Here is a 273,531-nt window from a genome sequence, read left to right on the forward strand (position 1 = left end):
GTTTTTAAGATTTATTTTATTTGTTTGAAAGGCAGAGTTACAGAGAGAAGGGAAGACAGATCTTCCATCCACTGGTTCACTCCCTAAATGGTCACAATGGCCAGGGCTGGGCCAGGCCAAAGCCAGGACCCAGGGGTTTCTTCTGGGTCTTGCACGTAGGTGCAGGGACCCAAGGACTTGAGCCGTCCTCCACCGCTTTTCCAGGCACATTAGCAGGGAGCTGGATCGTAAGTGGAGCAGCAAGGACTCGAAATGGTGTCCATATGTGATGCCGGCACCACAGACGGTGGCTTAGCCCACTACACACAACGTGAGGCCCTAGGGATATAGTTTTGAGCCATCCTCTCCCAGGTTGGCCCCTGGGCTCAGTCATACAGCAGATGCCTCCCTCTACCCCAGCCCCTCACTCTGTGAGCACCCCACTCTAGCAGACGGTTCACCAGTTAGTAGTGCTAACGTGGCTGCAGCTGGTGACAGAAACCGTTGGTTGGACTGAAGGTTAGTGATCAGCATCCTTGCCATAGTTGCTAATCCCTGAAAATCTGTTTTTAATAATCACAGGGGAGGAGGTCAGGGTGGGTGGTCCCGGGAGCTGGGAGCCAGTCCTCTCCTGCTCCCCGAGCCCTCTGCTTCAGGATGGGTTGGGGCAGGGACCCGCTGGGGAGGACTGGCTGGCTCGGCAGCAGATGGAGCTGCTGCCTGGCGCACAGCTGTCTCAGCTGGTGAGGCGGGGCCAGGGACGTGCCAAGGGCGCGGCTGGTCTGGCGAACTGGAGCACTCAGGGTCGAGAGGCTTTGGCCACGTGGAAGGATTAATCCCGAGCCTGTGTTGCTCCTGTGCCAGATGCCCAGGGAAGAGCTGTGAGCTCCCGGGTGCCCTCACCAAGGCAGGCCCGGGCCGGGCTTCCTCCAGCTCAGGGCTTCAGGTTGGAAGGCACCATTTCCCTCCCCCCGGCCCCATTCAGCCAATGAACTTGTGTGAAGTCTTTAAGAATAGGTAACTCCTATTGTTACAGTCCGCAGTTTATTGACTGCCTTTATATATATATCGCCATTTATGTTCACGAGACTCTGCCAAGCAGGCCTTATTATCTCACTTACCACTTGAGAAGTCACAGACCCAGGAGGTCGGCTTGCTCTAGGTCACATAACTAATAAGCAGCAGGACCAGCATCCACCTGAGGTCCCTGGCTGACTTCAGACTCCTTCCAATACTACAGGAGCGTGAAGAATAAGATAGCACGTAGTTAGTGCCGTGGCGCACTGACAACCCAGGGCTGGGCACGGTGGCACGGCAGCTGAAGATGAGCTCAGGACACGTGCCTCCCACCTTGGAGCACCCGGGGTTGAGTCTCAGCCTTCCAGTCCCGCTTCCTGTTAATCTGCAGCCCGGGACGGCGCAGGTCACGGCCCCAGGACTTGGACCCTGCCGCCCACCTGGAGGTCTGGATGGAGTTTCAGGCTCCTGGCTTCATCCTGGCGCAGTCCCAGCTGTTGTAGGCATTCGGGAGTGAGCCAGCAGATGGAAGACATCTCGCTCTGTCGCTCTGTCGCCCTATTGCTCTGCTTTTCAAATAAATAAAAATAAACAAACTTTTAAAAAAAGAAGCCACTGACAACCCAATTAGTTAGTGAAGCTAATAGACTGTTAAATAAAATACAGGCTGCCATCCTCCCTGACAGATACACTTGGTCATGACACCAGCCCCGCCCTCTGGCCGCCCCAGCTCCACACACCAGCAGCTGCTCTGCTCTGCTCCACTCTGGTGAGGATGCCTGCCCCGCCCATGTGTCCTCACCCTGCACACCAGCCCTGGACCCAAGGGTGGGTGCATGCGGAGTTCAGTCTGCCCCCAGGGGGATGGGTGGGGACTAGGGCGCTGCAGGCCTTGGAAATAGTCTGGGGTCACCTGGATAGGGAGAGGGCCAGGACCAGAGTGAGTCGAGGGAGACACCTACTCCAGTGCGAAGTCCAAGGGACACCCAACTCGGCAATGAACTTTTAAAAACTATTGGAATGGCCGGCGCCGCGGCTCACTAGCTAATCCTCCACCTGCAGCGCCCGCACCCCAGGTTCTAGTCCCAGTTGGGGCACCGGATTCTGTCCCGGTTGCCCCTCTTCCAGGCCAGCTCTCTCTGCTATGGCCCAGGAGTGCAGTGGAGGATGGCCCAAGTGCTTGGGCCCTGCACCCCATGGGAGACCAGGAGGAAGCACCTGGCTCCTGGCTTTGGATCAGCGCAGCGCCAGCCATGGCAGCCATTTGGGAGGTGAACCAACAGAAGGAAGACCTTTCTCTCTGTTTCTCTCTCTCTCCCTAACTCTGTCCGTCAAAAACAAACAAACAAACAAACAAAAAAACAAAACAAAACAAAACAAAAACACAACTATTGAAATGGCAGAGTGACAGGGAGAGAAAGAGATCTCCCATTCATTGGTTCATTCCCCCAATGCCCACAACAGCAGGGGTTAGGGCAGGCTGAAGCCAGAGCCAGGAACTCCATCCAGGTCTCCCACGTGAGTAGCAGGAACCCAAGTACTGGAGCCATCATGTGCTGCCTCCCAGATATTAGCAGGAAGCTGGGTCTTGAACCCATGCTCTGATGTGGGATGCAGGGGTCCCTAATGGCCTCCTACCCTGTAGCATCACAATGCCAACCCCAAGACAAACATTTTAATGCAATATTTTAAAAGTAAAAATTAATGCAAAAATCTGTGATAAACAAAACACCGAAATTTGTAATAAAGATAAGATCTGTATTATCAATTTTGGGGTTTTGTCTTGGGTGCCAGGACCATTCCACACAGCTCTGGGCCAGGAACCCAGAGCAGGCCCAGGCAGGAGTGTACAGGTGGCCCTGGAGGCATGGGGGAGGGGTAGAATTCCATGGAATCTTTGTGCTATGGGGAGCAGCCAGACTCCCAGAATAGGGAACCCTCTGCCAGGAGCCAGAGGGTAGGGATAACCCAGCACTGCACGGGGCTACAGCTGCTAGCAGAGCACCTGGCACTTAGTAGGCCCACAGTGAGCAGTTCTCGAATGAATGCATGGAAGGCAGTGAATTGACAAGGGTTCTGGGACAATCACTGTCCACACAGCCCCAGTGTCCTGGCAGGGGGGCGGGGAGCAGAGGCAGGGCTTGGGAGGCGGGATCCTGGAACAGCAGACGTGGGGGCGGGGAAGGGGCTGCGGGATTACAGTGGGAGAGGGTAGGGAAAGCTTGCTCAGGGGTGACGGGGAAAGAGCAGGAGTGGGGTGCGGGGCGGAAGTTGTGGAGGCCGGCAGGAAGCGCACAGGGCTCTGGGAGGCGTGATCACAGCACTGTGGGGGCCTGGAGGAGGGGGAGCAAGGCCTGGAGCGGAGACCCCAGAAGCTGGGAAGGGCTCAGTTCCCCCAGAAAAGTCCTGGGCTGCCCCTCCCCACCGACTCAGGTTGCGCGGTGTTTCTTTTCTGCAGGCCCCCAGCCTGGGACAGACACACTTGATATATGGGGTGTTCCCACCTCCACAAAGGCTCCACTGTGCGGCTCCGCCCCCCTCCCCGCTGCCGGGGAGTCTGGGAAAGCCTCCTTTCCAGGGGTGTCGTCCAGGAGGCCACGTGGGGGTGGGGGTGGGGGTGATGGCCACTGGCTTCCCAGAAGCTGCAGTGGCCGGGAGGGGGGCGGGCCTTGGCCTCACGCCTGCTGCCGGGCCCCTCCCCCTGGTCCAGGGGCCCAGCTGCACGTCCCCCATGCGCCAGGCATCGTACTAGGCCGTTTTATAACGCTCTCCCCGGCTCCTTCCTGGAAAGCTGCGAGGTGGGCATTTGCGCAACTGAAGATGGGGTGAGGCAGATGAAGGTGGAGGCACAGAGTTGAAGGCCATGGACCTGGGTGGCTGGGGACCTGGTCCACTAATGGGGCAAGTCCTTCACCCCCAGGCCTTGCTTTCCGCGCGCTTGGAGGAAGGCTAGGAGGCGGCTCACCCCAGAGCCGCCCAGCACCGCACACCTGAGTCACTGCCTCCCCTGGGAAGGGCGGAGCCGCCCTGAGCACCCCCCCACCGGGCCTGGACCTGGCCAGTCTGGAAGGGAAGGCAGGGACGCGCCCCGCCCATTCCCAGGGGCCCTGTGTGGAAGCACAGATGTTGAGAATAGCCCGAAGTTGGGGGGGGGTGGGGTGGAATGAGGACACAGGGTCCCACCTCCCACCCACGGGCCAGCACAGTGGGTGGTCTCCCTGGCCCTGTGTCCCCTCCTCTGACTCAGGACGCTGCAGCTGGCCCTGGGCCACAGCCGCCACTCACACTGTCTCGCCACGCGGGCCCATCACTCTAAGCCTCTTGCCGCCAGCAGTCCAGTGAAGAGACAGTGGGCACGCTTGGGGGTCTGGAGCGAGACGAGCGGGCTGACGGGCTGAGCACGCAGGCACTGGCAGCAAGCGCCCATCTGGCCCATGCACGTCTTAACTCCACACGTGTGGGGCGCCTGTGTGCGCGCACCCCTGACATCGGTGAATGCGTGGGTGTGCGCATGCGCCGGCGTGTGACTGCGCGGCCACCACACTCCCCAGCTAGGGGGCTCTGCAGGGCGGGGCAGGGGGCAGCTGAGACACTTCCCTTTCAGGAAGCCCTCTCCAGGTGCAGAAACCAGCCCGGGTCTGGGGCTGAGGGGGTGGGGCCTGGGGTGAGGACGGGGAGAAGGTGGAGGCTGCCACCCAGCAGGGCAGCCAAGTGATGTCCACGGAGGCCGGAGACTGTCCTGGTCTCTGCCGGTCTCCGCAGATTCGCTTCCTCTGACTTCTTGGTCCTCCCCTCCGGCTGTTTCCCTCTCTCTCCTTTCTCTCGTCTCCCCTTTGTGTCTGTTACTTGTCCTCCGGCTCTGGCTGCTCTGTCCCCTCACCTCCGCAGCAGGAGCCATAGTCGCCCCACCTCCAAGACCAGGTGGCCAGAGAGCCGGCTCAGCAGCGCTGCAGCTTTGTCGCCAGATTGGCACCCGGCTCTTGCCTCCCACCGCCGAGCTGGTCTCTCCCTCACCCGTTGACGGGCTGCTTCTTTATCACATTCAGTAACCACCTGGTTTGTGGCAGCCACCATGCTCGGCTCTAGAGCTACAGAGGTGGGCAAAGGCTGGGGGCACAAATGGGTTCTACCTTACAAGCGGATGGGCCAGGGGCAGAAATAAATCAGAGCCACGTTCGTAAAGGCAAAACCTACGCAACATGTAGGGACGCCAGTGCTGGGATGCAGTGGGTTAAGCCGCCCCTACAACACCATCCATATCCTGTGTAGGAGTCCCGGCTGACCCACTTGTGATCCAGCTTCCTGCTAATGCATCTGGGAAAGCAGTGGAAGATGAGCCCAAATGCTTGGGCGCCTGCATCCACGTGGGAGACCCGGATGAAGTTCCAGGAAGTTCCTGGCTCCTGGCTTCAGTCTGGCCCAGCCCTGGCCATCGTGGCCCTTCAGGGAGTGAGCCAGCAGATAGGGGATCTCTCTCTCCCCAACTCCCTCTCTCTCTCTGTCCTCTCTATGTCTGTAACTCTATCTTTCTAATAAATAAATCTTTTTTTGAAAGAGATTTATTCATTTATTTGAAAGGTAGAGTTGGGGCCGGCACCATGACTCACTTGGTTAATCCTCTGCCTGTGGTGCTGGCATCCCATGTGGGCACCGGTTCTGTCCCAGTGGCTCCTCTTCCAGTCCAGCTCTCTGCTGTGTCCCGGGAGTGCAGTGGAGGATGGCCCAAGTGCTTGGGCCCTGCACCTGCATGGGAGACCAGGAGGAGACACCTGGCTCCTGGCTTCGGATCAGCGCAGTGCACCAGCTGTAGCAGCCATTTGGGGAGTGAACCAACGGAAGGAAGACCTTTCTCTCTGTCTCTCTCTCCCACTCTCTATAACTCTACCTGTCAAATAAAAAAAAATTTAAAAAAAAGAAAGGCAGAGTCATCTAGAGGGAGAGATGGGGGGTGGGGATCTTCCATCTGCTGGTTCACTCCCCAAATGGCCGCAGTGGCCAGAGCTGGGCCAGGATGAAGCCAGGAGCCAGGAGCTTCTTCCAGGTCTTCCATGTGGGTGCAGGGGCCCAAGCACTCAAGCCATCCTTTGCTGCCTTCCCAGGCCACCAGCAGGGAGCTGGATCAGAAACGGAGCAGTAGGGACACGAAATGGCACCCATATGGGATGCTGGCATCACAGACAGTGGCCTAACCCACTGTGCCACAAAGCCAGCCCCACAAGTAGATCAAAAACAAACAAATGAACCAACCACAGGCACAGGAATAAGTATCTGAGGGATTTTCAAAAAGTGCACAGAAAAACATGCATTATGGAAAAAAGCATGTGTGGATTCCAAACTTTTTTTGCCCCAAAATATATTTTTAATTCTGTTTTTCTATGACCTTTGTGAAGCAGCCTCATATGAAGGTAAGAATCTAAATGGGGGGAATTGATATGGGCAAAGGGATGGGAACATTCCCTCAGGGAGTGACTAGCCTAAGCCTGAGGGTGAAGAGTTGAAGAGTTAAGGAGCCCTGGAGTGGAGGGGTGAGTGTGAAAGAGGCATCGGAACAGCATGTGCAAAGGCCCTGTGGCTGGAGAGTGCCAGGTTCATCAGAATCATGGTGATGAGGCCTGTGCGGCCAGGAGCAGTAGACGGAACCACACCGTGCAGACTGGCAAAGCCGTGTTGGGACCACTGGTCTTGTCCAGGAGATGCTACGTTTTATCCATGTGATGTATTTTCTAACTTTGCAGAAGTTAGGAGAGTGTAACTCCTGTAAGATTTTGAGGTGCGTTTACAGCTTATCACTACAAGCCTTCCCCACACATACTGGAAGAACAATAAGGGGCGGCCTGGGACGGTGCAGAACGTGCAGTGGACAGGTGGTGCCACGCACACTCAGGACCCCCCAGGCCCCTGCTGGGGACAGAGGCTCGGCCCATGCTGTAGCTGGTGCCTGGGTCAAAGCAGCCAGGCTGGGCCCAGCTCGGCCTCTCAGCTCCTTCAGGGTCTGACCTGGCCCCCTGCCACCCTAACAGCTGGGGTGGGCTCGTGCGGGGAGGGGTGTGAGGCAGGCCGGAGCTGGGAGAGGGAGGAGACAGCTGGGCAGAGAGGGGAGAAGGAAGGAGGAGAGAGCTCCCTTGGGCCCGGCCACATCGCAATCACCTGGGAACTCAGGAGCCCACTTTCTCAGCCCCCTCCCACACGGAATCCAGATCTCGGAGAGGAGGCCAGGGTCATGGTCACAGCACTGTGACCACCAGGTGACTCTGCTGGCGCTGCTAACGTTGAAGAACAGTGGTGTCCAGGGCGAGAGGTCAGTGGGAGATGCTGTTGGCTGAATCAGGGAAAACAAGCAGTCGTCCGTGCAGCTGTCCGCCGTCACCTGTCACCCCCTGCTCCGGCCGTGTCACCCAGGCACTCTCCCTGGGCGCCTTTCTCAGGGACAAGACAGAGATGGAAACGACCTTGCTCCCTTGGGCCCAGCCTCCCTTGGGTCCCCAGTCTGGCCTCTTGCTCTGGGTGGGTGGGGAAGAGCCCCTCTCCCTCGCCGCCCAGTGTAGGGGGAGGGGAGGTAGGCCAGGCTTCAGGGCAGACCCAGCTGCTCGTCCACCTCCCACCCCCGGCTCCCTCGTGGCTAGCACTCCCAGCAGCTGCAGGAACCACCCGGCCTGGCCCAACTGGAGCCCAGTGTCCCCAGGCTCAGGGGAAGTGGAGTTCAACCTGTTCCTCCAGGCCGGCCCCTCCTCGACCTCCACCGGGGGTGCAGGGTGCAGACCCACCGCAGCCTCAGCCGAGACCCTGGACCCTTCTCGCCCTCCCAGTAAGTCTTGGGGAAAGCTGCCAAAGGTCGTGTCCTCACCCCACAGGCCTCAGGTCCCAGCCCACGCCCGCGGAATGCACCCCCACTCTGTGGGTGGGATCCCCCTCCCCGCACAGGCCGAGCAGCTGCCTGGACCACCTGCCTCAGCAGGACAAATGGAAGGCCAAGAGGAAGGGCAGGGCAGGGGAGGCTCTCAGGGAGGGGAAACAGGGGTGAGAGGGTGGGGCCAGGAAGTCCAGGATGTTAGAGCTGGAAGGCACCTCTGGAATCAACTAGCACAATCCCAGTGTTTTATGAGCTCAGAGAGGTTATATCTCACCCTGCGTCACACAGCAAAATTGGTGCCAGTGCCCACCACAAAGCTGCCAGCCCAGGGCAAATCTCTGGACAGTCATCCCTTGGCAGGGAGAGGTAGGTGGGGGCGTGTGCTTCCCCACTCGGCTGTAGCCCACCCCAGCACACGGGGTGCTCCTCCCAGCCCCCCATTTCCTCTGTCACTCCATGCACTACTCCTGACTGCCTAAGCTGGTACCTGGCCCACCAGTTCATCTCGTGGTCTCCATCTTACATCTCTTGGTGTCTCAGGTGTTGGGGGGAGGGTACGTCCCCTGCCTCCACCATCAGACCAGAAGGCTTCCAGGACAGACGCTCTGTCTCTGCCTACCGTCACCTTAGGTATTCGTGGAAGACAAAGGACCTCCCCCTTCCCAAGGACAAGGGGCCAGCTCCCTTAGACTGGGACCCCCAAAAGGCAGAAATTGAGCCTGGAGAATTTTTTGGGGATACCTCTCACCATCATAACTCTTTTCCACTGAGACAGCCTGGTGTCAGCCCCGTGGCTGGGTGACCCGGCACGAAGAGCAGGACTCCTGGGCAAGACACTGTGCCTGCAATGGCTGGTGGCATTTGGAGCCATCAGGCTGCGACCTGGGGACGTGACTTGGGAATTCTCGGACAGCTGTTTCCACCCCTCACCCATCCCAAGGTTTCATGTTTTTGTCCTCGCCCCCAGTGCTTCCTGTCTACCAGCCCTCACCCCTCCACCCCAGAACCCTCTGAACTAGGGGGCCTAGAGGAAGACAAGGGCGAGAGGAGAGGCCTGGGCTGGGCACGTGGCCAGGGGTTAGGATGGCTCAGGTAGCACTAGGGACGCCTGCAACCCGTGCGGGAGACCCGGCTCTGCTGTCACTCCCAGCTCCCCGGTGACGTGCTCCCTGGGAGGCAGCTGGGAGTATTTGGTGCCTGCCACCCACGTGGGAGACCTGGATGGAGCTGCTGGCTCCTGGCTTCAGCCTGGCCCACCCCAGGCTGTTGCAGGCATTTGGGGAGTGAACCAGGAGATGGGAAGTGCTCTGTATGTCTGTCTCTGTCTCTGTCTCTGTCTCTCTTTCTGTGTCTCTTAAACACAATAAATAAAGAGTAAGGGCCTTTCTTCCACCGCTGGGCCAGGTGAAGACAGAAACCCCCTCCAAAGCTCCCCAGCTCCCTGCCCGGCACTGCCCCCAACATCACAGTGCCAAGCCCCGCCTCCCCAGGGCTCCCCGGGCAGAGTTGCGGCCCTGGTGGCAGAGGCCCTCACAGCTTGCCCTGCCCCATGGACTGCCTCTTCCCCGACAGGGGGCGGGTGTGGGAGTCTTGTCCCAGCCCCCGGCCTTTCTGGCACTTTCACGCTGGGTGTCCAGGAGCCAAGGCAGACGTGGCAGGGTCTGAGTGACAGCTGCCAGCACACGGGGACCTCACACATCGAGAGCCTTTCGGTGTCACCCTCACCAACGTCACCCTTAGGACATACCAGCTGCAGGCTGCCCATCAGGGCTTCCCTGGGCAGCAGGTCAGGGCGCTCTGTGTGGGCCTGACTCCACCCCGACCCAGTGTTAACTCTGACCTCCTGATGGTCACCAGCTTTGCTGCCCTTTTTTTTTTTTTTTTTTTTTTTTTAAGATTTAGCTTATTTATTTGAAAGCCGGTGTTAGAAGAGAGAGATCTTCCATCTGCTGGTTCACTCCCCAGATGGCTACAACAGCCCAGGCTGGACCAGGCCCAACCAGGGACCAGGAACACCATCCAGTCTCCCATGTGAGTGCAGGGGCCCGAGCACTTGGGCCATCCTTTGCTGCTTTTCCCAGGCCATTAGCAGAGAGCTGGATCGGAAGTAGAGCAGCTGAGACTTGAACCAGCGCCCATATGGGATGCTGGCGCTGAAGGCGGAGGCTTAACTCATTACGCCACACGCTGGACCCATTTTATTGTTTTTTAAAAATTGATTGATTTGTTAGTTGATTGACTTGCAAGGCAGAGTGGTGGGGAGAGAGGTAGACACAGAGAGAAAGATTTTCCATCTGCTGGTTCATTCCTCAATGATCAGAACAGCCAAGGTTGGTCTAGGCAGAAGCCCGGAGCTAGGAACTTCGGCCAGGTCTTTCACACAGGTGGCAGGGGCTCAAGCATTTGTTGACTTTCTCTTGTTGCCTTTCCAGGAGTATTATCAGGAAGCTGAACTGAAAGTGGAGCAGCCGGGACTCAAACCTGCACTCATACAGGATACGGTGTTGCAGGCGGTGGCTTAATCCACTTCGCCACACCAGCCCCATACATACATACATACATACATACATACATAAATAAATAAAAACCCTTTACCACAACACTATAGAACACAGGGCTGGACTCCATCCTACTTTGTGACCAAAGGAAGCACTGTGGCAGAGCGGGTTAAGTCACCGCCTACAACACCGGCATCCTACACTGGCACCGGTCTTAGTCCTGGCTGCTCTACTGTGTTCCAGCTCGCTGCTGATGTGCCTGGGAAAGCAGCGGAAGATGGCCCAAGTGCTCACACCTCTGCACCCACGTGGGAGACCGGATGAAACTGCTGGCTTCTAGTTTCAGCCTGGCCCAGACTTGGCTGTTGTAGCCATTTGGGGAGTGAACTAGCAGATGGAAGATTTCTCTCTGTAGATGGATAGATAACCCTCTCCCTCTCTGTAACTCTGACCTTCAAATAAACTAAATAAATCTTAAAAAAAAAAAAAAAGGGAAGAAGTGTCGCTCCCCCTCTTCATGGAGGAACGACACAGGACCCTGCACTGTTCTTTTGTCTGCTCGGCCCTCCCCGGGTTTGCTGCTGGTTCTTCCCGGGTTGGCTACTGTCCCTTCCACCTCCGTGGAAGGGCAGTTCCCCCTGGCCACATTCCCCACTTCCGCGGGGGAGCGGCATACCACCGGCCGGCTCTCTCGGGGGCTGCGCAGGTGTTCCCCTTAGATGTTCCTGGTGCATGCCGTCTCTCTCCTCCTTTATAGTCCTCCTCTGCCAATCCCAACTCGGCTGCCCACACGCCGAGTACGCTGCTCTCCTCCAATCAGGAGCAAGTCCTACAGTTTATTGGTTGAACTGGAGGCAGCTGTGTAGAAGCTGTTTTCTTCTCTCCCAGCGCCATATTGTGGGAGAGCAGGTGCATAGAATAAGTCTTAATTCCAGTAACTTAGTCTAGTCCGAGCTGCTCCCCACAAAGAAGGGCCCGGCGCTGTGGCGTAGCAGGTAAAGCCACTGCCTGCAGTGCCAGTTCAAGTCCCAGCTGCTCCACTTCCGATCCAGCTCTCCGCTGTGGCCTGGGAAAGCAGTAAAAGATGGCCCAGACGCTAGGGCCCCTGCACCTGCGTGGAAGACCCAGAAAAAGCTCCTGGCTCCTGGCTTCTTCGGATCAGCTCAGCTCTGGCCATTGCAGCCATTTGGGGAGTGAACCAGCAGGTGGAAGACTCTCTCCTATCTCTCTCTCTCTCTCTCTCTCTCTCTCTCTCTCTCTCTCTCTCTCTGCCTCTGTAACTCTGCCTTTCAAATCAATAAATAAGTATTTTAAAAAGAAGAAGGAGGAGGAGGAGGAGGCAGGCAGGCTCAGAGAGGATGAGGTGGATCCGAGAGCGCTCGCACCGCGGGGAGTGGAGTGGGAACACCACACCAGGCCTTCTTTGGTGTCAGAGGGGATCGTGGTGCCCTTTGTAGCACAGCTTCTAGCGGTGACAGTTTGGAGCAAAACCTGCTCGCAAACTCCCAGCCTGCACCCAGGAGCACCGTGTGTGGCTGAGCCGATTCTGCGCAGCACAGCCCTCCGAGGCACACCTCTCACTGGCGTCGCCACACGTGGCACGGCCTCCAGTGGCTGCAGGATGAGCCCCTCGTGGCGTGGGTGCCTCCACACCGTGCCTCAGCCCCTTTCACGCTCCCATCCAAACTCCTGGAGCAACAGGAATCCATTCCGCCTCCTCCCCCCTCCCCAGCCAGGACGCCAGCCGGGAGAGCTCCTGGGGGCAGATGTGGGTCCTAGGAGCACACAGCACCCGCTCTGCCTCCTGCCTCCCCAGGTGGGAGCACTTCTGACAAACACCGCTATGGCCCCGCAGCCCCGCCCGGACGCCCACCTCCCCACACATGTGGGCACACACGCCCACACACACATGTGTGCCAGGCAAGCCAGGCTCAAGGCCCCAGATCTTCAAGCTCCTGTCTGAGACTCCTCGAAACAGGGGGCTGAGGGCAGGGGGGTTGGGCGCCCCTAGCAGAGCCCCCACCCCCTCCACTCGTGTGCAGGGCCCTGGCCCCTCCCGGGGAACAAGGCTGGGATTAATAAGCGGCCGGGCTCCCTCGTCTAATGGGCTCCAGCTGCACAAACATTCCCAGAATTCAGAGCCGGCTCTGTCTGGGGCGGCCCAGGCCTCAGCCCCAGCATTCCTGGCCCCTCCCCACCCCCCTAACACCCCCCCTCCCAAGCCTGAGACAGCTGCTCCGGAACTCCGGCAACTGGCTGGGGATCGAATCCCAATTCAGCTTTTCCAGAAGTGGGGGCCCTCGGAACGGCTGGGGCTGGGGGAGGGGTGCGAGGCGAGGGGAGGGGAAGAGGGGAGCACACTCCAGTGGACGTCTCTGGTCCTGCCCTCCCTGGCCAGACTCAGCAGCAGGACCGGGCGCCTATTCAGCCCTGCCTAATTTGTCCCACCAGGCAGTGCCCTTGGCTGCCAGTGCCCAGGAGGAGGTACCTGCAGGTTGGTGTTTGAAGACGTCCAGCTGTGTCTCCCAGGAGACCTGTAGCTTGGCAGGAACTTCAGCCAAACTGTTTCTTAGCAAGAACAGGGCAGGGGTGCAAAGGCAGGGAAAGGAAGGGGAGAAGCGGGGTCTCCACCTTCCCGTTAGCCACCGGGGTAGGAGAGGGGGCACTTAAGGATCCATGGCCAGAGGGAGTCATCCAGCTGTGCTTGGCCTGTTGCCCCCAGTTATGCCAGCAGAGGGCACGGAGGGCGAAGGCCAGGTGAGGAGTCCCATGGCTCGCGCTGGGCCCATCAGCACGTGGGAGGGTGTGGAGAGCATTCGTGGCCCCGAGCGTGAGCAGCTGGGGGACGCGGGCTTGCCTGCGTGTGTGGAGGTGGATGAGTGTGTGTGCACGGCCTTGCACATGGAGTTCCATGCTGGTTCCTCCCAGATGGAAGTGTCCCTACCTGCCTGGTGTGCGCTAGACAGACGCTGAAAGGCAACACGATGTACAGAAGGGGGAGGGGGGCAAAGACAGAGCCAGCCCCGTGGGAGGCAGTGCAGGCGGCAGGGGGCGCTGCCTAGGGGCCAGGAGACAGGGTCCTGCCCTCAGCTCTGCCAGGGACTTGGACATGCCACTGTCCTGCCCTGGGCCTCAGCGTCCATACCTTGGAGATAAGCTGGTTGGATATGAGTCTCTCCTGAGCCCCTTCTTAGTTACCGCTGCCACAAAAGCTGGGCTGGGGCGGGCACAGGGAAGAGCCGCAGGGAGCCCCTGCCCTGCCTGGAGAGCTCCAGTCTGCAGGGAAGCCGAGTCCAACACGACTCGGAGCCGGAGCCGGCAGACTCTGTCCTGGCAGAGCCCACGCTGGCAGTCCTGGGTGACAGAGGAAAGGATGGGGTGGCGGGGCCGCCGCAGGGGTGTCCCGAGGGTGCTCATGAAGAGAAGCACAGTGGCAAGTGTGGTCATGGAACTCTAAGGTGTGGGTGGGCTTCCCCACCCCCACCCCACCCCGTCTGCTTTCAGTTACCAACTGAGTGACTGTGCACCCCAAAATTGCACGGCTTAAGACAACAGCCGCTTGATACTGGCACCCAGTTCTGCCTTCTGGGCAGGTTCTGTGTGGATAGCTTGCCCGTAGGCTGTGGGCAGGGGCAGCCCCTTGGGCTCTGGCTTCCACCTCTCCCTGCAGAGCCCTTCCCCTCCGGGCGACCCTCTCTCCCCCAGGCTGTCTGCCCTGCTCTGCCTTGGCTCTACAAGATGCCTTCCATCACGTCTCTTAAGATCTAGACTGAGGGGCAGGCGTTTGTCACTGCTGAAGACACCACTTGGGGCACCCACATCCCATGTTGGAATGCCCACTTCCGGTCCCAGCTTCCCGCTAATGAGCACCCCAGGAGGCAGCAGATGATGGCCCAAGGACTTGGGACCCTGCCGCCCATGTGTGAGACCCAGCTGGAGTTTCCAGCTCTTGATTTTGGCCTGTCCCAACACCAAATCAGGGAGCGCTCTCTCTCTCTCTCTCTCTCTCTCTCTCTCTGCCTTTCAAAAAAAAAAAGTTCTTGGAAAAATGAGTTAAAAGATGAATTTAGGAGCAGGTGGTGCACAGGTTTAAGTGCCATATGAGCACCCATTTGAGTCCCAGCTTCTCCACTTCTGATCCAGCTTCCTGCCAATGAGCCTGGGAAGCAGCACATGATGGTTCAAGTACTTGAATTCGTGCCATCCATATGGGAAACCCAGGTGGAGTTCCTGGCTCCTGGCTTCAGTTTGGTCCAGCTCTGCCTGTTGCAGCCATGTGGGGAGTGAACCAGTGGATGGAAACCCCCCCCCCTTTCTCTATCTCTGTCACTCCCTGTGTGTCATTCTGCCTTTCAAATAATTTTTTAAAAGATGAGTTTATTTTAAAGATGAATAGGAGTAATAGTAAGATAAAAATTGATTCAAAAATCAAATTCAATAATAACCAAATCCTCTTCTACTGTGATAGCCATGGAACCCAAGGCAAAGCTCAGTCCCTTAGTGGGCTTACAAGGAGAAGATCTTCAAGCTCTGCCCAGCTGGCCCTGTGGGCACCGCCCTGCACCACTAGCTCCAGCAAACAGAATTTCCTTGAACTTGAAGGCAGCACCTCCTCTCTCGCCCTGCAGCTCTTGCACAGGCAACTGCTCTCAACACTCCGTTTATCCCTCAGGTCTCAGCTTAGATGTCACTTCCTCCTGGAAGTCTTCATCGGTCCACAAAGTTGGGGTTTGACGTCCCTTCTACAGATCGCCACGGTGCCCTCCACCTGACCAGCACTGTGGCTCGCACTGCCCTTGCCTGCCTGGCAAACTCCTACCCATTGTTCTGCCTTTCTCTGACGCCTCACTCGTAGCTCGGGCAGAGAAACTTTCTACCGCTTCTGGGCTGGCCAGGTATCTTGAACCCTCCTGCACTAGCATTTTTCACTAAAATCTTAATCCATTTACCAGTTTGCCACTGTTTGCGATGCCAGCATCCTGTGTTGGAGTGCCAGTTCAAGTCTCAGCTGCTCTGCTTACAATCCAGCTTCCTCCTAATGCACCTGGAAAGGCAGTGGGTGATGGTCCAAGTGCGTGGGCCCCTGCCACCCACGTGGGAGACCCAGTTGGAGCTCTGTCTCCTGGCTTCAACTTGGCCCAGCCCTAGCCATCACAGCCATTTTGAGAGTGAACCAGTGAATGGAAGATATGCATCCTCTCTCTCTCCAACTGCCTTTCAAATAAATTTTTGAAGAAAAAAAATGTTTATTTAAGGAAAAAGAACATGGGCTCTGGCATCAGACTGCCTGGGTCCAAGCTCAAGTGATCCAAGTAGCTGACTGCCCTGTTTCCCACACTCTTTTCTGAAGAGCAAGTGTGTGAATCCTCAAACACCTGGAACAGAGCTAGAGACACACACTTCACATGTTATTACTGTTTGTTCCAGTCAGCAATTCCTGCACAACCAAGCGCCCCAACACCTAGCAGCTGAAAACTACAACCAGTTTAAGTCATTTTGTAGTAGCTCACAATTTTATGGGTCAGGATTTGGGGCAAGGCTTTGCTGGGTGATTCTTCTGTTCTTCATGGCTTCACTGAGGGATCCCAATGATACTCAGCTGGTGGCCGGGCTGGTCTGAAGGACTCGAGACAGTTTCCCTCACATGTCTGGTGTGTGAGTGGACGGGGCTACAAGCCTGGGCTCAGCTAGAACCAGGAGCCGGAGCATCTGCCTGGCAGCCTCAGGGTAGTCTGCATCCTTACGTGGCAGCTCAGGAAGCTCAGGGGGCGAAGGTTACAGGAACAAGGAACAAGAGTCAGGAGTTTTCGTGACCCAGGCTTGGATGTCACAGAGTATCACTTCCACCATATTCAGTTGGTCAGAGGAGCCCAGATGCAAGGCAAGGAGACCCAGACTCCACCTTTCAGTAGGAAGAGTATAAAGAACGGAAGTTGTGTGTGAAAGCCACCTCATTGTTTTAACCCCAAAAGAAGTCTGCCGTATGAATCCCAGAGGGATGTCAATGGAGCAGTCCCTCTTTCTCTGATTTTAGAAATTAAGATTATAACTAAGAGGAAACCATGGGGCTGGCGCTGGGGCTCAGTGAGTTAATGCCCTGGCCTGAAGCGCCGGCATCCCATATGGGCGCCAGTTCGAGACCAGCTGCTCCACTTCTGATCCAGCTTTCTGCTATGGCCTGGAAAGCAGTGGAGGATGGCTCAAGTCCTTGGACCCCTGCACCCGCATGGGGAACCTGGAGGAAGCTCCTGGCTCCTGGCTTCAGATCGGCACAGCTCCGGCTGTTGCTGCCAATTGGGGAGTGAACCATCAGATGAAGGATCTCTCTCTCTCTCTCTCTCTCTCTCTCTCTCTCTCTCCGCCACTCCTCTCTCTGTGTAACTCTGACTTTCAAATAAATAAATAAATCTTTAAAAAAAAATAGGAAACCAGTGTATCTCTTCCCTGGTGGCATGCATGTATGCACACACACACACGGGACACAATCACACAGTGAGATCTGGTACACACGTGTAGCCATGCCTGTCTCCCATCTCTGGTTGTGTCTCAGGCCAGGGAGACCTCTGGCCACGTCCTGCCCAGGAAGTTCCTTCGCTGACCGTTGCTGCTGCCAGCAGTGTGCAGAGGGTGTTGGCACAAGTAGAATCCAGTTGGTCATTGACTGAGAGACAAGACACAGATCCAAGACCTGCTAACATGTGGCTCTGACATGTCCCTTGTGTGCGTCTGTGTGTGTGTGTCTGTGCGTGTTTGTGTGCATGTGTGTGTGTGTGTGCATGTCTCTAGGTTTTGATTGGCTCGCGCCAGTACAGAAATGAGATCTGGTTATGGAGAGCAGGCAGCAGCGGTGGCTCAGACATGTGCTGCAGGACCGAGGAAGCCGGCGTGAGATTTAAATTTTGCTGGGGATCAGCCCAAATCCTCACACTGATCAGCCCCGCCAGGCTCTTCCCCACGCTCAGCCTGTGTCAGGCACGCTCTCCCCGCTGCTCCCTGCCCACCCTTCCATGGCTCTGCCCATGTGTCGCCGCCGCGCCGAATGCCATCACCCCCTTTTTCCTGACAACTCCAGTGCCTGCCCTTTGTGTCCTGTGAAACAGCAGTGATGCTCCAACGTCCTACTTCCCTCGAGGGCAGGGACCCTGCTCTGTTCTTGCTGGAACTCCGCTATCTGGAGTGGCATAGGTCTCAGCAAACACAGGTCAAACTGGTGAGTGAGCAGCTTTTGCTGCCAGATTCAGCATCGGTGGATTTCTCCTCTGTGTCTGCACTGTCCAGCCGCAGCCAAGCTCCCCGGGCCCTGCCGAGAGGGCGCCAAGACCTCAAAGGCTGGGGGCAAAGTCTGGGTCGGAGTCTTGAGGTCCCAGAGAACCTCTGCCATCTCCCAGCACAGGAAGGAAGTGGTGCGGAGCTGTAGAGGGTTGGCCAGCGGATCCCAAAGCCAGAGACTCCTGCGAGGTTTTTCCAGTGAAGGCGAGGGTGACTTAAAGTCTTCATGCCTCAGTTGGAGTAGTCCGTGAATGAACCTGTGTCAGCTGGGTTACGTGGGAGGGTCCGTCGGGAATATTTAGACCAGGACCTGCGTCAGCCCCTTCCTGGAAGATGAGCCTGGCAGCTGAGCTGGGAGCAAGTGCCATGGAGAAAAGCCATCCCCTAGCCCGTGCTCCCACACTTGAATGTGCAAACAAATCCCCTGGGACTCTTGTTAAAATGCAGCTGGGATGAGAGGTGTGAAGTCAAAACCCGAGATTCCGTTCTTGAGCAAGCTCCCAGGTGGTGGCACTGTTGGAAGGGTGAGGGTGAGGGCCAGAAGGCAGGGACCTCACTCTGCTTAGCAAAGACCTGGCCAATGGGGCCCACACACAAAGAGAGAAGCCAGGATCAGCAACGCGGAAAGCTATGCAGGAGATGGGGGCAGAAGGCTACAGTGTGTGAAGCCAGCTGGATAGATACCTGGCACGCTGGCTACCCTTTACTCTCTTCCCTTCTGTGACGAGGCAGACATCACTAATGGATCCCACTGCTGGCTTCCACTGTAGCCATCAGTGCTGTTGGAATCCATCTCAGCACAGTATTCCAGGTACCCCTGTCTGACCGACCACTGCCCTGAGAAACGACCCACCTGCCTTGGCTGGTGTTGTGGTTCTGAGTCTCCCCTGCTTTGCTGAGCTCTGGTGGCTGGATGCCCTGAGCCAGTGGCTTCCGGGGACTTGTGTCCTAGCCCGTGGTTCAGTTATTCAGAGTGACGTCATGACCGGATAGTGTCTGGCACACAGAAAGTGTTCGATGCATGGTGGCTCCCAGGGAGAGAGGAGAGGGTGCTGGCTGCCCAGTCAGAACAGATGTGGATAGGGAGCTGCGGTGGCAAAGAGGAAGGCAAGAGGGTGGGGCCGAATGGGTGGGCAAAGGCTTTGGCAGCCTGGGGATGGCTGGAGGACGTCCAACTGCCTCTGGTGGCACCGGGCTCCCTACTGGCCGGCCCTCAAGCCCGTTGATCGGAAGGGGTGAGTGGCACTTGGCATCCTGGGCTACATGAGTTCAGAATTTCTTGCCAAAGAAAATTGTGCAAGACATTGAAATGGTTGGAGAGAGCCCTTCATGTCCTCGCCTGGCCCCTCCCAGTTTAGTGGTCCTGGAGCTGTTTTACACAGAAACAGTCTTGTCAGTGGAGATGCGACTGGCCACCGCCCAGTGGGTACCACCCAGTTTTGCCTCTATGAAGCAAATTCACTTTGACATCGTCAGCAGCCTGGGCGGGCCTGCTCCCGGGTTCTCCTTTGGACTGGCTGTAACTTCCCACTGGGTCCTTCATGAGTTAAATGAAATTCTGACGAGTTTGTTATCTATTTGTGTGAAGGCAGTTTGTGGAGAAAACCTTCCTAGAGGCAGGTGTTGCGGTGCAGCAGGTTAAGCAGCTGCTTGGGATGGCCCATATCAGAGAGGCTCGTTTGAATCCAGCTCCCTGCTAATGTGCCTGGGAAGGCAGCGGAAGATGGCCCAAGTCCCTGGGACCCGGCAGCCACGTGGGAAGCTTCTGGCTTTAGCCTGGCCCAGTCCCAGCCGTCGCAGAAAATTTGGGGAGTGAGCCAGCAAATGGAAGATCTCTCTCTCTCTCTCTCTCTCTCTATATATATATATATACACACACATATCACCCTCTGCCTTTTGAATACATTAGTAAATCATAAAAAAGAAAAAGAAAGGAGGTGAATAACAAACAGTAATGTGAGGTGCTCTGGAAACAGAGGGTGTCGGGGGATTGGCGGGGCGGGGCTGCCTGCTGAGGACCCTGTGACCTGGGGTGAGTTAATATCCAGGCGAGGAAGGGAAGGGTCTTTGGGCCGGCCGCGGGGCCAGTGTGGGCAAAGCCATGGGCATGGCTTGTCGGGGGACCGGGGCATTCTGGGGTGCCTGTAAAAGTATGAGGAAGGGAGGTGGGGGGAGGTTGGGGGGGCCAGCTCAGGATCCTGGAAGGCTTCCTGTGCTGCAGGAGGGAGTTTAAGGGGCTGTGAGCTCAGACCCCATACCCTGTCTCCCCATTCACAGAATTCCCTATAAGTCACATGCACCCAGAGAGTTCCCGGGGTGGGGGGCCTAGACAAGAGGAAAACGCTGACTGCACGTGGGACACATCCAGTGCCACCTGCGAGCAGTGCTGGGAATGGGGCTCTCCCGCGGTCCCCAGCGGGCACACTCTCTCCTGTCGCGTCCTCGCTTCCCTCAGCCCCTCCCTGCACACCCTGTGGCTCCGCCATCCCCGGCAGCTCACCCCAGGCCTCAGTCAGAGAAAGGAGAACAGGGAGCCTGGCACTCCCCAGGGGAGGCTCTGGCCTGTACACTGCCCCCCGTGGAGCTGAGGCTGGTGATTAGTGGGGTTAATTATCTGCAAGCCATTTCCGATTGGCACAAGCCCACCCACCCACAGAGCCTGCTGGGCTCAGGGTCAGGATGCTGGGGCATGGGCTACTCTGCATGGGGGGTAGGGGGTATCCTGACCCCTATGATAGCCAGAAGGTGGCTGTCCTGCCCCTCCCAGACCCCCGGCCCTCCCCCCACAACTGCCTCCCCCTACCCTCGATTGTGCTCGCCTCTACACAAATCCCGTCCCCTCCCCTCACCTCCCCAGGTTTGGAATGAAATCCCGGCCCCACTAGGCCCCGACATAAACACTCTGATTGGGGCTAATTATAAGGGCCAGGTTGGGAGCCTGGAGCCTTCAGAAAGCTTGGCTTTCAAACAAAGGGCCCAGGGCTCAGCTCCCAGCCCAGGCCGGCTCCTCTCCAGTCTTCCTGGTCCTGAGCCACTGCAGCTACCCCCAGCCCAGTGGCCTGCAAGCTCCCACCACGTCCCAGTCCACTGCTTTTACCTCAGCCCTTCCAGGCCTCAAATCCTGGGGCCCTCCCAGACGGCTCAGAGGAGCCACAAGTGTGCAGGGGAAGGCCGGGCCGGGCGGCTGGGGAGGGGGCAGGGGGGCGGGGAGGCGCAGGGGAAGCCAGCTGTGACAGCCGGGCCCTAATTAGCCCGCTTCAAAGCCGGCTGGAGAGGCGGCCCGCGTGTGCGCCCTGCTCACTCAGGCGAGCGAGACATTTCTGTCCTAATCAGGGGAGAGAGAGGGAGGGAACGCGGCCCACCGCCACCCGTGGGGCCTCCAGGCACCCGGCTGACACCCGGCGCCAGGCAGAGGTGCTGGGAACACAGCCTGGCAGGAAGGCCAGGTTACAAAGTCCAGCGACCCCCTGGTGCTGCTCATACTGGGGGGGGGGGTCTCTCCACAGATGAGGACCTGGGTGCAGAGGAGGGAAACTCCCCCCTCCCCGCGTGCCCCCCACCGGTATGAGGGCACTCGAAAAAGTGCGTGGAAGATGGAATTCAAAGCAAAGTTTATTTTAGTGCAAAAACTGAAAAATCCACACATGGTTTTCTCATAATATACTTCATCCATGAACTTTTTTTTTTTATATTATAGTTATTTGAAAGTCAGAGTTACAGAGAGAGAGGGACAGACAGATAGAGAGAACTTCACTCCCCAGATGGCTGCAATAGCCAAGGCTGTGCCAGGCTCAAGTCAGGAGCCAGGAGCTTCTTCCGGGTCTCCAACGTGGGTGGCAGGCGCCCAAACGCTTGGGTCTGACGTTCCCAGGCCATTAGCAGGGAGCTGGATTGGCAGCAGAGCAGCCGGGACTTGAACCGGTGCCCATATGGGATGTCGCCGTCCCAGGTGGCAGCTTTACCAGACCCCCACCCAAGGATTTTTTTTTAAGGACTTCCCCTAAGGCGTCTCCTACTTCTAGTCTCCATGTGAGGTCCGTCTGTCTGTCTCTTTCTCCTTTTCTCCCCCAACTACAACACTACTTGACCCCCATTCTGCTGTGTGGCACCCTGTCACCTCGTCCCCTGAGAGAGGGGCACACTGGACAGCATGACTCGTCTGTCACAGGGGGCTCCAGGGTTTGTGAGGCCAGCGGTTTGGCTTCCCTCGCCCTGCTCCCCCTTTCAGCAACAGGGGTTATTAGAAAGTTGGGGGGGGTAGAGAGGGAAGGTCTGGAAACCTCCTCAAGTTAGGGTGGCGCTGGCCATGTTTCTCACGCCAAGAACCAAAGATGTTTCAGGATCCCCAAGGGTCAGTGGCCCCCAGAAGTGGGAAGTGAGGAGGGAGACAGAGCTGGAGCAGGACAGGCTGCCGTGCCGAGCAGTGATGCACAGGGCGACCCTGCGAAGTGGCAGGAGCTTGGCTGGGCTGCCCGCACACACACACGTGTCCCTGGACACTCAGGACCATGTCTCCCACTTCCTGAAGCCGGCCCAGACCGGATACCCAGCACCCTCTTGGAGAGCTTCTGGAAGTCGACAGCTGCAGGTCTCAGAGGCCAACCCAATCGGAAGCTGTTTAGAAGTTCCACTGGGAAACTCCAGGAGCCTCTTCTGGGCCTGGCCCTTAAAAGGATCCTCTTGCAGGACAAAAAGCATGGAACTCACGGCCACGTTCTCGGGAGGGGTGCCTGGGCGGGAGATGGGAATGTGTGACCCACAGGTCCACCAGGACAACCAGCAGGACAGGGAAGGGGAGGCCGCTTCAGGTGAGGGACTTCCTTCTTGGCCCTGACCCTGACCCCTCACCGACCACAAAGCCTCACTCTCCCAGAGGGAGGGGCCCAGCCACCTCCCCCGTGGAACCCCTTCCCCCCCCCCCCCCGGGGGACCGCTGAGAAATCTGCAGCAGCAGACCTGCAACTGCAAGTTTCCACCGGCTTTCTGGAACCAGGGAGTGGAGACCCCTCTCCCAACGCAGCGGGAGCTCCTCCATTCTTTCCAAAAGAGGCACCTGGAACATACCCCTCCCCCCCCACTGGAAGAGCACTCTGAAGTAGGGGAGGGGAAGGGCACGGTCCCCAGGGCACCAACCATCCCCTCCACCGTCAGAATGGGGGGCTGGGGACAAGCCCGCCTGAAGCTCACAGAGCTGAGATCGTGGGGGGGGGGTGCAGAGTGGGGGCCCTCCCAGATCTTCAGCGGAGACCAACATTCCTCTTCCCACTGGGCTCAGTCCCAAGCCCTGGAAAATCCCACCCCATTCCCGGGCCTCCGCCATTACCAGGAGAGGCACTCCCAATTTGTTTGTAATTTAACTCTTTCCTGCAGCCCTTGTGGGCTCCCTTCAGAATCCTGCAACAAATGGAGCCATGGGGCAGGCAGGGACCCTTCCCTCCCCCCCACCCCCCCACCCCGCCCCAGCTTCCGGGACAGCTGGGGGACCTTGCATTGAGACTTCACACACAGCACCTTTCATAAAGGTGGCTTGAAGGAGACACCAGCAGAAATGATTCTGGGGAAAGATTATATATTTTGGGAGGGGGGCTCTGCCCCAGTTCCCCTCCCCCAACACAAGCCACCATGAACAATCCGTGGCAAGTAGGGCTTGGAACCTACTTTCTCCCTGGTCCCAGTCAGACCAGGAAGGCTGGGAAGGCACTCAGCAAGGTCTCAGCATGAAGTCCCCCTCTCTCCCCCACCCCCAACCAAGGAGGTAAGGCGGGGAGGGAAGGAGCTATGGTTTGGTTAAACTAATAAAACGTTACAACCCTGTTAAATACAATTAAAGGGCTAGATCGCTCAAAGATAATTACATACACTTTATTAAGATGATTATTAGCTTTTAATTTGCACTATTATCAAGAAACAGGAGAGGGTGAAAGTCGAGTTATGTGGCATACTTGTCTTCAAATCAATTCTTTGGAATTAAAATTCTAAAATATTCCAAATAGTTGAGGGAAATGATGCATTGGAAACTGGGATTCTCATCCCAGCAGTCAGACGGTCTACCTCACTTCCCAGGCAGCTAACTTAAGAATAAAGTCTTGGCTTTTGTTTGTGGGGGAAGGGGGAGATAAGAAACATCTGTTGTAAACATTCTATCAATCTTGTGATATAGAAAGTCATGTAAACACTCCGGCAGGCTGCAGCCAGAGCCTGCCCAGAGCCAGAGCACACACCACCCGTGTGTGTGTGTGTGTGTGTGTGTGTGTGTGTGGACAAGTTGGAAAAGAAACCAGTCTTTTGTCAAAGGAAAACTAAAAATCCCACCCGGCCACCCATCCCCCTCCCTCCAACCCAGCCCGTTTTTTAGTGCTTTTCTGGGGGAAAAAAAATAGAAAAAGAAGCCACAAACAACAATAAAACCCACACGGCACACACAAACCAGCTCGCAGACTCTAACCGAATGCCAGGCACCGTGCTCCCTAGGGAAAGAGAGAGAGAGAGAGAGGCAGTAGAGGGAGAAGGGACGAGAGGCCGGTCTCCCATGGACCCGGCCTGCAGCCAATGCCCGTGGCTAATGCTCTGTTGGGTGGGGGCAGCCGCCAGGCCCGGGAGGTGGTTTCAAGACGCACTTTGCCGCCGGGCATTTTCTGCCAGGCCTAAGCGCTGAGGGCAGGAGTGGCAAAGAAGAAAAGAGGAAGAACGGAGCGGTCCTCTGGGCCCACTGGCTCCCCGCGCCCCAGCCCCCACCCCAGGCCCCGGCACTGGGCCGGTGTTGGTTGGTTTTGTTCTGTTTTCCAATCTTCATCCCCGTGCGGAGCTCTCCGGAGACCGGGCGAAGGAGACAGGCCACTTGAGTGGGGAGAGCAAAGAGGGAGAGGGAAATAAAAAAATCCCAAGTCTCTTTCAAAAATACCCTGCAGCTTCCCCAGGCCCAGCGTCCACGAGGGGGCTCGAAGATGTGGCTCTGACGGAAACCGGACGGAACCAAGGCCAACTTCTTCCAGCCTGCTCGGCGCGGGGCGCGGGGCGCGGGGCGCGGGGCGCGGGGCGCGGGGCGCGGGGCGCGGGGCGCGGGGCGCGGGGCGCGGGGCGCGGGGCGCGGGGCGCGGGGCGCGGGGCGCGGGGCGAGGCGCCGCCCGCCGAGCCCCACGCAAGCCCCAGCCCAGGTGCGCGCGACTCCCGAACGGTGGACCCCGGCCCTCCTTAAAAAAGGAACCTGCCCCCCCACCCAACTCCTTCAGCCCTGGCGCCGTCGCTGCTCTTTTTTTTTTTCTTTTTCCTTTTAAATAGAAAATATATAATTAAATTTACAAAGGCTATTTACAGTTTTAATTACAAACCTGGTGGGCTGTTGAGCAGAGTTTTCTCTCTCTTTTTTTAAAAAAAGACCTTAGGAAAAAAAAAAAAAAAGAAATGGTTTCGACTGTTCTTTATTTAGAAAAATAAAATCCGGGGCGCGGGCCGTCCCCGCGCGGCCGCTCACACGGTGGTCTCCCCGTGCCGGCCGCTGGCCAGCCGCGCGTAGAACTTCCTCCAGGAGTGCAGCGTCTTGCCGGACCAGATCCAGAAGCCGGACGTGATGCCCACGATGAGCGTCATGAGGTACTTGATCATGTAGACGGTGAAGTCGGGCGAGGTGCGCGGCGTGTAGTGCGCCGGGCACGGGATGGCCAGGCTCTTGCAGTGCTGGCTCACCCAGGAGCGCTCCCAGTGCTCGCGGAAGGCCTGCTCGTAGAAGTAGCAGGCGATGACGATGGTGGCGGGCACGGTGTAGAGCACCGAGAACACGCCGATGCGCACCATGAGCCGCTCCAGCTTCTCCGTCTTGGTGCCGTCGTGCTTCATGATGGTGCGGATGCGGAAGAGCGACACGAAGCCGGCCAGCAGGAAGGAGGTGCCGATGAACAGGTAGACGAAGAGCGGCGCCAGCACGAAGCCGCGCAGCGGGTCCAGGCTGTTGAGGCCCACGAAGCACACGCCGCTGAGCAGGTCGCCGTCGATCTGGCCCATGGCCAGGATGGTGATGGTCTTGACGGCCGGCACGGCCCAGGCGGCCAGGTGGAAGTACTGCGAGTTGGCCTCGATGGCCTCGTGGCCCCACTTCATGCCGGCCGCCAGGAACCAGGTGAGCGACAGGATGACCCACCAGATGGAGCTGGCCATGCTGAAGAAGTAGAGCATCATGAAGAGGATGGTGCAGCCCTCCTTCTTGGTGCCCTGCACCACGGTGCGGTAGCCGTCCTCGGAGAAGCGCTCGTTGCACACCACGCGCTCCTGGAGCACGAAGCCCGCGATGTAGGCCACCGACACCATGGTGTAGCAGCCCGACAGGAAGATGATGGGCCGCTCCGGGTAGCGGAAGCGCTGCATGTCCACCAGGTACGTGGTGACCGTGAAGAAGGTGGAGGCGCAGCACAGCACCGACCAGGTGAGGATCCAGAGGCGCGCGAACCGCGTCTCCTCCTGCGAGAAGAACATGGAGCCGTCGGGCCGCGCCGGCTCGCACGGCGCCGCGCAATCGCGCTCACCCAGAAACTTGTAGCTGAGGTAGGACGGCACCTTGAGGACGCGCGGGCAGTGGAACGGGTGCTCCAGCGTGGCGTAGCGCGGGGGCGCGCCGCCGCCGCCCGGGCCGCCCGGGGTGCCCCCGGCGCCCGGCTGCAGTCCTGGCGGCGGCGCGGTGGTGAGCAGCGCGGGCGCCCCGTCCTCCGAGTGGTTCTGGCCCACGCAGATCTGCTCGGCGCCGTGGCGCGGGAAGTGCTCGCAGCGCAGGCGCTCGGGCCACTGGAACCCGAATTTGTTCATGAGCGCTTCGCAGCCCTGGCGCGCGCGCTCGCAGATGGAGCGGCACGGCGGGATGGCCTGCTCCAGCACGGTGCACACGGGCGCGTACATGGAGCACAGGAAGAAGCGCAGCTCGGGCGAGCACTGCACCTTCACCAGCGGGTAGAACTGGTGCACCTCCAGACCCGCGTCCTCCTGGTTCGTGTGGCCCAGCAGGTTGGGCATGATGGTCTGGTTGTAGGCGATGTCCGTGCACAGCGGGATGGAGATGGGCTGGCAGAAGCCGTGGTCTGGGATGGAGATGCCCTTCTCCCCGTGGAACTGGGCCGGCCCGGCGGCGGGCAGCAGCAGGAGCAGCAGCAGCGGCGGCGGCGGCGGCAGCAGCAGCAGCAGGCGGGGCAGGGCGCTGCGGGGCCGCATGCTGGCCGCCGCCCCCCGCCCGGCTCCCGGGCGCCCCCCCGCCCCCGCCCCCAACCCCGAGACCGCGCGCCTTCCCCGCTGCCGCCGGGCTGCGGCCGCCGCCTCCCGCGCCGCTTTGCAAACTTTGCTCGCGGCCGCAGAGTTGGGGAGGCCGGGCGGGGGAGGGGGCGGTGCGCCTGCCCGCTCGCTCGCCGCGGTCGCACTGAGCCGCCAGAGCCGCGGCGCACCGCTGCCCTCTCTCCTCCCCTGCCTCCGCCTCTCGCCTCCCAACTCCCCCTCTCGCCTCCCTCCTCCACCCGGCGACTCCTTTGTGCCTCCTCCAGCCCTCACCTCGGCCTCTCCGATCCCAATTAGTCGGTTTCAAGGGGGCCCCCGCTGGCGGCCCCGCCCTCTCCTTAGCCCCCCAAAAAAAGGGATCCTTGAAACCGCCCCGTCGAGCTCTAAGCACCGTCCCAAAATGTGCTCTCGGCCAATCAGATTTAAAATCGAGGACCAGCCCGGAGGGCCGGATTGGTCGACCACAACATAATGAGATCAGAAATCAGATGCCAACAAAACTGCCCCCCCCCCACGCCACCGCCGCCCCTTTGCTTTTTAAAGAGACAGCTGTTCGTACGGTGCGGGCCGTCGGCCCAGCCCGGGACTTCTCCGGAGCTGCGGCTGGCTCAGGGCCCTGCGAGCCTGGCTCACGCCTCCTCGCGGGGGGCCTGGACCCCTGCCCCGCAGGGGTCCCTAAGTCCTCACCCGAGCCCTGGCTCCCCGAGCCCCACCTATTCCAACCCAATTTTACAAATCAAGTGAAGAAAAAAAAAAACTCAAGTATAAAATTTAGGGGGGAGGAGGGGAAGGATGAGCAGATTTCTTAAAAACTGAGCAGTTTGCAAAGACTTTGCTCTCTGCCTCTTCTCGTGGAGTCCAGACAAAAGTTCCACTTCTTCCGCCGCACAGACCCCTAGTAGTTGGTCTCGCCCCTCCCCCTACACACACCCTTAAATAACCCTCTGGAAAAGGAGAGCCTGTTTCTTTAAGAAGCTCTTAAAGGGGCCGGTACTCCCGGGCGTAATTGCCCCATAGCCCGCACAAAGGAGCCCATTATGGTGCTTTGTGTTCGGTGGCACCTCAAAGTGAGAAAACTCAGGAACTCAGAGGCCCGGGGCTGCGGGCTGGGGGCGGGGCGGGGCGTGGGCCCGGAGGGCTGCCCCGCGCCGCGGCCTCGGCCTCCCCTTCTTCCGAGGCAAATCTGAATTATGCAAAGTAAACTTTAGTTGCTGGGAGGAGGAGGTCTTAATCGAAAGTTAATGGTAGGGGGTGAAGGGCAGTTTTGAGCTCAGACACGACTCTAGGGCCCTGCGAGCATTGAGGGGGAAACTCGCCTTCTCCCCCCTGCCCCCACCTCGGCTCCGCCTCCTAAAAGCTTCCAGACCCGGTCTCCTGGGAGAGGGGGGCGTTCTCCCCAAACCTTAAGCGATTCCACACCAGGAAGGGGTGGAGCTGCGGGAGCGAGGAGGCGGGGGCTCGCTCACCTGGCCAGGGGCTGGCGGGGGGTGGGGGGCGGCCCGCGGGGTTCCTGTGCCTTTAGACACATTTTCTCCCCCCCACCCACACTCCTTCCAGGATTTACAATTGTGGAGGGCAGGGAGGGCTAAGGAGGAGAGGGAGAAATTGGCACGCTGCTCTCCTGGGCCTGACGCTGGATGCTGGGTCAGTCACTGCCGTGGTCTCTCGGGAAGGCAGGAGGAAGGGGACTTAAAACGAGAAAAGAAACTTGATTCTGGGAAGCCCCTTGGCTTCTCGGCCTGGGCCAGAGCCTCCCAGCCCGCCTCTGGAAAAGGATTGCTTTTAAAAACAACAAAAAGACGTTGGAAAGAAAGGATGAAGAAAGGCGTGGCAAGGACACGGAACCCCACAGTGGGTTCCAGGGCTCCGGGCTGACAGCTTCGCCGAGGGGCTTGTCCATGATTGAATGAATGGCATCGCCATTTTCAGGTTCTTCACAGCTTGAACGTGCTCCTTACTGAATCCTGGAGAAGTCGCCTTTTGCCTGCTCTAGGAAGAACAGTTTTCCCTCAAAACAAAGGGATACACTTTTTTTTTTTTTCAAAAAAAAAATTATTTTTGACAGAGTGGGCAGAGAGAGAGAGAGAGGTCTTCCTTTGCCGTTGGTTCACCCTCCAATGGCCGCCACGGCCGGTGCGCTGCGGCCAGCGCACCACGCTGATCCGAAGGCAGGAGCCAGGTGCTTCTCCTGGTCTCCCATGGGGTGCAGGGCCCAAGCACTTGGGCCATCCTCTACTGAACTCCCGGGCCATAGCAGAGAGCTGGCCTGGAAGAGGAGTGACCAGGACAGAATCCAGCGCCCCGACCGGGACTAGAACCCGGTGTGCCGGCGCCGCTAGGCAGAGGATTAGCCTGTTGAGCTGCGGCGCCGGCCGGGATACACTTTTTTAAAACTTTAATTTCTTTATTTTTGCTGTTCCTCCACTTGCATTGTCCCCACTGCTGCCCCCCCCCCGTTTGGCCCTAGGGCGTCTTTCTTTTTGCTTTTTAATTTCTATTTTATGTACTTAAAAGGCAGAGGGACACAGAGAGATCTGCCCTCCACTGATTCACTCCCCAAATGCCCTCAACAAGGAACTGGGAACTCCAGCCGGGTCCCCCACGTGGGTGACAGGGGACCCAACTAACTTGAGCCATCATCTGCTGCCTCCCGGGATATGTGCCTCGCAGGAAGCTGAGCGGCCCCTGGAACCCAGGCACTGCTGCGTGGGAGGCCGGCGGCCCGCTGTGCCACAGAGGGGAAGACAGGCTCCGGCCCCGCTCAGGAAGCTCACCGCCTGGTAGGAAATTGAGAGCAAGTCTCCCATGCAAGCGCAGCATCTTAAGTTTCCTTCCATGACAAACCCGTTTTCCTGCCCTCTGGCCAGGCCTGAGTGACAGTTACTCCCTCGCTGTCCTCCCCAACGCGGAGGGGGAGCGGGAGCCGCTTCAACACACTTCTGCTGAGACTTCTGGTTCCAGATCACCCTGGTAGGTGCTGTGGGATCAGCAGGAAGCTGCCGTCAGCAGTGGAGTCGCGCTACTGGCGTCCCAAATGGGGGTCTCATCCCCTGCACCAAATGCCCGCCTCCAAATAGTGTGCCTTTATCCACTTAACAGCGGTATACTGAGTGCAGGCTTCCGTTCCGCTGGGAGACACTCACTTACAGGGCTGGGGAGGGCATGTGGCGGAGCTGGAGTCCAGGAGCCTTGGAGTGAGAAATGAAGTGGGATGAGCTAGAGGCCAGCAGGAAGCAGACCTGCAGGGCCTCGCAGGCCGCGTGAGCAGTGTTGGGTGGAGAAATAGGAATCAGAACCGATGGGGAGGCAGACAAGTAAACAGCCGAGGGAACGGTGCATACAAGGGGCGCATACAAGGGTGTGGTGGGGTGCTGGGGGCAGGGAGCACAATGCTTTGGCCCCGTTAGAGCCCCATGTGCTTCTGGGAATGTCTGCAGAGGAGGCTTTAAGAAAGCAGGGGGCCTTCGATACCTTGCAGTCCAGGAGTCTGGGCTCCTGGAGAGGGTGCTGCACAGAGAGCTTAGGGTTTTAGCCGGCGCCTGTGGGCAGCTGGAGGAGCCACAGGTACCAGTGCAGAAGCAATCACAAGGGACCAGGCTAGAAGGCAGAGGAAGACGGGTACCGCGTGTTCTCACCTACAGGTGGAAGCTAAGGAAGTGGACTTCTGGGATGCAGCAGAGAGGGGGAGGGAGGCTGGTCAATGGGCACCAACATACATTTAGATAAGAGCAGTCTACAGCCTAGTGGGGTGACTACAGTTCACAGCAATGTGTTATGTGTTTTATAAGGAACTAGGAGAGAGCTTGAAGATTCACAGCACACACACACACACACACACACACACGAGTAAGGAGATGGAAATGCTAGCTACCCTGATTTGATCGCCGCGTTACACTCATGTATTGAATTATCACAGTGGCTCAGGAATATGCACTATTATTAATGTCAAAAAAAGAGAGATGGGAGAGGCCATTGTTTTGGCGTAGCAGGTTAAGCCGCCACCTGCAACACTGGCATCCCATATCAGAGCGCCACTTAGAGTCCCGGCTGCCCTGTTTCCAGTCCCCCTCCCTGTCAAAGCTACTGGAAAAGCAGTGGAGGATGGCCCAAGTGGGAGACCCAGATATAGTTCCAGCCTTGGCTGTTGCAACCATTTGGGAAGTGAACCAGCGGATGGATGGAAGACCTCTAGCACCCGTTTCTCTCTCTCTCCCTCTCTCCCTCCCTCCCTCCCTCCACCTGCACCTCTCTTTCTGTTGTTCTGCCTTTCAAATAAGTAAATAAATCTTTAAACAAAACAAAGGAAGAAAAAAAACGTTCATGCTTAGTGACACCCACACTAGATGGAAAGCTATGTGTCACAGAGGAGTGAAGTGACGACCGACTGTTGGCAGCAATATTCCACAACGGGAGGCGTGTCATGGGAGAACGGCCCAGAGGACGCTGCCACCAGCCATACAAACCTTGGGGCACTGCCCAGGGGGCCCCCTCCAACCTCCCATCTGGGGCCTCCGCCCTAACTCCTTGCTTCTTTTGCTCTAGAGCCCGTTGCTCCCAGAGGAGCCATGTGCAGGCTCTCCAGGGCTGCTTCTCCAGGGTCCCTGCGTGCTCAGCGGTTGGGTCCTCGACCCCGGGCCAGGGTGCTTTGCTTCCCAAGGCACTGAGGTCCCTGCACCCTAAAAGGGGGATAGCGGTGTGTGTGATTAGGAGGCAGAGAGCAAGGAAGAGGGTATCGCTTTAGATCCTTTAAGGTTCTAAAAGGGTTGTTTTTTTTTTTTTTTTGCTTTGTTTTTTGTTTTTTGTTTTTTGTTTTTTGTTTTTTTTTTTTTTTGACAGGCAGAGTGGACAGTGAGAGAGAGAGAGAGAGAGAGAGAGAGAGAAAGGTCTTCCTTTTGCCGTTGGTTCACCCTCCAATGGCTGCTGCGGCCAGCGCACCGCACTGATCCGAAGGCAGGAGCCAGGTACTTATCCTGGTCTCCCATGGGGTGCAGGGCCCAAGCACTTGGGTCATCCTCCACTGCACTCCCTGGCCACAGCAGAGAGCTGGCCTGGAAGAGGGGCAACCGGGACAGACTCCGGCACCCTGACCGGGACTAGAACCTGGTGTGCCAGCGCTGCTAGGTGGAGGATTAGCCTAGTAAGCCGCGGCGCCGGCCCTAAAAGGTTTTATTCTCTAAGTAAAGTAATCTCCTCTAAATGGACAGGTTTGGGCCTTCAGCATCTAGGAGGGAGCCCCCTCCTGGGCCTACCCAGGATCTTGCTGCCTTTGGGGAACCTGCCTTTCCTCCTGCAGCCCTGAGCCTGGCCACCAACACCTGCATGGGTGAGACTGCAGATTCCTGCCCCCCCCCAGGAGACCTGGGACTCCTGGGGCTCCCTCAGGGCACCTCACCCCAGCCCTAGGGGTACCCCGGCTGCCCTGGTTTTGGGGCAGAGGAGGGGGGGACTCAGCAGAGGTTAGCTGTGTCCGCTTCATCTCCCCAACACCTTTCCCCAAGGTCTTTGAAGGCAAAACAGGCAATAAAAGGATTAGCTAGATAGAACCAATGATCTGTTAATTAAGGACTTTCCTTAGCCAGGCACATACTGAGCCAGAGTGTGGTGCAGGCAGCCCAGAGCAGTCTGGGCAGGAGGAAGCGGGAAAAACTGGTGCTGGATTTGGTTGGTGAGGTTCTCAGGTCACCCTGCCTCTAGTCCTAAGACATAGCATCTCTGAGGATGAATGGGTCAGATACTCTCTCAGAACCTTCTAGAACCTCAGGCCAAGAGGTGAGAAATAGGGGAGGCCGAATCAGACTTTCACATGCTCTGGGGTCCTGGAAGGGGTGTGGGGCACTGGCTGGGGAGGGAGGACCAATGTAGGCTCGTGCAGAGCCCGCTCCCCCATCCCACCTGCACCCCAGCTCCCAACTCCATCTGCTCTCTCAGTTCCCAGACTCCTTTCCACTCTCCCTCGCCCCTGGCTTCTCCCAGAATTTCTGCCCTTTCCCTCCAGGCTGGGCCACCTCACCCCTCCCCTTTCTCTTTCCTGTAACTTAAGCTGTTGTTCGGGGCTGGAGGAGCCGGGCGGTTTGAAAGGAGGCCCCGCTGCTTTTCAGGGAGGAATTGAAGCCTCGGAGCTGGGGGTGAGGGGAGGCCGCCGAGGGGGAGGGGCGACTGGCGAAATCAAAGCGGCTACGACTCCATCTGGGAAAGCAGCTCTGATTTACTGGCGAGGACCTGGCTCTCCACCCACCCCCACCCTTGCCCTCACTCCCCTCTTGCTCTAGATGTCCCCCTCCCCCAACCCGAAATCGTGCCCTTGCCTTGGGAGGCTCCGCCCCCTAGGAGCCAGGCCTGGGGGGCCCTGGCTGTGTCAGGCTGCAGGGGACCCAAGGCCTTAGGAGTGAGTGGGGGGGACTCCTGACAAGGAGGACAGTCCCTCACCTGCTCTTGCATGGGGCGACCCCCTCCCTGGGGGGTGGCCCCCGAGGGGGAGAAAGCCAGGATGCTGGCATCCATCAGTGCCTTTCCCTTAGAACGGAGGGTTTTGGGGTGAGCAGTAAGAGCCAAGAGAAGAAACTGGCTGAGAAGGAAGGGGGCTCCAGGAGATTCTTGGTGTGGAAATTTGGCGAGTGCCGCCGGCTTCCCTGAGGACCTGCAGCTCTTTGGGATGGAAGTGCCACCTCGCCCCACCCCCACGCACACCCTTGTCCCCTCTGTCTCACTTTTCTCCTTCTCTGTGGAACTCTTGATCCCCTCAAGGACAAAGATGCTCTCTAAAAAAAACCCTGTGATGGATACAGGATCTCAAAGACCTTGAACCCCAGGACCAGAGTGGGAGTGGAGAATTAAGTGAACCAGACCCAAGGGAATGCCTGTGTGTGCTGCTGAAGCCGGCTCGCCCTCATGGCGCGGCTGGGTGCAAATCCCGGGCCCGGGGCTGAGCCTCCACCTGGCTGGTATTTCTCAGGATGGAGCACCCAGCTTTGAGGATTTGCTCTCCTGAGGGGAAGGGGCTCGAGCCGTCCTGTGCTCTCCGTCCTCCGTGAGGCTGCAGCATGAGCATTCCAGCCCCAGGACAAAGTTTCTGAAAGCCGAGAGGCCACCTGCCCCAGAATCAGCAGGTCACGGGAGGCTGGGATGCACCTGCTAGGAATATAGATTCCTTGGGCCCTGCCCACTGATCGGAATTTATAATCCCCACGTGATTCTCACACAGGCTCTGGAGCTATCAGGGTACTTCAAGAAATTCATGGACAAATGGAATTAAAACATAGGACAGGGGACTGCACTGTGACACAGCCACTTGGAATGCCCCTGTCCCATATCAGAGTGCCAGTCGGACTCCTGGCTGCTCCGCTTCTGATGCCAATGCACCATGGAAAGCAATGGAAGGTGACTCTCAGCCAATCCCTGGGGGAGAGCAGGATGGAGTTCCTGGTTTCTGGCTTTGGTCTGGCCTAGATCTAGCTGTTGTGGCTCTTTGGGGAGTGAACCAGTGGATGGAAGATCTTCTCTCTCTTCCCTTATTTCTGTCACCAGAAATTTCTTTCTTTTTTTTAATATTTATTTGTTTATATTTGAAAGTCAGAGTTACACAGAGAGAAGGAAAGGCAGAGATAGAGAGAGGCAGAGAGAGAGAGAGAGAGAGAGAGAGAGAGAGAGAGGTCTTTCATCCGCTGGTTCACTCCCCAGTTGGCTGCAATGGCCAGAACTGTGCCAATCTAAAGCCAGAATCCAGGAGCTTCTTCCAGGTCTCCCATGCAGGTGCAGGGGCCCAAGGACTTGGGCCATCTTCTGCTGCTTTCTCAGGCCATAGTACAGAGCTGGATGGAAATGGAGCAGCCGGGACTCAAACCAGTACCCATATAGGATGCCAGTACTGCATGTGGCAGCTTTATCCACTACGCCACAGCACTGGCCCAGCCTTTCAAATAAATAAATGTCTTTTTCAAAAATAGGTTTATTTGGGGGCAAAAAATTTTGAAGTCCATGCATACATAGTTTTATCATAATATGAATTTTTTATTTATTTTTATTTCTTTGAAAGGCAGAGTGATATCAAGAGAGGGAGAGACAGAGAGAGAAAGAGATCTTCCATGCTGCTTCACTCTCCAAAAGGCCACAAGGCTAAACTTGAGCCAGGCTGAAGCCAAAAACCAGGAACTCCACCCAGGTCTCCCACATGGGTGCAAGAGCCCAAGCCCTTGGGCTATCTTCTGCTGCTTTGCCAGGTGCATTAGCAGGAAGCTGGATGGGAGGTAGGGCAAGCCAGGACACAAACCTGGAGCTATATGAGATGCTGGCTTCGAAGGTGGCAGCTTAACCTGCTATGCCGATGCTAGCCCCTTTCACAGACTTTTTGAAGGCTCTCATACCTGCCTGCCAAGCAACTCAATTAGCTTTAAGAGCCCTTTTTAAAATATATATATATTTATTTATTTACTTATTTGAAAGGCAGAGTGACAGGAAGACACACAGAGAGAGATCTTCCATCTGCTGGATCACTCCCCAAATGTCTGAAACAGCTGGGGCTGGGTTAGGCTGAAGGCAGGAACTCCATCCAGGTCTCTGCATGGGTGGCAGGAACCCAAATACTTGGACCATCATCTGCCATATTTTAGAGGGAAGATGGTTCTGAAGCTCACAGTAGCCAGGACTGGAACCAGCACTCCCATGTAGGGATATGGGTTGTGGCCATGCTAAGCCACTATTTAACCCACTGAACCACAGTACCCACCCTCCCTGGTTATTCCTGGCAGCCTTGACGTCCTGCTCTGTCCCTAACTCCAACTCATTCAAGGCCTTCCAAAGGTAACCCCAATGATCGTCCCAGCCGCAGTTTCTACCACGCTCTGCCATTGTGGGGGATGAGATGGGTCAGCTGCCAGTGTCCATCCCCACCTCCATCCAGCACTACAGAGGTTGAAGCCAAAAGCCTCATCTCCCAGCTTCCTTTGCAGCTGGAGCTCTGCATGCAAAGTGCACCCATTTGAGATTGAGGTGTGGAAGGTGGAGAGGAAGACAAGGCCGTATTCCTGCTGCTCTGGCTGCTTCCGCTTGCAGGCAAGGCTGGCCAAGGGGGGTTGTCCTGGGGCAGTGCCAGGGGTTCAGCCTCAGGCAGCAGTAGCAGCCGGAGCACAGTTCCCTTGGGGCAGTTGTGGGCCTGCGACCTTGACTAAGGGCCAGCGGCCGGCTCTGGTCTCTTCCTGTGTATGGCCGAAGCGGCGGCCCCGACTGGAGGATCATTTCTGTGACTGTATTAACTGGCACATCTGTTCCTCCGGGGCCAGCACTGTGGCGCAGCGGGTTAAGCCACCGCTTATGACAAATGCATCCCATATGGGAGTGCCAGTTCGAGTCCTCGCTACTCTGCTTTGTATTATTCATGTACGTATGAATAGTGTATGATTCTATAACATATATGGTTATCCATATAGAGACAGAGACACACACAGAGAGATTTCTCTTCTTATAAGGCCATCAATCCTATTGGATTAGGACCCTACCATAATGATCTTATTTTCTTTAAAAAAGATTTATTTATTTAATTATTTGAAAATCAAGTTACAGAGAGAGAGAGAGAGAGAGAGAGAGAGAGGTCCTCCATCCATTGGTTCACTCCCCAAATGGTCACAATGACCAGAGCTGGGCCGGCCCAAAGCCAGGAGCCAGGAGTTTCTTCCAGGTCTCTGACATGAGTATAGGGGCCCAAGTTCATTAGCAGGGAACTGGATCTGAAGTAGAGCAGCGAGGGACTGGAACTGGCACCCTGGCATGGGATGCCAGCATGGCGAACAGTGGCTTACAACATCGACCCTACAACATCGACACCTCTCTGGCCCTCTCGGCTGGAGTTTAGCAGTTGACATACCTTACTTGCATACACAATGTCTCTCCAACCCCGCCACCCCCCCCCCCAAAAAAAAAGATCACCTCTGGAGGGCAGAGGCAGTGCCTTGGTATTTGGGCCACCCTTGGTGCTTGGCATATGATAGATACTCAGCTGAGCCAGTGAATCAGTGCTCCCTGTGTTAAGGAAGCCAAAGTGTGACAACTGCTCCCATGGGGTGGTTGGCCCTGCTCAGCCGGCGCCGCCCCCTGTCCTGGAGCCCACCCTCTGGGAGTGGAAGAAGCTAAGCCCCGGGGAAGGAGAAATGAGCAATCAGGTTTCTAAGGTCCAGGTCTCCAACCTCCAGTTTTGACAAGATTATCTAGCTGCTTGAAACCACATTTAACGTGCTATTGCTTTACATACTTTATGTATGTGAAAGACAGAGCTCTCTCGTCTGCAGGTTCACTCCCCAAACGCCTACGGCAGTAGAGACTGGAGCAGGCTGAAGCTCCCCTGTGTGGCATGGCAGGAACCCAGTGCCTTGAGTCATCACCCGGGTCTAGAGTAGCGGAAGCTGGAATCAGGAGCAGCTCGGGAAGACAACCCAGGCCCTGGGCTAGAGGAGGTGGAAACACAGCCCAGGCCCTGGGCTAGAGGAGGTGGGAACACAGCCCAGGCCCTTGACTAGAGGAGGTGGCGTCTTAACTGCCAGGCCACAGTCTGCCCTGAAGCCACACGCAATCCCAAGGATGTTCCGGCCTCCCATCTCAGAAGAAGGAACGTGAAGAACAAACTTAACTCCATGCTGAGGAGCCACGTTGTAGATTTGCGACACTAAGTGCTTGGGTCCAGGTCTCGGTTCTCATTTGCTCTGTGGCCTTCAGTGGGTCATTCTGCTTCTCGGAGTCTCAGTCGCTCCATCTGCAGAATGGGCATAATGAATCTGTCCCGCCCCTCTGAAGTGAGGATTCAGTGAGAAGCACGGATCCCTGGGCACCACTGCTTTGCGAGAGGAAGCTTAAGGTGGTGCACACTGCTGTGTAACCCGGCAGCAGCCCCTCAGTCAGAGGCCATGGGGGCCGAGGCAGACCTGGCCCCGGGTGTGTGTGTGTGTGTGTGTGTGCACACGCAGGGGCAGAGCCCTGGGCTCGGACTGGATGGGACCGGGACTCAGAGGACTTAACTTTGTTTCCTCTCTGCATTCCTTTGCACAGCTCAGGTTCTTCTCCAAGAAGGGAATGTGAATCTTCTGGAAGGCTCCACTCCGGAGGCCCAGCACAAGCCACAAGCCTGTCCCGTTTGTCCTCGCCGCCGCCGCTCCCCCCCCCCCCATCGGGGCGGGGCAGTGGGAGGAAGACGTTTTCCAGGGAGTCCTGGCAGGTGTGGGACTCCTGGAGCCCCCGCGGGTTTCAGGTTGCTTTCCCTCTCAGCTGGGTCCCTCGGATTAACCCTTGAGGACCCCTGGGGCCTAGGGCAGCAGTACTGAGGGGCAAATGCGCTGACTCAAGGCTCGGGTCAGAATCTGCGGTTCCAGCGGGAGAACGCTCTTGGCCCCCTTCTTGCTGGGGCTGCCTTCCTCTTCAGACATCGCCCCAAACGTCTCTGAGCACCCCAAAAGGACAGACACAGACTGTTCCGCAGGCAAAGAAAGGCAGGACGGCCTCAGTGGGGGTGGGAGGGGCTTGACTGTCCAAGCAGCTTCTGGGGGGTCCCAGCTTATGGCTGGGGGTCCGAGCAGGAGGAGCAAACCCCCTCCCCTCCTCTCCCTGCAGCTGCGCCCCCAGGTTCCCCCTCCCCGCCGCAGCCCTTCCCTAGCGAGAGCCTGCTGCGCCTGGAATGAGAGGAATCTGAACTACAAACAGACCTCCCAGCGGCACCCCCAACTCGTCTCCCAGCGCGCTCCTCAGCCTCGCTAGCAGCAGCCTGGCTTCCTGGAGTGGAGACTGGAGGCAGGGCTGGGGAGAAGGGGCCTTGGTGGGGGTGCCTTTTTCCTGGAGAAGGAGGGAGGAGAAAGGCGGAGGGCAGGGTAGGGCCCGTGCAAGAACCAAAATTCTGCAAGCGCAAAATCAGAACCAGGAAGAATATACTTGCCTGGGCTGCAGGCCTGGGGATGGAAGTCAAGTCCGTTCTGGAAGGATCCAAGCTGTGAGGTCCCCAGCTTGGGACAAGCAACCCCTGCCTCCCACGCCCACAGCCTAGGAGAGAAGGAACCTGTCCCCCGTACCAGCCCTCCCCCCACCTCTCGGCCCATCTCTTCCTGTGTGTAACACAGGGCCGGCCTCCTCCGGAGCTGCCCTCCCAGCCGCGGGCTGGGCCACAGCAGCAGCGCTTCCAAGGAGTGCTGTGAGCCGGCATGGAGGAGCTGGGGGCTGGGGCCGGAATCAGAGAGATGGAGAGACCACAAGGCACAGAGCCAGAGGGGCCCCCTCCTGCCTGCCACGCTTGCCCTGGCCCTGGCCTCCTGCCCACTGTCCCCTGCCTCTCCCTGCCCCCACCTGGACCCAGGCTGGGGCTTTGATGTGCGTGGCGGGGGCTCCTGGTGCCCGGGGGTGCCAGCGGGGAAGGCACCGGCAGGACAGGCTGCTGGGGCTGGAAGCTGTGGCAGGCGCGGTGACCTCTTTGCGGGGGTGGCCCTCTCCAGCTTGTATAACACAGATCCTGCCAAGGGTGGTATAGAAAGGCCCAGGGCCCGCAGCGGGCTGGGGAAGGCCGCTGAAAAGGCAGCTTAAGGGCTTCCTGCTGGCTGAGATGGATTAAGGGCCCCTGGGGAGGGAGCCGGGCAGTGAGAAAGGGACTGGCCCGATGCGGAGCCCCTGGGCCAAAGGCTGGGGCTAAGAGCCCCTGGGGGAGGGGGGGCCAGCATCCTCCACCTAGTTCAGGGGCTGGGAGAATAGGGCCCAGTCTGAACGGCACTGGGGACAGGCAGGACACCATAGGGCTCTCAAAATAGAGGGGAGAAGGAAAGAGGGCCGTGGGCCCCTCGCAGGAGGAGAGAAGTAGCTGTCCTACCCATGTCTGTCTGCTGCCCCCCAGAGTGGGGGCTTCCGTCCTGGTCCTGGAGGTTCCCTGGATGGGAGGGGAGGGGACAAGGTGTGCTAAGCCCCAGCCAGCCTGAAGCTGTGCCAGCGCAGGGCTGGTTTCACTCGGGCCCTAGTCTGTGAGATGCAGTCTCCGAGGCCACCCGGTGGAGTGGGCTAAGCACTGAGGTAGCATCAGGATCTGATTTGCCCTTTTAGAATCACAGGGTTGTTTGATTTTTATTTTTTAGATTTATTTATTTATCTATTTGAAAGGCAGAGTTACAGACATGGAGGGAGGGAGAGAGATTGTCCATTTGTTGGTTCACTCTGCAAAGCGCTGGCACTCCATCCAGGTCTCTCCCCTGTGTTGTAGGGGCCCAAGTCCCTGGGTTAGCTCTGCCGCATGCGCAGGCGCATTAACAGGGAGCTGGATTGGAAGTGGAGCAGTCAGGACTTGAACCGGCACCCACATGGGATGTCAGTGTCGCAGGCTGCAGCCTAACCTTCTGTGCCACAATGCGGGCCCCAGGAATCCCAATTTTGTCACCAGTGAAATACAGACCTAAAAAAGCCTGTTCCACTTATTAGATGGCGTATTGTTAAGAGATGACGCATGCATTCTGGCAACTGGAAAGTGCTGTAGGACCAGGAGGTGCCAGAGACCTTTAGCCCTGCAGTGTGCAAAGGTACTTCAGAAAGTCTGTGGGAAAATGCAATACAAAGATGCCCACTGGGGTGCCGCGTACCCCTTCAGAACACCTGGGTTTGAGTCCTGGCTTCATTTCTGATAATGAGAACCTTGGGGGGCATCAGGTGATGGCTCCTGGTCCTGGATCCCTGCCACTCACATCAGAGACCTGGGCTGAGTTCCAGGCTCCTGGTTTTGGCCTGACTCAACCCTGGCTGTTGGGGACATTTGGGGTGTGAATCAGCAGATAGAAGATTTTTGTTTCTTTGTCTATCTTTCAAATAAATAACAATAAATATTTTAATGAAATTAAAAGATAACAATTTCCATGCAAAAATTTTTTGAAATCCATGCCTTGTTTTTTTTCATAATATATGTTTACATGAACTGTTTTTTTTTTTTTTAAGATTCATTTATTTTGAAAGCTAGAGTTACAAAGAGAGAGAGGGAGAGACAGAAAGCGAGATCTTCCATCTGTTGGTCCACTCCCCAAATGGCTGCAACGGCCAGCGCTGGGCCAGCGGAAGCCAGAAGCCAGGAGCTTCATCCGGGTCTTCCATCTGGGTGCCAGGGCTTGGGTCATCTTGTGCTGCTTTCCTCAGGCCATTCGCAGGGGAGCTGTGTCAGAAGAGGAGCCACGGGAACACGAACTGGCACCCATACGGGATGGCCGCATTGCAGGCGGTGGTTTTACCTGCTGTGCCACAATGCCCGCCCCTCATGAACTTTTTGAAGACCCCTCAATGGTGTGTGTGTGTATCCATTCTTCCTATGAACCAGGGGCTGCCCTGTGGAGACCTTCACATGTCTTTATATCTTCAGAAGGATTTGGGGAAGATGGTATTGTCCCCATTTTGTGGATGAGAAAGTCAAGCTTCAGTGGGTTATATCATTTGCCCAAGTTTACAGAAGCTCATAAACGAGGAGACAGCAAGTGCTCCTGTGGCCCCAGGATCCGGAAGCGTCATCCATGCATCCCTATTTTTTTTTAAAAATATTTATTTAGTTAGTTAGTTGAAAGGCAGAGTTACAGAGAGGTGAGAGAGAGGTCTTCCATCTGCCGGTTCATTCCCCAGATGGCCACAACAGCAGAGGCTGCGCCGATCCGAAGCCAGGAGCCAGGAGCTTTTTCCAGGTCTCCTACGCGGGTGCAGGCAGCGGCTTTACCCACTATGCCACATCACGGATCGGCCCCATCGGCCCTATGATAGGAGCAAGGCTTTCTCCCAAGCTGGGTCCCTTCTCCTTTCTCTGGTTAGGCCCCTTAGGAAGCTCACTGAGCGCTGAGCTTCTCAAGACCCTCCCCCATCCCCCGCCCCTAGGTACAAAAGGGTAGGGGGGCCTGGGAGGCGGTGAGAAAGTCTGAAATGGGCCCAGGCAGCCAGATAGGACCCTCGTGGCCCCTGGGGAGGAGGGGTCCCAGTGCTGGACGCTTCCATCTCAGGGCATCCTGCATCCGAGCTGCCTGTCTCCCAACTCAGCTGGGCAGCCCCCTCCTTTGTGCTTGGTTTTTTCCCACAGCCCGGCACAGAGACGCGGAGACGCAGAGCCGGGGCGCAGCCCCTCCTGCTGGGCAGCACCCCTGAGCCTCACATTGAGAGCCAGAGAGTGGAGAAGGCAGCTCAGGAGGCCTCCGCACCTTCTTCCTCTCTGGGGAACGAGAACCTGGCCAAGGGCTTGGGCCCCAGCCCTGGCTCCCCCAGACAAAAAGCTGTTTTACATGAGAAGAGCAGGCTGGCTTGGCCTTCTCACGGAGCCCGGACGGCCCGACAGCCCCAGCCTGCCCCTTCCCCCACGCTGAGGCTGAGGCCCGATTTACTTGCAATTAGCAATTCTCTGCGTATCTCCCCAAGGGGCAGAGAGGGACGCTGCCCTCACCCCCCCACCCAGTCACCCTGCCCCTGCCGCCGCAACCCCAGCTCCCCTTGGCTCCCTCGGAGTTCCCAAAGAACAAGGCATCCAGGGGGCCCACCCTGGGACCCTTGTGAGTTGCAGGGGTGGTGTAGGATGGGGTGGGGTGGGGGACAGCTGGGCTGCCCAGGCCAGGGGCCCCTGCTCAACCTACAGAGTCGCTGCCCTCCGCGCTCCCCCCAGCCCACATCAGACTCGGCTTTTGGATCAGTCAGAAGGCAGAGAGGGGGCAGAGGAGTTTTTAGAGAGATGGGGGGCTCGAGATGGGGAGACTCTGTCTTGGAGGAACTTAGGGCCTCCCGTGCCTGCCTGACCCTGAGGCTGTAGACTCCAGGGGCTCCGTCCAGGGCCGGCACCTGCCCCGGGAACCCAGCCAGCCAGGCAGTGGTGGGCGGCACGGTCAGACACCCGGAGCCCCTGCTCGGCTCACACAAATCCACTCCTAGGTTCTGGTCTCTCAAGGAGCAGAAGGTGGGGGAGACTCAGGGTGGGTCCCCGAGCCCTAGACCACACTGATTTCACGTGGCCTGCTAAGTCTCAGGCAGGCTTTTCCTGTCTCCACTAGGGGAAGCCCTGGAATGGTGGGGCTTGGAGCTGACCAGGAGTGGGAGAGGGGTAGCCTGCTAGGTCTGCACTGCCCGGGGGGCTCCCCTTTCCCTGGGGCAGGGGCTGCACATCCTGGAAGAGGAGCCCTCATCCTTTAAGGGAATCCTGCCCTTGGCTTAGAGGGCCTGGGGGATGCAGCTGGCGACTAAGGCGCAAGGCGACGACACCGTAGGGGCCCAGGACCACTTCTTGGAGGAGGTGGGAGTTGCAGGTGGGGAAGGAGGTGGAGGGGGCGCCTCCTGGGGGTCTCTAGGTTTTATGAAAGGGCCAGGCAGGGTGGGCCTAGAGCAGCAGTGGGTTGAGTTCTTTCGGGGGCCCTCGGTCCATTTTTTTTTTTTATTTGACAGAGTTAGACAGTGAGAGAGACAGACAGAAAGATCTTCCCTCCATTGGTTCATGGCCCAAATAGCTGCTATGGTCAGCGCGCTGCGCCGATCTGAAGCCAGGAGCCAGGCGCTTCCTCCTGGTCTCCTATGAGGGTGCAGGGGCCAAGCACTTGGGCCATCCTCCACTGCACTCCCGGGCCACAGCAGAAAGCTGGACTGGAAGAGGGGCAACCGGGACTAGAACCGGCGCCCATATGGGATGCCGGTGGTGCCGTGGCTCACTTGGTTAATCCTCTGCCTGTGGTGGCTTCGATCCATATTAAGTAGTAGACTGCTGGTTACCTACCTACAGGGCTGAGGGGCGTGGCTTGGCTTAAGGACTAACCCAAGAAAGGTCAGGCTCATCTTCCCATGGGTCGATGGGCTCTCAAAGCGCCAGTCCTGGGAGCGGGTCTCAGGGCTCAGCCTCAGGGAGTCTCAGAGAGGGGGCTTTGCAAGCCCAGGTGCCTCGGCGGGAGGAATCATGCCCCTCCCCCCAGAAATCCCCAACCTTTGGGAAGAAAACTGCCCCATAAAGGACAGAGGGGACATGAGGGCCCCTCCCCCAGTGCCACGTGGATACCCGTCCCCAGGGAGTCACTGCCAGGCCCACATTCCTGGTCCTGGGGAAGCCCCCCAGAGCCTGCCTCCTTCAGCTCCCTGCAGAGCCGGGGTCTTGGACCCACGAGGCCGAGGCCCTCGCTAGGAAGCTTAGCGGTGGTCAAGTGTTGAGCAGAAGGCAGCAAATGAGAGTCACCCTCTGAGAGGTCTGCTCGCCGTGCAGCCGGGGTGGGCCCGGGAAGGGGCCGGAGCGGAGGAAGAAGGAGGCGGGGACCCTACTGTCCTCCGCCACCCTATGGGAGCCCCCTCCACCCTGAGGCCTGGGGCGCTCCATCTGCCTCCTGGGGCCCCAGAATCAAGGCCCCAGGGCTGGGAGGCAAACAGGCCCTGCACCCCCCCCCCCTTCCCAGGAGCACCCAGGCCCAGCCTCCAGGTTGGAGTGGTCAGTCTCTCTCCTTGCCGGCTTTGGCCTTGGCTGGATGGCCCCTCTGCTCAGCACAGAATCCCACAGACCTTCGGGATCCGGCTGGAACCCACTTCCCCAGCAGCCCGTCCCTGGAGGGCATGGGTCTCAGAACACAGCCCATGTGTTCCCTCTTGGAACTGTTCTGTCTGTCTGTCCCTGAGCTCAGAGCTCCCAGGGCAGCTCGGCCCCGTGGAGCGAGTAGGCGAGTCACCCTTGCCACTGAAATTGCTCTAGTAACAGGTGAAAAACAGCAGGGAAGCTGATTCTAACACTTGTGATAGCTTGTACTAAACCCAGTAGATAACAAATGTTATCTTTTCCATCTGTGATCAACATAAACATTCTGTTTTTAGAAATTTATTTGAGAAGCAGAGAGAGAGAGAGAGGGCACTCCCGTCCACTGCGCCCCAGAAGTTCTCAATGGCTACGGGGGTGAAGCTGGGCCCCCAGAACTCAGTCCTGGTCCCACATGGGTGGCAGAAACCCAGCGACGTGAGCCATCCACAGCCAGGGTCCACAGCAGCAGAAAGCTGGACTCTGGAGCCAGAGCCGGACTGAAACCCGGAACTCCCACGTGGGACACACGCATCCCAGCCTGAGGCCAAATGCCCACCCCCAGATTGAGTGCTACGTTTTAATGTTGTCTCAGGAAGTCTTTGGAATAGAGCGGGTGTGCTACACTTCCGGCACATCACGGTTTGGATGAGTCACACGCTCAAAAGTCATGGCTGCCACACTGGACAGTGCAGCTACAGAACAGGAACCGAGCCCCAGGTCTGCTCTCAAAGTCCACATAATATCTGTTTAAAAAAAGCCACAGTGGGGCTGGCATTTGGCACAGCCCTTAAGATGCCCCCTGGAGGCTGCCTCGTGGTGCAGCAGCTTAAGGCGCTGCCATACGATATGAGTGATGGTTTGAGTCTCGCTGCTGCAGTTCCAATCCAGCTCCCTGCTAATGCACCTGGGAGAGCAGAGGATGGCCCAAGAGCTTGAGCCCCCGCCGCTCATGTGAGAGACCTGGTTGGAGTTCAGGCTCCTGGCTTCGGACTGGCCCAGCCCTGGCCATTGTGGACATTTGGGGAGTGAACCAGCTGATCAAAGATCTCTCTCTGTCTCTCTCCCTCCCTCTCTCTGTAACTTTGTTTTCAAATAAATAAATAAAATCTTTAAAACAAATAAAAGCCTTGGAAGGACTGCCTCCCACGTGGAAGTACCTAGAGTTGAGTCCTGGCTCCACACGGAATTCCAGCTTCCTGTGATGTGCACCTTGGGAGGCAGCAGGTGATGTGATAGCTCAAGTCCTTGGGTCCCTACCACCTGCTCAGGAGATTTGGATTGAGTTCTGGGCTCCTGGCTTCCGCCTGGCCCAGCCTTGGTGGTTGCAGGCATTTGAGGACAGAACTGGCAGCTGGGAGACTTCCTGCTCTCTTTGTCCTCCCCTCTCCCCTCTCCCTCTCGTTCTCTCTTTTTTCAGAAAACCTCACGCCACTTCATTTCAACGTTTATCCAAAAATGCAAGAAGTGTGGGGTTGCTGCTGTGGCGTAGCAGGTAAAGCTGCCGCCTGCAGTGCCGGCATCCCATGTGGGCACCGGCTCTAGTCTCGGCTGCTCCACTTCCTATCCAGCTCTCTGCTATGGCCTGGGAAAGCAGTGGAAGATGGCCCAAGTCCTTCAGCCCCTGCACCTGCATGGGAGACCTGGAAGAAGCTCCTGGATCCTGGCTTCAGATAGGCTCCGCTCCAGCTGTTGCGGTCATTTGGGGAGTGAACCAGCAGATGGAAGAATTCATTCTCTCTCTCTCTCTCTCTCTCTCACTCTGCCATTCAAATAAATAATTTTTTAAAGTGTTAAAGATGTATCCTTCTAAGCCTCAGACACTGACCTCCAAGGCTGGGGTGGGGGGGTGGAGCTGGGCGGGTCAGGACAGAAACTCAGAGTTCTCCCAGTCTTAGAAATGAGGGACATGCCAGGCGTGGTGCCATGCTGGAGCACCAGGGCCCCAGCCCCTCCCCACTCAGCCCCTGCCCCAAACTCTGCTCTACAGTGGAGAAGAAACATTCGCAGTTCTTGAAACTTCTCCAGGAACATGGTGCACAGTACACGGTGCAAGGTGCATGGTGCATGGTGCATGGTGCATGGAGCCCGGCGCATGGTGCACACAACAGGCAGCTGGGAGAGTGGCCAGGGAGGGGGGTCGGGCCTCCTTGCTTTTTGGCAGGCAGGATGGGGCTCGACTCAGCGTCCTCCTCTTCCTCAGGGACGTCACTGTCAGTGGACAGTGGACAGTCCAGTGCTGCCCAGCGATGGGCACGGGGCCGGAGCTGCCTTGGGGCAGAGCCTGAAGTCCTCCAGGCCGACCTTGGGTTGCCAGGACAGCCTGAGGTTGGCCACAGGGACCGCCAGCTCCTGGTGGCTGCGGTTCCAGGCCGCAGCTCCCACCACGTCGCGCTCGTCCTCGGCCCCCTAGGTAAGGCAGGGCATGGTCAAGGCCAGCACGTGCTCTGCATCATCCTCTTCCTCGTCTTTGAAGGTGATGGAGTGCATGTGACTGGAGAGCTCACAGCCAGAGTGAGCCCGGACTCGGCTCCTCCCGACTCAGGAACGCAGCCACAGCGCCGCGGCCAGGCTGCAAAGGCCCTGTCTCTTTGATTTTCAAACAAAAATGATAAGAAGAAAAAGCTCATTTGGTGCAACCACTAGCTGTGTGACCTTAGACATGCCCCTTAGCTGCTCGGTGCCTCCACTGTCTCATCTGTGCGGTGGGCCTAACAGCCCTCTTCGAATTGGGCAGATTGTATGTGGAGTGCTTAGAGCGATGCTTGCACACAGGGGGCGCTCCTCTGCGCGCTGCGGCCACTGGCCCGGGACAGCTGCTTGCTGAGAGCCTGAATGCGGAGGCAGCAGCGGGCGGGGCAGGTGAGCCGAGTCTGTCCGGAGACGTCGGAAGGGGACCAGGAGGAGAAGGGGGCGAGGTCGGCGTTCGTTCGCAGCTGCCTCGCCGTGGGCTTGCGACCAGTAACAGCAGCCGAGTGGATACGTCACTGCTGAAATGAAGCCGCCGGGGCTCGGAGAGGCGCGGCCAGGGCGAGGTGGAGTTTGCTGACTGCTCGGAGAAGGGGGCTGGCTGGTGGAGACAAAGGGATCCCGTCGCAGTCCGGCCCCAGTGCGCAAGGAGACACCTTCTGGGCACCGCATTTTGAGGCCACAGCGCCCTCTGCTGGACCTAGGAGGCCTGCGGGCAGCCGCAAGATTGGTGCCGGGGATTTGGGGAGCAGGTGACACCATCTTCTGTGAGTGGAGAGAGTTCTGTGCTCGCTGTGGGCTCGCTCCTCCACGGACACTCCTGGGAGGCCACACTACTGGAAGCTTATTCAAAACGGCACCCGCCCCTGGCATCAGATTGACTGTTGGTTCATCTTTCTTTGCTCTCGGTTGGATAAACATATACTCCATTGAAGTTATTTATTTCCATTGTATTTAAAAGGCAGAGAAACAGAGAGAGAGAGAGAGAGAGAGAGAGAGAGAGAGAGAGAAAGAGAGAGAGTCCACCTGCTGGTTCATTCCCCCACATGCCCACAATAGCCAGGTCGAGGCCAGGCTGAAGCCAGGAGCCTGGAACTCAATCCAGGTCTCTCACATGGGTGGCAGAGACCCAAGTACCTGAGCCATCACTTGCGGCCTCCCAGGTGCGCATTGGCAGGAAGCTGTAATTGGAAGTGGAGCCAGGACTCGAACCTGGGTACCTGAATATGGGATAAGGCTTCCCAAGCAGTGTCCTAACTGCTGCAGCAAACAGCAGTCCCTAGACATAGCTGATGTCCTAACTTCTAGCGCCACAGGTGGAGCCACCTACTGAGTCACAGTGCTGGGCCCAATTCTTCTTCTTCTTTTTTTTTTTTTTAATTCTGCACAATCGCCACAAACTCCACAGCTTAAACCACACACACTGGGTAGCTCGCAGTTCCCACAGGTTAGAAGTCCAGCCTTGGCTTCGCTGGGTCCTCCATTCAAGGTCACATGAAGGGGCCCGGTGTTGGGTGCCACTGTTGAGCTGCCCCTTGCAACACCCGTATCCCTTGGGGTGCCCGTTTGAGTCCCGGCTGCTCCGTGCTGCTCCAGCTCCCTGCTAATGCGCCTGGGAAGGTAGCAGACGGTGGCCCAAGTGCCAACTTGTAAGTTCTTTAATGAAAACTTAAAAAGAAATAATTGAATCAGAAAGGAAATACAAGACATATTTGCATGACAAAGAAAGTTAATGAAGACTTAAAAAGAAAAGCAGCTAGTAATTAAAAATTAATTCCCAGCCGGCGCCACGGCTCACTAGGCTAATCCTCTGCTTGCGGCGCCGGCACACCGGGTTCTAGTCCCTGTCGGGGTGCCGGATTCTGTCCCAGTTGCCCCTCTTCCAGGCCAGCTCTCTGCTGTGGCCAGGGAGTGCAGTGGAGGATGGCCCAAGTGCTTGGGCCCTGCATCCCATGGGAGACCAGGAGAAGCACCTGGCTCCTGCCTTTGAATAGGCGCGGTGCGCCGGTTGCAGCGCACCAGCCGCAACGGTCATTGGGGGGGTGAACCAATGGAAAAGGAAGACCTTTCTCTCTCTCTCTCTCACTGTCCACTCTGCCTGTCAAAAAAAAATTAATTCTCAAAGTTCTGACATTTGGAGCAATTCTTGTATGACTGCCATTTTATTTTTAACATTTTTTAAAGATTTATTTTTGAATTTATTTGAAGGCAGAGTTACAGAGAGGCAGAGGGAGAGACAGAGAGAGAGGTCTTCCATCCATTGGTCCACTCCCCAGATGGCTGCAACAGCCGGAACTGGGCCAATCTAAAGCCAGGAGTCAGGAGCTTCTTCCGGGTCTCCCACACGGGTGCAGGTGCCCAAGGACTTGGGCCATTTTCTGCTGCTTTCCCAGGCCACAGCAGAGAGCTGGATGGAAATGGAGCAGCTGGGACTTGAACCAGCATCCCTATTGGGATGCTGGCACCGTAGGCGGTGGCTTTACCCACTACACCACAGCGCCAGGCCCCGCTATTTTATTTTTTAAAATGTCTTTTCCAGCTTGCTTCCAGACTTCGTTTACTCCAAAACCATGGACGGCTTTATGAATGTGCACTGTCCTTGCCTGGGGCCACGCCAACCTCTGCATCGTGCCAGTTTCAGTGTGTGCACTGCCAGAGCCGACACAGCCTTTATCTGTTCAAAAATCTTGCCCTCACCACATTTTCTGGCTCCTTCTTTCTGGAACTCCGAGGGAAGGACGTTAGATTTTCAGTGTATCATTTGTGTCGAGCTCTCTACTCCTCCTTTCTGTGTTTCGGGGAGTTTCCTTCTGCTCTGTTCTCCAATGCCTCCCCCAGCCAGAAATTCATCTCTCACTCTTTTTCAAGAAGAGGTTTGTTTATTTATTTGAAGGGCAGAATTACAGAGAGAGAGAGAGAGAGAGAGAGAGAGAGAGAGAGAGAGAGAGAGAGAGAGATCTTCCATCCACTAGGCCAAAGCCAGAAGCCTGGTCTCCCACATGGGTGCAGGGCCCCAAGGACTTGAGCCATCTTCTGCTGCTTTCCCAGGCACATTAGCAGGGAGCTGGATCAGAAGTGGAGCAACAGGGGCCAGTGCTGTGGTGTAATAGGTCAAGCTTCCGCCTGCAACGCCAGCATCCCATATGGGCACCAGTGCATGTCCCTCCGGCTCCACTTCTGATCCAGTTCCCTGCTAACATGCCTGGGAAAGCAGCGGAGCACGGCTCCAGAGCTTGGGCCCCTGAACCCATGTGGGAGACCTGGAAGAAGCTCCTGGCTCCTGGCTCCAGCTTGGCCTAGCCCTGGCCATGTGTCCATTTGGGGAGTGAACCAGTAGATGGAAGACCTCTCTCTCTCTCTCTCTCTCTCTCTCTCTCTCCCTTCTTCTCTCTGTAACTATGCCTTTCAAATAAATACAATAAATCTTTAAAAAAAAAAAATAGTGGAGCAACAGAGACTTGAACCAGCATCCATATGGGATGCCAGAGTCACAGGTGGTGGCTTAGCCCACTATACCACATGGCACCAGAAATTTATCTCGTATAAAATATCTTTGATATGGTTGACATATATGGTTATATTTAAAATATATTTTATTAGATGTTTATTTATTTGTTTATTTTCACCTACTTGCAAGGGTAAAAGACAGATCTTCTATCTGTTGGTTCACTCCCCAAATACCCACAACAGCCAAGGTTTAATCCCCAGAACTCAATCCAGGTCTCCCACATGGGTAGCAAGGACCAAGCACTTGAGCCATCCTCCGCTGCTTTCCTAGGCACATTAGCAAGGAATTGGATCGGAAGTGGAGCAGCAGGGACAGGTTGCAATAGCAGGAAGCTGGACTGGCAGCAGATGATCGAGGAGTCAGACTGGCACTCCTACGTGGGATGTGGGTGTCCCATGCAGTAGCTTAACCCACGGAACCACAACACCCACCTGTTATGGAGATTTTTAATTCCTTCCTCCAGTGTTTGAATTTTTTCCCCATCTTTAAAGGCTGTGTTGAATGACTTAGCTTCTTAATTTTTTTAAAAGATTTTATTTACTTATTTGCAAGCCAGAGTTACAGAGGTGGATGCAGAGAGAGAGGTCTTCCATTCACTGGTTCACTCCCCAGATGGCTGCAAGGCCATAGCAGAGAGCTGGATCGGGATGCCAGCACTGCAGGTGGCGGCTCCACCCGCTATGCCACAGCGATGGCCCGAATGACTTCGCTTCTATCACTAGTAGGAATGGAAGTCCTACCCCCTGCTCACTCCCTCTGCGGGTCCAAATGGGAGCCATTCTCAGGCCGGCCCAGGCCCACCTCTCCCACCTGCCCTGCCCTGTGGAGCCTCCCTACCAGCAACCAGAACCACTTGCAGCACTTGGGACTTCCTGTGCATTTTTTTTCTTATCAGACAACCTGGGAACTGATTTGCTGGCTTCCACAGTCAGTGATGAGCTCAGGGAAGGCAGGAAGGTCCCCAGGCCATGGGATCAAAATCTTGGAAAACCTAGGGGTGTGGTGTGGAGGGTCCCAGCAGGTTTGAATCAGTCTCTGCTGCCTGACCATGCATTTAGCGGTGTAGGCTAAGACGCCCCTGTCCCCGCAGTGCTGCATTAAACCTCTAATGACCCCAAAGGACCACCTCCCCAGAGCTGGAGCATGCGCGGGCAGAGAAAAAATGCGTGTGGGTTAAACTACTGGTTAGGGGAGCGGGAGAGGGGGCACCAAGGCGACTGCATTGCCCGGATACGCCGGTAGGTGGCAGCACACCCGCACACTCATTCCTGTAGCCGCCCTGGGACTCCATGAAGCAGTGCAATTGCGCCAGGCTGGACCCTCTTCCAGGTCCCCACCGCCTACACCCGGGTTCTGCGAAACCCTCCTCTCCAGCCCTCTCCTGCCCCGTCTCCCCGGGCCGTGCTGAGGCTGCGCCCCACCTAATTTCAGTTTTCAACGCACTCTGGCCGGCCTCATCTTCGTCTTTGTTGTGCCTGCCACCCTCTGAAAGCCCTTTTGATCGACTCTGCTGCCGTTCTCGGCGCAAAAACTAATAATTGCTTTGTTTTTAAATTGGTTAAAACGATCTTAGATCTTAGACTTGACACGTGGGGCGAGTGAGGTGGTGCAGCGGTGAAAGCACCACTAGAGACACCCACAGCGCATCCTGCATTCCGGTCCAGCTTCCTTACAATGCGCCTGGGAGGGTGAGGGGCTTGGGCCCCTGCCATCCGTGGGGGAAACCGAGAGGAGCTCCCAGCTCCTGGCTTCCGCTTGGCCCAGCCCAGGGTGTTGTGGGCATTCGGGGAGTGAAGCAGCAGATGGACTCTCTCTCTCTCTCTCTCTCTCTGTCTCTCTGTCTCTCTGTCTCTCTCTCTTTCAAGTAGATGAAAAGAAATATTTTTTTAAAACCCCGATGGGGTTAAAATTCTAAAAGTGAACAATAAATTCGTAGAATCTTGTATGAAAATCTAGGTACCCATGAACAATGTAAGAGTGGAGAAATATTCGCTAAGATTGAAAACTCAGAAGCAATGAAAGAAAAATTGGTATTTCTGGGCCAGGCCAAAGCTGAGAGCCCAACATCAATCCGGGTATTCCAGGTGCTGCCTTAGGCTCACCTGAGTCACCCTCTGCCGCCGCCCAGGCTGCACATCAGCAGGGATGAAGCTGGAATCTGACCCCAGCCTCCGATGGGGGATGTCGGTGTCCCAAGTAGTGTCTTGACCACCACAGCAAATGTCCTCGAGGAAAAAAATAAATTTCAAGGAATAAAGGAAGGGCCGGGGTTTGACCTGGTGGTTAAGGTGTCTGTGTCCACGTCAGAGCCAAGCTTCTGGGTTTGTTTCCCAGCCCCGACTCTTGATTCCAGCTTCCTGCTAATGCCGACTTTAGGAGGCAGCAGGGAGAGCTCATGTGGTACTAGGGCCCCTACTACCCATGCTGGGGACCTGGACGGAGATCCTGGCTTCAGGCTTTGACCCTAGCGCAGCCCTGGCAAATGTCAGCATTTGGGGAGTGAAGCAGTGGATCGGACCTCTCCCCCCCACCCCTCTGTTTCCCTGCCTCTCACATACAATTTTTAAATAAAGAATGAGAAAGAAAAGAATCCATTTCGGGTCTTCACCTGCCTTTAAGTGCTGCCCTGTCGGGGAGAAGTGCCCTCTCTGAGTCGCACGCAGCCCACGCTGTGCCTGACAGACAGCGGACCCTGGGAATCCCACCTAAATCGAGTTGGTGTCCCCCAAAGGCTGGGTGTGCCTGGCAGTCAGGGATGCGCTTACTGGTGTCCTGGCTCAGGCTGGCTGCAGGTTAGATGTTCAGGGAGCTCCTCAAGTGGAGACCACATGAGCAGCCTGGAGAGTCTGCAGAGGGAAGGTGGGTAACACAGCTGCCAGCCTCCCAGGAGGTCAAAGTCGTGGGCCTCACGTTTTCCTGGGCTCAGGAATCATGGTTGGATGTGTGCACGGGTGTGTGCATGTGTGTGCACACATGCATGCATGTGTATGTATGTATATGCATGCTCATGTGTGCATGTGTGTGCGTGTGTGGGGTGGGGGCATTCAGATTCGGTAGCACTGGAATGGGGCACAGTGGTCTGCATTTTTCATCAGCCCCTCTGTGTTATTCTGATCCCATTTCGAGATTCTCTTTTAAACACGCACTCCACATAGACCACGAATGTTTTCCACCTCTGTGTAAATTCAGAGACCTCTCAGGCTTAGCCCTGCAACCCTTAATGCCCTCCCAACATGTCCCCACCCACCCGGCCCTCCCAGTCCCAGTTCCGACTCCACTTTCCACGGGGGCACTCCCACGAGGAACCCAGCATCCGTGCATCATCTTCTTGCTAAATCGTCTGCAGAAATACGTGCCTTCTCTGCCACCTTGTCTCTCATCCCTCATGGAGATCCCTGCTTCGGTACCTGGTCTTCCCACTTCTGTCCTGTCCCCTGTGTAATCGGCACTCCGCAGCCAGGCCAGGCCAGGGCTCTGCAGACGCCGAGGGGGCCACATCGCCCCCACTCTCTCGATTGCCCGAGACTTCACTCCTACGTGGAATGAACTCCAACTCCTCAAAGGACCGCAGGGCCCTCTCCCAGGCGAGCTGGCCCCTGCCCCTTCCTGCTCTCCCTCCGACTCCCCTCCCGTCACTTGTTTCGGTGCTGACCAGGGCTGGCTGTGTAATACATGGAGCCCAGTGAAAACGGATCATGGCGGCCCTTGTTCAAAATTTATTAAGAATTTTGGGGCAGGCACTGGGCGCAGCAGTGAGGCCACTGCTTGGGACATCTGCATCCCACATTGCACTGTTTGTGCTACAGTCTGGGCTCCGCTCCCAATCCCAGCTTCCTGCTATTGCACACTCTGGGAGGCAGCAGGCGATGTCTAAAGTAATTGGGTCCCTGCCACCTGAGAGCGAGAAAGAGGGAGAGCTCCCGTTACACCAGTTTACTGCCCTAAACGCCTGCAACAGCTAGGGCTGGGCCAGGCTGCAGCAAGGGTTCTGGACTGAGTTCCTGTCTTCAAGCTTTGGCCTGGCCCAGCAGCCCCAGCTGTTGCGGGCATTTGGAGAGTGAACCAGTAGATGGAAGTTATGTCTGTCTCTGTCTCTCAAATGAATAAAACAAATACAAATAAATTTTTAAAGATTACAGCAAAGGTAGAGCATGAAACCCAAGCCAGGGGCCCTTCTGAGTGCAAAGCCCCGTGGGCCCTGCCCCGTCTCCAGCCCTGACTGTCTCTCTGCCCGGAACACCGTGCCCCAGTTTATAACACCCTGTCTCAGCTCGGGTGTCACCTTGTCCTGAGGTCTCTGGTGCAGAATTTAAAGTAGGCTCATCCCGCCTCTTTGTCACATCAGCCAGTGTTGTTATCTCAACACCTCCGCCAGCCTGAAATGATCTCATCTGTTTACCTGCACTTGTCTGTCTCCTCGCCTGCTCCCCGGACCAGAACTCAAACTTGATGAGAACGAGGGCCTCTCCTGCCACGTTCACCTCGGCATCCCCAGCGCTCTCACACCGGGCTCTTGACAAATACTTGCTGAATAAAAGAATGAATGTGCCAAAGACTGGAACCAGGCCTACCACGGGGCGGGGGAGGGGCCGGCAGGGCCAGCACCGCGTTCTCTCTTTCCCTTCCAACAATGACCGTTCCCTACCAGGGTTTTGATTCCCTCTCAGCTCACACACATTTACACCCCTCCTCTTTTCTCTGGGTTTGCAGCAAAGGGCAGACCCCATGTGAACCTTATTCACTGTGTGACCACAAACGCCTTGACTTCTCTGAGCCTCGGCTCTTTATCTGCCCGAGGAGGATAATCACGCCACCAGCTCCTTGTGCTGTTTGAGACTGAAGGAAGTGGTGCGTGTACACGGCAGGTTAGCACTGCAACGCCCGATGTGAGCGGCTCGCGTGGGTTTCAGAGAGGCAGAGGGGACAGGGGCAGGGCCCGCGGCTCCGGTTCTAGCTCTTCCGTTCCCTGCGTGGCCTTGCCTGCGTGACTCCATCTGCCTGAGCCTCCACGTTCTCTTCCACAAAGCAGCTGTAGTCACAGTGACAGTGACATCTTTGGGAGGACGGTTGGGATTATCGGAGGAAGGTCAAGGTAACTGTGCATTCATTCCTTTGACCTCTGCCTGGAGCAGCAGGAGGGGGCCGTGGGCAGGGCCTGGACGGCCCCTCGGGTAACCATCAGAGGCTCCCCTCCCTGGCTTTGTACTCCATTGTCTCCAAGAGGCACAGCTGGGGCTGCAGGGTCCAGAAAGAGACAAGGCTTAGCCTCACCACCGCCAACTTCCTGTCCGGACAGGAAAGGAACAGAAGTCTGACTGCACAGGTAAGCAAGCACCCCCAACACATACACAAAGAATGGAGATGGCAGGCTCCAGCCCTCCCTCCATACTCACTGTTCCCACCACCACCACCACATTCTCAGAGGTGGGAGTGCGCGAGGCAGGTGCAGGGCGGGGAGGGGGGCTTCTCCCCTTCTGCCCTCCTGCTGCTCCTATAGCCATTAATTTCAGCCTTCATGTTGCTAGGCCTTGGCCAGTTCCTACCGGGCCAACTTTTCCAACAATGGCAGGGAGCAGAGGCGAGAAGTCGGGGCCAGGCCAGCCCAGTTGGAGTCTGGGCTCCACTTCTTACCAACACACTACTGAGCCATGTAAGTCTCAATTTCTTCACTTGGAAAATCAGAGCTCTTACCTCATAGGGCGGCTGTGAGCAGTCAATGAAAAATTTCACATAAAGCTACTAGTGTGGTGCCTGGTATGCAGTAAGCCTTCAAAAACAGTTGGGAATTATGGTGCTAAGTAGGAATATAACTTAAATCTTTACCAAGGGGCCAGTGTTGAACTGCTGCTCGGATGCCAGCATCCCGTATGAGCACCAATTTGAGGCCCAGCTGCTCCACCTCCAATCCAGCTCCCTGCTAATCCACCTGGGAAAGCAGTGGAAGATCCACATGGGAGACCAGGATGGAGTTTCAGGCCCTGGACCAGCCTGCAGGGTTTCAGCCTTTCGGGGAGGGAACCAAGGGAAGATCTGTGTGTCTCTCTGTGTGTTTGTCTTCCTATTTTTGTGTCATTCTGCCTTTCAGATAAATAAATATTTAAAAATATTTAACGATTGCTCGCTCTGGTCAAAAATGCGGAACCATGTAAGCATCAAAGTGAACAATGATAGCACTGGATTATAAACTTGACTCTGAAACAAGGAGACTCCATGAGTTCACGGTGATAGCCTAAGAAGGGGGGCAAACAGGGGGGATCTCTGCTTCATGGAATTCACATACTAATGCATGCAGTGGAAATGACAGAATTAAATACTCATCATGTTGCAACCATTGTGTGTAACAAATAATTCAGGCAAGGATCATCAGCGTATGTCAAAATCATCAAGTGAAAGGTGGCTGGCAAATGAGGTACTCACGTGGTCTCAGAGTGTTGTCCTTTAGAGCAGTGTGGCTGACAACCCCTCACCCAGCATCATGTGTCCCCTCGTGTGGTATGCTGAGGGCACAGTGGCACCTATTTAGTATTCTTGCAAAATATGCAACCCGAATCTCACTAAGAACGATGCAAATCCCACCTGAGGGACGTTCTACAGAACAGGCCCGAAACCTCTAAAAATGTCAATTCCAGGGCAGGTGTTAGCCTGGAGGGAAGACGCTGGTGAAGACACTTACATCCTATACGGAATACCTGGGCATTATTTTGTCTGCTGTGGAACCTAAGCAAGACTAAGAAAAGTCTCTGCCCTCGTAGAGTTTACGATACATATTAGAAAACGATAAGGACTACAGAGAACAATACAAGCAGGAAAGGAGGCGACAGCGCTCAGGACGCAGGGCTCTGTCATTGGAAACAGGACGATCAGGGAAGACGTTTCTGAGAAAGCAGTATCTGATAAAGATCGAGAGTGAGAGGGCAAGCCACGTCCATGTCTGGGAAAGAATGATAGGCAAAAATAACAGGAAATGCATAATTCCATAGGTGGAGCAGGCTGAGGCAGGGGCGGGCCCGACGGGATCGAAGTACAGCCAGGAGGTTAGCGTGTCCAGAGAGGACACGAGGTCTTGCGAGGAAAGGGAACTTTGTATCGTGAATTACAGGGGAAGCTAGAGGACAGAACAGGGGCCCAGTGTGGGCTGGCTGACCTTTAACCTTTCTTAAAAATGTGTTTATATATTTGAAAAGCAGAGAGAGAGAAAGAGATTTTCTTTTGCATCTCCCATGTGGGTGCAGGGGCCCAAGGACCTGGGGCCATCTTCTGCTGCCCGCCCAGGTGCATTAGCAGGGAGCTGCATTGGAAGTGGAGCAGCCGGGTCTCAAACTGGCACCCATGTGGGATGCTGGCACTGCCGGCATGGCTTAACCTGCTGTGCCACACCACTGGCCCTGAGAAAGACATTTTCTATCTACTGCTTCACTCTCCACCAAGTGCCAGGGCTAGGTCAGGCTGAAGTCAAGACAGGAGCCTGGAACTCAATTTGGGTCTCCCATGTAGGTGTCTGGGACCCCACCATTTGCTGTCTCAGGGGATGCTTTGGCGGGAAGCTGGAATCAGAAGCCCAGCTGGGACTTGCATCAGGTACTCTGATATGGGATGTGGGTATCTAAGCGGCCTAAGTCTTAACTGCCATGTCAAATGCTGAACCCACCATAGCTCCTATATACTGTGGAAGCAGCCAACACTGAAGGTTACTTGGTAGCTGCTGCAATAATTCAAGAGAAACTGATGGTTTTTTACTGTTTTCTTGGAGGCCGTTTAAGTTAATTATTATTTATTCGAAAGGCAGAGAGAGAGAGAGAGAGGAAGATCCTTCATCTGCTGGTTCACTTCCCAGATACCCGTAACAGCCAGTGCTGGGCTAGGGTGAATCCAGAAGCCAGGAACTCCACCCTGGTCTCCCACGTGGGTGACAAGGGCCCAAGCACTTGGCCATCTTTGGCTGCCTTCCCAGGCACCATAGCAGGGATCTGGATCAGAAGTGGAGTAGCTGGGACTTGAACCCATGCACCAGCCGCCAAGCCCACTGGTGACTTCTCAATGTTCCCTCTGGGCATCCCACACTCTGCCGTGCTTCCTAGCTGCCTGTAAGACCTCGGTGGACAGTGACTATCAGTCTCTGGTAGTTTCTTCTGCTCCTTTCAATCTCTGATGGTTCTGGAATTCTTTTGCAGGGGTTGGGGTGGGGAGGAGTGTCTCTGGTTTTCCTGTTTTGAGTCCCCTTCACATGTCTAGGAATCCTTGGCTGTCCACTCACACATAAAAAGCCATGGAACGGAAGCTCCGTGTGGATGGGGCTTCCTGAATGATGGACTGCTGTGCAGGAAATCTGGAGGAGCAGGACCTCTGCGTTGGAGAGACCAGAAAGTGTTCCTGTAGTCTCCTGCGGGGAGACCAGAGCGTCGGCTTTAACCAAGAACTCCCATTTTCAGCACGGCATCTCTGTGCCCCAGATGCTACAGTCCAGAGACCCTCTGGCCCCAGCTTTCCAGAGCAAACACCTCTAGTTGCTCCTTGAGAGGGAAAAGGGATCTAGAATCCAATGTCTCCCCAAGCTGCCTTGGAACCAGTGCTGCTGTCAGCCCCCAACCGCACTCTCATTGTCACTGGTCCAGGGGCTTCTCATTCCTGGGCCTTTCTGGCGCACTTCAGCGTTGACTTCTCTCCTGGCTTCTCCACTCCCTGACGTAGGCTTCTCCACTCTGTTCAAGCCGCTTCCACTTAGCCACGCTCTCCAGCTTCCAGAACACGGCCAACAACTCTCTCTCGTTTATGCTGTCCCCTCTCATTCCTTTCCCGTCCCTGTAAAGGGGTTTTGGGAGGGAGAGGAAGTAAGTGGACGGTGTCCACCTGCTACATTTACCCTACAGTCTTTTTACAACTGTTTGAATTCCGGGTGTCTGTCTCCTCACTGTGTTCTGCCTCGGCTGGGGATTAGGCGAGGCAAGAGGGCAACAAGGGGGGTGGAGGACACACACCCTTCCTTCAAAAACTTAGGGTTCAGGCCATTGTTCTATTGCACGACTTCTGTCAACTCCTGGAAAAACTCTGGCTGAGTCTTGCCACCCTTCCTCTGCGTTTTATGTACTTTGGCTAAGAGTGCAGGAGGGCTGGGTGAGGTCCTCAGGAAGGTAGCAGGATGAAAAAAATCTGATTTCTTGTCCCACACAAAGTCAGCGCTGGGCAGCAGCAGTAGAGATTAGAAATTCAATTTCCTTATTTTATAAAAAGGGAACCGAAGCCCAGGGAGCTTTGGTAGAGTCAGAACGGCGTCGGTCCCCTGAGTAAACTGCTCTCCGCGGATTACTGGAAAAAGGAAAAATACAGCTCTGTGCAGTCACAAGCCCCTGGGTCTACAGCTCCCTCGGCCCCAGGGCTGCCAGCCGCTGGCCCTGGCTCAGGTCACGGCGGTTCCTCACCACCGAAGCCAGTTTCTTTGCTTTTTTTTTAAATCCGTTAATATTTTAAACCATTATTTTACTAGTTATCTGACTTTCCCCAAGAATCTAAGTCATTCTTGTCTCGTTAACTGCGTAAAGCTCAGGGTGAATGAACCAAGACTGCTTCTGGCTCTTTAAGTCTTTAAGTCTGCTCTTCAACCACCTTAGGTTGATACTTGATGAATAAAGAATGAACTTTTACGTCCATGCGGACACAACGGTGAAGAACACTAAGTGAACGCCGAGTACAGAGAAACCCTCCACGCCCGTCGACTCGAGGGCCCCTGTGACCTTTGCCTCCGGAAGCGCTTGTGGCTCCCGGGTCCGAGTGCGCACGCGCGGCCGCGGGGGTGGGCCGCTCTGGTCCGTACGCGGAGCCGGGGACCTGAGGGAAGGTTCCGCCCCCGGGGCTGGAAGGCGCCTGCGCTGGCGTCGGGACGCGCCCTCTCGCCCGCTCGCTCCCTCCCTCGGCTGCGCGCGCCCGGTGGGCGTGGGAGGAGGCGGGGAGCTAGGGAGGGGGCGGGTGTCGCCGGAGGGAAGGAGCGAACCGGAGCGCGTCGTCCTGAGAGGAGTGAAGGCGGCAAAATGGCGGACCGCTTCTCCCGCTTCAACGAGGACCGGGACTTTCAGGTAAACACGGGCGTCGCCGGCGGTCTGGGGAAGGCGCTGGCCGAGCTCGGAACCTCCTTCCTGCTGGCTCCCGGCCCTCTCGCCTTGCAGGCTGCCCTGCGGCTTGCGAAGCGGCTCGCCGTTCGGCCTCCGATTGCTCTCAAGGGGCCTCCGAGCTTGCGGCGAGGCCGCATCTCCTCGCAGCCCGCAATCTCTCACCGAGCTCGGGCCGCCGGGGTCTCGGCTTGGGCCTGCCGGGCTTCGGGTGTGGGAACCGCAGCCAGGACGCTGTGCGGGGGCCTGTGCCCCGGTCGCGTCGGCCCGGCCTGATGCTCCCAGGGGAAAGGAGGGTTGAGGAGGGCTTGGGGGCGAGCGTTGCTGCGGCCGGGACCTCGGAGGGCTCTCGAGGTCCTCCCCGCTTCCCTGACGCTGAGGGATGAGTCCCTTTTGTTGTCTGTTGTTCCCATTCCTCACGTGCGACAAGGGAACCTTGGTTATCAGACGCCTTGCTGGCTGGTCCCACACTGCGCTTGCCCTGGGTGTGCATGGAGCTGTTGTTATCAGGCTGTTCGTTGGGCTTGGAAAACAGTAACTTAAAGGACCCTGGTCCGATGTCAGCGAAACCCCACATCGCGCCGGCCAAGCCGCGCTCGAAGAAGCGGAATGAGAATGGGCTCGCCAAGCGTGGGCTAACTAGTGCCCAACGCGTGATTTTTCTTCCTTCCGGTGCAAACGTCGGCCTGGAAAAATGTCCTTGCGATGGCGAGCGATACTGGGGGCTGGGGGGAGGCCAAATTAGAGGAACTCATCTTCTGGCCGCGGAGCCGCATTACCGCCCGAGTGCTCCTGTCGGCGCCTGGGACGGAGCCGGGATTGGCTAGTCCTGGGGCGCTGAGACTCCCGGTCTCCAAGAAGCCACTGCATTACTACCGCATATCCTGCCCGGCCCCCGGGATTGGGGTCAGGGATGAACCTCAGAACTGAAGTTTCCTCGCGCTGCGGCTCCTCTCCCAGCGACTCGGCCTCACTCGAGAGGTGCTTCAGAGGGCTTTGCACTCCCTGGGCTGGCTGGGTTAGTGACTAGACAGGCGAAGCTGGGTGACAGCGCTGCGCCGGCCTGTGCACGGGACGCCAGAACTTTCTCGCCGCAGGAAGGACCTGGGGGCTGGAGCAGCCTTGTGATCCCGTGCCTGCTGGCCAGCTGCGGCACGGTACCGAGGGCAGCGTGGTTCAGGCATCTGATGCAGGGCCTCCGAAGTTGGATGAAGGTTCTGTTAAGGCAAGCACCATCACACAGGCTTCTTGGCAATTTTTGAAGATCTAGTGGTAACGAGCCTCTAAATGCGTTTCAGAGGGGAGAATTTCAAGGTGACCTAATAAAATTGCAAATAGACAATATGGACAATTAAGTTTTGAGGAAAAGTTGACTGCCAACCACAGAATTGCGGCAGGCTTATTAAACTGGATATATGGGACCTTGAATAAAGATTTTTGCAAACTATGGATTGAAGGGCGTAAATGCTGAAAAAAATTGAGACAGTTATCCTTTACCATTTCAATGCCCAGTTTGTAAGTAATATGACCTTCTCCTCCGATACTTTAGCGGTGTTAATGAAAAGCCAAAATCAGACTGGTTGGTAGTCTTTTCAAGATATTGCATATATCTAACTTTATTTTCTGCTTTATGTTGAAATAATGAACTCCTACTGTATTGGCTCATCTAGGAAAATGTTAATTTTAAAAATTCACACGTCCTGTCATTTTGGGTAAATAGGATGCTGGGAATGAAAACCCTCTAGACAATTAAAAGATGTTAAAAACCTTTGTAAGGTATTTTGTTAATATTTCTAAAAAGTATCTTAAAAGATTTGTTTTTCTGGATGACTTAATATAGAGGAAAAATAGTCTGGCTTTCATTAATGATGCCCTTGGATTTAAAATGATTAGAAAGAGAATGTAAGTAATGTAGTAGGATAGTTCTGGAAATAATCTGTCTGAAGCATTTTTCAAGTTCAGGTATTCAAAATTAAATGGCCTCCTTTAAAAGGTTTAAAGTTATAAACAAGGTTAAGCCACTGACTAAACTTGAGAAATAAATCCAATACAGGTTCCTAATAATAGATAGATCCTGTTGCTTTTAAAAAAAAAAAAAAAAAGATTTATTCATTTTACTTGAAAGTCACAGTTACACACAGAAGGAGAAGCAGAGAGAGAGGGAGAAGGGTAGAAGTCTTCCATCCACTGGTTTACTCTCCAATTGGCCACAACAGCTGCAGCCAGTCCGAACTGAAGCCAGGAGCCAGGAACTTCTTCTGGGTCTCCCATGTGGATGCAGGGGCCCAAGGACTTGAGCCATCTTCCACTGCTTTCTCTAGCCATAGCAGAGAGCTGGATCGGAAGTGGAGCAGCCGGGTCTGGAACTGCTGCCCATATGGGATACCAGCACTGCAGGCAGCTGCTTTACTGACTGTGCCACAGCGCCAGCCCCAATCCTGTTGCTTTAAACAGATCCTTTTTTTTTTTTTTTTGAAAAGTGAACAACCTGAATTCTTTTTTTTTTTTTAGATTTATTTACTTATTTGAAAGAGTTACACAGAGAGAAGGAGAGGCAGAGAGAGAGGTCTTCCATCCACTGGTTCACTCCCCAGTTGGGCACAACAGATAGAACTAGGCTGACCCAAAGCCAGGAACCAGGAGCTTCTGGGTCTGCCACGCGGGTGCAGGAGCCCAAGGACTTGGGCCATCTTCTACTGCTTTCCCAGGCCATAGCAGAGAGCTGGATCGGAAGTGGAGCAGCCGGGACTCAACCGGCGCCCATATGGGATGCTGGCACTGCAGGTGACGGCTTTATCTGCTACGCCACAGCGCCTGCCCTAAACAGATCTTACAGCAGTGGAAATTTCTCTGTTTTCTCTGGTAAGTTCTAGATGGCTGTCATTTTCTTTGCCTTTAATTTAGTAAATTGGTAAAATTTCACTCTTAATCAGTTTACCATAAGTGCAAATTTTGGAGAGTTTTGAATGTTGTCTCTTAGATGGACTCAAAGAGTCAAACTCTTAGGGTTTCTTTCTTTCTTTTTAAAGATGTATTTATTTGAAAGAGTTACAGAGAGGTGAGAGAAAGGTCTTCCACCCGATGGTTCACTCCCCAAATGGCCACAATGGCCGGAGCTGAGCCAGTCTGATGCTAGGAGCCGGGTACTTTTTCCAGGTCTCCCACGTGGGTGCAGGGGCCCAAGGACCTGGGCCGTCCTCCACTGCTTCCCAGGTGCATTAGCGGGAGCTGGGTCGGAAGCAGAACATCCAGGACTCACACCGGTGCCCATATGGTGTGCCGGCGCTGCGGGTCAGGGCTTTATCCAGCTGCACTGCAGCACCAGCCCCTCAGAGGTGTTTGGAATCTTAGCTGTGGTATGTTGCTTGAAGCACTTACAGATGTAAGGAAACATTATCGGAAACAGATTTTTTAAAAGAATGTGGTAACTTTATTAGAATAATAAACAGGTAGAGCCGGCGCCGTGGCTCAATAGGCTAATCCTCCGCCTTGCGGCGCCGGCACACCGGGTTCTAGTCCCGGTCGGGGCGCCGGATTCTGTCCCGGTTGCCCCTCTTCCAGGCCAGCTCTCTGCTATGGCCAGGGAGTGCAGTGGAGGATGGCCCAGGTGCTTGGGCCCTGCACCCCATGGGAGACCAGGAAAAAGCACCTGGATCCTGGCTCCTGCCATCGGATCAGCGCGGTGCGCCGGCTGCAGCGGCGGCCATTGGAGGGTGAACCAACGGCAAGGGAAGACCTTTCTCTCTGTGTCTCTCTCTCTCACTGTCCACTCTGCCTATCAAAAAAAAAAAAAAAAAAAAAAAGATTAAAACAATTAAAAAAAAAAAGAATAATAAACAGGTAAATAATTTACAGGCTTAATGAGTATTATAATCTTTAAAAATGTATTTATCTTATTTTATTTGAAAGGCCAACAGATAACCAGACAGAGCTCCAGTGTGCTGGTTTAATCCCCAGAAGCTAGGAACAGCAGGGACAGGGCTGAGCCAGGCTAAAGCTAGAAGCTGGAAACTCAATCTGAGTTTCTTATGGGGGCGGGGGGGGGCGGGCAGGGACCCAACTAGTTAAGCCATCACGTGCTGCCCCTCGGGTGCACCTTAGAGGAAGCTAGAATCAGGAGTGGAGCCAGGCGCTCTGATACGGAATGAGGGTCCCAAGTGGCATCCTAACTGCTATGCCAAACACCTGCCCCTATCCTAATCTTCTTAATAATCCTGTGAAGTAGGTTTCTTACTCCCATTTCCCCTGAGGCAGCTGAGACAGAGTTAAGTAACTTGGACAAGTGTATACATCTGTTGTATGGCAGAGCCTTTATTCAAGATTGCTTGTCGACTCCTGAGCCTATGCTCGTGACTTTTATCTCTGTGGCAGTTACATATTTTATATAGTCGTAATCGAGTCACCAAACGTGCAGGGTAAACCTATAGGTCACAAAGAAGAAGAGAGCTTTTAGAAGGGTGATACAATTACAATTTTTTTTTCCTGTTCTTTTTTGTCCCAGTAGGTTTCTTGTTGGTCTCCCAAGGGCTTCCAGGGAGGTTTCTGACAGAGATAAGTTACAGTGTGTCATAAAGGATATATTGTTAACTGTACTAGTTTAAACATCCTTTTGTCTAGCCTTTTAACTTGTATTTTATATTTGGAAATTTTGTAATCTAGGTTTATATACTTATTTTTAAAAATGTTTTAAGACTTAACTACTGCTCTAAGAATTTGACCTCAATTTGTGAATGAGACGTTACTTCTGTATGCATTTACCCCAGATTAAGACATATTTGTTTGCAGGTTAGAGTGTTACACAAACTAATGGAAAATACATAATTTGAGATAGTCATATTTAACACTTTAGATTGGCGGTTTCTATTCAGGAAAGTGTAGTGATGTGCAGCTATAAGGTACTTTATTTTTATTTTTATTTATTTATTTTTTGACAGGTAGAGTGGTCAGTGAGAGAGACAGAGAGAAAGGTCTTCCTTTTCCATTGGTTCACCCCGCAATGGCCACTGCGGCCGGTGCACCGCACTGATCCGAAGTCAGGAGCCAAATACTTCTCCTGGTCTCCCATGCGGGTGCAGGGCCCAAGGACTTGGGCCATCCTCCACTGCACTTCGGGCCACAGCAGAGAGCTGGACTGGAAGAGAGGTAACCGGGACTAGAACCCGGTGTGCCGGCGCCACAGGCAGAGGATTAGCCTCTTGAGCCACGGTGCCAGCCTATAAGGTACTATTAAGATACAGTGCTTAGTATTTTATGGTTGCACAGCTATTAATGCTGATGCAGCTGAATGCTAGTGATGAAATATTCTTTAGTATATGCAGCTGCAGAAGATTGATGATTCTGATTTTAAATGTTCTTTGCATTAGATTTCTAGTGAAAAAGAACTTCACTAATAAATCAGTCTGTGATAAGGTGATGAAATATACAAATATTTTAAAGATCATAATAAAAGTCGAAGCAGGTGTTGTGTAGAAGTAGTTAAGCCACCGTTTGGGATACCCAAATCCATATCTGAGTGCTTGGTGTGAGTCCTGGCTACTCTACACCTCCTGCGCCACTTCCTGTGAGTGTGGCTGGGAAGCAGCAGATGATAGCCCAAGTGCTTGGGTTCCTGCCACCCATGTGGGAGACCTGGATGGATTTCCTGGCTCCTGGTTTTGGCCTGGCTTTGCTCTGGCTATTGCAGGCATTTGGGAAGTGAACGAGTGGATGGAAGATCTCTTTCTCCTCCTCTGTCTACCAATACCGCCTTTCAAATAAATAATCTTTAAATAATCTTTAAAATTTATACGTGTGTGTGTGTGTTGCACAAGAACTTCCTGTCATCTATTAAGTAATCATTTATATAAATAGTGGTAAACATGTCATGTATTTTGTGTAGTATGTTTGTAGTATTCTTCTTTGTGTTTTGATACCAGGTGTGACCCTCAAGAAATTCTTAGTTGAAACCATTAAGTGATGAAGTTCATTCCTTTAAGATACTTGGATCATAGAGCATATTGGTATAGTTCTATGTTGTACTCTAATAGAGCTGGCATTCTAATTTATGCATGCCATAGATGACACATAGCAAGTGTCTTTGTTTTCTGTGTCTGTCCCCCATCTGGAAGAAATGCCACAAGCTATGAAAATCAATGTCTGTTTTGCTTGGAGTACTAAACATTATGCAAAATCTTTACTAGTCCCTTTCCCGTAGTATGATAGATGGAAAGGATTGGAACTGAGGCCATACCAATTTCAAGATACTGATGATAGGGGTTGGTGCTATAGTGCAATGGGTTAAGTCGCTGCCTATAGTGCTGGCATCCCAAATGGGCACCTGTTCAAGTTCTGGCTGCATTACTTCTGATCTATCTCCCTGCTTATGTGCCTTTGAAAGCAATGGAAGATGGCCCAGTGCTTGGGCTCCTAAACTTACTTAGGGAGACTGGAATGAAGCTCCTGGCTCCTTGTTCCTGGCTCTACCTTGGCCTGGCCGTGGCCATTGCAGCCATCTGAGGAGTGAATCAGCAGTTAGAAGATCTTCCTGTCTCTCCCTCTCTCTCTCTGCAACTCTGTCTTTCAGATAAATAAAATAAATCTTCAGAAAAAAACCATGACCAAAGGGAAGGTTTTCCTGGAGGTAACTTGAAGGGCAAAGGGCATGTATTTAAGGCAAAAAGCTCTCAAATGTGGGACATGTGAAGGAATAACATTACAGAGAAAGACATTTAAAAGTTGCATAGGGGGATGTTTTTAAAGATTTATTTTATTTATTTGAAAGGCAAAGTTACACAGAGGCAGAGGCAGAAACAGAGAGAGAGACAGAAGTCTTCCATCCACTGGTTCACTCCCCAGATGGCTGCAGCGGCCAAAGCTGTGCTCATCCGATCTGAAGCCAGGAGCTTCTTCTGGGTTTCCACGAGGATGCAGGGTCCTAAGGACTTGGGCCGTCTTCTCTCCTTTCCCAGGCCATAGCAGAGAGCTGGATCGGAAGTGGAGCAGCTGAGACTTGAACTGGTGTCCATATAGGGTGCAGGCACTGCAGGCGGTGGCTTTAACCTGCTACGCCAAAGCGCCAACTCTGTGACTTAAAAAAATTTTTTGGGGGCTGGCGCTGTGGCTCACTCGGTTGATCCTCTGCCTGTGGTGCCGGCATCCCATATGGGTGCCAGGTTCTAGTCCCGGTTGCTCCTCTTCCAGTCCAGCTCTCTCTGCTGTGGCCCAGGAAGGCAGTGGAGGATGGCCCAAGTGCTTGGGCTCCTGCACCCACATGGGAGACCAGGAGGAGACACCTGGCTCCTGGCTTCCAATTGGTGTAGCTCTGGCTGTAGCGGCCATTTAGGGGGTGAACCAATGGAAGGAAGACCTTTCTCTCTGTCTCTCTCACTGTCTATCTCTCTCTGTCAAAAAAAATTTTTTTGAACACATATGATTAGTTATCTTGATTTATTACTTCATAGCTGAGGTACATTTCCATGTGATTTTTGTCTGTTTGGGCACATGATAATTTTTTTGATGTGGTTAAGAGGATTATTTTCAGAAGAGGAGTAGCACAAGTTCATGAGAAGTTCTTAAGTTATGAAACTGAAACCCATAGAGAGCTTTCATTTTTGTTTTTGTGACTTAATTGGTTTCTAGTATTTTATTAATAAAAATGGATTCTAGTTTGAGGTAGATACCCAGTTCTTGAATGCTATTCAAATCCCTCCCTGAAACAGCCTGGTACTTGTGCTTGTATATCTGGCATTAATTCTCATTTCATATTAGCGTTGCCATTTAGTAGTAAGTGAAAGCAGATTCATGTCAGTTACCAAAAGGAATTACAAATGACCACCACTGATACTGAAAGAAGGCATTGACTTGATGCTGCAGTGAATACCAGAAGATGTAGTAATGATTTTCCATTTATAAAAAGTGAATTGTCCATTTAACTATGGAAGTTAACCAATGTGCTTAATGCATATGCATATTGTATTCGTCAAACCCAAAAAGTTAAATATGCCCAGGCTGAAAGAAGGAACAGACTGGATTATCATGCTTATACTAAGTGATTTATTTGGGATTCAAACAAATATGTGTAGTATGTATACCTGGTTTAAGAATGTATGGAAAAAAAGTAGCTAAAATTCTCTGGCATTGTACATAGGTTAATAGGTTGGTATTACGCAGTGTTTTAGTAAGTGCTATAGATAGTAAGGAATTAAAGTCGTTATGGAACAAAACCAGAGTTTTCTGTTATTTTCTTTATTATTTTTCATGACTGTCTTCAGATGAATCCTCCACTGTGTGTCACAACCAAAAAATATCTTTGTAATATTGCTTTTGGTCTCACCTCATGAAGGTTCAATTATTTGTTGTCATTCTTGCCACTCTTTGGCAGTTCATTGATTTCAAAGTAGAATTCCAGTTCGTCTTATCATTTTTTATGATTTATTTATTTGAAAGTCAGAATTAGAGAGAGAGGCAGACAGAAAGACACACACACACACAGAGGTCTTCTGTTCCCTGGTTCACTCCTCAAATGGCCTAACCAAAGTCAGGAGCCAGGAGCTTCTTCTGGGTTTCCCACATGAATGCAGGGGCCCAAGCACTTGGGCCATCTTATGCTGCTTTTCCTAGGTTCATTAGCAGGGAGCTGGATCAGAAGTAGAGCAGGGATCAGAAGTAGAGCGATGCTGTGGCTTAGTGGGTAAAGCTACCGCCTGCAGTGCTGGCATCTCATATGGGCACTGGTTTGAGTCCTGGCTGCTCCATTTCCTATCCAGTTCTCTGCTATGGCCTGGGAACGTAGTGGAAGATGGCCCCCAAGTCCTTGGTCCCCTGCATCATGGGAGCTTTTGGCTCCTAGTTTCGGATTGGCGCAGCTCTGGCCGTTGTGGCCATCTAGGGAGTGAACCAGCGGATGGAAGACATCTCTGTCTGTCTGTTTCTCTCTCTCTCTCTCTGCCTCTGCCTCTCTGTAACTCTGACTTTCAAATAAATCTTAAAAAAAAAAGAAGAAGAAGAAGAAGAAGTAGGCAGCTGAGACTTGAACCTGCAACCAAATGGTATGTCGGCACTCCAGACAGTGGCTTAACTCACTGCGGCACAGTGCCAGCCCCTATCTTAGCATTTTATAGAGTTGCAATATGAAATGGCTTGCCAGATTACTTTGTTTGTTTTTGTTTTTAAGATTTATTTTATTCTTATTTGAAAGAGTTAGAAGTTGAGAGAGAGAGAGAGAGAGAGAGAGAGAGAAAGTCTTCTATCTCTTGGTTCACTCCCCACATGGTTAAAATGGCTGGAGCTGGGCCAATCTGGAGCCAGGAGCCAGGAGCTTCTTCCGGGTCTCCCGTGCAGGTGCAGGGCCAGAGCACTTGGGACATCTTCCACTGTTTTCCCAGGCACATTAGCAGAGAGCTGAATTTGAAGAGGGATAGCCGGGACTCGATCTGGCACCCATATGGGATGCCAGTGCTGCAGACTGGGGCTTTAACCTGTTGCACCACAGCACCCTCCCTGGCTTAACAGGCTTAAAGTTCTAACAAAATAAATTATTGATCATGTTTTCTCACATTTTAATAACGATTTTTGGAAAAGTAAATAGCTATGTTATTGTTCATATAACATTATTTTTCCAGAGTTAATGAAGGAAGAGAAGCTTAGCTTTTCATCCTTTTTTAAGACAGTGCTGAAAAGAATCCAGGAGTTAAGTTGGTATTCTAGGTCTTTACTAAAGAAGAAACTAAAACTGATGCTTGTGGATTATATGCTTTAGTGTTAATAATTTCCCTTGTTGGGGCCGGTGCTGTGGTGTGGTAGGTTAATCCTCCACCTGCAGTGCCGGCATTCCACGTGGTCGCCAGCATCCCATATGGGCACCAGTTCTAGTCCCGGCTGCTCCACTTCTGGTCAGCTCTCTGCTGTGGCCTGGGAGGACAGTTGGAGGATGGCCCAGGTCCTTGGGCTCCTGCACCCACGTGGGAGACCCGGAGGAGGCACCTAGCTCCTGGCTTCAGATCAGCGCAGCTCCAGCCATTGCGGCCATTTGGAGAGTGAACCAACGGAGGGGAGGACCTTTCTCTTTGTCTCTCCCTCTCATTGTCTGTGGGTCTGCCTCTCAAATAAAATAAATAAAATCTTTTAAAAAATAATAATTTCCCTTGTTGCTATAAATAAAGTTATGAGTAAAATTATAAAATATCTTAAAGGGAAAATTATTGAAATTTTAATTGGTTTAATATTGCTTTAGGGTGTCATATGTGTAAGACGTACCCCAGGATTATATTCACCTTGAGAATAGTTTGTAGAATATAGACTGAATTTTGGAAACTTCATTAAATAAAATGTTATTTGAATAGAAGTTGGACTAAGAAGTATGTATGTTGGGGAAAGTGCTGTGGTGTAGTAGGCTGAGCCTCTGTCTGTGGCACTAGCATCCCATATGGGTACTAGTTCATGTCCTGGCTGCTCCTCTTCTGATCTAGCTCTCTGCTTATGGCCTGAGAAAGCAGTAGCAGATGGCTCAAGTGCTTGGGACCCTGCACCCGTGTGGGAGACCTGGAAGAGGCTCCTGGCTCTTAGCTTTGAACCAGCTCAGCTCAGCTCTGGCCATTGCGGCCATCTGGGAAGTGAACCAGTGGATGGAAGACCTCTCTGTCTCTCCCTCTCTGTAACTCTACCTCTCAAATAAATAAATAAATGCTACAAAAAAAAAAAAAAAAATAGTATGTATGTCTGGGCTGGGGGTGGAGTAGGTTAAGAGTTTATTTTTCTGGGGCCAGCACCGTGGCTCACCTGGTTAATCTTCCACCTGCGGTGCCGGCATCCTACATGGGCACCGGGTTCTGGTCCCAGTTGCTCCTCTTCCAGTCCAGCTCTCTGCTGTGGCCCGGGAGGGCAGTGGAGGATGGCCCGAGTGCTTGGGCCCCTGCACCTGCATGGGAGACCAGGAAGAGGCACCTGGCTCCTGGCTTCAGATCGGCACAGCGCTAGCTGTGGCAGCCATTTGGGGAGTGAACCAACGGAAGGAAGACCTTTCTCTCTGTCTCTCTCTCTCTCACTGTCTATAACTCTGTCAAATTTAAAAAAAAGAGTTTATTTTTCCTCCCCAAGGAGCTTTTGTTCTCAATGGAAATATAACAAAAATAATATTTAGTTTATTACTCATAAGACCAGCAATGATTATAAGATGAGCAGTGTAGTCAATAAATGCAAAACTCTAAGGAAAAGAAGAACCTTCAGAGTCATGATTGTGCATGCCTTTATGAAGTTAGTATATAATATAAGCTGGATTTTGAAGGTGGGGGAATTGCATCCTTGCAAAGGGAAAGAGGGGGAGGACATTCAGAGGTCAAGGAAGGGTTAAAATTATTGTTAATGACCATGAAAATGAAAAGCTAAGGTAGAAAGGAGGACAAGATCATCGTAGGCAAAGAAGTTAAGGAACTGAGGCATCAGGATGTTTAGTTTATACCATCATGGTTTAATAAGTGCTCTTATATTCTTTCGTTCCTTATTTTTTTTTTTAATTAATTTGAAAGGCAGAGTGAGGGGAGGTGGAGGAAAGAGAGAGAAAGGTCTTCTGTCCGCTGCTTCACTCCACAAATGGCTACAACAGTCAGAGCCAGATCAAGCCAAAGCTAGGAACTCCATCCTTGTCTCCCATGTTAGGTGGCAAGGACCCTGGTACTTAGGTCATCTTCCACTGCCTTCTTTTTTTTTTTTTTTTTTTTTACAGGTAGAGTGGACAGTGAGAGAGAGAGACAGAGAGAAAGGTCTTCCTTTGCCTTTGGTTCACCCTCCAATGGCCGCTGCGGCCGGTGTGCTGCGGCCAGCGCACCGCACTGATCCGATGGCAGGAGCCAGGTGCTTATCCTGGTCTCCCTTGGGGTGCAGGGCCCAAGCACTTGCGCCATCCTCCACTGCACTCCCGGGCCACAGCAGAGAGCTGGCCTGGAAGAGGGGCAACCAGGACAGAATCCGGCGCCCCGATCGGGACTAGAACTGGTGTGCTAGCGCCACTAGGCGGGGGATTAGCCTATTGAGCCGCGGCGCCGGCTCTTCCACTGCCTTCTACACACATGAGCAAGAAGCTTGAACTGGCACTCTTTTATGGGATGCCAGTGTCACAAGCAGCAGCCTAACTTGTGCCACAACTCTGGCCATGTATTTTCTGATTCCTCTAATAATTCAATGAGGCAAATAGAATAGGTAGTAACCTTAGTTTATAAATAAAGAAACTTAAGCTGGGTCCAGTGCTGTGGTACAGCAGGTTAAAGCCACTGCCTGCAGTGCTGGCATCCCATTTGGGCACCAGTTCGAGTCTCGGCTGCTCCACTTCCAATCTAGCTCTCTGCTATGGCCTGAAAAAAGCAGTGGAAGATGAGTCAAGTGTTTGGGCCCCTGCCACCCATGTTGGAGACTGAGATGAAGCTCCTGGTTCCTGGCTTTTGCTTGTCTGGACCTGGCTGTTGTGGCCATCTGGGGAACCAGCAGATGGACAATCTCTCTGTCTGTCTGTCGCTTTCTGTAACTGACTTTCAACTAAATAAGTAAATAAATAAAAATTTTTAAAAGAAAATTGACTGTAGTGGTGAGTATAATATCAGCTGCTGTTTCAGTACATATTAAACTTCAGCCCTAGTGCAAAGACATTTTGAAGATATTTAATTCAAGTAATCTTCCAAACTGGGTAGTGGTAATACTTTATTTTGTAGATGAAAAAGCTGAGGCTCAGAGAAGTTGAGATTATATATTTAGTAAACTGGTATTTGAACCTTGATCTCTCCTAAAATGTGACTTTCTCTGTAGTTCCTGATGTCTCAAGTGTAAGGTCTAATAACTTGGCTTATATAACTTAACCATCTGGTACCATTGTAATAGCTGTTGTGTATCTCTTTTCTCATTGTCCTGCCATCATGTGGTTTCTGTTGTTACCTGGACATGATGGGCTCTTTCATTGTTCTTGCTTTTGAATATGCTCTTACTTGTCTAGAACACACTTTTCTCCAGCAAATTCCTACTCCTTCAAACTTGATTTGATGTCATCTCTGACATCTTTCCTAAGCAGAGTTAATTGCTTCATTGATCGGTTGTACCACAATGCCAGCCCCCAAATAGGCTCTCTTTTTAGCCTGTTTTACAAATGAAAAATGTAGGGGGAAGGCAGTGCTGTGGCACAGTGGGTTAAAGCCTTTGCCTGTGGTGCTGGCATCCCATATGGGCGCCAATTTGAGTCTCGGCTGTTCTACATCCCATCCAGCTCTCTGCTATGGCCTGGGAAAGCAGTAGAGGATGGCCTAAGTGCTTGGGCCTCTGCACGCAGAAACCCAGAAGAAGCTCCTGGCTTTGGATCAGCTCAGCGCTGGCCGTTGCAGCCAGTTGGGGAGTGAAACCAGCGGATGGAAGACCTCTCTCTCTCTGTAACTCTGTCTTTCAAATAAATAAAATTTTTAAAAAGTGAAAAATGTACTCAAAGTCACATAGTCAGCAAGTCAAAGTACTAGCCGTCAGGTAGTTTGGAGCAGTCTCAGCCTTTAACCTCTTATACTTCCTTCTTTTTTTTTAATAGAAAGATTTTATTTATTAAATATATATTTAATAAGTACAACTTTTGGATTATAGCGGTTCTTGCCCCCATATCTTCCCTTCCATCCCCAAACCGTCTCACTTTCTATTCTCTCTCTCCCATCCCATTCTTTTTTTTTTTTTTTTTTTTGGTTTGGTTTGGTTTTTTTTTTTGTTTTGTTTTGTTTTGTTTTTTACAGGCAGAGTGGACAGTGAGAGAGAGAGACAGAGAGAAAGGTCTTCCTTTTTGCCGTTGGTTCACCCTCCAATGGCCGCCGCGGCCAGTGCGCTGTGGCCGGCGCACCGCGCTAATCCAAAGGCAGGAGCCAGGTGCTTTTCCTGGTCTCCCATGGGGTGCAGGGCCCAAGCACTTGGGCCATCCTCCACTGCATTCCCGGGCCACAGCAGAGAGCTGGCCTGGAAGAGGGGCAACCGGGACAGAATCCGGCACCCCAACCGGGACTAGAACCCGGTGTGCCGGCGCCGCAAGGAGGAGGATTAGCCTAGTGAGCCGCGGCGCCGGCTCCCCATTCTTCATTAAGATTCAATTTTAATTATCTTTATATACAGAAGATCAACTCAGTAATACTAAGTAAAGATTTCAACAGTTTGCACCTACACAGACACACAAAGTATAAAGTACTGTTCAATGACTAGTTTTACCATTAATTCTCATAGTACAACACATTAAGGATAAAGGTCGTACATGGGGAGCAAGTGCACAGTGACTCTTGCTGTTGATTTAACAATTGACACTTTTATTTATGACATCAGTGATCACCGAGGCTCTTGTCATGAGCAGCCAAGGCTGTGGAAGCCTCTTGAGTCCACAAACTCCGACATTATTTAGACAAGGCCATGAGCAAAGTGAAAGTTCTCTCCTCTCTTCAGAGAAAGGTACCTCCTTCTTTGATGGCTCAATACTTCCTTCTTATAATTTGTCTTAACCTCACTGGACTTAGAACTCCTTGAATGTAGTCTTTTAATGATTGATTTATCTTTCTAGTATTGAGTCAGGATTTGGCACAAAGAAGTTACTTCAATATTTAAATTAATGGTTGAATAAAGATAGTTAGTAAGAAGGAGAGGATTAATAGAGTCTGAGAAGAATATCCAGACTTTGGGATTTTACTCCCTGCTATGTTGTGGATTATCTAGGTTGTAAATTAGCTTCTGAGATATCCTATAAAGGGAGTTGAGGGACATCCATATATGAATGTTGTATTCTTAATAGTAATGATCTCACTTTATTGTATATAATTACAATGATTGCCTTTTATTTGAGTTTTCTTTTGTGTATGCTTTTCTGTGGATTAGTGTACAATTTTTCTCAAAATATTTGAATAGATGGGGATCTATTATATCATATATAATATCAGCTAGTGGTTAAAGAGATAATACACCATCCCTATGGGTTCCAGAGGAATTTTTTTTTTTTAAAGATTTATTTGAAAGGTAGGGTTACAGACAAAGATGGAGAGACAGAGAGAGGGGTCTTCCATCCACTGGGTCACTCCCCAAAAGACTGCAATGGCCAGAGCTGGGCTGATTCAAAGCCAGGAGCTAGGAGTTTTTTCCAGGTCTCCCACCAGGCCACTTGCAGGGAGCTGTATTGGAAGTGGAGCAGTTGGGACTTGAACCTGTGTCCATATGGGATGCCTGCACTGCAGGCAAAGGTTTAACCTACTATGCCACAGTGCTGGCCCCCAGGGGGATTATTAACCGTTATTTCCCTGGCATTTTGAATGTCTCAAGAGTTGTTTGCTGTATTTTACATGCATTTGAGAAAAAATGTTGATTGCTGTGAGAGGTTTTTTTTTTTTTTTTTTTTTTTGGACAGGCAGAGTTAGACAGTGAGACAGAGAGAGACAGAGAAAAAGGTCTTCCTTCCATTAGTTCACCCCCCAAATGGCTGCTACGGCCAGCACACTGCGCCAATCTGAAGCCAGGAGCCAGGTGCTTCCTCCTGGTCCCCCACGCGGGTGCAGGCACCCAAGCACTTGGGCCATCCTCCACTGCCCTCCCGGGGCACAGCAGAGAGCTGGACTGGAAGAGGAGCAACTGGGACGGAATCTGGCACCCCAACCGGGACTAGAACCCGGGGTGCCTGCACCACAGGCAGAGGATTAGCCTAGTGAGCCGCAGCACTGGCCGTTTGCTGTGGGAGTTTTAAAAAGTAATTTTCAGTGTAGGGGTTTTTTAAGGAGCTAGTCATTTCTTGTCCTAATCAGATTACCCAGAAAATTTGATCTGTCGAACAGGTGTACATGTATTTTTAGATGAGTATGTGATATACTCGTACCCTTGACCCAGTGTAATATGTTTTCATGTTCTTAGCTATTTGTTGAGATTGCTAGCCAACTATCTTTCCTACCAGTTTACATAATTAAGTTTATTTAAGAAGTGAAGTTTATTCTTCTAGTTGTTGACTGTCTTAAGCAGTGTTTTAATATTCATTATTCTGTATTACTTTAAATCTGACAGTCTTTGTGGTGAAACTATAGTGTATTTGGATTTATATCTGAAGAAACAAGCTTAGAGAGAGCTTTGGTAATTTGCCCAAGGTTATACAGCTAGCAAATGTAGAGTAGGATTTGATTTCTGGCTTCTCTGACTTCAGAGAAGTTTTCATAATAATACTCTAGAAATTGTTGTACATCAGACTATTATTATGGAAATAACAGTGAAGAATTGGAGTTTATGAGGAATTGACAACAATGGTGTTTCTGTTTACTTGCTAATTTTGAAATAAATCAAAAGTATGCTGATAAAATGACACCAGTAAACCCCAAAATATCCATTTCTTTTTGTATAAGTTTTTCATTCTGGGACATTTTCTTTGACTGTTCCATTGCTTAGGCTAGAACTAGAATGTTTATTTGGAGCGAGGGGAAAAAGTGGTAGGAGATGAAGTTTTCCAGTTATTTATCTGGTGTGACAGGGAAGGACTGGTTTTGTTCTTAGATGGGATATGAAGCTATCCTGTATGGTTCTGTCTGCTAAACATATTGTATTACTCCATGGTAGATGAAATCATTATACATTTTGAATTTAGAAATTCCTAATTATAAACAAATATTTTACTTGAGTTATGAGAAAGGGCTACAGTTATTATATCTGCTTAGTGATATTAGTCTAATGGAATAATGGTACCCACATAAGATAAATTTTAGTTGTGAAGTTCTTGAGAAAAGCAAGACAGGAGTGTCTATAAAATGGAGCTTAATAGCCCAAGATAGGTATTAAAAGGTAGGCCTATTATGAGTGGTATAATACCATGCTAATGATAGAAGTACTTTAAGTTTGGCTTAGTCTAAAAGTACTTTAATTTGGAGCTAGCCTAGATGGGAAAAGTTAGACAGGATTTAAAATTTATGTAATCTGCTTGTTAATTATTTATTTGATTATTTGTCTGAAACGTTTGATCCACCAACTCTGAATAATATTTTCCATTAAAAACTTTTAGAAAGAAATTATGTTAAATTTTAATAGTTATAGGAAGAGGCAAGATAACAGACTTTAGAATTTCAGTATTATGTTTTTCTATTTGAGATTCTGGGTCCTATAGATAAATTTAGGGCAATCTCTGTCTATAATTAAATGATAACTACAGTTAGATTTGTAATAGAGAAGTTTCCAGATTTCTCCTGTGTCTGGAAGGAGAATCCGTGACCGTAAGGGAACTAGAGCTGCTGTGTATTTTAATGACTTGCAGGGTAGGTCATCCAAGATAGAGTTGAAGCTTTGAGACAGAGTAGACAGTTGAAGGAAAATCACTTGAGTGAATGTGCATGTGCATTTGAAATATTTTAACTTTTTTTTTTTTAAGATCTATTTATTTATTTGAAAGGCAGAGATACTGAGAGGAGAGAGCTCTTCCATCTGCTGGTTCACTCCCCAAACGGTCACAACAGCTGGGTTTGGGCTGGCTGAAGCCAGGAGCCGAGAGCTCTAACAGGGTCTCCTATGTGTGTGGCAGGGCCCCAAGGATTTGGGCCATCTTCTGCTGCTTTCCCAGGCACATTAGCAGGAAGGTGGATTGGAAATGCAGCATTTGAGACTCAAACCCGCGCCCATGTGGGATGCCAGCCCTACAGGCAGCGGTGGTTTAACCTTCTGTGTTACAGTATCTGTCACCCCCCCCATTTTTTTTTTTTTTTGAAAACTGAAGCTGCTTCCAGTCTGATTCTTCTGAACTTGTTTTGTTTAAAAATTTATTTATTTATTTGAAAGAGAGAGATAGAGACAGAGATCTTCTATCTGCTGGTTCACTCCTCAGATGGCCACAAAGGCCAGGACTGGGCCAGGCCGAAGGGAGTAACTTCTATCTCCCACATGGGTGACAGGGGCCAAGCACTTGGGCCTTCTTCTACTGCCTTTCCCGGGCACATCAGCAGGGAGCTGGATCAGAAGTGAAGCATCCCAGACTCAGAACCGGCACCCATATGGGATGGTGGTGGCTTTACCTGCTTTGCCACAATGCTGGCCCCCTGAACTTAAGTTTTTGGTCAGCATAAATAAAAAGCTATATTTCAATTCTGAAAGTAGATAGTTTTTTGTTTTTTTTTTTTAAGATTTATTTGTTTGTTTGAAAGTCAAAGTTACACAGAGAGAGGAGAGGCAGAGAAAGAGAGAGAGAGAGAGCGCTAAGCCTATCCGAAGCCAGGAGCCAGGAGCTTCTTCCAGGTCTCCCACACAGGTGCAGGGGCCCAAGGACTTGGGCCATCTTCTACTGCTTTCCCAGGCCATAGCAGAGAGCTGGATCGGGAGTAGAGCAGCTGGGTCTCGAACCAGCGCCCATATGGGATACCGGCACTTCAGGCCAGGGCATTAACCTGCTGCGCTACAGCACCGGCCCTAAGTAGATAGTATTTAGAAAGGAAGAATTGATTTTGACAATGGAATAAGTAAGCAATCAGCATTAAAACTAAATTGTAGGAATACTCTAACATAAGAATTTTTACCATGATGACCATGTAATCTGGTTTATGCCTTTAGTCCAAGAATAATTGCTGTTAGCCCCACTTTTTACTCTCAGAGTGCCCTGGTTTTTATGATGCACTGTGTGATCATCTCACTGTAAGGGAATTTGAGAGATCTAAAAGAGATTGTGAAAATGAGGTGAAGCAGCAAAAAATAGTCCTCTTCAAATCCTGTTGAGGCCTTCAGGTGATCAGATGCTATACTGGGAAGGAATGCTCCTAATAAAGCTAGATATATCAGCATGAAAGAAAAAAATGCAAGGAAACAGGCATTTAGCAAGGTGCTTAAGTTGCCGCTTGGGATACCTTGTCCCATATTGGAGTATCTGGTTCACTTCCCAGCTGTTCCACTTTTGATGCAACTTCCTGCCAGTGCTCATCTTGCAGGGAGGCAGCCAGTAATGGCTCAAGCACTCAGGTCCCTGCTACCTATGTGGGAGTCCCAGGTTGAGTTCCAGGCTCCTGGCGTCACTCTGGCCCAACCCTGGTCACTGGGGAGTGAACTAACTAATGGAAGACGTGTGTGTGTGTGTGTGTGTGTGTGTCCCTACCTTTCAGATAAAAATGAAAATAAATAATAAGAACTGGGGGCAGGGAGGCAAGAAATAAAATATTTATTATCACCCGCCCCAACATTATTACTACTATAGCATGTGTCCTGGAGGACCTGAAATCACATTTTCCTTCCTACCTCTTTTTTTTTTTTTTTAGCATAATTTCAAAGGGTCAACTGGATCCTGAGTGAAAAATAAACCTTTTGGGGCCGGCATTGTGGTATAGCAGGTAAAGCTGCTGCCTGTGTTGCTGGCATCCCAAATGGATTGTTTGTGTCCTGGCTGCTCTATTTCTGATCCAGTTCCCTGCTAATGGCCTGGGAAAGGCAGCAAAGGATGGCCCAAGTGCTTGGGCCCCTGCACCCATGTGGGAGACCTGGATGGAGTTCCGGGCTCCAGGCCCTGGCTGTTGTTTTTGTTTGTTTGTTTGTTTTTTACAGGCAGAGTGGACAGTGAGAGAGAGAGACAGAGAGAAAGGTCTTCCTTTGCCGTTGGTTCACCCTCCAATGGCCGCCGCGGCCGGCGCGCTGTGGCTAGCGCATCACGCTGATCTGAAGCCAGGAGCCAGGTACTTATCCTGGTCTCCCATGGGGTGCAGGGCCCAAGTACTTGGGCCATCCTCCACTGCACTCCCGGGCCACAGCAGAGGGCTCAGGCCCTGGCTGTTGAGGCCATTTGGTGAGTGAACCAGTAGATGGAAGATCTCTTGATAACTCTGCCTTTCAAATAAATCTTTTTTAAACAAAAACTAGAAAATTAACAATGGTATGATATTATTAGCTAAACCATGGACATTTTTATTTTTTAAAGATTTACTTAGGGTCATGATTGTGGCCATTGGTTAAGCCACTGCTTGCAATGCCAGCATCCCATATTGAACTGCTAGTTCAAGTCCCAGCTGCTTTGCTTCCAGTCTGACTTCTGGCTGATGTGCCTGGGAAGACAATGGAAGATGGCCGAAAAACTTGGGCCCCTGCAACCCATGTGAGAGACCAGGATGGGGTTCATGGATCCTGGCTTTGGCATGGCCCAGGCCTGACTGTTGTGGCCATTTATATATATTTAAAAGGCAGAGTGACAGAGAGAGGGGGAGGTCTTCCATCTGCTGGTTCGTTCCCCAGATGACTGCAATACCTGGGACTGGGCCTGGCCATAGGAGCCAGGAACTCTATCCAGGTCTCCTTGATGGATGGCAGGGGCCAAAATATTTGGGTCATTTTTCACTGCCTTCTCAAGTTCTTTGGTAGGGAGCTGGACTCATATTGGCACTCAGTATGAGATGCAGGTGACCTAAGCAGCAGCTTAAACTGTTGAGCCACAATTCTTGTCCCCCTGTTCTTTGCTTTTTTTTTTTTTGCTTTTTTTTTTTTTTTTCAGTTTTTCCAATAATGTCCTTTCTCTGTTCTAGGATCCTCTACAGGATCCTACATTGATTGCATTTAGTTATTTCTCCTTTGTCTCCTCCATCTCTAATAGTTCCTTACTCTTTGTCTTTTATGATAACTAGAAGATCTTGACTAATTCTGCTTTTTATAGAGACTATTGTTTTGAAATTATGGAGATAGAGTTTTTGTTATTTAAAAAAAAATTGGGTTTTGATAGTGTAATACAGTGATGGGAATATGGCATTAAGAATCAGAAGCCTGAGATCAGTGTTAGGGCACGGTGAGTTAAGCCTCTGCCTGCAACACTGGCATCCAGTATGCTCCACTTCCAATCCAGCTCTCTGCTAGTGTACCTGGGAAAGCAGTGGAATGTGGCCCAGTGCTTGGGCCCCTGCCACCTATGTGGGAGACCCAGATGGAGTTCCTGGTTCCTGGCTTTGGCCTGGCCCAGTCTTAGCCATTATGACCATTTAGGGGAGCGAGCCAGCTGATGTAAGACTTCTCTCTGTCTCTTCTCTCCCTCTTTCTCTGTAACTCTCCCTTTCAAATAAGCAAATAAATATTTAAAAAGAAAAAAGCAGATTTTGTAAATTTATGACTTAATCTGTATCAGGTTTCTAATATGTAAAATAAGGAAGATAAACATTCCCTTAAATTCAGCAAGTGATTGGCAGATCCTGCATTGAGTATCTTACAGCTTGTTAGGATAAGATTTCTGAAGATATTTTATAAAACTGTATGAGTATTGTACTATATATGAGGTGTGCGTGTGTTTATGTGTATGGAGTAGTACCAACCCTTCTAAAACCTTTTCTACCTAATTCTTTTGTTTTAAGGTGGTATTAGATTTATAGAAAAATTTTTACAGCACTGCAGAGTTCGCATTTACCTTATACCCTATACCCAGTTTTCCTTATTAATAACATACTACTATGGTACATTTGTTGCCATATTAATGAGCTAATGTTGATACCTTAACTAAAGTCCCTACTTTATTCACATATTTTTACTGTTTTCCTCTTCTGACATTTTAATATTAGTGTTATAATTATCATATTAATATTGAACCTGGTTTAATAATATTTCAATTTATTATAAGTGCTGTATTTTAATTTTATGTTGATATTTTAAAGCAAGCACGTTGACTTGTGTATTGTATATTTTTGTTGTAGCAGTGTTAGGCATTTTCCTCATTTGACATAACAGCCTTTAGATCTGAAATTTAACATTGTTCCTGTAGGAAAAAAAATTGCTTTAGAATGATTTAATCCAGTAATGCATTTCAGAAGAAACCAGTGGAGTGCTAATGGCTAATGGCTACAAGATATAATAGTACTGGGGCTGGTCCTGTAGGTTAAAGCCTTGACTGTAGCCCCAGTATCCCATATGGGTACCATTTTGAGTCCCAGCTATTCCACTTCTAATCCAGCTCTCTGCTATGACCTGAGAAAGCAGTAGAAGGTGGCCCAAGTCCTTGGGCCTCTGCATCCATGTGGGAGACCCAGAAGAAGCTCTGGCTCCTGGCTTTGGATTGGCTCAGCTCCAGCCATTGTGGTTATTTGGGGAGGGAGTGAATCAATGGATGGAAGACATCTCTCTGCCTTTGTTTCTCTAATTCTGCCTTTCAAATAAATAATAAATAAACCTTTAAAAATGCACATATAATATTTTGAAAAGTATGTACAAAAATAGAATTAAAGATGTTTATTTTTTGCACCCCCAAAAAACCCCATTTGAAATCCACAGGTTTTTTTTTTTTTTAATTTAATGTATTTGTTTGAGAGAGAGAGAGAGAACATGCGCAAGCACTTTTATTTATTTATTTATTTGAGAGGTAGAGTTACAGACAGTGAGAGAGAAGGCGGGGAGAGAGAGAGATAGAGAAAGGTCTTCCTTCTGTTGGTTCACTCTCCAAATGGCTGCAACAGCCGGAGCTAAGCTGATCCGAAGCCAGGAGCCAGGAGCTTCTTCTGGGTCTGCCATGTGGGTGCAGGGGCCCAAGGACTTGGGCCATCTTCTACTGCTTTCCCAGGCCATAGCACTGGCCCCAATAAATAAATCTTTCAAAAAAAGTATTTATAAATATGTGGATCATTTTATGGATTCAGACTGTATTTAATCCTGAGTTGTATTGTGTTTGATACATCCAGAATGATTTGAAAATGTAGCTAGGGGCTGGCGCTGTGACATAGCTCTCTGCTGTGGCCTGGGCTCGTGGCTCCTGGCTTCAGGTAGGCACAGCTCCAGCTGTTGAGGCCAATTGGGGAATGAACCAGTGGATAGGAGACACCGCTCTCTCTCACTCTTACTCTCACTCTCCCCCCTTTCTCTCTGTGTGTAACTCTGACTTTCAAATAAATAAATAAATCTTTAAAAAAATGAAAATTTAGCTAGTTGTATTTAGAAATTTATTAAGAGTCTCATGTGGAACTTTTTGCTGACAGTTTAATCTGAAGTGGACTTTCTAAAAACATTAAGTCTAAGATTATAAAAGATTTTGCTAATCATTCATCATCTGTTTGGAAAACTTGAGTAATGTTTCATACAGCAAAAATGAACTGGAATGACTTTTCATAGATGATCATTTTCTTTTTTGTGTAATTGGTAATTCTCTAGATTCTGTGTGCTTTTATTATCTTTACTGGGGACACATTTTGGAGTAATTCTTTTTTGCTTAAAACTGTTTTTATAGTTGTCTTGCATTAAATACTCTAAAGGTTTAAATAATTTTTAAGTAGCACATAGTTGTTGGTAGGATGATTATTTTTATTAAATTATATAGAGCTATATGGGACCAGCACTGTGGAGTACCCAGTAAAACCACCGCCTGCAGTGCCGGCATCCTATATGGGCGCCAGTTCATGTAGTGGCTGCTGTACTTCAGTTCCAGCTCTTTGCTATGGCCTAGGAAAGCAGTATAAGATGACCCAAGGCCTTAGGCTGCTGCACCCGTGTGGGAGACCCAGAAGAAGGCTCTTGGCTTTGGATTGGTCCAGCTCTGGCCACTGGGGGAATGAACCAGCTGATAGAAGACTTCCTCTCTCTCTTCCTCTATCTCTCTGCCTTTCAAATAAATAAATTAATTAAAAAAATAATAGAGAGTTATAGGCAAAAGAATTAAGAGATTTAGCTGTACATAAGTGTTCTGCAATGTTGTGAGGTTTGAATTAATCTAAGTATTGGGATGTTAATTGGGAATTTAGAAATACTTTGCAATTAACAACTTTTTTAAAAAAATATTTATTTGTAACGCAGGGTTACACAGAGAGGGAAGGAGAGGCAGAGAGAAAAAGAGGTCTTCCATCTTCTGGTTCACTCTGCAATTGGCCTCAATGGCTGGAGCTGTACCTATCCAAAGCCAGGAGCCAGGAGCTTCTTCTGGGTCTCCTATGTGGGTGCACTGCTTTCCCAGGCCATAGCAGAGAGCTGGGTTGGAAGTGGAGCAGCTGGGACTCCAACCAGCGTCCATATGGGATGCCAGCACTGCAGGCGGCGGCTTCACCCTCTATGCCACAGCGCCGGCCCCAACAATTAACACCTTTTTTAAAAATTTTTTTTCACAGTTTTAAAAAAGTTGATTTCCATGTTATTGGAAAGGCAGAGAGACAAAGGTCCTTCATCTGCTGGTTCACCCACGGAGTGCCCACAACAGCCAGGGCTGGGCAGGTTGAGGCCAAGAGTTAGGAACCCAAACCAGGTGTCCTATGTAGGTGGCAGAGACTCAACCACTTGAATAATTATCTGCCATATTTCCAGGGTGTCCCAGTGGGAAGCTTGATCAGAAGTGGAGTTGTGAGGCCGGCGTATGGTGCAGCAGGTTAACGCCCTGGCCTGAAGTGCCAGCATGTCATATGGGGTCGGGTTCAAGACCCAGCTGTTCCACTTCTGATCTAGCTCTCTGCTATGGTCTGGGAAAGCAGTGGAAGATGGCTCAAGTCCTTGGGCTCCTGCACCTGCATGGGAGACCTGGAAGAAGCTCCTGGCTCCTGGCTTTGGATTGGCACAGCTCCAGCCATTGCAGCCAATTGGGGAGTGAACCATCGGATGGAAGACCTCTCCCTCCCCCTCCCCCTCCCCCCTCCCTCTCCCTCTCCTCTCTCTGTGTAACTCTGACTTTCAAACAAATAAATAAATCTTAAAAAGAAGTGGGAGGCCGGCGCCACGGCTCAATAGGCTAATCCTCCACCTAGCAGCGCCAGCACACCGGGTTCTAGTCCCAGTTGGGGTGCTGGATTCTGTCCTGGTTGCCCCTCTTCCAGGCCAGCTCTCTGCTGTGGCCCGGGAAGGCAGCAGAGGATGGCCCAAGTGCTTGGGCCGTGCACCCCATGGGAGACCAGGAGAAGCACCTGGCTCCTGCCTTCGGATCAGCGCAGTGCGCCGGCCGCAGCGGCCATTGGAGAGTGAACCAACGGCAAAAGGAAGACCTTTCTCTCTGTCTCTCTCTCCTACTATCCACTCTGCCTGTAAAAAAAAAAAAAAAAAAAGAAGAAGAAGAAGAAGAAGAAGAAGTGGGGTTGCTGGGAATGAAATGGTGGGACACAGGTGTCCTAAGTGGCATCTTGTTTTCTAAATATTTCTACTTACCTGAAAGGCAGAATGTTGAGAGAGAGAGATCCTCCATCTGCTGGTTTGCTCTGCAAATGCCCATAATAGCTAGGGTTGGGCTAGGAGAAAGCCAGGAGCTATTCAATACAGATCCCTGTGTGAGTGGCAGGGACTCAGCTACTGGAGCTACCTCCCAGGGCATGCATTAGCAGGAATCTGGATTCAAGAGCAGAGCCATCTCTCTCTCTGCCTCTCCTTCTCTCTCTCTGTGCACTCTTTCACATAAATAAATATTAAAAAAAAAAAAAAAAGCATAGCTAGGACTAGAACCCAGGTACTCTCTTAGTGGGATTTGAACACCTCGTAATGCAGCTTAGCCACTGCATCAGACTCCTGCCCCAGCTGTTAAAATTTTAAATAGTGCACTAACATTGTGACATAGCAGGTTAAGCTGCCATTTGTGACACTGGCATCGCATATCCGGGTGCCAGTTCAGGTCCCAGGTTCTCTGCTTTGAATCTAGTTTCCTGCTTATGCACCTGGGAAAGCAGCAGAAAGTAGCCGAAATACTTGGACCCCTGCTACCCATGTTGGAGATCCAAATCAAGTTTTGGACTCTCAGTTTCTGGATTCAGCCCATCCTAGGCTGGGTCATTGCATTTGAAGAGTAAGCCAGCAGATGGGGGAGTGTTGTATATGTTTGTCTCTCTTTCCCTTTCCCATCCTCCCTTCCTCGCTCTCCTTTTGTCTTTCTGCTTCTCAAAAAAAAGAAAGAAAGAGAGAGAGAGAGAAAGAAAGAGAGAGAGAGAAGAAAGAAAAAGAAAAGAAAAAAGAAGAAAAGAAAAGAAAGAAAGAAAGAAAAGGAATTTTTTAAGTTTTTGTTTTTGGAAAACTTATTCCTGGTGCCAGCGCTGTGGCATAGTGGGTAAGATCACTGACTGCAGTGCCGGCATCTCATATGGGTGCTGGTTTGAGTCCCAGCTACTTCTCTTCTGGATCCAGCTCTGCTATGGCATGGGAAGCAGTAGAAGATGGCCCAAATCCTTGGGCCCCTGCACTTCATGGGAGACCTGGAGGAGGCTTCCAGGCTCCTGGCTTCCAATCGTCCCAGTTCCGGCCATTTTTTGGGGAGTGAACCAGTGGATGGAAGATCTCTCTCTAACTCTCTCTCTCTAACTCTTTCAAATAAATAAATCTAAAAAATAATAATAATAATAATAAAAAACCTACTTCTGACTTTTGTTACTCTTCTTTTGGATAGACTTTACAATCTTATTTTTATTACATTTATTGTGGTAGTATACACATAAAATTTACCCTTTCAGCCATTTTATTTGTTCTTTTGTTTTTATTTGAAAGTCAGAATTACAGAAAGAGGGGGAGAGACCGAGATCTTCCATCTGCTGGTTTACTCCCCAAATGGCCACAGCAGCCAGGGCTGGGCTAGGCCAAAGCCAGGAGCTTCATCTGAATCTCCTACAAAGGTGCAGGGGCCTGAGGACTTGAGTATCTTCCACTGCATTCCTAGACACATTAGGGAGCTGGATGGGAAGTGGAGCACCTGGGGTAGAACTGGCACCCATATGGGATACCAGCGCCACAGGTGGTGACTTTACCCCCCCCCACACCACAGGCTGGCCCCTCTCCTGAACTTGTAGCAATGGAGTGGCACATATTGCTTCTTTAATGTGATGTCTTCCAGATGCTTGTGACTTTTTGGACATGCGTACCTTTGATGGCCTGGCAGTTTCTCAGGTGTTCTTTTTCTTTTTAAGATTTATTTTATTTATTTGAAAGAGGAGCCAGGAGCCAGGAAGTTCTTCCAGGTCTCCCACATGGGTGCAGGGGCCCAAGCACTTGGGCCATCCTCTGCTATTTTCCCAGGCACTTTAGCAGGACGCTGGATCAGAAATGTAATAGCTGGGACGCCAACCAACACTCATAGAAGATGCTGGCATTGCAAGCCAGTATCTTTACCCACTATACCACACACCAACCCCTCTCCTGAACTATTCATGATTACCACCCACTTTCAGCATCATATTGTTCTCTAATATTTAACTGCATTAATGTTAAGTTTGTAAGAAATAAATAAGTCTCAGTTCTTTTTTGAAAAATATTTATGTATTTGAAAGAGAATATTTTCCATCAGCTGGTTCACTCCTTAAATGGCTACAACAGCCAGATCTGAGCCAGGCCAAAGCCAAGTTCTAGAAACTCCAGCCTGGTCTATCACATGGGTGGCAGGGGCCCAAGTACTTGGGCCATCACCCCTGGCTTACCAGGCACATTAGCAGGGAGCGGGATCAGAAAAGTGGCAGAGTCAGTAATGGAACTGTTGCTCTGATATGCATTGCCAACTGCAGCCTAACCCACTGCACCTCAACACCAGAACCAAGCCTCAGTTCTTGTTCTTAAGGACTTCATGGTTTCATGAGAGAAATATAATCTTTACAGTACAAATTATATCTTCAATTTGCCATTAAATTTAACTTATTCAATTAGAATTTTAATTTTACCTTGAAAAAGCAAAAAAAAAAAACTTTAACATTCAAGTTGTCCTATTATCCCACATAGTGAATTGGTTTTGGCTAAGCTGAAATCTTTACTCTTTTGACTTAGGTCAAATTCAGTACTCACAAATGCTTATGCTTTATACTTGGTAATAAGGGATCCAGAAAGTTTATAGTTTCACTTAATGTTAAATTATGAGTTATTCTTTCTAATAGAGCAGGGAGAGCTGAGCAGACTGTTGGTTGGAAAGGATTTCTTAGCATTTACACCCATATGGTTAGTTGAATTCTTTTGTCACTTTCTTGATCATGATCAAATGTGGTGTTATCCATGCATGCTTATCTCTTTTGGCAAATCATCTTGAATAATTGCATTTGGAAACTGTGTAAAGAGATGGTTTTTTAATTCCTTGCAAACCTGAGAGGTAGCAATTCATGATTTGGTTTAATGCTATAGCAGTTTTACTTAAAAGTAATGATATCAACATTAGTCAGTATTACAATATTTACTTGCATTCTTCTGACTTTTTTTAGTATTAAAAATTTAACACATTTTTCTTTATGAAAGCATGGTCCTTTAAGATACTGCAATCTCAATGTAATCGGTCTAAGAAACACTGAGTCTGAAATGGTTGACGGTGTTTTATTTAACAATATTTTTTTAAAGATTTATTTTATTTATTTGAAAGACAGTTACAGAGAGAGGTAGAGACAGAGAGAGAGGTCTTCCATCCTCTGGTTCACTCCCCAGATGGCCACAACGGCCGGAGCTGCACTGATCCAAAGCCAGAAGCCAGGAGCTTCTTCCAGGTCTCCCACGTGGGTGCTGGGGCTCAAAGCACTTGAGCCATCTTCTACTGCTTTCCCAGGCCATAGCAGAGAGCTGGGTCGGAAGAGGAGCAGCCGGGACTAGACCTGGCGCCCATTTGGGATGCCGGCACTTCAGGCCAGGGCGTTAACCCACTGCGCCAGATTGCCGGCCCCTTACTTAACAATTTTAGCACTTGTCAGGAGAAAAAGAATTCATAATACTGGGTCTAGACTTCTAATAGATTTCTATAAATTTTTTAAAACTGAATTGTGGTATAGTTTTGTCTAGTGAAAAGAATATTATATAAAAATAACTTCTAGTGTGGTGAGGCTATTAATAATTTTGAAATTTATTGCTTTTAAAAATAACTGTAGCCTTCTTTTTTCAGGGTAATCACTTTGATCAGTATGAAGAAGGACACTTGGAAATTGAACAAGCATCACTTGACAAGCCTATAGAATCGGTAAGATGATCAGTGCTTAATTTGGTGTCTTAGCCAGTTAGTTAGGTAGTGTTCGTGTGACATTTGATGTGAATGAAGTTAAACTCACTAATAATTGATAGTGCAGTTTAGAGCTGTTTTCTTGCATGCTCTATAGTAATCAAATAGAGTTTGGGATGCAATCTAATAAGTTGGGAAAACAGTCCAAAAAATCTAGAAACAAATCAGAATTTTGATGAAAAAAATATAATTTTGGCCTATCCTATAGTCTCTTAAAGGTAGCAAGTTAAAGTTAATGTTTTTTTTAAATTAAATAAAGGAGTAAAATGTATTTTGATCCTTTAATAGTGTCACCCTTCCTAGGCAACATAATCACAAATGAAATGTTCCATTAGAAATGGTTAAGGAGTGATAAGTTTTAATTACCAGACCATTGTGAAACAAGGTAAACTTGATCTCAGAAGCTGAAGAAATGTCTAGTTTTTGTCAAAAATTGATTATTTCTGTCCATACTACTTAGTTTGGGACATTAAAGATACCAAACAATAGATTAAGATGATTTGTTTACCCTGGCTCTTAATTTTTAAAATATCTTCTATATTTTAACATCATTTTCACTTTAAAGAACCTGTTACTTAAAATAACATGGTCTGTTGTTAAAATGTCAAAATGTCATTATTGTCAACATTTAATATTTGTGCTTAAGTGTACATAGTTACTAAAGGTTTCAGCAAGTTACTAGCAGAACTTGAATGGGGAAAATTCCAGGAAGAAATCTTAATCTTTATAGCATTCACAATGAGGGCCGCCACCCACCCCTGCCCCTATTAAGAAACATTAGCTCCTTTTCCCTCAGGAAAATAAGGCAGTTTAGAGAACACAGATATTTTAATTTTAGCTTTTATTTTCAAGACTGTAATATAGTAAAGGATCAACATATATTTATGTTCCTAATTAGGTTGGTGTTGTGTGTGTTTGTGTGTGTGTTTAGATGTTTACAGAAATTTACACAACTTGGGGTGTTCGACATTTTTCTTCCACAGCAGTTGGCCCATATTAGCTAAGCAGCCATGATCTGGTTTGTATTGCACGGTCTGCCTTTTTTTAATTTCTTCTCTAGGGTTTCTTTCTCCCCCACCTCCCCTTCTTATTTCTGTCCTTCTGGTCCAGTGAACACTGCATATAGTACCTTCTGTCTTAATGTGCGGCATGATGCTAGACTCAGGCATGGCAGTAACTGATGGCGCATGTGATAATGCTGCAGAGGGAGAATTCGCATCTGATGTTTGCTGAAAGTGCAGTCTTGTGTTTTGACATAAGGATAAAATGCCAAGCCCACTGTGCTAAGATAAAAACCACTGAAATTTATACTCTGTTCCATATAATCTTGGGAATTAGCCCAAGGCTGAGTTTTAAAATGAAACCTTTAGGCTAGATCAGTATCTTGTACTGGAAAATAATTTAGTTTTTCTCTATCTTAATATAAATATTGTGGGGAGGGGGTGCTGTCAAAGTTTAAGGACAGAGAACCATCAAAAACAATTCCCAGTAACATTCTATAAGGTACATAGTTGATAATATTCTTAAACTAGCTGTAATTCTGTGAATACTCCAATTTGACAGTAACAGAAATTTCAGTAGACTGAATTTGCAGTGTAACATTCATTATCACTGTATTCAACAAATATTTTTTAAAAACACTAAATTACATGATATTTCACATTTTTAAAGCCTTCTTTGAAGGCTACAATTTAATATTTCTGGAAAACTCATTCCTGTGGCATGTGAGACTAATGTTGTACCTCTCAAAATGTCCAGGATTTTTTCCCACCATATGTCACACGGAGACCATTTCAGAAGATAGTCTAATTGAACACTGTAGAGTAATATCAATGAATATATGCCTTATTTATTAAATAGTTTATCTTTTCCACTTAAAAATAGTATATAGTACAGTACTCAGACTGGAAATTTTACTTTTTAATAAATGTATGCTCAGAAATGTATGTTACATTAATAGATTATATTTCTAATGAAAATTTATTCCTGAAGCACATAAATATGTGTTATGTGATGTAGTACTTTAGGTAATAGTAGAAGGAGTTAAATAGAGAGAGGACACAAGATAGGTGGGATTTTATTTCTGCTACCTAATCATTTGGGAAGACAATCTAAATTTTAAAATAAACTATTACAATATACAGAGTGTTCCTCCCTCCTTTTCCTTCCCAAACAACAAAAGTTCTCTATCACTTACAGAATGAATGCCCTTATATACAGAATAAGTATATATTGGGTTATATGGCTGGCTGACTATCTTGAGCTGTTTCTTAGGGGAAAATGTTGTTACTTCTAACACAGAGTCTGCTGGATCAAAATCTTTCTCTGCAGCAATATCTATTGAGAGGTGCTGACTGTTTTGCTACAGCATGCAACTCAAAAGTGGCTGGAAATATGCAGCTTTGGGAGTCTACAGATCATTGCAGGAGCTAAAGGTCTAGTCATTTTTTTTTTAAAACAAAGGTAATCTGCAGCAGCTGGTAACCATGGAAATCTGCACAGGTTTGGGCCAAGAACATGCCTGTGTGAAAGGTTATTGTGAGTACAGGATGAAGGTCTTTTTGTTTTGTGATAGGGTAAAATTGATGTAAACCAGCAAAATGAGAAATGAGATTTAAAAATGCAACAATGTATTATGCATTTAGTGAACTTCTGAAACCTAGGTTTGTTAGAGAGATAATACAAGTACTTCCAATTCTATAGGCAAATATTGAAAACACATCAAAATCCAGCATTTGTGAAGTATTTAATATTTTCTATAATATTTTATTTTCCCTTATTCATTTCAACCAACCAAATATCTTTCAGTGAAATTTCTGGTCAAGAATAAAACACCTTTCTAATAAAATTATGAAAGAATTGCTAGACAGCTTGATTATCTAAATTAAAGAGAAGGTAGAAAGGATTGATATTTTTTACTTATTACAAAAAACTTTTAAAATTTAAAAGTCATTATTGCTTTATGAGATTTTTAGGTCCCAGCCATTGTAATTATGACCTCCACATAAAGACAAAATATTTAGAAAACAAGCACAATTTGTTGTAAACTCATAGGCCTGTCTAGGGTTGCATTATAGAATTGGTTGGTGTGATTTAGGATATATGGTCCTTTATGACCTTCATCATAGAAGGTGAGAAAACTGATGGGATAATGAATGATATTAAGCTACACAAAAGGCAGACTACTTGCATCAGACTCCAACTATGTTGTTATTGTTGCACTTGGAAGTGCACCTATCTGTCAGTTTTAGTTGGTCTCAGCTGTACTGACTGACTAATAAAATTCTGTCTTCATAGTTGTCTTCATAGGTTGATAGGGTAGGTTTAAAAAAGTAGTGTAAGTTCTCATGCTCCAGTTGCTGATATTTAGTTGTTTATCTAGGTATTTAGAAGTATATGTATAATTGGTTGTTTGTCATGTTGCCTATCTGTTTAGATCTGTGGACTCCACTAGTTCCAAACTGTAACTCTATAAGACTGCTGATTTGACATTTAGCAGTGACCATATGTGGACTGCACTATAAATAATGTGCTTCTTGGAGCTGAATGGTGTAGCATTACTATATGGCTTTTCTCTCTAGTCTTCATTGTGTCATCTGTAGTAAGCTATAGATTTTTTTATTTTGGGAATTTTTACTACTTGTTTGCATGGGTTCACCTAGTAGCATTTGGTTCTTGCTTATAGAGTCTTTAATACACAATCAGCAAAGCTTACAATCCACTCAAGAGACATCATTTTTGTCACTGTTGAAAATGGGCTAGCTAAATGGTTGTAAATTGAATTTGGCTGTCAGCTAAAAAAAATTCAGTATGGAATTAATATTCATTCACTTATTGATAAATCCTGAGTACAGTTTTCTCTTATGATACTGTTTTTTGTTTTAACAAACAGAATAAATGCGTACAGTGAGGTAAATTTTTACCTGTTTTGGAAGGCTCCTATCATATACTTGATGCCATTGCCAACATGATCATTGTTACTGTAATGGTATACAGATTCATGGGGCAGAGAGAGGTTCTTGGGAAAGCTTTCTACTTGTTATTTAATTAACAAATAAAAATATTGAGGAATGACTGTAGCAGTTAATAATGAAGGGTTTTTTTTTTTAATTGCTGGAATGTTTTCAGCATATTGGTACTGTTTATAATAAACATTTCTCTTTCAAAGATCTTCCCATTTAAAATTTATATTGTTTCCCACATAATAGAGAGGAACAAAGGTTGAAAGTGTAACATTTTGTTGATACATTTAAGTTTAGACATAGGAAGAAAAAATAAAGGCCAGCTGAGGTAATCTGGGTGAAAAAAAATTGAGGTTTTTAGATCAGCTCTATAGTTTAACCAAAATTGAAGAACTTCCTTTCCAAAGAACATGCCCCATTGCCAGAGTATAACAAATTAGCTGGTTTATGGGAACTCTTTAAGAATCATGTGGGAAACAAACTTTTTTGCTTGCCATCCTTGTACAAAATTCAGTTGCCTTATTAGTTAACTTAAAATTAGATTTTACTGCAATTCATGTATATTTAAATTATAGATAGCCTACCACTGTGCTCTGTCTTTGGTCATTGTAAATCAGACTTAAAAACTTTTTTTTTTATTTTATTTTTGGTTCTGTGAGATTATAATTAAACCCAAATAATTTATTTTACTTAAATAAAGATTTTAGTCATTATTACTGTGACTAAAATTTTTTTCTAATAGTTAATGATTTCAGAGGTGAATTTAGTGCTCATTGCCCTTGTTCTGTCTGCATCCCCTGTTTGAACTGTAAATTACTTGTGCCAGCTTACTGTTAAAAATAGCATCCATGGGAAGAAGAACTGGCAAAATCACAGCCCTACACAGGGAGAATGGATTGCTCTCTGCAGGCAGGTGATCATTCCAGTGGTAGACATGTCTGCCTTGTTCCACTGTGTTGTAAGGCATTCTGATATGCCCACTTTTGTTGCCTATCATCCTTAAACTGATTTTTGACAAGTGATTATAAAACCTGTTTTTATTTCTTAATTTTGCGCAGGAGGTGGCAGGGTAGGAAAGGGGTCCATACTGAATATAACCCTTTCTATAGAGTCACTCCCAAAGCAGGTAGTCTAATGATAGGAAAAGTCTAGATTTTTTGTATCCGGCATTCATTTACTCCAGGAGGCTGGTGAGAAGAGGTTCTGGGAGATGTCTGCTGTTACTGTTGCCTTTGTTACATATGATTGGAAGGACTTAGAGTGACATGTTAGGTATTTTAATATAGTCTATAGCATTTCATTCCCCAACATACTTAGGAAAACAGCTTTAATTAAATAATAGTTTTAACCTAAAGATTTAGAAGAGAAAGGCTACTACCATTTTTGTATTGATAGATTTTTTTTTTTCTGAGAAGGTGACAGCCATCCTCTTGAGTGGTTTTGTAAAAGTGGTGCTAATGTGTATAACCCTAAATTTTTCTTTTTTCTCCCTCTCCCCTTAACATTTGCTTTTCCTTTCACTGTTGTCAGTCACAACACGCTGCTCTTGAATCTCAGCTGGTCTTGACTCGTGAATTTACTTAATGCTTTCACTCTTTAATAAATACATTACTTGCAAGCAGTGAATTGAAAACAAGACAAAAAAAAAAAAAAACGACCATTAGTGATCGGACAGTTTCTTACTTTGTGTTACATTTAACTGTTCTTTTGACAGCCCAGTTTTTAAAGCCAGGTTCGTATGGAAATGCTTTCACTCCACTTGCACTGCTTTTGGAAATAGCATACTGCTTCATCTGTCTGTTTATTTTAGTGCATTCATAATATAACACAGTTAACATAATGTCTCATCTCCACTTAGCCAAAGATTGCATTTTCTTAAAAAAAAAATGGGGGTGGCACAACAATTTTTGTCAGCGTTGTTTAATACTTAAATCATAGTATTAGTTCATTAAGAGCTTAAATAGTAGCTTACCAAATGCATACTGTTAGAGACCATTCTGCTATCCTTATCCTTTCCAGAGTTAATCAGTTAAAAGAATTATAAAAATGGATTTTGTACACAGGTAAGTTTATTTTCATAGCTTTCCAAAAGCACTACTTATATTGAGATTTTTCTTTTTTTTATAATAAAGTTACTTATAAATAGTTAGACAAACAGTATTGGGTAAGGGTGATCTTGTAATGCAACTGCAGGGGAGGAGTAGCAGTGGCAATGTTGGATTCGGTTTTTGTGATGGCTGATGCAGAGGTCATCACTTGTGACTGCATATACTGTAATGTTTTCTGATTTTTCCAGTTCTTAGCAGAAATAATTTCTAGTGACCTGTTGTGTACCTTAATGGTTATATATTATAAAGAGTAATACCTGGCCAGCGCCGCGGCTCAATAGGCTAATCCTCCACCTGGCGGCGCCAGCACACCGGGTTCTAGTCCCTGTTGGGGCAATGGATTCTTTTCCGGTTGCCCCTCTTCCAGGCCAGCTCTCTGCTGTGGCCAGGGAGTGCAGTGGAGGATGGCCCAGATGCTTGGGCCCTGCACCCCATGGGAGACCAGGAGAAGCACCTGGCTCCTGCCTTCGGATCAGCGTGGTGCACTGGCTGCAGCGCGCCGGCCATGGCGGCCATTGGAGGGTGAACCAACGGCAAAAGGAAGACCTTTCTCTCTGTCTCTCTCTCACTTTTCACTCTGCCTGTCAAAAAAAAAAAAAAAAAAAAAAAAAAGAGTAATACCTTTTGTTTTAGAAACAAGTTTTTCTTTATAGTTTGCTTCTACTTTTTTTTTTTTTTTAAGATTTATCTATTTGAAATGCAGAGTTAGAGAGAAATCTTAAATTTGCAAGTTCACTCCCCAAATCGCAACAACAGCTGGGGCTTGGCCAGACCAAAGCCAGGAGTCTAGAACTCCATTGGTGTCTCCCAGGTGTGTGGCAGGGGCCTAAGCACTCCGGCCAACTTCTATGGCTTTCACAGGTGCATTAGAAGGGAACTGGATCAGAAGCAGAGCAAAATAGTTGGGACTCAAGTCAGCACTCATATAGGATGCTGGTGTTGCCCATGGGAGGCTTAATGCACTGCGCCACAACTTCAGCTTTATCTACATTTATTTTAAAGATTTATGTTATTTATTTGAAAGACAAAGTTGCAGAGTAAGGTAGTGCCAGAGAGAGATCTTCCATCCACTGGTTCACTCCCCAAATGACCACAACAGCCAGAGCTGAGCTGATCCAAAGCCAAGAGCTTCTTGGTCTCCCATGTGGGTGCAGGGGCCTAAGGACTTGGGCCATCTTCTTCTTTCTTTCTTTTTCTTTTTCTTTTTCTTTTTCTTTTTTTTTTTTAAGATTTATTTATATATTTGAAAGAGTTACAGAGAGAGAGAGAGAGAGAGAGAGGTCTTCCATCCACTAGTTCACTCCCCAGGTGGCCCCAACAACCGGAGCTGTGCCAATCTGAAGCCAGGAGCTTCTTCCAGGTCTCCCATGCGGGTGTAAGAGCCCAAAGACTTGGGCTATCTTCTGCTACTTTCCTAGGCCATAGCAGAGAGCTGGATCAGAAGTAGAGCAGCTGGGACTCAAACTGGCACCCATATGGGATGCCGGCACTGCAGGCAGTGGCTTTACCCGCTTCACCTCAGCACTGGCCCCATTGGGCCATCTTCTACTGCTTTCCCAGTCCATACGAGAGCTGGATCAGAAATGGAACAGCTGGGACTCGAACCAGCGCCCATATGGGATGCAGGCGCTGCAGGCCAGGGCTTTAATCTGCTGCGCTGGCTCCTCTGTCTACTTTTTGTTTTTAAAAATAGTATTCTGATCTTTCCTGTCTCTCCCCACCCCATCAATGAAATAATGAGGTTCTCAGCCCAGTTTTCCAGTTTGTATGCTGCCATAAACTTGTAGAAGCAAATTTCCTTTAAACAATAACTGCAGAGCATTAGGAAAACTTAATATCCTAACTTTCTGTCAGAAAAAAATATTGGTGACATAATGTTTTTTTTTTCCTCTTACTTCAAAGGACATTTTATCATTGACTATGAAAGTAGATGATAAACAGTTTAATATGCAATATTAAAGGCAGAGAATTGGATAAGAGATTATAAAAGTTTCTGGTATCTTGAGCTTCATATAAAAGCTGACACTTAATTGTTGTTTCTGGTTTCTTTTCATATAATTGACATTGAGATATCTTTTCCAGTATGCTTCTAGGAAGATGAGACATTATGTGTATTGTTTTTTTCCCCTACATGCACTAATGGTTCTTTACTGTTAACTTACTGCTAGGCCTGTTTCATTCTAACATCTTAGCATTTTTGTTAGATTACATGTTGAAATGCATCACTCAGTCTGTGCTTGAGCTCATTTTATTTTTCTGTTTAATCAATTTAATTTATTGTTTTACTAACCTCACTGTTTTTTCAGTTTAATATTGGCTGCATGCTAGTTAAATATTTATATTATATATATATTAAAAAACCAATCAAGACTAGCCTGGATTTTGCTCTGATTGTTTTTTTCATTTCTAGTGGGGGCCAGTCTTACACTTACAACTTACTTTGTATCATGAAAGCCTGACACATAACTAGAATAACTAAATACAATGTAGATTTTCTTAAAAAAAACAAAAAAAAATCTTGAAATGGTGCTGTCTAGGTGGTGGATATGATTGTATAAGTACCTTGATTTTATGCTTTTTAATGTTAGTTTTAAAATTTCATAAATGTATTCCCCCTCCCCCTTTCCCCTTTTTTTTTCCTTTTTTAAATGTTATATTCAGAAGTTGCCCAGCACACCATCAGAAAGGACCCTTAGCCCATATGTTCTTCCCATATAAAGTACTTAGCCAGCATTTCTTTTTACATTAATGTCCCTTTTATTGGGCACATTTACCTTATTATTAGCACCTTTATGCATGCATATATGTAGAATTCTCTCTTGCTCATCACCTGTTTAAATGTCACTAGGAAGGGAAGAATATATTATTGGAATATTTTTGGTTTGTCTCTCTGTTCTGTCTGTCAGGATAATATTGGACACCGCTTACTCCAGAAACATGGGTGGAAGCTGGGCCAGGGATTGGGAAAATCACTTCAGGGTAAGTTTCAAAAATTTATGGAAAGAAAGTGTTTCTGATGCAGATCTTGTACCTGAACATATATGTTGTCTTTTTTAAAAAGTGTTTGGTGTTTTCTACCCTTGCCCATCTTCCCCTACCCCCAGAATAGTCTATTTTTAACATACCTGTATTTTAACTGTCAATCTTTCATATTTGCCAATACTTTGCAGGAGTAAGTTGCTGTGTTATTAAAACTTTCAGGTCAAGCATACTATATGTGCCTCAACCATGGGAAAGTTTTTGGTGGAGGTGATGGGTGGGTAGAATAAAAGGAATGCCTAGATTCAGAGTGTGCTTTCTTTGTGCTGTTTGGTGATGTTGTGTTGTGGCTTCAGTCTTATAAAAAGAGAATCATTCAACATCAGTTTAACTTCTGTCCTTCCAAATTGTCCTTGATGCTAATAATTGCCTTGGCTCTTTCACCCTTCACATCAGAATCCATGTAGTGATTGAGAGAAAAATTAATCCACATGAAACAAAAATGAAAACTGAAGTTTCTTAGGGGTCTCCAAGCAAAAAGGCCATTTCTCAAGTTCCTATCAGGCTCTGGAAAAATCTGTGGCTTAAAGTTTCCATTGCATTTATAATTCATTCATTTTAACTATTCTAACTATTTGGATAAAAAACAAAATACTGATGTTTCTGCTCCTCAGTTCCTGCTAGTTGGAAACCAGCCAACTGCATTCACTTTTTAGTTCTCAGATTCAAGAGCTGCTGTTTCTTCTTTGCAGATATGATGTGAATGCTACTTCAAAAATGATGAGAATCATTGTGCATCTACATCTGGTCATGGAGGGACTCATTGTATACAGGAATCTTTGGGGAGAGGTGTGCTACTGTCTTTTAATTGTGGAAATGAATTATCACAATTTGAATGTAGAAATTAATTTTTAAGTTACTAAAGGAAAAAGAAGACAGGGCATGAAATAAGATATTGCAGTCATTAAAACCTTTGCTTTTAAAATTTTTCTACAAGTTGTATTCAGTGATGACACATAGGAGATGCTCAAGAAATATATTTTGATTATTTATTACTAAACATTAACCTGTTTGGGGGTGTGTGGGAAATAGATTTGATTACCGCCATTTCCCACGTGGTATAAGAACTCTTTGCAAGCAATACCAAGACTATGTTATAATTAAGAACAGTCTTATGGTATAGACCATAGACCACAGATACTTTAGGAATCTAGAAGAAATAGAGTGAATAGGAATGAAATAGAGATGTCTTTTTTTCCCTCCTAATTTAATAAAGAATAGAGGTTTATTTATCATGGTTCTAGAGGCTGGAAAATCCAAGAGTGAGGCACTAGTGCCTGATTTGGGCCTTCTTCCAGTATCCTAACATGGCAGAAACATTACCTGGTGAGACAAGGGTGACTTTTTGAAAAATCACACTTGCCCCAATGATTTCCATATTTCTAAGTGGTGTTGAATTGAATGGAAGGGATTGCTTAGAGGAAAGTCCAATGACTGGGTTTGATCTTTCCTTCCAGTTTCAGACCTCTCTTTCTACTCACCAATGCCTATAAACATTGTTGAGCATTACTCTTTGTTTGGGCAAGCAAAGTAGAAACATTTTATGTGAATCCCAGACTACTTTATGTTAAGCATCAGATACCTGAAAGTACAACTAGAACCTGTGGAGAGAAGAAGTGGGGTGGGGGGAGTAGTTGTGTGTATGTCTGTGTTTAAAAATAGATAGGTAAATGAATACTTACCTACTTTGGATGACCCAAAATTACTATTATTATGGTTAGTTTGGTTGTTGTTGTTGTTGTTTTTTTTTGACAGGCAGCGTGAACAGTGAGAGAGAGAGAGAGAGAAAGGTCCTCCTTTTTCCATTGGTTCACCCCTAATGGCCGCCGCAGCCGGTGTGCTGCGGCTGGCGCACTGGGCTGATCCGAAACCAGGAGCGAGGTGCTTCCTCCTGGTCTCCCATGGGGTGCAGGGCCCAAGCACTTGGGCCATCCTCCACTGCCTTCCCTGGCCACATCAGAGAGCTGGACTGAAAGAGGGGCAACCGGGACAGAATCTGGCACTCCAACTGGGACTAGAACCCCGTGTGCCGGCGCCGCAGGTGGAGGATTAACCTATTGAGCCGTGACACCGGCCTATGTTGTTGTTTTTAAAAAGACTTTAGAATTTCTTTAAATTTTAAGTTCCTTGAAAGAAGGAATTAGATTTTACTTCCATCTCCATGGTAACAAGCATATGATAAGCCCTCAATAATTCATAAATCTGTATTCAAAAATATAAGGGAAATTTGAAGCATATTTGAAATTTTTTTTTCTAATTGTGGTTAAAAAAACACATATCTTAACCAATTTTTTGGTGTAAAGTTCAGTAGTTTTTTTTTGTTTGTTTGTTTGTTTGTTTTTTAATTTGAAAGAGTCATGGGGGGGTGCAGTTTGGAGGATAGAGAGATCTTCCATCCACTGGTTCATTCCCCAAATAGCCACAATGGCTAGGCCTGTGCCAGGCCAGAGCCAGGAGCTAGGAGCTTCATTCTGGTCTTCCATGTGGATGCAGGTCCCCAAGGATTTGGGTCATCCTCCACAGGCGAATTAGGAGGGAGCTGGATCAGAAGTAGAGCAGATAGTACTTGAACCAGTGCCCATCTGAGATGCTGGTGTTGCAAGCAGTGGTTTAACCTGTTATGTACAATACCCAACCCAAAGTTCAGTCACTTTAAGTATGTTCACATTGTTGGTAGAAAGCCATCCTTTTTTTTTTTTTTTTTTAAGATTTATTTATTTTTGTTTGAAAGGCAGAGTTACAGAAAGGCAGAGAGAGAGGTCTTCTATCCACTGGTTCATTCCCCAGATAGCCACAACAGCCGGAGCTGGGCCAGTCCAAAGCCAGGAGCCAAGAGCTTCCTTCAGGTCTCCCACGTAGTTACAGGGGCCCAAGGAGTTGGGCTATCTCCCACTACTTCCCCAGGCCATAGCTGAGAGCTGGACTGAAAGTAAGGCAGCTGGGACTCCCTACTATGTGGGATGCCAGCACCACGGTGGCTTTACCCGCCATGCCACAGCACTGGCCCTGAAAGCCCATCTGTTTTGGTTGACTGGTGCCATGTCCTCACCCTTCTAAAAGAATGGATCTTACTCTGTTTTCAACAGTAAGGGCTAAGTTTAATTGTTTTGTAAATGCCTCTTTATTTTCTACTGTCAGACTTAACTGTACAGGCAGTGTGCTGTATTTATCTCACATATTCTTTCTATAATACCCACGTGATTTCACCTAGTATATAACCACATTTATGGTCTTTTGAGAGAATTTATGACATATTTTCTCCCTCTGTGCCAAACCTTTGCTATAACTAACCACTGAAGATAGACCTCTTGCTATGGGGAAAAAGATAGTGCCTCCTTGGAATTATATAGATTGGTCACTACATATGATTTCTAGACTCAGGTTTACTAGGTTCTTTGCATTTACTAGTTTATTGTAACATTTAATTCTCTTTTTTAGGGGGCAGTTTAGTATTCAACATACCTAACATGTAACCATCCACTGAAATTTAAACTGTCTTGTGTCAGGCTTTTGTGTGTGTGTGTGTGTATGTGTGTGTGTGTGTCAGTCATTTGAAGATTACTTCAGTTCCACACAGCACATTTACAATGCCAGTTTTTGGATTGCCATTGTTTGTAAGAGTATCTTGCCATGGCTTAGATTGAAGAATAAGGCCTGTTGACTCTGGAAAAAGTTATCTGTGGCCAATTATAAATGGTACTTTGTAAGCTGGATTTACTGGATTCTTAAATTTTCTTACTATATTTTACTCCCTTAGTGTTTATCGAAATATTTTGACAGTTTAAAAAAAGATTTTTTTATGTGGCAGATTGTTATTACTAAAAATAAAAGATGTGTAGGAAAGATACATCAACAAGGTATTACCTGAGAGAAACAACACAGAGGAAGCTCTGTTGGTGAGAAATACTGTAAAGAATAGCTACCACTGCGGCAGAACGATGTATTTAATTCAGAGAAAAACAACAGGTAGTTGTATTGTGTGGCAGTTGGGTTGGATTCAATTCTGAAAATTGTTTTATAATTTTTGGCAGCTTTCAAATGTAGTAGAAAGTAGCTCTAAATCTTTATTTTGCTGTGAAATATGTTTAGTCAGTAGATGTAGCGCAGAAATGGCGCCCTAACTTCGTTAGGTTGTCTAAGAACTGTTTGATGGTTTAGCTGGTTCTTTGGCCATAACCGAAAGTCCAGCCCTTAGATAAAATGAATGGGATCTGATATTATTTCATATTTCACCTTATCTAGAAGATTTTATCAGGATATCTAGGCAACCAACAAATATTTAGGGAGTTAATATATTCTAGTTGTACTGGCTCTAAGTAGCAAAGATATGGACAGAGTAGACAACACATGATGCCTCTGTTGAGGTTTATTGTCCAGGCCCCCAGGTCTTGCTTTCTTACTACTGTGTTAGGCCAGTTTTACACTCGTGTGTATCTGCACACTTAGACTTCAGTGTGTGAACATTCTGAACATTTAATTGACAGGTAGCTTGAAGCTGCGTTGAGAATAGGGCATTCTCATTTGTTTTTGTGTGAAAATATTTGGTGCAGGGTATGAATGAAGGCTGAGTGTTAACATTTAGAAATGCAAGACCAGGGTTTAAGTTTGGTGCTACACCACTGTCCTTACAACACTGTCCTTTAAGTAAAGGGAAAAGTACCATCCCAGAGTTACTTTTTTCAGCAATAATTGGGAATGAAAATCTCTACCCATTTTCTCAGAGTGGTTATGGGGACAAAATGATGTTAATAAAGTCACTTTATAAAAATCGCAAAATATTGGCCGGCGCCGCGGCTCACTAGGCTAATCCTCCGCCTAGCGGCGCCGGCACACCGGGTTCTAGTCCCGGTTGGGGCGCCGGATTCTGTCCCGGTTGCCCCTCTTCCAGGCCAGCTCTCTGCTGTGGCCAGGGAGTGCAGTGGAGGATGGCCCAGGTGCTTGGGCCCTGCACCCCATGGGAGACCAGGAAAAGCACCTGGCTCCTGGCTCCTGCCACCGGATCAGCGCGGTGCGCCAGCCACGGCGGCCATTGGAGGGTGAACCAACGGCAAAAAGGAAGACCTTTCTCTCTGTCTCTCTCTCTCACTGTCCACTCTGCCTGTCAAAAAAAAAAATTAAAAAAAAAATTTAAAAAAAATCGCAAAATATTTATAAATGCTTTTGTTAATACCTCTATCATATAGTACATATTTAGATATTTAGAGATAAGCCTTCTTTAGGTCTTAATCAGAAACCTAGACATCATAAAATTTATAAATATGGAAGTTTCTAGCTTGTAACTCTATTTTCTAGAATTAACAACAATAGCTAATATGATTTATACATACTAGACATTAGATCTAGGATCTGTGCTTTTAATGTTATATGTGGTTTGGAGCCCCATAATCCCTAGTTTTGGTGTCTTCACTAATTCTGTGTTCACTAGTCCTCTCCTCCTCTTCCTTCTCCTCTTCCTCCTCTTCTTCTTCTGCTTTTAAAAAAGATTTGTTTATTTGAAAGGCAGAGTTACAGAGAGGCAGAGAGAGAGAGAGAGGTTTTCCATCCATAGGTTCACTCCCCAGATGGCTGCAACGGCCGGAGCTGGGCTGATCCAAAGCCAAGAGTGTGGAGCTTCTTCTTGGTCTCCCACATGGGTGTGGCTACAGAGGCACAAGAACTTGGGCCATCTTCTGCTGCTCTCCCAGGTACATTAGCAGGGATCTGGATCAGAAGTGGATCAGCCAGGGCTTAAACTGGCACCTGTATGGATACCGGCACTTAAGGTAGTGGCTTTACCAGGCCATCCTCTCTACTTCTGAGTCAGTGTTCTGCATCTAAAGAGAGCTTCAGTCACTCAGTTGGGACAACTGGACAAAAACTGGAAAAGAAGGTGGATCTCATATGTTACCACAAAATAGATTCTAAATGAATAAAAGATTTAAATGTAAAATGATTCAAGTAAAAATATTCATAAAATTATTAGGGTAATGAAAGAATTTTTAAAAATAATCTTTTTTTGAAAAGATTTGTCTATTTTTATTTATTTATTTATTTATTTATTTGACAGGCAGAGTGGACAGTGAGAGAGAGAGACAGAGAGAAAGGTCTTCCTTTGCCGTTGGTTCACCCTCCAATGGCCGCCGTGGCTGGCATGCTGCGACCGGCGCACCGCACTGATCCAAAGGCAGGAGCCAGGTGCTTCTCCTGGTCTCCCATGGGGTGCAGGGCCCAAGCACTTGGGCCATCCTCCACTGCACTCCCTGGCCACAGCAGAGAGCTGGCCTGGAAGAGGGGCAACTGGGACAGAATCCGGCACCCCAACTGGGACTAGAACCCGGTGTGCTGGCGCCACAGGCGGAGGATTAGCCTATTGAGCCACGGCACCGGCCCTGTTTATTTATTTTGAAGTTAGAATTACACAGAGTGAAGGGGAGGCGGGGTGGGGAGGGGTCTTCCATCCTCTGGTTCACTCCCCAATTGGCTACAACAGCCGGAGCTGCACTGATCGGAAGCCAGGAGCCAGGAGCTTCTGCTGGGTCTCCCGTATGGGTGCAGGGGCCCAAGCACTTGTGCCATCTTCTACTGTTTTCCCAGGCCATAGCAGAGAGCTGTATCAGAAGTGGAACAGCCAGGACTCAAAACTGGCGCCCATATGGGATGCTGGCACTGCAGGCGGCAGCTTTACCTGCCATGCCACAGCGCCGGCCCCTAAAAATAATCTTTGAATAAGGAAAGCTTTTCTCAGTTTAACCCAAAACTGAGAAGCTATGAATAAAAAGATGAGTTTGGCTATATTTCATCATAAACACAGTAAAAAAAGTTGGGGAAAATATCTAATATCATTACAGGCTTAAGACAAATTTCATATATTTATTAGTATGAAAAAGATTTATTACTTAAATAAGAAAGGAAAAATAAGAACAGAAAAGTAATATATATCCTTTTCTGGGCACAGAAATATAACAGATACCCTTTAAAAATATGAAAATATTCTCAACTCTTTAAAATTTTTTATTTCTTTTCATTTTATTTAAAAGACTCATACACACAGATCTTCTGTCTAGTAATTCACTCCTCAAGTGCCCCCAATAGCCAGGGCTGGGCCAGACTGATAGCAGGATCCTGGAATTCAATCTAGATCTCCCATCCCATATGAGTGGCAGAGACCCAAGTACTGAAGCCATTTTCTGCTGCCTCCCAGGGTGTGCGTTAGCAGGAAACTGAATTGGAGGAGGAGAAAAATACAGGGCTTGAATAAGGCACTCTAGTATGGGATGTGGACATCCCAAACTGGGATTTAACATCTCTCTACCAAATGCACACCTCAGAAATAATTTTTTAATTATAGAAATCATTGTGCAAAATGTTTTGTTGGGGCCGGCACTGTGGTGTAGTGGGTTAATCCTCCGCCTGCGGTGCCAGCATCCCATATGGTCACCGGTTCTAATCCCGGCTGCTCTTCTTCCTTTTTTTTTTTTTTTTTTTTTTTTTTTGACAGGCAGAGTTAGACAGTGAGAGAGAGAGAGAGACAGAGAGACCTTCCGTTGGTTCACCCCTCAAATGGCTGCTATGGCTAGCGCACTGTGTCGATCTGAAGCCAGGAGCCAGGTGCTTCCTCCTGGTCTCCCATGTGCGTGCAAGCACTTGGGCCATCCTCCACTGCCCTCCTGAGCCACAGCAGAGAGCTGGACTGGAAGAGAAGCAACCGGGACAGAATCCGGCGCCCCAACCGGGACTAGAACCCTGGTGTGCTGGCGCTGCAGGCGGAGGATTAGCCAAGTGAGCTGCAGCACCGGCCCCAGCTGCTCCTCTTCCAATCCAGCTCTCTGCTATGGCCTGGGAAAGCAGTAGAAGATGGCTTGAGTCCTTGGGCCCTGCACCTATATGGGAGACTAGAGGAAGCTCCTGGCTCCTGGCTTCAGATCGGTGTGGCTCTGGCCATTGTGGCTAATTGGGGAGTGAACCAGTAGATGGAAGACCTCTCTCTCACTGTCTGTAATCTAGCTCTCAAATAAATAAATAAAATCTTTAAAAAAAATGTTTTGTTGAGAGAGAACTTTCTTAATAGAGTATTTTTTTTTTCTTTTTGACAGGCAGAGTGGACAGTGAGAGAGACAGAGAGAAAGGTCTTCCTTTGGCGTTGGTTCACCCTCCAATGGCCGCTGCGCTGCAGCTGGCGCATCGCGCTGATCCGATGGCAGAAGCCAGGTACTTATCCTGGTCTCCCATGGGGTGCAGGGCCCAAGCACCTGGGCCATCCTCCACTGCACTCCCTGGCCACAGCAGAGAGCTGGCCTGGAAGAGGGTCAACCGGGACAGAACTGGCGCCCTGACCAGGACTAGAACCCGGTGTGCCGGCGCTGCAGGCAGAGGATTAGCCTATTGAGCCTCAGTGCCGGCCCTTAATAGAGTATTAAAACAGCATTTTAAAAAATTTATTTATTTATTTGAAAGGCAGTTACAGAGAGAGAGGAAGAGACACACACAGAAAGATCATCTATCTACTGGTTCTTTCCCCAAATGGTCGTAAGAGCCTGAGCTGGGTCATGCCAAAGCCAGGAGCCTGGAACACCATCTGGATCTACCGCTTGGGTGGCAGGGACCCAAGCATTTGGACATCTTCCACTGTGTTGTTCTCAGGCCCATTAGCAGGGAGCTGGATCAGAAGAGGAGCAACTGGGACTTGAACTGATGCTCATATGGAAAGCCAGCACCATTGCAGGTAGCAGCTTAACCCACTGTGCCACAAGGCCCCTAAAACAGCATTCTAATGTGAGGCATTCAAAGGGTACATCCTGTGTATTGGTTTGTATTTGCTTGACCAGGCAGAGAAAAATCCTTTTAAAGGCAGATTCTGTAAAGGGAAACTAAGTTGAATTTTACAGTCATTTTGAATTTAATACCATGTACTTGTATTATTCAAAAAATGCAGAAAATAATTATTTGGGAATAAAGTATATTCTCTTGCTGAGACTTAGAGTAGCCAGAATCAAAGCAGAGAAGGGTTGGGAGTGTTTCTTTGGTTTTATGTGTGCTGCCTACCCCTTTTCTACTAACTACAGTTGGGAGATAGATGGTGAATGTAGTAGAACAAGACCTGCTAAGATGAGTCCCAACAATATTTATTCTACATTTTAGGACTGAAGGAAAATTAGACTTGCATTCAGTGCAAGAGAATAGAAATATGTCATGTGTTGGATGTCATAGTCTATACCCCAGCATTGTGGCGCAGCAGTTTAAGCCACTACCTACGATGCTAACATCCTATATGAGCTCCAGTTCAAGTCCTGGCTGCTCTGCTAATGCTCCTGGGAAAGCAGCAGAAGATGGCCCAAGTACTTGGGCCCCTGCGACCCACGTGAGAGACTCAGGCTCCTGACATTGCAATCATTTTAAATCTTTTTAAAGGAATAGATTCCACCATCTGTCAACATTGCCACACTAAGGACCAAGCTTCCAACACATGAAGTCTTTGGTAATATACCACATCCAAACCATAGCATATGCCAGATATTGATCTAGACTCTAGATGTCTTACAGTCTCATTTAATGAATATATAACTGGTATGCTGATTTTATAAAGTAAAACCATTTGAGAAATGTCATACAGCTTCTGGGTCTCTGTCGTTCAAGTATTAGCCTGAATTTGAAACCAGTACTTCTACCCTCCTACTTTTTTCCTTGGTTAATCCTCCGCCTGCAGCGCCAGCATCCCATATGGGCACCGGGTTCTGGTCCTGGTTGTTCCTTTTCCAGTCCAGCTCTGCTGTGGCCCAGGAAGCCAGTGGAAGATGGACCAAGTGCTTGGGCCCTGCACCCGCATGGGAGACCAGGAAGAAGCACCCGGCTCCCTGGCTTCGGACTGGCACAGCGCCGGCCGTAGTGGCCATTTGGGGAGTGAACCAATGGAAGGAAGACCTTTCTGTCTCTCTCTCTCTCACACTGTCTATAACTGGGATTCTAACCAGGCACTCCCAATAGGAGATGCAAGAATCCCAAGCAGCAGCTTAACTTGCTGCACCACAATGCCCACTTTTCATCTATTTTTAAAAAATTTATTTATTTTCATCTTACTTGAAAGGCAGAGTAACAAAGAGCTTCCATTTGCTGTTTCATTCCCCCAAATGCCTACAATTGTCAAGGCTGGGCCATGTCAAAGCCACGAGTCTGGACCTCATTTGAGATCTCCCCTATAGGTGGCAGACACCCAACTACTTGGTCCATCCCAAAGTAAGCATTAGTAGGAAACTGAGATTGGATCAAGACTGGAACCCAGATGCTGCAGTATAGGATATAAGCATCCCAGTGGCGACTTAACCACTGTGCCACACTCTGATTGCTCTTTTTTTTTTTTTTTTTTTTGGTCAGGCAGAGTGGACAGTGAGAGAGAGAGACAGAGAGAAAGGTCTTCTTTCCGTTGGTTCATCCCCCAAGTGGCGACTGTGGCCAACACACTGCGGCTGGCGCACCACGCTGATCCGAAGCCAGGAGCCAGGTGCTTCTCCTGGTCTCCCATGCGGGTGCAGGGCCCAAGGACTTGGGCCATCCTCCACTGCACTCCTAGGCCATAGCAGAGAGCTGGACTGGAAGAGGAGCGACCGGGACTAGAACCCAGTGTGCCGGTGCCACAGGTGGAAGGATTAGCCTATTGAGCCGCGGCAATGGCTGCTCATTTTTTTTTTTTAAACAAAAGAAACCTTAGATAATTTTAATGTCAAGCTTCATTATGTAAGAGGGCAGGTAGAACCTACGTGGTTGTTTTAGTTGAACCAGAGTTCAGGAATAATTTGAAAACCATAACTGAAAGTCAGTAATGGGAGATTAGTTTGAAGAGGCATAAACCTTACTTACTGTTTGCTAAGCACTTAATACTGCTTATAACAAACTTATGAGATAATTGCTGTTATTCCCATTTTATAGACAAACTAGTTTTATAAATTACTGAAGGAGAAGCAACCAGCAAACTACAAAATTAGAATTCAAATCTTGGTCTTGTGGGCTCCAGAATTCATGCTCATTAAGTACCATACTTAATGTGGAATCCTTTATAGCTCTTCTAATTTAGAATTTTATTTTTTACACCAAAGGCAGTCTTTGATCAGAGAAGTAAAGATTTTTATAGCAAAAACAGGTATTAAAGATAATTTAATTTAAAACTCATTTTGCAGATAAAATACAGATTTAGGGTTCCAAAATGTCTTAGTGGTAACGCTGAGATCCAGACCCAAATTATCTGATTTGCAGTCTGTTGTTCTCATTATGTCAGCCAGTCATTTGCGGTGGAAGTAAAATACTAGTCTGGTAAAGTATGACTGAGGATGGTGATGAAAAATCATTTAGCAGAGCACCTGGACTTGAGTAGTAGATAAACCTTGGAAGGGCTTGATAACAGTAGGAAAGCATAGATATGAAGCATGATAGCACTAACTCTGAGGCATCTGTGTAGTCAGTCCATTCACGTGTCCAGCTAGCAAGCTGCTGCTTACAGGAGTTAGTGTTAATCTTTTAGAATGGCCAACATTTATTAGTTGTAGCCAGCACTTGCATGTGGACTATCTGATTTAAATACTCTTTGAAGAAGATAGGATTTTCATTTTACAGATGAGAAAATTGATATTCTGAGTAACAATTTGCCAAAAATCTTACAGCAAGTAAGAGAATAAAAGTGTCAAACTTATTTTTTTAAGATTCATTTATTTGAAAGAAAGCAGCAGAGAGAAAAAGGGAGAGAGAGAGAGAGAGAGAGAGAGGGAAATTGATATAACATCTGCTGGTTTACTCCTCAAATGGTCACAACAGCGAAATATGGACCAGGATGAAGCCAGGAGCCAGGAACTGTATCTGTGTCTTCTACATGGGTGGCATAGGCCCAAATACTTAGGCCATCATTTGCTGCCCTCCTAGGTGCATTAGTGGGAAGCTGGAAGCTGGATTGGAAGTCATGCAGCTGGGCCTTAAAACAGCACTTTAACATGGGGGCCAGCATCAAAGTCAGAGGCTGAACACACTGCACCATCACACCAGTCCCTGAAAACCCGTGCTTTTTTATTGTTCCTTTTAAAGATTGATTGATTGATTTTGAAAGAGTTACCAAGAGAGCGAGAAAGATCTTCCATCCACTGATTTCACTCCACAAATGTTTGTAACAGCCAGGGCTGGGCCAGACCAAAACCAGGAGCTTCATGTGGATTTCCCATGTGGGTGGCCGGAACCCTAACACTGGGGCCATCGTCCACTGTTTTTCCCAGGGCATTAGCAGGGAGCTAGATTGGAAGTGGAGCAACTAGGACACATATTGGCACCCATAAGGCGTGGAAATGTTGCAGTGGCAGCTTTATTTGCTATGCCACAACACCAGGCCCAAAACTATGCTTTTTAAAAAATTTATTGGGGCCAGCACTGTGGTGCAGCGGATTAAAGCCCTGGCCTGAAGCACCGGCATCCCATATTGGCGCTGTTTGTAGTCCTGGCTGCTCCTCTTCCAATCCAGCTCTCTGCTATGGCCTTGGAAAGCAGTAGAAGATGGCCCAAGTCCTTGGGCCCCTGCACCCACATGGGAGACCCTGAGGAAGCTCCTGGCTCCTGGCTTCAGATCCGCGCAGCTCTGGCCATCGATGCCATTTGGGGAGTGAACCAGCAGAAGGAAGACCTTTCTCTCAGTCTCTCCCTCTCACTGTCTGTAATTCTGCCTGTCAAATAAATAAATCTTTTAAAAAGATAAATAAAATTTATTTATTTGAGGGGGAAAGAGAGCAGACAGACCAAGAAGTTGGGGTGTTCCATCTGCTAGTTTACTCCCCAGGAGCCTTCAGTAGCTCCAGGCAGGAGGCTGAAACTAAGAATCAGGAACTCAATCCAGGTCTCCAATTGGTTGGGAGACTGTTTGAGTCATCATCTGCTGCTTCTCAGGGTGAACATTAGTTGGAAGCTGAAATTAGAAGCAGAACCTGGACTTGAACTTAGGTTTGAATCTGTATGACATATAAGCATTCCAAACACCTGTCCCCAAAACCTATTGTTTTTAATCAGTATGTTATAATGTACCTAAATTGTAGTTGCTAGCTCATTTCTATCTCCTGAAGAGAGAGAATGGTGGTGAGAAATACCAGTACTGTACTGCAGAATTGAAAGACATAGGGGCCAGTGCTAAGTGGGCTAAGCCTCCGCCATCGGCATCCTACATGAGCACTGTTTCAAAAGTCTCAGCTGCTCCTTTTCCAATCCAGCTCTCTGCTATGGCCTGGGAAAGCAGTGGAAGATGGCCCAAGCCCTTGTGTCCCTATATCCACATGGGAGACTTGAGAGAAGCTCTTGGCTTCTGGCTTCGAATCTGCCGTGTTGCGGCCATTTGGAGAGTAACCAGCGAATGGAAGACCTTTCTCTCTCTTTTTTTTTTCTTTTCTTTTTTAAAGATTTTATTTATGGCTGGCGCCGCGGCTCACTAAGCTAATCCTCCGCCTTGCGGTGCCGGCACACCAGGTTCTAGTTCCGGTCGGGGCGCCAGATTCTGTCCCGGTTGCCCTTCTTCCAGGCCAGCTCTCTGCTGTGGCCAGGGAGTGCAGTGGAGGATGGCCCAGGTGCTTGGGCCCTGCACCCTGTAGGAGACCAGGATAAGTACCTGGCTCCTGCCATCGGATCAGCGCGGTGCGCCGGCCGCAGCGTGCCGGCCGTGGCGGCCATTGGAGGGTGAACCAACAGCAAAAGGAAGACCTTTCTCTCTGTCTCTCTCTCTCTCACTGCCTACTCTGCCTGTCAAAAAAAAAAAAAAAAAAAAAAAAGATTTTATTTATTTATTTGAGAGGCAGAGTTAGAGAGAGGCGGGGTCGGGGGTGTCTTCCATCCACTGGTTTACTCCTCAAGTGGCCACAATGGCTGGAGCTGGGCTGATCTGAAGCCAGGAGCCAGGAACTTCTCCCAAGTCTCTCACATTGATACAGGGACCTAAGGACGTGGGCCATCTTCCACTGCTTTCCCAGGCCATAGCACAGAGTTGCACTGGGAATGGAGCAGCTGGGACTCAAACCGGCACCCATATGGGATGCCAGTGCCACAGGTAGCAGCTTTATCCACTGTGCCACAGCACTGACCTCTAATAAAATCTTTAAAAAGAAAAGAAAAGAAAGAAAAAGAGCAACAAATAAGATACAGTAGTTACTGTGGCCAACAAAATGGAGATAGCTGTGAATGTGATATATTTTCTTAGCTTACTTGAAGTGGTCATGTGTGTTCTTAATGATTAGTGTAATAAATTCAATAGAAATTGAAGCTCAATTGAGTGGTAAGAACCTTGGCCAGATTTTTAAGGAGGCTAATTGGTCTCTAGGGTAAAAGAAAATGTTGTGACTTCTGTCTCATGACTATAATTTTCTCTGTGTTTTTTTTCTTACTCTTTGTATTCTTTTCCTGTGGCATTTTTAATGTTCTATCTTGTATAATTTTTATTTATTTGTGTCTCTCTTATTCTCATTAGATTATAAACTCCTAAAGGTCAGTAAATACTCTGCATTTACATGTTCTCCACTGTTGCTTTCTTATTCTTTATTCTGCATGTTTATTGAATCTTAGGATGTGCCAGATCTATGTTGTCTCAGAATGAATGGGGTGGGCATTTGGCATGGCAGTAAGTTACTGCTTGAAATGCCCATATCCCAAATCAGAATGCTTAGGTTTGAGTTCCAGCTCTGCTCCCAATTCCAGTTTCCTACTAATGTATATTCTGGGAGGCAACAGGTAATGGCTGAAGTACGTGGGTCGCTACCACCTCAATGGGAGACCTGGATTGTGTTGCGGATATTTAGGGAGTTAAGCAGTGGATGGGAGATCTCTGTCTGCTTCTCCACCTTTTCCAAAAAAAAAAAAAAAAAAAATTAAGTGACCACCAAAATTCAAAGTAATGGATCAAATAATTTAAAAAAGAAAATAATAGTATCTTTCCTGTGTTTAAATGTAGTTTATTGCTTTTAAATTCAGTGGTTTTTTTTGCTCCTACTAAATTTTTCAAAATATATTAAGTAGAAAACTGCTAAATGGGAGTTAAAAAGAAATCCAGTAGGAGTTCAGGTGGAGAGAGCAAAGAATGTAGACCTTGAAGGAGGGTTTGAGTCCAGGTGGTAACACATCGAGTTGAAGCTGACTGAGTGTGAATCAGTAGGAAATGGTGTGAGCTGTGCCATGGTTAGAGAGGAGTAATTGTCATTTTGGGTGCTTTGGAATACAGTTCCATTATTTTCAGATCTTCTGATTTTAAAGGAAAACAGAAATCCAGATATTTTTATAGAATTCCCTGATTGATAAATGTTTGCTCAAAGTTTAAACTCTGTAGGATAAACAAAACATATATTCAACAAAATATATAGCAAATAATATTTGACCTACAGGTTATTGCTTTGTGACTTGATTTGAAGTTTTAGGGGCAGGCATTTGACCTGGTAGTTAAAGATGTTGCATCCCATGCGTGAATTCAATTCCTGGCTTCAGTTTGCAATTCCAGCTTCCTGTAGGTGTAGATCCTGGGAGGTACCAGGTGATGGCTCAAGAAATTGGGTTCCTACCATCCATGTGATAAACCCAGATATAGCTCCCAACTACTAACTCTGGCCTCACTGTTGCAGGCATTTGCAAAATGAACCTGCAGATGGAAGTTCACTGTCTCCCTTCTCTGTCTCTCAAATAAATTTTTTTTTGAGAGTCAGAATTACAGAGGGAGAGACAGAAGGAGGTCTTCCATCTGCCTGCTCAGTCCCCAGATGGCTGCAGTGGCCGAGCTGGGCCAATCCGAAGCCAGGAGCTAGGAGCTTCCTGTGGTGGAAGCTGCACGTGGGTGCAGGGGCCCAAGGACTTAGGCCATCTTCTACTGCCTCCCCAGGCCATTAATAGGGAGGTGAATCGAAAGTGGAGCAGCAGGGACTTGAACCGGCACCCATATGGGATGCCGGTGCCACAGGTGGAGGATTAACCTAGTGTGCTACGGTGCCGGCCCCCAATAAATAAAATCTTTAAAAAAAAAAAAAAAAGAAATTTGACTTGGGTTTAAATTCCAGCTTTGCAGCTGGTAAATAGTATGACTTTGCTGTTATACTCAGTGTACCCATATTTTTAAAAATATTTCAAAGCTGTTTTGGGAATTAAATATAATAGCATGTGCTTAAGAAAATCAGTGGAAGATGGCCCAAGTGTTTGTTTCTTTGCCACCCACGTGGGAGACTTGGATGTAGTTCTTGGCTCCTGGCTTCAGCCTGGCCCAAACCTGGCTGTTGGGAACATTTGGGGAGTAAACCAGAAAATGGAGGATCTGTGTGTCTGTGTGTGTCTGTCTGTCTGTCTCTCTGTTGCTCTGCCTTTTAAATAAATAGATAAAAATATTAAAAATAAATGTAGTGACATGTTTTATATACATCTATCTTTCTGTCTCATTTTCTTCTCGGTACATAGAATGAAACCAAAGAGATTGAGAAACTTAAGTATGTATCTGAGGTCACACTGCTAAGGATAGGAGCTGTGTTTATCATACAAGTCTCCTGGTCTTTATTCCAGTGCCTTGTCCATAATACTTGGATTCTCAGAAGCATCATCTTGGATGCTGATTGAAAACGTGATTCCCAACCAGCCCAACTCAGTATGTTTGGGATGAGGCTGAGAAAAACTATAGTTTAGTTTAAATAAGCTTCCCCTAGGGCCACCATTTTGTTGTAGAGTGTTAAAGCTGCCACTTGCAACATCAGTGTCCCATATGGCACTGGTTTGAGACCTGACTGCTCCACTTCCAATCCAACTCCCTGCTAATGTGCCTGGGAAAGCAGCAAAAGATGGCCCAAATACTTGGGCCTCTGCACCTATGTGGGAGACCCAGGTGAAACTACTGGCTCCTGGCTTTAGACTGGCCCAGCTCCAGCCTTTGTGGCCACTTGGAGAGTGAATCAGCAAATAAAAGATTTCTTTCTCTCCCCCTCTCCCCCTCTTCCCCTCGCCCCCTCTCCCCCTCTCCCTCTCCCCCTCCCTCCCCCTCTCCCTCCCTCTCTCTCTCCCTCTTTTAGTTTGACAGAGTTAGACAGTGAAAGAGAGAGAAAGGTCTTCCCTCCATTGGTTCACTCCCCAAATGGCCACCATGGCCAGCGCTGTGCCCATCTAAAGCCAGGAGCCAGGTGCTTCTTCCCGGTCTCCCATGCGGGTGCAGGGGCCCAAGCACTTGGCCCATCCTCCACTGCCCTTCCGGGCCACAGCAGAGAGCTGGACGGGAAGAGGAGCAACCAGGACTAGAACTGGTACCCATATGGGATGCCAGCACCGCAGGCGGAAGATTAACCAAGTGAGCCACGGCACTGCCTCCCCCTTTCCTCCCTCCCTCCCTCCTTCCCTTTCTCCCTCTATCCCTCTCTCTCCCTCCATAACTCTGACTTTCAAATAAATAAATAAATTTTAACAATGAATAAGCGTCCCCTAAAAGTTCTAATACAGGGGTAAACATCTGGCATATAGTTAAGATTCTGCCGCTTGAGACACCTGCATCCCATGTTGGTGTGCCTGTGATGGAGGTCTGACTCCACTCCTGATTCCGGAGTTTATGCACACCCTGGAAGGCAGCAGATAGTGGTTCAAGTAGTTGTACCCATGCTGCCCACACATCTGGTAGACCCAGATTGAGTTCCTGGTTTCCTGGCTTCTGCCTGGCCTAGTCCTTGCTGTTGTGGGGTTTGGGGGAGTTAACCAGCAGATGGGAGGTTTCTGTCTGCCTGCCTCTCTGTCTCTCTTGCACTCTCACTCTCTTTCTGTCTTTTGAATAAATAACAGAAAATATTCTGATACAAATGGACTGAACCATGGCTAGAAAAACATTGCTTTGGACCCTATAAATTAAGTAAGCTTCTAAGAAAATTGCCTTCATTGTAGCAGTAGAGTGGACAGTTGGTTCTTCCCCCCCCCCCCAAAAAAAAAAGAAAAAAGGCAGAATTTTTATTGAGGGGTGTTGTGGGGTAGCGGGGATAGCTGCTGGCTGCTCCACTTCTGATTCAGCTCTCTGCTGTGGCCTGGGGAAGCCGTGGAAGATGGCCCGAGTCCTCGGGCCCCTGCACCCGCGTGGGAGACCTGGAAGAAGCTCCTGGTTTCAGCACTGCAGCCATGTAGGGAGTAAATCAGCGGGTGAGAGAGCTCTTTGTGTCTCTCTTTCTCTTTCTGTATTTTGCATGATTAAAATGAAACTGGTTAGTAGGCTACTTAGACAAAAAAAAAGTGACGTATTCAGGAAACTTAAAAAAATTTTAAAATTTGTTTTCATTTTACATGAAAGGCAGAAAGATTGAGACACAGGGCAGAGTTATCTTCATTTGCTGGGTCTGGTCAAAGCCAGGAACCCAGAACTCCATCTGAGTCTCCCACAAAGGCGCAGGGACCCATGTACTTGAGCCATCACCTCCTTCCTCCCAAGACTGCTCATTAGCAAAAAGCTGAATTGGTAGTAGTGTCGTAGCTGAGACTTGAACAAGACACACATTTGGGATGGAGGTGTCCCAAGTGAAACTTAGCTGCTGCACCAAATACCTGCTGTGGGGAACTTTTTTGAAAGTGAAAAATATATGGTGTATGATGTTAGTGGTTTCTTTGTAAGTGGAATAGTCCAATTGGATGAAAATATAGAAATTCACTTGTTAACATTTGATAACTAGGAACTAAGAGGAGACAAATATTCAAAGCTGTGTGGAGTCATAGACCGTTTAGGACTGGAAAAGAAAATTTCTAGGGATGATTTACAATGTCTGGACTTTGAGCAGAGACTCCAAAGAAAACAAAGAGGATTTTTTTTTCTCAAGATTTACTTATATGAAAGTCAGAATTCCAGAGAGAGAGTGAGGGAGAGAGATCTTCTATCTGCTGATTCACTCCCCAAATGGCTGCAACAGGCAGGGCTGGGCAAGCAGCTTCATCCAGGCCTCCCACACAGGTGCAGGGGCCTAAGCACTTGGGCCATTCTCCACTGCTTTCTTAGGTTCATTAACAGGGAGCTCGATCAGAAGTGGAGTAGCCAGGACTTGAATTGGTGCCCATATGGGATGCCGGCACTGCAGACAGTGGCCTAACCTGCTGCACCACAGTGCCAGCCCCAAGCTTCTATATAATATTTGTGTAACATTGCATTTCAACTCAGTAGTCACTGATTTGGTTAATGTGATGATATATGGGAAGGACTTTGAATAGTACTTTGTTGGTCTTAGATAAATAATTTCGTTCATCTATAAATATTGTTACCATCAAATCGTATGTAAAAACATTAGAATTTATCACACCTACTAGTCTATACTTTCATATTGTATTTATTTTCAAAATTGTCAAAATTGGAAATAAAAACACTAATTTTTTTTAATATTTTGAAGCTTTGAGATGACTGAGTTCAACAGCATTTTCTATAGGAACTCACAGTTTACACGGCATATTCTGTTGTTATCTATTTTGATCTATGTCCCTGTCCTGAAAATGGGCATAATGTCTTCATTTTGCAGAGCAGGCTGCTGAGATTCAGCTCTAATTGTAAAAAGTTGCACAAGTTTTAGATATTCTCTCATTGGAAAACTGAGTTTGTGTAGCTCAGTCTTTATTTTTTTTTTTAAGATTTATTTATTTACGTGAAAGAGAGAGAGAGAATCCTCCATATGCTGGTTTCCCCAGATGGCTGCAGTGGCCAGAGTTGGGCCGATCTGAAGCCAGGAGCCAGGCACTTCCTCTGGGTCTCCCACACAGGTGCAGGGACCAAACACTTGGGCCATCCTCCACTGCTGTCCCAGGCCCATGTGGGATTGCTGACACTGCAGGTAGAGGGTCAGCCTGCTGCACTGCAGGACCAGCCCCTCAAATATTTTCTACTCAAATATTTTCTCTTCAGAATTGAAATGTCTAACTCCTTCATTTTTTGGTCATGAAATTAACATAACAGTAGTATGTCATATGTCCAATTAACAGAACTGTTATTCAGATCCTGAGTTCCAGGTAGCTACTCTTTATAAGCACATTTTTGGGGGGATTCTTTTAGATATCCACGTAGTTTTGAATCCACCTGTAATTTTTTGTACCTGTATATGCATTGACATTATTAGATACTTGAGTTTAGGCAGCAATTAATTTTCAGCTAGAGATCTTTGTTAAAAAGAGGAAAAATGATTTCAGAATTTCTAATCATCTGTATACCCTGAACTATACTAATTTCCTGCAAAACACCATTATTATGAGGACTGAATTGAACTGGCAACTTCCCAATTCAGATTTTTTTTAAATGTTTTGTCATTAGATATCAAGTATAAATTCTTCTCCAATATTTTTCCTCAGTTTATGTTTGCTTTCCCCTTGATTACTAGTGAGTGATGACATTAGACTGTTTTACCCCAAAATTGTGTTTATTAACTTGATTTTCCCATTTAAAAAAATTGTCTTGACTTCTGGCTTCACTGACCCATCCCTGGTCATTGCAGCCACTTGGGAGGTAAACAAGCAGATGTAAGAATCTCTCTCTTCTCTCTGTTACTCTGTCTTTCATGTAATAAACAAATCTTTAATTTAAAAAAAAAAAAGATTTTATCTTAACATAGTGGTTAGTATAAGATAGCCTTCAGTGAGTCAGTATAATCTGAATCAACTTAGTCTTGTTTTGGGTATAAGTATGATTTCTCTTTTTTTTAAGAGGTCCCTTTTTTAAGATTTTATTTATTTGAAAGAGTTATACAGAGAGAGAAGGAGAGGTAAAGAGAAAGGTCTTCCATCCACTGATTCACTCCCCAATTGGCTGCAACGGTTAGAGTCCTGGCTGCTGCACCATATGGGATGCTGGCACTTCAGGCAACAGCTTTAACCACTACGCCACAGTGCCAGCCCCTTGTCTTACTCTTGACTTCGACATACGTGAATTGCTTAAAATAAGAAATAGTTTTTTAAAATGTGAGGGCAGATTCTTGGCATTTATTAGTTTAGGTCTTTTGGAAGACCAAAAGACCAAAAGACCTAAACTAGTTTTATTGAACTGATTATACATTAGCTCTACAAATGTTCTGTTTTGTTCCCCTCTTATGCCAGAAGTTCAAGCTACTGAGATTATGTTCCCTAATTATAGGTAATTCATGGGGCATAGGGCTTTAAGAATATATAAATATTTATTTACTTATTTGAGAGATGCACAAGAGAGTGTTTATGTGTGACCACTAGACAGAAAAGAGTCCCCATTTGCTGGTTCACTCCTGATGTGTTGGCAACTCCTGGGGCCGAATTGGGTTGCAGCCAGGGACCAGGAACTCTCCCATGTGGGTGGCAGGAACCTAGTTATTTGAGTCATCACAGCTGCCTCCCACGTCTGCATTGGTGGAAAGCTGGAGTCACAAGTCGGAGCCAAGAATTGAACTGAAGCACACTGATACACGTGCGGTACCTTTAACAGTGCCTGGTGTATAGTAAGAGTTAATAAATATTTGTGTTAGGGCCGGCGCCGCGGCTCACTAGGTTAATCCTCCACCTAGCGGCGCCGGCACACCGGGTTCTAGTCCCGGTTGGGGCGCCGGATTCTATCCCGGTTGCCCCTCTTCCAGGCCAGCTCTCTGCTGTGGCCAGGGAGTGCAGTGGAGGATGGCCCAGGTGCTTGGGCCCTGCACCCCATGGGAGACCAGGAAAAGCACCTGGCTCCTGGCTCCTGCCATCGGATCAGCGCGGTGCGCCGGCCGCAGCACGCCGGCCGCGGCGGCCATTGGAGGGTGAACCAACGGCAAAGGAAGACCTTTCTCTCTGTCTCTCTCTCTCACTGTCCACTCTGCCTGTCCAAAAAAAAAAAAAAAAATTGTGTTAAATGAATCTGTAAGAGGAAAGTCTTCTAGAGATAAACGATGGTTTACATCTGTTGACACTCTAGTGTTGTAATCACTTTAGAAACTTCATTTCTTTTTTTTTTTTTTTTAAGATTTTTATTTATTTGACAGGTAGAGTTACAGATAGTGAGAGAGACAGACAGAGAGAAAGGTCTTCCTTCTGTTGGTTCACTCCCCAAATGGCCGCAGTGGTCGGAACTGCACCAATCCGAAGCCAGGAGCCTCGCGCCTCCTCCGGGTCTCACATGCAGGTGAAGGGCCCAAGCACCTGGGCCGTTCTCCACTGCTATCCCAAGCCACAGCAGAGAGCTGGACTGAAAGAGGAGCAACCGAGACTAGAACCGGTGACCATATGGGATGCCAGCACCACAAGGGGAAGATTAACCTAGTGAGCCATGGTGCTGGCCCTGAAACTTCATTTCTAACATATTTCAAAAGTGAAATCTTATATTTTCTCTCTCTCTTTTTAAAGATTTATTTACTTGAAAGGCAGAGTTGGGGTAGGAGGAGAGACAGAGAATCTTCCATTCTCTGGTTCAGTCACCACAGTGGCTGGGCCTGGGCCAGGGCCAGGCCAAAGCTAGAAGCTAGGAAATTTTTCCAGGTCTCCCATGTGGCTGCAGGGGCCCAAGGACTTAGGCCATCCTTCACTGCTTTTCTGTATGCATTAGCAGGGAGCTGGATCAGAAGCAACAGGGACTTGAACTGGAGCCCCTATGGTTGTGCAAGTGGGTGGCTTAACCCACTATGCCACAGCACCAGCCTGTTTTCTCTTTTCCAAAGTGTTGCTGATCAGCAGATCATGGTTGTCCTTTAATGTTTTCTTCTCACTTACTCTATTCCTAGAGTTTGTCTCTTTAAATACAGTGTTTCTTTTTTTCTTTCTTCTTTATGGAGAAGCAGAGTTACAGAGAGATATCTTCCGTCTGCTGGTTTACTCCCTGAATGGCCACAATGGTGGAACTTGCCAGGAGCCAGGAGCTTCTTCAAGTCTCCCATGTGGATGCAGGGGCCCAAGTATTTGGCCTGTTTTCCACTGCTTTTCCCAGGCCATTAGCAGGAAGTTGGATCAGAAGAGGAGCAACCAGGACTTGAACCAGTACCCATATGGGATGCCAACATCACAGGCAGCAGCTCTATCCACTGTGCCACAATGCTGGATCCACTTAAGTGTTTCTTAAAATAAAAGGGAAAATATTTCTCTACAGTCCAATTCTTTGAGTCAGTTTTGTAGGTTGGCACATCTGTAACATTTAAAATTAAAACTGATTCTGGAATGATCATTCTGAGTTGTGGGTGGTTATACATAATTAGAGGATTTTCATATTTGACCTTATTCTCTCTTCAGTTACAAGTCATAATGTCTTCACATTTTAGCAAGATCTGCATATATAAGCATTTAGGAATATCCATCAGTGTAGAAGCAAAACTTTCTTTTAAAAATACAGACAATAAAATTCCAGTTGATTAGTAAAACATCTCTTAAAGCTTTGATTTAGAAAGTATGAATATCAGGGCTGGCATGGTGGCATAGGGGGTTAAGCTGCCACCTGTGATGCCAGCATCTCATATGGATGCCAGTTCAAGACCGGGCTGCTCCACTTCTGATCCAAATCCCTGCTAATGTTCCTGAGAAGGCAGTGGAGGACAGCCCAAGTACTTGGACCCCTGTACCCACATAGGAAACCCAGAAGAAGTTCCTGGTTCAGCCCTGGCCATTGCGGCCATTTGGGAAGTGAACTAGCAATGGAGGACCTCTCTCTCTCTCTCTGTCTCTCTTTATCTCTCTTTCTCGCTCTTTCTGGCTTTGCCTTTGAAATAAAGATCTTTAAAAATAACAAATATAAATATCAGCTTTTTCCATCAAATATGGCATATTCTTTTAAAGATTTATTTATTTGAAAGGCAGAGTTACAGAGAGGCAGAGAGAGAGAGAGAGAGGTCATCCCATCCACTGGTTCACTGCCTGGATGACCACAATGGCCAGAGCTGTGCCGGGCTGAAGCCAGGAGCCAGGAGCTTCTTCCAGGTCTCTCACATGGGTGCAGGGGCCCAAAGACTGGGACCATCTTCTACTGCTCTCCCAGGCCATAGTAGAGAGCTGGATCAGAAGTGGAGCAGCCGGGACTTGAACTAGCACATATGGGATGCTAGCACTGCAGGTAGCGGCTCTACCTGTATGCCACAGCGCCGGCCCCTGGAACATTCTTGATTTGGCATGTGTTCTTTTTTTCTTTCCTTCTTCCAGTTGGCCCAGGTACAACCATACTGCCTATATTTTGCTGAGGAAGACTTTTTTTTAAAACAAGTTGAATTTTCTAGAGAATACATACTCACATTAGCTGATATAGTCTGTTGCTACCTACCTTTTGAAAAGTCATCAGTAGGGGCCAGCACAGTGACGCAGAGAGTTAAAGTCCTGACCTCCAGCACCGGCATCGTGTGTGGGTGCCAGTTCGAATCCCTGCTGCTCCACTTCTGATCCAGCCCCCTGCTAATGTGCCTGGGAAAGCAGTGGAGGATAGCCCAAGTGTTTGGACCGCTGCATCCACTTGGGAGACCCAGAAGAAGCTCCAGGCTCCAGGCTTTGGATCAGCTAGCTCTGGCTGTTGTGGCCATTTGGGGAGTGAACAAGCAGATGGAAGATCTCTTTCTCTCTGTCTCTACTTCTCCCTGTGTAACTCTGTCTTTCAAATAAATAAAATAAATTTGCTTGTTTGTTTGTTTTTTACGATTATTTATTTGAAAGGCAGAATTAGAGGCAGAAAGAGAGAAGTCTTCCATCACTGGTTCACTCCCCAAATGGCTGCAATGGCAAGAGCTGAGCTGATCCAAAGCTAGGAGCCTGGAGCTTCTTCTGGGTTTCCCATGTAGGTATAGGGGCCCAAGGACTTGGGCCATCTTCTACTGCTTTCCCAGGCCACAGCAGGGAGCTGAATCAGAAGTGGAGCAGCCGGAACTCTAACCAGTGTCCATAAGTGATAAGCCGGCCCCTTATGTGATATTCTTTATGATAAGATTTATCATCCATAACAAAAATAATTTTTTTAATGTTGTAGTTTCTTCCTCTATGTAAAGTTTGACATCTTTCCCCCACTGGAATTTTTCCCTTGGTGTGTAGTCTTGTTAATGTTAAGAAATTATTGCTTGGCTCAGACAGTAATGTCACCTTCAGATTGCTTTGGAAGTTAGACTTTTATTTTCTGTGAGTTAACTCTTGAGTAGAATAATTGTAAATGTGACAGCTCTTTTGATGCCAGTCTCTCTGGAGTTTATCTGGAGCTCTCCTTCAAAGGTTGGCTTTGTTGTGTGCAGACAGACAGACATTAGCAGGCCTGGGCGTCTTCATTAACAGGAAACAAAATTCTCAGGAGAGCCACATAGAGTTTTCTTCGTTTATAACACAACGCAAATGCACAAAGTTCTACAAGCACTGAAGTTCTAAGGTTATCTTCTAGGCCTCTTTCTTCTTATTATTATTTTAGAAACCTTAAGGCCCTCTCCCCAAGCTGCCTAGAACTCTTAGTGAAGCAAATGACTCTTATTCACTGTCCAGTTGATCCAATTGAGTCTTTGATGTGATTTAAGAAAAGTCCTACCTTGGCTCTGAATACTGATTTACCAGGGTGAATAGGTTAAAGAGAGATTGGAAGTTGGAGCTGGTTCTCTCTTTAAACTGATTGACACCCACCCCCACTCCCTGCATTATTGAAGAGGTTGTTCGTGTTCTCAAGTAGCAGCACAAAAATCTCACACCCTGGTCAGATCAGTATGAAAACAGCTGCTGTGGCACAAAATGTCCTTCCTCTGTCCTCAGCTGAAGTTGGGGGAGGGACAAAGCCCAATTGTTACTTTACCCCATCCCATCTGCCTGCTAGAAGGCCTGTTTCCTACCCTTATGGTTTCTGCCTAACAAATGGTGTTTCTTTTTTACAGCATTATGATCCTGGACTTGTTGTGGTGATGGTAAACTTAGCAGTGGTAATTTTTTATTTTCAGACTGAATTACTCCTTTTGTCATCAGTGCACCAATATGTTAGGCTTACTTTCTCTGTCGTAGCCTTCATCCTTCTGCTTGGTCTTTTTCATTTTCCTTTCCTTTCCTTATGCAACTTGTCTGATCCTTGTTCATTAAAGGGTAATGTTAAGAAGGGATGTTTCTGTTTGTGTTAGAACTGCCAAAAAAAATCAGTTAAAACATTAAATTCTAATACTGTCAAAAACTTGATTTCCCCCCAATGTAATGGGCACTAGCACTTGCTACTGCAATTTATAAATTAAAACAAACTTTGACTGCCTTAGAAGGCAAAAGTACTAATGCAGAGTTTATAAACAGGGGTTTACAGAGATAATGAATTTGTACCAAAACTTTCTTGATTCTTGTAATGCAAATTTTGAGAGATCCAAAAAGAGCCAAAATAAATTCCTTTGATGTTTCTTTGAATTCTTTCATTGGACCATTTATTTTTTACCAGTAAATCCCTGACTGAGACGTTATGAAAGTGATATTGCACTTAGGAAGTCATTTTTATAACCTGTCTTTAATTTGGTCCTTTTGCTAAAGATTGCAGTCACTGCTTATTTATTATACCATTGGGCATAGGTAGCAATGCATTTTCATTTTGTTTTACAGGCAGTCTTTGATAGTATTCAAAGAAAGCTGTATTTGAGATTTTTTTTCCTGATAAAAGACATTGTTTATTTACTTAAGTAGGTTTTTTTTTAACTGTGATAATAATTCCCAATTATCTCTCAGTTGCTTAAAAAAAGTAATGAGATGTTGGTGATAAGTAGGTAATCTTATGAATTTTTCATTATGTTTTAAAGACAAAAAATTAATACCACAAATTTAGAGCAACTATGGATGCAATGGTTGCTAGTCATTTTGAAAATGGTTTCTTTCTTCTTCAGGACTAAAACCTGTCATGCTTGTGACATTTGTTCAAAAAAAATTTTTTAATACCTCAGATTTAGCCTGACAAAACTCAATTTTTAGCCCAAAGGTATAATATATATGTGTGTGTATAACAACAACAACAACCACAACAATTGTTTACACCAGCCTGAGTGACAGGATGAGGGAAGTAAACATTGTGTTTTTTTACTAAAGGTGTACAACGGATAAGGTAAGTCCTCTTTCAGTGGGCTTACATCACAATAAACAGCGCAAGTTGTGATGTAAAACAGCTGTGGTAGTAAAGTGCTTGTCTGCCCCATTTTGCTTTGTTTGGCTGGTTATGAGTGGATTAAATATACATTTATTTAAAAAATCTCCAGCATAGATCAATTAGTTTAAAGTCAATTTTCTTCGCAACTAGTCCTTTTCACAGCTTACGGACTATCACAGCCACTCTGGGAAAATGGGACCTCAGAGCACCAGTTTAAAAGTAAAAGTATTCTTTGTCCCTAAGGGCATCTAACTGTTGCTTTCTATTTAAATTTTTCACAATCCCATTTAATTGTAAAGCAGCCATTGAAAACAACAAAAAAATTAAACACATGGAGTTGTAATTTTTAATAACAATGATGCAGTTTTACTGTATCATGCTTAAAAATGTTTTTCTACTTATGTCAATTGAGAGATTTATTACCAGTTTTAAAAGTATGTGTGGGAGGTTACCAGTGAACAAAGTAAAGTAAATTCTTGGTGGGAAGTTAATTGGGGATTTTTTAAAGAAGAAACTAACAAAAGTTGTTAATTATAAACCTCATGGTGACATTGTTTAGAAGTGCTTGGCATTACTTAACTACTTAACTTTGCCATAGTAATCTGGAATTATCCCCAATTTGAAGATTAAACAATGTGGTTAGTTGGGTTTTAACTAGAAAAGTAAGGTTTGGGTGTAAGCTGTGAGAATGGCTTGTGTTTGGTTCACTGTAGCTTTCTGGTCTCTGCACTCCAAGGCAAGATCTCTAACCACCCAAGCCCAGTATGTGAAGTGAGTTGTTGGGCTGGCCTTGCCTCTTACCTTGATGATGTGTTCCTGTTACAGGGAGGACAGATCCCATCCCAATCGTTGTCAAGTATGATGTCATGGGCATGGGTCGCATGGAAATGGAGGTGAGTTGATCTCATTAATCTACTCGTTTTGTGGGATATTAAAAATTGATATTCCAAATTCAGACATCGGTGTAAGAATATTTGTGAGAAGCAGGAATATTTATCAGATTGCATGTAGTTTGAATATTTTTCTTGGGACTGTTAAGTTTTCACATTCTCATTTATTGCTACCTGTGAGACACATGGGGTGTAAGTAATGTCCCTGTTTTAGCTGAGGCAGAAAGCAGTTGGTTTGGTTATATAGCGAGGCAATATCAGACCTAGACCAAGATCCTGATGCTTGCTTCAGTAGGCAGTGTTACTCCAGTCTTAGAATATCTGCTGGGTGGAAGCTTTGCCCTTAAACCGTCTGGGCAGCTTTCATCTGTGATACCTGCATTTCACTGCCTAGAATATTTTCTCCATTTATATTAATTGTTTGGCAATGAACATTGAAATCTGTTATCAGCAACAAATGTGCCTGTAGGAAACTACCAGCATGAAAGAATTAATGAATTATTTTGCATGCTGTTTTCTCCATGGAGTGACAATAAAGCAAGAAGTAGCTGAGCAACATTCATCATAAATTTTTTTGTTTCCAAACAATATAGTTGTATGATGACTCTTTTCATAGATAATTTGGGTGCTTTAGGAGTGAAGACTAACCATATCGATTTTTGTCAAGCTTGATTATGCCGAAGATGCTACTGAACGACGCCGTGTCCTAGAAGTAGAGAAGGAAGACACAGAGGAGCTGAGACAGAAGTACAAGGTACATAACTGCTATAATCCAAAAGTTGTACTTATGAAATCTATATTTATTAAACAAAAGCTTTCTATTAAAAAAAAAGAAGTAGTAGTGGTATAAGGTACCAGTGAGCCACTCTTTATTTGGGGTGTGCAGAGTATAGAGGCTATATACTCACTTTTGGTGAAAAATATCTCTGTTGTTGATAGAATTAGTAAAACTTTTGGTGGTGGTTAGTAGTAGGTTTCCAATTTCTGTTACTTTTCTGTATCTTGCCTCTGTAAAGACTGTAGAGATAAGATCTTTTTCGTACATGGTTAATTAAACTCAGTTCTAAAGCACAGGTTCATCTTGGCCTATGGAAATATCAAGTTGAATTTATTCTTCCAATGTTTTTTAGAAAATTTTATTTATTTTCATTTTATTTGACAGGGGCAGAGATCTTCCATCTGCTGGTTCACTTCTGAAATGCCTGCATTAGCTAGGGTTGGACCAGGCTAAAGCCAGGAGCCAGGAACTCAATATGGGTCTCTCATGTGATTGGCAGAGACTCAAGTACTTGAGCCTTCACCTGCTGTCTCCTAGAGTATACGTAAGCAGGAAGCTGGAATTGGAAGTGGGGCCAGGACTTGAACCCAGGCACTCCAATATGGGGTGTGGGTGTCCCAAGCAGCATCTTAAGCACTTTGTGAAATGCCTACCCAGTTTTGTTTTAAAGAACATGCAGTAAGTTAGCTTTCCAAAAAAAGGTTGACAAGGGGGCCGGCACTGTGGCATAGTAGGCTAAGCCTCTGCCAGCTCTGCTGGCATCCCATAAAGACACTGCTTCATGTCCTGGCTGCTCCTCTTCCAATCCAGCTCTGCTATGGCCTGAGAAAGCAGTGGAGGATGGCCCAAGTGCTTTGGCCCCTGTACCTTCATGGAAGGCCTGGAGGAAGCTCCTGGTTCCTGGCTTCGGATCAGCTCAGCTCTGGCCATTGAGGCCATCTGGAGAGTGAACCAGCAGATGGAAGATCTTTCTCTCTGTCTCTCCCTCTTACTGTCTGTAACTTTACCTCTCAAACAAATTTTAAAAATATAAAATATATATATATATATAAAATTTCAGGTTTATTTATTTACGAGAGAGAGAGAGAGAGAGAGAGAGACAAAGAGAGATACAATGCTCGCAACAGCCAGTGCTGGACCAGGCCAAAGCTGAGACTCCATCTGGGTCTCCCACATAGGCAACAGGAAGCCTTGTCAGGCACATGAACAAAAAGATGGATCCCAGAAGTGGAGTAGCCAGGACTCAAACCAGGCACTCTGATACAGGACAAGGCATCCCAAGCTGCAACTCAACCCACTGCACCACAGCGCTTACTCATATCTTGGCACTTTGAAACCACAAGACCCTCCTCACTTTGGATTTGAGATCCAAATTCCCTGGATAGTTTACAAAAACCTGAAAGTGGGAATTTAAAATGACCTTAGACTGGGGGTGTTACAGATGCTTGACAAAAACAAGTAGAATTTTCTCTTTTCTTTTAAGATTTATTTTATTCACTTGAAGGAGTTATAGAAAGGTAGAGCCATAGAGAGAGAGAGGTCTTCCACCTGCTGGTTTACTCCCCAAATGACCACAGTGGTCAGAGCTGAGTTGATCCGAAGCCAGGAGCCGGGAGCTTTTTCTGGGTCTCCCACATGGGTGCAGGGGCCCAAGGACTTGGGCCATCTTCTATTGCTTTCCCAGGCCATAGCAGAGAGCTGGATTGGAAGTGGAGCAGCCAGGACTCGAACTGGTGCCCATGTGGGATACAGGTGCTACAGGCCAGGGCTTTAACCCACTGTGCCATAGTGCTGGCCCCACAAATAGAACTATTAAAAGGAGCTTAAGAAACCTGGAATATAGAGTTAACAGTTTTAAAATAAAGAATAGAATACCAGGGAGGCAGCACTGTGGCATAGTGGGTAAAGCCACTACCAACAGTGCCAGCATCCCATATGGGTGCCAGTTCGCGTCCTGGCTGCTCCACTTCTGATCGAGCTCTCTGCTATGGCCTGGGAAAGCAGTAGAAATGGCCCAAAGGTCCATGTGGAAAGACCCAGAGGAAGCTCCTGGCTTCGGATCAGCACAGTTCTGGTCATTGCAGCCAATTAGGGAGTGAACCAGCAGATGGAAGACACCCCCACCCACCGCCCATCTGTCTGTCCTTCTCTCTCTCTCTCTCTCTCTCTCTCTCTCTCTCTCTGCCTGTCCTTCTCTCTCTGTGTAACTCTGACTTTCAAATAAATAAATAAATCTTCTTTAAAAAATACTGAAAGAAAAGGAAGGGGTGGGGCAGAAACAGTATTTGAAGAATTAATGGCTAGGAATTTTTAGCATTTATAAAAGAGACCAAAATGTTACAGATATGAGAAGCCAAAGAATTCCAAACTGGTTAAATAAATAAAAAGACATCCACATGTGGACACATGCTTTTGTAACAGAGGATGCCTAAGTCACAGAGGTCTTAAAAGCACTCTAGTGAAAATGATTTTCTGTAATAGAAATACAGACTAATGACTTCTCAAAAGCTATCTTCTAGAAGCCAGAATATAGTGGAATGATGCAGACAGAGAAAGTATATGCCAGCCTAGAGTTAATGTGCATACTAACTGAACAAGGGCAAAAAAAAGTGATTTCAGACAAACAAAAGCTATGAAAATTCACTAGGAAAATAACAAAGGATCTACTTCAAAGAGAAAGTGGCCACAGAAATAAGATTTGAGGTAGTAGAATAAATGATGAAGATAGAAAATGGGTATTTATTAAGTAAACATAAAATAAAATAAGCATTATGTAAAATAGTTTCTGTGGGGTTTAAAAAAGGGGGGGACTGGCATTGTGGCGCAGCAGTTAAGCCACCACCTATGATGCTGGTATGCCACGTGAGTGCTGGTTCACTTCCTGGCTGCTCCGGTTCCAATTCAGATTCTTGCTGATGTGTGAAAGGCAGCGAAGACGGCCCTGGTACTGGTAATGTACATAAAACATAAGGTTACAGAAAAGGGATGGAAGAACACATGCCAGGTGTACCTAAACAAAACTGTTGCAGTCTTGTGAGATAAAATAAACATTGAGGTATGTAGCATCACTAGCATTCACTTCAGCTGTAAACACTATTAAATTTGTATGTACTTACAGCACTACCTGAAAATATGAAAATCAAAAGCTGATGAAACTGTAAGGAGAAATGTTATATCCACCATCACTGGGAGACTTTAACATGTTATCTCAGTAATTCATAAAGGAAGCAGAGAAAAAAATCAGCAAAAATATTTAGATATTTAGTGGTTAAGATACACCTGAGATACGCATCCCGTATTGGAGATGACTTGGATTGTGTTCTGGGCTCCTGGCTTTGGCCTGGCCCAGCCCTGACTATAAAAGGGATTTGGAGAAATGAGCCAACAGGTAGAAAATCTCTCTGTCTCCATCTCTATCTCTGCCTTTCAAATAATTTTTTAAGAGGTTTATTTATTTATTTATTTGAAAGGCAGGGTTACAGAATGGGAGAGACACAGAAAGAGAAGTCTTCCATCTGCTGGTTCACTCCCTACATGGCCGCAGCAGGTGGGGCTGGGCCAGTCTGAGTCAGGCGCCTAAAGCTTCTTCCCAGTCTTCCATGTGGGTGCAGGGCCCAAGGACCTGGGCTGTCCTCCACTGCCTTCCCAGGCATACAGCAGGGAGCTGGATCAGAAGTGGAGCAGCTGGGACTCGAACTGTCCTCCATATGGGATGCCGGCATTGCATAGCTTTACCTGCTAAGCCACAACACTGGCCCCTCAGATAAATTTTTGAAAACCCACAAAAATAGTTGTTTGACATATTTGTGATACTAAAAGGAGAAAAACATATAAAACCAATATCAATAATAAAAAATAAGGCATTGCAGATGCAGCAGGCACTAAGATTAGTTATTTTGCAGTCAGAAACAGGTACTCCAGTGTGGTACAGACGCATCTTCACTAGTGGCTTAACTGCTAATGCTAGGCCAAATACCTTTCCCCTTGATTCCACTAACTTCTTTAAAAAGGATCATGCCAGGGTGGACTTTGTTTTTTCATTTTTATTTATTTGAAAGGCAGAACACAGTGAGAGACAGCTCTTCTGTCCTCTGGTTCACTTCCCAAGATGCCTGCAATGCCAGACCAAATTCAGGAGCTAGGAACTCTATCCAGGTTTCCCGTGTGGGTGGCAGGAATTCAAGTGCTTAGGCCAGCATCCTTTGCCGCACAGGTGCATGAGCAGGAAGCTGGATTGGAAACAGAGGCAGGATTGAATCCCAGGCACCTTTTTTTTTTTAAGATTTTATTTAGTGTTTTTTGTTTGTTTGTTTGTTTGTTTTTTGAGAAGTAGAGTTACAGAGACAGATAGACTAAAAGGTCTTCTGTCCGCTGGTTCACTCCCCAAATGGCCACAATGGCCAGAGCTGGACCTATCTGAAGCCAGGAGCCAGAGCATCTCCTGGGTCTCCCAAGCAAGTGCAGGGGCCCAAGCACTTAGGCCATCCTCTGCTGCTTTCCCAGGATCAGGCACTCTTGATATGACATAGAGGCATCCCAAGTGTTGGCTCAACCCTCTGGTGCCAAAATAAAATTGGTGCCCAAGATAAAATTTTCATCTAGCTGTCTTCTATTTTTCTGGAATTTCAATTACATGTATATTATTCTATTCTCCATGACTCTTGGTTTGTTTGTTTTTATTTTTCTCTGGCTCTTAACCTTTTTTCCTTGTCTCTGTGCTAGAATCTAAGTAATTCCATCTGTATTCTACTCTACTACATCTTTTTATTTAAGATTTAATTCATGGGCCGTAATTTTCACTCCTTTAAAAAGCCTTCCAACTCAAAAGGTTTTTAGTATAGCCCACAAGGCTATGCAGCCATTACTAGGATCTAATTCCAGAACATTTTCATTACTGTACTACAATATATTTTTATCTATATCTAATCTGTTTTAGGGCTTTTTGTTTTCTGTTGTTTGGTTTGTTTATATTTAATGTTTACATTTTCCAGTTGTAAAATTCTCTATGTATTCTGCCTAATTATTTTTTTTTTAAGATTTTATTTATTTATTTGAAAGTCAGAGTTACACTGAGAGAGGAGAGGCAGAGAGAGCAAGAGAGAATGAGGTCTTCCATCCACTGGGTCACTCCCCAATTGGCCATAACGGCTGGAGCTGCGCCAGTCTGAAGCCAGGAGCCAAGAGCTTCCTCCGTGTCACCCACGTGGATGTGGGGGCCCAAGGACTTGGGCCATTTTCCACTGCTTTCCCAGGCTGTAGCAGAGAGCTGGATTGGAAGTGGAGTAGCTGGGTCTCGAACCAGCGCCCATATGGGATGCCGGCACTTCAGGCCAGGGCGTTAACCCGCTGCGCCACAGCATTAGCCCCTGCCTAATTATTTTTATGGTGTTTTATGCTTTCTCATTTTTCTAATTCTACTTTATATTTAAATATTCTTTAATTACTCCCTTTTTTTTTCTTTTTATGTATTTGAAAGGCAGAGTTACAGAGAGAGTAAGAGACAGAGAGAGAGGTCTTCTGTCTGCTAGTTCACTCCCCAAATGGCCACAATGGCCCAGGCTGGGCCAGGCCAAAGCCTGGAGCTGAGAGCATCTTCCAGGTCTCCCACGTGGGTGCAGGGGCCCAAGCACTTGGGCCATTCTCTGCCGCTTTCCCAGGCACATTAGAAGGGAGCTGGATAGGAAGTGGAGCAGCTGGGACTCAAAACAGCGCCCATATGGAATGCTGGCATTATAGGCAGCAACCTAACCCACCGTGCCACCAAGCCAGCTCCCTAATTACCCTGTATTCTGTAACAGACTATTCTAATATCTGTGTTCTTGGGGCATAAATCTGGTGCTAAATTGATTGATTTCCTTTGTGTTTGATGATTTTAATTCCAGTTCATGTTTGGTTGGACTTAATCTTGGAAAAATTTTAGGGACAAAATCGAAGATGCTTTCTGAGAGGATTCTTAGTTCCTCTGCCAAGATGCAGAGATCCTGTGATGTTTTCAGCTTACCTCCATGTTCTGTTGTCGAATAAGGAATCTCAGGTTTAGCTCCTCACCTTGCTCACATCTCAGACCAGTGTTTTCATTGTGCCTCTTGAGGATTTACATGTCTTCGAGTGGGTTTAGCAATGCAGTGAAAATTGTGTTTTATATTGAATCTGTTTGGTTTTTACACAAGGGTAGGAAGAGGAGATACCTAAGTATCATGCCCACCATATTGCCAAAAACAAAATGAAATTAAACTTTTTTTCCTGTAAGATTTATTTTATTTATTTGAAAGGCAGAGTGTCAGAGAGAGAAAAATCTTTATCCACTGGTTCACTCTCCAAATGGTCGCCATAGCTGTGGCTCGAGTGGACTGAAGCCAGGAGCCATGAACTCCATCCAGGTCTCCCCCACTTGGGTAACAGGGGCCCAGGTACTTGGGCCATCTTCCGCTGCTTCCCCTAGCACATTAACAGAAAGCTGGATCAGAAGCAGAGCAGCCAGGACTCCAGCCAGAACTCCAATATGGAATGCTGGTGTCACAGCTACGATGTAACTTGTCCCACAACACCAGCTCTGAAATTAAACTCTTAAACATCTGTTAATCTGAATAAAACTAATGTTAGTACAACTACACACAAATTAACCCACCAAATTGTCTTTTGTCTGGCTGTTTCTCATACACTAAATTTTGTGAAAATTCTCTTCTGTCCTCAGGTAATGAAGGCTAATTTATAATACCTTAAATTCTGTGAAGTTCATTTTTTATGTTTTGTGATTCTTACAGGATTATGTTGACAAAGAGAAGGCAATTGCAAAAGCCTTGGAAGACCTAAGAGCCAACTTTTACTGTGAACTCTGTGATAAGCAATATCAGAAGCATCAGGAATTTGACAACCATATCAACTCCTATGACCATGCCCACAAGCAGGTGAGGAGTAGTTACTTGCTACAAAGAAAAAAGATACTTTATCTCTTGTGAAAACTATTGAACTTTCTGTGGTTTCTTGTGTTTGCCAATCTTTATTAGAGGTCATCTGACACACTTGATTTTTTCCAGTGGCAGAAATCCTGACATAGACATGCGTTTTTTCTCCCTGCCACCTCCCTCTGACTCTTTCAAGTAGAAAGAATTGTTTCATAAATCTTGTATAATGTTTTTGGCTTTGAGTGATTTCTAAATTATTATTAAATTTGATAATTTAGCTGAAGATTACTGGGAGTTTTATTTTATTTCTCCCCTTTCCTAAGCATGTTAAATGGTGAGGAGTTATACCAGAATGTTATCTTTTCAATTTCTCTAAGAGTTTGTGCTTTATTGGCTATTGTTTCTTATCAGTAAGTCATTTCGTTATTCAGTATGCTTTGAAAGAGGATAAATCTTGTGGCGGAAAATAAAATTAGGTGCTCTCTCAAACAGAAAATTCTCTTGCTGCTTGTTGAAGAACTGAGAAACTAATTGCGCTTTCTTTGCAGTCTTTTTGTTTTAATTGGGTTGGAGAAGCAGCTTGTACCTCCCTAGTTACTGGTGTACAAAAGATGGCAATAATTCTCGGAGATTTTAGAAGGGAGAAATGAATCTTCAGATTTGTAGGATAATTCTGTCTTTAATTAAGGGTTTTGGTCTACTTGCTGTGGGGTTACATTTGCATAACTTCTTGGGTATTTGGGGAGTGAAATAGTTGTATGTTTACAGAATTTATGAGCACTGCTGGAAGGGTAACTTGGACTTGTTGAACCAAGATTTTTTTTTTTTTTTTAAACTTTTCTTTCGTCTTCCAAACCAACTAAGATTTCAGTGCACAGGTAAAAGGCAAGGTTTGACCAGTTTTACCCTTAATACTATAGAGAAAATTTATGAGCTGATTGTGTTACTGTTTGTGACAGTCTTGTGCACATTTAACCATACCTAATCGATGTAAGAGTCTTCTACTTAAAAAGTTGTGTTCAACACAGTTTTTCAACATATTACATACCTTTGGACATTGTTTTAATGTATTGTCAGCTGTACTTGATTCAAAGAAGAGAAATTTATAAGGCGTATATATGGATAAGACATTGACGATTACCTTATTCCTTCGAAGAATCATCTTTCAAGAAAGAAAAATACAACAGTGAATACTACCTATGTAGTAACTTTTCTAGTTTTTCAGTGTATTTATAATTTTTCATAGAATTAATAACAAAGATGTTTAGCATCTAACTGCATAACCCCCTTTTTGGGCTCTTGAAATTTTCTTGCATTAAAAAGTATCTGATAGCCTGTGCAAAAAAAAAAAAAAAAAAATCAGAAAGGTTATGTTTTTAGGTGTTGAGAAGTCTCTGAATTAAGTTTGAAGTAGAAAAAAGCAAACCAGGAAAACTGTCTCAAACTTGAAAAATAACTTTAAGGAGAAAAGTTCTACTAGAGAAAAATAGATAACCAAGTTAAATCTGAACAAAAGTACAGAACTAACAACATTCACATTGACAGCGTTAAGTTAGTGTGATGGATGAGAAAGATTTTGTGATATTGCTCTCAACCTGAGTGAAGTAGAAATTGTTTCAGCTGTGGGTCATTTGAATTTGACGTATTTATTATTCTGTGTATCTTACGTTGACTCAGTTTCTCTCACTACTTTTCTCTATTGCAGTGGTTTTCCAAACTTGGGAGATTTGGCCCCAAGGGGCACTTGGCAGTGTTTGCAGGCATTTTTAGTTGTCATAGCTAGAAGGGTGGTGCTGTGGGCATCTTGTAGACATAGGCCAGGTGTGCTGCTAAACAAGCTGCAATGCTCAGGAATACCTCTAGAAACAAAGAATGACTTGGTTCCAAATGGCAGTCAGCACGCTTAGGTTGAGAAACCCTGTTACATTAAAACTCTGGAAAACTTCCAGATATGTATGAAGCTATGATATCATTTGACCTTCGCTTAGTACAACCAAATTATTATCATGTTACATGCCCAGTTATGCTGTAAACATGTATTAAATGCTCATCTAGAGAGAATCCAGAATATATACTTAATACTTTTATAGATTATCATCAATATAAAAATAAATTAAGGATTTCTTATGGAGAACTCATGGGCTATATATCCACTAATATAGAATATAGTTGTGACCTCTGATCTGGGGAAAATGTTTAGCAGGTATGATTAAATGGAAGCATTTGAGTTTATTTCTTCACTTTAATCAAGAGCTCATCATAGGTATTGGAAAAGAACAGATTTTTTTTTTTTTTTGTAGTTTTTCATTTGGTTGAAATGTAGGCCTTTTCATCTTCATATTTCTGTCTTAATGCAAATAAGAGACTCTCCAAACAGTATTTATATAAATATACAAACAAAAAAGCACACTACTGAATTTTTTATAGTTCAGTTCTCTGCACTCTGAATTCTAAGGAACCCTTAATTGACCTTGGTACAACACAGCTAGATAACCTCTAGCACAGGTGTGGGGAACATTTTTTTCTGCCAAGAGCCATTGGATATATAAATTTACATCATTTGCAGGCCATACAAAATTAACTTAAAAATTAGCCTGTTGTAAATTTATTGAATTTCTAGTCCTACCTGCAGTTGTCCTGGAAGGATCAGACCGAATGATTTCACAGGTCTTACACAGCCTGCAGGCTGGACATTCCCCACCCCTGCTCTAGTAGAAGGTAGGGCATATTTTTCATTCCTCTCTGATGGACATGAAATTACCATACAAATGGGCCTTCCATTTTTCCAAATTCTTGTGCTAAAGTCATAAAGACACCCTGTCTTGTCTTCCAGGAAGGCACACAGGATTATTATGAATCTGAGATAATAGGTAAGTACTTTCACCCCTATATTAGCAATCCCTAGTTGGCATCTTCTTGCAAATTTTTACCATTAAAATTTGTCAGAGAAATAATCTGTTATGTTAGTGGTAAACTACTACTATAGGCGAAATCCTGAACATACCCTGTCTTTATCAAGCACGCACAGTCCCATGCATAGAGATTCTGGGGGAGGCATCATGTGCCTCTCCCTAGTCACTGATTTTTCTCAGATTTTCTAAGATTTGTGAAGTCACTAATGCAAAATATTAAGACTCAGCTTAATCTTCAAAAATGAAAAAGGTAATGAGACACTTTGACTCCTGAGTAGTTTAACCCTAGTCTTCAAATGATCAATTTTAATACATTTTGAAACCTCCAAGAGTAGACCTTTCCATTCCCTAAGAGATAATCCTATCTGTGATTTCTTCGTGTACAAATTCGTTCTGCCATGCCTGAGCGCTCAATAAACATTAACACTGATCATCTTCTACCTTTTTGGCTGTTATAACTTAGAGTTAAATTTGAAACTAAAACTTTTCCCTTCCTACCTCCTTGCCTTTTTAGTTTTTTGCATATATTTTTAAAAGCTCATATGCTAATAGACACAGCTATGTAAACTATTTTCTGTAGATTTTCAAAGGACCTAAAATTCAAACTCCAATGAATGTTCTTTTTCCCAGAAGTAAATTTGTAGCACCACGTTTAAGGATTGGTGCCTAATTTTAACTCTTTCTCTGTCTTTATTGTTTGCTTTCTTTCTTGGTACCTTTTTACCTACTCCAGATTTTTCCAATCTTTTTCTACTTATGCCACTAAGGGTTCCTTCTGTTACACAAACCAGAGTTAACACAGTGTCTCTGATACATTTTGTCTGGTAGTCATGATGTCATCATTTTCCCCCTTGAATGTCAGTTGGTTTCCAATTTTTTTTAATTGAGAGATTTTACATAATTCTGTATTTGGCTTGTCTTGAAAAATTATCTGACTACTTTAGGCCTACATTTCAACGAGACAGTTGGCTACAGTTGAGTAGTTGTCGTCTCTATGCACATTCTCTAATTAGCAGTGATCTCTCCTTCCTGTTATCATACAACAATCTGTAACTTACGTTACCTGCCAAATACCTCTAAATATTCGAGTTTGTAACCCAGGCCTGTACTTTCCCTCCCTTCCCACACAGGTTCCCTTGGGTTCTGATTAACACTAGGAAAGTAGCACATTGAAAAGCTGACACCTTACTGTAGTGTTGGGACCAACTTGCTTGTGATTTCCATCTGCACTAGTATAATCCGATTATCAAAACTTAGTGCTATAAAATAGCTTCAGAAAGTCCCTCAATTTACTGAAATAATCTATATCTCAGCAGAAAGAATGCTTTTAGCCTGCCTCTTCTTTCTTTAAGATTGCCTTAGTATTCTGAAAACCCCTATACTTTTTACATTTTCTAAAAAAACTGAAGTTTTATTGAATAGAAAGTCTATTTCAATGATGAATAAAAGTAGTAGTTGTCTGAACTTTAAATAAAGATTCATTTATTTTTTTGAAGGATAGAATGACAGAGAGAGAAGGAGGGAGGGGAAGAGAGAGATCCAGAGATCTTATATCTGCTGGTTCACTCCCCAGATGAGACCACAACATCTAGGATTGGGCCAGGCTGAAGCCAGGAGCCAGGAACTCTATCCAGGTCTCCCACATTGGTGGTAGGGACCAAGTACTTGGGTCATTGTGGTGCTATCTCCAAGATGCATTAGTAAGAATTTGGATCAGAAGTGCAGAGTAGCTGGGACTTGAATCAACCACCTTGGTATGGGATATAGGCATTCTAAGTAGTGGCTTAACCCACTGCACCACCACACATGCCTCTTCAAAGATTTTATTTATTTATTTGACAGGTAGAGTTACAGACAGTGAGAGACAGATAGAGAGAAAGGTCTTCCTTCTGTTGGTTCACTCCCCAAATGGCTGCAACGGCCGGAGCTACGCCAATCTGAAGCCAGGAGCCAGGTGCTTCTTCCTGGTCTCCCACGCAGGTGCAGGGGCCTAAGGACTTGGGCCATCCTCCACTGCCTTCCCAGGCCACAGCAGAGAGCTGGACTGGAAGAGGAGCAGTCAGGACTAGAACCCGGTGCCCATATGAGATGCCAACACCGCAGGTGGAGGATTAACCTAGTTCACCGCGATGCTGGCCCCTACATGGCCTCTTCTGAGCATTAAATAGCTGGATTCAGCCGGCGCCGTGGCTCAATAGGCTAATCCTCCACCTTGCGGCGCCGGCACACCGGGTTCTAGTCCCGGTTGGGGCGCCGGATTCTGTCCCGGTTGCCCCTCTTCCAGGCCAGCTCTCTGCTATGGCCAGGGAGTGCAGTGGAGGATGGCCCAGGTGCTTGGGCCCTGCACCCCATGGGAGACCAGGAAAAAAAGCACCTGGCTCCTGGCTCCTGCCAGGATCAGCGCGGTGCGCCGGCTGCAGCGGCGGCCATTGGAGGGTGAACCAGCGGCAAAGGAAGACCTTTCTCTCTCTGTCTCTCTCTCTCACTGTCCACTCTGCCTGTCAAAAAAAAAAAAAAAAAAAAAAAAAAAAAATAGCTGGATTCAAACAGATGAAGCCTATAGCAGCCACTATTGACTTCTCATCTAAATTGTACAGAATAGAACTATACTAACACATGACTCAGCTAGCTTTGTCTTAACTGTTGTAGCTGCTGCTTGATGGCATTACTTTGTCTTAGTTGATTATTTGAGTCAGTAACATATATCAGTAAGGTACAGAAGTTTTAAGAGTTTTCCTCATTACTCAAAAATGAAACATTTCTGAGTTGAAGTGTCTTCTGAGAAATTCTTTGATGATAGGAAGGAATGATCTTGTTTCAACTTCACCAGGACTTCATTAAAGTTTGGAGTAATCACTTTCCACTTGAGGTTTTACTGTTTACTAATTGCCTCTTAGGATAGTTTACAGTATTCAGTATGCTTCAGATATGTGGCACTAGGGCAAATACACATCAAAAAATCAATTGGACCTCTACTAAGAGATTTCTTTTTAAGTGCAGCTTTGAAATTTAGTAAGGAAAGAACATACAAGTAAATTAAAAGGCAAGATGACAGAAGGTAACTCTAGGATTAAATTTTTTATAAATGACTTATTTTTTGTTTTTAAGATTTATTTATTTGAAAGGCAGAGAGAGAAATCTATCTGCTGGTTCACTCCCTAGGTGGCCACAATAGCGGGAACTGGTCCAGGCTAAAGCAGGGAACCTGGAACTCCATCTTGGTGGCAGGGGCCCAAGTCATTGGGCCATCTTCCACTGCTTTCCCAGGTGCATTTAGCAGGAAGCTGAATCAGAAGTGGAGCAGCCCACATTCCAATATAGGATGCCGGTGTTGCAAGTGGTGTTTAAGCCACTATGCCAACAATGCCAGTCCCCCAAAAGTGACATTTCTAAGAATTGAAACCACCAAGAATCAGATTCTAATGAAGATGTTCCATTAGTACTGTCTATTTTGGGAGTTTATAGACTGTTTATCCTTAGAAAACCATAAAGTGATTATTGGCAAGATGTAAAACCCTGTTGGGAACATCATAAAGTACTTACAAATACCAAAGCCTCAAAAATACCAACTGAAACAGTACATTTCAGCGCTGGCATTGTAGTGTAACAGGTAAAGCCACTGCCTGCAATGCTGGCTTCCCATATGGGTGCCAATTTGAACCCTGGCTGTTCCACTTCTGATCCAGCACAATCCCCACCCCCTTTTTTTTTTTTTTTGGAAAATTTATTTTATTTATTTGAAAGGCAGAGTGAGATAAAGGGAAAGAGAGAGGTCTCCCATCCACTGGTTCACTCCTCAGATGACAACAGCAGCTGGTGCTGGGCCAGGCCAAAGCCAGGAGCCAGGAGCTTCATCCATGTCTCCCAAATGGGTGGCAGGGGCCCGAGCACTTGGGCTATCTTCTGTTGCCTTCCTAGGAGCGCTAGTAAGGATGGATCAGAAGAAGAGCAGCCAAGATTCAAACCATCACTCATAGGATGCCAGCATCCCAGGCAGTGGCTTAACCAGCTACTCCACAATGCTAACCTCCACAGCTAAGGCTTAACAGTCACAACATAGTTAACCTTGGAAAAATCTATGTCTGCTTGAAGAAGCTATCTGCTTTTCTGAGTAAGGGTAAACCAGGAGTTTGCCTATTTGTGCTTTTAACTTTCTTCATCTTGGCACAAGATCTCAGTAGGAATAAAAATGGTTCTACCTCATACATGTTCTGCAGTTTTTTCCTTGTGTGTGTATGCTTTTTTTTTTTTTTTTTTAAGATTCATTTATTTACTTGAAAGAATTATAGAGAAGGAAAGAGACAGAGATATCTTTCATATGGCCACAATGGCTGGGCTTGGGGTTGGGGTTGGGCCGGGCCAAAGCCAGGAGCCAGAAGCTTCTTTCAGCTCTCCCTTATGGGTGGCAGGGGTCCAAGCACTCAGGCCATCTTCTGCTTTCCCAGGTGCATTAGCAGGTACCTAGATCAGAAGAGGACCACCTGGGACATGAACTGCCTGTATGGAATGTTGGCATCACAGGCAAAGGCTTAACCTGCTGCGCCACAATGCCAGCTCTATGAGCTTTACTCTCCAAATAACTACAACTTCTGGGGCTGGGTCAGGCCAAAACCGCGAGCTTGGACCTCATTCCAGGTCTCACATGCGGATGGCAGGAACCCAATTGCTTGAGTTACCACTGCCTCCCAGGGTCTGCATTAGTAGGAAGCTGGAGTCAGGAGCCAGAGGTGAGATTTTGAACCCAGATACTCCAGTGTGGGATACAGGTGTCTTAACTGCTAAGCTGAAGGCTCACCTCTTTGTAAACTGTTAACTCATCACAGTGATACAATAAGGTGGAAATTTGAGAATTAGACTACATGTTCTATTGTAGTCTGAAAGGTAAAGTACCCTAAGTGATAGTAAGTTTGTAAGTGACAGTACTGTTAAAGAGATCTCTGAACTGGGATGCTCCTGTTCAATTTGCATTAGGCTGAAACAGGTCTTGTCAGTTACATTCCTTCGGATTTTTCGTAGAGGACAAAAGTTATCATAGGACTAGCAGATACCTGAAAGAAATGAAAGCAAATATCTACACAAAACTTGTACAATAATGTTCATAGCAGTATTCATAATTGCCAAAAAGTAGAAACAACTCAAGTGTGTATCAGTTGGTAAATGGTAAAATAGGCATATCCATAAAATGGAATATATTTGACAATAAAAAGGAATGATTTACCGGTATATGTAACATGTGTGAACCTTGAAAATATGCTAAGTAAAAGAAGCCCAAATCTTCATGGTAGTGATTGTAGAGAAAATATATGCTACATATATGTGTGTTTTTTAATAACATACACATAAATGTACAAAAATACTTTAAAGCAGTCATATCTAATAATATTAAAGAATATACCATATCTCTAAGGCTTTTTGTGGAATTCCTGAGCTTAGCAAAATCAGTATTACATGACATAATTTTATGACAAATTAATTTGATTATCTAGTGATAAAATAGTTATGCTGCAGAATAATTGGGCATAAACGGTAAGTATTGTCATAAGTGACTAATCAATAGTACTCTGACCCCCAAAAAAGGAATTTTTATTTTTCTCATTTTTTCACTATAATTGACATTAGTGTTTAATTTGCTATATTACCAGACATTTGGTTTTCTCTGATAATGAATGAAATGAATTTTCATTGCTTATTGATACACATGTGCCAAAAACAAAGAATTTGCATCTGCTGTCTAGGAAACGCGAATTTCTTGCCATTACCTAGAGTCCTTCCATGGGTAGTTTGTCGCTGAGTTTTCTGTTCTGTCCCGGTCTTTTCCCTCACTGCATGGTAATGTCTTGGGTGTCCTGGATGGTTCAAAACCATCAGCTGCTGAGACTGGAATCTTGGGGCCCTGACGAGGCAACAACCACACCGTGATTCCCTCATTTGGGAAAGGGAGGAGGCCCATATTATGCTGTGTTGTCAGAAGGTGGCAAAAAGCTATGGGGAGAAGCAGCTGTGGATTTTTGATATGCAGGATTGTTGATGACATAATAGGAAATGATTGGAAGGAGGCCAGATTATGCTTAGCCAGGAAAAGAGGTCAAGATGCAAGCAGCTTACTGCTTCCTAACTCACCCTCGTTCCCACCTCTGTTCATAACCAACAGATAATGCATGAGTGTGTGTGTGTGAGAGTGTGCTCCTTTGCCTGAAAATTCACTTTAAAGATGAGACTAATTTGATAAATGTTAACTGAGCATCTTTTGTGCCAGACAACAGAGTTAGTTCAGGGAAAACTGTCAGGCACTGTTCTGGTAGAGTAGGCTTGCTCTCTGGTCTGAGAAAGAAACTATGTATAATATTTTGACTCATGCTTTAAAGAGACAAAATCCTGTTTTCAGAGCTCAGTAAATATAGACCAAAAGTTTTAGTGGCAATCAGTAATACTTTGCTTTAAACTCTGCCTGCTTTCAGAGGCCTGAAATTCCTTTCACATGGGTTTATTCTTAAAATTGAAATAAAAATTTAAAATATTTGAGAAAGATAATCAGACTTATTCCTAAAGTATATTTAGCCAAATGTAAACTCATGATAGCAAATTCTGTTGTTTTTGTGTATAAAGATGTATTATTTGTTTACTTATTTGTTTGAAAGGCAGTGTCGGTGAGGAGGATGGCTGCAACAGCCAAGACCGTGTCAGGCTGAAGCTAGGAGCCAGAACTCTCAGAATCTCCCACATGGGTGGCAAGGGCCTACTCCTAGGCCGTCTGCTGCCTTCCCATGCTCATTTGCAGGAAGATGGATTGAGATGCCAGTGTTGCATGCAACAGCTTAACCTACTGTGCCACAATGCTGGCCTCTCAAATTTTGTTTTGATAGAAAAAAGAAGGGTGGCACCAAAAGATAAAATGTTTTTACTAGACTCAGACCCTTATTTCTTTGTTATTTTTAGAGAAAACTGCATAAATATAAAGATACTGTCTCTTTCATTCCCAGCCCAAACACAATTCAGCAGGAACAGTGTTGCTTCTTGCTATTGACTGAGCAATAGCTATTTTAAAAATTCTAACCACACTGGGGCTGGTGCTGTGGCGCAGCAGGTTAATCTGCTGTCTGCAGTGCTGGCATCCTATATGGGCACTGGTTCGAATCCGGACTGTTCCACTTCTGATCCAACTTTCTATTAATGTGCCTGGGAAAGCATCAGAAGATAGCCCAAGTGCTTGGGGTCCTGCACCCATGTGAGAGAACCAGATGAAGCTCTTAGCTGTTGAGGCATTTGGGGAGTGAACCAGTAAATGGAAGATCGATTGCTCTCTCTCTCTGTAACTCTTTTTTTTTTTTTTTTTAAGTAAATCAAGTAAATCTTTTTTTTTTTTTTTTTAATTAACCGCTATAGAAAGAGGCTATTTTAAAGATTTGTTTGAAAGGCAGAGTTACAGAGAAAGGGAAAGACAAAGTGATCTTCCATCTGCTGGTCCACTACCCAAATGGCTGCAATGGCGAAGGCTGTGCCAGGCCAAGCCTGGAGCTTCTTCCAGGTCTCCCACACGGGTACAGGGGTCTAAGCACTTGAGCCATCTTCTGTGGATTTCCAAGGTATGTTAGCAGGGAGCTGGATCAGAAGTGGAGCAGCTGGATTTTGAACTGGTACCTATATTCTGCAGATTTATTACCCACATTAGATTTATCAGATTCTCATTTTCCTGGCTTAATTAGTTCAGAATTAGTAGAGCAGAAGCTGGTGTTTAAAGTAAGGCATTTTTCTGCCAGCCTACTGCAGTTTAAGCCGTGTTTTAATAACATCTTCCATTTGAAGCTTTCTTTTGAAGTGGTTTTAACCCAAAGAGCCTCAGTTAACATTGGTGGGTATTTTAGGTACTGGATTCTTTGTTCACATCTTCACTCTATAGTGGTCTGTTGGGACGTTTAATGGAAATCCCAGCCACCATGTGATGGAGGATCAATTGAAAATTGTCTTTCCCTTCTGTGCTAGATTACAAATTTGAGGGTTTTTTGTGGGGGGAGGGAATGCTAGTGAAGTTTTAGGAAAAGTCTTAAAGTCCTTTCATTTTGAGTGAGATTCAATCTCCTTTCCTTGAATCAAAATATTTTTTAACTAAACATGTTATGTGATGTATTTTTTGTTAATGGGCTTTAAGTAGTTGGATAAAATAAGCTAATTTAGCTCTTCAGAAAGCATACTATAATTTTCAGAGATAAGGTAATAACCATAGCTTTTAAGTCAACTTAAATTACTAATTATATCCATTCAGATTAGACTGTGTCCCAAATTAGAGTCTAACTTGAGTTTTTTGTATGGTATGGAATTTGCTCAGCCTTTGGCAGGAGTTTTTGTGTTGATAACACATATATAATTTTTCAGTCTGTTTATGTGAACTCTCTTTTCTGACAGACATGTTGCTCCTCTGTTGTCCCTTGAAGATACTATCTTAAAGTTGTGTACCTCTTTAGAATATAAGAGAGAAGTACAAATACAAAAAATTGCACATGAACATTCAGTGGCAAGTGAGCCAGGCCTAGTAGCCCTTTTTTATCCCATTTTGTTTATTTAAAGGCAAAGCAACAGAGACAGCAAGCTTCCATCCTCTGGTTCATTCCCCAAATGTCTGCAACGGGCAGGTCTGGTCCAGGCGGAAGCCAGAAGCCTGGCACTCCATGTGGGTCTCTCATGGGTGGCAGGGACCTAAGTACTTGGGCTATCATTGCTGCCTCCCAGGTGCATTAAGAGAAAACTGAATTGGAAGCAGAGTAGCCAAGACTTGAACCTTTTTAGTGGGAAATCTAGAAGTTTGTGATCAGCATCATTCTTGCTATTTGACCCAATTCCCTCCAGAAGTAAGAGCTTTAAAATTTGGGATTTTTTTTTTTAAGATTTTCAAAGCCATGAGACAACTGAGAGTAATAACTAGGAAGACCAATTATATAACTTGAATATATTTCTATATCTACCTTTCCTAAATTGGTAGAAAAAAATGTTTTGGGAAAAATCAAGGATCCAATATTGAAACCAAATTGTTCACTGAACATTTACCTGATCCCTGCTGTAGACTTACTCTGTACTGTTGCATACACTGCATGAATGATTCCGAAGATTGAACTTCTAGGAGTTACTAGATGCTTGATGTTTATTTTGACATTTAATCTCAAAAATTTGATAGGTAGCCCCATTTTTTCTAATCTGGGAACTGGAATTGAGAAAGGTAAAATGACTTGGAAAGTTTTTCTGACTTTAAAAAAAAAACTCACATCAGATTTCTAAGTCTAGAATAACTGTAGTCGGAGCAAAATATGGTGATTGCTAAGTGAGAGCTAAGACCCTGTTATGACAGTTCAGAAACAACAATCTCATGTTCTTAAGAAGGTCAGTAAGGACTTTGTGAAGGGAAATTAGTTTGACCTTAAGTAGGAAGGAGAGACTTGGATTTAGGCATCCATTCTAGGTAAAGGAAAGTAGGAACCTTGGCCATGTCTTGCCATTTTTGTCTTCAGAATGTCTTCATTGGAGAGACCTCAGATACTCATATTGGATTTGGGAGAGTTTGCTGAGTCTGTCTATAAGGGTAAAGTTAGAATTCTGGGGTTCCCCTTTCTACTTTTGAAACCCCAGATTTGATTAGAAATTTTCTAAAGGTGTATGGGAATGCTTGCTGTACCTTATAGAATACCAAGATTGGTTTGCTGGGCCTGTGAAGAGGCAGTAGTTTTGTTTGTTTGTTTGTTTGTTTTTTGACATCATCTCATTTTCTTTATCTCTACCTCCAACTGTATATCTGAGGTAGCAGTTTGAATATCTTCAGGATGTTGTGGATATAGTCCTAGTCCCTCAGCTTCAGGAATGTATCAAGTGGCTGCTTTGAGTGCCTAGAGACTCCAGATTGGAATAAAACAATTGCTCTTTTGGACAGTGTCCTATAGTTTGAGTAATGCCTCACAAAAGTGATGAAATATTTGTAAGAGGAGAGGAAATTTCTGGGCATGGGGGACTTTTCCAGGCTTACCAAGTATCTAGGGAGAAGATGGCAAATAGAGAAAAACACACAATTTATTTAAATCTTGGCCAGAGAGCCTATTAAGTATTTGAGGAAGAAAAAACTAGGTTTGTAGTCTAGAATAATCACACAATAGGACTGTCTGTCCCATTCCCCTCAGAAGGAGGAAATTGAAATTCCTATTTTACTTAAAATAGTTAGTCCTCCATCTTGAAGTGGTTTTATAAAAATGTTTAGTTATGGACTGCTAGCCTCAATAACAGTTTTGCCAGCTGTTGGTTTTGTGAACTTCCCCAAAACAAAGGTAAATGTTAAACAAAACTCTGCTTTTAGATAGCAGTAGTCTTTTCCAAAGTTTACTGCCCTTTTCCTGGAAGCTGTATAGATAGTTCCGTTTTCCAGGTGGGGTTGCGTGTCGGTCTGTGTGTATGTACACTGTATGTGTTGTACAGGTGCTTCCCTTCTCCCAGCCCTTTTAGAGTTGACGGCTTTGTCTCTGATTGTTCAGTATAACAGTTTACAGATTCACTGAGAGAGCTTGTGTAGTAATGCTTGCTTTATTTTTTTTTCTCTTCCACTCTTGTTTTATTTTTTACTTTTTTTTCCTTTGTGATGTGACATTTTCAGCTGATGTATTGAAAGCAAATCCTTCTAATTTGGGAGCCCAGATCACAAGAGTGAGTTTTTCTACTAGTGTCTTTAGCTGTATATCTTTTTGTGTGTGTGTCTTTCCACCCTTTCCCCCTCCCAATTCAAAGAGATTCAAAATACAGTTCATAAGTATTAGGTAAGAAAACTCCTCTGTCTGTTGAACACCATGCCTTTCCACAAAGCAATGTCCACTTTATATTGGGTCAAATTCCTTTTCCCAATGCTGTTGTGAAATCATAGGCTAATACATATGTTTTGTTTTATTTGCTTTTTATATTATCTGGTGTGTTGAAAATTTTGTTTCTGTCTTCACCACAGATAGATATGTCTGGACTTGGTCACCACTGTGTCATGGCATTTTTCTTTTTTGGTTGTTATTTCTTTTGTTTTAAGAAACTTACACAGTATCTTCTGAGGATAAAAGACCCATTCTGTTACCTGAATTTTAAATAATATCTTCAGCTTGTCTCTATTCTCCCCTTTCATCCTTAGCATGTTCCTCTCAGGGCCATTAATGAGTGAGAAACTAAACACTACTCTCTAATTTCAGCAGACTGACCAGATGAAAGTGGTCAGACATTGGAAGGCCTCTGTTGGGTTTGTTTAACAGTTACAGGAAACTTCTGTTCATGCTGAAAAAGAACACCTCTTTATGGTGAAATGAGAGTATGTTTTCTATTTGATCTGATTCAGATAACCTCCCCATGTAAGCTGTACATTGCTTTTTAAGATGTTTCAGTTGGGTGATTTTCTGTACTAGCTTAACCCCTTTCTGTTCTCTTTGGCCTGTGTTATTACAGTTTATCTCATGGTCCGTTTGTCTAGTTTTGCATCTTGGAAGTGCAGGTGATTAAATAGTCCCTTTTCTTTCTTCCTAGTGTTCTCAGATTTGCTTGTTGCTTCTGAAATCATTTTATTTTGCCTAATAAAGCAGCTATCCTAATTAGAAGTGCAGATACTCCCAAGTGTTACCCAAAGTAATCAACCATTGTGTTTTCAGTTTCTGTAAGAGAATGTAAAAATGTGTCCACTAGTATAATAACCATTGGTAGAGGGTAAATAGTCTAAAGTCTTTACTTTCAGATCCCCAAGTAACCTAAATCACCCACCCTCTCTTCCTTTCTTTTTGTTACCCCAGAGATTAAAAGATCTCAAACAGAGAGAGTTTGCCCGAAATGTCTCCTCAAGATCCCGCAAGGATGAGAAGAAACAAGAAAAGGCCCTTCGGAGACTGCACGAACTGGCAGAGCAAAGAAAGCAAGCTGAATGGTGAGCGTATTTTCTGTTAGAGGCTTTTACAGATCAGTATGATCCTTAAGGTCTTAAAGTTACAGATTTAAGATTTAGGAATTATAAGCCTTGGGTCCGGTGCTGTGGCGTAATGGTTGAAGCCGCCACCTGCAGTGCCAGCTTCCGATAGGGGGTGCAGGTCCAAGTCCTGGCTGCTCCACTTCCTCCACTTCCTTTTTTTTTTTTTTTTTTTTTTTTTTAAAGATTTATCTATTGGGGCCAGCACTGTGGTACAGTGGGTTAATCCTCCTCCTCTGGCACTGGCATCCCGTGTGGGCGCCAGTTCTAGTCTCGGCTGCTCCACTCCTGACCCAGCTGCCTGCTGTGGCCTGGGAAAGCAGTGGAGGATGGCCCAAGTGCTTGGACCCCTGCACCCTCATGGGAGACTCCTGGCTACTGCCTTCGGATCAGCTCATTTCCGGCCGTTGCGGCCATTTGGGGAGTAAACCAGCAGATGGAGGACCTTTCTCTCTCCCTCACACTGTAACTCTACCTCTCAAATAAATAAATAAAATATTTTCTTTAAAAAAAAGATTTATCTATTTATTTGAAAGTCTGAGTTTAACAGAGAGAGAAGGAAAGGCAGAGAGAGAGAGAGAGAGAGAGAGGTCTTCCATCCGCTGGTTCACTACCCAGTTGGCTGCAACAGCCAAAGCTGCGCCAGTCCAAAGCCAAGAGCTTCTTCTGGGTTTCCCACTCGGGTGCAGGGGACCAAGGACTTGGACCATCTTCTGCTGCTTTCCCTGGCCATAACAGAGAGCTGGATTGGAAGTGAAACAGCCGGGACTTGAACCGGTGCCCATATTGGATGCTGGCACTGCAGGCGGCGGCCTTACCTGCTATGCCACAGTGCCGGTCCCTGCTCCACTTGTGATCAAGCTCTCTGCTGTGGCCTGGGAAAGCAGTAGAAGATGGCCCAGGTCTGTGGGCCCTGCACCCGTATGGGAGACCCAGAGGAAGCTCCTGGCTCCTGGCTTCAGATCAGCCCAAATCCGACCATTACAGCTGTTTGGGGAATGAACCAGCAGATGGAAGACTTCTCTCTCTGCCTCTGCCTCTGCCTCTCTGTAACACTCTGTCTTTCAAATAAAAAAATCTTAAAGCTTATAATTCTCTTTTTTTTTTTTTAATTTTTTTAAATTTTTATTCATTTATTTATTTTTGACAGGCAGAGTGGACAGTAAGAGAGAGAGAGAGAGAAAGGTCTTCCTTTTCCGTTGGTTTACCCCCCAATGGCCGCTGTGGCCGGGGCTCTGTGGCCGGCGCACCGCACTGATCTGAAGCCAGGAGCCAAGTGCTTCTGGTCTCCCATGCGGGTGCAGGGCCCAAGGACTTGGGCCATCCTCCACTGCACTCCCAGGCCACAGCAGAGAGCTGGACTGGAAGAGGAACAACCGTGACAGAATCCGGCGCCCTGACTAGGACTAGAACCCGATGTGCCGGCGCTGCAGGCAGAGGATTAGCCTATTGAGCCACGGCGCCAGCCAAGCCTTAATATTTTTAATAAATTTTTCTTTTAAACAAAAAGCATATCTATACTTGCAGTCTAATATAGTGATTTTTTAAAGATTTATTTATTTATTTGAAAGGCAAAGTTACCGAGAGGCAGAGGCAGAGAGAGAGGTCTTCCATCCTCTGGTTCACTCCCCAAATGTCCGCAACAGCTGGAGCTGGACCATTCCAAAGCTAAGAGCCAGGAGCTCCCTTTAGTTCTCCCACATGGGTGCAGGAGCCCAAACACTTAGGTCATCTTCTACTGCTTTCCCAGGCCATAGCAGAGAGGTGGATCGGAAGTGGAGCAGCCAGGACTCAAACTGCCACCCATATGGGATGCTAGGACTGCAAGTGGTGGCTTTGCCCACTAAGCCACAGGGTCAGCCCCTAATGTAGTAATTAAATATATGCACTTTTGAAGCCAGATCCTCTTTACAATCTGTAATTTTGTTGTGTCTTAGCTGTCAGTTGCTCTGCTTCCTTCTCTGTAAGATGGGAATGATAATTTACTTCTTACAGTTCTGGGGAATGATTCAGTTATTATATCAGAAGTGCTTAAAAGTGTGTCTAGCCTATCAAGGTTGGCTCAATATATCAGTAAGTGAGACTACTATTACTGGTATTCCCATTCTCCAACATTCATTTAAATAGAAAAGCAAAGCATTCTACTTTAAAAAAAATTTATTTGAAAGTCAGAGTTACACAGAGAGAGAAGGAGAGACAGAGAAAGAGAGAGGTCTTCCATCTGCTGGTTCATTCCCCAATTGACCGCAATGGCCAGAGCTACGCCAGTCTGAAGCCAGGAGCCAGGAGCTTCCTCCAGGTCTTCCCATTTGGGTACAGGGGCCCATGGACTTGAGCCATCTTCTACTGCTTTCCCAGGCAATAGCAGAGAGCTGGATGGGATGTGGAACAGCTGGTCCTTGAACCGACACCCATATGGGGTGCCAGCACAGCGGGCAGTGGCTTTTCCCACTACGCACAGCACCAGCCCCAGCATTCTACTTTATAACATAAAGGTACTGAAGCACAGCTTCAGGTGTTATAACTGCCTTTTAAGTATTATATAGTTAATATTAAATACTTGAAAATCTACAGCATTCCATTTATTTTCATGCTGGTTTCTTGAATGTTCTTTTTAATGCTCCATCATGGTTTTCATTTATTATCAATTTTTTTCACTAATATTTAGCTTTAGGTGGAATTTACCCCACCGAGGGCTGAATTTCTCAGCAGTTATTAGAGTCTAGAGACCCAATATTTGGCCACAGCACTGGCCCCAGCAGCTCTATAGTCAGCTCATTCCTCCTGGATATACTACAAGGTTGTCTTCTCAAAATATGCACACCAGGCCACTTTCTGGCTTAGGACATATTTTAATACATTTTTTACTACAAGAAATGACTCTTGTTCTCAGTTTTATATGTGAACAGTTTAAAGATGACCAAGTAATCGCAGGAGAATAAAAGATTTTTGATCCACCATCAGCTATTCCTTTATCCTAGAAGTAAGGCATGACCCCATAGTAAATGCTATTGAAGTAACATGGCAAAGACTGAGCAAAAGTTCAGAATAAATACCACCCCCCTTTTTTTAATTCCATTTGAAGGGTTTAAGATTTTGAAATTTCATTTGATTTGAGTTTTTGCTGTCAGGTATACTTTATAAAGCAATGTAAGTATGTCTTGCTATTCAGATCTATTAGGTTCCTACCGTCCAATGGCAGCAGTTCCGATACCAAGAGATACCATGTTATCTGAACATGTTTGGTCCCTGAGTTGAGGACAGCTGGTAGGTTGGGTTCAGATAACAAGAGCTTCATTCAAGTAGATAACTTGTATAGTCCACACACTAGTGCCGGCGCCGCGGCTCACTAGGCTAATCCTCCACCTTGCGGTGCCGGCACACTGGGTTCTAGTCCCAGTCGGGGCGCCGGATTCTGTCCCAGTTGCCCCTCTGCCAGGCCAGCTCTCTGCTGTGGCCAGGGAGTGCAGTGGAGGATGGCCCAAGTGCTTGGGCCCTGCACCCCATGGGAGACCAGGATAAGTACCTGGCTCCTGCCTTCGGATCAGCGCAGTGCACCGGCCGCAGCACACCAGCCGCGGCGGCCATTGGAGGGTGAACCAACGGCAAAGGAAGACCTTTCTCTCTGTCTCTCTCTCTCACTGTCCACTCTGCCTGTCAAAAAAAAAAAAGTATAGTCCACACACTAAATATTTCAGATAAGATAGGTAATTTTTCTTTACTTTCTTTTTTTTTTAGATTGTTTATTTATTTATTTATTTTTAGTTTCTTTAATATTATTTATTTCTTTTTTTTAAACTGAGCTAATCAAGTAGCTTTTTTTTTTATAAATAGGTTTTTTTGTGAAGATTTATTTTGTTTATTTGAAAGACAGAGTTACAGAGAGAGACAGAGAGAGAGGTCTTCTATCTACTGGTTCACTCCCCAAGTGGTCACTATGGCTGGAGCTGAGCCAATGTGAAGCCAGAAGCCAGGAGCCTCCTTCAGGTCTCCTATGTGGGTGCAGGGCCCAAGGACTTGAACCATCCTCCACTGCTTTCCCAGGTACATTAGAAGGGAGCTGTATCAGAAGTCGAGCAGCCAGGACTCAAACCAGAGCCTATATGGGATGCCAGTGCTGCAGGCTGGGGCTTCAACCTGCTGTGCCACAGAGCCGGTCCCTTATTTATTTCCTTATTTGAAAGACAGAATTACAGAGAGAGAAGGAGAGACAGAGAAAGAAGTCTTCCGCCTACTGGTTCACTCCCCAAATGACTACAACAGCCAGGACTGGGCCAGGCTGAAGCCAGGAGCCTAGAACTCCACCTGGGTTTCCCATGTGAGTTGTAGGGGCCCAAGTATTTGGGCCATCTTCCACTGCTTTTCCAGGCACATTAGCAATGAGCTAGATTGGAAGTGGAGCAGCCAGGTCTCAAACCTGCACCTATATAGGATGCTGGCATTGCAGGCAATGGGTTTACCCATTACCCACAATGCCAGCCCAGACTTTTAGTTTCTAAGACAGACATACTGACCACAGGTTGCCATAGAGTAGCACAGAGAGGTCTTGACATTTAATTCAAAAACAGCTTATTTTTTAAAAAAAATTTGAAAGCACATGGGAAATTTGATTTTTTTTCTCTAGCTGAATGAAATATAACCTCTGTGAACAGACGGAAAGCCATACTTCGATAGCAATCTGCTGGATAGGATGATGAACAGATGCAAACCTATACTCTGATAGCATACTGCTGGATAGGATGATAAAGTAAGAGATGAAATTAGGGGTTGGGAATCAGTGGGTTAAGCCACTGCCTGGGACACCTGTATCCCATATTGGAGGGCCAGATATGAATCCCGACTATTCCACTTCCAGTCCAGCTTCCTGCGACTGGACATCCAGGGCCGGTAGCAGATGATCACTAAAGTACCTGGATCCCAGTACTTAGAACTTGGAAGACCCAGATACAGCTGTAGGCTCCTGGCTTCAACTTGGCCCAGCCCTGACCATTGTGGGCATTTGGGGTGTGAACCAGTGGATGAAAGATCTGTCTGTCTGTCTATCGCTGTCCCTCTGCCTTTCAAACACATAAAAAGAAATCAGATGAAAAGAGTTGAAGGTAGACTACCCCCGATGGTGGTGAAGAGGTATTTGAGTTGTGAGATACACTTTACTTTTTGTAGTTTAAGCAGCTTAAGAAGAAACAACAATAACTGGCTAGGTTTTCAGATTGAGACTTTTTCTAACCTCTACCAAGAAAGTTCTGTCCATTAGCACAGGGCCAGAGAGTAACCACCCTAATGAATAGTAGAAACTAAGAGATATGAAATGTACTCCTGAACCTTTTTTGTTTTTCACTTTTCTAAACCATTATGTAGTGCACCTGGAAGTGGTCCCATGTTCAGACCCACCACAGTGGCTGTAGATGAAGAAGGAGGAGATGATGATAAGGATGAATCAGCTGCAAACAGTGGCTTTAGTACCACTGCTGCCAGTGGCCCGGGATCTGAATTCTCCACCGATAAAGGAGGCCCCTTCACTGCCGTGCAAATCACTAACACCACTGGACTAGCACAGGCTACTGGGTTAGCCTCCCAAGGCATCAGCTTTGGCATTAAGAATAATCTGGGGACCCCATTGCAAAAATTAGGAGTGTCGTTTTCTTTTGCCAAGAAGGCTCCTGTCAAACTGGAATCAATAGCATCCGTTTTCAAGGACCATGCAGAGGAAGGGACCTCTGAAGACGGAGCAAAAACAGATGACAAGGGTTCTGACCAAGGGCCACAGAAGGTGGGAGACTCTGATGGCAGCAGTAATCTTGATGGTAAGAAAGAGGATGAAGAGCCTCAGGATGGGGGATCCCTAGCCTCAACGTTATCCAAGTTAAAAAAAATGAAGCGGGAAGAAGGAGCCGGGGCTACAGAGCCAGAGTATTACCACTACATCCCCCCAGCACACTGCAAAGTGAAACCTAATTTTCCCTTCCTACTGTTTATGAGAGCCAGTGAGCAAATGGAAGGTGAAAATAGTCCACGCCCAAAGAATTCCCTGGAGAGCAAAAAAAGCAGTTCTCCCAAACCTAAAGGCTGCGTCAAGGTGGCAGCCAGCCAAGGAGCAGAAAAGACAGTTAGCGAAGTCTCCGAGCAGCAGAAGGAAGTCGGTGCAACTGCCCCCTCAGAGCCCGGGAGCAAAGTGGAGACAAAGACGGCCTCGGGAAGTGATGTGAGTGAGCAGAGTGGGGAGAGCCAGAGTCGGAAGACTTCAGAGAACCAACTGTGTGAGTCTAACCCTTCTAAAGAAACTTCTCAGGCCACCCCAGCAGGGAAAGAAAGTCAGGAGGGGCCCAAGCATCCCACTGGTCCCTTCTTCCCTGTTTTGAGCAAAGATGAAAGCACTGCCCTCCAGTGGCCGTCAGAACTACTGATTTTCACCAAGGCGGAGCCATCCGTCTCATACAGCTGTAACCCTTTGTACTTTGACTTTAAACTTTCACGGAACAAAGATACCAGAGCTAAAGGGACAGAAAAACCAAAGGATAGTGGAGGCTCCTCAAAGGACCATCTGGAAGGTCTTGATCCTGGTGAACCAAATAAAAGCGGGGAAGGGTGCGAGAATGTGCTGCATTCCTCGGGAGGCAGAATGGATGCACCTGTATCAGGATCTGCCTGTAGCAGCCTGAGCAAGCAGGAGCCTGGGGGCAGCCATGGGTCCGAGCCAGAAGACACAGGGAGAAGCCTCCCCAGCAAGAAAGAACGATCTGGGAAGTCTCACCGACACAAAAAGAAAAAGAAGCACAAAAAATCGAGCAAACACAAACGGAAACATAAGACTGACGCAGAAGAGAAAAGCTCTAAGGCAGAGTCTGGGGAGAAGTCTAAGAAGCGCAAGAAGCGAAAACGAAAGAAGAATAAGTCATCAGCCACAGCTGATTCTGAGCGAGGACCCAAACCAGAACCCCCTGGGAGTGGCAGCCCTGCACCGCCAAGAAGACGGCGGCGAGCACAAGATGATTCCCAACGGAGAGCCCTCCCGGCTGACGAAGGGAGCAGTGGCAAGAAGGATGACGGTGCAGGTGGTAGCAGCTCCCAGGATCATGGTGGGAGGAAACACAAAGGTGAACCTCCAGCTGCATCCTGCCAGCGAAGAGCTGGCCCCAAACGGAGCAGTCGGTCTAGCCATCGGAGCCGACCCAGTAGTGGGGATGAGGATAGTGATAATGCTTCATCACACCGCCTACACCAGAAGTCTCCGTCCCAGTACAGTGAGGAGGAGGAGGAAGAGGAAGATTCGGGCAGTGAACATTCCCGCAGCTGCTCCCGATCTGGCCGGCACCATTCGTCACACCGTTCCTCTCGGCGTTCCTACTCCAGTAGCTCAGATGCCTCTTCCGACCAGAGCTGCTACAGTAGACAGCGCAGTTACTCTGATGACAGCTATAGTGACTATAGTGACCGATCACGAAGGCACTCCAAGCGCTCCCATGACTCGGATGACTCAGACTATGCCAGCTCCAAGCACCGGTCCAAGCGACATAAATATTCCTCCTCTGATGACTATAGCCTCAGTTGCAGCCAATCCCGAAGCCGGTCTCGGAGTCATACCCGGGAGCGCTCGAGATCCCGGGGCCGCAGCCGCAGCAGCAGTTGTAGTCGCAGTCGGAGCAAGCGGAGAAGCCGCAGCACTACAGCCCATAGCTGGCAGCGGAGCCGGAGCTATAGCCGGGACCGCAGCCGCAGCACCAGGAGCCCTTCACAGAGATCAGGCTCCAGAAAGGGATCGTGGGGTCACGAGAGCCCCGAGGAGAGGCGTTCTGGGCGTCGGGACTTCATTCGCTCTAAGATCTACCGTTCCCAGTCCCCCCACTATTTCCGATCAGGCCGAGGAGAAGGTCCTGGGAAGAAGGACGATGGCAGAGGAGATGACAGTAAGGGGACAGGCCCACCCTCTCAGAACAGCAACACGGACCCAGGAAGGGGATCAGAAAGTGACTGTAGCCCTGAAGACAAGAATTCTGTCACTGCCAAACTGCTTCTAGAGAAGATCCAGTCAAAGAGAGTGGAGAGGAAACCCAGTGTGAGTGAGGAGGTGCTGGTCACCCCTAATAAAGCTGGGCTTAAGCTCAAGGACCCCCCTCAGGGTTACTTTGGACCCAAACTCCCCCCATCTCTCGGCAGTAAGCCTGTCCTTCCACTGATAGGGAAGCTCCCAGCTAACCGAAAGCCCAACAAGAAATGTGAAGAGGCTGGCTCGGAAAGGGGGGAAGAGCAAGAACAGTCAGAGACAGAAGAGGGGCCCCCAGGGAATAGTGATGCCGCATTTGGGCATCAGTTCCCCTCAGAGGAAGCAGCTGGTCCCTTATCAGACCAACCCCAAGAAGAGCCAAAGCCAGAAGACGCTACTGCTGGTCACCCTGTGGCTCTGCTCGGTACCCCACCACACTCTGACTGCTACCCTGGGAACCCAGCCATTTCCCATAACTACCTCCCTGACCCCAGTGACGGGGACGCCCTCGAGGCCCTGGATAGCAGTAGTCACCCAGGCCCTGTGGAAGCCAGCTTGCTGCCTATCACGCCAGACCTTGACCACTTACCTGGTTACGCCCTTCCCAGCGGGGAACCTGGTATGGAGTCCACAGACGGGGCGGAGGACGCTTCGTTGGCCCCCCTGGAGAGCCAGCCCATCACCTTCACCCCCGAGGAGATGGAGAAGTACAGCAAGCTCCAGCAGGCCGCGCAGCAGCACATCCAGCAGCAGCTTCTGGCCAAGCAAGTGAAGGCCTTTCCCGCCTCAGCAGCCCTGGCCCCGGCCACACCAGCCCTGCAGCCTATCCACATCCAGCAGCCAGCCTCCGCCTCCGCCACCTCCATCACGACTGTCCAGCATGCCATCCTGCAGCATCATGCTGCAGCAGCGGCCGCCGCCATTGGCATTCACCCCCACCCGCACCCCCAGCCTCTTGCCCAAGTGCATCATATTCCCCAGCCCCACCTGACCCCCATTTCCTTGTCCCACCTCACTCACTCAATCATCCCTGGTCACCCTGCCACCTTTCTCGCTAGCCATCCCATCCACATCATTCCTGCCTCTGCCATCCATCCTGGGCCCTTCACCTTCCACCCTGTCCCACATGCTGCCCTCTACCCCACGCTGCTTGCCCCACGGCCTGCTGCAGCAGCGGCCACTGCCCTCCACCTTCACCCACTACTTCACCCCATCTTCTCAGGTCAAGACCTGCAACACCCCCCCAGCCATGGCACATGAGTTGGAGGGTGGGAGCCTAGGGAAGGTGATGGGTAAATCTTCCTGTGGGGGTGTTGAGCCATTGATACCAGCAAGTGGAAGCTGGAATGGGCAGTGTCTGAGAGCCAAAGAATCGAGTTTTGGCTTGCAGGGATGGGTTTAGATTTGAGGTTTGCTTTGGGTTTACTATCAGGGAAATTTTTTTCCTTTCCTCCTTCCTATTTGTCCCTCACTCTCCTGTGTTTCTAAGCAAGGGAACACCCGTAAGTGCTACCCACCCCTCTGCGGCATCTCCAGACTGTCAAGTTTAGGTCGTCCCCTCCTCCCTCTACTCTTTATTCTCTACTCTTCCCTCCTATAAATTTTAAAAGCATTATCCCTCCTTTTTCTCTGGTGGGTTGTCACCAAAGCACTTGTCATGGGTCCATCTGGTCTTGCTTTCTCAGTGCCACAAGGAAGACCACGCTGTCCCTCTGGCTTTGACCAGCCCTTGGAGACCTGGCGTTGTCCCAGGTGAGGTGGAAAGGGAGTCTGTCCTAGAACCAGATGCAACTCAGGCTGCAGTCGGTCCACATCCCACAAAACAGAGCCACACATTGGGCACTGCTGTCCTCATGTCCCTCATCCCAGAAGAGGCATCTGCATATCCCAGGAAAGAAGATCCTATCATGAATAGAAGCTGTGCGGAACATAGAGTCACCCGTGTGCTTCCTGAGAGGAGCGTGCGTGTCTGAAGGGGATATTTTCTTCTGTTGTGTTGATGTTTCCTTCTTAATTTATAGGATTTTTAATGTAAAAATTGCACTGAACTCTATAAACATAAATGCTGCTTTTTGTAGCTCATATAAAAAAGGTTCCATATTTGTAGTATACTGCAATATTTTTTACATTCAGCTCTTTAAGTGATCCTTGTTCTGGTGGCTTTGTGTAAATATGTTTGCCCTAGTTGGATTAAGAAACTTTAAAGGTTATAAAATGAAAACAAAAATAAAGTATTTGTTTTCTGCTAGATGCAAAAATGACTAAGCATGTATATTTTATCAAGCTCATGTATTTTTTGAAGTTACGAACTATAAAAATGCTAAAACTTTTTGCTAGGGCAAAATGTTAAGTCTTCTAGTAAGTAAGTGGTGTCCTCAGTCCTGGGATTTTGAACTAACAGTCGGCATTCAGCTGGGAGTGTGAGGGTGTTCGGTTGGGACAGTCTTCCTCATGCTTTGTTGAGAGACAGGTGGACCCCACAGAGGAGGAGGAAGAGATTGAGTGATTAGCTGGGAAGATTCCCAAGTTACCCTGGGCACCTCGCTCAGGCGGCATTTGCCTTCCTAGTACTTAGCCCCCCTGACTTTTTTTCATGTGCCTTTTGGGTTGGCCAGAAACTGAAGTAGCTTGGGGGCTGGCGGGGCTCCGTTGTTGGGAGATGAGCACGTGTACAGACTTAAGATTCTTTTGCTTCATATTCCATGCCTTCTGCCTAGCTCAGTTTGAGCAGTAAAGCTTCCTTTTTTTTCTTCTTCTTCTTTTCTCCCATGACTTTGACAAGAGGAATTTCATCTGAGCCCCTCTCCCCTCTTCCTGCCTTCCATCCCAGCTCAGCCCTGACTGACGCTGACGCAGAGTTGCTCGTGTGGCAGTTCCCCTAGCCTTGGTGTAGCCGATGCTTCCCTCTTGGGCGTTTCCCCACGTATTCCTGTGGCTAGAATTGGCTGGGGGTCAACTGACAGGACAGGCAACAGACTTACCTGGGCCAAGGCTCTGTGTTCCTGCCTTTCTTCTCAAATTCCCAAAATTAAAAAAAAAAAAAAAAAGGTTTAGAGTCTATGAGCAGACAAGGCTCTGGACTGCGCTGCCTCCTACCTGTTCGGTGCTCCTTGTATGAATCAGAAGCATCACTTTTTGGATAACTAGCACTGGGAAAATGAAATCATCTGTTTGAAGTGAAGGGACTCATTTTCTTTTCTTTTAGCCCATGTAAATATTTAAATAATACAGTATTAACATTTCCATGCTGCTTCCCATTAGCTTGTAGATTGAGCCGTACTCTGGCCGCCTCTCTGCCTTCCTGGGGGCAGTTTTCTTTAACTTTGAGAATAGTGATTTAAAAAACAAACAAAATAACCTATCCTTACTTACAAGCATAACAGATTGTATTTAACTTTATCACATACGATAGAGATATATATGCTGTAAAATGAGGGAAAGGAACTTTCTAATAAACCAATGATTTGTGGAAACTTAGAGTCTGTCATGATTGTTGCCCATCCACTCAAGGTGGGAGGGGTTGGAGCTGTGGGTGAAGAATACCTTTTATGGTGTGGGGCGGAGACAGCTCCCATTTGCTGGTTTACTCCCCAGGATGGGCCAGGGCCAAAGCCAGGAGCCAGGAACTCAATCCAGGTCCCCCACATGGGTGGCAGAAACCAATTGAGCTACCACAGCTGCCTCCCGGAGTCTGCGTTCGCAGGAAGCCACAGGAGCGAGAGTTCAGAAGCAAACGCATATATAACCCTAGGCTGAATGCCCATTCCACAAGCAACGTCTTGTTTGAAGTGGTCAAGGGATGGATTTTTGTGAACTAGTTTGAGATGTTTGGAATTACAATCCTGAGAGCTCAGACTGCCCAAGAAAAGGGGAAAGATGTATGTTGGGGAGAAGTAACAGTAGTTAGATTTCTGTCATCCCTTGATGTCTTGGAGCCTTTCCCATAAAAATTTTCTTCTAGATCCTTTTTTTCCCCCATTGTATATAAATAAATCTATATAAGTTTCCCATTATAAACATAAAATATACATTTTATATATAAATTTGTATATATAAATCTGTAGTAGAATACGTGGCATGTAGGTGCTAAATGGGTTTGGAATTTCTGGCTTCAATTTTTAGGATTTTGGGTTAGTTTGAGGGCAGTGATATTACATGGACTCTACCTGACCTTTGCCCTCTGAATGTAGTTCTGTATACCAGGTTTAAATTACTGTCTTCAGCCCTTTAATGTTACTGCAGTGTCTGGGCACCTGTGCCTTAATTGTTAGAAGGTAGAGACCCCCACTCTTCCATATCAAAAAAATTACAAAACATTCAGGGGGAAATCTAGCGTGGAAAGCTACTGTGCAGTGACAAACCAGTTTCTTCTCCTTGTTTGAGGAGTTGTGCAATAGCTCTTTTCCACCCTGGTGCAGCTGTGTTCACCCGCCACTGAAGAAGCTGTTCACCCTGAACCTAGCAGTGGGTGCTCAGATCTGCCTGTTTTCCTAAAATAACAAAAGTCTCTGCCCGGAAAGAAAAGATGTTAGAAAACGAAAGTGATTTTCTGAGCGCGCCGAAGGTGACGAGAAGGAGGCAGACCGGCCTGTGCAGCAGTGCTGTGTGAAGTTGGGTGCAGCTGCTTTGCTTGACAAGGCCTCAGCCGCCTCAGCTTGAGACACGGACGCGTTCCCTCTTCAGCCGTGAGGGCCGTTGGGGACTGGGATGTGATTTCGTGGTCCATGTGCGTTTACTGACTTCATAGTCCGTGTAATTCATTTGCATTCATTGCCTGCCAGTGAAATTGTGAGCTCTGAGGGCTCAGCCTGCTGCTTGTGCTGCTTTTTACCCCTTTAGGGTATCTTAGCATAGAGTTGAATATATAGTAAACATTAGGACTACACGTTTAAGAAAGTCGGGTACAAAGTAGAATATTAGCTGAGGATTACCCCTCAGGATTTAGCAAGGAAGCATTAAATTATTTACAATGTCTGTAGCCTCCACATGACCAGTGCACATAGTAGAGGCTCGTTAATTGCTAACTGAGTGAAACATTAGCAGAACTATGAGTTCATTGACGAATTCTAGGGGTCTGGCTGTTGGCCTGTGAAAATTAGTAGCTGTGTGTCAGCACTCCTTTGCCACTCAGAGGGAGGTGAACCCAACTTGAGGTGGGAAGGCAGCTTCTCCCTTGTCCCAGATCTGAGCCCCTCCACCTGTGTTTCCCAGTTTGGGTTGGGAAACAACCAGCGAGGCACCGAAGTTTCTAATTACCTTTGGCACCTCCCTCTAATCTTGGCGCTCTCTGCTTGCCTCCGAGTCCCACGTGTAGCCTCACCAACTTCAACCCAGAGAGTTGCAGTCACGTCCACGGGCGTCCGGTGCTGTCTTGCAGATTGGAGCACGGATGCTCCTGGATTTTCTTCTTTGATTCCCATCAATTCCCGAATGTGGCACTCAAGGACATCCAGGGCTTTGGCCCCAGCCTGCCTTTGCACTGCTGTGCCCTGTCTCCGCCTGGAAGGGCTCTGTGCTGAATCAGCTGCTGCTCTCCTCATAATTTACCTCTGTGGGGTTTTCGGTGCTCTCCGCCTATGTCATTCCCTATGCCTAAGACTCCTTCTTGGTCAGGCAAAACGGAACGTGAACATGGGTTCAAGTACAGCCTGTGTTTGAATCTTGCTTTGCAATTTACCTGAAATTCTTGTGCCACAGTTTTTGTGTTTATAAAATAAACACAATATACGGTACCCACTCCATAGGATTGTTAGGTGGATCCATTGATAGAAGTTATGTTCATGGCCTGTATCTATTCCAAGGCGTGTTTCACTGTCCCTCTGCTGTGTTTTTGTGTGTGCATGTCTTCACTCCCTCTGGACTGAGTTTGCTAAGAACCCTTCATGGTCATCTTTATCTGACCTACTGAGTGTTTTAGAGTAAGTGTTTATTATATCCATGTGGGGCTTCATGGAATACACCAGTGATACGGTAGCCACTTAGTTGACACTAAGTAGAGGACTAGGCTAAGCTTTCTAGCAGATGTATTACATGTCTGCCGTGAACTTGGCACTGGGAATTCATCAGCGAAGAAGGCCCAGACTGAAGTCCAAGAAGCTTTTAGCCTTAAGGGATCATACTTTTTTTTTTTTTTTTTTTAAGATTTATTTGTTCGAGAGGTAGAGTTACAGACAGTGAGAGGTAGAGACAAAGGTCTTCTTTCTGTTGTTTCACTCCCCAAATGGCCACAATGGCCAGAGCTCCGCCAATCCAAAGCCAGGAGCTTCCCAGTCTCCCATGCGGGTGCAGGGGCCCAAGGAGTTGGGCCATCTTCTGCTTTCCCAGGCCACAGCAGAGAGCTGGATGGGAAGAGGAGCAGCCGGGACTAGAACTGGCGCCCATATGGGATGCCAGTGCCGCAGGCGGAGGATTAACCTACTGCACCACAGCGCCGGCCCCAGGGGTCATATTTTTAACTGAGCTGAGATGGTGAAGTACGAGAAGGGAGGAGCTTAAGTGACTCCAGATGGCTCGGGGTAGTCAAGCAGAGTACGGCGCCAGTGCAGTCTGAGCAGGGAACTCCAAAAGGAGGGTGCAGCCGGGCCCTCCTCCCGCTGGTGCCCTCCGGAATCTCCTCAGTGCACTTCGGGGAAGACATGCAGTGCCAGGGAGACTTGGCACTCCTCCTGCCCAGGGAACGTGCCTTCGTGTTCCACTCATCTGCCGCTGTGTTTGCCTCTCCTATCCTTAGCGCACGCCTCCGCGCAGTCCAGCAGCTGGCTCTCGGCTGGGCCTTGGGGCTGCAGAAAGAAACCTTGCTCTCAGGGAGTTGCTGCACAGGGCAATGAGCAGACCTGGGGACAGTAGCCCAGGGTGCTAGTCTGCGGAGTTGGGGGAGCCTTCCTAGAGGCAGTGACCCCAACCAGACTCGAGTTTTGATTGGTTGGATGAGAGCTCCATCATGCAAGGGGTGAGGACCCGCCTTCAACTGATAGCTGGTGCGAAAATCTCAGAGCTCGTTAGCCAGAACACCCTGGGGTGACTCCACTCTATGCCCATCGCTTTGCTAGGCCAGATCCTTTCGCCATCTCTGTACCAGCACTGGCTGCACTGCTGTGGCCACACGAAGACTTGGCCCAAGATAGAAGAGTGAGGAAGCTTCTGCACCAATAAGCATGACAGGCTGCCAAAGGCCCTGGAAGGAGGAAGTGGGCGAGGGCCTTATCCCAAAAGGGCAGCCTCAGGTCTTATCAAGGGGCAGCAGCTTCCGGGTTCCTGCCCCCATCCTGGCCGAGTTACAAAGCGCCACCGCGATGCAGCCAGCTCGATGGGGCGAGGGAGGAGCTGGAGGACTGCAGGCCAGGGTGGACCTGTGGCGTTGTAGGAACAATCAGTCCACACCTGGACTCTCGGGCACCAAGTGAGGATGGCGTGGCCGAGCATGGAGGTAGTGGAGCTGGGGTGAAGGATCGGGAGACAGCTGAGAGGCAGGATCGGGGGGACGTGGTGAGCAGCTGCTCCTGGGAAAGGCAGGAGATGTGACTTCTGGCCATGCGCATCCACCCCTTGGAGGGCCTCACCCCCTTCCTGGCAACGCCAGACACCGTCCGGGTCCAGGGCCAGCCCTTTGCCTACTGTTGAGCAAGTTACGCTGGGTTCCAGTTTGATAAGAAAAGACTTCCTGTGGTGAGAACTGGAGGGAAGACGAAGGAGCTGACCCATTCCTGCCTAGGAGGTTGTGGGAGAAGGAAGATGGCCAGAGCCTTGGGTCCACTGCCTGCCTTCTGGTTTCTGGAATGGGCCCTGCTGCTCTTGGGTCCAGGTGCTGGACCTCCAGCCTGGGCCTTGAACCTGGACCCAGTGCAGCTCACCATCTATACGGGCCTCAATGGCAGCCACTTTGGGTTTTCACTGGACTTCTACAAGGACAGCCATGGAAGGTGAGCCCTGGGGGATATTTGGATGCTGGGGAGAGAAGGGCCCCCCACACATGCACATCACTACTCAAGTTCCCTGTGGATGAGAGCAGTTGAACAAGGTGAATTCTGGGGTCTGCTGGGCACAGCTGGCCCAGGTGTGAGGGGGAGGAACACCGGTGGGGAGGTGGGCGTTGAGGCCACAGCAGAAACAAAGGGAGGCCCAAAGCGCGTGCCTGGCTTTGCCCGGAGGATCATCCTGCTGGGATACAGAAAAGAGCACATGTCCTGAGCTGGTCTGCCAGTTATAAAACTGTCTATCCGGCCTTCTTTTCGGCTCCATTTCTCTTATCCCCATCACAGTTATTAGCAATTTGAAAAGAAGCAATCGGTCATTAATGGTTGAATTGATCAGGCTTTGGAATCTGACTACCAAGGTTAGAGTCCTGCCCCCCCCTTTTGTTAGGATTTTTGTTTGTTTATTTTGAAGAGTTACAGAAAGGGGAGAGAACAATCTTCCATCCACTAAGTTCCCTCCCCAAAAGTGGCTGCAGTGGCCAGAGCTGCGCCAGGAGCCAGGAGCTTCTTCCAGGTCTCCTGTGTGGGTGGCAGGGACCCAAACACTTTGGCCAGCTTCTGATACTTTTCCCAGGCCATTAGCAGGGAGCTGGATCAGTAGAGCAGCCAGGACAAACCGACAGCCATTTGGGATGCTGGCATTGCAGGCAGTGGCTCTACCTGCTATGCCACAGTGCCTGCCTACCTGGCTCCTCCTTTTTATACCTGTGTTACCCTGGGCTACTTGTCCTAGTGGACATTGTCCCCTTCCTGAGGTGGTCCCCATTCAATGATCAGTGAAAACTGTTTGGGGGGCAAGGGGTAAGGGTCCACCCTCTTGGTTCAACTCTTTTTAAAAATATATATTTACTTGAAAGGTAGACCAGCAAGGAGAGAGAGGGAGAGACAGACAGAAGTCCTCCATCTGCTGGTTCACTCCCCAAATGGCCGCAAGGGTTGGGCTGGGGCTGAGCCAGGGGCTCGGAACTCCATCTGGTCTCTCATGTGGGTGGCTAGGGCCCAAGGACTGGACCATCGCCCCACTGCCCTCCCCGGCATGTTAGCAGGGAACTGGATCGGAAGCGGAGCAGCCCCCGGGTGTTGACCCCCATCTGACATTGGGTCTGAATCTCAGCTCCACACCTGTTGCTGCTGCTTTCCCCCTCCTTTCCACGATTAGTGGTCCCATGGGCACTACGTAGTAAACATCCTGGGTGCCAAAAAATAAAGTGTTCTTCCTCAATGAACTTGCTCCCTGTTGGACTGGGACCGTGCTAAACGCCCCGTATACGTGCAGTACATGGGTTGGCGTTCTGCCTGACTGACACGTGGCAGAGCTCAGGTAAAACTACCCCGGCGGGACCCTCCGCTCCCACGCACCCCCGCCCCACTTCGCGTGCCTCCCTCAGCACTCAAACCCCCTCCCAAGGAGGGACCTGGTTCCCAGGAGCACGCGAGACCCTGGTGGTGGCTGGTGGTCGGACGGTGGAGACGCCGACAGCGTAGGCGATACTTTTCTCACGGATACCGAACCCCCGGTGTTCAAATCAAACCGTGGGATCAGTTCCAGCTTCACTCCCGACTCGCTGGGTTACTTTAGGCATGGGATTTCCCTCTCTCACAATAAAGTGTGAGGTCCCATGTAGGAGAGCGATGCGGTGCCCGCCGGCTACACGGCCCCGGCGCGCTCCCAGCACCGCGCCGCGCTCACCCTGCTTTCCCGCGCAGCGTGGCCATCGTGGTGGGCGCCCCGCGGACCCTGGGCCTCGGCCAAAAGGAGACGGGCGGCGTGTTCCTGTGCCCCTGGAAGGCCGAGGGCAGCCCGTGCAGCCTGCTGTCCTTCAACCTCAGTGAGTCCCCAGCAAGGGTGGAAGGGAGGAGCGAGGGGGAGGTTCACGGCCGGATGGGACTCAACGCCCCACCCCTTCTTGTGCCCTCCAGGCGACGAGTACCGAAAAACGAGCTCCCAACTTTTCCAAACCTTCAGGGCCCGGCAAGGCCTGGGGGCGTCGGTCGTCAGCTGGAATGACATCATTGTGGTGGGCGCCCCGAGACCGGCACGGGGCGGTCGGGGAGGGGATGCGCTGGGGACGGGGGAGCCCGAGCCTCGCACCCTTCCCCACTCTCCCGTGGCCCTGTCCAGGCCTGCGCCCCCTGGCAGCAATGGAACGTCCTGGAAAAGGCAGCGGAGGCCGAGAAGACGCCGGTCGGCGGCTGCTTCGTGGCTCATCTGCCTAGCGGGAGGCGCGCGGAGTACTCGCCCTGTCGTGGCAACACCATGAGCCACGTTTACGAAAAAATGTATCTTAGTAAGGGCCACCCTCCATCTAGTTCCGCCCACTCGAGACTGCATAGCCCCGCCCCTAACCTCCGCCAGCCCGGCTTCCAATCTGGCCTTAGCGTCTGCCCAGCTCCTGGTCCCGCCCCTCCGACTGCAGCCACGCCTCCTTATTACCCTGTCCCCGCCCCCTCGCGCTTGCGCACTGCCCCGCGGCGCTGCAGGCGCGGAGGCTCGCTTCTTCCCCCGCGGGTTCACTGAGCCGTCTCCCCTAGGAGACTTACGCTCCTGCGAAGCGGGCTTCAGCTCCGTGATCACCCAGGCAAGTTGGAGGCAAAAGCATGGTGGGGGCAGTCCACGAACCGGGCGCTCTTCTCACCTCCAGGGCTTCCCTTTCAGGAAGGAGAGCTGGTGCTGGGGGCTCCGGGCGGCTATTATTACTTAGGTACGTGCGAGTCGGTGCGACCCCCGCCCCTCTCACGGCCCCGGGAGACCCCTGGCGTCTGGGCCCCCACACTCCCTGCCCCTCGCGCCCTAGGTTTCCTGGTCCGGGCTCCAATTGCCAACATCATCTCGAGTTACAGCCCCGGCGTCCTCTTGTGGACCGTGCCCAATCAGAACTTCACCTTCGACTACAGCAACCGAAAGTACTTCGACGGCTACCGAGGTAATCTGGAGCCCCAGCACCCCAGGGGTCACCGCCCGCCCCGCCGACCACGTCCTGCCCCTCGGGAGCCTCCGCAGCGCCTACAGCGCCCCGCCTCTGGACGGCTCTGCGCGGTGCCGGGTTCGGACTGGGTGGCCTCGGAGTCCCCTCTTTTCTCGCCCCCAGCACCTCCTGCTAAGATTTAATTTGTCCCCAGGGTACTCGGTGGCCGTGGGCGAATTCGATGGGGATCTCAGCACAACAGGTAAGAAGTCCACCTGCTCAGTGGCGGGGTTGGGAGCCCAGCCCCGGGAGAAGCTGCGCGCGGAGCGGGTGGGAGGTAGCAGGCTCTAGAGATGCCGCCCGCTGAGCCTGGCTCTCCCCCAGAGTATGTCCTCGGTGCCCCCACTTGGAGCTGGACCATGGGAGCGGTGAGTGCCCTCCACCACACCACTGGCATCAATGTCCCCAGTCCTCAGGCTCACGGTCCCCCCGCCCCGACTTCCTGCCCTTCTCACGGGGAGCAAACGTAACACGCTCCATGCACTGTCCATGCAGGTGGAAATTTTGGATTCCTACTTCTACAGGCTGCACCGGCTGCAGGGCGAGCAGGTGGGGGCCGGGCCGCGCTGGGACTGGCTGAAGACAGGAAACTAAGACCACAGAATATCTGGGGGGTTGGGAGGTACAAACGAAGGTGCCCTCGTCTCCTTGCAGATGGCTTCGTATTTTGGGCACTCTGTGGCGGTCACTGATGTCAACGGGGATGGGTGAGGAGGGGGACGCCCCACCCCTACCCCGTTGGTTCCCCAGTTGCCTCTGCCAGCCCTGCCTTGGGCACGACCGCCCCAGGAGCTGAGAGCCAGCGTGGGCAAGATTTGGCCCTAGCCCCCAGCCGCCACTAGCCAGCCCCAGCTGACCACCCCTCTGCCTGCAGGAGGCATGACCTACTGGTGGGCGCTCCTCTGTTCATGGCGAGCCAGGCAGACCACAAGCTGGCCGAGGTGGGGCGCGTGTACTTGTTCCTGCAGCTGCAAGGCCCCCACCTGCTGGGCGCACCCAGCCTCCTGCTGACCGGCACGCAGCTCTACGGGCGGTTTGGCTCTGCGATCGCGCCCCTGGGCGACCTCAACAGGGATGGCTACAATGGTGAGGAGAGAGGAGCCCCCACTTGCTGCAGGAGGGTTAACAGCCTCAACAGAAAGCCTGGGCTTGACCCGAGGGCAGGGGGAGCCAGGAGGGGCTTCAGTCAGGAAAGATGAATTCAATGTGGAGGAAAATGGAAGGGGTTGAACAGGAGAAAATGTGCCATGGGGAGCAGGGGGTGGAGCCAGAGGAGTCATGGGCGGAGCCAGAGGGACCAGGGGGTGGAGCCAGAGGAACCAGGGGCGGAGCCAGGGGAGCCAGAAGAGGTTCCTGTAATGCACAGGGGGGACACAGCCCGGTGCCGGGTGAAGAGAGACACCTGTTCCAATGTCAAACACGAACAGGGTAAAGGGAGCTGGTGGCCCACGGTGGGGCCACTTCCCTTTTGAGAAGTAGGAGATGCGGTCCCCTGTGAGAAGCCAAGGGCTGGGCGCTGCAAGGATGGAGGAAGCTAGAAACAGGTGCTGAGCAGACTGGGAGGAGTGAGCAGCACCTGGCCAGGCAGCGGGGCAGCCTCCAGGGCACTGGGGTCAGGGGCTCATGGTGCCCCGAGCTGGGTTCACCCAGGGCTGGCAGTGGGACAAGCCGGCTCAGCCTATGGCAAGGTCAGAGAAATCAGTGAAGACAGTTCAAAGAAAGAGCTGCGTAGGAAACATGCTGTCAACAAAATCGGGAGGCAAAGGGTAGACAGGTGCAAGGCACGTATCAAAGACGCGCTCGTGTCAGACACGAAGAGTTCTCAGAGGTGCCACTCTGACAACAGGTGCGCTTTCAAAGGTGAGTGAGAGCCTGTGGGTGTGCCTGAGTCTGTGGGGGGGAAGCGCAGGGCCCCAGGGGAAGTTGGGGGCCTGTATTTAATAAGCTTCAGCTACTCCATATTCTGGAGCCCACACTTTTTATCTAAAATTAGTAGAATAATGCCTCATTTTCAGGATTAAATGAAATCTTGTTGATCTCTTTTCCTCGGCGGTTAGTGGAGGCTGGTGCTGTTTTCCTAACAGTGCTGCCTGACCAGCCTCTCTCCCACTTGACCGCAACTTCGGCCTCACACTGGGCAGCCCTCTCTTGGTCCTCCGGGGCCGGCCCAGAGAGGGAGCTCAGGAAGCCGTGCCCCTGGTGGGGGGGGGGGGGTTGAATAACAAGCAGCCATGCCTGTTACCTTTCCAGATGTTGCGGTGGCTGCGCCCTACGGGGGTCCGAGCGGTCGGGGCCAAGTGCTGGTGTACCTGGGGCAGAGCGAGGGGCTGAACCCACATCCCTCCCAGGTCCTGGACAGCCCCTTCCCCGCGGGCTCTGCCTTTGGCTTCTGTCTGAGAGGTGCCACAGACATCGATGACAACGGATACCCAGGTGCCTTTGCTGCAAATGCCGAGAGACAGCCAGGAGGCCCGGGCCTGACCTGGTGCCCGCCCCACTGGGGGCTCTGACCGCTTTGTATGGCTGGGAAGCCTGGGGTGGAGGGGAGCAGGTCAGACTTCCTGGGGCGGGGGAGGTGGTGTGCGGAGCCCTAAGGGAGATGAGAAGCCGCCCCCATGCCCTCTCTAACTGCCAATCCCGACCCCTCCTGCAATGTTTAGACCTGCTGGTAGGAGCTTACGGGGCGGACAAGGTGGTTGTGTACAGGTGAGCGCTGACTCTGGGGGCGGGGTGCGGGAGGAGGCCAACCCCAAAGGGGCCGCAACGGCAGGCGCCCCTCTGTCCCGCTAGAGCCCAGCCGGTGGTCATGGCCGATGTCCAGCTGCTGGTGCAAGATTCGCTGAACCCTGCTGTGAAGAACTGTGTCCTGCACCAGACCAACACCCCCGTGAGCTGGTGAGGAGGCGCGGGCGCGGCAGCCGGGACCTGTGGTCCCTGGGCCGGCCCTCGCCCCTGAACCCACTCACGTCTTTGCAGCTTCAACATCCAGATGTGCGTGGGGGTCACCGGGCACAACATTCCCCAGAGGCTGTGTGAGTGGCTCGGGAGGCGCAGGGGGAGGAGGGCCCAGGCTCCCCCGCGGCTGGCCAGGTGGTCTTGACCGGGCCTGCTTGTCCTGCAGACCTGCAGGCTGAGCTGCAGCTGGACCGCCAGAAGCCCCGCCAGGGCCGGCGAGTGCTGTTGCTGGGCTCTCAGCAGGCGAGCACCACCCTGAGCATGGACCTGGGCGGGAGGCAGAGCCGCCTCTGCCACAACACCACGGCCTTCCTTCGCGTACGCACAGGCAGGGGTTCGGCTGGGCTGGGCGTGTGCACCGCATTCACCAGCCCTGGGGCACTGGGCTGGGTGCTGTGGGTCCAGGGGTCATCAGCAGGATGTGCATGGAGCGAGATTGCCTGACTCCTGTCTCCCTCCTAGGATGAGGCGGACTTCCGGGACAAGCTGAGCCCCATCGTGCTCAGCTTCAACGTGTCGCTGCAGCCCAAGGAGGCTGGCGTGGCCCCTGCCGTGGTCCTGCACGGGAACACCCACGTGCAGGAGCAGGTGGGACGGGTGGGAGTGGTACAGGGCCCCTGACAGAAAGCCTAGGTTGGGGTAGTGTCCAAATCATAATGTGTACCCCCAGACCTTGACGTCACCCCGATATCTGGCTTACCAGTTAAGATGCCTGCATCCCATATCCGAGCGCCTGGGTTCAATTCCCAGTGCCAGTGCCTGATCCCAGCTTTTTGCCAATACAGACCCTGGGAGAGAGTGAAGGTGGCTCAAGTCACCCACCTGGGAGGCTCAGGTTGAATTCTCAGCTTTGCTGGCTGCTGTGGGCGTTTGGGGAGTGAACCAGTGGAGCTCTGTCTGCCTGTTTCTCTCTCTCTCTGCCTCTCAAATAATTCAAGTGTTTGTGTATGTGCAGAGTATGTTTATATGTTTATGATATATACAGAGAGAGGCTAGCGAAAATCCCAATATCCCCTACACCTTGAGGTCAACTCCAAACTTTTTCAGCTTCAGATCTTTTTTTGTAAGATTTGCTTTATTTATTTGAAAGGCAGAGTGATGGAGAGAGGGAGAGAAAGAGAGAGAAAGGATATTCCATCCACTGGTTCACCCCCCAAATGGCCACAGAAAACGGGCTGTGCCAGGAGCCTGGAACTCCATCCTGGTCTCCCATGTGGGTGGGGGGGACCAAGCACTTGGGCCATCTTCTGTTGCCTTCTCCGGGGCATTAGCAGGGAGCTGCATTGGAAGTGGACCAGCGGGGACTTGAACCAGCGCTGTGATCTGGGGTGCCGGCATCCCAAGTGGTAGCTTCACCTGCTGTGCCACAACACTGGTCCCTTATTCCCTAAGCCCTGATAAGAATCCCAAGCCCATTGTTGTATTCCTAACCCTGGTGTGGCCCCCAAGCCTCAGAGGACCCCAGTTACCCACACCTCTCAATGTGCCCCCCTAGACCCGCATCATCCTGGAGTGTGGGGAAGATGACGTGTGCGTGCCCCAGCTTCACCTCACGGCCAGCCTGTAAGGGGACCTCCCACTCTGCTCCTCCCCGGCCCTCTCGGCCCCCTGCCGCCTCTCCTCCTCCCTGGCTTCACTCCTCTCCCTCCCCCCCACAGGAAGGGCTCCCCACTCCTGATTGGGGCTGACAATGTGCTGGAGCTGCAGATGGTCGCGGCCAACGACGGGGAGGGGGCCTACGAGGCAGAGCTGGTGGTGCACCTGCCCCTGGGGGCCCACTACATGCGGGCAGTGAGCACCATGGAGGTGAGGCCCAGCCCTAGGGCACTGCCAGGTCCTGACACGTGCAGAAGCCTCCACCCTGTCCATATCCCACTGCAAGAGCTCCCATGTCCCGTATGCTTGGCCACATAAGGTGTTTGGAAGAGGAATGCTCCCTAATGGCACAAAATTCGAGAACTCAATCGAAAAACCCCTACATGTCTCAGAAACGAAGTGGTAGCTGGAACCTGTGCCCAGTCTTTTTCCTCCAAGATTGACAGTCACTAACAGAGGTACAAAGGGCACTGCAAGAAAGTGCATGGAGAACGTGCAGTATGAAAAAGCTAGCAGCAGGTTTCCAACGCTCTGGGCATAAATAATCGTAACCTTTGCATTCCATGTTCCCACAGACTTTCTGAAGGCACCTCACCTATTGATTTCGGTTTTTGCTGTAGTTTATAACAAGGGGGTCATTCTCTATGCAATGCATTTTTAGGTTATTATTTCCCAAATGAAAATTTACTTAAAAAAAAAAAAAAAGAAGTGTGACAGTGACGCAAAAGCAGAATCCCACCCCCACCTCCCCAGTGCCCCTGCTCACCCAGGCACACAAGTGCCCCCCCCACCTCCTTTCCAAAGGAGCTTAAGCCCCGCCCCGCCCCCCAGGGCTTGGAGAGACTCATCTGTAACCAGAGGAAGGAGAACCAGACCAAGGCGGTGCTGTGCGAGCTTGGCAACCCCATGAAGCAGGCGCGGGTAAGGCGTCGGCCCGGCACAGCCGCAGCCGGGTCCCGGGCCAGGTTTTGGAGTCTGAGAGCCCTGGGTTAGAATCCCGGGCCTCACACCCCTGGCTACTGTGTGTCCTGGGTACGGGGTGAGCTGGGAGGGGGGCCACTGGGAGCCCATTCAGGGCAGGGCTGCCCAGAGCGGGCTTTGGGGCGGTGACTTGGGCCCTCCCCGTCTCCCAGATAGGAATCACGATGCTGGTGAGCGTGGGGAACCTGGAAGATGCTGGCGAGTCTGTATCCTTCCAGCTGCAGATCAGGAGGTACCCGGCTCCGGGGAGCGCACCTAGCCACCCCCTCCCCTGTCCGACCCCAGTGCAGAGACCCTCAGGCTCCTTCCCTACAGAAGGGTCTTCTGAGACACCTTCCGGCCAGGCCCCGCCCTTCCTCTCTTGGGTCAGAGGTTCACGTCTGACTCCTGGGACCTTAGAGGAGTTCTTTCCCGCGCCACGCCCTGTGTGCAGTCAGCGCTCCCTGGCCCGGCCCAGGGAGGCACGGGGCGGTGTGTGGGTGACCCGCTTCTCCTCACCCCTCCCCTGCAGCAAGAACAGCCAGAACCCCAACAGCGAGGCTGTGCTGCTGGCTGTGCCGGTCCGCGCTGCTGCTCAAGTGGAGCTGCGAGGGTGAGAGAGAGGGCGCCCAAGGGAGAGGCCGGCAAGGCTGCAGTTAGGTGTCCCAGGGGCTGCAGCCTGGAGATCACTCACCCTCTGGGGGGCTTGGGCACCTGTAGGAACTCCTTTCCAGCCTCCCTGGTGCTGGCAGAAGAAGGTGACCAGGAACAGAACAGCTTGGACCTCAAAGTGGAGCACACCTATGAGGTAGGGAGCCCCCGCCGAGTCCCAGCTGGGGAGGGAGGGGCCTAGGTGCTGTGCCCTGGCTCTGAGCCACCTGCTGCCTGGCCATCACCACCCCAGCTCCACAACAATGGCCCAGGCACCGTGAGGGGTCTCCACCTGACCATCCACCTCCCGGGCCAGTCCCAGCCCTCGGACCTGCTCTACATCCTGGGCATAGAGCCGCAGGGGGGCCTCCAGTGCTCCCCACAGCCCTCGCCCAACCCCCTCAAGGTGAGCGCCTGGGTGAGCCGAAGCTGGGGTGGGGTCCCGGGCACCTGGTGTGTGTAGGGGGTACTGACTGCTTTTTTGGCCTCCCCAGATAAACTGGAGGCTGCCCACTCCCAGCCCCTCTCCCATGCACCCGGGGTACCGGCGCGAGCGCAGGCATGCCGACCTGCTGGAGCCGCAGCCGTCCTCGGCCGCGGGGCTTCGGGATCCGGTCCTGGTGGTGAGAGGGCGCCGGGGCTCCGCAGGGGAGGGAGGGCCATGACGTGGGCCTCTGCGGGTCACGCCAAGTGAACACGAAGGACCTCGCTGGTGGCTGGGGGACCCTTGCATTTCTTAAGTTTCCCACTCTATTGAGAAAAAGGGGGGGAAAGGCCAAAGCGAGGTTTCCAAGCCCCCAGGTGCTGAGGGCTGCGGGAGGAAGCATTCGCTCCAGCCATCTCCAGGAGGCCGGGGCTGCCCGAGGCCCCTGCCTGCCCTGTGTTGGCTCCTTGGGGCGAGGGGGTGAGGGGCCAGGAGGGACGGGACTGATGAAGCGTCCCCTCAGAGCTGTGACTCGGCGCCCTGCACTGTGGTGCAATGTGAGCTGCAGGAGATGGCGCGCGGGCAGCGGGCCATGGTCACCGTGCTGGCCCTGCTGGGGCTGTCCAGCCTCCGCGAGGTAGGCAGCACGCGGGTGGGCGGGGCTCGGGGCGGGGCCTCCGGGAGGCGAGCACTGAGCTGGTGAGGTGGGGGGGGGGTCGGGAGCAAGGGAGAGGCTTCCCTTGCGGCGCGGGGGCGGGGACTTGGACTCCTGCCACCAAGTTGTGGGGGGGGGGGTGGTGAGTGACTTTCGCCCCCGCCCTCTCCAGAGGCCGCTGGATCAGTTTGTGCTGCAGTCGCAAGCTTGGTTCAACGTCTCCTCCCTCCCCTACGCGGTGCCCGCGCTCAGCCTGCCCAGCGGGGAAGCTCTGGTCAGTGGGGGGTGGGGGTGGGGGATGAGGGAGACGCAGCGCCCACGGTGTCTCCTGGGTCAGCGCCCAGCCAGGATGGGAGTGGGGCCTCCCGGCGCTGAGGGCTGGCCGGCAGGCGGGTGGCTCGGCTCCAGGTGTGCGTCTGGTGAGAGCCTGGCTTGCACGCAGGTGCAGACCCAGCTGCTCCGTGTCTTGGAGGAGAAGGCTGTTCCAATCTGGTGGGTGCTGGTTGGCGCCCTGGGCGGCCTCCTGCTGCTCATCCTCCTGGTCCTGGCCATGTGGAAGGTGAGGCATGGGGAGTGCTGGAGGCCCTGGGTGGGCACACGGGGAGGCAGGGAGGGGCAGGGCCCACGTGGGTGATCTGGCCCAGGGGCCCACCTCGGCGCTATTGCAGTGTCCTCCAGAGCGGCTCTCCCAGGGCACACACCCCTGGAAGGTAGGTGAATCACACTCACACTTTCACAGACACACACACACAAACACACACCCACACCCACACACTCTCACCACACACACGCACAACTCTCAGCACACACACACACACACACAGACTCAGATACACATCACGCTCACACTCTCACAGACACACACATACATTCACACACATACAAACACTCTCACCACACACACACATAGACTCAGATACACATAATCATGCTCACACTTTCACAGACACACATTCACACGCACACTCGCATTCTTGCACATACACTCACACAGTCTCACACTCATACACACACCCTCATACATATGCAAACACACACACACACACACACACACCTTCGAGGAGCCACAGGGCAGGAGTCCTGCTTTCTGGAGGTCCTGACTGCTACCTAGGACGCGGCACAACCTGTCACCTCCTGTGTCTGTTCTTCCCCCTGAGTGAGGCCGGAGACCCAGGGGCCACTCTAGAACCTGGGAAGTCGGGCAGCGACACAAGGATTAGATACATGTTGCCATGCACTTGAATCAGAGAGAAACACAAACATCAATGTGTAAGAAAAAAACAGGGCAGAAAAAAACAAAAATGCTGCGAGAGCCCACCGCGTGCTCCAAGCACCAGCTCCAAGCTGGGGAAGGTCGTATTGTGAGCCCAACGGGGTCTGTGCTCCGTGCTGGGGCAGGCAGGGGGCCTTGTGGCTGCTGGTCCATAACACTCCCCACTGAGGCTCGGACCGGCCCCTGTGCACCCCCAGGTGGGCTTCTTCAAGCGGAATCGGCCGCCTCTGGAAGAGGAAGATGAAGATGAGGAGTGACAGGGCAGCTGTGCTAGCCTCCTCCCGCTGCTGCTGGCTCTGCCCCCCCCCCCCCGTGGGCTGGAGCTGTTCTCGGGGCTCCTGCTGCCCTGCCCCTCCCCCACGGAGCAGGGCCACCCCATCCCTGCTTCCTAATAAAGAGACGGAGTCCCCACAGAGCCGCTTCTTCTTGACATCGGGGAGGAGAAGGGGACGGAGGAACGAGTGGGCGGGGAACTGGGGTCGGTGGAGGTGTGCGCATAGGGGTCCCTGTCTGGGCACAGGCTGCATTTGACTGTCTCTGGGGAGTCAGGGAGGAGACAGTGGGGTTGCAGGACAGTAAGTGAGTGGCAGGGCCTACAGGTGCCACTGGAGGGGACGGAGGTGCCTGTTAGGGGAGGCATCAAAGAAGGAAGGCTGGGTCCCTGGTGGGCGACTTTAAGCAGAATATTTTTCATGATGTTGGAGAGATAAACATCAAAATGACCTGAGACCTAGGAAAAAACCATGCTCTCCGTGCCTCCCACCCACTGCTGTGGCGCAGCAGTCAAGCCGAAGCTTGCGACACCTGCACCCATAGCAGAGTGCCTGAGTTTGAGTCCTGGCTTCACTTCTGGTCCCAGCGGCCCGCCGCTGTGCACTTGTCCTGGGACGCAGCGGGTGATGGCTCAAGCGCTTGGATCCCTGCCACCCACGCAGGACACTCGGATGGAGTTCCCGGCTCCTGGATTTAGCCTGGCTCAGTCTTGACCGTTGCAGGCATTTAGGAAATGAACCAGTGGATGGAAGATTCTCTCTCTCTCCTTCCCCCCGCCCTGCCTTTCAAATAAATAATAAATACATCTTTAAAAAAAGGGGGGGGGGGCGGGGCAGAGGGAGGCGGGCTCTGCGCTCAGCCCAGGAAGGCCATGGCACACCGGGGCGAGCTGAGCAGGTTGCGCTCGCTGACCCCTGTGGCTGTTCCTCCTTCCCCGCAGAGGAGAAGGGGTGAGGAGTGGAGTGGGAGTTGGCGCCCCAGCGGCGGTGAACAGGGTCCTTCTCAGGACCTGTTGGTTCATGTGGTGGATCAGCGCTTATGCCCGGTGCAGTTCCAGTCCTGGGATGGAGCAACGGACAATGCCCAGCCCCTGCCACTCACGGGAGACCCAGGTGGAGCTCCACCAGGCCCAGCTCCAGCCATTGCAACCACCTGGGAAGTGAACCAACTGACGGAAGATCTCTCTCTCTCTCTCTCTCTCTCTCTCTCTCCCTCTCTATCATTCTGCCTTTCAAACAAATAAAATAATCTTTTTTTTTTTTTTTTTGACAGGCAGAGTGGACAGTGAGAGAGAGACAGAGAGAGAAAGGTCTTCCTTTTGCCGTTGGTTCACCCTCCAATGGCCGCCGCTGCAGCCGGCACACCGCGCTGATCCTGGCAGGAGCCAGGAGCCAGGTGCTTTTCCTGGTCTCCCATGGGGTGCAGGGCCCAAGCACCTGGGCCATCCTCCACTGCACTCCCTGGCCATAGCAGAGAGCTGGCCTGGAAGAGGGGCAACCGGGACAGAATCCGGCGCCCCGACCGGGACTAGAACCCGGTGTGCCGGCGCCGCAAGGTGGAGGATTAGCCTATTGAGCCACGGCGCCGGCCTAAAATAATCTTTTTTAAAAAAACAAAATGCTAAGTGCTAAGTTGGGGGAAGCCATTGGAGAACAGGAGCTATTAGCGCTTGATGTTAGCTCAAGGGCTCAGTGGTAAATTTTGAAATGGACAATTTGACATCCACGCATGGCAAGCTCCGGAACAGGTTCCTGGTCGGAGCCTAGTTTTAAGAAAAGATTAAACCATGATCCTTGAACATCAGCCAAATCCCCTCCACTCCATCACTGAGCTCGGATGGCCCCAGACAACTTATCTCGACCCAGCAAAGCATTTGGCATTTGTTCTTATAGACAAGAAAGAAATGTGAGCTCGATCCTAGTGACCAGGATTTAGACCTGAGTCCCTCCCACCCCTGGGCTGCCTGGCATCGTCCCAGGTGCCTGGAATGGGCAGGGGAAGCCACTCTTCCCCGCAGGCGGCTGCTGGCTGGCGGAGAGCTCCAGTCCAATGGGTGGCTGGAGCAGACTCCAGGCAGTGGTGACAGATTGTAAAGTTGGGTTGAAACCAACAAGGCGAAATTCACCAGGCATGAGAGCTAAATCCTGTGTTGAGGTTCCAAAAAATTGGTTATGTAAGGGGTAGGGCTGTTAGGGGAAATTTTCTGTTAAAAAGCAAGAAAGAGAAAGGAAAAAGGAATGGAGAAACTAGGGAGGAAGGGAGGGAAGGAGGGAGGGAGGGAGGGAGGGGGGAAGAGTGGAGAGAGGGAAGGAAAGAAAGGAGGTGAGAGAGAATCTTGGTTTTGTCCGCAAGACCATTATGAGGACCCCTTAAGTCAGGAGACCCAACCAGGGCACCCAACCCAGAGGATGCCTGCTGTCCGGGTATGCAGTCCCCTCCTGGGCACCACACGGTGTTACGTCACGGAGAGCCAAGAGAGGGGTACAGCCCCAGATCAGAAGGTCGGAAACTGAGTGATGAGAATCAGAAATACGGAAGGGAAGACAGCTTGCCTGGGGTTAGCGCAGGCCCATAGGGGTCTTCAAGGGTGAGGGTCGATGCTGGAGGAAGAGGGAGATGCTGGAGGAAGAGGGAAAAGACCGCTCGTCTCAGGAAGCCAGAACCAGTGGGACCAGCAGCGATGGCAGTTTCTGGCCCCCTGCACCATGTGAGTTGTGACATCCCATTTAAGCCTGGGGGGGGGGGGCACTGCTACCCCCACCCTAGAGGAAGACTGAGGACGGGAAGGCTAAGTTACTCGCCCCTGGCTGAGGAGAGGCAGAAGCTAGACAAGAACCCAGACCTCGCTGATCCCCAGGGGCCGCCCGCTGCCTCCCTGACCCTGTTCACGCAGACGCTCAGCGGCGGAGCGGGGAGTTCTTGCACTTGCCTGACACCCAGGACTACATCACTTTGGGAATATGTTGTAAGCAATAGCTATTCTCCACCCACCCCCAATGTTTGCACCAAATTTCGGGGGCTCTCGAGCCCCTGGAAGCTCCGTGATAGGACCCTGACACGACTCTTGATCGGTACACCGCCTCGCAGCTCGGAGTGCGGGAGCGGGGGTGGGAGACTGCGGGGTGGGCAGAGGGCGGGCAGCGCGAGCGGCTGCGGGCTGAGCGGGGCCGGGAGGGGGCGGCGCCGGGGGCCCGCGGTGTGGGGCGCCGCCTGCAGGGGGCGCTGGCGGGCGGCTCCGGGCGGAGACAATCGCGCCGAGCGGGCGCCGCAGCCGGAGCGGGAGCCCGAGCCGCGCGGCGCAGAGCCGGGGCTGAGCGGCGCCGGCCGAGCGGGGCCGCGCGGGAGCTATGGACCGCTAGGGCCGGGCTGAGCCCCGCGATGCCGCCGCCGAGTGGCCCCAGCGTCCTCGCGCGGCTGCTGCCGCTGCTGGGGCTGCTGCTCGGCGGCGCCTCCCGGGCTCCCGGCAAGTCACCGCCGGAGCCCCCCAGCCCGCAGGGTGAGTCTCGGCCGGGAGGGGCCGCGATCGCGAGCCTGCGCCCCCCGATCAGGCCCCCCGCCCGCCAGCCCCTCTTCGCGGCGCTCGTGAATCGAGCGGACTCTGTTCCTTGGATTTGGGTGGGGGGAGCCAGGCGCCCTGGGGTCGGTGCTGCTGGTGGGGGACGTGGCGTGGGGAAGAGGGAGACCGTCAGGGGCGAGGGTCTCCGGGAGACACAATGAGGAGGGCGGGGGTCTCCGGGCTTGGCGCCGCCGCCCCCTCCCGACTTGTTTTTCTCCCTCCTGGTCCGCGAGGCGCTGCTGCCTGAGCCATTGTCTACCGAAGACACCCGCCCAGAGGCGGGCTGGGGCGGGCGCCGGCTTCGCAGCGCCCCACGGGGCCCTCGTTCCTGACCCCGGCTGGGTGGTGGCGCAGGCATCGGCTGCCACCCTGGGCCCGGACGGGGGCTGGGCGCCTGGAGCTGGATTCGAAGGGGGGAGGGGAGAAGGGGAGTGGGTGAGGCTGTGGGCGGGACTGACTGCTCTAATGGGGTTCTCCGCCCTGGAGCCCGCCAGCCCCCAGCCCGCCCCCCAGGTTTAGAATTTGGGGTGCACAAAAATAAAGGCCGACCGGCCCGTGACGGAGGAGGGGTTGCAGCTGAGAGAGCTCTGAGAAGAGGGGGTGTCGTGATTCTGGGCTCACGGTGCAGGGCAGGGCTGTGGTGGCAGAGCCATGCTGAGCTGGCTAGCAGGCTGTGGGCAGTGCCAGCTCAGAGGGCAGGTGCCTGGGTCCCTGTCCCCTGCCTGCCCCCAGATCACCCCCTCCTCATCTCAGCTCCCAGCACCTCCCCAGGCCCAGGTGGGTGTGTGCAGTGGGGGTGGGGCCGGCTCCTGCAAGGGAGACGGTGGGAGAATGAGACCATGGCTGCACCCCTGAGCTCTGCACCCACCCCCCAGCCTCCTGCCCACCCCCTCACTACTGCTCTCCCCTCTCCTGCCTGTGGGAACCATGTTCTCCCCCACCCCCTCCCAACCAAGGATCTGGCAGGAAAGGCAGGGGGTGGGGGTCTGGACGACGGAGGTGGGGTCCGGATGAAGGAAGGGGGTGGGATTTCCTCTGGAACGAGGCAGGGCTGGGGCTGACAGGCGGATCCTGCGCAGAATGTGAGGCTGCGAGGGCTGTGAGGCTGGCCCTCTGCCTCAGTCTCCCTCACTCTCTGGAGGCAGAGAGAAGGCTGGAGCAGGTAGAAGCGCCCTCAGGAAGCCCCTCCCACAAGCCCCATACGCCAAGGGTGTGGGTCCGGGGGGAGAGGATCTGCTAGGCACCTGCCCCCAACTTGGCCCCGATGCCTTCAGCAGGCCTTAGCTGCCCCCGCCCCGTTTGCTTCCCCAACCCTCTCTCCTGAGGCTCTTGTACGCCCAAGACGTTCCCTCTGATGACCAGGTATTCAGACCTCTGGGTCCCTTCTTCCCAGCTGCTCCCAGCCCAGAGTTGGCCTGGGGTGTAGCCAGCCCCTTCCAGCTTCTCAGAATTCCTGCTGGCTGGTGGGGGAGGACCCAAACCGGGGGCTGGTCAAGTGTGTGCGCCCAGCTGGCCAACAGCTGGATGGGATGCCAGGGGCAGGCGCGGCACCGGCCCTGGCACTGGAAACCGGAGCTAAGACACCTGTCACTGTGGAGTGTCAGCCTCCGCTCCTGGCGAGGCCGTCCGAAGGTCTCTCCGTCCCGCTGTGCTCAGCTCTGGACTCCTCCTTCTGAACCTGGACTTGGTTGGCCTCCAGCACCCTGCCCACAGAGCCTGGGGCCTCTGTACCTTCCCAAATCGGACACCCATGACCAGCAGCAAAGCAGCAGCCAGGCACGTTCTGCAGGGAGGGGCCCTGCCAAGTGGGCAGGGGAGGCAGGCGCCACAGGACAGAGGCTGCTGGGGAAGTCTGGGACCAACTCAAGGCCTGCCCCTCCCCCATCACCCATTCTAGATCAGGACTCCACAGGCCCAAGCCTGGCTGGACAGTCCTGGGGCCCGTGGCCAGAGGTGGCCCTGGAAATCCACAGACTTAGGCTTCCCTTCCCAGTTTGCCTTGGGCCTGGGTCGCCCACCACCACCACCACCCCCAGATCGCCTTCCCCTCCTCAGGGCCCCAGCTCCCTGCCTCCTGGGAGGAATGAGGGCGTTGCCATGGCGACCGACTGCCGCTGACCAGCTGGGAGGGGGCAGGCTGGAGATGTGAGAGGAGGGGTCACGGGGCACTTGTTTGGACTGAGGGGTTGGGGCGGTCCTTGAATCTGAAGGGGTGCAGGCTTGTGCCAGCCATCCTGGAAGCGTTTGCGTGATGAGAATGAGCACTTCCCCAGTCCTCCTCACATTCTAGCCCAGCCTCCACCCTCCCTCTCCTCTCCACGGGCAGGCCCCTGGTTCTCCAGGTGCTCCCCCTGCCCCAGCCCTGCCTCCGCTCCTCTCCTGGTCACAAGGGGCCCAGGAGTTAAGAACTGATGTTCCCCAGGCAGACTACTAGGTTCTACTGTGCCAGCATCAGAACCCTGTGAGGCTCAGTCTCCCTGTCTGTGAAATGGGCTGCACATATTTAATCTAACCCAGGGCTCCATTAACTGCAAGATGCACCATTATTTCATGCACCAGCAAGAGTGGAAGAAATGTCATCAGTTGTAATTATGACATCCTCAACCACAGACATGGCCTGAATTCAGAACAGTTAAAATGTAAATGCACAGGTATGTTAGACTTGAGGAAATACGGTCGGTCATTGTACCGGTTTAAACACGGGCTCTGTCAGTGCTGCTTCTCCTTGTGCAAAGCTCTCTGGTCTCAGCCCCAGAGCCTCTCCCAGACAACAGCCCCCGCTGATCTCGCCCCATCCCTCCTCCTCACCCCCTCCCCCCATGTTGCCCACAGAGATCCTGATCAAGGTGCAGGTGTATGTGAGCGGAGAGCTGGTGCCCCTGGCGCGGGCCTCAGTGGACGTGTTTGGGAACCGGACCCTGCTGGCCACTGGCACCACGGACTCAGAGGGTGTGGCCACACTGCCCCTCAGTTACCGCCTGGGCACCTGGGTGCTGGTCGCTGCTGCCCGCCCTGGCTTCCTCACCAACTCTGTACCCTGGCGTGTTGACAAGCTGCCTTGTGAGTGCAGGGGCAGGGGGAGGGGGGACAACAGCTGACCCTCCATCAGCCCCTTCCCAAAATAGGCGCCTCGGGGGTGGAGGGGGCAGGATTTCCAGCAGCTGCTGCCTGGGCTGGGGTATGCAGAGGGCGCGGAGGGAGGTGACACCGCTGGGAGCGCGAAGCAGGGGGCGCGGGGCTGATGGGTCACCCCTCCCACAGTGTATGCGTCCGTCAGCCTCTACCTGCGCCCCGAGCGGCCGGCCACCCTCATCCTCTATGAGGACCTCGTGCACATCCTGCTGGGCTCCCCCGGTAAGGCTGCGCCCTCCCCACCACCCCAGGTCTGGAGAGAAACCTGTGCTCCTTCACATACTGGCTGGGTGCCCTTGGGCAAGTGACTTAACCTCTCTGGGCCATAAAGTGTCCATCTGTAAGATGTGGAAGGACAGTGCCTACATCATCAAGTTGCGGTGCGGATTACGTAACGTCAGCGTGGGAAAGGGCGTGGAAGGCGTTCGGTGACTATTCCCCTGATTGGGCTTCCTTGGGCTTTCTATTCTGGATTCTTACCTCGCTGCCAGCTGTGTCTTCTGTGCACCCACGAGACTTTGCTCTCGCCCACCGGGTGCCTGGCTATCTGTCAGAAGGCCACAGAAGGTCCTTCCACAGGTGTTGGACACCTACCAAGTGGGGAGCCTGGAGCAGCGGCCCTGGGCCGCCCACCAGCTTTGTCGCACCCAGCTCCCACTTCCTTCAGCACGTGTGCTGCGCCAGGCATTGTGGGAGGTGCTGGGAGCAAGGGTGAGGACAAGCAGGCCCGGGGCCTGCTCTGTGGGGGTCTAGACAAGATCACTGCAGGTCTCTGGAAGTTTCCGGAGGACGGGCAGCAGCCGCCGTGGAGGGGGGAGGCCTGGAACGTGTGGCGGTGGCCAGGCTGCCCAGAGAACTCAGTGACGGCGGCAGTCAGATCACGGGCTCTTAGAGCTAAAGGACAGCAAAGCTGCCTTCATCAGAGAGAGGCAGAGGGCCGCCTCCATGGGTAATTCTCAAGGGCCACAGATGGAGGCTTGGAGTAAGGGGACCCCCCCCCAGTGTGCATGCTCAGCCTGAGCCTTTGTCTCTTCACTCTGACCCTGAACCAAGGCAGAGAGAGAGAGATCTGACATCACTAGTTCACTTCCCAAATGGCCACAACCATCGGGGCTGGGCCAAGCCAAAGCCAGGAGCCTGGAGCTCCATCCCCGTCTTCTACTTGGGCCATCATCTGCCGCTTTCCCAGGTGCATTAGCAGAGCAGCTGAGGGTGGAACCGGTACTCTGGTACTGCGGTACTCCAATGGGAGGGTGGTGTCGCAAATGGGAGCTCAACCCATTGCGCCACAATGTCGGCCCCCTGAACTGAGACTTCTAAAAGCCCCTGGAGGTCTCTGAAATGCCAGGTGGCCCTTCTGTTGCCCCCTAGCTCAAAGCCCTCCGATGGCGCCCCCTGCTGTCCAGGGAGAGCCCAGACCTCTGGCACAGCTGCCAGCCCTCCCCCTGGGAGTCCTTTCCCACGGTCTCTCTCGGCTGAGTGGCACTCCCCCGTGGGATGCCACAGGCCTTTCTTGCGCTTGGCTAGCCACGCTCCCAGCCCCTGCATCTGCGGATGGTAGGGGTGGGGGCCCCGGAAGCCGGAAAGCCTGGGCGTCAACCCCGGCTCAAGCGTGGTGACCTTGGACAAACGACCAAACGGCTCGTGCCTCCATGTCTGTGTCTGTAAAATGGGGTTGATACTAAAGGCATCTGCTTTGGGGGCTGTTATGCTAATTAAAAGGGCGAATACTCGCAGAGTGCCCGGCACATTTTAGAGTTTACTAAATGTCGGTTTGACCATACTGTTCTGGAATTCTGCTTATATGTCTGCCCCTCCTACACACACACACACACACACACACACACCACCTAAGCTGTCTAGTGCACTGGCCGCTAGCTACCTGTAGTTACTTAAATTGAAACAATTTTATTAAGAATTCGCCAAATTCCTAGATATTCAAAATGCACCTGCTCCCTCAGTTACCCTGGCTGTCTTTCCCATGAGAACCAAGGTGGGCCCAGCGGGCAGAGCCGACGTCGAACACCCCATCACCGCAGCGAGTTCTACCAGGGGCTGAAAGGACAGCCCCCCCCCGGGTGAACTTGAAGGCAGGAACGGGGTCTCTCTGAGCTCGGCATCCCCGGGCCCAGCCCTGTGCTTGGCACACGCAGACAAGGCGGCTGCTTGAGGATCCCAACCTGCTCCTTGTGTGGGCTTATAAGGAAGCGGCGTTTCAGAGAGAACAAGGGACCCTGAGAGCCACAGGCCAGGCCCAGGACCGCAGCCGCCAGGCCTCTGTCTCTTCCAGCTAACACTCCGTGGGCTGCCCGGCTCTCCTCCCAGCTCACACCCCTCCCTGGCCTCCTCAAGTGGCCTGACCCAGGGCTCCCCTTCTCCTTAAGAAACTTGCTTTCTGGGGCCCGTGCTGTGGCGTAGTGGGTAGAGATGCTCCTGGTTGCTCCGCTTCTGAGCCAGCTCCCTGCTAACGCACCTGGGAGCGTGCTTGGGCCCTGCCACCCATGTGGGACCCTCAGATAAAGCTCCTGGCTCCCGGCTTTGGCTTGGCCCAGCCCTGGTTGTTGCAGCTGTTTGGGAAGTGAACCAGCGGATGGAAGTTCTCTCTCTCTCTCTCTCTCTCAACTCTGCCTTTCAAATAAATAAAATAAATCTGAAAGAAAGAAAGAAAGAGAGAGAGAGAGAGAGAGAGAGAGAGAAAGAAAGAAAGAAAGAAAAAGAAAGAAAGAAAGAAAGAAAAAGAAAGGAAGGGAGGAAAAAAGAAAGAGAGAGAGAGAGAGAGAGAAAGAAAGAAAGAAAGAAAGAGAGAGGTAAAGAAAAGAAAGAGAGAAACTTGTTTTCTGCTCTAGCCCTTGGCCAGGCCACTGCAGTCCCTCTCTCCACCCAGGTGCCCACTCGCAGCCCTGGGTGCAGTTCCAGCGCCGCGCTGCCCGCCTGCCTGTCAGCTCCACCTACAGCCAGCTCTGGGCCTCACTGACACCCGCCATCACCCCGCAGGAAATGCGGGCCTTCCCTGCCTTCCTGGGCACTGAGGCCTCCAGCTCAGGTACTCTGGGGGCTGGGTATGGAATGGGTCCCTTCCCCCCGGAATTAGCCCTCAGCTCTGCGTTCTCTTCCTGCAGGCAATGGCTCCTGGCTGGAGCTGATGCCCCTGGCTGCCGTGAGTGTGCACCTGCTGACGGGCAACGGGACAGAGGTGCCACTGTCAGGCCCCATTCACCTGTCCCTGCCCGTGCCCTCAGAGCCTCGCGCCCTCACTGTGGGCACCAGCATTCCAGCCTGGAGGTTTGACCCCAAGAGTGGTAAGTGCCTGGGTGGGGGCAGACACTGGGGCTGGGGGAAGGAAAGTGGCACTGAGATGAGGTGGGGGCGCTGGGCTTGCTGGAACCCCTCCCTCTCGCAGGCCTGTGGGTGCGCAACGGCACTGGGGTGATCCGCAGGGAAGGCCGGCAGCTCCACTGGACCTTCGTCTCCCCGCAGCTGGGGTACTGGGCGGCCGCCATGGCCTCCCCCACGGCTGGTGAGAGCGGGCGCTGGGAGGAAGGGGAGGCCGGGAGCTGAAAGGCGGGAGGCGCGTCCACACCCGAACACAAAGCCCTTGCCGGTCCCAGGGCTGGTCACCATCACGTCCGGCATCCAGGACATTGGCACCTACCACACCATCTTCCTGCTGACCATCCTGGCGGCCCTGGCTCTGCTGGTGCTCATTCTGCTGTGTCTGCTCATCTACTACTGCCGGTGAGTGTGCCGGGACACCCCCAGCCTCCTCTCCTCGGGCTGACCCAACCTCATCTTCAAGTTCACGGTCCAGTGCAGGGCTGACAGCTCTGTGCTTGGTCTGTGCTGGGCACCGTGGGCCCAAAAGATGCCTAAGACACACAGTCAGGTCCTCAGGGCACTGACCAGAAAGGCCACATGTGCACGGGGGCCCTTCTGAGGTTCTCCTCCAAATGTACCCCAAGGGAGGTCGCTGGCCAGGCCCCCACAACGCCTAAGCTCTTCCCACAGCCCCGCCGGGGCCCCCCTCGCCACGTCTCCTGCACGTCCCGGCCCCAAGCTGCCGCAGCAGGGTTAGGAAGCTACCCCAGCCCTCACCCTCCTGGGGGTACCTCTCTACTCCACCCCCCTCCAGGAGGCGCTGCCTGAAGCCGAGGCAACAGCACCGCAAGCTGCAGCTCTCCGGGCCCTCCGACGGCAACAAACGAGACCAGGCCACCTCGATGTCCCAGCTGCACCTCATCTGCGGGGGACCCCTGGAGCCCGCCTCGCCAGGGGACCCCGAGGCCCCGCCTCCAGGCCCCCTCCACTCGGCTTTCTCCAGCTCCCGGGACTTGGCCGCTTCCCGGGACGACTTCTTCCGCGCCAAGCCGCGCGCGGCCAGCCGCCCGGCCGCTGAGCCTGCGGGTGCCCGCGGGGCTGAGGGCGCTGGGCTCAAGGGCGCCCGCTCCGTCGAGGGGCTGGAGCCGGGCCTGGAGGAGTACCGGCGGGGCCCGGCGGGGGGCGCGGCCTTTCTGCACGAGCCGCCGTCGCCGCCGCCGCCCTTCGACCACTACCTGAGCCACAAGGGGGCTGCCGAGAGCAAGACGCCCGACTTCCTGCTGTCGCAGTCGGTGGACCAGCTGGCGCGGCCGCCGTCGCTCGGCCAGGCCGGGCCGCTCATCTTCTGCGGCTCCATCGACCACCTCAAGGACAACGTCTACCGCAACGTCATGCCCACGCTGGTGATCCCCGCGCACTACGTGCGCCTCGGCGCCGAGGCGGGCGCCGCGGGGGTGGGCGACGAGGCCGCCCCGCCCGAGGGCACGGCCCCCGGCCCAGCGCGCGCCTTTCCCCAGCCCGACCCCCAGCGCCCGCTGATGCCGGGCCACGCGGGCGCGGCGGCCGAGGCCGGAGGGGCTGGCGGCGGCGAGGGCTGGGGGGGCGGGCGCTCGGCGCCCGTCAGCGGCTCCGTCACTATCCCGGTGCTGTTCAACGAGTCCACCATGGCGCAGCTCAACGGCGAGCTGCAGGCGCTGACCGAGAAGAAGCTGCTGGAACTGGGCGTGAAGCCGCACCCGCGCGCCTGGTTCGTGTCCCTCGACGGCCGCTCCAACTCGCAGGTGCGCCACTCCTACATCGACCTGCAGGCGGGCGGCGGGGGCCGCAGCACCGACGCCAGCCTGGACTCGGGCGTCGACGTGCACGAGGCGCGGCCCGCGCGCCGGCGGCCCCCGCGGGAGGAGCGGGAGCGCGCGCCGCCCGCCGCGTCCCAGCCGCCGCCGCCGCCGCCCCCGCCGCCGCCCGCGCCCCCGCGCCTGGCGCTCAGCGAGGACACGGAGCCGAGCAGCAGCGAGAGCCGCACGGGCCTCTGCTCCCCGGAGGACAACTCTCTGACGCCGCTGCTGGACGAGGTGGCGGCGCCCGAGGGCCGGGCGGCCACGGTGCCCCGGGGCCGGGGCCGCAGTCGCGGGGACAGCTCCCGCAGCAGCGCCAGCGAGCTGCGGCGCGACTCGCTCACCAGCCCCGAGGACGAGCTGGGGGCGGAGGCGGGCGACGAGGCGGGCGACAAGAAGAGCCCGTGGCAGCGGCGGGAGGAGCGGCCGCTCATGGTGTTCAACGTCAAGTAGCGCCCGCGCCCGGGCTGCGCGCCCCGGGGGCCCGTGGGGGCCCGCGCTCGCAGCCCCCTCCCCGGGCCGGGGGCCGGCGGAGCTGTCCCGTGGTATGTGTCTTGGGAGAGGGAGCCTGGGTCGGCCTCCAGCCCCGCGCTGGGAGGTGCAGGGGAGGAGGGCTGGGGGGGTTGGGGGCTGTACATAGAGAGCTCTGTTGGGGGACAGCAGGCGGGGCGACCTGGCCTCAGCTGCTCGTGTGAGGGCTAGGAAGGGAGGGGGCGTTCTCTGCGGACCCCTGGGAGGGGAGGGTGCTGCTTGCCACCTCTGGGCCATGCCGTCCCGGGGCTGGTGCCGGGGCAGTTCTGGGGGGCTGGGGGCGAATGGGGATGGGGCCGTGGCAAGCAACAGCAAATACACAAGTGGTGAGGGAAACACGTGTGTGTGTTTCTGTGGGGGCGGGGGCGGGGGTGGGAGGCAGGGTGGCCAAATCAGACGCGGTGAAGAAAGTGTACAAACTTTATTGGAGCGCACACACATGTACACACACACACACACACACACCCCTGTGGAAAAGGGACAGCACCTGACCACAGGGTCCACAGAAATCGGGGGAGGGGATGGCAGCTTGTTTGGTGGCTTCTGCCCCAGCCCCCCTTCTGACAGGATCCCGGGTGGGGAGAGCTGGGTGGAGGAAGAGGCGCTGGGGAGGCCTGAGCAGTGGGCACCCTCCGGGCAGGACCCCGAGGGCTGCCAAGTGTTTCCGGTCCTCAGTCCCTCACAACAGCTGCTGGGGCGCCAGCTCTCTCGGTGGGGCGTCCCAGCGCAGGTTCCCCCAGCGCACACACTTGGTGCCCTTGGCCTTACAGTGGAAGCCGGCGGGACAGCAGTGCTGCCGGTCTGCACAGCAGGAGCCCTGGGCGGTCAGAGAGAGGGCGACAGGGTTAGACGGGGCGGGCCCTGGTGGGCACCCAAACCCAGCCCCAGGGGTGGGGGTGGCGCTGACCTGGGGGTAGGGACAGCAGGCCCAGCCGCCTTGGCGGTCCCGGCAGCACGTCTGGTTATCGTGGCAGAAGCGTCCTTGCCCACACGCCACGTCCCGCACACCCTCGCGCGGGCCGGGCAGCAGGAGTGCCGCCGCGGCATGGGCGGCCTCCACCTCCTTCTCGCAGGACCGGGCCTTCACGTTGCACGTGTAGCCGGCCGGGCAGCAGTGCTGGCGGTCCTCACAGCACACGGCCTGCGGCGACAGAACGGCATGACGTCCCTGTCCCCACGCGGGCCGCAGCCTCCCCAGCCTGGGGTGGGCAGGCGGGCACTCACATGGGGCAGCTGGCAGCAGGCCCAGCCCCCGCCGAGGCTCGGGCAGCAGGTCTGCCCCACCGGGCAGCTGGTGTGCTGGTCACAGCCGATGTCCCGGGGGTGGGACAGGGACGCCTGGCGGGCAGGCGTCTTCTGCAGCCCGGCCACCGTCTCGTTCTGCCGCCGACACCGCCCCTCGGCCGTGCACGTGTGGCCCTGCGGGCAGCAGTGCTGGTGGTCCTGACAGCAGACGGCCTGGGGGGCGGGCAGGAAAGGGTGGTCCAGGGAGCTACCACGGGGGACATGGTGGCCCCAGCCACCTCTCCTGCTCACAGCCCCTCCGGCTGGGGAGAGCTCAGCTGGGTGCTGCCGTGGCCTAGGCAGAGGGCAGGAAGAGGCAACACGAGCCTGGCCACCCACTGGCCCAGGCCAAGACACCATCCCCGCCCCCACAGCCACACTGTACCGCTGGGACAGGACAGCAGCCCCACTGAGCCTGGCCACCCACTGGCCCAGGCCAAGACACCGTCCCCGCCCCCAGGCCACACTGTACCGCTGGGACAGGACAGCAGCCCCACTGCCCCGACGCGAGCTGGCAGCAGGTGCTGAAGACGGGGCAGCTGGCGAGGTGATCACAGGGGACCCCGCTCCTCCAGGCTGGGGGCTCTGGCACGCTCACGGGGGCTGGGACCTTCTCCATCCACGGCACCTGGCGGGGCCCCAGCTCACAGGTGCCTTTCTCCGTGTGACACTTAAAGCCCTCTGGACAGCAGTGTATGTGGTCCTCACAGCACACAGCCTGGAGTGGACGGACAAGGGCCAGCAGTGACAGGGGCCTAGCTGAATGCCACCCTCCGGCTCGGCCCAGCCCGCCCACTGCTCCTCGGTACCTGCGTGAAGGGGCAGCAGCCCCAGGCCCCTGACGCTAGGCGGCAGCAGGTGTAGCCATCCGGGCAGCTCACCTCCTGGTCGCACTTGACATCCTGCACTGCGGGCACACAGGACAGGTCAGCAGTGGCCCTGGCGACCCTGCGGTGCCCGCCTTTGCCAGCTGCACAGACAGCGCCACCCCACAGTGATCCTGGGGCAGGGCCCAGTGTGGAGGGAAGGGGCTGCACCTGGCTGGCCCCTCCACGTGGCCACAGCACCCCACCCCAGGAACAGCTTGGGAGAGCCCCTGTTTGTGGGGCAGGGGACTGAGGTCTGGGGCCTGCCTGTTACCTGTGCGTGCCGGCAGCTTCGTGAGCAGCTCTGTAGCGTTCTCCTTGGAGAGGCATTTACTCTGGACCAGGTCGCACACGGTGTCCTGGGGACAGCAGTGCTGGTGATCGGAGCAGCAGATGGCCTGGGTGGGGACGAGGGTGTATCTTGGTGACTGCCAGCTTGTACGGAGCACAGGGAGCAGACAGGCTGAGGGCTGGCACTGTCTCCAGTCTCCACTAGGGGGCAGCATGAGTCCTGAGTCCCTCGGGCTCCCTGCAACCACGGAGGCCAGCCCCAGCCCTGGAGACCCCGGGCAAGTAGCCCGTGCAGCCAGCTGGCCGTGAGTACGCGGCCCCTCACTCACATTGGGCATTGGACAGCAGCCGTACTTCCCACTGGGCAGCTCACAGCAGGTAGAGTCGTCAGGGCACCGGGAGCGTCCGTCAGGGCACAGGACGGAGGTGGGCGAAGCCACTAACGGCACTGGAGGAGGAGCCAGGTGTGAGGGGGCCCAGACCGGGCGCTTTCTCCAGCAGGGCCTCCCATGGTGCCCCGCTGCTCCTCACCTAGGCTGTTGGTCCTCCGTGCAGGGGTCTTCTTGGCCAGCGGCTGGGTGCCTGTGGCCATGATGCAGCGGGTATGAGCCAGGTCACAGACGGCGCCATGGGGGCAGCAGTGTACCCTGTCCTCACAGCAAGATGCCTGAGAAGAGACGGTCCCGATGGGCCTCTGCTCCCACCCAGCCCCCTCCCGGCCCCCTCCCAGCCCCCTCCCAGACCTGTACCTCGGGCATAGGGCAGCAGCCCCAGGAGCCGTCCAACATGACGCAGCACGTGGAGGAGTCTGGGCATTGGAACTGGCTCCCGGGGCACTGGACAGCTCCCAGGGAGTTGTTAGCTGTGGACAGGTAACAAGCAAGCCCCTCAGCGAAGGGCCTTCCCCCGCCCCTCACGAGGACACGCAGGCCCAGTGATCTCCCAGGCTCCCCCATACACCCCTGCCCCCGAAGCCAGTCCCTGCCCCAGCAAGATGACATAGGGCAGGGCAGCCACAGACAGCAGGTCGGCATTCAAACAGTACGGCCCCCGCCCGCCCCGCCCCGCCCCGCCCCGCAGTGCCTGCAGCTGGGCCTGGAGCCCCGCATTCTCTCCTGCCCCTCCTCTCGCCCCCTCTGCCCAGAGCAGTCAGGGAGGTCGCATAGGGCAGATGCCGCATGACGAGGACACGAGGGCAAGACACAGGGCCACTCCGCTGGCCGGGCTCCGGGCCCACCGGCCCTCCCCTGTGCCCCTGCCGCACCTGCCGCCCGGAAGCAGGCTCGCCCATCCGCGCTGCAGTGGAAGCCCCGAGGGCAGCAGTGACGGCCATCCGCGCAGGACACAGCCTGTGGGACACAGAGGCGCCTGCGTCGGGATGGCCCTCCTACCCGAGGGGGCGGGGGGCGGGAGGCAGGCAGGCAAAGTGCAAAGGCAGCTCCGAGCCCCTCCACTGCATAAGCGGTGCCCTCACCTCCGGAAAGGGGCAGCAGCTGGAGGTGCCCGAGACGGTGAGGACGCAGGAGGCGCCGTGGGTGCAGTGGGCACCCACCTGGCAGGGTCTGCCCAGACGCCTGCTCAGTGTCGGGGGCCATTTGTCCTGCAAAGAGAGGCCAGAGAATAGACCGAAGGCCTCTGCCCGCCTTGGGAAGGCTCTTAGCCGGGCACTCACCGGCACGTGGCTGCAGCAGCTGTAGCCGGCTCCTCCAGGGTCCAGGCAGCAGGCCTCGGGGCAGCGCTGACCGTCGGGGCACTGTGTTCCAGCGACCAGCCCTGCCATGACGGCCACCCAGCTCACCAGGGCCCACATGGTCTGCCTGCGAACACCAACGGGCACCTGTCAACCAGCTGAAGTCCAGGCCGCCTCAGAGTCTGAAGCCGCTCGCTCAGGCAGCCCCAGGCCGACGTCCAGGCCCGGGAGACCTGGAGCCTGCCTCCCAGCTCCGTCCCGACGCAGAAACGTGTGGCTCGGACGCAGCTTCCTCCCTGTGTGTCATTGCATGTTCCAAGCACGTGACACTCCTGCGTCTCCGTGTGCGAGTGTGCAGACGCGGGCTTGTGAGACGCAGTGTGGATTCTGTGGATGTGATGTGTGGAGACGTGGGCCACCTCGGGGGGGGGGGCTCAGGGCCAGGGGAGAGGATGGGGCTGGGGTACAGGAGGGGCTTCTCCAGGAACATCCAAGGCTCCCCACTCCTCAGCCAGTCCTCCCAACGCTGCACCCACACCTGCCCTTGCTGTGGTCTCGCAGGGCCCAGTGGTCACTTCCTGACACGGACGCCACAGGGTTAAGAAAAGTTGTGAAACAGGAAGTGGCAGCCAGTGGAGACTCGGGTGTCTTCCCCAGGGCTCCCTCACTGCTGCCCGCGGCGGTCCCCACCCCACCCAGGACAGGAGACACGGAGGCAAGGGCAGCTTCCAGATCCCTGTGTGCTGAGGGCCCCCAACACCACCAAGGGCCCTGTCAAGTCCCCAAACACATCACCCATCCCCATGTCTCCTCTGCTGGAAATGAAGCAGCCACATGTGGGCAGAGGCTACTGCGCCCGCTGGGCGGCCCATCTGAGTCAGCGGGAGGAACCGGCCACAGGCTCCTGGGGGAAGCCGCCTCCTGCTACCCACACAAGTCTTTCCCCGGGCTCGGGGCCTGTGCCGCCAACCCAAGAAGCGCTACCCTGCCTCCCGGCCGGGCCGCATGCCTGCCGGGGCACTCCTGGTTGTTTACTGCTTTGCAACCATCATCCAGCGTGAGGAGCACGACCTTTACCCTCAGAGGGAAACTGGAGCCCGAGGCTTTATGGCAGAAGTCCAGCCCCGTGCCAGCTCCAGTGAGAGCGGGCCCTGATGGCTCAGGGCACGCCGGCCCGGGAAGGGACCCCAAACCATGGGAGGGGTGGGCCTGGGGTCCAGGCACAGGCAGGGAATGGAAGTGTTTCCTGCATTTGCTCAAGTACCCCCCCCCGGCCCCCCACACACCTGGAAGGCCACCCCCTGGCTCTCGCGGCCGCAGCCTGGTCCTGGACCGAGCCGCCTGGTCCTGGACCGAGTCCCCAGGTCCGCGCTCGCCCCTCAGCTCCCGGGCAGAGCCCGCGCAGCCGCCTGCACCTGCTTCTCCGTGCCCAGCCCCAGCGCAGGCCGCCAGGTGGGGGCCTGTCTGCCCGGGACTACCCGGCGCCCGTGACCTAGCTGTCGTATCTTCCTCGCCCTGTATCTGGAGTGGGGGGAGTGCAGTGCACGCTCTGGCGAATCCACACGCACGCAGGCGCGCACAGCCCCGGCGATGGGGCGAGGGTCTCCCTCACCCCACCCTCACCCCCGGCCCGGAGAGGACGGAGCCTCTGTAAGCCCCTGGCACCTTCCGCTAAGTGGCACTCCCAACCCCAGGGCCAAGGGGCCAGGAAATTCCCCAAAAGGTGAACTGCGAAGGCGCAGGAAAAAGTGGCGGGGAGAGGCGGAAGTTAGCTCGTGCCGCCCCCCGGCAGAGGAAGTTGGGGAAGAGCCAGACTCCACCCGGGGGTTCAGTCACCTCTCCCCTGTCCCGCTCCAAGCCCCTCTGCGCCCCGGGACAAGCGGCGGGCGGGCGGGCCTCCCCTTCAGGGACCACCCCCCACCCTCACCGCCAGAAGGGGAAGAGCCGGCACCTGCCTGCAGGCGGTGGGGCAGGCTCAAGAATCGGGGGGACTGCGGCTCCCGGGGTTCTGGGAGGCAGAGAAGCCCCCTCGGGTGGGGGTGTCTGCAGTGACTGCTTGCGCCCCCTACCCCCGTGCATCAGAAACCCCTAAAGGAGTTTCCACAAGCGGCTCTTCTCTCGCCTCCGGGCTGAGACGCCAGAGGACCCCTAAGCCCACACCCCCCTCCAAGCCCCTGCGCCGCCGCCCTGCTACCTGCGTCCGCGTCCGCGCTCCCTGGGCAGCAGCCGCGGCTCCCCTCACGGACGCCGGCCCCTCAGCGCGCTGGCCCACCCTCCTCTGTTTCCATTGGCCGGGGATCCCAGATACCGCGCCCCCATTGGCTAGTCCTCGACGTAGAGGCGGGGCCAGCCTGGAAAGCTGTGTTTCTTTTTCTCAATTCAGCCTCCTCCTCCCCTTCCTCTCTCTCCCCACACCCCATTTTCTTGGGATCATGTGATTGGGGAATCATATGACGCCTCGGCCGGGGCTGCCGCTGCCAGCCTCGCAGCCAGCCGCGTGCCGCCGGCGCCTGGAGTTGTGTGCGGGAGGAGGGGCCCGCGTTATTTGTGGACGCTGACCGCCGGCCGGCCGCGCCTCTGCGGGGCGTTCGCGGGCGTTCGCGGGCGCTGGGCGGCGGAGCTTTGTGCACTCCGCTTCTGTTCTTTGAGCCGCCTCGCGTTAAAGGTCGGGCAGCCGAACCCCGAGGGGAGATGAGGGATGGCTGTGGACGCCGAAAGGGGCAGCTCCCAGACCCTCGCCTAAGCGGCCGGGTCAGGCTCAGCGCGCGTGCCGGGTGCCGTGGAGGTGCTGGAGGGAGAGGAGCGAGGGTGGCTCACGCCCGAGAAGGAGGGATTGAAGTCGGCCGTGGGAGCAGTGGCTCGAGCTGAACCCGCGAGGACCTGGGTCGCAGCGGGGGCGGGGCGGGGCGCTGGGAGATCGCACAGGCCCGGAGCCAGGGGGGCGCCCGGCGCGGGTGGGCAGCGAGGGCAAGTGGCTCCTAGCTTCAGTCAGCTCTGCCTTCCAGGAGCGGACACGGCGAGTGAGGAGAGCAGAGATTCCCCAACGGGGGCAGTGTTGCCCACCGGGGACGTTCGCAGCAGCGTCTGGAGACGTCTTGGGGTTGTCACGGCCTCAGGGGTGAGGGGTGTGTTCGCCTCACACCGGGCGTCTTTTCTGTTAGTTTGCACACTTTTTAATGTTCTCGTTTCCCAGCAACAAGCAGTTTTGAAAAGATCGGGGGCTGTGTGCATTGAGGCTTCTAGAAGCGGTCGCACAGATTAAGAGCATTCAATAGGAAAATGGCAGAAGGCAGACTTCTCACAGAAGAACTTAGAAGTCCAGTGCGCTGGGGACGTCGGCGATAGAGGCACAAGGTCCTGGATGCCCTAAGGCGGCCCTCTCCAAGGCCGGCAGTGAGGCTGAGCAGCCGTGCCCTTGCCCTGATTGCTGGCGGCAGGAAGTGTGCAATCGGTTTGCAATGAGCTTGTCCAGTGGTTGCAGCGAGCCCGCGGCACTTCCACGCCCAGGGACAAGGGGACGTGAGAGGCAGACGTCCGGGCTCATGGAAACGTTTGCCACCGGGGGTCAGGCCCGACGCGTCCCTTCCCCGAGCCTCCCACGGGCCCCTGACCAGGCCTGTGGCTCCCTCACCCAGCCACCCTGGCCTCCCTCCCTTTCACGTTTGCTATCACTCCCTCCATCTCCGCAGACCGTTCTCTCCTCCCCCACCTAGGCACCCCAGCGTCCCGGTCCCTCGGCCGCCTGGTGCTGCGTGGTTGCAAGCTGAGGCCCCTCTGCAGACCCCTGGCTGCCTCCCACCTGCCTGCTCTTCCTACTCCAAGGGCCTCGGCCACTTCCCTGCAAGTCCTGGTCCTCGGCCTGACTCCAGGGTGGGCACCCCGCCCTTGACCTCACAGGCCACTTTGGCAGCACTGGGTGGCAGGGAGGGGCGTGGAGCGAGCCTCTGTCCTAGGGAATGAGCATCTTCTCCCCTTCCTTCACTCCTCCCCCCCTCCTCCTCCCACTCCTCCCCCTCCTCCTCCTCCCCCCCCCCCTCTTCTCTCCCTGCTTCCCTCTCCTCTGTCTTTCATCTCCTTTTTCCCTGCACTGCATGTGGGGCACTGGACATGTGTGGAGCAGCAGAAAGTTCCCAACCCCACCCCAGGACCTGCGCCCCAATTCCCCCCTGCCACCCTGAGCCTCTCTCCTCCCACTTCCAGAAGTGCAGAACTGGCGGTGACTGGGACTCCCTGGCCTCTGGCCGAGGCCTCAGTCCCCTCTCCGGAGCCTGGGGCCGCGGTGTGACTCACCCCGACCCGCATGCCTCCTTGGGGCCGAGCCCAGCCGCCGCAGTCCAGGGCCTGATGACTCCATGACTCGGGCAGGTGCCTCGGAAACTTGGGCAACAATAGCTCACTGAGGGCTGACTCAGGCAGGAAGGGCAGGGGTGGGGGCAGGGGGGCTGGCTATTTTTGCGCCCTCTCTGCAGCCCCAGCCTTCCAGGGTTGCCAGACTGAGCAGAGAACAGTACAAGATGCACAGTTACAACTGAATTTCAGATACAGGATTGACAACCCAATATTGCGTGGGTATTCTTTTTTTAAAAAAAAAAAAGATTTAATTTGGCCGGCGCTGCGGCTCACTAGGCTAATCCTCCACCTTGCGGCGCCAGCACACCGGGTTCTAGTCCCGGTCAGGGCGCCGGATTCTGTCCCAGTTGCCCCTCTGCCAGGCCAGCTCTCTGCTATGGCCAGGGAGTGCAGTGGAGGATGGCCCAAGTGCTTGGGCCCTGCACCCCATGGGAGACCAGGATAAGTACCTGGCTCCTGCCATCGGATCAGCGCAGTGCGCCGGCCACAGCGCGCCAGCCGCGGCGGCCATTGGAGGGTGAACCAAGGGCAAAGGAAGACCTTTCTCTCTGTCTCTCTCTCTCACTGTCCACTCTGCCTGTCAAAATAATAATAATAAAAAAAAAAACATTTAATTTATTTACTTGAAAGAGTTAGAGAGAGAGAGAGAGAGAATCTTCCATCCACTGGTTCACTCCTCAGATGGCTGCAATGGCCAGGCCGAAGCCAGGAGCCAGGAGCTTCTTCCAGGTCTCCCACGTGGGTAGCAGGGGTCCAGGCACTTGGGCGTCTTCTGCTGCCTTTTCCAGGCCATTAGTAGAGACCTAGTTGGAAATGGAGCAGCCAGGACTTGAACCAGTGCCCATATGGGATGCCAGCATTAGAGGTGGTGGTTTTACCCACTATACCACAGCACCAGCCACAGCATGGACATGTATATACTAAAAAATTTCACTTTAAAAATGTATTTATTTGGAGGCTGGCGCCGCGGCTCACTAGGCTAATCCTCCGCCTTGCGGCGCCGGCACAGGTGGTTCTAGTCCTGGTCGGGGCGCCGGATTCTGTCCCGGTTGCCCCTCTTCCAGGCCAGCTCTCTGCTGTGGCCAGGGAGTGCAGTGGAGGATGGCCCAAGTGCTTGGGCCCTGCACCCCATGGGAGACCAGGATAAGTACCTGGCTCCTGCCATCGGATCAGCGCGGTGCGCCGGCCGCGGTGGCCATTGGAGGGTGAACCAATGGCAAAAAGGAAGACCTTTCTCTCTGTCTCTCTCTCACTGTCCACTCTGCCTGTCAAAAAAAAATGTATTTCTTTGGGGACCAACAGTGTGGCGTAGCAGGTAAAGCCTCTGCCTGCAGTGCCAGCATCCCATATGTGTGCCAGTTCAAGTCCCAGATGCTTCACTTCCTGTCCAGCTTTCTGCTATGGCCTGGGAAAGCAGTAGAAGATGGCCCAAATCCTTGGGCCCCTGCACCTGCATGGGAGACCTGAAAGAAGCTCCTGGCTCCTGGCTTCGGATCAGCACAGCTCCTGCTGTTGCAGCCATCTGGGGAGTGAACCAACGGATGGAAAACCTCTCTCTCTCCCTCTCTCTGCCCTTGCTCTCTGTAACTCTGCCTTTCAAATAAATAAAATAATTTCTTTAAAAAAAAAACTATTTATTTGAAGGCAGAGAGAGAGAGAGCGAGCAGACAGAGAGCTCCCATCTGCTGGTTCACTCCCCAGATGTCTGCAGTGTCCTGGGCTGAAGCGGGGAGCTGGGAGCCCCATCTCTGCCTCCCACGTGGCTTGCAGAAGCCCAGTCACTCAAGCCATCACCACTGCCTCCCAGGGTTTGCATTAGCAGAAGCAAGAGCCAGGAATCAAACCTGGGTATCTCCATGTGTGGTGCGGGTGTCAACCTCTAGGCTAAACAGTCGTCCCCCAAAGTCCACCTTTAAATTGAAGTTCAAGTGTAACTGGGTGTTCGAGTGATGGAAGTCCCAGCTGTGGGATGGCTGCGGCCCCCTCTGGGGCAGAGTAGCAATTCTCAATGAAGAAAATTCTGAAGATCAACCAGGGAGTCAGGGGGAGGCGGGGAGACGTGCGGGGCTTGGGCAGGGAAAGCTTTCCAGCCCCTCGTCCAGCCCGCACCTCGGAAGCAGTGTGGGGCTGGCCTGGAAGAACCAGGGACAGGCAGGGGGCGGGGACCCCCGGGGCCTCTCCAGCCAGGCTCCTGGTCTGCACCTCCTGTCACTCCCGGTGCCTCCATCCAGGGCTGGCATCTGGGGCCCAGCCCAGCCCAGCCCAGCCCAGCCGAGGCTGCAACAGGAATAGAAACAGACCCGGAAGGGCATATTTATAATTTCTGAAGCAAGGGGAAAAAGCAGAAGCCACTAACGGTGAGATTGATCAATGGTTTTCCCATGACTTTCACGTAATCGCACACGACAGACAGCTGGGAAGGAAGGACACAGAAACTGGAATACAGAAACAGCTCCTAAGAAAACAAACACACAAACAGCAGGAAGACGAGCAGTCTACTGGGACGGTGTTTTGGGTGAGGGAACAAATCACCCTCCGTAGCCTGCACGGGCCTCGTCCAACTCACAGAAGGGATTTTCCAGCCGGTGACCATGGACTCCAGCTCCACCAGAGGCCCTGGGGTCTCTGGTCCGTTGATGCTAAAGACTCAGGACAGTTGAGAAAGACCCATGCAGGCAGCCTCGTGGCACAGCTTGGGAGGCCAGCACCCCGTATCTGAGGGCTGGTTCGAGTCCCAGCTCCTCCACTTCCTATCCAGCTTCCTGCTAACGTGCTTGGGAAGGCAGCAGGGGATGGCCCACGTACCTGGGCCCTTGCCATCCTCATGGGAGACTCGGATGGAGTACCTGGCTTCTGGCTTTGGCCTGGCCCAGCCCTGTCGCAGGTATTTGGGAAGTGACTCAGCAGATGGAAGATATCTCTCTTTCTCTCTCTCTCTCTCTTCCTCCCTCCCTCCCTCTGTCACTCTACCTTTCAAATACAGAAATAAAGAGAGAGAGTGAGCGAGCGAGCACCTGGGCCAGCATTGTGGTGTAGCAGGTTAAGCCACTGCCTGTGACACAGGAATCTCATATGGGCACTGGTTCAAGTCCTGGCTGATCCACTTCTGATCCTGCTCCCTGCTAATGCACCTGGAAAAACAACAGAAGATGGCCCAAGTGCTTGGGCCCCTGGACCTATGTGAGAGACCCAGAAGAATCTCCTAGCTCCTGCCTTCAGTCTGGCCCAGCCCTGGTCATCTGGGGAGTGAACTGGCAGATGGAAGATCTCTTTCTCTGTCTCTCCCTCCCCCTCTCTCTGTAACTCTGCCTTTCAAATAAATAAATCTTAAAAAAAAAAGTAAAGATCCAGGAACATATAGTTTCTTTGTAAACTATCATTTCCTTCTCCATCGTACCTATGTTTGAAAGTTTGATAACTAAATTGCATTTATTCAAGACAAAGACATTCATTTTTCAAGTAAATGTTACAAAACCGGTAACAGGAAATCTAATCGCAGAAGAGTAGAAGGGGAAAAATCAAACAAGCAAACAAACCAACCAGACAGGAGCTCAGGTCTCCTAAACCCCTCGTGAGTGCCTCTGAGGCCACCCGGGGCCCACATCCAAGGGCTCTCTCTCCGCAGGGACGGTGGCCTGGCCTGGAAGAGTTGGGAGGGGTGGGGCTGGGGCCCTGGGGTGAGGCCCCCCCTCCGTGGTCCGGCCACTGTCACACCCTGTGCTTTTTTCTGAACTCGAGGTCCCTGGGCAGCCATGCCTGTCCGTGGTCACCCGGAAGCCACTGCGTTGCTGGTGCACTCTGGGAGCTGGAGCCAGCCGTCACGATGGCCAGCAAGTTGGCAGAAAGCAGCCAGGGTTGTGGGCACCACGGCAGCCTGCTTGTCAGAGCTGGGCACTAAGGAGCTTGGCGTTGGTGGCAGAAACATAGGGAAGAATTTAATATAATTTTAATATAATTTTTATTTAATTATTTTATTTATTTGAAATCAGAGAACCCAACAGAAGTCTCCCATCCACAGCTTAACTCACTCAATGCCTACAGCCCCTGGCCAAAGCCAGGAGCCAGGAACCCTGAGTGGGTGGCAGAGACGCAGCTGGCTGAGCCAGCACCGGCTGCCTCCCAGGGTTGCATCAGCAGGCAGCTGGGACTGTAAGTGTGGCCAAGATTTGAACCCAGGTATTCTGATGTGAGATGTGGGTGTCCCAAGTGGCATTTTTAAAAAAAATATTTTATTTTATTTATTTGAGAGCCAGAGTTAGAGAGAGACAGAGAGGGGTATCTTCCATCTGCTGGTTCACTCCCCAGATGGCCACAATAGCCAGGGCTGGGCCAGGCTTCCATCCAGGTCTCGCACGTGGGTTCAGGGGTCCAAGCATGGGAGCCATCCTCTGCTGCTTCTCTGAGCGTGTTAGCAGGGAGCTGGATTGGAAGTGGAGCAGCCGAACTCGAACTGGCACCCATATGGGATGCTGGCGCCACAGGCGGCGGCTCTACCTGCTTCGCCACAGTGCCAGCGCCCCAAAGTAGCATCTTAACTGCTGCACTGCTTCGAGGGTGAACCCTGTCCTGCCTACAGCGACACTGCCGCGCACTCTCTCCACTGCGCAAGCGCACGCCGTGCTAAGGGTCCTGTCCAGGGTTCCGCAGCCAGGAAGCGGAGAGGTCAGAACCCGAGGCTCGGTTATTGAAATCCCAGAGGTCATCAGTGGAATGGGCACACAGCAACCCCGGCGCACCCTGCACGCAGTCCCACGAGGTTCAAACGGGATGAGGGCTGTGAGGAAATCTCATAAACGGGCACATCAGAGCCGCAGGGAATTCTCCCCGGGACATCAAGGGCGCTGCGGTCAGCCCCGTGAGCTGTCTCTGAAGCAACGCGCTGGGGCGTCGTCTCCTGGAGCCCCGAGGGGAGGCGGCTGCCAGGGCAGGGTGGGGTGGGGACAGGGCGCTGAGCCGGAATAGGACTGGGGGGGTGGCGGGTGTGAGTGGGGAACCCGCCCACGCGGGACACCCCTTCCTGCCCACAAACCACATTCACACATCTGTCACTCCAACCTCAGCAGCCCCCAGAGCGAGTAGGGCCAGGGGTGTTGCTCGTTCCATTTTAGAGGTGAAGAGACTGAGGCCCAGGAAGGAGACAGGGCCCCGAGGATCAGGCAGAGAAACCTGCCTTGGGACGCACGTGGCTCTCGCGTCACTGTCTTCAAAACACAGGTCCTGCCCGCGCTTGTTGAAGTCGGCATGGTGCCAAGTTCCCTGTTAAAGTCTCCTTCCATATTCATGTGTATTCCTTATTTATTCCAGAGGGAGAAGCAAGAGAGAGAGAGATCCTACCTGCTGGGTCTCTCCTCAAACGCCTGCAGCCAGGAACTCCACGCCAGCCGCCCTGTTCCTTTAGCCACCACCTGCTGCCTTCCAGGGTGCCCATCGGGCTGGGACCCCACCCGGGCATGGGACGGGGTGCAGGTGTCTCAACCACTCGCAAAGCACCGCCCTTCTCCTTTAATCTTTAGTGCAGCCCTTTGAGGTCGGTGCAATTGTTAGTTCCATTTTTATGAGAGAACTGAGAGCCAGGTGGGCCAGGCTTCCCGAGGTCACACGGCTGACAGTGCAGGGGGAGGGGCCGAGCCAGCATCCAGGCCTGGGCCCCTCTCTCTAGCTGATCCCAAGCCTCCTCCCCCGAGACCCTGGCTTCTTGCCCCTACAGATGTCCTCACTGTCCACAGCGGCACGGCTGAGCAGGGTCGGGGGAGGCTTCATCTTTGCCGTATCCCAGTGCCCACAACAGTGTCTAGCAGAAACCCTCAAAGCTGTTAAAAAAAAAAAGAAGAACCAAAGAGAGAAATGCTCCATAAATCAACAGAAGACACATGTGTGTGCGCACACACACATACACACACACGTGTGCAGTCAGTGGGTGCCCAGTGGGGACAGCTCCTCTTCCTTTTGGGTCCAGACAGGGCCCGGCCGAGCTGGTCTGAGGCCCCCCGTCCCCAGCGGCAGTCACCCTGAGAGGCCAGACCTGGCAGCCACCGCGTGGGACTGGGTATAGCTTGCTGTGGAGAGCGCGTGCTCCTCTGTGGGGCTCTTAGCCAAAAACCAGCTCCCAAATCTGCTTTTGGTAATGGCGGCTTTGTAGTTCTCTTTTAATATTCAGAAGCAAAATTCTTAGATAATATAATTTTCCTACACAAGGTGTTCTTAAAAATCTAGATAAAGTTCGAGCTATAGGGGCTGGAGTTGTGGTGCAGTGGGTTAAGCCACCACCTGCGACTCCTGCATCCCATATGGGCACCAGTTCCTGTCCCAGCTGGGCCCCTCCACTTCCAGTCCAGCTCCCTGCTAATGGCCTGGGGAAGCAGTGAAAGATGGCTCAAGAGCTTGTGCCCCTGCACCCACGTGGGAGACCCAGATGGAGTTCCTGGCTCCTGGCTTCAGCCTGGCCCAGCCCCAGCTGTCGCCGCCAGCAGTGGAAGAGCTTCTCTCTCTGTGTAACTGCCTTTCAAGTGAATTCTAAAAAAATGGTTTTTAAAAGTTTGAGTGTAATAGAAAGGAACAAAAGCTCTGTCCTAGCATTGCATGGTGAAAAATCCCATGCTTATTAAAACTGCTCCCAAAAGATGTGGGGGAAAATAGAGCTGCCTGGCCGGTTGCTCATGAAAAAAGGCAGCGAAGAACCGGGAGAGCTGTCCGCGCTGGACCGACCCTCTGACCCTTGCCTGGACATTGGGCACCAGGTGAGCTGCCAGCCCACAGGTGCCGGACCTGCGACCTTTCCCCACCACCCACACACAGGCTTCGCAGATGTCAGGAACGTCCCCTAGGGGGCGCTGGCACTCCTGCTGCGAGCCCTCGGCAGCGCCCCGCGGTTTAACCCCGGCCTTAGGCTGGAGAGCGCGGCCTCCCTCCACGGAAGGGAGTTTTTTTTTTTTGTTTTTTGTTTTGTTTTTTTTAGATTTATTTATTCGAGAGACAGAGTTACACAGAGAGAGGGAGAGACAGAGACATCTTCCATCCGCTGGTTCACTTCCCAAAAGGTTATGACAGCCAGGGCTTGACCAGGCCCCCGCCAGGAGCCACAAACTCTGGCTCCCCCTTTCCATAGCTGCCTTTCAAACGCATAACATTTTAAGAATAAATCAATAAAAGCTTCAAACAAAAACAGTTGCTGCTTCGGATTCTTTCAGTACCATCTGTGTATTTGTGGGGGTTCCCTTCTCCCCCAAGTCTTTATTTTAAATACAGCAAGAAAGTTGCAAAAATAGCACAGTGAACACCCCCAGGCCTCGCCTTGACCCACAGCGGGGAACAGTTGCTGCACTGGCTCCCCCCCCCCTCGCTCTCTCGCTCTCTCGCTCTCTCAAAACCCAGCTGAGGCTAAGTCACCCCCAAAGCCTGCAGCAGGCCTTGATTTCCTGGGAACAGGGGAGAAGTCAGGAGAAACTTCCGCAGCCAAGGCGACTTCCCCCACTCGGAGCTCACTGCGGTTTGGCCATTCCTGCTCCAGGGCTCCGGGACCCCCTCTCACCCGTACACTCCAGTCGCAGCTCAGCCCGGCGTCTAGCTCTGTGCCTGGGGAGGGAACCTCCAGGACGATATGCTCCATGGGGACAGCTCTGGCCCCAGGCTCACAGGCACTGGGGGGGTCCCTGCCCTGACCCCCCCCCAGCACCTCTGCAGCCCCCTAGCTGCCTCCCCTGGCTCCAGGCTCACAGGCACTGGGGGTCCCTGCCCTGACCCACCCCCAGCACCTCTGCAGCCTCCCCTGGCCCCAGGCTCACAGGCACTGGGGGTCCCTGCCCTGACCCCCCCCCAGCACCTCTGCAGCCCCCTAGCTGCCTCCCCTGGCCCCTGACTGTACACCCGTCACAGCTCCAATCTGCTCCAGAAACGGCTGCGGGGAAGAAGGCGGCACCGGGGCCTGGCCAGCCTCGGCGTCCCCTCCCCGCTCCCAGTCAGGCCAGGACCTGCCCGCAGGCCCCCGTGGCAGAGTTGAAAGCAGGCGTGGGTGCTCGGCACAGTGGTTTCAGTGCGGCTGGCGATGCCCACACCCATATCAAAGGGCCCGGGTTCAACTCCCAGCTGCTGCACACCCTGGTGGGCAGCTGGGCCCATCCACCGCCCTCCTGGGAGACCCAGCTGGACTTCCAGGCCCCCGGCCCCAGCCTGGCCCAGCCCTGGCTGCGGTGGAGGTTTGCCAGCAGCTCTGGGGGGGGGGGGGGGGGGTAGCTTGAGGCCTTCATTTCCAGACGAGGACGCAGGAGTTGTGACAAATCTTGAAGGTGTCTTACTTAAGGTCATTGCAAGCCCCGCCCCCTGCCCTGGTGACGCCCGCCTGGCGGAGGCACAGGTAGCTCAGAGCTCAGAGAAGTTTCTGTGCCGGGGGCCTGGGGACAGCTGATGGCAGCACCATGGCAGCTTCGGCTCCAGAGCTGCGAGGAGGGTGTTATCGCCAGGGCTCCCTCTACCAGCCGGGAAAGTGAGGCTCGGGGGTGGGCACGCTCGGTAGGGCCCCTCCCCGCGATGGAGGAGGCAGGTGAGGCCGGAACCGGACGCACAGGTGCACGGGCTGTAGAGCAGGAACTGGGCCTCCAGACGGGGGCGTCACCCAGGTCGGGGTCTGACCCTCGGGGCTGCGTCTGGCTCTACGCCAGGGCCTCAGGCCCCCCCCCCGACCCCCACCCCGTGGAGTGAGGACAACCCCGCAGCCGCGAACTGGTAAACCCTAACTTTTGAGGTTGCAAAGGGCCTTAAAGGGGGCTGCGTCCTCGCTTGAACGGACCGTTTGTAAAACGACTTTGTATTGCTAGTGAACTCTGGGGGGGGGGGTGAAGGGAGTGTAAAGCACCCCCGGCCTCCAGCCTTTTTGACCTTCGGCCTCCTCCCCCGCCCCCAAGCTGGGGCGTCCCAGCCTCGCAGAGCTACAAGGCTTTCTCAGGGAATGAGAACGGTTGGCCCCTTGCCATCCACGTGCTAACCCGGCAGCAACCGGCTGGCTGGGCGGCTCCGGCGCCGGTCGCAACCAGTTGGAACCCGAGGGGCGGGGAAGAGAGTGACGTCGAAGTCCCCGCCCACCCTTCTTAAAGGTGCAGGCTCACGCGCGCTTGTTTTCTTGTATTAGGACAAATAATCACATTGGGGCGAAAGTTTTAAAGGCGAGGCAGGCGGGGAGTCTCGGCCGGGGGGAAGCGAGACCCCGAGGAGCCGGGGAAGAGGCGCCAGCGCCGGCCCTCGGCGCGGGGTCGCCCCTGAGCCCGCGCCTCAGCTCCGGTACAGCGGGGCAGCCTGGCTCGTAACAACCTGCGCAGAAAGCTCAGACGCTCGAGGGACGGGGAGCAGCGGTTAAGGCCCCCGCGTCCGGCCCCGCACGACCTGGCCCCGTCCCGGGGGCGCCGCCCCAGCCCCCGCCAGCGGGGGACAACGCGGGGCACCCGGGCGGAGCCCCAGCCCGAGCGGCCGGCTCCCCACGTGAGCACGAGCCGGTGGCGGCTCCCAGAAAAAGCCACTCATGAAACAACACCGTGAGCGTGGCGGGCTCCCCGGGCGACGCTGCGGCCCAAGGCTCCCGGGCCCCTCAGCCTCGCTCAGGCGCCTGCCAGCCACGCAGTCCGCGAGCCCGTGCAGCGCCCGCCGGGTGCCGGGGGCGTGGGAGTGAGGGGACGCGCCGCTGTGGGGCGGCGGAGCGGCCAGGCCGGGCCCGGCGCGGGAGCGCGAACGCGGCGCGAAAGCCTCCCGCAGCGCACGCGGGACGGGGGCGGGGCCGCGGCCTGAGACGCAAGTGGGCGGGGCCGAGGCACTCCGGGCTAGCAGCCGGTCGGCCCGCGGGGGGCGGGGCCTCGCCGCGCAGCCCGGGGGCGGGGCCGGTCCGCCGCTTTCCTGGTCGGCCTTGGTGCGAGGCGAGGGCGCGGGACCTCGCACCGGCCGCGGAGCGGCTATGGGCCCGCCGGGCCCTGGGCGCCGTGCCGCACGAGCACCGGCTTAGAGCTAGGTGGGCAGGCCGGGAGCGGGCCGGGGCGGGAGACTGGGGGGCGGAGACGGGAGGCAGTGCGATCTCTGTGGGGGGGGGCGTCCCAGGGAGCCGGAGCCGGGAGCCCGGAGCTGCGGGCCACCGTGCGACCAAGTCGGCTTTACGGGGCTTCCCTGTTCGCAGACCCTGGGCACGGAATGTCGGCGAGAAGCGAGGGGAGACCCTGTCTCCCCAAGCCCCCTCGTCTAGGCCCCCAGCCCGTATATGTGGAGAAGGCAGGAAGAGTGTTCAAAGCCCAGCGCCCGGCCCGTCCGGCGCCGGGAGCAGGCCGCGGGGGAGCCCGGGCACCCCAGCCTGCGGTCGCGTGTGCCGGCCCCGGCGCCGGGGGCTCAGGGGATTTGACCTTTGAGACTGGGCGCGGGCACCTGAGAGCTGCACCGTGAGCACGTGTGGCGCTGAGCAGGGAATGGCAGTGGCGGCTCTTGCCATCCGCCAGCGAAGGACCACCCAGCCTCGTCCAGACCGGAGTGACCTCACCTCGCCTCCCCAGCCTTGGTTTCCCTGCTGGCAAAGATGGGGCTGACGGGGGCCGCTTCGGAGGGGCGCTGAAGAGCTTGAAGCGGGGCCAGCAGGGGTCAAGTGCCTTTGCCTCCTGCCCCCCGACGTGGGAGTCGGTGCCCACTGACTGGAGTGTCTTTCTCAGGACTGGAGCTGCAAGATGGCGGAGCAGGACCGCGGGGGCATCAGCCCCCTCCAGCAGATGGTGGCCTCGGGCGCTGGGGCTGTGGTCACCTCCCTCTTCAGTAAGACCGGGGGAGGTGGGGGCGCGCCCCAGGTTGGAGGCGCCTGGGGGCGGGGCCGGGGCGGGGCGGGGTCCTGACTGGGGCCTTCGGCTCTGCCCCTCCGCCAGTGACGCCCCTGGACGTGGTGAAGGTCCGCCTGCAGTCCCAGCGCCCGTCGGGGGCCAGTGGTGAGCGCTGTGCCCCGAGCCTGGGGGGGCGGGGACCCGGAGCGGGCCGGGCTCTCCTGATCGGACGGGCTGCCTGTGTTTCAGGGCTGACACACCCCTCCAGGCTCTGGAGCCTCTCCTATGCCAACTGTGAGTGCCCGACCTGGGGGGCTTGGGGGGGGAATGTCCTACCGTCGCCAGGGGCCCCCGAACCAGCGCCTACCCCCGTAGCCCAGCGCCCCTCCCCCACCCACAGGGAAGTGCCTGCTGTACTGCAGTGGTGTCCTGGAGCCCCTGTACTTGTGCCCGAACGGTGCCCGCTGTGCCACCTGGTTTCAGGACCCCACCCGCTTCACTGGCACCATGGTGAGGGGCAGCTGTGCCCACCGAGGGGGGGTGGTAGAGGGGAGCGGTTCAGGTCGGGGTGGTTTCCCGGAGGAGTCTGCCTGGACCTTGGCTGCGCTGTGGCCCCTGCGGAAGCCTGGTGGGCGGGGGTCTGGTTCACGTCCACCCTCTCCCCCACCCCGCGGCTGCACCCACTTGGCCAGGACGCCTTTGTGAAGATTGTGAGGCACGAGGGCACCAGCACGCTGTGGAGCGGCCTCCCTGCCACCCTGTGAGTGACCGGGCCCCTGCTGCTCGCTGGTGGGGGCGGGGCGGGGCGCTCGAGAGGTGTGGGAGCCTTGGGGTCCTAAGTCACGTCCACACCCAGGGTGATGACCGTGCCAGCTACCGCCGTCTACTTCACTGCCTACGACCAACTCAAGGCTTTCCTGTGTGCTCGAGCCCTGACCTCTGACCTCTACGCGCCCATGGTGGCTGGCGCACTGGCCCGCCGTGAGCACAGCCCAGGGCCTTGGTGTCCCTCTGCCCCCACCTGCGCCCAAGCCCCTACCAGCCCGGGGGTGGGGGAATGTTCTGGGCTCTGTGTGGGCAGGGCAGCTGATGCACCACTCCCTCCCCCGCAGTGGGCACCGTGACCGTGGTCAGCCCCCTGGAGCTGGTGCGGACGAAGCTGCAGGCTCGGCACGTGTCGTACCGGGAGCTGGGCACCTGTGTCCGGGCTGCAGTGGCCCAGGGCGGCTGGCGCTCGCTGTGGCTGGGCTGGGGCCCCACGGCCCTTCGAGACGTGCCCTTCTCAGGTAGGGGCAGGGTGAGGGAGTCGAGTCCCCCTGGGCCACCAGCTGCCCCAAGCCCTAGGCTCCCTGCTGTGCAGGGGCCCAGCCTGCAGTCTGCCGGCCCCAGGAGCAGGCGAGGGCCTGCTGCCGCAGCCGGGCCCTTCCACCACTGATGAGGCCCCCTCTCCCAGCCCTGTACTGGTTCAACTATGAGCTGATGAAGAGCTGGTTGAACGGGCGGAGACCGAAGGACCAGACGCCCGTGGGCATCAGCTTCGTGGCTGGCGGCATCTCGGGGATGGTGAGTCCCCGGCAGCCTTGCCATCCCTGGCCCGTCCTGTGCTGCCCTCGTCCCTCCCAACCCCCACAGCTGCGTGGGGTGCAGGGGCCGGGGCTCCTGGGCGAGGGGATGAGCTCTGCCCACCCCGCAGGTGGCTGCCACCCTGACCCTGCCCTTCGACGTGGTGAAGACTCAGCGCCAGGTGGCTCTGGGAGCCATGGAGGCCGTGCGAGGTGAGGGGCGGGTGTCCCGGGCTGGGGTCGTGCGGGGCCCGAGGGGTTCCTGCTGAGCGGCCCGGTGTTCGCAGTGTCACCCCCGCACACCGCCTCCACGTGGCTGCTGCTACGGAGGATCCGGGCTGAGTCAGGCACCAGGGGCCTCTTCGCAGGTGAGTGCAGCACTCCTGGCGCGGGCCCTGGCCCCTGACCCCTGACCCCTGACTTCTGACCCTGCCCTGCAGGCTTCCTGCCCAGGATCATCAAGGCTGCTCCCTCCTGTGCCATCATGATCAGCACTTATGAGTTTGGCAAAAGCTTCTTCCAGAGGCTCAACCGAGACCGGCCTCTGTGCCCCTGAGAGGGGCGAGGATCCCGGCGTCTCCACCCCGCGTGGTGGGGGCAGGAAGGGCTGAGCCAAGTGCCTTTCCCGCAGCACCCGGGGCAGGGCCCTGCTCCCCTCCCTCCCCGCCCCAGCCCCAGGTGGGCTCCCCGCCCCGGCCTCCAGGTCTTCTCAGTCACAGCTGCTCCTGTCCCGAGGATCTCACTTGCCTACCCCCCAAGTTCAAGACCAAATCTGCCTCCCGCCCCCATCCCCACCCCCACCCCGCATTTCCCTTTGTGTGTGTTAGCTGGGCCGCCTCCAGGAGCCAAGAAACCCTGGCTTGGCTCAGACCCCCTGCCCTGTGAGTTTCTGAAGTCTAAAGATAATGAACTTCCACCCAGTGCCTGTGACTTTGGGGGCCCCGGGGGTGGCGGACAGAGTGGGCGCCTGTGAGTGAATCCGAGGGGAGGCCTGGGAGGGAACTGGGGCTGGCTCTGGCTGCCCGGGGCTGCACCTGTGAACAGGGCTCCCCGCCCAGCGCCGGGACTGCGTGTGGAGGGAGCAGCCCTGGTGCTGGGGAGATCTGCGGGGGCACCCGGAGTAGCAGCAGAGCGGGAGCCTCTGGCGGGCAAGGCCTGCAGCTGGGGCTCACACAGGGAAGTGGGTTCCTGGCAGGGGAGGGTCGGGGCCGCTTGCCTGGCCCCCTCTCCCCGCAGACCTCGGCCTTGGGATGCTTCCTGCAGAAGCTACTCCTCCCTGCTTCCGGAGGGCGCCCGGCCTTGGCCGCAGGGCCTGCTCTAGCTCTGTTGCCCTCTGCAGACCTCCAGTCAGCGCCCTGCCCAGCACCCCACAGATGAGGCCACCCTCGGTCCTCTGCTTTTTATTTGCCTGGTTCCCTCCAGAGCCCCAACTCAGCGGGGCTGAGGAAGAAGTAACTCCAAGGGGCAGGCGGGGCACGGGGGAGGTGGGGTGCTGAGGTGGGGCCACCAGCTCCTCCGTTTCTGGGTGATGAGACAGGGAGAGTCCGGCAGGGGGCCAGCCAGGCACGGGGTCGCCAGAGTAGCGGAGCGGCCTCCCTAGGGGCTCCTGGAGGCCCCCCAGGCCCAGCCAGCATCCCTTTGCAGCCCCGCCTTCCTGCACAGGGAGCTAGAACAGGCAAGAGGCCCCCAGCTGGGTGGCAGCGTTCTCTGGGAGGGGGGCTCGAGGACAGGTGACAGGTGTCCGTGGGCTGGCACCGCCCACGCTGCTCCTCAGCTGGGGCTCAGTGCCGGGCTGCCCTCGGGACTGTCGCTCACCAGGCACTCGTTGGATTTGAAGCTCGCCAGGGACTTGCAGCTGGGGATGGAAGCCAGGGAGCCGCAGAGGCCCAGCATGGAGGGCGTGGGGTCCTTCCCTGGGGAGAGAGGGCGGGTGAGGCGGGGCCGGGCAGCCTGCGAGCATGGAAGCTGGGAGGGGCATGCGTGGAGGCAGCCTGCAGGTCACCCCGGGGGCCCGGTCTCTGCCGGAGCAGTTGGCATCACCTGCCCGTGCCGTGCGCAGTGCTGGGCACGCTACTGTGTCTGTCTCCCCCTGAGGTTCATCCTCTGCTCATTTATTAACCACGCAGCAAGCGCTTGCTCTGTTCCGAGCGCTGGGGGTACAGAGAACGGACGAGAGAGACACGGTCCCTGCCCTCGCGGAGCTCACAGTCTGGCGGGGCGGACAGACAGACAGCCACACGCAGTGTTGCTGGGGTTACGAGTCCGTAGCCTGCCTTGTCTCAAGGAAGGCCCGTGGGTGTCCGATACAGAGTGGTCAGAAAAAAAAAGAAAAAGGCAGGAGATCCAGGCACAAGGGGAACTAGGATGGGAAAACCAAGCTGAAGCCAGGGGTGAGGTCAACACACAATGCATGCGTTGAAGTCCTGGGCATTCGCTCGAAGGGAGCCACTAATTAGGCTCTGAGCTTCCTGGCAGCCAAAGAAAAAGGGGGAAAGAACGGTCAGGCAAGCAGTTATAGAGTGCATGAGAAGCGCAAGAATCCCCGAGCTCGGGCACCCCTGGAGGCTGTCCTGCTGGGACTGGCCCAGCCGCAGAGCCAGGCGAGGCACAGCCGGCGTTGGCCCTGGGGTCTTGCTGCCCAACAGCCAAGCCAAGCTCTGGTTGCTGGGCGGGGCTCGCAGGAAGTTGCAGAGAGGAGGGAGAGTGGCCAGGGCCTGGCTGACAGCCCCAAGGCCTCGCCTCCGCCCTTCCTGGAGGGGTGCTGGGTGCAGGGGAGGAGAGGAGGGGAGCTCACCGATGGGGCCCCAGGGCTCCTCATCCCGCTTGCCCTCTCCCAGGCGCTGGGAGTCCGAGCTCAGACTGGCTTCCGCGGACAGCGGCTCCGTGCTCATGAAGCTGTGTCTGGGGCAGAGTGGGGAGCTAGGGTGTGGGCAGAGGGCTGCAGCCCCTGAGACCCGCACTCTGGGCCCAAGCCTGGCTGCGGCTTACCTCCGGTAGAGCTTGGAGTTGCTGGCGCCCTCCGCCCCGTTGAGCGTCCCCAGCGAGGGCCACTGGTTGACCAGGGGCGTGGTGAGCTCCTTGGAACCCTGAGCCAGGGGGGCGTGGTCACCAGGGATCAGACCTGTCCTGGGAGGGGGAAGGGGGTCAGGCCTGGCTGGGAGACGGAGCGCAGTTGGGGAAGGAAGTCAGCGGGCGCGGGGAGGGAGAGCCAGGAGTGAGACCCGAGCAGCAAAGGAGGGGGCGCGACGTTGGGGTGAGTGAGGCGGATCCCAAGAAGCCATGGAAGTGGTACTCGGAGAAGAGGGTGGCGGGGGTTCCTGCACTCCCGTTAGGAGCTGCAGGGGATAACGGGGCGCTGAAGGAGTCAGCGAGGGTGAGGAGGGGGTTCCTGAAGGGCAATGCAGAGTCTTGGGGGGGCATTCTGGAAGGCCAAGGCGTGAACAGGGAAGAGGTGCTGGGGGGTCTGTGGAGGTGAGGTGGCGGGGTCCCCGCGGGTGGTGGTGGGCAGAAGCACTCGGAGCAGTGGGAACTGCGGTCACGTGGGAGGGTGCTGAGTGTGCGCAATGCGGGGTCCCGGCAGCGCCAGACGCGGCGGGGTAACAGGCGGGGCGCCGGCTGTTGGAAGCCGCGGGATCTTGGGGCGAGGACAATGTTAGAAGATCGCAGCTGGGGTCAGTGGGGTGGCGGGATCGGGGCGAGCGAGGATGGGTTCTCGGGGAGCCGTGGCGGGGTCAGGGCCGGCGACGCTGGGTCCCCCGGGGCAGTGGAAGCGCTCACAGCTGCTCCTGCAGCTCCAGGATCACGCCTTCCAGCTCCCGCTTCTCGCGCTGGTTCTGCGCCGCCGCTTCCTCCAGCTGCAGCTGCAGCCGCCGGTTCTCCGCCTCCAGGTCTTTCAGCTGCGACTCGCGCAAGCGCACCAGCTCCTCCAGGTAGCCCTGCGGGGCGCCGGCTCAGCGCGCGCGGCGGGAGGAGGGGGCCCAGCTGCGGCCCGGCCGGCCGCTGGGAGCCCTGTCCCCACCCCTGCCCATCCCCGCGCGTGCCCCGCCGCGCCGCGCGCACCTTCTGCGCGTAAACGATGCGGAATTTCTGCTCCATCTTGTGCCACTTGCTGTACCAGCTGTCCTCGTCGGTGACGAGCGGCAGGTACGGGTGCTCGGGCGAGTTGTCCTCGCTCGTGCTACTCTCGGCGCTGTGCCGCTCCTCCTCGTCCGTCAGATAGTCGTAGCTGGCGGCAGGGAGCAGCGGCCGTGGCCGGCCCCGCGGCGCGCGCGGCCCACCCCCGCCCGCTCCGGGCAGCGGCACAAGGACGGGCCCGGTCCCCCCGGCCGCCCCCACAGTCTGCACAGGGCTGCTCACCTCTGGGTGAACTTCAGGTAGGGCGTGTAGTCGATGACCACGGGGGTCTTCCCATCCAGGACTTCACCCTTTAGACAGAAACTGGGGCAGAGGAGCCACGGGTTGGGGGCAGGTGTGAAGGCTAGGGGTGTGGGGGAACCAGCCGCCTCCTCCGGGCCACAGGCCCCACCTGAAGTCGATGGCGCCCAGCCCGATCAGCATCCCGGTGAGGACGGTGGCCTCCTCCCGCAGCATGATGGCGCCGGAGTCATAGAACCGCCTGCGGAGAGAGGGAGGCCGGGGTGCAGCCGCCGTCCCCTCCCCCCACACACCGGGGCTCCTGGGACTTACTACACCTCTGCTTAGAGGAAAGAGGAGGTGTGGACCCTGACTCTCCCACTGGGCTCCCCCGGCCCCCCAGGTCCATGGTCACCCAGATCCTTCAAGTCGGGGAACAAGTGCTTGGGGTCTTCCAAAAGCTGGTGGGCAACGTGAATTATGAAGAACTGCACATGCGTTTCAAGAATGTTTTGCATCTGAACAAAAGTACCTTCATGCAGCAGGTACTGAAACCTAGGTTGAGGGGCACTCTGAACTGTGGAGACCAGGAATAGAATGCGGTGAGTGTCCAGCTGGACGTGGCCACTTGGGAGGGGGTGGTGCCTGTCCCCCACTGCACCCAGACAGCTTCACACGAAGCTCCCCACACTGGCACACTCTGCCCAGGCACCCAGCCTCCCGTCCAACCTGAGTCCAGAACTGAAGCCTGTTGGGACCTTGTCTGCGGGTAGCAGGTGTGCACTCCTGCCACCGGAAGGAGTCCTGGGGCTGGGTACTGCAGCCCATGGCTCAAGGCCGACAAGTAAAATGGTGCGTGACTGAGGGCGTCCGCAGGTGTGTCCAGTGGGGGAGCAGTGCATGCTGGGAACGGTGCTGGACAGTGAGGGTGGGTCCAAGCACTGGGACCTGACGCGGAAGCGCGGGCAATGGTGCTAGAAGTGTGTTCTGGGACAGCAGGTGGGGCTGCCCGGTGGACGGTGGGCAAGAAGGAGACTGGCAGTGTGTGCTGGGACTCGTAGTCCAGGGCCTGAAGGAACTTGCTGCAGGGACCTGAGGACTGGCGGGGCGGCCAGCGCACCCTGGGACCCGTGGCCCGAGCTGCGTGAGCGGTCTGACCTGGTGGTCCGGGTGTCCCGCAGAGCCGTGGTGATGTACTCCGACATGCGCTTCTCCATCAGCGCCACCCGGATCCATGCACGGCCCTGCAAAGCACGCTCGCCTTTGCTCGCCGCCCCGAAGGCAGGCGTGCGTCCAGCCTGGCTCTTCCCCCACGCCATGCCCGGGGCCGGAAGTGAGCACCAGGTGCAGGCAGCGGCTGCCCCCCGCGCCCCGCGGGCCCCACCTTGGCTCGCGCAGTGCTGATGTTCTCCATGTTCTCGATGCTGCTCACACAGTTGTTGGGCACTTTGCTGCAGGCCAGCCGGATGTAGTCCCAGAAGCCCCGCTGCCCATCCGAGCTGAACCAGCTCACTGGACCTGCTGGGGCACAGGCTGAGCCAGGGCAGGGAGCAGGCTCAGCAAGACCAGGGAGTCTGCAGAGGGCCCATGTAACGGGGCACCCACAGACATGAATAGGAGCATCCAAGCACACACACAGTGCCTCCCCAAACGCCTGTATGCAAAGGACACACCAGCTAGAGCAACACCCACACTGGTGGGGCTCGGGGAGGAGACCGTCCCGGCTGCCCCAGGAGCCAGGCGCAGTGATGGGGCCCAGAGATCCACGGCGTCCCGCAGTGCGGGGAGGCCCGAGGCTCAAGGCTGGGGGCGTGGGGAGGAGCCAGGACTCACCTTTGAAGCGGTGGCTGAGGATCTGCTCCAAAATGGCCGCGAAATTCACGAACTCCTCCGAGGAGTCATCGATGGGCTCCGCCGTGTACTTCTCCAGCAGTGTTTTCACCGAGAACCTGCGTCCAGGGACAGGGAGCGGTGGGCTGTCAGGCGAGAAGGCGGGGCGCTAGTGGTGGAGGGAGGGGGCGGGGCCGGGCAGAGAGACCCCACAGTGACCGCAGAGGCGCCATGTAGACTCAGACAGTGACAGGTGGGAAGCTGACTGACAAGGTGGGTGACGGGAGAAGTGACAGGAACAAGGAATGAGAGGGGATGAGACAGCAGGTAGAGAGATGAGGCACCAGGGCCCACGGGCCCGGCCCAGAGCCTCTTTGACCACCCCTCCCTGTGGCACCGTCCGTGTTGAGAGCTGGGGCCAACTAGGAATTAGAAGCCAGCTTGCACCCTGCCCTGAGCTGTCTCCTAAAGTTGCCGGAGCAACGGGGTCACCTGTGCCCCAGCATGTGAGTTGGCACAGTGCACATGGCGCGTGGGCACGCACAGGTGGCCAGGTGGGCTCTCAGCACCCGGCTGCCCCCTCCCCCCTTTCCTTTCCTGGCTCAGCCGCCCACACACCAGCTGCCCAGAACCAGGCAGTGCAGAGCTGGGCAGGGGGAGGCAGGGGTGTGGGCCTGACACACCCACTGGGTGGGAGGGAACACTGGCAGGAAGTCCCTGGAAGGGGCTTGGGGGCCCAGACACCCAGCTCCTCAGGGAGGGGGAGAGCCATGGGATGCCGGTGTGGCCAAGGCGCTGGAACCACGCGTGCCCTGTCCCTCTCCCAACCTTGTGAAAAACCTGAGGCTCCCTCTGCTGTTCCCACCCCTGCAGTCTTCACCTGCCATCCCCATTGCCCTGTCGCGGGTGGCAGAGCAGGGGCGGGGCAGGATGTCCAAGGATACGGGAGCTGTGTGAAACTGTCCTTTTTCTCTCCCCTTGGAATGTGCCATGCATGCAATACGGCCCTGGGAGGCAGGGTCTGTCTAACCCCATTTGACAGATAAGGAAACTGAGGGGCCCTAAGAGGTCAACTGCTGTGTCCAGAGCCACAGAGCTCTCAGGGTGTATCTGACTTGCAAGCCTACGCTCTTGCCGCTATGTCTTATGGCCTCCGGATGCCTGTCACCAATCACCCTGCTCTCCTCTGCCCTCCGTACTGCACTCTGCAAGGTGACAGCCCTGGAGTACCGGCTTCCAAGGCTCTCAGGCCATGGCATAGCTGAGCCCGAGCCCACCCGCTGTGGGCTTAGAGTTGGACCGGCCTGAGGTCAGAGGCAGGTCTGGGTCAGGGCTGCATTGGGGAGAGGGAGCCTGCTGCATTCAAATTGTGTCCTTGGGTGCACGCAGGGTGCTGGGATCTGCCTCACTAACGCTGGTTCAGATCCCACTGCCTTCTGCCGGTGGGCAGGGAGCTGGGCCATCACGGGAAGGCAGCCTGTGCGCAGGGCGTTTTCTGGGCCTCGTGATGCATCTCCTTCCACTTGGTCATCTGGGTCAGCCCTCCATGGGGGCCCGGGGCTGGATTTGGCACGGCAGCCATCTGCTGGACTCCTGAGGGCTGCTGCGGAGCTGGTCACGGCCCTGGAGCCCCATGGTGTGCGCCCTGGTAGGAGGTGCAGTGGCTGCTGCGGGTTACCATGGAGACGAGGAGGCCAGGGCCCAGGGGAGCCTGCGGCCTGCTAACGGGAACTGTTCTGGGAGCTGGAGGCGAACCATGTGACGGCAGGCATGCAGCAGAGGCCTGAGGGGCATCTGAGCCTTTGTCAGGGTCTGGATATCCCCCAGCTCTAGCCCCCTCCGGTCCTCCAGAGCCCTCCTTCCCCCACACCTGCAAGAGGTTCAGCCATCCTGGCACCTAGGAGGTCAAGAGCAGAGACAGGGGCAGGAAGGGCGTCACCAGGACAGGGCTGGTGCTGTGTGCGGGAGGGCTCCTCCGAGGCATGCCACTCCTGCGCCCTGGGGCGGCTCTCGCAGGTGCGATGGGGATGATGAGGTGCCCAAGGCCCAGAGAGGGTAGGAGACCTCGCCAAGACTGCACAGCCAACAGGAAAGAGCTTGAACTGAGGACTGTCTGGCTCCACACTGCCAGGTCTGTGAGGATGAGGGCAGAGGCCATGGCTACACTTGGGCTGCCCTCCTTCCTCCCATCACATCCGGGCATTTTCCCAGAGGGCTGATGCACACAGCACTGTGCCTGGCACTGGGGTACGATGGTGTGAGACAGACGCAGTACCCTTGGGTGTGTGCCCAGGAACCTGGAAGGAGCTGTGGGAGCCAGGAGTGCTGGCATCAGGTGGGCACCAAGCACCCTGCTCTGGGAGGGCACCAGCTGGCAGCAGCGGGGGCAGAGGGTGCAGGTGGATAAGGCAGCTGGCATGGGGCTCCCAGAGGGAGAGGGGCGTACGAGCATGGGTGCACTGTAGGAAGAGGGGCTGAGACGCTGGCCGTTCCCAGCCTTGGCAGGACAGGACCGTGAGTCACTGCACGGCTGAAGGCTCCCTTCTCGGGGCCCAAGAAAGCAGTCAAATCTTCCCCAATCCTGCGGCAGCCCCACCCTCCACGGCCAGCGGCCCTGCCCTCCCAGTCTCCTCTGCCTGAACCAGGCTTGGGGACCCAAGGCCCGGGTTCTCCTCACAGCCCGGGAGTGCCCCTCACCCTTCACTGGATGGGCCTGGGGGCTTTGCCCACAAGCCCAGTGTGACCCCGCCAATGGCTGCCGTTGTAGGGGAGGCGCCGTCTCCTCCAGGATTTGCGCGTGGCAGTGGAGAGAGGTCAGACAGGGGGTGGCCATGAGGGTGCGTCGGAGGGCGCTGCTTCCCCCGTGGGTGCCCCTCGGCCCGTCCGCCCCCGCTCCCAGCCCGGGAGCCAGCCGTCCCCACTCCTCCCCCTCGCGCAATGTCACTTCCTGGTGTTCACAGGAAGCTGCAGTGCCAATTAAGCCCCCTCACCTCCAGGCCCTAGGCCGGGCAAAGGCCTGGCCTGGCTGGGAAGAGTAAGGACCGGCTTCCATGCCTCTCGGTTCCGGGCCCTGGGGAGGCGGTGCGTGCGCTCCTCCTAACCCTTCGTCCCCTCCCGTCCGCGGCAGCCGCGCTCCGCCCGGGCTCCGCAGCCCGCCCAGCCTCTGCCCCGACCGGCGGCGCCCACCTGCACACGGTGATCAGGTTCCTGCGCTCCACGACCACGTTCCGGGAAGACGCTTTCTTGGAGGACAGCCCCAGAGCCATGGTGGTCTGGACAAAGCTCGCTTCCATCCAGATGTGCGGCCACTGCTGCCGCCGCCCTCTGCCCTCCACCCCTCCCGGGGGCCCGGCCCCCCTGCCGGATCACGGCTGGGCGCTCAGCCCGCCGGAGCCCATCGACCCCTCCGCGGCCATCCCTCTGCCTCTGCGCCAGGTGCCCGGCCCCCTCGCTCCCTCCCACGGCGGCGATTCCGAAGCAAAACAAGGCCGGGGAGGGAGCTCTCCGAGGTGCTGAGCCGGTCCCGTCACCCCCCCTCCCCCAGCAGCCCGCCCCCCTCGGCCGGTGACGTCAGGGCCCTCGGGCCCCGCCCCCCAGCAGGCCGGGGACCAATCCGCAGAGGGTGCAGGGGTTGAGGGGAGGGGGAGGTCTGGGGCCCCGGGGAGGGCCGAGGGGGTCCCCGGGAGATGCGGAGATTCGAGGGTGGAACAGGGGACCTGTCTTCCACCTCCGGGGGTCCTCCGCTCGCTCTCTGGGCTGCGACACCTACTTCCTGCTTCTGACCTGTGACGGATGCTGATGGCTATCTCTCGTCCCCTCCCCCTGCCCCGGGGGACCTGGGGAGTGGAGGTCCTGCATCCCGACCCCGCCCCCACCGGCTGCCCGGACGTCCTCAGCGCGGCCGGATGGCGTTTGCTGAGCCCGGAGGCCAAGGAGCCGACCGAGGGACTGCGCATCTCCAGGCCTGTCTGTGGCCAGGCTGGACTTGTCTTCAGGGCCGGGCGCAGCCAACTTCCCTCGGGGCTGGAGGATGGGAATGCAAACGAAGCCGTAGCAGCCCAGCGCCGGGAACCACCCGGGGCGGAGACTGGGGGAAGACTGGTAGCTAAGGGCTGGCTCTGCGAAGGTTCCTGGCGCCCACAGTCGCGGTGGCACCTAGGCGACTGGAGAGGGTGGCACCCAAACCCCTCACCACCTCAAGGGCCAGCTGGTTCAACAATTAACCCCTTGGTTGCCAGCATTGCTGGATGATGCCATCAACCTTCTCTGGAAGCCGGGCGGGTCCTGCAAAACAGGTTGCAGCTTTTACTAGAGGGGAGAGGAAGGCCTAAGCTGGCCCCCCAGGTCCCTGCTCCCACCTGCTCCGTTCCTCTGTTCAACCCGTGCCACTGCCCATGTTTCAACTGGGTTGCTTGCTTTTCGTTGGTGTTGAGTTTTAGTTCTCTATATCGACTAGCTATCAATCCCCTACCAGACGTGTGCTTTATCAATATTCTCTCCTGTGGGTTACCTTTTTACTCTCTTGCATTTGTCTTGTGATGCATGCAATTATAAACTCTCCATAAAGTCTTTGGTCCATTTTGAGTTAATTTCTGGATATATTATCAGATAAGGGTCCAAACTCATTTTTTTATTTACCAAAAACCATACGTTTATTTTACCACTACCCACCACTGCATTTGCCTCAGACAGGTACCCAGGGAGGTGTCTGCAGCTGGTGGGCGGCGTTGCAGCCCAGCGCCATGGCCTCCGGGAGGGCGATGTTCTCCAGGAAGCTCACCTCTGGGTCCTGGCTGCGCCCATCCCCCATCAGCCTGGCAAACTCAGCACCCTGCAGCTCGGGGCCAACGGTGAGCGCCTCTGGGTTAAGGCCGTCAGTTCCCTCTTGCCTAAGGCGCTCCTGCCATCCTCCTGCCAGAGTTCTTGTGGAAGGTGGCCTGGCCCAGGGGGCACAGCACGGCCAGGACAGGGCTGGGACGGAGGCGGCACAGCAGTGAGGGAGTGGTCAGGGCCCCCAGCGTCATTCTTCCGCAGGAGGACGTCCAGTGTCCCCAGCACCACTTGTTAAAAACGCAGTTCTAGGCCGGCGCCGTGGCTCACTAGGCTAATCCTCCGCCTGCGGCGCCAGCACACCGGGTTCTAGTCCCGGTTGGGGCACCGGATTCTGTCCCGGTTGCCCCTCTTCCAGGCCAGCTCTCTGCTGTGGCCCGGGAGTGCAGTAGAAGGATGGCCCAAGTGCTTGGGTCCTGCACCCGCATGGGAGACCAGGAGAAGCACCTGGCTCCTGCCTTTGGATCAGTGTGGTGCGCCGGCCGCAGCGCACCGGCCACGGTGGCCATTGGAGGGTGAACCAACGGCAAAAGGAAGACCCTTTCTCTCTGTCTCTCTCTCTCTCACTGTCCACTCTGCCTGTCAAAAAAATTTAAAAAAAGAAAGAAAGAAAAAGAAAACACAGTCCTTTCTCTGTGACATTTCTCACTGAAAATCGTTGATTTTGGAAAAAATGAGTTAAAAGATAAGTTTCTTTTGGTGCGAACATTTTTGAAATCCATACAAAGTTTGTCCATGATGTGCTTTTCTGCCTAACTTTTGAGAAAGAGTGTATTTCTGAGGTCTCTACTCTGTTCCATTGGTCTGTATGTCTGTCTTCCCCCAGCACCACACTGTTTTGATAACCATAGCTTTGTACTGCATTCTGAAACCCAGGAGTGTGAGAACTCCAACTTTGCTTTCTCATATCTTGAATTTTGGGATAATTGTTTTCTTGCTTTTCTTCATACTTTTATCACTTGTGTGTATCAATAAAAATAGACTCTCCTGTTGCCAATGTGTAAGCTTTATAGAAACAGAGGGATCTTGTATGAGTTCAAGTGTGATTTGCTTCTGTCTGGAGGGTTCATTTTGCTCATAGGAGTATGCCACTCCAGTGCGTGTGTCCCACAAACCTTCCATTGTGGCATTATGGTAATGTGTGTAGCAGATGGGATCTGGTCGGGGAGACAGAAACCGCCCGATGTGTTTCAAATGGAGAGGATTTAATACAGGAACTTGGTTACACAGGAGTCGCTGGACTCATGAGACAACACAGAACAGTAACTGCCGGAAGCAGCAAGGGCTGAGGGAAGAAGTGGGGTTTGCACAACCCAGGAGCCCAGAGGCAGCTCGGAATCCAGGCTGCGGCTCCAAGGGGAACCAGCAGCAGGCCTCTGCCCACTGCTTTGCAGCCCCATCTGCAAGGCTGGTTCTCCGAATGGAGAAAGATGTCGAAGACTGGAGCCATCTGGTGATGGTAGAAATGGCAGACATGGGGGAGCCGGTGCCGTGGCTCACTTGGTTAATCCTTCGCCTGCGGCACCGGCATCCCATATGGGAACCGGGTTCTAGTCCGGGTTGCTCCTCTTCCAGTCCAGCTCTCTGCTGTGGCCTGGGAAGGTAGTGGAGGATTGCCCAGGGGCTTGGGCCCTGTACCCACATGGGATTCCTGGCTCCTGGCTTTGGATGGGTGTGGCACCGGCCATAGCGGCCATTTCAGGGGTGAACCAATGGAAGGAAGACCTTTCTCTCTGTCTCTCTCTCACTAACTCTGTCTATCAAAGAAAGAAAGAAAGAGGCCGGTGCCGCGGCTCACTAGGCTAATCCTCCGCCTTACGGCGCTGGCACACCGGGTTCTAGTCCTGGTCGGGGCGCTGGATTCTGTCCCGGTTGCCCCTCTTCCAGGCCAGCTCTCTGCTGTGGCCAGGGAGTACAGTGGAGGATGGCCCAGGTACTTGGGTCCTGCATCCCATGGGAGACCAGGAGAAGCACCTGGCTCCTGCCATCGGATCAGCGTGGTGCGCCGGCCGCAGCGCGCTGGCTGCAGCGGCCATTGGAGGGTGAACTAACGGCAAAGGAAGACCTTTCTCTCTGTCTCTCTCTCTCACTGTCCACACTTTTTTTACAAGCCTGTAAAAAAAAGAAAGAAAGAAAGAAAGAAAGAAAGAAAGAAAGAAAGAAAGAAAGAAAGAAAGAAAGAAAGAAAGAAAGAAAGAGCGGGCCCCAGCCTACAGCGCTGGCATCCCATATGAACGCCGGTTCGAGTCCCGGCTGCTCTTCTTCCCATCCAGCTCTCTGCTGTGGCCTGGGAAAACAGTAGAAGATGGCCCAAGTCCTTGGGCCCCCGCACCCATGTGGGAGACCTGGAAGAAACTCCTGCCTCCTGGCTTCAGATCAGCACAGCTCTGGCTGTTGTGGTCATTTGGGGAGTGAACCAGTGGAATGGAAGACCTCTCTCAGACTCTACCTCTCTCTGTAACTGTCTTTCAAATAAATAAAAAATAATTCTTAAAAAAAAAAAAAAGAAATGGCACACAGTCCCTTCTCCCTACCTCCTGCCTTGCATCTCCCTTTGTGTCTCTTATTCGCAGAACCTACCAGGAAGACAGTAATGGAGGCTGAGAAACAGAATCCCAGCCTGATCCAACAGCAGACAGCAGAGAAAATACGGCTGGATTTGCAGGGTAGGCAATGAGCACACAGCTGGTGCTGTCTACTCCTTCTCCACTCAGCGCCGACACAGTTTCCATATCTAAATCAGAGCAGCTTCATGCCAGTGTCCGACAAGATGCAGCTGTCCTTCCCACGGACGTCGGCGCCCACCCCCAGGGCCGAGATGCAAAGTTTCAGCAGTAACTGCCTCTCTGTACGGTGCCAACGCTGCTGCTGGGTCAGCCGCATTCCCTCCAGGGTATTCCGGACCCAGACTCGGTTGCAAAGCTCACTATGGGGCCTGCGTTGTGCACAGAGAGTCAAAATGTTGCTCGGCATGCCGGCATCCCACGTGAGCGTGCTGGTTCAAGTCCTGGCTGCTCTGCTTCCTATCCAGACCCCTGCTCCTGCACCTGGGAGGACCGTGGACGGTGGCCCAAGTACCTGGGGACCCTGCACCCATGTAGGAGATCTGGATGGAATTTCAGGCCCCTGGCTCCAGCCGGCCCATCCAGGCCATTGCAGCCATTTGGGGAATGAGCTAGAAATGGAAGATCTCTCTCTCTCTCTCTCTGTCACCTGCCTTTCAAATAAATAAACACACAAATTTTTTTTTAAAAAAGTTTGCTACCAACAACAAGCCTTATATGAAATAAAAAAGAAGAGGAAGGAGAAGAAGTTAATTAATATTTAGAGAGAGTGTGGATTACAAAACAAGCTGGAAAAACAAAATACTCACAGCTTCCGCATCTTTACTCTGTAACCAGACACTGGTATTTGTAACTTTCCCTCCTCCTTTCATTTTGGCTTTGCTCTTGGCTGACACCTCAATTTATTGGTGTTTTTTAAGAACACGGTTTAGTGAAGAAGCTTTCACTCTTGAGTCATCTGAATTGGATTGCTGTGATTTTCCTTTAACTTACTGCCGGGCACGGACGTAGGAAGAGGCACAGCAGAGAACCCCCGGGTTGCACATGTCATCCTCCCTGCCTTCATGGTGTCCCTGCAGCCTGGGTTCCCCTTGGCACTGGGGATCAGCCACCCTAGAAGGTGACCCCTTCTTTGCCCTGAGCCCGGGTGAGAGTCTTAGCTCCCAGTCCAGCGGAGCCATAACTGTGCCTCTTGCAGGCACAGTTGATGCTGTCATCGCCCCCTCCCCCCAACTCCCTAGGCTCTTGGCTGCACTGGATGAACACCCAACCACCAGAACCCTCACCTCTTTACCTGAGGGCATTCCCCACCCAGTGGCAGGGAGCTAAATGTTAGGGTTCTTGTTTGCGCATCCATAGCAATAACTGATGGTGTTGGATAATCCCATCCCCAGCTCCCTCATCCCGACGGTGGGAAGCACCTGTGGCTCACGCGGGCCCCTTGAGTTCCTCTGTAGGATTAAGCTCCAGCTGTCCACATTCTTACCCTGCTTGATAATGCACCCATCGTGAGCCTCCCGCCCTTTCTGCGCAGACTCCTGGCTCCGAGCATCGCTTCTCAAATCAACACAAGCTTTGAATCCTTGACTACAGAGCTTCTTATGGGGGGAAACCCAAACCAAGCCAGTCGGTACCCAAAGTGGTCCTAGGAAGCAGGTCCCCAGGAGAAGATGGGGTAATCCACCGACCGGATGAGTGGAGGTGGGAGAGGGGCCGCTGCCGGGCGTGCTGGGCAGAAAATCAGTCTGTGGTCTGACTGCAATGTTTAAAGCTGCAGCAGCTCAGGCCCTGACAGGGAAGGAGTAGAACTTGGAGTCTGTGAGTGGAAACAGCCACCCTGGAGCCCCCAGCTTTTCCCAAGTCCTCTGGGCCAGCAGAGGGGACCTCACGCCTCGGTGGAAGATGGCAGCCTCCCCATGCCTGGGTAAGGTTCCCAGTCCCACCTGCTTTCTGCAACACCTGGCCCTTGCCCCACCCCCCACCTGGCTTCTACACCAAGCCTCCTCATTGCGGACGGTCTGTCCCAGCTGTGGGAAGAAAGGGATCACTCACCAAAGGAGCTGCAGGAGGCAGCTGCCATGAACACACACCAGCAGAAAGTGGGAGGGCACGTGTGGGAATGGCTCTAGGGTGTGTTGACTGGAGCCAGGGTTGGAATATGACCGGAATAAGGGAGAGCTGATGATGCGGGATGCTTGACCATGACTGACCATGACCGAGGACCCAGCGTTTTCAAGGCTTGGCAAGGTCATCCGAGCCAGTTGGAATATACTGCTAGGGCAGATCCTTGAAGTGTAGGAAGAGCCGTGGGTTAGAACTAAGGAGGTGGAGATAGGGGAACTCCTTTGTCAGAATACCGGGGAGGAGTCGAAGGCTCACTCACAAAGTGGCAGGCAAGAAGGAAATAACTATTTCCAAATTAGTTGTATTTGTTTGGGAGGCAGTGAGACAGAAAGAGCGAGCAAGTGCTCCCATCTGCTGGTTCACTCCCCAAATGTCTCCAAGGCTGAAGCTGGGATTCAGGAATGTGATCCAGGCCTCCCACAGGGTGGCAATCACCTGAGCTGTCACTGCTGCCTCCCAGGGTCTGCATCAGCAGGAAGCTGGGGTCAGGAGCCAGCGTCAGGAATGGAACCCGGGTCCTCCAATGTGGGTTACAGGCATAACTGCCTGGCTCATCACCCATCCCTGAATTACTCTAAGGCCAGAGACCCGCCGTCTACTGTGTTCCTCGCGAGGGCCCAGGAATACTCCCTCCAGGAAAGTCCCACAATATGCGCTTGTGGAAGGAGGGCCTTTGCAGCTTCGAGATGGCTTCCCTGTGCGGGCCAGCGGGCACTGCCAGCAGGAGCTGTTGTGGAACTGGGTACCGTGGGCCGTGGGTAGCACAGGAGTCCAGCAGAGTCCAGCACGGGGTCATCGGAGGCCAGGTAGACAAGCACAGCAATGAGTGAAGAGACTGGAACAGTCCACAGCGCTCTGTTGCTGTGGCCCTGACACCTGGTGCCCCTCTGCTGGTGCACAGCCCATGGGGCTCTTCTTACTTTTACAGCCAAAACCAAGCCAGGAGAGAGCCTAAGGCTGATGCTGGCACTGCCACGTGTCCAGACGCGGAGCCCACCGACTGCAGGGAGGCCCATCCCCTGCAGGAAGGCGATGGCAATGCCACAGTGAGGCTCTGTCTCAGGAATGACCTCACCCCTCCCCCTGGGTACTTAACGGGCACTGGGTCGTGGGGAACACTCGGGTATCCCGAAGCTTTTGGACACAGCTTGTGCTGACGGTCACAGTTGGGGATCAAGGTGTCACCGGAGGCACATTAGAGAGGGGGGCATTCAGAGGCCAGGTGAGAAAAGGAGGCTGGGCCAGACCCCCCTGGGGGTCATTCCATCTGCCTCCTGTACACAGAGGAAAAGTATTCTAACAGCTAGCAGAGCCCCGCATTGGCTCCTGAAATAAAAGCCATTCTCTCTCTCTCTCTCTCTCTCTCTCTCTCTCTCTCTCTCTCTCTCAGATTATTTATTTATTTGAAAGTCAGAGTTACTTACACAGAGAGAGAAGGGGAGGCAGAGACAGAGAGAGAGAGAGAGAGAGGTCTTCCATCCACTAGTTCACTCCCTAATTGGCCGCAATGGCCGGAGCTGCGCTGATCCAAAGCCAGGAGCCAGGAGCTTCTTCTGGGTCTCCCACACAGGTGCAGGCACCCAAGGACTTGGGCCATCTTCCACTGCTTTCCCAGGCCATAGCAGAGAGCTGGATCTAAAGTGGAGCAGCCGGGCATCTAACTGGTGCCCATATGGGATGCTGGCACCACAGGCAGCGGCTTTATCTGCTAACCCCAGCACCGGCCCCGCCATTCTTTAACCACCTCCTCCTCTGGCCAAGGCAGCAAGACAGAAGCAAGTCTCCACAGTGGGAGGCAGTGATTAAGGGCACTTACGGGCCAGCACTGTGGCACAGCAGGTTATAGCCCTGGCCTGAAGCACTGGCATCCCATATGGGCACTGGTTCTGGTCCCAGCTGCTCCTCTTCCGATCCAGCTCTCTGCTATGACCTGGCCGTGGCAGCCAACTGGGGAGTGAACCAGTGGATGGAAGACCTCTCTCTCTGTCTCTACTTCTCTCTGTAACTCTGTCTTTCAAATAAATAAAATAAATATTAAAAAAAAAAGGTACTCAAGGGGACACTGGAACCTAGTTCCCATTGCACCTCCACTTCACTCACCAGCCTGGCTCTTCCCAAAGCCACGACTCCCTGTGGAGCATCAGCAAGGGGCAGCCCCTGAGCTGCTGCGGCCCTGCCACGGGAGTGCACAGCCCTGCTGTGTGTGGCTGTCAGTTTGGTGAAGGAGATTAGAAGTTGTCCCCTCACCCCAGGGCTGTGACCCTCCCGCCCTCACAGGAAGGGCCCTGACCGTCCACAGACCATCACACCAATCCACTGGGGGTGTCGATGACCTGGAGCCGTTGAGCCTGGGAGCTGGCAGTGGCGAGCACTCTGGACAGTCCAGCGAGGCCCCTGCCTGATGCAGAGATCCCTGTGACACTGGTCAGGGTGCAGTGGCCTGGCACCTTGGTGTCTCCTAGCACGAGGGAGACACAGAGTTCGGTAGCCCCCTGCAGATCCTGGAAGCGGCATTCGTCACCTTCGGAGACACCGCTCCCACTTACTCATCAGTTGACACAGAAGCTGCGGGGTGTCAGTGGGTCCAGAACTAGAGGGGGTTTTCAGGTCCAGGCCAAGATGGTAACGGAGCCCGGCCACCTGTCCCCGTAACCCAGCAGGTGCTGTCTCTCTGTGATTCAGAGGGATGGGTGGGGGCAGGGGGAGGGCTCTCCCGCAAGCCCAGAGGGTTCTGGAGCAAGGTCACGCCATCTTCAGCCGAGGACTAGGCACACGGAGCAGGTGTGGTGGGGTGGTCGGCAGCGCCTGCTGTGAGCTGGGTCTTGTGGATAAACCCAGTCTCACGGTGGAGCAGGCGCGGCAGGACTCCATCACAGGCCAGAAAGGGTGCGTCCTTGCACTGGGCACAAGGAAGCAGCACACAGGGGGCTGGGCCCCTAGGGCCCCTCCTCTGCTGCACCTACGCCTCGGCCTCAAGTCACCCCTTTGGCCACACAGGGGGTTCCCTGCCACAGTTGACAGGACTGGGGGAGGCTCTCGGGCCTGGTCTCCCACAGCCACAAGCAAGGGTGGCTCTGAAAGGCAGTGGAGAGGGGCCATCCCCCTGGAGGCCAGCCAATGCTTCCAGATCGACCTGTTCATCCACATGGAGCTGGTGGGGGGGGGTGTCCGTAGGCTGCAGGCAGGCAGCGGCCAGTGGCTAGGCTGATAGGCCAGAGACCTAGAGAGAGCAAGGCGGGCGGATCAGAGGCGGGCTTGCTGCGGGCAGGGCATGGATGGATCTGTGGGTTCAGTGCAGTTTGCAGCTCTTTGTGTCCCCACAGCTCGGCAGCCAGGTGGACCAGGCGGCCTGGCAGCAGATGTCACTTGGCTTCTCTGCTCAGCGACCCCAGGGCTTCTGTGGAGTACCCGGGACCAGCAGCCCTGAGAGGGGGAACAGAAGCTCTGTGGGGCCGGGATCGGGGGGGGGCTTGCTCGCTGAGGCTGCTGGGTCATTGCTGAAGGCCCACAGCAGAGACGACCCCTAGTCTTTGACAAGGTTCCATTTCCCAGGGAGATCAACCAGGCTCTGACTGCTTCCACCTCCACCCCCAGCCCCCCGGGGACAGCATGATTTGTCCCACTGGGAGTCGCACAGGACCCGGACGGGACGGGAGTTTGCCTTCCTTGCCAAGAGTTTGCAGAGTGCTTTAGCAACATGAGGTCCTGAATATCCTGGCGTTGGGCTGATGGACGTACTCTGTAAGGAAGATGTGACAGTGGGCCCACGATCACCTGAACGCGAGTCCTACCACTTCCCACGTCACCCAGACTCTGCTGGCCTGCAGTTAGGGGGCCATTCTGGAAGGTGAACCAAGGGCCATTCCATGGTGCCGTGTCCACGATGGATGGAACCCAGGGTTCCGGAATCAAGGAATGGAAGTCGGAGTGGCTCCGTCACCATCACGCCCAGGGACCCCCTGGGGAATCCGTGTCTCCCCCTCCTCTGTCTGCATACGTGGGTAGCCATGATGATTTCTGTAAGTGGGTACAGGGACTGCTTCTACCAGGCCCAAGACCACACAGTGAGAATTCCGCCCAAGGGGCTAATGCTGTGGTGCAGCTTGGGTATTCCAGTTGGGCACTGGTTGGTGTTCCGGCTGCTCCACTTCCTATCCAGCTCTCTGCTAATGCACCTGGGAAAGCAGTGGAAGATGGCCCAAGTGCTTGGGCCCCTGCACCCACGTGGGAGACCTGGAAGAAGCTCCTGGCTCCTGGCTTTGACCTGGCCCAGCCCTGGCCATTGTGGCCATATGGGGAGTGAACCAGTAGATGAAGATCTCTCTCTGTCTCTGTCTCTCCTTCTCTGTAACTCTGGCTTTCAGATAAATAAAAATAAATAAATATAAAAAAAATAAGAAGAAGAATTCCACCGAGGCCAAGGCTACGGCTGCCTCATGGTCGCTTGGAGCTCCTTGTGCCAGCAGGCCAGCAGCCACAGGGTGAAGCGGCTATCCTGGCACGGGTAAGGGACCTGGTTATCCCGGGAGCTAGGGCTGCGGCTGCATGTTGGAGGGAGGGAAGGCCAAACCCGGTCCTCCAGAGATGAGCCTGGTGTAACTCACTGGGTGCTGTGCCTTGCAGAGGACTTGGCTCCTGACTCCAGCACACATCTGGTTCCCCAGGACGTAGCTTGGTGGTGCTCAGAGGGGGACACTCAGTCCAATGAAGGCGTCCGGGAGGCGGCCTGGGCTCACTGGGGGTGTGCCCGGGGAGGGCCAAGTTTTCTCACCAGACAGTTGATTCTAACAGCCTGAGTTGGCAGAGCCAGCATTATCCTGCCTGTTAAGAAGCCTGCATTTGATACTGGTATTGTGGAGCAGTGGATTAAGCCGCCGCCAGTGACGCTGGTATCCTGTACGGGTGCCGGTTCGAGTCCCAGCTGCTCCACTTCCCATCCAGCTCCCTGCTACTGCATCTTTGGAAGCAGTGGAAATGATGGCCCAAGCGCTTGGGCCCCTGCAGGGAATCCCAAATGTTCTTCCTGGCTCTGGCCTCCTGTCTTCAGCTTGGCCTAGCTCTGGCCATTGCGCTATTTGGGGAGTAAACCAGTGAATAAAAGATCTGACAGTCTCTCCCTCTGTCTCTGCCTTTCAAATAAATAAATTTTAAAAATAAACCTACAGTGGGGAGGGGGCGGCAGGTGTAGTGACACAGTGATTCAACGACTGCTTGGGAAAGCTGTTTCCAGTCCTGGCTCCTCTGCTTCAGAACCAGCCTCCTGCTAATGCGCCTGGGAAAGGGTCCCTGGCACTCACGTGGGAGACTTGGATGGAGTTCTTGGCTCCTGGCTTCCACCTGCTCAGTCCCAGGGAGTGGGGAGTTAACCAATAGACAGAAGATATCCCCTACCCCCCATCTGTCTCTGGCTTTGATTTGCCACAGTTCCTGTCAATTTGCAGACAATTAGGAAATGAACCATCAGATGCAAGATTCTCTCTCTCTCTCTCTCTGTCTCTCTCTCTCTTTCTCTGTCTCTCTCTCTCGCTGTCTAACCCTGCCTGTTAAAAAAAAAAAAAAAGACAGAGTTACAGAGAGAGGTAGAGCTAGAAAGAGGTCTTCCATCCGCTGGTTCACTCCCCAGATGACCTCAACCACCAGAGCTGTGCTGATGTGAAGCCAGGAGCCAGGAGCTTCTTCTGGGTCTCCCACACGGGTGCAGGGGGCCAAGGACTCGGGCCATCTTCCACTACTTTCCCAGGCCACAGCAGAGAGCTGGATCGGAAGTGGATCAGCCAGGACTTGAACCGGTGCCCATATGGGATGCCAGTGTTGCAGGCAGCAGCTTTACCTGCTACACCACAGCGCCGGGGGGGGGGGGGGGCTTCTACTTTCTCACCAATACTTGCCATTTTTTTTTTGACACTAGCGATTGCTGTGGGCGTGCAGTGGGGTCTCTCCGTGGGTCTGGTTTTGCGTTTCTCAGGTGACATAGATGTTTGCAAGCCCTTAGGGCTCCTTGTGTATCTTCTGTGGAGAAGTTCTGTTCGTGTCTTTCGACCATTTTTGATGGGCTTATTTGCCTGTTTCTGCAGTTGATTTTTTAAACTGATTTTAGCAGTTTATCAAACACCTCTGGAAGTTTCAATAATCGACCTTTGGCTTCTTTGGGTCGTCTTCCTACACAGCGGGGTAATTTACAAATAATAGGCTTGTTACTTCTGCTCTTGTTTGTTTCTGACCTAAGAAGAAAACATTTTCCATCTCTGTCTCTCTGCCTTCCAAATACAAATAAAAATAACTACATTTCTAGGGGCCAGCACTGTGGTGTAGCCAGGAAAGTCGCCACCTGCAATGCCGGCATCCCATATGGGTGCCGGTTCGAGTCCCGGCTACTCCTCTTCTTCCCATCCAGCTCTCTGCTATGGCCTGGGAAAGCAGTGGAAGATGGCCCAAGGCCTTGGGCCCCTGCACCCGCGTGGGAGACTGGGAAGAAGCTCTTGGCTCCTGGCTTCAGATCGGCGCAGCTCTGGCCATTGCGGCCATCTGGGGAGTGAACCAGTGGATGGAAGACCTCTTTCTCTCTCTCTCTCTCTCTCTGACTCTCCTCTCTCTGTTTAACTCTGAGTTCAAATAAATAAATAAATCTTTTTGAAAAAAATAACTGCTTTTCTAAAGGGTGGAGGGAGGTGTTTGGCATAGCAGGTAGGTGACTGGTTGGGATACCAGCATCGCTTTGGAGGGCTCCGGCTCCTGTCCCGGCTCTGGCTCCCAACTCCATGCTCCTGCGATTGCAGACCCTGGGTGGCAGCAGGTGACAGCTCAAGCAGTCTGGTCCCCGCCACCGAGGGAGTGACTCAGGCTGAGCTGCTGGGCCTCAGCCGTGGCAGGAATCTGGGGAGTGACCCAGTGGGTGGTTCTGTCTGCCTGTCTGTCCATGTCTGTGTCTCTCTAGCTTCAAATAGATACATATTTTTAAATGTAAGTTATTTCTGTTATGCATTTATTCAAAAGCCAGAGTGTCAGAAGGGGAGGAGAAGAGGGGAGGGAGGGAGGGGGAGCGAGAGACCACTGGTTCACTTCCCAGATGGTTCCAACAGCCAGGGCTGGATCAGGGCAAAGTCAGGAGCCAGGGACTCCAAACCGGTCTCCCACGGGGGTGCCAGGGACCCAAGCACTTGGGGCAACTTCCACTGCTTTCCCAGGCACATTAACACGAAGCTGGGTTGGAGGCGGAGCAGCCTGGGCTCCAACCAACACTCTGATGTGGGACGCCAGCTCTCAGATGGCCGCTTAACTCCCGGGGCCACAGTGCGGGCCCCGCACATAAGCCTTGTTAAAAGAAGGAACCGCCTCTGCATCGAGTGTGATGTCTGCTACAGGTTTCTCTCGCTCTCCCTTAGGTCACGGCTGCTTCCTTCTGTGCGCAGTTGGTTCAGTGTTCATCATTAATGGTCGGCAAACTCCGGCAAGCACTTTTTCCGTTTCCGCGATGAATGTTTCATGTCTACTCGTTGTCCATATTCATGTGAAGGATTAAATTAATGACTTTTTCTAATTTATCAAACTCCTCTCTGGGGAGCCTACACTCCATCTGGCAGTTAGCAGGAGACCAGGCACGAAGCTGGGCCGACGTGGGCAGAGGCAAATTGAGAAGTGAGGAAGAGGAGAGGAGAGTTACCCCTCTCCTACCCGCCTCCCCGCCTGTCCATCCATCGTCTGTCCTCCTGTCTGTCCACCCGCCATGTCCCTTTAGGAACCTAGCTCCGAGACAGGGCACCCATATCTATCTCCCCCCACCTATGTACTGCCTAGACGGATTTCCTGCTTATTGTCATCAGTTGTGGGGGGCCTGGCTAGAGGGGTCCAGAATCTCCGGGCCCTCCAGCGAGCTAGAAGCTCTCAGACAGGAGCGCACGCCGCTGTCCACAGGCACGATGTGTCCTGCCGCAGGTAATCTCCGCCCTGTTCTTAATTCCTTTTAAGTGATTGGACAAGAATCGTCCAGAAAATCAAGGACAAACTGATTGTAGATGTTAATCACATGTGCAAATTACCTTCTCAGCCATTCGTGGAGGTCGGGGCGTCGGATTCTGTCCTGGTCGCTCCTTTTCCTGCCCAGCTGTCTGCTGTGGCCCAGAAGTACAGTGGAGGATGGCCCAAGTGCTTGGGCCCTGCACCCACATGGGAGACCAGGAGAAGCACCTGGCTCCTGCCTTCGGATCAGTGCGATGTGCTGGCCGCAGCGCGCTGGCCGCGGCGGCCATTGGAGGGTGAACCAACGGCAAAGGAAGACCTTTCTCTCTGTCTCTCCCTCTCTCTCACTGTCCACTCTGCCTGTCAAAAAATAATAAAAAAAATTTAGCAAAAATAATTTAAAATAAATAAATAAAAGATGTTTAGCAGCTGGCATTGTGGCGTAGTAGGTAAAGCTGTCACCTGCAGCACCGGCATCCCATAAGGACTCTGGTTTGAGTCCCGGCTGTGCTACTTCTGATCCGGCTCCCTGCTAATGTGCATGGGAAAGCAGCGGAAGATGACCCAAGTGCTTGGGCCCCTGCACCCACGTGGGAGAACCAGAAGAAGCTCCGGAGAACCAGCCAGCTCCGGCCATTGTGGCCATCTGGGGAGTGAACCATCTGACAGGACTTTTCTCCTGTCTCTCCCTCTCTCTTTCTGTAACTCTGTCTCTCAAATAAATAAACAAATCTTAAAAAAAAAAAAAAAAAAAAAAAAAAAAAAAAAAAAAAAACAAGAGCTGAGAGCAGGTGACCGGTGATGGAGAAGAGCCTGGGTTGGCCCTCAGATTGTGGGGTCCCGGAGCGTCTCATTGGGCACCCCCTAGCCCATCTACAAGGCCTTCCCCGGACCAGAGCAGCAAGCAGTTTTGGAAGAGGAGCACCGAGCTGCCGAGGAACTCCCTGCTGTGGCCTGGGAAGGAAGTGGAAGATGGACCAAGGTCCCCTGCACCTGTGTGGGACACCTGGAAGAAGCTCCTGGCTCCTGGCTTCGGATCGGCGCAGGGGGGTGAACCAGCAGATGGAAGACCTCTGTCTCTCTCTTTCGACCTCTGCCTTCTGTAACTCTACCTTTCAAATAAATAAATAAATCTAAAAAAAAAAAAAAAAAAAAAAAAAAAACCCAGAAGCCTGGAACTCAGTCCAGGGGTCAGGATCTGGGACTCGAACCCTAGCACTCTGGTACAGGCTGTGGAGCCCCAAGCAGCATCTCAACCGCGGTGCCAAGTCCAGGGGCCCGGGACCCACCCCCAGGCATTTTCTGCAAGGACTAAGGGCAGAGGAACCACCACCAGTCCCGTGCTGATTGGAAACGGCCCTGCTGGGGACAGCTGGCTGGCTCCATCTCAGCCTGAGTTCTTGGAAGGCCGGCTAAAGAGCTTAGGTTCCGCTTGGTGACGTGGAACTTGAGCCCGAGTGACTATTTTGATTTCCAGGCTGGGCTCGTGGGGCCCAGTGCGGGAGCTTAGACCCTAACGTTTAGATGCCTCCTGCAGTTTTTACTTAATAGTATATTAGGTTATAACTCAAAGTAGAAAGTCAATGTTACCGGTCACAGAAGGGAGGGCAGTTGCTGGAGCCGGGAAACAATTTGCAAAGTGGCAGAAACTTTTATTTGATTGGCAAGCGACAGAGAAAACATCTGGTCCGAGAGGAGAGCAGGCAGAGTGCCCGGGCGGGACACTGGCTTTGAGGAAGTGTCCCGGGTTTTAAAGACATTACTATCTTTTTATTTGGTCATTTTGTGGGGGCGTCCATATGTAAGTTGATTGGCTTGGGGCTCATGGAGATAGCAGGGGTCTCCTGGAGACTGTCTGTCTCCTTAGAGGATCAGCCCCCTCCTCTGCTGGTCCTGGTGAGACTGCACCCACCCTGAACGGGTGATTTAAGGTGGCAAGGTCACACAGGCAGCACAAAGCTACGAGTGGGGGCGATGCCAGTTGGCCTGGAGCCAGGCGTTCCAGCCACATCGGACAGTTTGCTTTGAAGGACGTTCTACCTGTGTCTGGAGGGGCCACAGACTCCCAGCCCCACTGGCCGGCCCCAGTCGATATCCGCGAACCCACACTGATGTGTTTAAATGACAGACGGAGTTAATAAACAGGAAGAAAGGACAAACCTGCTCTGCAGAGGAATCCAGTCCTACACACAGACGGCCCGTCCTCAAGGGTGCGCTGCACAGAGCATGGCTAGGAACATGGGGGTGGGCTTTCTTGGCCCCTAGGACCCGAGCCAGTGAGCTTGGTCAACATCACCCACCATGAGTTACGGGACAGCGTCCACTCTTCACAGGAGGGCATAAAATGGGCTCTGCCTGGAACTCAATCCTGGTCTTCCACGTGGGTGGCAGGGACCCAGCCACATGGGGCCGTGCAGGGCCAGGCCAGCAGCCCTGTGAGAAGAGGGGCACCCCCACACACCGGGAGGGGGCACGGGGCTCCTCCCCCACACCCTACAGCAGCGCAAGCTGGAGCCTCATGTGCCCAGTGGTGCAGGCGTTGGCTTTCGGGCGGGTTCCAGCCCTCTCCCTGGGGGCAGCTTAGGGGAATCTCCCCCATCCACCCAGCATCAGGCCCTGGGAGGATTTTCGGGAATTCCACACCCAGGAAGCCCTCCAGCCAGCAATTTCCCTGAAGTAGAAGGAGGGGACCCGTACTCATCTGTAAACACGGCAGTGTGGGTGCAGACGGGACGCTCGGTGCTTTGCGGAGATGCCTGCCTGGGCTGTCACGTGTTTTCTCTTCAACCTTTCCTACCCGCTTACCACTACTGTGTCTCATGTCGGAAGACAAGAGCCACTGGGCAGCCGTCACAGGAACCGAGACAGCTGAGGTCCTTAAGCCGTCATTGTGTCCTGGACACCCCGGGTTATTCTGCCTACACATTGTTGTAGCTTTCACGGTTGTCTTTCCCTGTGCACTTTTTTCTTTTATTTTTTAAAAGATTTTATTCATTTATTTGAGAGGTAAAGTTACAGATATATAGAGAGAGGTCTTCCAACAGCTGATTCACTCTCCAAATGGCTGCAAGAGCCAGTGCTGGGCCAATACGAATCCAAGAGCCAGAAGCTTCTTCCAGGTCTCCCACGAGGGTGCCATCTTGGGCCATCTTCTACTGCTTTCCTAGGCCACAGCAGAGAGCTGAATCGGAAGTGGAGCTGCAGGGACTCGAACCGGAGCCCACTTGGGATGCAAGTGCTGCAGGAGGATTAACCGACTGCAGCACAGCGCCAGCCCCTCCCCATGCACTTTCTACAAATGCACATCGATCACCCACAACCGTGCCCTGCGTTGCCCACCAGGGTCTACTTGTAGTACGATACAGGAAGGAAGGGGAGGGAAGAAGGAAACCCTCAGGTTAGACAGACGCTCCGGGATCCGAACCATAGCTGGAAGAGACAGGTTCCAACTGGGGCTTCAGACTGCCGGCCGTTACAGGGGAGCCAGGAGAGGGCTCCCTGGTGATCGACCAGGTGAGACAGAAGCTTTGCGAAGCTTCGCAGCCAGTGCCGGGGTGAACTGGCGTGCACTGGCTTCAGAGATAGGGCGTCTTGGAAGAGCGCCAAGTCATGAGAGTGCGCAGAGCAGACGTGAAGATAGCCCAGGCAGACGGACGAGGTGGGGGCGGACAGCGGTTTGGCAGATGAGAGATAGAAAAGAAGCCATCAGGCAGACAGGCGGGGGCCCGAGAGCCGGTGTTTCCCGGGCCTGGGGGCGCTGAGACGTCTGGTGCCCTGTGAAGTGTGACCATGGCACCCACCAATGGATGGGCTCCTCCTGGGAGACTGGCAAGAGGCTGGACGGCCTGGGGCAGAGGGGTCGAGAGGGACCAAGGCTGGATTCGGTGCTGGGAAGGGGAGGAGAGAGTAGGGCAATGGCTCTAGCTAGGCGCAAGGGGAGAGTGGATGTTTTAATGGGGTGGACGTGTGCTCCCTGCCAGGCTGTGGGAAGGAGGGAGGACGGACCATGGTTCCAGGGGAGGGGGGTATGCCGGAGGGAGCAGAGACCAAGGCAGGTACACGTGTGGGGGTCTGCTCAGGGTGATCGAGGAGCCCCCTGCAGGACGCCGGTGTCACTGCAGAGGCGGCTACAGGAGCAGGGGGACCCCAGGAGAAAACTGCATTGCCACAGGTGGATGAACTTGGAGACCTTATCGAACAACTGGTGTCTCTTTAAACAATCAACACCCCTGTGATGTTAACCCTCAGGAACTTGACAAATTAAAAATTTCCATTTTCGACAGGAATTACCCAAAACCAACAATGCCAGCAAACATTATCACATTAGGCTTACTCTGTGCGTTTGCCACTTAATCCTCACAACCCAATGAAGAACGGGCTACCTTTGCCACTCGGTTCCCAGTCCGCAGCCGGGCAGCTGCCTTGCCCAAGATTACACAGCTGGTGAGTGTTGGAGGGAGCCGGGGCCTGGGAGTCCCCGGAGACTGCTTCAATTATTGGCGGCACGCACACATCAGGCCAGGAAGCCAGGCAAGCTGAGGCCTCCCCTGGGGTGGCTGATTTCCTTTTTAACTTTTATTTGTTATTTATTTAAAGGCAGAGAGAAGGAGGGAAGGTCTGAGAGGCAGAGAAGGAGACCAGAGGCAGAACTCTCCTCCCATCGCTGGGTTCAGGCCGCAGCTGCCCCCAGTAGCTGGACTGGGCCAGGCTGAACCAGTCTCTGGATCCTGGAACTCTCCCTTGGGTGACAGGGACCCAAGTGCCTGAGCCATCACCTCGTGCCGCCAGGGCGTGCATTAGCAGGAAGCTGGGATTGGCCCCAGGCTGGCCCCAGGGAGTGTCCGAAGTCCAGTGACCCCAACACGCCCTGAAGTACAGGCTGACGAGGGACCTTGAGGCCCCCACGTGTCGTTGTTTGTCTCGGGTGTTTGGGTTTTTGCTTTTGACCGTTATTTCACGCACAGCTGCTGCTCCTGCAGAGCCTTGCCCATGCTCACCAGCCGGGTTCCACCCTCCAGCCTGTCTGGTTCACCCTGGCTTGTTTCAGGCCAGCCTAACCATCCCTCTCTCCTGGTGCTCAGGACAAGCATCCTGGCACCGTCCCAACACCCTGGGCCACCGTCTCGCTCCCTGGGGTCAGCCAGGGATTCCTGTCTCATCCCGACTTCCATTTCCTAGCCGGGGACCTTAGGGGCCACCCTCGCCCTGGGCTCTCTTCTCCTTCGTGGGGACTGGGCCATGTGGCGGCTGAGTAATGGCCTCCAACAGCCGGGAGCTGGGGGGAGGGGTGGGGAGCCACACAGCCCCAGGGGCCCTGCAGGTGGAGGGCTCTGTGCACAGCAGGCAGCCACCCAGTGCTGCCACCCGAGGGACAAGGGATGGCAGAGCCATGGCTGCGACAAGGCTTTGAGCAGAAAGTCACAGAGGGAAGCCCCACTCACCGCCGGCCTTGCTGGGCCAAAGACGGCTACGTGGTGCCAGGAGGCCCCGGCACAGCCCTGGACACCTGTGCTCCTCCCCACGGGGAGGTTTCCAGGCCCCTCAACCTGGGTTTCAGATATTTTTAAATGTACTTTTTATTAATTTTTATTTATTTGAAATGCAGACTGACAAAGAGAGAGGAAAAGACATCGTCCGCCTGCTGGTTCATTCCCCTGAAGGCCACGATGACCAGGGCTGGGCCAGGCCAAAGCCAGGTGCCTGGAACTCCATCTGGGTCTCCCATGTGGGCGGCAGGGACCCAAGCACCTGAGCCAACCCTCATCTTTTTTTTTTTTTTTCAATATTTATTTTTTACTTATTTGAAAGGCAGATAGTTATGGAGAGAGGAGGAGGACAGAGAAAGAGGTCTTCCATCTACTAGTTCACCTCCCAAATGGCCACAACAACTACGCCAGGCTGAAGCCAGGAGCCAGGAGCTTCCTTTGGGTCTCCCATGTGGATGGAGGGGCCCAACGACTTGGGCCATCCTCCGCTGCCCTCCCAGGCACATTAGCAGGGAGCTAGATCAGATGTCTTGAGCCAGTGCCCATATGGGATGCCAGTTTTACAGGAAGAGGTCAACCTGCTATGCCACGCCGCCAGCCCCAACTCCCATCTTCTTAACCTGGAGGCTAGAAAGTCCAGTCTGGGGCTGGTGCTGTGGTGTAGTGGGTAAAGCTGCCGCCTGCAATGCTGGCATCCCATGTGAGCACTGGTTCTAGTCCCAGCAGCTCCTCTTCTGATCCAGCTCTCTGCTATGGCCTGGGAAAGCAGTAGAAGATGGCCCAAGTCCTTGGGCCCCTGCACCCACGTGGGAAACCTGGAAGAAGCTCCTGGCTCCTGGCTTCAGATCAGCTCAGCTCCAGCCATTATGCCATTTGGGGAGTGACCCAGCGGATGGAAGACTTCTCTCTCTGCCTCTCTGTAACTCTGCCTTTTAAAGAAATTAATTAATCTTTTTTTTTTTTAAAAAGTCCATTCTTCCTGTTTTCAAAGGATAAACTGAGGCACAAACTGGAACCCCCTCCCCCAGACTGACAGCAGATCCAGTAATTTTTCTCCAAGGCAGGGTGGGTCAATGCCATCCCCTCCCAAGGCTCCCAGCTGACAGCTCTGGGTCCTAGCAGATAGGGCCCAGGCCTGTGCAGATGCCACACGGTACTCCACCCCACCCCACCCAGGCCCCTTCAGCGCCACTGGCCTGGAGCCAATTGAAATTACCCAGCAGGCCTGGGGCTCCGGGTCCTGACTGGCTGCCCCAGGTTCTGTTCAAAAAAAAAGAAACAAAGAGCAGACGGGAGAGGGAGCCTGGGTTTGGTGCAGGGGGTCCCTGAGCTGAGTGCTGGAGGCTGCTGGGCCTTCCCCTCCCACAGGAAGACGGAGCCCACAGAGGACTCAACTTCCTGCTGGGACTGGTGTGTGGGCAGCCACAGGCAGCCGCCCCCTTTGTTTACACTTGAACATGGATGGAGACTTCCAGGCAATTAGACTGGAGATTCGGGAAGAGGCAGGAAGAACCTTATCTCACTGCTAAACCTCTCAGAGATGATACAGATGATCAGTCACACCTGAAACCTGCATTTATCACCTAAGTGTTTTATTGTACCCTTGTAATCAAGAATTAAGAACCTTATTGGGAACTCTTTGTAACCTTAAAAGCCTTTTTGATATGTAAATCTTTTGTGCTCCTTCTTGTAAACAACTGGTCATGTTTAAATACTACTGGATTTGTTGAATAAACGAGCCTTGATCAGGACTTGTCTTGGTTCCATTCTTTGAGTCCTTGTCCCCACATTCCCACTCTCTGTTTCAGGAAACCCGGTTCATTGTGCTGCAGGCCGGCACAGCCGTGGGTGATGCAAGGTCCCCTGTTTGGGGGCGTCTACAAAGCCCGGGAAGGATCAGGGGTCTCAGGGCCCAGAGGACTTGCTCCCCGCCCTTCCCCGTCATCCAGACCGCTGGGAGCGGCATGGAGGCGGCAGAGTCACCCCTCTGATGGGGATTTTCCCCCAGACCTGGCAGAGCCGCTCTTCACCACAGTTCTCTGCGCGGCTGGGCTCTGGCTCCCCACGCAGCCTCGCTCTGCCGCCCAGCCTGTCCTGATGAACCGGAGCCTTCAGGGACCCTGGGGACCTCAGAGGTGCTAGACTCCCCGAGCCAGGAGCTGAGCCCTGCCCCCCGCCATCGTACACACTCAGTGGGGGACACACCCATGGCCCTGCCCCCCCCATTGGACCCTGCTGACAGCTGTCAGGCAGAGCCCCCACATCTGGCTCTGCAGATAGGAGGGGCCCAGGACGGCTGGCGCTGATGCTGCCCAAGGGGGAGGCAGTCGCAAGCCAGGGTGTAGCCCTTTCCTGGGGAGCCCTCTGTCTCCTCCTGCGGGACCGGCAGGCACCCTCAGGAGCTGGGAGGGGAGGCGGGCACTGGGGGCTACCTGTCCAGGGCGGGTGCGTCAGTCAGAGAGGGAACCCAGGGGGTTCACGAGAGAGGAAGGCAGGCCAGGGGCCGTCCACGTGGCCTTCCTGTCTGCTCAGGTGCCTGATCACAAGGACACAGACACATGGGGCACAAAATCTCCCCCTCCACTGCCCAGCCAGGGCCTTCGGGGAGCGCGGGTGGCCTGGTCTCTTGCTGCTGTCCCGGCTGGATGACCGGTCACACCTGCACTGAGCACACTTCAGGCGTTTGTGGGTTTGCAATGACAAGCACAGTGGAGTGGGAGGGGGGTCCAGAGAGGGTTCCAGATATACAGCGAGTGGTGCCCAGGGGCCCGGGTGCACGCGTCTAGTCACAGCCCCACCACCACCACCCCCAGAGCCCAGGGTGCTGCACCACCCACCAACCCCACAGCCGAGCAGGTGGCTCTGCTCTTTCAAAGGGGCAGGCCTGGGCGCAGTGAGGGCTGGGGTAACCCAGTGCCCCCAGCACTAAGCTCTGAGCTCCCCTGGGTGCACAGATGGTGATGAGTCCCAGGCAGCTGGATCCTCGGGAAGGGAATACCCAGGGGAGGCCCCGCGGGCTTCAGGGGGCCAGGGGAGAGCTGCAGTCCACCCCAAGCCATGGAGGGACGCGGCTGGGCTGCAGACGCCACTGAGCCCGGATTTTTTGAAAATGTATTTGCAGGGCCGGCTACTCCACTTCCGATCCAGCTCTCTGCTTATGGCCTGGGAAAGCAGCAGCAGATGGCCCAAGTCCTTGGGCCCCTGCACCCTCGTGGAAAACCTGTAAGAAGCTCCTGGCTTCGGATCGGGCCAGCTCCGGCTGTTGTGGCCATTTGGGGAGTGAGCCAGCAGCTGGAAGACCTTTCTTTCTGTCTCTTCCTCTCTCTGTCTGTAACTCTGCCTCTCAAATAAATAAATAATCTTTTTTAAAAAATGTATTTGAGTTCTCATCTGAGGCTGGGCCAAGCTGAAGCCAGGAGCCCACGCGGGTCTTCCACAATGGTGACAGGAACCCAAGAGCTCCCACCATCACTGCTGCCTCCCAGGGTGCGCAGCAGCAGGGGCGGAGCCGGGACTTGAACCCGGGCTCTCCCACGTGGACAAAGGCATCTCCAGTGGTATCTGAACTGGCGCACCAAATGCTTGACCCCGAGCTCAGCTCAAAAATGAGGTAGAGAAAGGGGGAGCAAAGAGAGGAGGGCTGGCAGGGCGGGGGAGCAGGGGCCACACCAGGAGGAGAAACCTGGACTCCATTCCAAGGCCACGTGGGACGGGAGGGAGGGTAGGGGGCGGGGCGGGGGTTGGAATCCTGGAGTGCAGGGCCCCCAGCAAGCAGTAGTGCGGGAGGAGGAGGAGCCTGTGGGTGTTTCCTGCCTGTTCCCGTGTAGGCCCCGGTTCAGGAGCCTCCACAACTGGCTCTCTGCCCTCCCTGCGGGCCCTCCTGCGGGCCTTGCTCCGTGCAGGCCGCCGCCTGGGCCGCCTGGGCTCGGACGTGGTCAGTCTGTGCTGGGAGCCAAGAGGCTGTCCCCTGCTGCCCAGCCGGCCTCGCAGGCCAAGGGCAGTGTAGTGGGCTGCGGTTTCCGGTCTGCTGCAGCCCCGCCCGAGCCCGCGTCCCTGAGTGCCTGCCCTCCTTTGGCCTGTCTGACCTTGAACTCTCAGGACTGAAAAGAGCCAGAGCCATTTCCTGGATGGTTTTTCCTGGCTGCTGCCTTCCCAAGCTTTGGTCCCTCGCTGCCTGCAGGCAAATCTGGTTCCAGCCCCGCTGCTTGTGGGCTGCGCGACCTGGGGAAGCAGCGTCACCTCTCCAAGCCTCCACTTTCAAGTATTGTGAGGATTAATTGAGAACAGGTTTATGAGCAAAGCCAATGCACGTTTTTCCTTTTAGACTTATTTACTTGAGAGAGAGAAAAGGACCTTCCATTCTCTGCTTCACTCACCAGAGGGCTGCAATAACCAGGTCTGGGCTGGCGGAAGCCGGGAGCCCGGAAGTCATCTGGGTCCCCCACGTGGGTGGCAGGGGCCCCAGCACTTGAGCTGCCGGGCAGGGTGGGCACCAGCAGGAGGTGGAGCCGCCGGCTGGGAGGGGAGAGGAGCTGACTCCCTCTGAGATCTGCTGCCTCACCCAAGGCAGCTCACCCTCCAGGGAGGGGTCTCACGCCTCACGTGATCAAGGCTTTTGGGGATGAGGGGGCTCACAAGTGAGGGAGAGAGCTGGGGTTTGGCCTCTTGCCCCGGGCTGGGGCTTTTTCCAAGAGCAAACTGCCCCCCATCACCCCTGCGTGAGCCCCGCGAGCGGAGGATCATTTCAACGGTGCCCTGCACACAGCAGGCGCCTAGCAGCCAAGCGGAGGAGCGGCGGCTGCTGGCTGACTTGTCGCTTTGCAATCTTGTGGTCCCCGGGGACTGGGGAGCCCTCTAGAGCCGCTCTGTCCACTGTGGGCCGTGTGCCACCTCCTCCCCCGCCCCCCGACCCGGAGACAGAAACTTCCTGGCTGCATTAGCGGAGGATGAGATGGTACAAAAGGAAGAGGGCCAGGCTGGAGCATCCAGGTGACCTCAGAGGTCAGCAGGTGAAGGGATGACCCGTTTTCTACACAGAGGACCCCACCCCGGCTTCAAGATGCCTCCTCCGGGAAGCCTTCCCTGACCACTTCCCTCTCTTATCTGAGAACTCCTGGGGCGTGAGAAACTGCGCTCCACCTTGGTGACTGGGTGTGCCTGCTACTGTGGGGCCCAAGGGCTGACTGTGTGTGCAGCTTTCCTACGCTTTAGCCCTTGAATCCTGCCCACAGCTGTGGCAGGTCGTCCTATGCTCTCCACAATGCTAGGCTTCAGGGAAGTTTGAAGATCTTGCTAACAAGAGCGTCGGCTGTCACTCAAGTCCAATTTCCCTGGTTCTACATCACACACATTCTGTTCACCTGGGTCGGGGCTAGCTGTGGGTGCGTCATTAAAAGTCAGGTTCCTAGCAGCCAAGGTGAAAAGGGAAACCTGATTAGACGGTTCTCCTTGTCTGAAACAAAGACATCTCAGAGTTCCTGCGACGTTCCAGACCTCATTCGGTGCTAAATTCCAGGAGGAATGTCCCGTGGATCCTGGTGTCAGCCTCACCCACCGGCGTGTAGGAAGGCTACAAAAACTTTCCCCAAACAACCGGGTGCTATGCTGATTCCACCAGAGGCTGTCAGAATGCCGCAGTGAAACGGGGGCTGGACTTTCCCAGGGAGGCGGCAGGACAGACTCCAGGCAAATAACTCCCGGCTCCGGGTTTGATGCAGCGCGGAGCTGAGAGGTCGGAGCAGCAGCCCACGAAGGGAGAGAGCTGGACCCTGTGGCCACCTGTGTGGCCCTCGGCGAATGGATCGCTCCACACTCTCTCCACTCAGGACTCTCTCAGCGCCTCAGTCTACCCCTTCGTAGAATGGGGATGAGAGGGCACCTCTCCGATCGTTGTAGGAAGTCGTCCGATCATTCACTCAGCAAACATTCAGAGTCCACCCTTTGCCACTGCTGGAGATGCAGTGATGGACGCCCATGACCGAGAACCTGCCCTCGTGGGGCTCGGGTTCCAGGCACGAGGCCACCCACAGACCGGCCGGGAGGGCAAAGGTCAGGCCAGGTGCTAGGGCTCTGGCTGGGGTTTAGAGGTCCTCTAATTTCTATTTTCTGGACACACGACTTTCCAGAATAAGAACGGCGCCAACAGTGGCAGGGGCGAGGGGAAGGCATGTGCTCAGGGGCTACGTCACCACTTGGACGCCCGCCTTGCACTTCAGAGGGTCTGCTCAAGTCTGCGCTGCTCACTTCCCACCCAGCTCCCTGCCAGTGCAGCTGGGAGGCAGCGGACGACCCAAGTGCTTGGGCCCCTGCACCCTCGTGGGCCACCAGCCCGGAGCTCCTGACTCCTGGCTTCAGCCTGGCCCAGCCTCAGCTGCTAGGGCCCTCTGGGAAGTGAACCAGCGGATGGAAGATCTCTCCCTGGCTCTCCCTTTCTGTCTCTCACTCTGCCTTTGAAATAGATTTTTAAAAGACTGCACATGAAACTAAGTCCTGACCAATGGGATGTCCACAGAAGTACCCTCAGGAAATAACCTTAAATAAATAGAACATTCCACTTTACTCCTCCCTCCTTCCTGCTGGGATGCAGAAGTGATGGCTGAAGCTCAAGCAGCCACATTGGAGCATGAGGAGAAAGCCACCTGCTGAAGATACCAAAAGATAGAAGGAACCTTGGGATCAGCGCGGTGGCACAGCAGATTAAGTTGCCACCTGAAACACAGGTCTCCGTGTGAAAGCCAATTCCAGTCCCGGCTGCTCCACTTCCAATCCAGCTCCCTGCTGATGGCCTGGGAAAGCAGCCAAGGATGGCCCAAGTGCTTCAGCCCCTGCACCTGCGTGGGAGACCTGGAAGAAGCTCCTGGCTCCTGGCTTCCGATCGGCCCAGCTTTAGCCGTTGCGGACATCTGGGGAGTGAACCCACGACGGAAGATCTCTCTCTCAATCTCTCTCTCTCTCTCTCTCTGCCTCTGCCTCTCTGTAACTCCACCTTCAAATAATAAATAAACCTTAAAAAAAAAAAAAAAAGGCAGCTGGCCGGTGTTCCTGACCCCATGGGGCGCCTGGCAGCTTGGGCCCTCCTGCCTCCAGACTCCCTGTCAGAGGGACACTAACTTCTGTCTTGCTCACGCCGCCCAGTGTTCCCCTCTCACACCTCCTTCTGATGTTCCCTGCAGTGACAAAGCTCGGGCCCGGCCATCTGAGTGGCCAAAGAAGGCCTTTTGGGGGGCTTGGGTTGGCCCCAGACCGGATCAGTGGGACTCCTCCAGGCAGGAAAGGCCCTGGGGCACCGGAGGAGCCCCAGGAAGGGGGTGAGTGGGGGCGGGAGCAGCTGGAGCAGCTGGGATCGCTCAGCGCACACGCGCGGCGAAAGCACCAGCGTTTCGCCTGCATCAGCTACAGCATCCGATCGCGCGGGAGCGGGGCCGGGACGCTGGTGGTGGACGGCGCAGCGTGCACCGTGATTGGATGAGTGTCAGGGGCAGGGGGCAATCAGGGCGGCGGCAAGGTGTGGGGCCCGAGGAGCCAAGTGCGTGGGGTCAACGCGGCGCGCGGATGGCCCTTCGCAGCGTCAGCCGGCTCGCCTGCTCCTTTGGCAGCCCGATAAGGACCGACTTGTACGCTGCTTCCATTGGAGTCAACAAACACACAGGAAATCTCCCCTACCGGCCCAGCCCTGGGCCAGGGTCAAGGGCCTGGGAGCCGAGAGCCTGGCCTTGGGATCAGCAGCTGAGGGGCGGGGGAGAGGGCGGCGGCCGGCCTGGCAGTGACGCAGATGGGCTGGGCTCGGGCAGGGGCAGGCTCCGGGAGGGCTAGGCCAGCGCTGAGCCCCAGAGGCGGGAGTTTCTGCAGGGCAGGTTGCAGAGGAAGGGGGTCAGGGAACAGCGCCTGCAAAGACCCAGGGGCCAAGAGCACGGGACCAGGCCAGGGCCAGGGCCCAACGCTAGGCGCTCACAGCCCTTTGACCTCTCTCTTCCTCCCTTTGGGGAAACCCCACCAGCCCCTCAAGGCCCTGCACAAGCCCCCTCCCCAGTCCCTTCCAGGGCTCGCAGGTGCACAGGCAGAGTCTGGGGCGGGGTCTCCGAGTGCGTGTCCTTGCACAGACCTGGCCTGCTGGCCGCCAGACCGGTGGCCGCCCCCTTGCTCTCAGAGGCCCCGGGGCCCAGCGGAGGGGGCTAGTGGTGCGGGTGATGGGGTGGCAGGGTTCAGGGGAGGAGGCTTGGAGGGACTCGTCTCTGAGGGCCCTTCCAAGCCTAGCCCCCTCCTCTTTCCTCCTTCCCCCGGGGCTCCACCTCCCTGGCCACCCATCCCCTGGGCTCACCCCCAGGCAGCTCTGCGGCCACACCTCACCTCTGGTGTCCCCACTGGAAGGTCTCACGCCCCTCCCCCTGAGGAACTCAAAGCTCAGCTCGAATGACTCCTGGGGACATCTTCTCTTGCTTCCCAAGTTGCTGGTCCCTTGGGGCTCCCGCAGAGCCCTCGGTTAGGAAGCGCTGCCCCGTGCTCCCCTCGGGACTGCGCCAGCCCCAGCCGGGCTGCCTGCTACACGGGAGACACCTGTTCCCCCTCACCCCCCCGCCCCGGCTCCTTGCTGTTCACAACCCGGCCCTTACCTGCTTCCAGAGAAGATGCTTCCAGGCTCCCGTCCGCCTGGCTTCCAGCCCAGAGAGGAAGAGGAAGACCAGAGAGAGGACGTGGCCAGCTCCGGGTCACGCAGCCACTGCCCCCACGCTTCCACTGGAGTCCAATGTCCCAGCTGTAAGAGTGACCAGGGCTCCCCGGAGACCACCCTGGCCAGACCCTGCCCCTGCCAGCCTCCTGGACCCAGCCACCACACCTCCCTTCAGCAGCCCCCTGCCCCACGCCATCTAGGTGCCCACTTGCCTTAGCTGTCACTGCCAGCCAGGGCCTGCAGAGCTGGGCTCCTGCCTCCTCTCCTGTCCACACGGTATAGCTGAGGCAGCTGCCCGGCGAGCGGGGCTCCGCAGGGGGCCTGAGGGTGGCAGCCAAGGGCAGTCAAGGGGCAGGTGTGAGATTACAGCTGGCTCTGCCTTTGGCGGTCACGGGCACACGCTGGCACACCTGACCTCCAAGCCACACCCTCACCTGCTGAGTCTCAGTTTCCGGTCCTCAGGTCTGGGGGGAGAAAGCCCCTCCCATGGCCCACCACCACGCCTCGCCCCTGCCCTAGGGCTACCTGCACTCTGCATGCAAGATGGGATGTGGGGAGTCTTGTCCCTGCAGAGGAACGCCCCCGCCCCCACCACAGGGCCTCTCTGGGCCCCGCACCACACAGCCCTTCCTCGGCTCATTCTGTTGCTGCCGACAGCCAGCCTTGGCTCCCAACCATCTGAGAGCATGAACTTGGACAAGGACGGCCGTGGACGTGGGACAGGAACATGGTAAGCTTCTCCCCAGTGCTGTAGGAGGAGGCCAGGAGGGACTCCGAGGGACAGAGTGAAGGGTGTGGAGTGGGTGACCAGGAGGGCCAGTTAGGACATGCTCCAAGGTGTCCTGTGCTCGCTTTCCCCAAATGCCGGGGGTCTGACCCCTCTGCCCAGCCCGGGGTGGGGGTCATGGGAGTCCTCGAGACCATGCTGCTTCTCCAGGGCCCAGCCTGCTGCCAGAACTGACCCAGCCCCAGGGGCCAGCACTGTGGCCTAGCAGGTGAGGCTGCCGCATCCCGTGTGGGCACTGTCCCAGTCCCTGCTGCTCCACTTCTGATCCAGCTCCCTGCCAATGCGCCTGGGAAAGCAGCAGAAGACAGCCTGAGTGCCTGGGCCCCTGAAACCCACATGGGAGACCTGGAAGAAGCTCCTGTCTCCTGACTTTGACCTGACCCAGCCTGGGTTGTTGTGGCCATTTGGGGAGTGAACGAGCAGATGGAAGACCTCTCTCTCTCTCTCTCTAACTCTTTCAAATAAATAATAAATCTTAAAAAACCTGACCCAACTCCAGATTGGAATAAAATGAGAGACCGGTGTCCTATCTTCTTCCTGGAAAAGCATGAACCAGCATAAGTGCGACGACACCAGACTGGGACAACCGTCCCTGTGCAGTCAGGGCTCCGAGAAGGCCCTGGAACACGTGGCGCGAGCAGAAGGGACCGCTGCAGGGCCTCTGCCCGGCGGCGGGGTGGCGCCCAGAGGCCCCTCCTCAGCCGGGTGTCGCGTTTGCTGTCACTCACAGCCGGCTGTCAGTGCTCTCTGGACCCCAGCCCCGCACTCGACCCCCTGTTGGCTCCTGAGACAGGCAGAGGGTGTGGAGCCTGGGCCCACCGGGCAGGGCCCTCCCTTGGCATGCACCACCCCAGGCCACAGGAAGTCACCGGCGGGGCGGGGGGGCATATCCACAGCGGCCAGGGCTTTTCTGCTGCTGACTGGGATGAAGGCCGGCGCTGGTGGGCTGCCGACCAGGCCGAAGGCAGCTCTGTGTGCTGGCTGCCGCGGCCCAGAGACGGGGGCCATTCACCTGCGTCTCCGCCCTCACTGTCATCCGGAAGAGAATGAAAGTAGCAAGCGGTGCACCCTCAGCGGGCGGGGGAGCCCAGGGGGACAGTGTGGGGGGACTTGGGGCTCGGGAAGCCACAGTTCCCCTGTCTGGGCCTCGTGGGCTCCGGGAGAGTCAGGCGGGAGTGGAGGCCACCCCAGACTGCAGGGTTCTGGCCCGGGCCCCAAGCCCCTGCCCGCTTCCTCTCTGCCGGGACCCAGTGCGCCGGTGGCGAGGCCCCCGGCCCAGCTCTCTGTCCCTCCCCGAGTCGCTGTTGTCTCAGGGGAGGGCGCCTTCAGCCTGGCAGCCACAGAACCAACACTTGCACCTGACAGATGAGAAAGCAGAGCCCAGAGAGGGCGAGGGACAGCCAGTGAGCACCTGGGCTGGGCTGGGGCATTTCCCCTGCCCGAGCCCAGAGCCCTGTCCACAGCCCTCCCTCCTCACTCTGTGTGGCTTAAACTGAAGAGAGCTTTGGTACTGGCGCTGTGGCGTAGCAGATAAAGCCACTGCCTGCAGCGCCGGCATCCCACATGGGTGCCGATTCAAGTCCTGGCTGCTCCACTTCCCATCCAGCTCCCTGCTAATGCGCCCAGGAAAGCAGTGGAGGATGGCCCAAGTCCTCCCACTCCATGTGGGAGACCTGGATGAACCTCGTGGCTCCTGGCTTTGGACTGGCCCAGCCTTGGCCATTGCGGCCATTTGGGAAGTGAACCAGTGGATGGAAGCTCGCTCGCTCTCGCTCTCTCTCCCCCTAACTCTGGCTTTCAACTAAACAAATAAATCTTTAAAAAACAAATAAATATACCTCTCTTCATTCTTGTTGACTTGAACTTGTCTTTCAGTCTTGGCTTCATGAACAGCCAGAGCCCAGGGGTAGGGGCCTGGGCCCTGGCCGCCCCCCAAGGAGCAGCGAGCCAGGCCCCCTGGGGGGTGGGGGGAGAGGACGGCGGGGGCTGAGAATGCGGCCGCTCTGGCCCAGGGGCCTGGGCCGGCTGCCACAGAGGAGCCAGTGTGCCCAGACATTGGGGCTTTGTCAGCCTCCAGCTCGGGTGGTTTTTGTTGACCTGACATTGTTTCAGGTTGACTCCCAGCACCTGAGCTCCCAGCCACCAGCTCTACAGAGTCAGCCAGGATCTTGGGGGTGAGGTGGCCCGGGCACCCTACTCTGGGCCCGTGAGCACTGTGCAGGTTCCTGTGGGAAGACTGCAGAAGGAGCAGGTGCTGGGAAGGACCCCAAGCCAGGAGAGCAGAGAAAGCCCCTGGCATGTTGCAGCCCAGAGGAGGATGCAGAGGCAGGACCGGGCCGGCGGCAGGCGCAGGCAGGTGCACGACGCGGGGAGGCTGGGAGAGCCCAGCCCTCGAACCTCAGCCCGGGCAGGAAGATTCAGAGACTCACGGGTGCTAGGAGGGCTGCGGGAAGGGTGGGCCACAGCTGTCCAGATGTGGGTAAGAGATAACTCCGATTACGGGGCACACGGGGGAGCAGGGCGGGGGCTGGGAAGGGGCTCCCGGCCCGTGGGGCGGGCAGATTAGGAGGCGGGGGCATGAGTCAGGGGTTTGCAAGCTGCCCCCGGGGCGCGGGAGCAAGGACCTGGTGCAGTTAGTGCCGGCGCGGGCTCAGCTGGTCACAGAGGGCACCAGCGGGTGCAGGAGCTCGTCGAGAGACCCCACGGCTTGTGAGCAGGTGAGCAGGGCAGGGAGGGGCTGGGGGTGGTCCTTCTGCATCTGCCCTGCGGGCTTTCGCAGGTGGCCGGCAGGAATCTGTGTCCAGGTGGGCACAGCCCCCTGACCTCCTGGGGGTGCAGGTGGGTGGGGTAAGAATGTGATCTTGTGAGCGTCGCTCCCCAGGTCCAAACCCACGGCGCCTGCTGGTTCAGGTGGCAGAGGAGCGTGTGGCTGGTGTGTGTGCGGGAACAACTGGCCCCTTCAGGTGCGGGTCCTGGTCAGGCTCCTCCTGCCCAGCTGCGTGGCTCTCCCAGACTCGGGTCTCCCCCACCCCAGACTTCTCTGCCCCCAGGGGTCCCCAGGCCACCGCATCTCCCACGCAGGAGGCAAGATGGCAGCTGACACTGCTCCCCATTTAAGACGCGTCCAGGGGTCTGCCTGGGGACCTGATGCTAGCCCTAGACTAGAGGGAAAGGAAGTCCCCCCCCACCCCACCACCACCACCAAGCTGAACGCACTTAGCTCAAGCTAACCCCATGGGTACTGAAGGTAAACTGGAAAAGGATGGGGATGGCAAAGTCTGAACTTGACCCTGGAGCAGGGATAAGGAGAGCGAGCGTGTGCCAGGTACAGTTCCAAGTGCCTTATGTGTGGGCGCTGACTCCGTGCTCACACAGGTCCATGAGGTGGTGTCGTTCTCATCACCCCCATTTGACAGACAAGAAAACTGAGGCACAGAGAAGTTGAATCACAGTAAACGGCAGGGCTGGGATTTGAACCCAGGTGATCCAAACGCAGAGTCATGCTCTATTTTTTTTTTCATTTTTATTTATTTATTTGAAAAGCAGAGAGACAGAGAGAGACAGACAGACAGAGAGATCTTCCATCCACTGGTTTACCTCCCAAATGCCTGCAACATAGGACCGGAGCCCAGAACGCCATCCCCGTCTCTCCCTGTGGGTGGGGGCCATCACCTGTTGCCCACAGAATGAGCAGTAGCAGGAAGCGGGAGTAGGAGGCAGAGCTGGGACTGGGACCACTCGGGCATGAGATGCAGGCACCCCATGTGGCGTTGCTCCCTCATGGTTAGTGACAGGGCTGGAGTGCAGGAGGCCACGGTGTGATCCTGCCTCTGGTACCTACCTACCGAGCCACACAAGCAGGTGCACTTCTCCAAACCTCAGCATTCTCATCTGTAAAATGGGCTGGTGACAGTCTTCATCAATGGTAGATGCCACTGGGAGGCATTCCTGTCATCTGTCGCCCCCGCCTCCTCCCAGCTCCACATGCCCCACCCGCCCTTATCTGGCCTGGCCCTGGCTGGCTGGCCAGCTGTTTGGTGGCTTTCACACACAGGCAGCCATCAGGGACCAGACACTTATCAGTGCCAAGCAGAGCAAGCTGGGAGCAGCTGGGCCAGGCTGGGGCAGCAATCTGGGTCTGGGTGCCCCTCTGCAGCCCCCGTGGGCTCAAGACATCTCCATTCTCCCCGCCTCTGTCTCTGACTTCTCAGAGGCCCTGTGGAAAGACTCTCCCATTATACAGATGGGATGACTGAGGCCTTGGAGAGCAGCTGCGAGTTGCCCAAGGCCATTCAGCTCTGCAGTGACGGAGAAGCAGCCTAGGTCTGTGGGTTCTCTGGCTCTGACCATCCCACCCCTCAGATAGGACGCTAAGGCCACAGCTCTGAGGCCCAGGAGGTCCTGAGACGAGAGGCGGCAGAGGGAGGGCAGGCACTGCCGCATGGGTTACACCCCTGGTGAGGATGTCCACAAAGGAGTGCCCCGGTGTAAGTCCCGCTCAACGCCTGCCTCCCGCTGATGTGCACGCTGGCTCCAGCGGTTGGGCCCCTGCTACCCCTGTACGAGGCACGGATGGAGTTCCTGGCCCCTGGCTTTGGCCAGGCCCAGTACTGGTCATTTCTAGCACCTGGGGTGTGGATTGGCAAATGGGAACTCCTTCTCTCCTTCTATCTTGCCACCTCTCAAATACATTAAAAAAATAAAAAATAAAAAAAGGTGGGAGAAGAGGAGAGGGAGGGGGAGAAACAGGCAGACAGACAGACAGATGTGTGAGCAGGCTCCTCAAGGCCTCACGCCTCGCGTGGCTGTCTGGTGGGGCTCGGTCGTGGCCCTGCCCCCTCCCGGAACGCAGGAGCCCCCGGTCCTCAGAAAGGTTCCAGGCGCAGCTTCTGGGGGGAGCCCCTGCCATTCCTACACCTGCGGGGCTCCGGCCTCTCAGCCCTTCCCGTCCCGCCTGAGCTGCCCGCCCAGCGCCAGGGCCCCTTCCTCCAAGGCCACCCCCACCCTGGACACCACCCCTGGACCCTGCTCGTCCTCCTGGGCACCCAGCACGTGGGCCTGGGCTGGTTGGGGGCACACATGTATCATCTCGGGAACCACGAGGCTGCCCGTGCACCCGTTCCTCTTCAGGGGGTGGGGGGGGGTGGTTTGGGAGCTTTGCAGAGGAGGGGCGGGCCTGGCTCTTTGCCGCCTCCCGGCTCTGGGCACAGCCTGACCCAGCCCAAACCCTGTCACCCCAGCACCCTGCGCCCCAGTGGGTGAGAGGGGAGAGGGCGCCGTGCACACACGCCCTTCCCTTGGGCCCGTCCTCGCATTCCTGAGATGGACACACCCTCCTCCCTGCTAGGGCTCAGGGCCTCCTGGCTGGGTCCTACCAGTCCCAGAGCTCCAAGCTCGCGACAGGAACCCCTTCCTACTGTCTCTCAAGAAACACCTATGGAGCACCTACTGGGTGTCAGCTGCACCTACTGTGTGGCAACTGCTCTGCTGAGAGGAGGGGCTTTCCTGAGGACAGAGACACACAGGGTCTTTGTACTCCATGGTTTCCCTTCCAGAAGCACAGTCAGACGTCACTAAAATCGATCCACAAACCAGAAACTGACAGACTGGGCTACCGGGCATTATTAGGGTGAGCAGGGAGGGCCTCTGACCAGGAGACATTTGAGCTGAGACCTGAGAAGGGCTGAGGTGTTGGGGGCAGGGCTTCGCAATGTGGACAGCTGGACGTGCAAAGGCCCTGGGGTGGGAAAGGGCTTGGTGAGTTCCAGGAACCACAAGGAGGCTGTGGGCTGGATGAGGAGGGAGAGAAAGAGACAGGGTTCAAGACGAGGTGGGGAGAGAAGCAAGGTCACGTCCCCCAGGATCTGCGGCCACTCCCAGGGACACGGCAGCTCCGTGCCCAGCGGGAAGCCGCCATCTCGGGGCAGACGGTAGCTCTGCGGACCCTCAGGGGAGCTGAAAGGGGACTGGTCCTGCTCCTGGGGAGCTGGCAGGGTCCTGGAGATGGACAGGAAGAGGGGCCGGTGAGACTGGCAAATGGAAGATGGAGCTGGCCTTGACGCACGTGACCCACGCACCCCAGACGCTCTCAGATGGATGCCAGCCGAGCCTGCTGCCCCCGCGCGGCCCATCCCCTGCCCCGCATGCATCCTTCCTCTGCCCCCACCTTCTCCCAGTACCTGGGAGCCCCCTCTGGGGGAGGACAGGAGACCCCAGGATGCCTGCGCCTCCCTCAGCCTGTGCCTCTCCATGTGCAGGGACCCGCGCCGCGGGTTATGCTGGGGCCTCGATCGCCGTGGACGATCAGACACGCAGGACAGCGCCATGGGGGATCTGCAGGTGGGTCTCTCCCGGCGTCGCCACACTCCTACCTGGGGGCTCTGCAGGGCCAGCCCTGGACCGCCACCTCCCTGGGGGCTTAGGGGGTGCCTCACGGCCCAGCCTCGCTCTCCGCTCCCCGCAGGAGGACTACGAAGAGGTGCTGGGGGAGATTCTGGAGGAGGAGGAGTATGAAGACCCCGGGGTCCCCATGCCCCAGGTGGAGGAGCCGGCAGGTGAGCTCCAGCCCCTCCCTCTGCCAGGACGAGCACTGAGCTGCTGGGCCTGGGGCCCCCCTCCCCCTACCCCCAGTTCTCTGCCCAATTCTGGCTGATTGAAGGGTAAACAGTGTTGTTTGAAATGATCACAGGAGTTGACTGGGGGCGGGGGGGGGGGGGAGAGCCGGGCCACTCACCCGTCGCAGCACCCCGTCCACGTGCAGGAGAGCAGCGGGGCCTGTCTGGGACAAGGGTGTGCACCCGCAGACCCCCGAGCCCACCCCACGCCCGCTCCTAGGCCGGGCACTGGGCTGGCTCTGGGGACATCCTCTGTCCTGGGGTCCAAAGCTCCTGAGAAATGGGGGGCTGTGGAGACCCCCTGAGCAGAGAGACCTTAGGAGCCTGCCCAAGGCCATGGTCCCTGACCTGCTGTGGGGAGCCCCCGTGGGGAGCTGTCACCTGTTTACTGTCAACGGACCTTAAGTGCTGGTGACCGACACTGAGGTTAAGAGGCCCCTCTGGGAAATGAGGGCTGGGGAGGGGGGCAATATAAGAGGCTGGCCCCACCCTGCCACGCGGCTCAGTGTGCAGTCGGTGAGACTCCCCAGGTGGGAAGAGGGCAGGGAGCCCGCATGCAGGGCGGGCAGGGGAGGGAGCAGACCTGGCCGCTCACCGATCACCCCCGGAAGGTCCCTTCCTGTGGTCACTGAGGAGGGGCCGGGGGTCCTCCACCGGGTGCAGATGAGGAGTGACCGAGCCAGGCTGGGCCCAGGGCTGGTGTGGGCACCGCGTCCCACCAAGTGGTGGCAGTGGGGGCACCAGGGTTGCAGGCTGGTGGGAGGGAGGGGGCATCCTCCCCGGCCTGGGCCTCAGGGGCCCAAGTGGGTGGCGTAGCAGCACCTTGGGGTGCGAGGGGGACTCGCTGGGGGTTAGCACCAACGGCACCTCTGGATTTCCAGCCTCCCCTTTCGAGCCGGCACCCACCGACTACCACACCACCACATCATCGCACCCGGGCACCCGCGAGGTAGGACCAGCCTCCCCCAGTCCCCGCCTCCACGCCGCCCCCGGGACTCCCACACTCCCCAGGGAAGGGGAAGCAAAGGGACAGTGGCAGCTTCAGGCTGGGAAACCCCACAAGCAGGCAGAGAAGGGGGTGTCCTGAAGGGACAGGAAGGGAAGGGAAGAGGAGCCCCAGGTCCTGCTGGGTACCAGATCATCTTGTGGGTTAGGGACCTGGACCCACTCTCAGCTATGACCCTGAGGGTGCACAGTCTGGGGCAGGGACCCAGCCCCGTGGCGACGAAGGTCCCTCTAGCCTCAGCCACCACGCCCTGGCCCCTTCGCCCCCAAGCAGCCACTCTGGCCCTGAGTGGCCTGAGGTTCCCCAAGTGCCTTCAGAAACGGGGTGAGGGCCTGGCCAGAACATTGGGGGCTGGAGCCAGTGGCCTGGTCTGAGCTCGGGATCTGTCCTGGGCCTCCTACGGGCATCTCCCGAGAGCTGCCAGGTGCCCACGCGGCCCGGGGTCCCTGCGGGACTAAGGTGGGCCCGCGGCCCACAGGTCTACGTGGAGCTGCAGGAGCTGGTGATGGACGAGCGGAACCGGGAGCCGCGATGGATGGAGGCGGCGCACTGGGTGAGGCTGGAGGAGAACCTGGGCCAGGACGGCGCCTGGGGCCGCCCGCACCTGTCCTACCTCACCTTCTGGAGCCTTCTGGAGCTGCAGAGAGTCTTCGCCAAGGGTGAGCCCCACTGGGCCCTGGGCCACCGGCGGCGCGCCAGCTCCGCGGCCTGGGGCTCACCTCCCCCTCCCCTGCTCACAGGCACCTTCCTCCTGGACCTCCCGGAGACCTCCCTGGCCGGGGTAGCCAACCAACTGCTGGACAGGTTTATCTACGAGGAGCAGATCCGGCCCCAGGACCGAGATGAGCTGCTCCGGGCGCTGCTGCTGAAACACAGGTGCGCTTGCCCCCTGGGGTCCGGGCGCTGCCCCCAGCAGGCCCACACCTCTCCGCTCAGCATCTCCCCGGAGCTGCAGGTGGCCCTGCGGGCCCATGCGTCCTCCCCAGTGCCTCCCAAGAGTGACCACACCCTGTGCTCCGAGCTGCTGCCTGCCAGCCCGTCCTCTATCCATTCGTTGGCTCCCACCCAGTGGTTCCAGGCAGGAGTTGCCCCCGTACATGCGCAGGGGCCTTTGAGTGGAGGCTCGGCTACTTCTTCCTCCATGGGCCCCTCCGGCCTGGCCTCTGGGAAGCCCTCCTTGATGTCTGCCCCCCCCATCCCTCCCACTGCTCACCTCCATAGCCTGAACAGCTTATTCAGCGGGTATCCCCTGTGTGTCCTGCAGCCACGCCGGAGACCTGGAGGCCCTGGGGGGTGTGAAGCCCGTGGTCCTGACACGCTCTGGGGACCCTGCTGAGCCGCTGCTCCCCCAGCAGCCCTCGCTGGAGACGCAGCTCTTCTGTGTGCAGGTGAGGCTGTGCAGGGACAGCTGGAAAGCCCCCTACCCAAACGCGGCAAGGGCAAGAGGGGTCTGGGGTCCAGGGTGGTCTGAGCACACCCCTCAATGCCCCCCTTCCTCCAGGGAGAGGGCGGCACGGAGGGACAGTCGCCGTCGGGAGTTCTGGAAAAGATCCCCCCGGATTCGGAGGCCACCCTGGTGCTCGTGGGTAAGAGCTGGGGTCTTGCCCCTCGCCACTCCCTCCTCCCACCTCTCCTGCGGGCCCTGCTGCCTTTCCCTGAGCCTGGTGCCGGCAGCCTCCTCCCAGGCCCCTCCACCGGGCCTGACCACCTCCCACCTGCCCCTTACCCCAGGCCGGGCCACCTTCCTGGAGCGGCCGGTGCTGGGCTTCGTGCGGCTGCAGGAGGCGGCGATGCTGGAGGCCTTGGAGCTGCCTGTGCCTGTGCGCTTCCTGCTCGTGTTGCTGGGGCCCGAGGCTCCCCACACCGACTACACCCAGCTTGGCCGCGCCGCAGCCACCCTCATGTCAGAGAGGGTGAGGAGGGCTCCGTGGGGGCTGGGGCAGCGGCCAGGGGGGCCGGGGCGAGCCTGGGTTGCTTTCGGTTCTCCCATTTGATGCATTCGATCCCATTCGGCTGTGTCTGGCCCATCTGGCCAGCCTAACTCATCTCACCTGGCCGGGCCTTTGCCCTGGCCTGGCTGGGCTGGTCGGGCCCACTCTGGCCTGGTCCCATCTGGTTAGGGCTGGCTTGGGCTGGCCTCGTCTGCCCTGCCTAACCTGCCCGGTTTGCCTTGGCTCCTTCCCCTTCCCCTGCTTGTGTGCCCAAAGCCCTTCCTCAGCGGTGATTAGGGCAAGGCGTGCCCAGCACCGAGAGTCGGTGAGAGGGTTCTGGTCCCTGGGGACCTCGGCTGTGGCTTCCAGGGTCCTGTCGCTCAGCAGGTCCCAGCAGCCCTGAGCCTCTCTCCTGCCCACAGGTGTTCCGCACCGAGGCCTACCTGACCCAGAGCCGGGGGGAGCTGGTGCACTCCCTGGAGGGCTTTCTGGACTGCAGTCTGGTGCTGCCGCCCACGGACGTGCCCTCCGAGCAGGCCCTGCTCAGTCTGGTGCCTGTGCAGAGGGAGCTGCTTCGGAGGCGCTACCTGCCCAGCCCGGCCAAGCCAGACCCCAGCTTCTACAAGGGCCTAGGTACCGGCTCTGCCCAGGCCCTGAGCCCCCACCCATCCCCCGACCTCCCAGCACAGCCCACCCTGTCCCTGAACCTGTGCCCCCAGCCTCCTTGGACACCCCCTCCCCACTGGGCAACGCCCACCGCACCCACCTGACCACGCCTCATCCTCCACCGCAGACTTGAATGGGGGTGCTGGGGCCCCCGGCGAACCAGAGGACCCTCTGCAGCGGACAGGCCGGCTCTTTGGGGGCCTGGTGCGTGACATCCGGCGCCGCTACCCTTACTACCTGAGCGACATCACAGACGCGCTCAGCCCCCAGGTCCTGGCTGCCGTCATCTTCATCTACTTCGCCGCTCTGTCCCCCGCCATCACCTTCGGCGGCCTCCTGGGTCAGTGCCCACGCCTGTGTCCCTCTCAGCTCCTACCCTCTGGCCTCTGCCTTGGCCCCTGGAAAGGAGCTCATGACCTTGACCCCACTGTGACCTCTGCCCCCAGGAGAAAAGACCCGGAACCAGATGGGGGTGTCGGAGCTGCTCATCTCCACGGCGGTGCAGGGCATTCTCTTCGCCCTGCTCGGGGCTCAGCCTCTGCTTGTGGTTGGCTTCTCAGGACCCCTGCTGGTGTTTGAGGAAGCCTTCTTCTCGGTAGCTCAGACCCGCCCCTGCCCACCCCAGCCCCGCCCCCTGCCCCCTGCCCCCGCCCCCGCAGGGCCTGGGCCACCTGTCTGACCCGACTCCCTCTGACCGCCCCGCAGTTCTGCGAAAGCAACAACCTGGAGTACATCGTGGGCCGGGCGTGGATCGGCTTCTGGCTCATCCTGCTGGTGGTGCTGGTGGTGGCCTTCGAGGGCAGCTTCCTGGTCCGCTTCATCTCGCGCTACACCCAGGAGATCTTCTCCTTCCTCATCTCCCTCATCTTCATCTACGAGACCTTCTCCAAGCTGATCAAGGTGGGGGCCCACGGGGATGTCACTGCAGACATGAGATAACCAACAGGCTGTGTGCACAGGGCACCTGTGGCTGTCCAGCGCTGGTGTGGCACAGCCATGCGACTGCACACATGACGCACACGTGTGTGTGTGTGTGTGTGTGTGTGTGTGGAGAGAGACTGGGGAACTCACATCTGCACACAAGACCGTATTGACATGTTGACGCCTGCTGCCTGTGTTCTTGCCATATGTCTGTGCAGTGAGGATGACTCTGTGTATGTGTGTCCGTGACCGTGACCCCACACAACGGGACTAGTGGGCAGGTGTGTGTGAGACTGCAGGGGAAGCTACATGTGTGGAGAGGGCAGTCGGGGCTCTGAGGTTTCCCACTGCCCAGGCGCTTGCTCTGAAGAGCCACAGGGCCCAGCCAGTGGGGTGTTCTGCCTCCTCAGCTGATAAAGGATGGACGGATGACGGATGATGGATGATGGATGACGGATGGATGATGGACGGATGGATGATGGACGGATGACAGTGTTGGGTACACTTAGCTGGTGCTCTCCAGCCCAAGCCAAGGCTGGGAGGGAACAGGATGTCTTGGTTCTCTCCTGCAGATCTTCCAGGACCACCCGCTGCAGGGGCGATACAACCACAGTGTGGTAATGAAGCCCAAACCTCAGGGCCCCCTGCCCAACACTGCCCTCCTCTCTCTTGTGCTCATGGCCGGCACCTTCTTCTTTGCCATGATGCTGCGCAAGTTCAAGAACAGCTCCTACTTCCCCGGCATGGTGAGCACCCCTCCCCACCTATCCCGGCCTGCACTGGCCCGCATCAGTCCAAAGTCCCTCCCGACTTCCCGGTGCCCTAGCTTCCCTTCTTTCCCCAGACCCCATCCTTACTCCCAAGCCTCCAGGCCCCCTGCTTCCGAGGGCTTCTCCCTGCCAGTTAGCCTGACTCAGCCCGGCCAGGCTGAGAACCAGGCACAGTTCTTGGGAGGGAATGGGGGGGCTGTGGGCCAGGGAGAAGAAAGGAATGAGGATGGTTGAGGTGCAGGACAGGTCACTGGATGCTGACAGAGTCCCCCAGAAGAACAGGGCCCCCTGGGTGAACGCGGGACAGGAGGGAGGGCTGGGGGGGGGGATGAGAGGTGGGAGCCCCTGACAACTGACCGCTGGTCCCTTCACATGCTCCCAGCTGCGTCGGGTCATCGGAGACTTTGGGGTCCCCATCTCAATCCTGATCATGGTCCTGGTGGATTCCTTCATCCAGGACACCTACACCCAGGTGACTCCTCCTCCCAGCCCTCAAACCCCACCCACTGTCCCCACTCTCACTTCTTAGCCAAGGACCATTTCCCTCAACCTGAAGCCAACTCCTAGTCCTGTCTGCATCCCATCCCCGCCTCCCCTAGGAGCCCAGGGCCCTCCCACAACCCCGTAGGACCCCCTCTGGCCAAAGCAAGGGGCTGGGCCAGGCTGATCCCTTTAATCCAGGGTAGTAGGTAAGAGTCTGGGAGCCAGGCAGATCTGGGTATGCATCTCAGCTCTGGCACAAGTAGCCATGTGCTGTGGGGTTATGCGGTCAGCTACCCAACCCCTGATGCTACTTCCCCATCTGTAAAGTTGGCGGTGAGAAGCCGCGTGTCTGGCGCAGGGCAGTAACTGGGTGCAGAATGGATGCTCAAGATAGGGAAGCCCCCAAGTGCCCCCACCCCTCTTCTCAACCCCAGCGCCCTGACTCCCCAGACCCCCTCAGCTCCCTGTCGCCTGCCCCTGCTGTTCTCACCAGTTTTCCCCCCCCCACAGAAACTCTCGGTGCCCAGCGGCCTCCAGGTGTCCAACTCCTCGGCCAGGGGCTGGGTCATCCACCCGCTGGGCTTGTTCTCCCAGTTCCCCATCTGGATGATGTTTGGGGCCGCCCTGCCAGCCCTGCTGGTCTTCATTCTCATATTCCTGGAGTCTCAGATCACCACGTGAGAGCTAGGGCCGGGCTGGGCCTCGGGTGGGAGGATGAGATGCCCCCAGGCAGCCTCGGGCCGTCGGGGACAGGTCCAGGTTCCGTGAGACCTGGCACTGCACAATTTGGAGAGCTCTTTTGAAGAAATATTCTCCCAAACTAAGTCTAAGTAGGGGCTGGATAAGTGGATGCTGGGGCACCTCTGACCCCAAGATGGGTGGGAGGAGGGGAGCCGGGAGGACAGTGGGAAATGGGCGCAGGCACGGGCACGGGCATGGAGAGGCAGGAGGGAGGGGCTCGGCCCTGACTCCTGCCACCCCCAGGCTGATCGTCAGCAAACCGGAACGCAAGATGATCAAGGGCTCCGGCTTCCACCTGGACCTGCTGCTGGTCGTGGGCATGGGCGGGGTGGCTGCCCTCTTCGGGATGCCCTGGCTCAGCGCCACCACTGTGCGTTCTGTCACTCACGCCAATGCTCTCACCGTCATGGGCAAGGCGAGCAGCCCAGGGGCTGCGGCCCAGATCCAGGAGGTCAAGGAGCAGAGGATCAGCGGGCTCCTGGTCTCTGTGCTTGTGGGTGAGTGAGAGCTGGCCGTGCCCTGTGCCACCTCCCTGCCCTGTCTTTGACCCCAGCCCCTGCCCCTTAGGTCATCTGCCTCTCCCCCACATGCAAGTTCCCGCCCCCCCCCCTGCCACCCACAGCTCCCTAGCACCAGGTCCTCGAAGGAGGGAATCCTGGAGGAATGCCCAGGGCACTGGGGTGGGCATCTGAGCTGGAGGGGGAGGGGCCTCTCTTCCAGACTGGACCCTGCCCTCCCGGGCCAACCCAGCAAAGGTTCAATGAACTGTGGGTTCAGCTCTGCCCTGCTGCTAACCCAGAACCCCTCCTGGTCTCTGAGCCTCAGTTTCCCCATCTGCACTCCCTTCCAGCTCAGCTGCAAGGGCTGACGCTCTGGGCTGAGTCCCGGTGGGGGGTCACAGGGCTCCGCGTGGGCAGTGTCCTGGTCATGGGTGAGGAGGCCAGGGGAGTTTCTTAAGGGAGGGAGGTGAACTTGATGTTGTGCAGGAGGAGGCTGGCTGTGTGGCCCCAGGCAGGTTGCGCCCCTCTCCGAGCCTGTCTCCTGGAGGCTCTGCATGGCACCTGGGGTTTCACTGTGCAGCCCCAGAGCCGAGCCAGCCCCCGGGGACGTCCACCCCTGGGCGGCCTGGGGCTGACGGTGCTGCTGCCCCTAGGCCTGTCCATCCTCATGGAGCCCATCCTGTCCCGCATCCCCCTGGCCGTGCTCTTTGGCATCTTCCTCTATATGGGGGTCACATCTCTCAGCGGTATCCAGCTCTTCGACCGCATCTTGCTTCTGCTCAAGCCACCCAAGTACCACCCAGACGTGCCCTTCGTCAAGCGGGTACAGGCCCTCCCGGTGGCCCAATGTGAGGCAGGGGTGGGCGGGCCAGGGCAGGCCTGGCGCTGAACCCAGCTTCCGGCTGCAGGTGAAGACCTGGCGCATGCACTTGTTCACGGGCATCCAGATCATCTGTCTGGTCGCGCTGTGGGTGGTGAAGTCCACGCCCGCCTCACTGGCCCTGCCCTTCGTCCTCATCCTCACTGTGCCCCTGCGGCGCCTCCTGCTGCCCTACATCTTCAGCAACCTGGAGCTCCAGTGTGTGAGTGGCTGCCGGCCTGGGCAGCTGTAGGGGCTGGGCGGGGAGAGAGATGAGAGGGGCGGGAGAACGTGACAGGCGTGTCTCCCAGCAAGGGGGGATGGGAGAGCGCAGGGGTAGGGCCTGGGTCTGGCTCCCAGCCTGCAGAGATGTGGAGCGGGTGGCTTCTTTGTGCCTCCACCTTGCACACCTGTAAGGAGGATCAACGACAGGTGCGGAAGCCTTCAAGACACACATGCAGGTGGGGCTGCCCTGAGCTCCCTGAGACCTGGCACCTTCCAGATCCTTTGGCACAGAGATGCTCCGCTAATGGAATTCTTCCATGACGCGGCCCAGGCCACGGCGGGGTGCCCTGGTGAAGGGGCCCCCTGCTCCCCTCTACCCCTCTGGGCACCAGATCCCCAGGGGCTCCTCCACTTTGGAACTACTCATCCAGACCCTTCCTCCCCCGCACTGGGAGGCTGGGGACCACACAGGGCAAGGCTCAGGGACAGCCAGACCCTCTCCTAACCACAGAGGCTCTTACCCTCCCCGCTTCCTGTCCCACCCCTGCAGCTGGATGCCGATGACGCCAAGGCCACCTTTGACGAGGAAGAAGGTCGGGACGAATATGATGAAGTGACCATGCCTGTGTGAGGGGCTGGCCTAGACCCCACACCCCCTTGCAACTTTCACTCCCCCGCTCTCCAGGAAGAGCACAAGTTCATGGGCACCTCAGGGACTCCCAGGCTCTTCCTGGGCAATAGCTGTGGCCCCAAGACTGGGTGGAAGGGGGGTGTATGGGAAACCACCACCAAAGGTAAACTGGCTTTTCCGGCTAGAGACAGCCAAGGGGCCCACCTCGGGGGATTAGGTCCCATAGTCCCTCCTACTGCCACGCTGCCACTTGGGGGTCTCTACTGAGACTGAGATCTGAGCTCTGTCTCTTCTTGGCACAGAGAGAGGGCTACTCTGGGGGCGGGGGGTGGCCGGATGCCTGCTTGCTGTGTGACCTTGGGCATGTCCCTTGAACTCTGCAGCCTCTGCTTCCTCTTCTGTAAAATGGGTATGTTGATAATAATACCCACGTTACAGAGTGGTTGCTGAGGACCAAAGATACATGTGGGAAGAGGGCTTTGTAAAGTCTGGAGATACAGTAGTCAGCATTCTCCACACCTGCCCAAGGCCACGCAGCTCCTGAGCCACAGAGGGCGTCCTCCCGTAGTCACCCACCATGCCACGCCCAGAGGTGCCCCGTGACCTCCTTCCCCTCTCCGCCCCAACCCTAACCTGAAGCCCCCTTCTCTGGGGTTGGAAAGAGGTGTTCTGGAGAGGGACCGGGATGCAGGCAGGACTCCTCAATGCTGGCTCCCTCGCATGCCCTCATTCATTCATTCCACAAACACATACTGAAGGCCCTGGACCCTGTGGACCCTGAGGGGACTGAGACAGACCCTGCCCTGGCGTGGGCGAGAGGGAGCAATGCAGAGTCTATTCTAGAATGGGGGGGGGTGGGAGCCGGGGGCAGGCGGGGGAGGGAGGGTTGTAATTTATTACTTGTGTATTTTCTAAGGGCTGTCACTGTACTTTAGCTTCATACAGGCTCCCAGATCCCCCATAAGAAACGCACTGTCCCCAGCCCCACCCGAACTCAACCCTGGGGAGAACCCAGCTTTGCCCAATTGGGGTAGAAGACCGTAGGCTCTCCAGCATGGGGGGAGGGAATCTATTTTTTTATAAAACAAAAATATTAAAAAAGTTGAAAGAACTGGAAGTGGGGAGAGGTGGGAGAAACTGAGGCTCCAGAGGGACCAAAAAGAAAGGAGGTGGTGACAGACGCCCGAGAGCCGGCATCCACCTGCTGCCTCCTGCCTCTGCCCTGTTCTGAGCCTCGGTTTCCGCACCTGCAAAAGAGGAATGACGAAGGTACCGACCTCGTGGGGTTTTCACGAGGACCCAGTGTGACAACGTGAGCGAGCCCCTTGGGGGCTGTGGGTATGGTTACTCTGACGGGGATGCCCTGTCTCCTCTCGCCCTCTGCTCCTTGGACATTGCTAAGGACAGTCGCCCACTCCACTAGTACCCCTTCCCCTTGATGCTTTGGAATACGTTTTTGCCAATAAATGCGTCTGTGTGGGACGGGCTGCCTTGCTTGAATGCCCCTACCCAGAGCTGTGGATCCAGGGTCACGCGGTCTTTGCGTGGAGTGGGCCAGGGCAGGGCTGCATCGATGGGGGCCGCAACAGCCAGGCCGAGCTCGTCTGAGCCTGAGCATGGAGCTGGCGAGCACTGAGCACCAGGAGAGCAGGGGCAGAAGGCACCCAGCGCCACAGGGCGGGAGAGGCGCTGCAAGGGCCCCCGGCCCCTGTGTCCTGCTACTTGTGGACCCACACCCTTGAGACCAGCATGCCGGATAGCTCCTTCGGGAGGACACTGAGGCGCAGCTCCTGTCCCCAGCCACTGCCAGCAACTCTGGGAGGCTGCTGAGCCCGGGGTCACCCTCCCCTAGACAGGAGAGTGCTGGGACACATTCCCTCCCTGGCCTCCGCGGACTCCCAGCCAGAGGTCAGCGCAGGGCGGGGCGTCTGGCTTCCTTCCCCGAGTCTATATTTATTCCCTGTGCATATCCCCAGCTGACCCATCCCAGGCTGGCAGGGCAAAGGGTGGCAGACATAACCCGGGCCCCTGCGCCCACCTCCCACCCACAGCAGCTGCGTGTGCTCAGGCAGGGGCCTTGACCCCAGCGCTTGCCAGTCCCTCCAGTCCCAGCCTGCTGCTCCCAGAAGCCAGGGCTTGAGGCTGGCGGCTGGGGGCCTGGGTGGGGGTACTGGCAGCCCCCTCCCGCAGGCAGGCTGCCCGTCCTGGCAACCTAGTAGCTGTCTGGGCACTGTTTCCTTGGAGATCCTACTCTTCTCTTTCATCTCAAGTGCTACCTCCAAGTCCGGGACAGTTCCTGCCCTAGCCAAGGCTGCCGCCCTCGCTCCAAAGTCTTGTCTCACTGGGGTAACAGCACCGGCGCCAGGGGAGCTGGGACAGGGCCACACTCTACCCAGACAGCATCCCCGGCAGGAGAGAAGCTTCGTAGAAATGCAGAGTCCCAGGACCCGGTCCCAAACTGCTAAACAACAATTTGCATTCGAGGACCAGCGTGGGAACTCGGCTTTAGGAAGCAGCCTGGGGGCGGGGCCGCCGGCTCCACCCACTCCGCCCACGCTCGGAGGAGAGTGTGAGGGTTTGTGTTGTCCACCCACCGCTCCCGGCCGCGTGCAGGGGGCGGGGCCGCGGCTGTGCCCCCAGAGCTCAGACCCCAGAGCTCCGGAGCCAGAGCCGGGCAGGCGGCGGGGAAACGTGGAGGCTGCTCGCGCCCTCGCTGGTCATCTCTGCGGTTTAAACCGTGCTGAGCCGCCCCACCCTCCGGAAAGCGACCTGGACTGCTGGGCTGAGGTGCGGCCGGCCGGTGAGCACCCTGGCAGGGGAGTGACGCCACCGAGCCAAAGGGCCCAGACGCCGCAGATCGCACGCAGCTGGTGAATTGCAGGACCCTGTGCCCCGCGTCGCGTCGTCGGGCTGAGGGAGCCCAGGGGGCCTTAGGCGGAGTAATCCCGGGGCAGGTCCGGCTGAGCCACTGCTCCTGCCCCGAAATCCCCATGAGGCCGCCTGCCTGGAGTCCAGGCTACGCTTCCTGCTGATGAACCAACCGCCTGGGAGGCAGCAAGTGACGGCTCAAGGACTTGGGCCCCTGCACCCGCGTGGACACCAGGGTGGAGCTCCTGGCTCCTGGCTCCTGGCTTTGGCCAGTGTTGTAAGCATTTGGGCCAGAGGATGGGAGATTCTCTCTTATTCTGTTGCTCTACCTTTCAAATAAAAATAAACAAATAAAAATTTAAAAATACCTCCTAAAAAAAAAGAAAAACAGTTTCTGGGAAATGTAGGTTTACTCGGAGCTAAGAGAATTTAAAACCCAAGCATACTTTTTTTTCATAATACACATTTTTTCCATTAACTTACTGAACACCTCTCATATTGTGTGTGTGGAAGTGAGGGGTTATTTTATTTTATTTTATTTTTTTAAAGATTTATTTACTTGAAAGGCAGTTACAGAGAGGGAGAAGAAAGAGAGAGAATCTTCCATCTGTTGGTTCATTCCCCAAATGGCAGCAATAACCAGGGCTAGGCCAGACCAAAGCTAGGAACCAAGGCCTTCTTTCAGGTCTCCCATGTGGCTATGGCAGTCCAAGCACTTGGGCCATCCTCTACTGCTTTCCCAGGCCATCAACAGGGTGCTGGATAGGAAGTGGAGCAGCCAGCATTTGAAACAGTGCCCACATGGGATACTGGCACAGCAGGCAGTGGCTTAATCCACTGTGCCAGGATGCTGGAACCAGGAGTGAGGATTTAAAACAGAAAAAATTAGGGGCTGTGCTGTGGTGTAGCAGGTAAAGCTGCCGCCTGCAGTGCTGGCATCCCATATGGGTGCTGGTTTGAGTCCCGGCTGCTCCACTTCCGATCCAGCTCTCTGCTGTGGCCTGGGAGAGCAGTAGAAGATGGCCCAAGTGCTTGGGCCCCTGCACCTGCGTGGGAGACCCAGAGGAAGCTCCTGGCTCCTGGCTTTGGATCGGTGCAGCTCCAGCCCTTGCGGCCAATTGGGGAGGTGAACCAGACGATGGAAGACTCTCTCTCTCTCTCTGTCTCTCTGTCTCTGTCTCTCTGTCTCTCTCTCTCTCTGCCTTTGCTTCTCTGCAACTCTGCCTTTCAAATAAATAAATAAATCTATTTTTAAAACCTTAGAAAAATGTAAACAGCATGCGGGTAGAGCTGCAGGGGAGGTCATGGATGTTTTCTCCTCCAGGACTTCCAGGCCCAGAGCCAGCCAAGGTGGTGGCCTCCTGTTGCCTCTTTGTTTCCTTCTCTCCTGCCCTCCCCTCCTGCTGAGTCTTCCCCTCCAGCCTTCACGCTGGTTGTTTACTCTGTATCTTTTTGTCTGAAGTTGTTTGTGAAAGTTTGTATCACTGCTGTTGTCTTATATTTTCTCATGAACATTTCCACACACAGCAAAGTAGATCCGAGTACAATGAATCCAAGGTACTCATCTCTCAGCTGGAAAATCATCCAGATCTTGCCTTGACATTTTGCTTCAACCTTTGCCTGGTCTTTCTCTTTTTTTCTCTTTGCTGAACGCAACTTGAAAGTCAACCTCAGACTTCAGGCCGCTGCACCCACCCTCTGTTCCTGAGCTCTGCGTTCCCCAGCACTGAACATTTCTCCCCTAACCACCATGCTGTCACCACACCCAACAAAATGAGCAATAATACCTTGGTGTCATTTAATATCCAATCCAAAGTCAAATTTCCCAAGTTGTCTCCAATGTGTGTGTGTGTGTGTGTGTGTGTGTGTGTGTGTTTAAAGATTGATTCATATATTTGAAAAGCAGAGTGACAGGGAGGGAGAGACAGAGAGATTTTCCATCTGCTGGTTCACTCCCCAAATGGCCTCAATGGCTGGGGCTTGGCCAGGTCGAAGCCAGGAGCTCCTTCAGGGTCTCCCACATGGGTGTTAGGGGACCATCTTCCACTGCCTCCCCAAGCGCATTCGCAGGGAGCTGGACTGGAAGTGCAGCAGCCGGGACTTGTGACACCAGCCACGTGGCGTTCCAGTGGCGCATCTCCCACATTTGTCTCTACTCTCCCAGGGAAGACACCCAGGTGCACTCAACTCCCTTCCGGCGGGCAGAGAGGAAATGCACGCCCTCCAGCGCGTCCCTTATGAATCTGAGTGAGAATCTCTTTGAGTTATGTGCTCAGGAGCCAAGAATGGTATTTGGTGCTCCTGGGATATCCATACATTTGTCCCAGTTTGCTAAGCACAGCCTTGTTTCCCTTACGATGGCCACACCAGTCCCATGGGAAATACCCATGTTTCAAGTATCTTTTTGATTTGTTTTCTTTTCACTTTGAGAGAGAGAGAGAGAGATCTCGCACCTGCTGGTTCACTTCTGCAACAGCCAGGTCTGGGCCAGGCTGCAGCCAAGAGACCGGAATTCATTCCAAGTCAGGACTTGAGCCATCACTGCTGCTTCCCACGTGCACAGTAGCAGGGAGCTGGAGCAGAGGTGGAGGCAGGGCTCACACCAGCCCTCTGAGATGTAATGTGAGCGTTCCAAGCAGCAGCTAAACCGCTGCACCAGCCACGCGTCCCCACGGCTCGTCCTGATTGGCTGTGGCAGTTCTGTGGCATGTCTTCCTGTCTGGTGGGAACGGCAGGCGGAAAGCACGCAGGCTTGACTGCACAGGTGGGTCCTCCTTGGAGTCACTGAAGGCTCTTGAGCTGCAGAGTATCATGACTGACGTGATTCACCTGGGAGCTGCATGAGGAGGGAAATTAGGGACATTTGCCGGTCAGTGCGTCGAAAGCAGAGACAGCTGGACACAGCCCGAGTCATCCTAGGACCTGCAGGCGGGGGCCGGGGGGGTGCGGACGGAGAGGGAAAGGTGTCCTGCAGAAGCGGTGGGCCAGAGGGGGCTGGGGTGAGGCAGGGCCTGCCGGGGGCGGAGCCGTGTGCTCTGACACCCGATGGACACGTGAGTCGGCCCTGTCACAGCACAGGGGGAATAAGGAAGGGTCTGGCAAACCACATCTGAGGACCAGGCTGCAGCTGCGTGGGTGGAATGCGCTCGGCTGAGCCAGGTGACATCATGGAGGCTGCTGGGCTGCCAGGCCACGGGGTGACCTCAGAAAGTAGGCTTTTTTCTCCCCAGTACCTGGGCCCAAAGCCAGAGGCCAGGAGGTGAGGGTGGTGGGCTGGCAGCCTGGCAGGAGAGGGACGGGCAGCGAGCGCTCAGCTGTTTCCCAGAAGGGGCCAGAGAGGGCTCTGCAGGCCGCAGCTGGGTCATGGGCAGTCACGGGCGGCGGCGTCTTCCTGTCCTTCCAAACAGGGCTTCCTATTTTCAGATTTCCAAAGCGACACACGTCAGTACAAGGCATGCAAAACCGTAGGAATATTTGCTTCCCCAGGTTAAGAACCTCCAGTAACCACTAATCATTATTTCGAGTGTTATTCCTCCAGACGGATCTACATGCAGACGCTCATTTGCATATATTTGAATAGCACATATACTTTTTACTGTAAGAGGCAAGAAGTGGTGGAAATGAAAGAAGAAACAGATAAATCCAGGGCTGGCGAGGCAGGCATATGGACACCAGTTCAGGTCCCGGCTGCTCCACTTCCTGTCCAGCTTTCTGCTTATGGCCTGGGAAAGCAGCAGAAGATGGCCCACTTTAGTGCTTGGGCCCCTGCATCCACGTGGGAGACCCAGAGGAAGCTCCTGGCTCCTGGTTTCAGCCTGGCGCAGCCCTGGCCATTGTGGCCATCTGAGGAATGAACCAGCACATGGAAGACCTCTCCTTCTGTCTCTCTCTCTCTCTGTAACTCTGATTTAAAAAAAATTTTTTTTTTAAAAACAACATGAGAATAATAAATGAAACTTTACTTTAAAAACTATTTTATATTAAAAATCCTATAAACATAAATATCCAAGAATTTCACAATTTACATGAAATTAACAATAGCAAATCCCTTGGAAAATTAACTGCCAAAGTGTCTCAAAAAGAAATCGAAGACTTCTGGTTTCCGGTCCGGCAGGTAAGGGTCTTGGAAGGCAGGGCTCCATCCCAAGTGAAGAGCTACACGCACTGGGAAAGTCAGTTCTGCTTGGAGGAGTGAGACCCCGGGGGAAGCTGCTGTCCCCTGTCCCGGGAGTGGAGAGACAGACGACACAGCAGCACCGCACCACGCCTGACCTCCCCGGGACCCAGGGTGGGGAGACCTTGCAGTTGGCAGAGGGCTGGAGGCTAAGCGTGGAAAACTCTGCAAGCTAAAAACTCTGCTGCCCTTTTGTGGTTTTTATCTCCTGGGTCGCACACTGATGATCACAGGAAACCCACTCTGGATGCTGGCAGGGGGAGGGGAAAGCTTTATTGAAATATACTAGAGGCCGGCGCCACAGCTCACTAGGCTAATCCTCTGCCTGCAGCACTGGCACCCCGGGTTCTAGTCCCAGTCGGGGTGCCGGATTCTGTCCCGGTTGCCCCTCTTCCAGGCCAGCTCTCTGCTGTGGCCCGGGAGTGCAGTGGAGGATGGCCCAAGTGCTTGGGCCCTGCACCCCATGGGAGACCAGGAGAAGCACCTGGCTCCTGGCTCGGGATCAGTGCGGTGCACCGGCCGCAGTACGCCGGCCGCAGCGGCCATTGGAGGGTGAACCAACGGCAAAAGGAAGACCTTTCTCTCTGTCTCTCTCTCACTGCCCACTCTGCCTGTCAAAAAAAAAAAAAAAAAAAAAAATACTGGAGCATTCTGTTATTCACAAGGCCTCCCTCCCGAGAGACTGTTAGCAGAGCCCCGCCTGATCAGAAGCAGGGAAGTGCCTGGCTGCAGTCAGCCCTGGTCCCCGGGCCGCTGGGGGAAAGGTGAGCTGCTTGGTGAGATTGTGGCCCCAGGGGGCAGGCTGCTCCCCCCACCCCAACCTTACCACTAAATCTCTGAAGACCCATTTAACACAGCTCCTCTTACCCAGTCCATCATGTCCATCTGTCATCCAAAACTTATAGGAAGACACAGGCTAAAGAGGCCGCATAAGCATCAGGACTAGAGTTGGATATGGTAGGAATGTCGGGTAACCAGATCAGAATTATTGTTTTTAAAGCAGAGTTACAACCACCAAAAAAAAAAAGCAGAGTTAGAAAGAGAGAGAGACCTTCCATCTACTGGTTCACTCCCCACCTGCAGCCCTTGGCTGGGCCAAGCCAAAGCCAGGAGCCTGGAACTCCATCCAGATCTCTCGTGTTGGTGGCAGGGGCCCAGTTGTAGCAGGATTCATGTATCGAGACAAGACACCAAGGCCTTTTAACAGGAAGTAGTTTTTTATTATGCCAGCGTAAAGCCCAGGTAGAATTTCTTATCCAAAATCCTGAGTCCTGGGGCCAGCGCTGTGGTGTAACGGGTAAAACTGCCACCTGCAGTGCCGGCATCCCATATGGGCGCTGGTTCCAGTCCCGGCTGCTCCACTTCTGATCCAGCTCTCTGCTGTGGCCTGGGAAGGCAGTGGAGGATGGCTCAAGTCCTTGGGCCCTGCACCTGCATGGGAGACCTGGAAGAAGTTCCTGGCTCCTGGCTTCGGATCAGCACAGTTCTGGCCACTGCGGCCAACTGGGGAGTGAACCAGCAGATGAAAGACCGCTCTCTTTCTCTCTCCCTCTCTCTCTCTCTCTTTCTTTCTCTCTCTCTCTCTCTCTCTGCCTCTCCTTCTCTCTCTGTGTAACTCTGACTTTCAAATAAATAAATAAATCTTAAAAAAAAAAAAAAACAAACCCTGAGTCCCAAACAAAGAAGGATTTTCCCTTTTACGTGGTTTTGCCTCTGTCTGCCTTCCCTGCATACATCTGATTGGGTATTCTAATGTTACATGGTGGCCACAAGTGATTGAAGATTTTCTTTTATTTCACAGACATACTGAGCCGCACCTGTCCAGCAGGTTACCTCACCGCCTTGTGCCGACAAGCAGAACCTGAAATGGCTGTGTATAAGCCGGTAGAGACCGCAGGTGAAGCATTCCTAGGCTAGCAGATAACAACCACGTCTCACTCCCCGGACAGGCTCCTCCCCTCTTCTTCTGACCTTGGGAAGGCCTCAACTTGAGAAACAAGTCTAATTAAAGACAAAGGCCTCTGCCACACCAACACTTGGACCATCATCTGCTGCTTCCCCAGGCCCCTTCGCAAGGAGCAGGATTGAAGCGGTGTAGCAGGGACTCACGTCAGCACCCATGCGGGACGCCGGCTTTGCAGGTGGCTGTTTAACCTGCTGTGCCACCTTGCTGTTATGGCTAATAAGCTCAAGGCATTAGTGGGAAAAGCAGGCAATGTGAAAGAACAGACAGGTAACGTAAACAAAACAATGGAAATTCTAAGAAAAATGAAAAGCCAAAGCTAGAAACAAAGTGGTGTAACAGAAAGGAAGAACACCCTAGAGAGACTCCTTAGTCACGGCTAGTGAAGAGTCTCTGAGCTTGTGGCCAGCATTGCGCGTCGCAGGTAACACCGACCGGCATCCCGTATGGGCCCCTGTTTGAGTCCCGGCTGCTCCACTTCCTATCCAACTCCTGCTATGGCCTGGGGAAAGCACCAGAAGATGCCCAGTCCTTGGGCCTCCCCACCTGCGTGAGAGACCCAGAAGAAACTGCTGGCTCCTGGCTTCTGACTAACTCAGCCCTGGCCATTGCAGCCATCTGGGGAGTGAACCAGTGGATAGAAGACCTCTCTCTCTCTCTCTCTCTCTCTGTGTGTGTGTGTGTGTGTGTGTGTGTGTCTCCCTCTCTGTAACTCTGACTTTCAAATAAATAAATCTTAAAAAACAAAATCTCGGCCAGCACCACCACTCACTAGGCTAATCCTCCGCCTGCAGCGCCGGCACACCGGGTTCTAGTCCCGGTCAGAGCTCCAAATTCTGTCCCGGTTGCCCCTCTTTCAGGCCAGCTCTCTGCTGTGGCCCGGGAAGGCAGTGGAGGATGGCCCAAGTGCTTGGGCC

General features: G+C 53.2%; 8 protein-coding genes and 1 long non-coding RNA gene across 33 annotated transcripts; 5 read left to right on the forward strand and 4 right to left on the reverse strand.

The window, feature by feature from the left end:
• Positions 1-25,015: 25,015 nt before the first annotated feature.
• Positions 25,016-26,909, reverse strand: FZD2 (frizzled class receptor 2). The gene has a single exon (XM_051825743.3). The coding sequence runs from the start codon at positions 26,803-26,805 to the stop codon at positions 25,081-25,083; it is 1,725 nt and encodes a 574-aa protein (XP_051681703.1). The 5' UTR covers positions 26,806-26,909; the 3' UTR covers positions 25,016-25,080.
• A 7,938-nt stretch (positions 26,910-34,847) lies between these two features.
• On the reverse strand, positions 34,848-38,953 carry LOC149121121 (uncharacterized). The gene is made up of 2 exons (XR_016224132.1): positions 38,771-38,953; positions 34,848-37,600 (listed from the first exon to the last, which is right to left on the reverse strand). It is a non-coding gene; the product is annotated as an uncharacterized LOC149121121 (long non-coding RNA).
• Positions 38,954-60,121: 21,168 nt separating this feature from the next.
• Positions 60,122-160,227, forward strand: GPATCH8 (G-patch domain containing 8). 13 transcript variants are annotated; one of them, XM_089316949.1, is made up of 12 exons: positions 60,332-60,394; positions 89,133-89,207; positions 90,230-90,264; positions 94,923-94,940; positions 98,223-98,295; positions 99,048-99,144; positions 124,101-124,145; positions 126,158-126,225; positions 126,890-126,976; positions 133,765-133,908; positions 148,604-148,734; positions 154,132-160,227. In XM_089316949.1, exons 8-12 carry the CDS (start codon positions 126,199-126,201, stop codon positions 158,012-158,014), a joined length of 4,272 nt encoding a protein of 1,423 aa, XP_089173075.1. In that variant the 5' UTR covers positions 60,332-60,394; positions 89,133-89,207; positions 90,230-90,264; positions 94,923-94,940; positions 98,223-98,295; positions 99,048-99,144; positions 124,101-124,145; positions 126,158-126,198; the 3' UTR covers positions 158,015-160,227. The 13 variants fall into 13 exon arrangements, 12 of the variants coding, with proteins under 12 accessions (XP_008269804.1, XP_069916712.1, XP_008269805.1 ...); XM_051825740.2 differs by lacking the exon at positions 99,048-99,144 and having other exon boundaries at positions 60,296-60,394; XM_089316950.1 differs by lacking the exon at positions 90,230-90,264 and having other exon boundaries at positions 60,331-60,394.
• Positions 160,228-164,398: 4,171 nt separating this feature from the next.
• ITGA2B (integrin subunit alpha 2b) lies at positions 164,399-176,621 on the forward strand. Of its 7 annotated transcripts, none has more exons than XM_070059905.2 (30): positions 164,399-164,673; positions 166,435-166,556; positions 166,648-166,745; positions 166,850-167,015; positions 167,260-167,310; positions 167,388-167,429; positions 167,523-167,651; positions 167,848-167,895; positions 168,018-168,061; positions 168,189-168,242; positions 168,348-168,400; positions 168,568-168,779; positions 169,944-170,126; positions 170,354-170,399; positions 170,484-170,588; positions 170,670-170,725; positions 170,815-170,966; positions 171,111-171,236; positions 172,144-172,211; positions 172,307-172,454; positions 173,076-173,165; positions 173,378-173,457; positions 173,737-173,817; positions 173,925-174,012; positions 174,172-174,261; positions 174,350-174,478; positions 174,803-174,916; positions 175,107-175,208; positions 175,377-175,493; positions 176,405-176,620. In XM_070059905.2, the coding sequence occupies exons 1-30, from the start codon at positions 164,486-164,488 to the stop codon at positions 176,462-176,464; spliced, it is 3,042 nt and encodes a 1,013-aa protein (XP_069916006.2). In that variant the 5' UTR covers positions 164,399-164,485; the 3' UTR covers positions 176,465-176,620.
• Positions 176,622-179,712: 3,091 nt separating this feature from the next.
• Positions 179,713-189,176, forward strand: FAM171A2 (family with sequence similarity 171 member A2). Its single transcript, XM_008271581.4, has 8 exons — positions 179,713-179,976; positions 182,869-183,096; positions 183,298-183,390; positions 186,053-186,211; positions 186,288-186,467; positions 186,569-186,685; positions 186,777-186,903; positions 187,298-189,176. The coding sequence occupies exons 1-8, from the start codon at positions 179,859-179,861 to the stop codon at positions 188,769-188,771; spliced, it is 2,496 nt and encodes an 831-aa protein (XP_008269803.2). The 5' UTR covers positions 179,713-179,858; the 3' UTR covers positions 188,772-189,176.
• Positions 189,177-189,255: 79 nt separating this feature from the next.
• On the reverse strand, positions 189,256-195,208 carry GRN (granulin precursor). Its single transcript, XM_008271579.5, has 13 exons — positions 195,175-195,208; positions 192,963-193,107; positions 192,765-192,890; positions 192,555-192,639; positions 192,040-192,152; positions 191,822-191,957; positions 191,620-191,738; positions 191,274-191,397; positions 190,943-191,040; positions 190,606-190,851; positions 190,074-190,307; positions 189,757-189,990; positions 189,256-189,666 (listed from the first exon to the last, which is right to left on the reverse strand). Exons 2-13 carry the CDS (start codon positions 193,098-193,100, stop codon positions 189,529-189,531), a joined length of 1,791 nt encoding a protein of 596 aa, XP_008269801.1. The 5' UTR covers positions 193,101-193,107; positions 195,175-195,208; the 3' UTR covers positions 189,256-189,528.
• An 11,251-nt stretch (positions 195,209-206,459) lies between these two features.
• SLC25A39 (solute carrier family 25 member 39) lies at positions 206,460-210,580 on the forward strand. Of its 2 annotated transcripts, none has more exons than XM_051825738.2 (12): positions 206,460-206,600; positions 208,001-208,100; positions 208,208-208,267; positions 208,352-208,396; positions 208,503-208,612; positions 208,795-208,862; positions 208,959-209,083; positions 209,215-209,388; positions 209,556-209,665; positions 209,796-209,877; positions 209,952-210,032; positions 210,105-210,580. In XM_051825738.2, the coding sequence occupies exons 2-12, from the start codon at positions 208,016-208,018 to the stop codon at positions 210,218-210,220; spliced, it is 1,056 nt and encodes a 351-aa protein (XP_051681698.1). In that variant the 5' UTR covers positions 206,460-206,600; positions 208,001-208,015; the 3' UTR covers positions 210,221-210,580. The 2 variants fall into 2 exon arrangements, with proteins under 2 accessions (XP_051681698.1, XP_002719483.1); XM_002719437.6 differs by lacking the exon at positions 206,460-206,600 and adding an exon at positions 207,201-207,318.
• Positions 210,581-211,049: 469 nt separating this feature from the next.
• RUNDC3A (RUN domain containing 3A) lies at positions 211,050-219,273 on the reverse strand. 6 transcript variants are annotated; one of them, XM_051825734.3, is made up of 11 exons: positions 219,034-219,273; positions 215,851-215,966; positions 215,402-215,535; positions 215,176-215,261; positions 214,190-214,279; positions 214,021-214,101; positions 213,724-213,889; positions 213,442-213,599; positions 212,653-212,790; positions 212,459-212,565; positions 211,050-211,577 (listed from the first exon to the last, which is right to left on the reverse strand). In XM_051825734.3, exons 1-11 carry the CDS (start codon positions 219,138-219,140, stop codon positions 211,435-211,437), a joined length of 1,326 nt encoding a protein of 441 aa, XP_051681694.1. In that variant the 5' UTR covers positions 219,141-219,273; the 3' UTR covers positions 211,050-211,434. The 6 variants fall into 6 exon arrangements, with proteins under 6 accessions (XP_051681694.1, XP_051681693.1, XP_051681692.1 ...); XM_051825733.3 differs by having other exon boundaries at positions 215,402-215,538; XM_051825732.3 differs by having other exon boundaries at positions 215,402-215,550.
• A 31,574-nt stretch (positions 219,274-250,847) lies between these two features.
• On the forward strand, positions 250,848-265,123 carry SLC4A1 (solute carrier family 4 member 1 (Diego blood group)). Its single transcript, XM_002719180.6, has 20 exons — positions 250,848-250,979; positions 254,520-254,601; positions 254,726-254,816; positions 255,758-255,825; positions 256,361-256,541; positions 256,623-256,758; positions 257,147-257,270; positions 257,384-257,468; positions 257,614-257,795; positions 258,236-258,446; positions 258,607-258,819; positions 258,926-259,074; positions 259,185-259,379; positions 259,973-260,146; positions 260,553-260,642; positions 261,164-261,330; positions 261,638-261,891; positions 262,548-262,717; positions 262,803-262,976; positions 263,529-265,123. The coding sequence occupies exons 2-20, from the start codon at positions 254,587-254,589 to the stop codon at positions 263,607-263,609; spliced, it is 2,760 nt and encodes a 919-aa protein (XP_002719226.2). The 5' UTR covers positions 250,848-250,979; positions 254,520-254,586; the 3' UTR covers positions 263,610-265,123.
• Positions 265,124-273,531: the final 8,408 nt, after the last annotated feature.

This window comes from Oryctolagus cuniculus, chromosome 17, assembly GCF_051225735.1.
Source record: "Oryctolagus cuniculus isolate XC-2025 breed Fujian yellow rabbit chromosome 17, ASM5122573v1, whole genome shotgun sequence".
In the NCBI taxonomy this organism is placed as follows: domain Eukaryota; kingdom Metazoa; phylum Chordata; class Mammalia; order Lagomorpha; family Leporidae; genus Oryctolagus; species Oryctolagus cuniculus.

Excerpts from the sequence above, each read along its gene's own strand:
- GRN (XM_008271579.5), bottom strand. The coding sequence starts at position 193,100 with ATGTGGGCCCTGGTGAGCTGGGTGGCCGTCATGGCAGGGCTGGTCGCT. Across the intron at positions 191,041-191,273 it reads GAAGCTGCCGGCACGCACAG|TGCAGGATGTCAAGTGCGAC; the intron begins GTAACAGGCAGG and ends GTGTGCCCGCAG. Across the intron at positions 190,308-190,605 it reads GCTGCTGTCCTGTCCCAGCG|GCCGTCTGCTGTCAGGACCA; the intron begins GTACAGTGTGGC and ends CCCGCCCCCCAG.
- SLC25A39 (XM_051825738.2), top strand. The coding sequence starts at position 208,016 with ATGGCGGAGCAGGACCGCGGGGGCATCAGCCCCCTCCAGCAGATGGTG. Across the intron at positions 208,863-208,958 it reads AGCGGCCTCCCTGCCACCCT|GGTGATGACCGTGCCAGCTA; the intron begins GTGAGTGACCGG and ends GTCCACACCCAG. Across the intron at positions 209,666-209,795 it reads CTGGCGGCATCTCGGGGATG|GTGGCTGCCACCCTGACCCT; the intron begins GTGAGTCCCCGG and ends CCCACCCCGCAG.
- GPATCH8 (XM_008271582.5), top strand. The coding sequence starts at position 60,350 with ATGGCGGACCGCTTCTCCCGCTTCAACGAGGACCGGGACTTTCAG. Across the intron at positions 133,909-148,603 it reads ATGACCATGCCCACAAGCAG|AGATTAAAAGATCTCAAACA; the intron begins GTGAGGAGTAGT and ends TTGTTACCCCAG. Across the intron at positions 148,735-154,131 it reads CAAAGAAAGCAAGCTGAATG|TGCACCTGGAAGTGGTCCCA; the intron begins GTGAGCGTATTT and ends ACCATTATGTAG.
- ITGA2B (XM_070059904.2), top strand. The coding sequence starts at position 164,486 with ATGGCCAGAGCCTTGGGTCCACTGCCTGCCTTCTGGTTTCTGGAATGG. Across the intron at positions 167,016-167,259 it reads TTACGAAAAAATGTATCTTA|GAGACTTACGCTCCTGCGAA; the intron begins GTAAGGGCCACC and ends CGTCTCCCCTAG. Across the intron at positions 173,458-173,736 it reads TTCCAGCTGCAGATCAGGAG|CAAGAACAGCCAGAACCCCA; the intron begins GTACCCGGCTCC and ends CCTCCCCTGCAG.
- FZD2 (XM_051825743.3), bottom strand. The coding sequence starts at position 26,805 with ATGCGGCCCCGCAGCGCCCTGCCCCGCCTGCTGCTGCTGCTGCCGCCG.
- SLC4A1 (XM_002719180.6), top strand. Across the intron at positions 255,826-256,360 it reads CGCACCCGGGCACCCGCGAG|GTCTACGTGGAGCTGCAGGA; the intron begins GTAGGACCAGCC and ends CGCGGCCCACAG. Across the intron at positions 259,075-259,184 it reads TTGAGGAAGCCTTCTTCTCG|TTCTGCGAAAGCAACAACCT; the intron begins GTAGCTCAGACC and ends ACCGCCCCGCAG.
- FAM171A2 (XM_008271581.4), top strand. The coding sequence starts at position 179,859 with ATGCCGCCGCCGAGTGGCCCCAGCGTCCTCGCGCGGCTGCTGCCGCTG. Across the intron at positions 183,391-186,052 it reads CATCCTGCTGGGCTCCCCCG|GTGCCCACTCGCAGCCCTGG; the intron begins GTAAGGCTGCGC and ends CTCTCCACCCAG. Across the intron at positions 186,686-186,776 it reads CATGGCCTCCCCCACGGCTG|GGCTGGTCACCATCACGTCC; the intron begins GTGAGAGCGGGC and ends TGCCGGTCCCAG.
- RUNDC3A (XM_051825732.3), bottom strand. The coding sequence starts at position 219,140 with ATGGAAGCGAGCTTTGTCCAGACCACCATGGCTCTGGGGCTGTCCTCC. Across the intron at positions 215,262-215,401 it reads TCAGCACTGCGCGAGCCAAG|GGCCGTGCATGGATCCGGGT; the intron begins GTGGGGCCCGCG and ends CGTGCTTTGCAG. Across the intron at positions 213,600-213,723 it reads GCATCGTTTACGCGCAGAAG|GGCTACCTGGAGGAGCTGGT; the intron begins GTGCGCGCGGCG and ends GGCGCCCCGCAG.